The sequence below is a fragment of the Coregonus lavaretus genome, assembly GCF_964263955.1.
Source record: "Coregonus lavaretus genome assembly, chromosome: 2".
Taxonomy (NCBI): domain Eukaryota; kingdom Metazoa; phylum Chordata; class Actinopteri; order Salmoniformes; family Salmonidae; genus Coregonus; species Coregonus lavaretus.
This window is the reverse complement of record NC_139989.1, coordinates 69,653,077-69,909,790: the sequence shown is the minus strand read 5'-3', so window position 1 is coordinate 69,909,790 and position 256,714 is coordinate 69,653,077. Positions and strand designations below refer to the sequence as shown.

The following is a 256,714-nucleotide window of genomic DNA, read 5'->3' as shown; positions in this document are numbered from 1 at the left end:
GCTTTGTAAACAAAAAGAGTGTAATGATGTGATCTACGTGACTTCAAAGAGGTCTAGCCCACCTTTTGGTAAAGAATACAATGATGAGTAATAAAACTGGCTCTTGTGATAAAACGAAGGTCGCTATGAAAAACAGAATCCAGGGGTTTTAGAGTAGAGGCAGCTGCACTTTGATAAATAGTATCACCATAATCAACAACAGGTAGAAAGGTTGACTGCAAAATCTGCTTCCTGCTGACTAGAGCGAGACCAGATATGTTTCTGTAAAAAAAAAAAAAAAAAACCTTCAATCTTAGTTTCTTAACAAGCTCAGTCGTATGTTTTTTAAATGATAAATCATTGTCAATCCAAATACCAAAGTATTTGTATGCAGGGACCCGGTGAGTAAAGATGTAATCCATTTTAGACAATCTTACGAGAACTTGATTACAAAATGTATTTAGTTTTGCGCGTATTAAGTACAATTTTTAAATCAGTAAGGGCTTTCTGCACAACTGCAAAATCGGACTGTAGCCTTGTCACAGCCAGGTCAGCAGCTGGGGCAATTGCGTACATAATAGTATCATCCGCTTATAGATTACATTTTAGAAATAGTGAAAAGAACAGGTCGTAGTATCGACCCCTGCGGAACACCTTTATGTACTTACATTTTAAGCAGACGCTCTTATCCAGAGCGACTTACAGTTAGTGAGTGCATACATTTTTCATACTGGCCCCCCGTGGGAATCGAACCCACAACCCTGGCGTTGCAAGCGCCATGCTCTACCAACTGAGCTACAGGAGGCCCTACTTCAAGAAATTCAGACTTAACCCCATCAATCACGATGGCCTGAGTTCTGTCACTAAGATAGATAATCCGGAAACCATGAACAGGTGTCAGAGCTCAGGCCTATCGAGGACAATTTATTCAATAAAATAGCATGATCAACAGTATCAAAAGCTTTTGACAGGTCCACAAACAAAGCAGCACATTTCATTTTAGTGTCTAAAGCATTGACAAGATCATTAACAACTAACATGGTTGCTGTAATAGTGCTATGCCCAGGCCTAAACCCTGATTGGTTTACATTCAAAATACATTTCTCAGGTAAAAAAAAGAGCGAAGTTGTACATTTACCAAGGATTCAAGAATCTTAGCTAGACAAGGAAGCCTTGAAATGGGGCGATAATTATTAAGATCACTACCATCCCCGCCCTTATGGAGTGGCAGCACAAGAGCTGATTTCCATACTTTTGGAATATTTCCTGATAACAATGTTAAATAAAACATTTGGGTTATTGAGCCAACAATAATAGGTGCTGCACACTGAAGCAGACCAGGATTCAATTGGTCAGCCTCAGTGGATTTATTGTTGTCTATTGCTATCAAAGCATCCAGGACTTATTTTTCTGTAAATAGCCTAAAAGAAAAGGTTTGAGTACAATTACTCTGATCATTCAGCAAGTTTCCCCTATCAGCATCCAGCCCAATATCATTGTGAATATGCTTAGAAGTTATTTCAAATAAAATTGTGATTAAATGCATCAACGATGGCATTTGTTTTCTATAATTAGGCCCGTGTCTGAATGAATTTATTGTGGCAGAGAGGAGGAAGAACCCTTTAGGAATTTGACAGTTTTCCAGAATTTAGCAGGGTTCCCATTATAATCCGAAAGGGCGGTTACATAATAATCAGATTTAGCCTTTCTGATTTGTCTTACACAATGATTCCTCAGTTGCTTAAAAGCTTGCCAGTCCAGACCTAAGCCTGTGTTCCTGGCCTTGACCCAAGCATCATCTCTTTTATGAATGACTTCTGATAATTCCGGAGTGTACCAGGCATTCAATCTACCTTTATCCCTTAAATTTTGGAGGGAGCATGATCATCCACAATAGTATTGAAGACATCTACAAAAAGGCTGAAAGCTAAATCAGGTTCAGGGATAGCTGAAATACAATCAAGGTCACTAAAATAAACTGAACTGAAGTTCCTCTTTGTGATGACATGAGGCTTCGATTTTTGAATTCTCGCATCTCTAACACAAACAGCTGGGCAATGGTCACTAATATCTTGGGCGAAGACACCAGTAGAAATATATTTATCTTGTGTATTCGTTCAAATAAGATCAATCAGAGTTGACTTTGAAGGATCTTTAGGCTTAGTCACCAGCTGGGTTAGGTTTATATCATTACACATGTCTTTTAGATTGTCTGAAGGCTGCATTTCCCAATCATAATTTAGGTCACCCAGGATAATAACTTCTGATTCAGTAAAATAAGACAACAAGGTAGTTAACTCCTCGAGCGCACAAAGGTTAGCCGAGGGAGGACGGTAGACCCCTATAACAGTTATGGATACATTTTTCCCCAAACAAAGGCTTAAAGATAGTAGCTAAAAAAGATTAGCAAGGGAAATGGATTTCAGCAAAGAAAAACCTCTACCCTGTCTATCAGCTCTGAACACATTATAACCTTCAATATTAATATCAGAGTCAAGAATGTCCCCAGAGATCCAAGTTTCAGTCAATACCAGAATGTCCGGATTCGTCTGCATAGCCAAGATCTTGATGTAATCCAGTTTAGGAAGTAAGCTCCTAATGTTCAGATGCATCAACCCAAGTCCTTTAAGATTTTTAAAGTCACATGGAGTCTCCAACTCAAACAAGCTACGTTCAATAGGCGGTTGCAGGCCCCTGCCTGATGGTTGATATTGATATAGTTTGTATGGCTATAAGATTGCATAGAACTCAGTGGAGGCTGCTGAGGGGAGAACGGCTCACAATAATGTCTGGAACGGAACGAATGGAAACCATGTGTTTGTTGTATTTGATACCATTCCACTCCAGCCATTACCACGAGCCCATCTTCCCTAATTAACCTCATGTGATATAACTGCCCCATTTGGCCTGTCCCTATTAGTAATAGAGGAAATAGTAGAAATTGGAATTACTTTTCCAAGGTTGGCACCATAGGCCCTGAGGCCGGAGCCAATGGCAATATGAGGAACTTTCAGAGTAACCAGTGATGGAATGTTCTAAACAGACTTACATGGGCTTTGGTTGCTATCGTGCATCAGTCCAAGCCATTGAAAAGGGAAGCTGAGTAATAACTTAGACTCACTCATTAGTAACACATTTAATCTGTTAGCAAAAATAGATAAGATCTTGCTACCATGGAAAGGTAAATACCTGTCAATTTGTGGAAAAATCACCCTGATTAACTCTTTATTATTATCCCAGTTTACCTACAGTGGGGGAAAAAAGTATTTAGTCAGCCACCAATTGTGCAAGTTCTCCAACTTAAAAAGATGAGAGAGGCCTGTAATTTTCATCATAGGTACACGTCAACTATGACAGACAAAATTAGAAAGAAAAATCCAGAAAATCACATTGTAGGATTTTTAATGAATTTATTTGCAAATTATGGTGGAAAATAAGTATTTGGTCAATAACAAAAGTTTCTCAATACTTTGTTATATACCCTTTGTTGGCAATGACACAGGTCAAACGTTTTCTGTAAGTCTTCACAAGGTTTTCACACACTGTTGCTGGTATTTTGGCCCATTCCTCCATGCAGATCTCCTCTAGAGCAGTGATGTTTTGGGGCTGTCGCTGGGCAACACGGACTTTCAACTCCCTCCAAAGATTTTCTATGGGGTTGAGATCTGGAGACTGGCTAGGCCACTCCAGGACTTTGAAATGCTTCTTACGAAGCCACTCCTTCGTTGCCCGGGTGGTGTGTTTGGGATCATTGTCATGCTGAAAGACCCAGCCACGTTTCATCTTCAATGCCCTTGCTGATGGAAGGAGGTTTTCACTCAAAATCTCACGATACATGGCCCCATTCATTCTTTCCTTTACACGGATCAGTCGTCCTGGTCCCTTTGCAGAAAAACAGCCCCAAAGCATGATGTTTCCACCCCCATTCTTCACAGTAGGTATGGTGTTCTTTGGATGCAACTCAGCATTCTTTGTCCTCCAAACACGACGAGTTGAGTTTTTACCAAAAAGTTCTATTTTGGTTTCATCTGACCATATGACATTCTCCCAATCCTCTTCTGGATCATCCAAATGCACTCTAGCAAACTTCAGATGGGCCTGGACATGTACTGGCTTAAGCAGGGGGACACTGCAGGATTTGAGTCCCTGGCGGCGTACTGTGTTACTGATGGTAGGCTTTGTTACTTTGGTCCCAGCTCTCTGCAGGTCATTCACTAGGTCCCCCCGTGTGGTTCTGGGATTTTTGCTCACCGTTCTTGTGATCATTTTGACCCCACGGGGTGAGATCTTGCGTGGAGCCCCAGATCGAGGGAGATTATCAGTGGTCTTGTATGTCTTCCATTTCCTAATAATTGCTCTCACAGTTGATTTCTTCAAACCAAGCTGCTTACCTATTGCAGATTCAGTCTTCCCAGCCTGGTGCAGGTCTACAATTTTGTTTCTGGTGTCCTTTGACAGCTCTTTGGTCTTGACCATAGTGGAGTTTGGAGTGTGACTGTTTGAGGTTGTGGACAGGTGTCTTTTATACTGATAACAAGTTCAAACAGGTGCCATTAATACAGGTAACGAGTGGAGGACAGAGGAACCTCTTAAAGAAGAAGTTACAGGTCTGTGAGAGCCAGAAATGTTGCTTGTTTGTAGGTGACCAAATACTTATTTTCCACCATAATTTGCAAATAAATTCATGAAAAATCCTACAATGTGATTTTCTGGATTTTTTTTTCTCTCAATTTGTCTGCCATAGTTGACGTGTACCTATGATGAAAATTACAGGCCTCTATCATCTTTTTAAGTGGGAGAACTTGCACAATTGGTGGCTGACTAAATACTTTTTTCCCCACTGTATTTGCATATGGTCTTGCCTACGCCTAGCGAACAGTTTTTGAAATTATATGAGAAAAAAATATTCCATTTTATTTGGAACGGCAAGCCAGACAAAATTAAACGGGCCTATTTATATGATGAATATGAATTCAGAGGACATAAATTATTAAATATTAAAGCATTAGACCTATCACTAAAACCTTCAGTCATACAAAAATTATACTTAAATCCGAACTGGTTCTCTAGCAAACTAGTAAGATTGTCTCACCCAATGTTCAAGAACGGACTTTTTCCCTTTATTCAGATTACAACCCCTCACTTTCAGGTATTTGAAAAGGAAATCATCTCCCAAATATCATTATTTCTAAACCAAGCCATAGAAAGTTGGTTGCAATTTCAATTGAATCCTCCAGAAATGACAGAACAAATATTGCAACAAATATTGTGGTTAAACTCAAATATACTAATTGATAAAAAACCGTTATTTTTTGAGAAAGTGTTTAAAAAAGGTATAATCTTCGTAAATGATATTATCGGTAGGAATGGTGGAGTTATGCAGCTAACAAAAACATATGGAAATGTCTGCTCTACCCAAAATTACAACCAAATAATTGCAGCATTATCGCAAAAATGGAAGAGGAAAGTGGAAGTAGAAAAAAGTAAGGAACTTGTCTGTCGCCCTTGCATTAAAGAACATAATTGGTTAAAGAAAATTGTGATAAATAAAAAAGTTTACCAGTTTAATTTAAGGACCAAAAGATTGACAGCCGTCCCATATAGATTGCAAAATAGTTGGGAAGAGATTTTTGACGTACCGATTCCATGGCATAGTGTTTATGAACTGATACGCAAAACGACGCTGGATTCAAAACTTAGAATTTTTCAATTTAAATTATTATATAAAATTCTTGCTACCAATAGCATGTTATTTGTATGGGGGATACAATCTTCCCAGCTCTGCAGATTTGGCTGTGAAGAGACAGAATCATTTGTTTTGGTACTGTCCATTTGTAGCTTGTTTCTGAACACAGGTCCAGGAATGGCTGAAGGATTGCAATATTTGCATGGAGCTGACCCTGCAGATAGCACTACTGGGTGATCTGAAAAGTCATCGATCAATAATATAAAAATACTTTTAGCAAAAATGTTTATTTTCAATTCACAAACTGTAGAAACAATGAGAATAGAAAGGTTCAGAACTTTTGTAAAACATCACAGTACAGTTGAAATATATATGGCAAATATAAATCCAATATGGATGGTGTTAAGAGATAGATGGGAGGTGTTGAATGGAGCTGAAGGATGGGACTAATAACAACAACTAATAACAACAAGATAACTAGTGTAAGACATGCTGTGTCCATAATAAGTATATAGGTTATATATTGTGAGCTTTTGTGAAAGAGCACAGTGAGAAAGATATGGCATATAGAAGCATACCAGATGGACATCATGAAAATGATCGGAGGAAGTTCAGGAGTAAAAACAAACAAAATATAATTATTGACTGTGTCCATAATATGTATATAGTATGTATAAGCATGAAGTAGAGGCCTAAGCATTGTTGTTCACTAGTTTACTCCAATTAGGGAAGGGATGGTGGGGTTGGAAAGTAATAAAGGGAAATATATATATTTTTAAAGGATATGTATGTATATATATATATATATATGTGTATGTATATATATATATATATATATATATATATATATATATATATATATATATATATACATACACACACATATACAGTGGGGAGAACAAGTATTTGATACACTGCCGATTTTGCAGGTTTTCCTACTTACAAAGCATGTAGAGGTCTATTTTTTATCATAGGTACACTTCAACTGTGAGAGACGGAATCTAAAACAAAAATCCAGAAAATCACATTGTATGATTTTTAAGTAATTCATTTGCATTTTATTGCATGACATAAGTATTTGATACATCAGAAAAGCAGAACTTAATATTTGGTACAGAAACCTTTGTATGCAATTACAGAGATCATACGTTTCCTGTAGGTCTTGACCAGGTTTGCACACACTGCAGCAGGGATTTTGGCCCACTCCTCCATACAGACCTTCTCCAGATCCTTCAGGTTTCGGGGCTGTCGCTGGGCAATACGAACTTTCAGCTCCCTCCAAAGATGTTCTATTGGGTTCAGGTCTGGAGACTGGCTAGGCCACTCCAGGACCTTGAGATGCTTCTTACGGAGCCACTCCTTAGTTGCCCTGGCTGTGTGTTTCGGGTCGTTGTCATGCTGGAAGACCCAGCCACAACCCATCTTCAATGCTCTTACTGAGGGAAGGAGGTTGATGGCCAAGATCTCGCGATACATGGCCCCATCCATCCTCCCCTCAATACGGTGCAGTCGTCCTGTCCCCTTTGCAGAAAAGCATCCCCAAAGAATGATGTTTCCACCTCCATGCTTCACGGTTGGGATGGTGTTCTTGGGGTTGTACTCATCCTTCTTCTTCCTCCAAACATGGCGAGTGGAGTTTAGACCAAAAAGCTCTATTTTTACATTTACATTTACTTCATTTAGCAGACTCTCTTATCCAGAGTGACTTACAAATTGGAGCATTCACCTTATAGCCAGTAGGATAACCACTTTACAATATGTTATTTATTTTTTAAATAATTTTTTGGGGGGTGGGGTAAGGGGGGTAGAAGGATTACTTTATCCTATCCCAGGTATTCCTTAAAGAGGTGGGGTTTCAAGTGTCTATGGAAGGTGGGGAGTGACTCCGCTGTCCTGGCGTCGTGAGGGAGCTTGTTCCACCATTGGTGTGTCAGACCACATGACCTTCTTCCATTCCTCCTCTGGATCATCCAGATGGTCATTGGCAAACTTCAGATGGGCCTGGACTGGCTTGAGCAGGGGGACCTTGCGTGCGCTGCAGGATTTTAATCCATGACGGCATAGTGTGTTACTAATGGTTTTCTTTGAGACTGTGGTCCCAGCTCTCTTCAGGTCATTGACCAGGTCCTGCCGTGTAGTTCTGGGCTGATCCCTCACCTTCCTCATGATCATTGATGCCCCACGAGGTGAGATCTTGCATGGAGCCCCAGACCGAGGGTGATTGACCGTCATCTTGAACTTCTTCCATTTTCTAATAATTGCGCCAACAGTTGTTGCCTTCTCACCAAGCTGCTTGCCTATTGTCCTGTAGCCCATCCTAGCCTTGTGCAGGTCTACAATTTTATCCCTGATGTCCTTACACAGCTCTCTGGTCTTGGCCATTGTGGAGAGGTTGGAGTCTGTTTGATTGAGTGTGTGGACAGGTGTCTTTTATACAGGTAACGAGTTCAAACAGGTGCAGTTAATACAGGTAATGAGTGGAGAAGAGGAGGGCTTCTTAAAGAAAAACTAACAGGTCTGTGAGAGCCGGAATTCCTACTGGTTGGTAGGTGATCAAATACTTATGTCATGCAAAAAAATGCAAATTAATTACTTTAAAATCATACAATGTGATTTTCTGGATTTTTGTTTTAGATTCCGTCTCTCACAGTTGAAGTGTACCTATGATAAAAATTACAGACCTCTACATGCTTTGTAAGTAGGAAAACCTGCAAAATCGGCAGTGTATCAAATACTTGTTCTCCCCACTGTATATACACTGCTCAAAAAAATAAAGGTAACACTTAAACAACACAATGTAACTCCAAGTCAATCACACTTCTGTGAAATCAAACTGTCCACTTAGGAAGCAACACTGATTAACAATAAATGTCACATGCTGTTGTGCAAATGGAATAGACAACAGGTGGAAATTATAGGCAATTTGCAAGACACCCCCAATAAAGAAGTGGTTCTGCAGATGGTGACCACAGACCACTTCTCAGTTCCTATGCTTCCTGGCTGATGTTTTGGTCACTTTTGAATGCTGGCGGTGCTTTCACTCTAGTGGTAGCATGAGACGGAGACTACAACCCACACAAGTGGCTCAGGTAGTGCAGCTCATCCAGGAAGGCACATCAATGCGAGCTGTGGCAAGAAGGTTTGCTGTGTCTGTCAGCGTAGTGTCCAGAGCATGGAGGCGCTACCAGGAGACAGGCCAGTACATCAGGAGACGTGGAGGAGGCCGTAGGAGGGCAACAACCCAGCAGCAGGACCGCTACCTCCGCCTTTGTGCAAGGAGGAGCAGGAGGAGCACTGCCAGAGCCCTGCAAAATGACCTCCAGCAGGCCACAAATGTGCATGTGTCTGCTCAAACGGTCAGAAACAGACTCCATGAGGGTTGTATGAGGGCCCGACGTCCACAGGTGGGGGTTGTGCTTACAGCCCAACACCGTGCAGGACGTTTGGCATTTGCCAGAGAACACCAAAATTGGCAAATTCGCCACTGGCGCCCTGTGCTCTTCACAGATGAAAGCTGGTTCACACTGAGCACATGTGACAGACGTGACAGAGTCTGGAGACGCCGTGGAGAACGTTCTGCTGCCTGCAACATCCTCCAGCATGACCGGTTTGGCGGTGGGTCAGTCATGGTGTTTCTTTGTGGGGCCGCACAGCCCTCCATGTGCTCGCCAGAGGTAGCCTGACTGCCATTAGGTACCGAGATGAGATCCTCAGACCCCTTGTGAGACTATATGCTGGTGCGGTTGGCCCTGGGTTCCTCCTAATGCAAGACAATGCTAGACCTCATGTGGCTGGAGTTTGTCAGCAGTTCCTGCAAGAGGAAGGCATTGATGCTATGGACCGCCTGTTCCCCAGACCTGAATCCAATTGAGCACATCTGGGACATCATGTCTCGCTCCATCCACCAACGCCACGTTGCACCACAGACTGTCCAGGAGTTGGCGGATGCTTTAGTCCAGGTCTGGGAGGAGATCCCTCAGGAGACCATCCGCCACCTCATCAGGAGCATGCCCAGGCGTTGTAGGGATGTCATACAGGCACGTGGAGGCCACACACACTACTGAGCCTCATTTTGACTTGTTTTAAGGACATTACATCAAAGTTGGATCAGCCTGTAGTGTGGTTTTCCACTTTAATTTTGAGGGTGACTCCAAATCCAGGCCTCCATGGGTTGATACATTTGATTTCCATTGATCATTTTTGTGTGATTTTGTTGTCAGCACATTCAATTATGTAAAGAAAAAAGTATTTAATACGATTATTTCATTCATTCAGATCTAGGATATGTTGTTTAAGTGTTCCCTTTATTTTTTTGAGCAGTGTATATATGCGAGAGAAAAAAAAAAACATATGGGGGATTGGAAGTGATGCAGACAATTACATTGATGGAAGTTACAATCTATCTGCAATATTAAAGCTGATCTACCCCCTAAGAAAAAAAAACACATTGAATCTGTATTACAGTATCTCACAAAAGTGAGTACACCCCTCACATTTTTGTAAATATTTGAGTATATCTTTTCATGTGACAACACTAATGAAATGACACTTTGCTACAATGTAAAGTAGTGAGTGTACAGCTTGTATAACAGTGTACATTTGTAAATAACCCCTCAAAATAACTCAACACACAGCCATTAATGTCTAAACCGCTGGCAACAAAAGTGAGTACACCCCTAAGTGAAAATGTCCAAATTGGGCCCAATTAGCCATTTTCCCTCCCTGGTGTCATGTGACTCGTTAGTGGCAAGAATTTGGTACAATAATTTTAACTGAAATGCACGTAGTCTTGAATCTTGCGTTGTTTTATATATGAACTTATACACCCTGCAGTATGCTATGGCTGCAGCACTTCTCCCTGTGAAGAGTTCAGCGATGTTTCCTCCAGTATGCTATGGCCGCAGCACTTCTCCCTGTGAAGAGCTCAGCGATGCTTCCTCCAGTATGCGATGGCTGCAGTACAAGCCAGTGAAGCCAGGAGCGTCACGCTACACCACCATGCCACCTTTCGGACCGCTTTCCTTACTTCCTGACTGATCCAAGAGTTAAGGTTTTCCCTGATGAACTGTAGAACCCAGTTGATAATGTTAACCATGACTTGGGGTTGGTTCTGTGTGTGTGCTTTGTGAATAAACGTGTAGGCCAGGAGATTAAGGGATGCCACTCTGCCCCAGTTGATTCCATCTGTAAATATCTCCTTGGCCACTGAAATTAACACATCCTGGATACAATTGACCTGGACTTCACTTATTAAGTGTTGAAGCTCAGCATTTCTGTTTAGTTCCTCAGTAGTCTCCAGTAGCATGTCCACCATCTTTTTTAACCCATGATCCTGTAGTTCACTGGGTGTTCCACCCAGCTCTTCAGGAGACAGCTGGATCCCTTCTGCTCTGAACCTCTCTATAATGTAGCCTCTCAGAATTACGGCTGCTAGCTCCATTATTCTGTCATCTACGACACAATCTTCACCTCCGACTTCACCGCAAGCCTCCTCTCCGCCGCCTGTTTCCTCTCTCTCTCCAACGTCTGCCATCTCTGAGAAGTCGCTTACAGTCGCAATTTAAGTTCTACTGTTGCTGTTTAACCAAAAGTGTCGACGTGGCCACTTTGTTGTTTTTCATCACAGACTGCTTCTTAAGTCCTACTACTGTTGCTGGTCTTCCTCTGGAGAAGCCTGTCCTGAACAACAACCTCTAGGCAGAGATCTATACAGATAGAAGTCTGTTTCTTCAGACGTTTCGATAGATGCGTAGATAACGTAGTGGTGGTCTTATCAACCAGTGTTACGGCTGTTTACACCGTTCGCTCTAGTAGAATAGACTGTCCACCACAGACTGAACAGAACAGAACAGGGAAGTATTTTTCTGGGAAACTAAGACTGTGTGTGTGGTTGCTATCTATGACATCCAGCCATGCAGTCTAACAGGTAGAGCGAAGGCCACATCAGCCTGTATGTAGAGTGTACTGTCATTCAGGCATGGACAAATACGCTTGAGTTCAAACCAAAATAATATATATATTTTTAAAAGGACATTAATAGAATCTGTCCCAAATGGCACCCTATTCCTTATTTAGTGCACTACTTTTGACCAGGCCTGGCACCCTATTCCTTATTTAGCACCCTACTTTTGACCAGGCCTGGCACCCTATTCCTTATTTAGTGCACTACTTTTGACCAGGCCTGGCACCCTATTCCTAATTTAGTGCACTACTTTTGACCAGGCCTGGCACCCTATTCCTTATACCAGTGTTTCCCAACTCCAGTCCTCCAGTACCCCCAACAGCATACATTTCTGTTGTGGCCCCGGACAAACTCACCTGATTCAACTCATTGAGGGCTTGATGATGTCACGATCATCAGGGAGAGAAGTAGACCAATGCGCAGCGTGATGAACGAACATGTTACTTTATTTAATTAAAGCACGAAACAAAACAACAAATGACTCGTAACGTCCTTGGTAACAATGACCAACACGGAACAAAAACCCACAAACACAAAGTGAAAAACAGACAGTTTAAATATGGCTCCCAATCAGAGACAACCAGCCAACAGCTGAACTCGTTGCCTCTGATTGGGAGTCACTCAGGCAAACATAGAAAATGAAGAACTAGAACCCCCAACATAGAAAATAAACACATAGAATGAACACACCCTGGCTCAACAAATAGAGTCCCAGAGCCAGGGTGTGACAGATGATTAGTTGACAAGTTAAATCAGGTGTGCTTGTCCGGGGCCACAACAGAAATGTGTGGTGTTGGGGGTACTGGAGGACAGGAGTAGAGAAACACTGCCTTATACAGTACACTTCTTATGACTAGACGCCGATTTAATGAGAGTAACAGCGAAGAGTCTGCATAATTGTATTGAAACCTCTAACTGTTGACTTTTATTGAAACCTCTAACTGTTGTTTTGTATTGAAACCTCTAACTGTTGATTTGTATTGAAACCTCTAACTGTCGATTTGTATTGAAACCTCTAACTGTCGATTTGTATTGAAACCTCTAACTGTCGATTTGTATTGAAACCTCTAACTGTTGATTTGTATTGAAACCTCTAACTGTCGGTTTGTATTGAAACATCTAACTGTCAATTTGTATTGAAACCTCTAGCTGTCGATTTGTATTGAAACCTCTAGCTGTTAATTTGTATTGAAACCTCTAACTGTCGATTTGTATTGAAACCTCTAACTGTCGATTTGTATTGAAACCTCTAACTGTCGATTTGTATTGAAACCTCTAACTGTCGATTTGTATTGAAACCTCTAACTGTCGATTTGTATTGAAACCTCTAACTGTTGACTTGTAGCTCCGTTGAGTAGGCTATTGCATGCAAAAGGCATCCTGGGGGGCTGGGGGAACAGACAGAATGAAACACACACACACACACACACACACACACACACTTGTGCCCATCTTAATAGCTGTTTTTGTCTAGGAGTCTCTATGGGAGAGCAGAGTGGAGAGAGAGCTGTCTGTATCAGACAGGATGTCGCCTGTCTGGTCCTTCTGGCTGTCTGGCTTCTGTCTGTCTGTCTGGCTACTGGTGCCTGTCTGGCTGTCTACTACCTCTGTCAACACAACCTGCAGGTCAGTAGCACGCTCATATACACACACACACACACACACACATACACTCTAACACACACTCACACAGACACACAGTGTGATGTGTTGTACTGTCACCTGGAACTACCTCTGTAAATATGTATGTTTACTGTGCATGTGGTGTGTGTTTGTGTGTGTATGCGTCCATGCGATGTGTGTGTGTGTGCGTCCATGCGGTGTGTGTGTGTTCCTCCAGTGTGTGGTAGCGTCCCCCAGTCCAGAGGATGTCCTGACAGAGGCCTGGTCTCTGCTGCTGCCTGTAGGAGTGTGTGTCCTGAACACCTTCATATCACTACTCTACGCACACACACAGAGACTGGAGCGCTACGATAGTGAACACACGCGCCTCTACGTCACTGTACTCAGGTAACACGTAACACACACACACACACACACACACAGCTACACACCCCCGACCCTCAGTAGTAGGTAACATGTTATTTTCCTCTACTGTGACTGTAGGAATGCAATGCTGAAGGTGTCTATCCTAGCGGTGTTGTGTTACTACTGGTTAGCACTGGTCCCCAGCAACGTCTCGGTAAGAACTAGTACAAATGGCGCCCTATTCCCTTTATAGTGCACTACTTTTGACCAGGGCCTATAGGGTAGTAGTGGTCAAAAGTAGTGCACTATGTAGGGAATAGGGTGCGACCCAGTGACTTGAGGAAACCTCTTTCTATTCTGCACTAAGTGTATTTTTGTGATGTGTGTGCGTGCGTGTGCGTGCATGTGTGTGCGTGTGTGTGTGTGCGTGTGTGCGTGTGCGCGCGTGTGTGCGCGTGTGTCCTACAGTGCTGGGAGTCGTATGTTGGTCAGGATGTGTACCGGCTGGTCATAGTAGACTTCATCTTCTGTCTGCTGGGATCCTTCTGTGGAGAATACCTCTACAAGTACAGCTGTCCTTACTATACTATACTATACTATACTGTGGAGAATACCTCTACAAGTACAGCTGTCCTTACTATACTATATTATATTATACTATACTGTGGAGAATATCTCTACAAGTACAGTTGTCTGTACTATATTATACAATACTATATTACTATACTGTGGAGAATACCTCTACAAGTACAGCTGTCCTTACTATACTATATTATACTATACTACTATACCTTGGAGAATACCTCTACAAGTACAGCTGTCCTTACTTTACTATACTATACTAAACTATACTATACTAATATACCTCTACAAGTACAGCTGTCCATACTATATTATACTATACTATATTACTATACTGTGGAGAATACCTTTACAAGTACAGCTGTCCTTACTAAACTATATTATACCATACTTGGAGAATACCTCTACAAGTACAGCTGTCCTTACTATACTATATTAAACTATACTATACTGTGGAGAATACCTCTACAAGTACAGCTGTCCTTACTATACTATACTATACTATACTATACTATACTGTGGAGAATACCTCTACAAGTACAGTTGTCCATACTATATTATACTATACTATATTACTATACTGTGGAGAATACCTCTACAAGTACAGTTGTCCGTACTATATTATACTATACTATATTACTATACTGTGGAGAATACCTCTACAAGTACAGCTGTCCTTACTATACTATACTATACTATACTGTGGAGAATACCTCTACAAGTACAGCTGTCCTTACTATACTATACTATACTATACTATACTATACTATACTATACTATATTGTGGAGAATACCTCTACAAGTACAGTTGTCCGTACTATATTATACTATACTATATTACTATACTGTGGAGAATAACTCTACAAGTACAGCTGTCCTTACTATACTATACTATACTATACTGTGGAGAATACCTCTACAAGTACAGTTGTCCGAACTATATTATACTATACTGTATTACTATACTGTGGAGATACCTCTACAAGTACAGCTGTCCTTACTATACTATACTATACTATACTACTATACCTCTACAAGTACAGCTGTCCTTACTATACTATACTACACTATACTATACTGTGGAGAATACCTCTACAAGTACAGCTGTCCTTACTATACTATACTATACTGTGGATAATACCTCTACAAGTACAGCTGTCCTTACTATACTATATTATACTATACTGTGGAGAATACCTCTACAAGTACAGTTGTCCGTACTATATTATACAGTGAGGGAAAAAAGTATTTGATCCCCTGCTGATTTTGTACGTTTGCCCACTGACAAAGAAATGATCAGTCTATAATTTGAATGGTAGGTTTATTTGAACAGTGAGAGACAGAATAACAACAACAAAATTCAGAAAAACGCATGTCAAAAATGTTATAAATTGATTTGCATTTTAATGAGGGAAATAAGTATTTGACCCCCTCTCAATCAGAAAGATTTCTGGCTAACAGGTGTCTTTTATACAGGTAACGAGCTGAGATTAGGAGCACACTCTTAAAGGGAGTGCTCCTAATCTCAGCTTGTTACCTGTATAAAAGACACCTGTCCACAGAAGCAATCAATCAATCAGATTCCAAACTCTCCACCATGGCCAAGACCAAAGAGCTCTCCAGGGATGTCAGGGACAAGATTGTAGACCTACACAAGGCTGGAATGGGCTACAAGACCATCGCCAAGCAGCTTGCTGAGAAGGTGACAACAGTTGGTGCGATTATTCGCAAATGGAAGAAACACAAAATAACTGTAAATCTCGCTCGGCCTGGGGCTCCATGCAAGATTTCACCTCGTGGAGTTGCAATGATCATGAGAACAGTGAGGAATCAGCCCAGAACTACACGGGAGGATCTTGTCAATGATCTCAAGGCAGCTGGGACCATAGTCACCAAGAAAACTATTGGTAACACACTACGCCGTGAAGGACTGAAATCCTGCAGCGCCCGCAAGGTCCCCCTGCTCAAGAAAGCACATATACAGGGCAGTCTGAAGTTTGCCAATGAACATCTGAATGATTCAGAGGAGAACTGGGTGAAAGTGTTGTGGTCAGATGAGACCAAAATCGAGCTCTTTGGCATCAACTCAACTCGCCGTGTTTGGAGGAGGAGGAATGCTGCCTATGACCCCAAGAACACCATCCCCACCGTCAAACATGGAGGTGGAAACATTATGCTTTGGGGGTGTTTTTCTGCTAAGGGGACAGGACAACTTCACCGCATCAAAGGGACGATGGACGGGTCCATGTACCGTCAAATCTTGGGTGAGAACCTCCTTCCCTCAGTCAGGGCATTGAAAATGTGTCGTGGATGGGTATTCCAGCATGACAATGACCCAAAACACACGGCCAAGGCAACAAAGGAGTGGCTCAAGAAGAAGCACATTAAGGTCCTGGAGTGGCCTAGCCATTCTCCAGACCTTAATCCCATAGAACATCTGTGGAGGGAGCTGAAGGTTCGAGTTGCCAAACGTCAGCCTCGAAACCTTAATGACTTGGAGAAGATCTGCAAAGAGGAGTGGAACAAAATCCCTCCTGAGATGTGTGCAAACCTGGTGGCCAACTACAAGAAACGTCTGACCTCTGTGATTGCCAACAAGGGTTTTGCCACCAAGTACTAAGTCATGTTTTGCAGAGGGGTCAAATACAGTGGGGAAAAAAAGTATTTAGTCAGCCACCAATTGTGCAAGTTCTCCCACTTAAAAAGACGAGAGTGGCCTGTAATTTTCATCATAGGTACACGTCAACTATGACAGACAAATTGAGGAAAAAAAATCCAGAAAATCACATTGTAGGATTTTTTATGAATTTATTTGCAAATTATGGTGGAAAATAAGTGTTTGGTCACCTACAAACAAGCAAGATTTCTGGCTCTCACAGACCTGTAACTTCTTCTTTAAGAGGCTCCTCTGTCCTCCACTCGTTACCTGTATTAATGGCACCTGTTTGAACTTGTTATCAGTATAAAAGACACCTGTCACAACCTCAAACAGTCACACTCCAAACTCCACTATGGCCAGGTAGCTTAGTGGTTAAGAGCGTTGTGCCAGTAACCGAAAGGTCGCTGGTTCTAATCCCTGGGCCTACTAGGTGAAAAATCTGTCGATGTGCCCTTGAGCAAGGCACTTAACCCTAATTGCTCCTGTAAGTCGCTGTAAGACTGAATCTGCAATAGGTAAGCAGCTTGGTTTGAAGAAATCAACTGTGGGAGCAATTATTAGGAAATGGAAGACATACAAGACCACTGATAATCTCCCTCGATCTGGGGCTCCACGCAAGATCTCACCCCGTGGGGTCAAAATGATCACAAGAACGGTGAGCAAAAATCCCAGAACCACACGGGGGGACCTAGTGAATGACCTGCAGAGAGCTGGGACCAAAGTAACAAAGCCTACCATCAGTAACACACTACGCCGCCAGGGACTCAAATCCTGCAGTGCCAGACGTGTCCCCCTGCTTAAGCCAGTACATGTCCAGGCCCGTCTGAAGTTTGCTAGAGTGCATTTGGATGATCCAGAAGAGGATTGGGAGAATGTCATATGGTCAGATGAAACCAAAATATAACTTTTTGGTAAAAACTCAACTCGTCGTGTTTGGAGGACAAAGAATGCTGAGTTGCATCCAAAGAACACCATACCTACGGTGAAGCATGGGGGTGGAAACATCATGCTTTGGGGCTGTTTTTCTGCAAAGGGACCAGGACGACTGATCCGTGTAAAGGAAAGAATGAATGGGGGCATGTATCGTGAGATTTTGAGTGAAAACCTCCTTCCATCAGCAAGGGCATTGAAGATGAAACGTGGCTGGGTCTTTCAGCATGACAATGATCCCAAACACACCACCCTGGCAACGAAGGAGTGGCTTTGTAAGAAGCATTTCAAGGTCCTGGAGTGGCCTAGCCAGTCTCCAGATCTCAACCCCATAGAAAATCTTTGGAGGGAGTTGAAAGTCCATGTTGCTCAGCGACAGCCCCAAAACATCACTGCTCTAGAGGAGATCTGCATGGAGGAATAGGCCAAAATACCAGCAACAGTGTGTGAAAACCTTGTGAAGACTTACAGAAAACGTTTGACCTGTGTCATTGCCAACAAAGTGTATATAACAAAGTATTGAGAAACTTTTGTTATTGACCAAATACCTATTTTCCACCATAATTTGCAAATAAATTCATTAAAAATCCTACAATGTGATTTTCTGGAGAAAAAAATTCTCATTTTGTCTGTCATAGTTGGCCTCTCTCATCTTTTTAAGTGGGAGAACTTGCACAATTGGTGGCTGACTAAATACTTTGACATGCGTTTTTCTGGATTTTTTTGTTGTTATTCTGTCTCTCACTGTTCAAATAAACCTACCATTAAAATTATTAACTATAAAACTAAAAAAAAATATTAACCATTAAAACTATACTATACTATACTGTGGAGAATACCTCTACAAGTACAACTGTCCTTACTATGCTATATTAAACTATACTATACTGTGGAGAATACCTCTACAAGTACAGCTGTCCTTACTATATTATAATATACTATATTACTATACTGTGGAGAATACCTCTGCAAGTTCAGCTATCCTTACTATACTATAATATACTATACTATACTACTATACCTCTACAAGTACAGCTGTCCTTACTATACTATACTATACTACTATACCTCTACAAGTACAGCTGTCCTTACTATACTATACTATACTATACTGTGGAGAATACCTCTACAAGTACAGCTGTCCTTACTATACTGTGGAGAATACCTGTACAAGTACAGTTGTCCGTACTATATTATACTATATTACTATACTGTGGAGAATACCTCTACAAGTACAGCTGTCCTTACTATACTATATTATACTATACTACTATACTATACTGTGGAGAATACCTCTACAAGTACAGCTGTCCTTACTATACTATATTATACTATACTGTGGAGAATACCTCTACAAGTACAGTTGTCCGTACTAGATTATACTGTATTACTATACTGTGGAGAATACCTCTACAAGTACAGCTGTCCTTACTATACTATACTACTGTACTATACCTTGGAGAATACCTCTACAAGTACAGCTGTCCTTACCTTACTATACTAAACTATACAATACTAATATACCTCTACAAGTACAGCTGTCCTTACTATATTATACTATACTATATTACTATACTCTGGAGACTACCTCTACAAGTACAGCTGTCCTTACTATACTATATTAAACTATACTATACTGTGGAGAATACCTCTACAAGTACAGCTGTCCTTACTATACTATACTATACTACTATACCTCTACAAGTACAGCTGTCCTTACTAAACTATAATATACTATACTCATATTGGAGTTGGGATGATCAACACTGACCATACCGACCACTTATCACAGGCATTTGGCTCATTCATTACGAAAACTAACCTATACTAGAGAAATGTGAAGTTTGAATATATAAGTTTGCTAATATGGATGATTGTTAATGGGACAATTGATGGCTACAACAATCAAACTAGTAGTAGAAGTTTAAAGGGTAATTTAAAAAGATAATAATAATACTATATTATACTATACTATATTACTATACTGTGGAGAATACCTCTACAATTACAGCTGTCCTTACTATACTATATTATACTATACTATACTATACTACTATACCTCTACAAGTACAGCTGTCCTTACTATACTATACTATATTACTATACTGTGGAGAATACCTCTACAAGTACAGCTGTCCTTACTATACTATATTAAACTATACTATACTGTGGAGAATACCTCTACAAGTACAGCTGTCCTTACTATACTATATTAAACTATACTATGGAGAATACCTCTACAAGTACAGCTGTTCTTACTATACTATACTATACTACTATACCTCTACAAGTACAGCTGTCCTTACTATACTATAATAGACTATACTCATATTGGAGTTGGGATGATCAACACTGACCATACCGACCACTAATCACAGGCATTTGGCTGATATCGTTCATTACGATAACTAGCCTATACTAGAGAAATGTGAAGTTTGAAATAAGTTTGCTAATATGGATGATTGTTAATGGGACAATTGACTACTCTATTGAGGGATAATGTGAAATCAAATCATATTTTATTTGTCACATGCACCGAATACAACAGGTGTAGACGTTACCGTGAAATGCTTACTTACAAGCCCTTAACCAACAATGCAGTTCAAGAAATAGTTAAGAAAATATTTACTAAATAAACAAAAGTAAAAAATAAAATAAAAAGTAACACAATAAAATTAGATAACAATAACGAGGCTATATACCGGGGTACCGGTACCGACTCAATGTGCGGGGGTACAGGTTAGTCAATGTAAATAGTCCGGGTGGCCATTTGACTAATTGTTCAGCAGTCTTATAGCTTGGGGTAGAAGCTGTTAAGCAGCCTTTTGGACCTAGACTTGGCGCTCCGGTACCGCTTGCTGTGCTGTAGCAGAGAGAACAGTCTATGACTTGGGTGACTGGAGTCTTTGACAATTTTTTGGGCCTTCCTCTGACACCGCCTAGTATATAGGTCCTGGATGGCAGGAAGCTTGGCCCCAGTGATGTATTGGGCCGTACGCACTACCTCTGTAGCGCCTTACGGTCGGATGCCGAGCAGTTGCCATACCAGGCGGTGATGCAACCGGTCAGGATGTTCTCAATGGTGCAGCTGTATAACTTTTTGAGGATCTGAGGACCCATTCCAAATCTTTTCAGTCTCCTGTGGGGGAATAGGCGTTGTCGTGCCCTCTTCACAACTGTCTTGGTGTGTTTGGACCATGATAGTTTGTTGGTGATGTGGACACCAAGGAACTTGAAACTCTCGACCCGCTCCACTACAGCCCCGTCGATGTTAATAGGGGCCTGTTCGGCTCTCCTTTTCCTGTAGTCCACGATCATCTCCTTTGTCTTGCTCACATTGAGGGAGAGGTTGTTGTCCTGGCACCACACTGCCAGGTATCTGACCTCTTCCCTATAGGCTGTCTCATCATTGTCGGTGATCAGGCCTACCACTGTTGTGTCGTCAGCAAACTTAATGATGGTGTTGTAGTCGTGCTTGGCCACGCAGTCGTGGGTGAACAGGGAGTACAGGAGGGGACTAAGCACACACCCCTGAGGGGCCCCCGTGTTGAGGATCAGCGTGGCAGATGTGTTGTTGCCTACCCATACCACCTGGGGGCGGCCTGTCAGGAAGTACAGGATCCAGTTGCAGAGGGAGGTGTTTAGTCCCAGGGTTCTTAGCTTAGTGATGAGCTTTGTGGGCACTATGGTGTTGAACGCTGAGCTGTAGTCAATGAACAGCATTATCACATAGGTGTTCCTTTTGTCCAGGTGGGAAAGGGCAGTGTGGAGTGCGATTGAGATTGCGTCATCTGTGGATCTGTTGGGGCGGTATGCGAATTGGAGTGGGTCTAGGGTTTCCGGGATGATGGTGTTGATGTGAGCCATGACCAGCCTTTCAAAGCACTTCATAGCTACTGACGTGAGTGCTACGGGTCGGTAGTCATTTAGGCAGGTTACCTTAGTGTTCTTGGGCACAGGGACTATGGTGGTCTGCTTGAAACATGTTGGTATTACAGACTCGGTCAGGGAGAGGTTGAAAATGTCAGTGAAGACACTTGCCAGTCCGCGCATGCTCTGAGTACACACCCTGGTAATCCGTCTGGCCCCGCGGCCTTGTGAATGTTGACCTGTTTAAAGGTCTTGCTCACATCGGCTACGGAGAGCGTGATCCACAGTCGTCTGGGACAGCTGGTGCTCTCGTGCATGCTTCAGTGTTGCTTGCCTTGAAGCCAGCATAAAAGGAATTTAGTTCGTCTGGTAGGCTTGCGTCACTGGGCAGCTCGTGGCTGGGTTCCCTTTGTAGTCCGTAATAGTTTGCAAGCCCTGCCACATCCGACGAGCGTCAGAGCCGGTGTAGTAGGATTCAATCTTAGTCTTGTATTGACGCTTTGCCTGTTTGATGGTTTGTCTGTTGTCAAGGTGCTATAGCTACCCTAGCTCCTAGCTATGTGATGGATTCTCTGACTGTAGCTCTGAATAAGAGCATCTGCTAAATGACTAAAATGTAAAAATGTGTCTGTACTTCCTGTAGGGTGGTGATGTACTTCCTGTGGCAGGTGACTCAGGGTCGTAAACGTCTCATCATGTCTCTACGGGAACAGATTGTCAACGTGAGGCTCTCCTACACATACATGCACGCTGACACGTACACACACACACACTGAAGCACATACACAGACCTATACAAACACACACACCTATACACACACACCTCTCTTCCTGTCCCTCTCTTCCCTCCCTCTCCCTCTCTTCCCTCCCTCTCCTCCTGATCCTCTCTTCCCTCCCTCTCCCTCTCTCTTCCTCTCTTCTCTCCCCTCCCTCTCCTCCTGTCCCTCTCTTCCCTCCCTCTCTTCCTCTCTTCTCTTCCTCTCTTCCTGTCCCTCTCTTCCTGTCTCTCTTTCGCTCTTCCCTCCCTCTCTTCCTGTCCCTTTCTTCCTCTCTTCCTGTTCCTCTCTTCCTGTCTCTCTCTTCCCTCCCTCTCTTCCTCTCTTCTCTCCCCTCCCTCTCTCCCTCTCTTCCTGTCCCTCTCTTTCTCTCTCTCTCTTCCTCTCTTCTCTCCCCTCCCTATCTCTTCCTGTCCCTCTCTCTCTCCCTCTCTCTCCCCTCCCTCTCTCCCGCTCTTCCCTCCCTCTCTTCCTGTCCCTCTCTTCCTGTCCCTCTCTTTCTCTCTCTCTCTTCCTCTCTTCTCTCCCCTCCCTCTCTCTTCCTGTCCCTCTCTCTCTCCCTCTCTTCCCTTCCCCTCTCCCTCTCTTCCCTCCCTCTCTTCCTGTCCCTCTCTTCCTGTCCCTCTCTTTCTCTCTCTCTCTTCCTCTCTTCTCTCCCCTCCCTCTCTCTTCCTGTCCCTCTCTCTCTCCCTCTCTTCCCTTCCCCTCTCCCTCTCTTCCCTCCCTCTCTCCCCTCCCCTCTCTTTCTCTCCCTCTCTCCCTCTCTCCCCTCCCTCTCTTCCTGTCCCTCTCTTTCTCTCCCTTTCTCCCCTCCCTCTCTTCCTGTCTCTCTTTCGCTCTTCCCTCCCTCTCTTCCTGTTCCTCTCTTCCTGTCTCTCTCTTCCCTCCCTCTCTTCCTCTCTTCTCTCCCCTCCCTCTCTCCCTCTCTTCCTGTCTCTCTTTCGCTCTTCCCTCCCTCTCTTCCTGTCCCTTTCTTCCTCTCTTCCTGTTCCTCTCTTCCTGTCTCTCTCTTCCCTCCCTCTCTTCCTCTCTTCTCTCCCCTCCCTCTCTCCCTCTCTTCCTGTCCCTCTCTTTCTCTCTCTCTTCCTCTCTTCTCTCCCCTCCCTATCTCTTCCTGTCCCTCTCTCTCTCCCTCTCTTCCTGTCCCTCTCTTTCTCTCTTCCTCTCTTCTCTCCCCTCCCTCTCTCTTCCTGTCCCTCTCTCTCTCCCTCTCTTCCCTTCCCCTCTCCCTCTCTTCCCTCCCCCTCCCTCCTCCCTCTCTCCCCTCCCCTCTCTTTCTCTCCCTCTCTCCCTCTCTCCCCTCCCTCTCTTCCTGTCCCTCTCTTTCTCTCCCTTTCTCCCCTCCCTCTCCCCCTCTCTCCCTCTCTCCCCTCCCTCTCTCCCTCTCTTCCTGTCCCTCTCTTCATGTCCCTCTCTTTCTCTCTTCCCTCCCTCTCTTCCTGGCCCTTTCTTCCTCTCTTCCCTCTTGTTTACTCCTCTTCTCATCTGTCTAATCCATCCTTCATTTCTCTCCTCCTGTCTCTCTCCCTCTCTCTCTCTCTGTGGTGTTAGGAGGGGAAGAATAAAGCCTTTCTCCTCGGGAGGTTACAGTGTCTACAGAGACAGAAGGGAACAGGCAGACCTAGACCACAGGTTAGTACTATCACTCTGGTCTAAAGTAGTGCACTATAAAGGGAATAGGGTGTCATTGGTGATGCAGCCTTGTAGAAGTAGATGAGATGACAGATAGACAGACAGATAGGACAGACATACAGACAGACAGACAGATAGGACAGACAGACAGATCGACAGATAGATAGGACAGACAGACAGATAGGACAGACCGACACACAGCTAGAGGACAGAGGTAGATGTGAAGACCGTCTGTGTCTCCTATAGGTGCACTTTGAGGAGGAGAGAGAGGGGGAGGAGGAGACAGACAGGGCCCAGAGAGAGGAGAGACCCACCAGGCCAGAGTCAGGGCAGCTTAGAGAAGAAGCACACCCCCCTCCCTCCTTCCAACGCCAGCCCCCAAGGTGGAGCCAGCCCCAGAGGCAGCCCTGGTCGCGGCCGGACCCCAGCCAGCAGGCAGGAGTGCTGGGTAGAGGAGGAGCGACCAGCCCCTCCCCCACCAGATCCACTGTGGCTGGTCAAGGGTAGAGGATGGCTTCAGGGAAGGCCCCACCGGGGGCCCAGGTTGGAGCCGCTGCCTGCCCGCGAAGTGCCCGTCCTGCCTGGGTCAGTGCCTGAGAGCGCCCCACCTCCTCCGTGGAGACCTGGGTCCAGCAGAGCAGGGGTGAACCAGGGACAACATCAGTCCTACCTAGACTCAGAGAGAGGATAGGAGCCCACATCAACCGTAGGGCTCAGACATGGTTTGCTTCCAAAATGGCACCCTATTCCATAGATCTCTGGTCTAAAGTAGTGCACTATGTAGGGAATAGGGTGCCATTTGGGACGCAGCCCATACTAAACTATAGTGTGTTGTCCCAGACGAAGATTTGTGTTAGTTAGTCAGTTGAGATTAAGGGAGTTGATCATATAAAACAGTTGTTATTATTTTAAGAACAGCAGCCCTACCTAGACTAGGAGAGGAGGGGAAAGGAGCCCAGGTCCTGTAGGAGTGCTGATCTAGGATCAGGTCCCCCCCCCCCCCCCCCCTGTCTGTTCATTATAATCTAAAAGGGAAAACTGATCCTAGATCAGCATTCCTACTCTGAGACACTTTATGAATACAGTCCCAGATCAACTGCAGCGCTCAGATTGAAAGGTCATGTTATATTGTGTATCGTCTTTTTGATGAAAACAAAGGTTTAAGTGTTAGTTAGCTAGTTAGTTAATTGTGATAGTGTTAGCTAGTTAGTTAGTTGTTATAGTGTTAGCTAGTTAGTTAATTGTGATAGTGTTAGCTAGTTAGTTAGTTGTGATAGTGTTAGCTAGTGAATGAGTTGTGATAAAGTGTTAGCTAGTTAGTTAGTTGTGATAGTGTTAGCTAGTTAGTTAGTTGTGATAGTGTTAGCTAGTTAATTAGTTGTGATAAAGTGTTAGCTGATTAGTTAGTTGTGATAGTGTTAGCTAGTTAGTTAGTTGTGATAGTGTTAGCTAGTTAATTAGTTGTGATAAAGTGTTAGCTAGTTAGTTAGTTGTGATAGTGTTAGCTAGTTAATTAGTTGTGATAAAGTGTTAGCTAGTTAGTTTTGATAAAGGTAGTTGATAATATAAAACCGTTTTTATTGTGGCAGGATGTTGATGCTTTTAGATATTCTAACATTTTATAAGTCTTGTACTGTATAAGTTGATGTTGAATTAAATTATTTCTCATCTGTAAATAACATTTTGGAGTCAGTCATGTCTCGCAAAATCACATACTGATTAATTAGTAGCCTATTTGACATAACAGAACCGAATATAATAGCTTAGCATAGTAGGCTTGTAACGTTACTGTTACACCAAAAACACCTCGTTTATAATGACATTTTAGGATGGTGAAGCTGAAGTCACTTTTTTTTCTCATGCGCCAAAACTCAACAGAGCGCGTCACTCGGCAGGATATACAGTATGTTTTGATTGGAAATACAAGAAAGGCTAATAGTTTGTTAACACCATCTGCTCTAATTCGCTCACGAAACAGTAATTGAAGAAGATGGAAATGCACAGGCTATTCCCATGGGTGATGTCAGTTATCTTTTCGTCAAAACATACTTTGTCCCCGGGCTTTCTGGTGACAGTTCTGCTGGGGATAAATTGCTCCATGGCATCACAGGCTATTCCCATGAAACTGATTGAGATCAATCAAATGAAAAAGTGAAGAATGATAATTCGCTGTTGACAGTGTTGATGGCCTATTTTGAAATTAGGTATGCCCAGTGGTGTAAAGTACTTAAGTAAAACTACTTGAAAGTACTACTTAAGTAGTTTTTTTAGGGTATCTGTACTTTACTTTACTATTTATATTTTTGACTACTTTTACTCCACAACATTCCTAAAGAAAATAATGTACTTTTAACTCCATACATTTTCCCTGACACCCTAAAGTACTCGTTACATTTTGAATGTTTAACAGAACAGGACAATGGTCCAATTCACACACTTATCAAGAAAACATCCCTGGTCATCCCTACTGCCTCTGATCTGGCGGACTCACTAAGATCAGATGCTTCATTTGTAAATTACGTCTGAGTGTTGGAGAGTGCCCTTCGCTATCTGTCAATAAAAAAAAACACACATTGTGGCGTTTGGATTGCCTAATAGAAGTAATTTGAAATGATTTATACTTAAGTATATTTAAAACCGAATACTTTTAGACTTTTACTCAAGTAGTATTTTATAGGGTGACTTTCACTTTTACTTGTCATTTTCTATTAATGCATCTTTACTTTTACTCAAGTATGACAATTGGGTACTTTTTCCACCACTTGATATGCCTAACTTGGGGTTTGAGGGTATTAAAGATTATATACTTTTTTTTTTTTTTTTTCTGAGCTTCTTATATCTCTCAGATATAAGACAGACACTTATAAAACATTTCCTTTTGATTACATGTGTTACTATCTGTTGTTCCATGTATGAATATGTTATTTAATGCGTTTCTATGGGCTAATTAATAGCAATAAGGCCAAATTCAACGTTTCATCAAATAATGTATTTTATTTATTCCTACAGGGGTTCTAAAATTCTAAATCAAATAGCCAAATGATCCTTGGTACGACCATCTTAAAACAATTCTATATGTTAGTTTGGTAGAAACCCAGCCCCGGGACCTTAGATTAGGGGGATGGATACAATACGCATTTCTTTAGTAGATAGACAGGTGCTGCTGATAATACTGCCCATCGTCATGCAGACAGAGGACATGTATGTATAGCCCATGTATCTGATGCTGTCTGGCCAAAAATATTATGGCATGTCATATAGTAAGACAGAGGGGTGCTGTTTCGCTCGGACGCTTGCTCCCGGTGAGATAGTTTCTGCCACTTGTGAATTGAAGGAAAGTTAGCGGGTGCACAGTGCACTGTTCGGATGCTGGAATTATTTTGGATGAACGTGCGAAGGTAACCTACTTTTTAATAGTGATTTGTTTGACAATCAGATGAAAACGTCATAACTGGTTGTGTTCATGGCACATTAAAAGGTAATACATCTTTACTATAAATTCCTTTTTTTTATTTTTATGGAGGACGGGCCTCATACTAGCATCTGCCTGGGGTCTCCAAATCACTTAGTCCGCCCCTACCCACAATATCACACTTTATGTATTTATACACTGCTACTAGGCAGGAAGGCTGGACAAATAGTTTCTGGACATTTTTATGAATATAATGTATGTATCAAGTAAATAAATAGTTTAAGTAGTTAAAGTAGCTAGATACTTTTTCCTCAGTTTTGCAATGAGTGCCAATAGGTAACCAAGGGTTACAGCAGGTCCATGTCCCCCAAATAGTGGGTGGAGTCTCCAAGGGGAGTGAGAAGGCGTCACCGACTAGATTTTAACCACACCCCTTTCAAGTCACACTTGCAGGCTCTCTGCACCAGCCCTAGCCTGGGGACAAGGTTAGTGTGTGTGTATCTTGGCCAGTAGATGGCAGTGTTTCTTTGAGATGCTATGATACTCATGTCTATAGAGCTAGTCATTTAGCAGACGCTCTTATCCAGTTAGTGAGTGCATACATTATTTTTTTTATTTTTCATACCCCCCGTGGGAATCGAACCCACAACCCTGGCATTGCAAACGCCATGCTCTACCAACTGAGCTACATACCTGCCGGCCATTCCCTCCACTACCCTGGACCAATTGTGCGCCGCCCCATGGGTCTCCCGGTTGCGGCCGGCTACGACAGAGCCTGGATTCGAACCAGGATCTCTAGACCACTGCGCCACATGCACCTCTAACCTCTCTAGAAAGGATAACTAACTCCTGTAACACACAATATTACCTCTGGTTAGTGTGTCAAGGTTTTGGTTAGACCTTTTAGATTTTTTTAACCGGTTTGACAGTTCCAAAGCAGTTACACGTCCGGCCCCACCTAAACAAAAGCAATGATACGCTATATATATAAAATGTTATTTGTCACATGCGCCAAATACAACAGGTGTAGACCTTACAGTGAAATGCTTACTTACAAGCCCTTAACCAACAATGCAGTTTTAAGAAAAATAAGTGTTAAGTAAGTATTTACTAAAATAAACGGAAGTAACAAAAAATTATTATTAAATAATTAAAGAGCAACAATAAAATAACAGTAGCGAGGCTATATACAGGGAGTATCGGTACAGAGTCAATGTGCGGGGGCACAGGTTAGTCGAGGTACAGTGGGGGAAAAAAGTATTTAGTCAGCCACCAATTGTGCAAGTTCTCCCACTTTAAAAGATGATAGATGCCTGTAATTTTCATCATAGGTACACGTCAACTATGACAGACAAATTGAGGGAAAAAAATCCAGAAAGTCACATCATAGGATTTTTAATGAATTTATTTGCTAATTATGGTGGAAAATAAGTATTTGGTCACCTACAAACAAGCAAGAGTTCTGGCTCTCACAGACCTGTAACTTCTTCTTTAAGAGGCTCCTCTGTCCTCCACTCGTTACCTGTATTAATGGCACCTGTTTGAACTTGTTATCAGTATAAAAGACACCTGTCCACAACCTCAAACAGTCACACTCCAAACTCCACTATGGCCAAGACCAAAGAGCTGTCAAAGGACACCAGAAACAAAATTGTAGACCTGCACCAGGCTGGGAAGACTGAATCTGCAATAGGTAAGCAGCTTGGTTTGAAGAAATCAACTGTGGGAGCAATTATTAGGAAATGGAAGACATACAAGACCACTGATAATCTCCCTCGATCTGGGGCTCCACGCAAGATCTCACCCCGTGGGGTCAAAATGATCACAAGAACGGTGAGCAAAAATCCCAGAACCACACGGGGGGACCTAGTGAATGACCTGCAGAGAGCTGGGACCAAAGTAACAAAGCCTACCATCAGTAACACACTACGCCGCCAGGGACTCAAATCCTGCAGTGCAAGACGTGTCCCCCTGCTTAAGCCAGTACATGTCCAGGCCCGTCTGAAGTGCATTTGGATGATCCAGAAGAGGATTGGGAGAATGTCATATGGTCAGATGAAACCAAAATATAACTTTTTGGTAAAAACTCAACTCGTCATGTTTGGAGGACAAAGAATGCTGAGTTGCATCCAAAGAACACCATACCTACTGTGAAGCATGGGGGTGGAAACATCATGCTTTGGGGCTGTTTTTCTGCAAAGGGACCAGGACGACTGATCCGTGTAAAGGAAAGAATGAATGGGGCCATGTATCGTGAGATTTTGAGTGAAAACCTCCTTCCATCAGCAAGGGCATTGAAGATGAAATGTGGCTGAGTCTTTCAGCATGACAATGATCCCAAACACACCGCCCGGGCAACGAAGGAGTGGCTTCGTAAGAAGCATTTCAAGGTCCTGGAGTGGCCTAGCCAGTCTCCAGATCTCAACCCCATAGAAAATCTTTGGAGGGAGTTGAAAGTCCGTGTTGCCCAGCGACAGCCTCAAAACATCACTGCTCTAGAGGAGATCTGCATGGAGGAATGGGCCAAAATACCAGAAACAGTGTGTGAAAACCTTGTGAAGACTTACAGAAAACGTTTGACCTGTGTCATTGCCAACAAAGGGTATATAACAAAGTATTGAGAAACTTTTGTTATTGACCAAATACTTATTTTCCACCATCATTTGCAAATAAATTCATTAAAAATCCTACAATGTGATTTTCTGGATTATTTTTTCTCATTTTGCCTGTCATAGTTGACGTGTACCTATGATGAAAATTACAGGCCTCTCTCATCTTTTTAAGTGGGAGAACTTGCACAATTGGTGGCTGACTAAATACTTTTTTTCCCCACTGTATACCACGGGTTATTTGATAGAATCCTGGCCATAATCCAGGCTGTTTACACAGGCAGCCCAATTCAGACGTTTTTGTCACTAATTGGTATTTTGACCAATGAGATCAGATGTTTTGCCAATAATTGGTCTTTAGACCAATGAGATCAGATGTTTTGCCAATAATTGGCCAAAAGATTAGACGCAGCCTTTGTGTGTCAAGGTTTTGGACTTTAATTGTTGGCAGTGGCTAGTTTAACAAAACCAAAGTGTGAATTGCAGTCCTATAGACTGCTTTCAAGGTAAGGAAACTAATATCTTAATATGTCAAATGTGAACTATCCCTTTAAAATGGAACCGTCAGATCACAAAAGACACCATACAACGACTCGATAACGTTAAGAACAGTTTTATTGTGAAAAAAAGTCTGCTTTTCATCCCCTAGCCTAAAACTGTACAATCAATAATTTAAAAACATGTTTCGGCTTATTTCTTTTTCCAAGAACACACTCTTGCGCTCGCTCGATCACACACTCCTTGTTTAAATTACCCAGCAGCAGCTACAACCAAAGGAAAATAGGATGCATCCCAAATGGCACCCTATTCCCTATGTAGTGCACTACTTTTGACCAGGGCCCATTGGAAATGCACTAGATAGGGAATAGGGTGCCATTTGGGACGCAGCCATAGTGTTTACATTTTGTGTTGACCATCATTACTATTCCCTTATCCACACGGTGTGCGTCCAAAAATGGCACCCTGTTCAAAAGTAGTGTACTATATAAGGAATAGGGTGCCATTTGGGACGCACTATAACATCCTCAGGCAACATCAGGGACGCCCCCAACGGGGCCCTTCTCCTGACATGGTCGCTGAGGTCACGAAACTAAAATCTCCCATCATTCTTTGCAAACAATCTTTTTAAACTGTCCATCGTAATAATAACAACAACAATAATCCCATCTTGGAGAAATAATTTGACAGGAAGAAAAATAATGTATCTCAGATGACACCCTACTCCCTCATATAAGGCACTTCTTTTAAAAGTACTGCCCTATTTTGGAAAATAGGGTGTCATTTGAGCCCTTCCCAATGTCAGACTATTATAAAGGTCAACATCAACGAAGGTGTCGTAATAAAACACATTACAAATTACAATGACAAAAGTTTAAAAATGGAGGAAGGACCAAAAAAAAGGTTTTGTTGAAAGCTTGTCTTCCCTACATGCTGAAGGGAGTGGTCCATATTATGATGTTCTACACAAGAACCAATCACCTCCTCCCTCCTTTACAGTCTAAAACTAACAACAGATCACTATTAGGACAGCATGACAACCTTTCCTATTACCAGACCTAGAGGTTTTCCCTGACCTCACCATGTGGCCTAACCAGGAAAACCTCTGGGCCTTTCCTATTACCAGACCTAGAGGTTTTCCCTGACCTGACCATGTGGCCTAACCAGGAAAACCTCTGGGCCTTTCCTATTACCAGACCTAGAGGTTTTCCCTGACCTCACCATGTGGCCTAACCAGGAAAACCTCTGGGCCTTTCCTATTACCAGACTTAGAGGTTTTCCCTGACCTCACCATGTGGCCTAACCAGGAAAACCTCTGGGCCTTTCCTATTACCAGACCTAGAGGTTTTCCCTGACCTCACCATGTGGCCTAACCAGGAAAACCTCTGGGCCTTTCCTATTACCAGACCTAGAGGTTTTCCCTGACCTCATGACCTCACCATGTGGCCTAACCAGGAAAACCTCAGAGAGAGGGAGGCCTCGAAACAGTCCTATTTTCGTCATTCATACAATATTGGATTTTGAGGCGATGCATTGTTGCATACAAACCAAATAAAACAAAAGCCTTTTCTCAATTAGATTTGCTCAACTCCTGCGTCCTCTCTCGCCTCATTTTCAAAAAGGTCAAAGGTAATCGAGGAGAGGCGGCGAGGAGGGAACGTGGACGAAAATGCTACTTGTATGAAATGAGACTCCTCTCCACTCACACGCCACCAGGCAAATTGTTTACAGGGTGGAATCCCAAAATAAATGTGTAAAGTGATTTTTTAAAAACTTTTCAAAACTCTTCCACGAAGGACTCAGGTAGGACACACATGACTATCCTTGATGAAAGGTGACTATTGAGGAAGGGAGGACACTCTTCCATTTACCTACTAACAAATTGACACTCCTCGACCACTTATTGGTTTCTGGGTGACGGAGGAGAGTGGACAGACTTTTTCCCAAATGAGAAAAGGCCATACATACATACACCCATCCATCCATCCATCCATCCATCCAGAGGAGTCTGTCCTTATAGCGGTTTATACTGCAGCCTCTCTTAGGCCAGAGGGAAAAGTTAGTTCAGTAAAACACGGAACAATGAGGGAGAAAAATTGCTTTGAGGGTCAGGAGACTTCCCTGAATAGGAGAAACTCCGGGTCTCCATGCTCACATCGCTGACTGTCTGTGTAGGAAAACAATATGGCCGCCATCCAGTGAGAAGAGAACACCACTCAGCCTGACAACCAGGCTTCATTGGGTGAGTCTGGGCCTGCGTCCCAAATGGCACCCTATTCCCTACATAGTGCACTACTTTAGACCAGATCCTGTGTAGGGAATAGGGTGCCATTTCAGATGCAGCCTGGGAGTTGGAGGCTGTGGGGAAGATAGGGGAGTTCCTTCACTGGCTGCACTGGAAACTGGTGCAGAGTGGAGAGGAGGAGAGAGAGAGGAGAGAGGAAGGAGAGAGACAGACAGACAGAAAGGAGAGAGAGAGACAGATGAAAAGGAAGGAGAGAAGAGAGACGGAGAGGAGAGAGAACAGGCAGAGTGAGGGAGATGGAGGGAGAGAGAGAACAGGCAGAGTGAGGGAGATGGAGGGAGAGAGAGAACAGGCAGAGTGAGGGAGTTGTAAAAAGCTCCATAGATCCATGAAGAGAACATCTATTATTTAACAGATATTAATCATGGGACGGCAGGAGGCAATACTCAGATCAACAGAGAGAGAAAGGGAGGGGAGGGGAGAGGAGAGGAGGGGAAGGGAGGGGAGGGGAAACACACTAGAACTCAGTAGGGTATGAGATCAGATGTTTTGCCAATAATTGGGCAAAATATTAGAATTGGGCTGCCTGTGTAAACGCAGCCTTTGTGTGTCAAGGTTTTGGACTTTAATTGTTGCCCATGGCTAGTGTAACAAAACCAAAATGTGGATTGCAGTCACTTGAGGGGTAGGGGGCACGTCATTGGTCAGGGGTCAGAGGTAGGGGGTCAGCCAAGCCCCTCCTATGGACGAGGGTTGACCATAGATGTCTGGTCTCCTCCTCATACAGAGAGTAGGTTTCACCTCCTCTCCTTCTCCCCCCAGGGTGTAGGGTAGGGGGTAAGGGTCTGTTTCAGGGTGTCTCCCCTCCTCAGGGTGTAGGGTAGGGGGTAAGGGTCTGTTTCAGGGTGTCTCCCCTCCTCAGGGTGTAGGGTAGGTCTCAGTCTTGGTTCTCCCACAGGCCCTACACAACCTCTCCTCTTCTTCTCTGTCTCCTCAGTGGAAGGGAGGAGGTCTGTTTCAGTGTGTTTAGGGTCTCAGTCTCCCCCTCCCCCCCAGACAGGGTCTATTACTAGGAGATTTTACAGTTGTTGCGTGTGCAGTTCTGTGGGGGGCTCTGGGGGGGTTTGATGGATTTAGAGCGCTTCAGACTGTTCCCTTTAGACCCGCCCGCCGCGTTGGCCAGCGAATAGGAGCGTCCGTGCATCATCACTGCGTTCATCCCATTGGCCATAGAGAAGGACTTGAGGTGGGACTTTATCGCCACGGGCAACGGCAGCTTGTCAATCAGGTGGACGGGCGTGCAGGAGACAATCGCTCTGCAGCACAGGTCCTGAAGACTGAAGACTGGAGAGAGTGAGAGAAAGGGGAGAGAAGAGAGGGAGGGGAGGGAGGAGAGGAGAGAGAGGGGAGGGAGGAAGGAGAAGAGAGAGAGAGAGAGAGAGAAAGAGAGAGAGAGTTCATACACAGGAGATTGCTAACCTTAAACAACCTTGTTCAGTCATGTTAAAGCATTAGCTAGCTAGTAACCTGGTAACCACATATATCATAATCCGTGTGGTAACTTTACCAGTGGTATGCAAACATTTGGTGGCTCAGAAAGAAACAACGGGATAGCTTCTTTAGGAGATGTGCTTCTAAAGTAGTCCTCTGTAAATCAGTTGGTAGAGCACGGTCCTCTGTAGTTCAGTTAGTAGAGCACGGTCCTCTGTTGTTCAGTTAGTAGAGCACGGTCCTCTGTAGTTCAGTTGGTAGAGCACGGTCCACTGTAGTTCAGTTAGTAGAACATGGTCCACTGTAGTTCAGTTAGTAGAGCATGGTCCTCTGTAGTTCAGTTAGTAGAGCATGGTCCTCTGTAGTTCAGTTGGTAGAGCACGGTCCTCTGTAGTTCAGTTGGTAGAGCACGGTCCTCTGTAGTTCAGTTGGTAGAGCACGGTCCTCTGTAGTTCAGTTGGTAGAGCACGGTCCTCTGTAGTTCAGTTAGTAGAGCATGGTCCTCTGTAGTTCAGTTAGTAGAGCATGGTCCTCTGTAGTTCAGTTAGTAGAGCATGGCGCTTGCATGACCAGGATAGTGGGTTCAATTCTCGGGACCACCCATATGTAAAAATGTATGCACGCATGTCTAAGTCGCTTTGGATAAAAGCTTCTGCTAAATGGTATATATTATTATATTAAAAGTAGGATAGCTAGGATGCATATAGGCTTTATGTAGGCTGTATCTCAATCTTATTTTTTTCTTCTGGTGCTCCTAAACCCTGTATTTTCTAATTGCTGGCAATTTATATAATTAATACCTTGAATACTTTTGTGTGTGCTCCTAAATTTTTGTAATTAGGAGCACATGTACTCCTTGTAAAAAATCTCAGCGTAGAGCCCCCCTCTCCCCCTCCTACCTCTGTTGGGCTTCCAGAACTTCTCCATGCCGTGCCTCATCAGTACGATGCGAGACAGCTCTGTGAACGACTCGATGACGTTGAAGTTGCAGAGCGGGCTGACCTCGAAGAAGGTCATGCCATTCTTCTCAGCGTACGCCCGGGCCTGCTCCGTAGGAACCTGGCGCTTGAACGCCAAGTGGAGCCGGTTACCTACCAGGATACGAGGTACACCCGGGGCATGCTGATGGGAGGGAGAGGGAGGTGGGAGGTGGGGGGGGGGGCATTTAAGTGATTTACAGGAAGCAGAAAATAGTAGTAAGTAAAATAAAGCAAGGGAACTGTTACAACTGTCCCTTTCAGATAATATAGAGATCAGGGACCGGTTTCCCAAAAGCCTCTTAAGGCTAAGTTCATCGTTAGAACCTTTCATAGGAGCATCGTTAAATCTCTGAGCAGTTCCCCAAAACCATCATTTCTAAAGTTGGTCTTGAAAAAGATTGTTATTTAACGACTGCCTCAGAACACTCTTAGAGCAGCTAAGTACGTTGTTAGATGCGTTTTTTTCCCTACCGCATCACTTTATACACAGAAGATCGCCGCTAAACACAAAATCAAGATGTTTATCTGTCTTTCTGTGACCGCCGATAACTTCAGAACGAATGTGATAGTGACTACAAATACAAAGCTACCCATTTCTTTGCATAACAAGTGAAAGATATAATGACACTCCAAATTAAAACCCAGATGACTGTATTAAAAGATACAGTATAGACTACATACACCTATATATTGGAATGATATTGAAATATATTTAATGTTCATTCAATTGAGTTTTATTTAGCTATTAGTACGCTACTGTCTGTTATTTTTGCCTCAATATACAGTACGCTTAGTGGTCAAAACATTAAGAACACCTTCCTAATATTGAGTTGAACCCCCTTTTGCACTCAGAACAGCCTAAATTTGTCTGGGCATGGACTTTAAGGTGTCGAAAGCGTTCCACAGGGATGCTAGCCCATGTTGACTCCAATGCTTCCCACAGTTGTGTCAAGTTGGCTGGATGTCCTTTGGGTGGTGGACCATTCTTGATACATACGGGAAACTGTTGAGCGTGAAAAACCCAGCAGCATTGCAGTTCTTGACACAAACCAGTGCGCCTGACACCTACTACCATACCCCATTCAAAGGCACTTAAATCTTTTGTCTTGCACATTCACTCTCTGAATGGCACACATACACAATCCATGTCTCAATTGTCTCAAGGCTTAAAATTCCTTCTTTAACCTGTCTCCTCCCATTCATCTACACTGGTTGAAGTGGATTTAACAAGTGACATCAATAAGGGATCATAGCTTTCACCTGGTCAGTCTATGTCATGGAAATGTTTTGTACACTCAGTGTATTTCATGATGTGTAACATGTGACACAATGATGTGCCAAATCTGGATTTAGTGGATTATAATAGCATTAGAATGAGCCACCTCAATATTTGTAGCCAGTTTATAATATCTCTCTAGGAGCTGATCCGTCGTCAGTATTGTGGAATAATTCTAATGTTAAGGTAAGATTGGAAAGGGAGGAAGCTGATCCGAGAGCAGTGCTTATTTTCTTTCAATCCTATCAGTATCGACACATGCTCCGACGATGCACTTAGCGAACGTTCTCTCTGCGTGGTGTTTTGGGAAACGCATGTTACATCTTCAGCCGTTGTAGGAAAGACGCTTCGTTAAAAACACTCATAAGTTCCATCGCTATGGGAAACTCTTTCTAGCCGTTTCACCTCTCTCCTCTCATTCTACCAATCAGATTCTCTAGTCTATTTTCTCTCTCTCCCCCCCTTCTGTCTCTCTCCCCCATCTCCCTCACTCTCTCTCCCCCATCTCCCTCCCTCTCTCTCCCCCCCTTCTCTCTCTTTCTCCTCCCCCCTCTCTCTCCAGTCCAGGGTAGTGTAGACTAGAGGTAGAAAAGGAAAGCCATATCTTCACCAAACATGGAGGATGTCAGGAAGGACATGGTGTGTCTATAGCAGTACTCTGGGTCTATTCTGTTCTGTTCACTGAGGTGTGTTGAGGACTATGGGACAGGGTCTCTCCTCTCCCCTCGCTCCCTTCTATCCTCTCCTCTCCCCTCGCTCCCTTCTATCCTCTCATCTCCTCTACCCTCGCTCCCTTCTATCCTCTCATCTCCTCTCCTCTACCCTCCCTCCCTTCTATCCTCTCATCTCCTCTAACCTCGCTCCCTTCTATCCTCTCATCTCCTCTCCCTCCCTTCTATCCTATCTCCTCTCCCCTCCCTCCCTTCTATCCTCTCATCTCCTCTCCCTCCCTTCTATCCTCTCATCTCATCTCCTCTCCCCTCGCTCCCTTCTATCCTCTCATCTCCTCTCCTCTACCTCCCTTCTATCCTCTCATCTCCTCTCCTCTCCTATCCCTCCCTTCTATCCTCTCATCTCCTCTCCTCTAACCTCGCTCCCTTCTATCCTCTCATCTCATCTCCTCTCCTCTAACCTCGCTCCCTTCTATCCTCTCATATCCTCTACCTCCCTCCCTTCTATCCTCTCCCCTCCCTCCCTTCTATCCTCTCATCTCCTCTCCTCTACCCTCGCTCCCTTCTATCCTCTCATCTCCTCTCCTCTACCCTCGCTCCCTTCTATCCTCTCATCTCCTCTCCCTCCCTTCTATCCTCTCATCTCCTCTACCCTCGCTCCCTTCTATCCTCTCATCTCCTCTACCCTCGCTCCCTTCTATCCTCTCATCTCCTCTCCTATACCCTCGCTCCCTTCTATCCTCTCCTCTCCTCTCGCTCTCTTCTATCCTCTCGTCTCCTCTACCCTCGCTCCCTTCTATCCTCTAATCTCATCTCCTCTCCTCTCGCTCCCTTCTATCCTCTCATCTTCTCTCCTCTAAACTCGCTCCCTTCTATCCTCTCATCTCCTCTACCTCCCTCCCTTCTATCCTCTCATCTCTCCTCTCCCCTCCCTCCCTTCTATCCTCTCATCTCCTCTACCCTCGCTCCCTTCTATCCTCTCATCTCCTCTACCCTCGCTCCCTTTTATCCTCTCATCTCCTCTCCTATACCCTCGCTCCCTTCTATCCTCTCCTCTCCTCTCACCTCGCTCTCTTCTATCCTCTCATCTCCTCTACCTTTGCTCCCTTCTATCCTCTCATCTCCTCTACCCTCGCTCCCTTCTATCCTCTCATCTCCTCTACCCTCGCTCCCTTCTATCCTCTCATCTCATCTCCTCTACCCTCGCTCCCTTCTATCCTCTCATCTCATCTCCTCTCCTCTACCCTCCATCTCATCTATCCTCTCATCTCCTCTACCCTCGCTCCCTTCTATCCTCTCATCTCATCTCCTCTACCCTCGCTCCCTTCTATCCTCTCATCTCCTCTCCTCTACCCTCCCTCTCTTCTATCCTCATCTCCTCTCCCTCCCTTCTATCCTCTCATCTTCTCTCCTCTAAACTCGCTCCCTTCTATCCTCTCATCTCCTCTACCTCACTCCCTTCTATCCTCTCATCTCCTCTCCCCTCCCTCCTTTCTATCCTCTCCTCTCCTCTACCCTCGCTCCCTTCTATCCTCTCATCTCCTCTCCTCTACCCTCGCTCCCTTCTATCCTCTCATCTCATCTACCCTTGCTCCCTTCTATCCTCTCATCTCCTCTCCCCTCGCTCCCTTCTATCCTCTCATCTCATCTCCTCTACCCTCGCTCCCTTCTATCCTCTCATCTCCTCTCCTATACCCCCGCTCCCTTCTATCCTCTCCCCTCGCTCCCTTCTATCCTCTCATCTCCTCTACCCTCGCTCCCTTCTATCCTCTCATCTCCTCTCGCTCCCTCCTCTCCTCTCATCTCATCTACCCTCGCTCCCTTCTATCCTCTCATCTCCTCTACCCTCGCTCCCTTCTATCCTCTCATCTCCTCTCCTATACCCCCGCTCCCTTCTATCCTCTCCCCTCGCTCCCTTCTATCCTCTCATCTCCTCTACCCTCGCTCCCTTCTATCCTCTCATCTCCTCTCGCTCCCTCCTCTCCTCTCATCTCATCTACCCTCGCTCCCTTCTATCCTCTCATCTCCTCTCCTCTAACTTCGCTCCCTTCTATCCTCTCATCTCCTCTCCTCTCCCCTCCCTCCCTTCTATCCTCTCCTCTCCCCTCCCTCCCTTCTATCCTCTCATCTCCTCTCGCTCCCTTCTATCCACTCATCTCCTCTCCTCTACCCTCGCTCCCTTCTATCCTCTCATCTCCTCTCCACTACCCTCCCTCCCTTCTATCCTCTCCTCTCGCTCCCTTCTATCTTCTCATCTTCTCATCTTCTCTCCTCTAACCTTGCTCCCTTCTATCCTCTCATCTCCTCTACCTCCCTCCCTTCTATCCTCTCATCTCCTCTACCCTCACTCCCTTCTATCCTCTCATCTCCTCTCCTCTACCCTCGCTCCCATCTCCTCTACCCTCGCTCCCTTCTATCATCTCATCTAATCTCCTCTCCTCTACCACCCTTCTATCCTCTCATCTCCTCTCCTCTACCCTCGCTCCCTTCTATCCTCTCATCTCCTCTCCTCTACCCTCGCTCCCTTCTATCCTCTCATCTCCTCTACCCTCGCTCCCTTCTATCCTCTCATCTCCTCTACCCTCGCTCTCTTCTATCCTCTCATCTCCTCTACCCTCGCTCTCTTCTATCCTCTCATCTCCTCTACCCTCGCTCCCTTCTATCCTCTCATCTCCTCTCCTCTACCCTCGCTCCCTTCTATCCTCTCATCTCATCTCCTCTCGCTCCCTTCTATCCTCTCATCTCCTCTACCCTCGCATCTCCTCTACCCTCGCTCCCTTCTATCCTCTCATCTCTCCTCTCCCCTCCCTCCCTTCTATCCTCTCATCTACCCTCGCTCCCTTCTATCCTCTCATCTCCTCTCCTCTACCCTCGCTCCCTTCTATCCTCTCATCTCCTCTCCCCTCCCTCCCTTCTATCCTCTCATCTACCCTCGCTCCCTTCTATCCTCTCATCTCCTCTCCTATACCCTCGCTCCCTTCTATCCTCTCCTCTCCTCTCCCCTCGCTCTCTTCTATCCTCTCATCTCCTCTACCCTCGCTCCCTTCTATCCTCTAATCTCACCTCCTCTACCCTCGCTCCCTTCTATCCTCTAATCTCATCTCCTCTACCCTCGCTCCCTTCTATCCTCTCATCTCCTCTCCTCTACCCTCCCTCTCTTCTATCCTCTCATCTCCTCTCCTCTCCCTCCCTTCTATCCTCTCATCTCCTCTACCCTCGCTCCCTTCTATCCTCTAATCTCATCTCCTCTAACCTCGCTCCTTTCTATCCTCTCATCTCATCTCCTCTCCTCTAACCTCGCTCCCTTCTATCCTCTCATATCCTCTACCTCCCTCCCTTCTATCCTCTCATCTCCTCTCCCCTCCCTCCCTTCTATCCTCTCATCTCCTCTCCTCTACCCTCGCTCCCTTCTATCCTCTCATCTCCTCTCCTCTACCCTCGCTCCCTTCTATCCTCTCATCTCCTCTCCCTCCCTTCTATCCTCTCATCTCCCCTCGCTCCCTTCTATCCTCTCATCTCATCTCCTCTACCCTCGCTCCCTTCTATCCTCTCATCTCCTCTCCTCTACCCTCCCTCTCTTCTATCCTCTCATCTCCTCTCCTCTCCCTCCCTTCTATCCTCTCATCTCCTCTCCTCTAACCTCGCTCCTTTCTATCCTCTCATCTCATCTCCTCTCCTCTAACCTCGCTCCCTTCTATCCTCTCATATCCTCTACCTCCCTCCCTTCTATCCTCTCATCTCTCCTCTCCCCTCCCTCCCTTCTATCCTCTCATCTCCTCTCCTCTACCCTCGCTCCCTTCTATCCTCTCATCTCCTCTCCTCTACCCTCGCTCCCTTCTATCCTCTCATCTCCTCTCCCCTCCCTCCCTTCTATCCTCTCATCTCCTCTACCATCGCTCCCTTCTATCCTCTCATCTCCTCTACCCTCCTATCCTCTCATCTCATCTCCTCACCTCTACCCTCCATCTCTTCTATCCTCTCATCTCCTCTCCTCTCGCTCCCTTCTATCCTCTCATCTTCTCTCCTCTAAACTCGCTCCCTTCTTTCCTCTCATCTCCTCTACCCTCGCTCCCTTTTATCCTCTCATCTCCTCTCCTATACCCTCGCTCCCTTCTATCCTCTCCTCTCCTCTCCCCTCCCTCCCTTCTATCCTCTCATCTCCTCTCCTCTACCCTCGCTCCCTTCTATCCTCTCATCTCCTCTCCTCTACCCTCGCTCCCTTCTATCCTCTCATCTCCTCTCCCCTCCCTCCCTTCTATCCTCTCATCTCCTCTACCATCGCTCCCTTCTATCCTCTCATCTCCTCTACCCTCCTATCCTCTCATCTCATCTCCTCACCTCTACCCTCCATCTCTTCTATCCTCTCATCTCCTCTCCTCTCGCTCCCTTCTATCCTCTCATCTTCTCTCCTCTAAACTCGCTCCCTTCTATCCTCTCATCTCCTCTACCTCCCTCCCTTCTTTCTATCCTCTCATCTCTCCTATCCCCTCCCTCCTTTCTATCCTCTCATCTCCTCTCCCCTCGCTCCCTTCTATCCTCTCATCTCCTCTCCTCTACCCTCCCTCCCTTCTATTCTCTCATCTCCTATCCTCTCATCTCCTCTCCTCTAACCTCGCTCCCTTCTATCCTCTCCTCTACCCTCCCTCCCTTCTATCCTCTCCTCTACCCTCCCTCCCTTCTATCCTCTCATCTCCCCTCGCTCCCTTCTATCCTCTCATCTCATCTCCTCTACCCTCGCTCCCTTCTATCCTCTCATCTCCTCTCCTCTACCCTCCCTCTCTTCTATCCTCTCATCTCCTCTCCTCTCCCTCCCTTCTATCCTCTCATCTCCTCTCCTCTAACCTCGCTCCTTTCTATCCTCTCATCTCCTCTACCCTCGCTCCCTTTTATCCTCTCATCTCCTCTACCCTCGCTCCCTTTTATCCTCTCATCTCTCCTCTCCCCTCCCTCCCTTCTATCCTCTCATCTCCTCTCCTCTACCCTCGCTCCCTTCTATCCTCTCATCTCCTCTCCCCTCCCTCCCTTCTATCCTCTCATCTCCTCTACCATCGCTCCCTTCTATCCTCTCATCTCCTCTACCCTCCTATCCTCTCATCTCATCTCCTCACCTCTACCCTCCATCTCTTCTATCCTCTCATCTCCTCTCCTCTCGCTCCCTTCTATCCTCATCTTCTCTCCTCTAAACTCGCTCCCTTCTATCCTCTCATCTCCTCTACCCTCGCTCCCTTTTATCCTCTCATCTCCTCTCCTATACCCTCGCTCCCTTCTATCCTCTCCTCTCCTCTCCCCTCGCTCTCTTCTATCCTCATCTCCTCTACCCTCGCTCCCTTCTATCCTCTCATCTCCTCTCCTCTACCCTCCCTCTCTTCTATCCTCTCATCTCCTCTCCTCTCCCTCCCTTCTATCCTCTCATCTCCTCTCCTCTAACCTCGCTCCTTTCTATCCTCTCATCTCATCTCCTCTCCTCTAACCTCGCTCCCTTCTATCCTCTCATATCCTCTACCTCCCTCCCTTCTATCCTCTCATCTCTCCTCTCCCCTCCCTCCCTTCTATCCTCTCATCTCCTCTCCTCTACCCTCGCTCCCTTCTATCCTCTCATCTCCTCTCCTCTACCCTCGCTCCCTTCTATCCTCTCATCTCCTCTCCCCTCCCTCCCTTCTATCCTCTCATCTCCTCTACCATCGCTCCCTTCTATCCTCTCATCTCCTCTACCCTCCTATCCTCTCATCTCATCTCCTCACCTCTACCCTCCATCTCTTCTATCCTCTCATCTCCTCTCCTCTCGCTCCCTTCTATCCTCTCATCTTCTCTCCTCTAAACTCGCTCCCTTCTTTCCTCTCATCTCCTCTACCCTCGCTCCCTTTTATCCTCTCATCTCCTCTCCTATACCCTCGCTCCCTTCTATCCTCTCCTCTCCTCTCCCCTCCCTCCCTTCTATCCTCTCATCTCCTCTCCTCTACCCTCGCTCCCTTCTATCCTCTCATCTCCTCTCCTCTACCCTCGCTCCCTTCTATCCTCTCATCTCCTCTCCCCTCCCTCCCTTCTATCCTCTCATCTCCTCTACCATCGCTCCCTTCTATCCTCTCATCTCCTCTACCCTCCTATCCTCTCATCTCATCTCCTCACCTCTACCCTCCATCTCTTCTATCCTCTCATCTCCTCTCCTCTCGCTCCCTTCTATCCTCTCATCTTCTCTCCTCTAAACTCGCTCCCTTCTATCCTCTCATCTCCTCTACCTCCCTCCCTTCTTTCTATCCTCTCATCTCTCCTATCCCCTCCCTCCTTTCTATCCTCTCATCTCCTCTCCCCTCGCTCCCTTCTATCCTCTCATCTCCTCTCCTCTACCCTCCCTCCCTTCTATTCTCTCATCTCCTATCCTCTCATCTCCTCTCCTCTAACCTCGCTCCCTTCTATCCTCTCCTCTACCCTCCCTCCCTTCTATCCTCTCCTCTACCCTCCCTCCCTTCTATCCTCTCATCTCCCCTCGCTCCCTTCTATCCTCTCATCTCATCTCCTCTACCCTCGCTCCCTTCTATCCTCTCATCTCCTCTCCTCTACCCTCCCTCTCTTCTATCCTCTCATCTCCTCTCCTCTCCCTCCCTTCTATCCTCTCATCTCCTCTCCTCTAACCTCGCTCCTTTCTATCCTCTCATCTCATCTCCTCTCCTCTAACCTCGCTCCCTTCTATCCTCTCATATCCTCTACCTCCCTCCCTTCTATCCTCTCATCTCTCCTCTCCCCTCCCTCCCTTCTATCCTCTCATCTCCTCTCCTCTACCCTCGCTCCCTTCTATCCTCTCATCTCCTCTCCTCTACCCTCGCTCCCTTCTATCCTCTCATCTCCTCTCCCCTCCCTCCCTTCTATCCTCTCATCCCCTCTACCATCGCTCCCTTCTATCCTCTCATCTCCTCTACCCTCCTATCCTCTCATCTCATCTCCTCACCTCTACCCTCCATCTCTTCTATCCTCTCATCTCCTCTCCTCTCGCTCCCTTCTATCCTCATCTTCTCTCCTCTAAACTCGCTCCCTTCTATCCTCTCATCTCCTCTACCCTCGCTCCCTTTTATCCTCTCATCTCCTCTCCTATACCCTCGCTCCCTTCTATCCTCTCCTCTCCTCTCCCCTCGCTCTCTTCTATCCTCATCTCCTCTACCTTCGCTCCCTTCTATCCTCTCATCTCCTCTAACCTCGCTCCCTTCTATCCTCTCATCTCCTCTACCCTCGCTCCCTTCTATCCTCTCATCTCATCTCCTCTACCCTCGCTCCCTTCTACCCTCTCATCTCATCTCCTCTACCCTCCATCTCTTCTATCCTCTCATTTCCTCTACCCTCGCTCCCTTCTATCCTCTCATCTCCTCTACCCTCGCTCCCTTCTATCATCTCATCTCCTCTCCTCTACCCTCCCTCTCTTCTATCCTCATCTCCTCTCCTCCCTTCTATCCTCTCATCTTCTCTCCTCTAAACTCGCTCCCTTCTATCCTCTCATCTCCTCTACCTCACTCCCTTCTATCCTCTCATCTCCTCTCCCCTCCCTCCTTTCTATCCTCTCCTCTCCTCTACCCTCGCTCCCTTCTATCCTCTCATCTCCTCTCCTCTACCCTCGCTCCCTTCTATCCTCTCATCTCATCTACCCTTGCTCCCTTCTATCCTCTCATCTCATCTCCTCTACACTCGCTCCCTTCTATCCTCTCATCTCCTCTCCTATACCCTCGCTCCCTTCTATCCTCTCCCCTCGCTCCCTTCTATCCTCTCATCTCCTCTACCCTCGCTCCCTTCTATCCTCTCATCTCCTCTCGCTCCCTCCTCTCCTCTCATCTCATCTACCCTCGCTCCCTTCTATCCTCTCATCTCCTCTCCTCTAACCTCGCTCCCTTCTATCCTCTCATCTCCTCTCCCCTCCCTCCCTTCTATCCTCTCATCTCCTCTCGCTCCCTTCTATCCTCTCATCTCCTCTCATCTACCCTCGCTCCCTTCTATATTCTCATCTTCTCTCCTCTAACCTTGCTCCCTTCTATCCTCTCATCTCCTCTACCTCCATCCCTTCTATCGTCTCATCTCCTCTCCTCTACCCTCGCTCCCATCTCCTCTACCCTCACTCCCTTCTATCATCTCATCTAATCTCCTCTCCTCTACCTCCCTTCTATCCTCTCATCTCCTCTCCTCTAACCTCGCTCCCTTCTATCCTCTCCTCTCCCCTCGCTCCCTTCTATCCTCTCATATCCTCTACCTCCCTCCCTTCTATCCTCTCATCTCTCCTCTCCCCTCCCTCCCTTCTATCCTCTCATCTCCTCTCCTCTACCCTCGCTCCCTTCTATCCTCTCATCTCCTCTCCTCTACCCTCGCTCCCTTCTATCCTCTCATCTCCTCTACCCTCGCTCCCTTCTATCCTCTCATCTCCTCTACCCTCGCTCTCTTCTATCCTCTCATCTCCTCTACCCTCGCTCCCTTCTATCCTCTCATCTCCTCTACCCTCGCTCCCTTCTATCCTCTCATCTCCTCTCCCCTCGCTCCCTTCTATCCTCTCATCTCCTCTACCCTCGCATCTCCTCTACCCTCGCTCCCTTCTATCCTCTCATCTCATCTCCTCTACCCTCGCTCCCTTCTATCCTCTACCCTCGCTCCCTTCTATCCTCTCATCTCCTCTCCCCTCCCTCTCTTCTATCCTCATCTCCTCTCCTCTCCCTCTCTTCTCTCCTCTAAACTCGCTCCCTTCTATCCTCTCATCTCCTCTACCTCCCTCCCTTCTATCCTCTCATCTCCTCTACCCTCGCTCCCTTCTATCCTCTCATCTCCTCTCCTCTCGCTCCCTTCTATCCTCTCATCTCCTCTCCCCTCGCTCCCTTCTATCCTCTCATCTCATCTCCTCTACCCTCGCTCCCTTCTATCCTCTCATCTCCTCTCCTATACCCTCGCTCCCTTCTATCCTCTCCTCTCCTTTCCCCTCGCTCCCTTCTATCCTCTTATCTCCTCTACCCTCGCTCCCTTCTATCCTCTCATCTCCCCTCGCTCCCTCATCTCCTCTACCCTCGCTCCCTTCTATTCTCTCATCTCCTCTCCTCTAACCTCGCTCCCTTCAATCCTCTCATCTCCTCTCCTCTCCCTCCCTTCTATCCTCTCATCTCCTCTCCTCTACCCTCGCTCCCTTCTATCTTCTCAGCTCCTCTACCTCCCTCCCTTCTATCCTCTCCTCTCCCTCCCTTCTATCCTCTCATCTCCTCTCGCTCCCTTCTATCCTCTCATCTCCTCTCCTATACCCTCGCTCCCTTCTATCCTCTCATCTCATCTACCCTGGCTCCCTTCTATCCTCTCATCTCCTCTCCCCTCGCTCCCTTCTATCCTCTCATCTCCTCTCCTCTACCCTCGCTCCCTTCTATCCTCTCATCTCCCCTCGCTCCCTCCTCTCTTCTCATCTCATCTACCCTCGCTCCCTTCTATCCTCTCATCTCATCTACCCTGGCTCCCTTCTATCCTCTCATCTCCTCTCCCCTCGCTCCCTTCTATCCTCTCATCTCCTCTCCTCTCCCTCCCTTCTATCCTCTCATCTCCTCTCGCTCCCTTCTATCCTCTCATCTCCTCTCCTCTACCCTCGCTCCCTTCTATCCTCTCCTCTACCCTCCCTCCCTTCTATCCTCTCATCTCCTCTCCTCTAACCTCGCTTCCTTCTTTCCTCTCATCTCCTCTCCTCTAACCTCGCTCCCTTCTATCCTCTCGTCTCCTCTCCTCTACCTCGCTCCCTTCTATCCTCTCATCTCCTCTACCCTCGCTCCCTTCTATCCTCTCATCTCCTCTCCTATACCCTCGCTCCCTTCTATCCTCTCCTCTCCCCCCGCTCCCTTCTATCCTCTCATCTCCTCTCCTCTACCCTCGCTCCCTTCTATCCTCTCATCGGTAGTGTAGACTAGAGGTAGAAAAGGAAAGCCATATCTTCACCAAACATGGAGGATGTCAGGAAGGACATGGTGTGTCTATAGCAGTACTCTGGGTCTATTCTGTTCTGTTCACTGAGGTGTGTTGAGGACTATGAGACAGGGTCTCTCCTCTCCCCTCACTCCCTTCTATCCTCTCATCTCCCCTACCCTCGCTCCCTTCTATCCTCTCATCTCATCTCCTCTACCCTCGCTCCCTTCTATCCTCTCATCTCCTCTCCTCTACCTCCCTTCTATCCTCTCATCTCCTCTACCCTCGCTCCCATCTATCCTCTCATCTCCTATCCCTCCCTTCTATCCTCTCATCTCCTCTCCCCTCCCTCCCTTCTATCCTCTCATCTCCTCTCCCTCCCTTCTATCCTCTCATCTCCTCTCCTCTACCCTCGCTCCCTTCTATCCTCTCATCTCCCCTCGCTCCCTCCTCTCCTCTCATCTCATCTACCCTCGCTCCCTTCTATCCTCTCATCTCATCTACCCTGGCTCCCTTCTATCCTCTCATCTCCTCTCCCCTCGCTCCCTTCTATCCTCTCATCTCCTCTCCTCTCCTCTCCCCTCCCTCCCTTCTATCCTCTCATCTCCTCTCGCTCCCTTCTATCCTCTCATCTCCTCTCCTCTACCCTCGCTCCCTTCTATCCTCTCCTCTACCCTCCCTCCCTTCTATCCTCTCATCTCCTCTCCTCTAACCTCGCTTCCTTCTTTCCTCTCATCTCCTCTCCTCTAACCTCGCTCCCTTCTATCCTCTCGTCTCCTCTACCTCGCTCCCTTCTATCCTCTCATCTCCTCTACCCTCGCTCCCTTCTATCCTCTCATCTCCTCTCCTATACCCTCGCTCCCTTCTATCCTCTCCTCTCCCCCCGCTCCCTTCTATCCTCTCATCTCCTCTCCTCTACCCTCGCTCCCTTCTATCCTCTCATCGGTAGTGTAGACTAGAGGTAGAAAAGGAAAGCCATATCTTCACCAAACATGGAGGATGTCAGGAAGGACATGGTGTGTCTATAGCAGTACTCTGGGTCTATTCTGTTCTGTTCACTGAGGTGTGTTGAGGACTATGAGACAGGGTCTCTCCTCTCCCCTCACTCCCTTCTATCCTCTCATCTCCCCTACCCTCGCTCCCTTCTATCCTCTCATCTCATCTCCTCTACCCTCGCTCCCTTCTATCCTCTCATCTCCTCTCCTCTACCTCCCTTCTATCCTCTCATCTCCTCTACCCTCGCTCCCATCTATCCTCTCATCTCCTATCCCTCCCTTCTATCCTCTCTCATCTCCTCTCCCCTCCCTCCCTTCTATCCTCTCATCTCCTCTCCCTCCCTTCTATCCTCTCATCTCATCTCCTCTCCCTTCGCTCCCTTCTATCCTCTCATCTCCTCTCCTCTACCTCCCTTCTATCCTCTCATCTCCTCTCCTCTCCTATCCCTCCCATCTATCCTCTCATCTCCTCTCCTCTAACCTCGCTCCCTTCTATCCTCTCATATCCTCTACCTCCCTCCCTTCTATCCTCTCATCTCTCCTCTCCCCTCCCTCCCTTCTATCCTCTCATCTCCTCTCCTCTACCCTCGCTCCCTTCTATCCTCTCATCTCCTCTCCTCTACCCTCCCTCCATTCTATCCTCTCCTCTCCTCTACACTCACTCCCTTCTATCCTCTCATCTCCTCTACCCTCCCTCCCTTCTATCCTCTCATCTCCTCTCCTATACCCTCGCTCCCTTCTATCCTCTCCTCTCCCCTCGCTTCCTTCTATCCTCTCATCTCCTCTACCCTCGCTCCCTTCTACCCTCTCATCTCCTCTACCCTCGCTCCCTTCTATCCTCTCATCTCCTCTACCCTCGCTCCCTTCTATCCTCTCATCTCATCTCCTCTACCCTCGCTCCCTTCTATCCTCTCATCTCATCTCCTCTACCCTCGCTCCCTTCTATCCTCTCATCTCCTCTGCTCTACCCTTCCTCCCTTCTATCCTCTCATCTCCTCTGCTCTACCCTTCCTCCCTTCTATCCTCTCATCTCCTATCCTCTCCCTCCCTTCTATCCTCTCATCTCCTCTAACCTCGCTCCCTTCTATCCTCTCCTCTACCCTCCCTCCCTTCTATCCTCTCCTCTCCTCTACCCTCCCTCCCTCCCTTCTATCCTCTAATCTCTCATCTCCCCTCCCTCCCTTCTATCCTCTCATCTCCTCTCCTCTACCCTCACTCCCTTCTATCCTCTCATCTCCTCTCCTCTAACCTCGCTCCCTTCTATCCTCTCTTCTACCCTCCCTCCCTTCTATCCTCTCCTCTCCTCTACCCTCCCTCCCTTCTATCCTCTCATCTCCTCTACCCTCGCTCAATTCTATCCTCTCATCTCCTCTACCCTCGCTCCCTTCTATCCTCTCATCTCCTCTCCTCTCGCTCCCTTCTATCCTCTCATCTCCTCTCCTCTACCCTCGCTCCCTTCTATCCTCTCATCTCCTCTACCCTCGCTCCCTTCTATCCTCTCATCTCTTCTCCTCTACCCTCGCTCCCTTCTATCCTCTCATCTCCTCTCCTCTACCCTCCCTCTCTTCTATCCTCATCTCCTCTCCTCTCGCTCTCTTCTATCCTCTCATCTCCTCTACCCTCGCTCCCTTCTATCCTCTCATCTCCTCTCCTCTCCCCTCGCTCCCTTCTATCCTCTCATCTCCTCTCCTATACCCTCGCTCCCTTCTATCCTCTCCTCTCCCCTCGCTCCCTTCTATCCTCTCATCTTCTCTACCCTCGCTCCCTTCTATCCTCTCATCTCCCCTCGCTCCCTCCTCTCCTCTCATCTCATCTACCCTCGCTCCCTTCTATCCTCTCATCTCCTCTCCTCTACCCTCGCTCCCTTCTATCCTCTCATCTTCTCTACCCTCGCTCCCTTCTATCCTCTCATCTCCTCTACCCTCGCTCTCTTCTATCCTCTCATCTCCTCTCCTCTACCCTCGCTCCCTTCTATCCTCTCATCTCCTCTCCTCTACCCTCGCTCCCTTCTATCCTCTCATCTCATCTCCTCTCCCCTCGCTCCCTTCTATCCTCTCATCTCATCTCCTCTCCCCTCGCTCCCTTCTATCCTCTCATCTCCTCTACCGTCGCATTTCCTCTACCCTCGCTCCCTTCTATCCTCTCATCTCCTCTCCTCTACCCTCCCTCTCTTCTATCCTCATCTCCTCTCCTCTCCCTCCCTTCTATCCTCTCATCTTCCCTCCTCTAAACGCGCTCCCTTCTATCCTCTCATCTCCTCTCCCCTCCCTCCTTTCTATCCTCTCCTCTCCTCTACCCTCGCTCCCTTCTATCCTCTCCTCTCCTCTACCTCCCTTCTATCCTCTCATCTCCTCTCCTCTAACCTCGCTCCCTTCTATCCTCTCATATCCTCTGCCCTCCCTCCCTTCTATCCTCTCATCTCATCTCCTCTCCTCTACCCTCGCTCCCTTCTATCCTCTCATCTCCTCTCCTCTACCCTCGCTCCCTTCTATCCTCTCATCTCCTCTACCCTCGCTCCCTTCTATCCTCTCATCTCCTCTACCCTCGCTCTCTTCTATCCTCTCATCTCCTCTACCCTCGCTCCCTTCTATCCTCTCATCTTCTCTCCTCTACCCTCGCTCCCTTCTATCCTCTCATCTCCTCTCCCCTCGCTCCCTTCTATCCTCTCATCTCCTCTACCCTCGCTCCCTTCTATCCTCTCATCTCCTCTACCCTCGCATCTCCTCTCCTCTACCCTCCCTCTCTTCTATCCTCATCTCCTCTCCTCTCCCTCCCTTCTATCCTCTCATCTTCTCTCCTATACCCTCGCTCCCTTCTATCCTCTCATCTCATCTCCCCTCGCTCCCTCCTCTCCTCTCATCTCATCTACCCTCGCTCGCTCCCTTCTATCCTCTCATCTCCTCTACCCTCGCTCCCTTCTATACTCATCTCCTCTCCTCTACCCTCGCTCCCTTCTATCCTCTCATCTCCTCTCCTCTACCCTCCCTCCCTTCTATCCTCTCATCTCCTCTCCTCTACCCTCCCTCCCTTCTATCCTCTCATCTCCTCTCCTCTCCCTACCTTCTATCCTCTCATCTCATCTCCTCTACCCTCGCTCCCTTCTATCCTCTCATCTCCTCTCCTCTACCCTCCCTCCCTTCTATCCTCTCATTTCATCTCTTCTACCCTCACTCCCTCCTCTCCCATCTTCCCTCTCTCATCTCCTCTCCCCCATTTCCCTTCCTCTCCTCCCCCCTCCTCTCCGTACCTCGTCAATCTCTCGTATCCAGCGGTCGATGCCTTCGAACGACCAGCGGTTTGCGATGTCATACACCAGCAGGATCCCCTGGAGAACACACACATCAGGCATTGTTATTTTCTGTCCTGTTTATAGGAGTAGGACAAGCAGAGAGGGCCAGCCAAACACACTCAGTAGGGGGCTTGTGTCAGTACAATGTGGGTGTCTGTGTACTAAGTCATTAGATTGTGTGTGTACTAGATTCGATTAGATGAGTTTATTAGTCACATGCACAGGGTCTCAGATGTAACTGCAGGGTACAGTGAAATTCTTAAGCTCCAACAGTGCAGGTCAAAAAGAGAAGTGAATGAAACAAAAATATATATATACTATGTCAGTAGAATGTGTGTACTGTGTCAGCAGAATGTGTGTACTGTGTCAGCAGAATGTGTATTAAATCACCAGAATGTGTGTACTATGTCACCAGAATGTGTGTACGTCACCAGAATGTGTGTCCTGTGTCAGCAGAATGTGTGTTCTATGTCAGCAGAATGTGTGTTCCTACCTGAGCTCCTCTGGAGTAGGACCTGAAGATGGTGCAGAACCTCCCCTGTCCTGACGTGTCCCTGATAGAGAGGGAGAGAGAGGGGTGGTGAGAGAGAGAGAGAGAGATGTAAACCACAATTAAAAGGCAATTCCGCCACTTTTCAACCTCATATTCATTATCTCCAGCACCATACATATTGTCTACATGTGAAAACACCACATTTCTATGATCTGTAGTTAAAAAGATAAGGTCCTAAAAAATGCTTCTCTGTGACATCACAGGGTAGGATTAAAAGTAAGAAAAACAGTGATTTTCAAAACCTGCAAGGAGTTTCTAGCCACAAGGAGGGTATATTATTGCTCCCCACGTCACCACGAATCTCATAGTGTTTGAAAATCCTCTGCCAGTCTGTAGTTTTGTTGTCCCCAATGTCTGCTGCTTGACCTTGTTCTTATGAACCGCTGTCTTTGAAATGTTAAGGATGGAAGCAACCCGACGCTCACTGTATCCCTCTGCCAGTAAGGCCAGAATTGAACCCTTCTTTTCCTCACTCAAAACATTCCTTTTCAACTCTTTTGGTCAATAGTCAATAGTTATTTTTTAATTAATATTACTTTTGAGGTACTATTAGCACTGTTTTTGCCATCCAGCTGGTCCTATTGCAAGAGGATAGTGATGACCACAGCAGTGGTTTTTATACTTTTCCTCGTGAAATAGGATTTGTTTCAGGTGATCACCTAATCAGTACCTAATTCAGTAGAATGAGGTGTGCCTATGTTGGAATTCAACAGACACTGGAATGGAATGACTGTCATACATGTAGAGATGCTGATTTAAGAAAAATTTGCAGTGGTCTCTTAATTTTTTCCACAGCTGTGTATATACAGTGGGGAGAACAACTATTTGATACACTGCCGATTTTGCAGGTTTTCCTACTTACAAAGCATGTAGAGGTCTGTAATTTTTATCATAGGTACACTTCAACTGTGAGAGACGGAATCTAAAATCTAAATCTAAATCTAAAAAATCCAGAAAATCACATTGTATGATTTTTAAGTAGTTAATTTGCATTTTATTGCATGACATAAGTATTTGATCACCTACCAACCAGTAAGAATTCCGGCTCTCACAGACCTGTTAGTTTTTCTTTAAGAAGCCCTCCTGTTCTCCACTCATTACCTGTATTAACTGCACCTGTTTGAACTCGTTACCTGTATAAAAGACACCTGTCCACACACTCAATCAAACAGACTCCAACCTCTCCACAATGGCCAAGACCAGAGAGCTGTGTAAGGACATCAGGGATACAATTGTAGACCTGCACAAGGCTGGGATGGGCTACAGGACAATAGGCAAGCAGCTTGGTGAGAAGGCAACAACTGTTGGCGCAATTATTAGAAAATGGAAGAAGTTCAAGATGACGGTCAATCACCCTCGGTCTGGGGCTCCATGCAAGATATCACCTCGTGGGGCATCAATGACCATGAAGAAGGTGAGGGATCAGCCCAGAACAACACGGCAGGACCTGGTCAATGACCTGAAGAGAGCTGGGACCACAGTCTCAAAGAAAACCATTAGTAACACACTACGCCGTCATGGATTAAAATCCTGCAGCGCACGCAAGGTCCCCCTGCTCAAGCCAGCGCATGTCCAGGCCCGTCTGAAGTTTGCCAATGACCATCTGGATGATCCAGAGGAGGAATGGGAGAAGGTCTGTGGTCTGATGAGACAAAAATATAGCTTTTTGGTCTAAACTCCACTCGCCGTGTTTGGAGGAAGAAGAAGGATGAGTACAACCCCAAGAACACCATCCCAACCGTGAAGCATGGAGGTGGAAACATCATTCTTTGGGGATGCTTTTCTGCAAAGGGGACAGGACGACTGCACCGTATTGAGGGGAGGATGGATGGGGCCATGTATCGCGAGATCTTGGCCAACAACCTCCTTCCCTCAGTAAGAGCATTGAAGATGGATCATGGCTGGGTCTTCCAGCATGACAACGACCCGAAACACACAGCCAGGGCAACTAAGGAGTGGCTCCGTAAGAAGCATCTCAAGGTCCTGGAGTTGCCTAGCCAGTCTCCAGACCTGAACCCAATAGAAAATCTTTGGAGGGAGCTAAAAGTCCGTATTGCCCAGCGACAGCCCCGAAACCTGAAGGATCTGGAGAAGGTCTGTATGGAGGAGTGGGCCAAAATCCCTGCTGCAGTGTGTGCAAACCTGGTCAAGACCTACAGGAAACGTATGATCTCTGTAATTGCAAACAAAGGTTTCTGTACCAAATATTAAGTTCTGCTTTTCTGATGTATCAAATACTTATGTCATGCAATAAAATGCAAATTAACTACTTAAAAATCATACAATGTGATTTTCTGGATTTTTGTTTTAGATTCCGTCTCTCACAGTTGAAGTGTACCTATGATACAAATTACAGACCTCTACATGCTTTGTAAGTAGGAAAACCTGCAAAATCGGCAGTGTATCAAATACTTGTTCTCCCCACTGTATATAGACATTTTATTTTGCTACAGCAAATATAGCGATTTATAAGCCCATCGGATCATCCTGAAGATTCATGACATTATAATAATAAAATCAATCAATCATGCAGTGCCTTCAGAAAGTATTCATACCCCTTGACTTATTCCACATTTTGTTGTTACAGCCTGAATTCAACATGGATTTTTATCACCCATCTACACACAATACCCCCTAACGACAAAGTGAAAACATATTTATTATTATTATATTTAGACATTTCAGCAAATGTATTGAAAATGAAACACAGAAATACCCCTTTGTATTCACACCCCTTTGCTATGACACTACAGATTGAGCTCAGGTGTATCCAATTTACTTTGATCATCCTTGAAGATGTCACTACAACTTCAATGCATGATTGCGGCCAATTCAATTGTTTGGACATGATTTAGAAAGAAACACTCTTGTCTATATAAGGTCCCACAGTTGACAGTGCACGTCAGAGGAGAAACTATACCATGAAGTCCAATAAACTGTCAGTAGATCTCCAAGATAGACTTGTGATGAGGAATATATCTTGGGAAAGGTATAAAACAATTTCTAGAGTGTTGAACGTTTCCTAGAGCACAGTTGTCTCCATCATTGGGAAATGGAACAAATAAGACTGCTAATTTTTACGCTCCAAAAATGGCCACCTAGCTTCCCACAGCCAAAAGGCCTTTAGCTGTACAGAGTGGGGCTGAGTTGAAATGAACTATTGATCTCTCTGTCACTCAGAGGGCAGCTCAATGTATCTGTCACCACAGACAGGGTAGGGTAGGTCCTGTCCAGCACTACTTTACTGTTTCACACAACTCTACTGACTGTTTCTGTTTCACACAACTCTACTGACTGACTGTTTCACACAACTCTGACTGACTGTTTCACACAACTACTGACAATGCTTCACACAACTCTACTGACTGACTGTTTCTGTTTCACACAACTCTACTGACTGTTTCATAAAGCTCTAATGACAGATTAACTGTTTCACACAACTCTACTGACTGACTGTTTCACACAACTTTATTGACTGTTTCTGTTGCACACAACTCTACTGACAATGCTTCACACAACTCTACTGACTGACTGTTTCACACGACTACTGACAATGCTTCACACAACTCTACTTACTGACTGTTTCACACAACTCTACTGACTGACTGTTTCACACAACTCTGACTGACTGTTTCACACAACTCTACTGACTGACTGCTTCACACAACTCTATTGACTGACTGCTTCACACAACTCTGACTGACTAACTGTTTCTGTTTCACACAACTCTACTGACTGACTCTTTCACACAGCTCTAATGACAGACTAACTGTTTCACACAACTCAACTGGCTGACTGTTTCACACAACTCTACTGACTGACAGGTAGCGGCGACAGGTAACCTAGCAGTTAGAGCGTTGGGCCAGTAACCGAAAGGTCGCTGGTTCGAATACCTGAGCCGACTAGGTGAAAAAAAACTCTCGATGTGCCTTTGAGAAAGACACTTAACCCTAATTTACTCCAGGGGCGACATACTACTATGGCTGACCCTGTAAAACAACACATTACACTGCACCTATCATACTACTATGGCTGACCCTGTAAAACAACAAATTACACTGCACCTATCATACTACTATGGCTGACCCTGTAAAACAACACATTTCACTGCACCTATCCGGTGTACCATGAATTAATAATAAACCTTTATTTGCCACCCACGCTTCAGTTATCTTTCCAGAAAGAGAACATCTCATATCACTGTATCCTGTAGTCTGACTGGTGAGAGAGAAAGCTGTATGTTGATTGGCTGAGGATAAGCTGACAGGAAGATGAATCTGGAAGCTGATTGGCTGGTGAGATGAAAGGGAGATGTGGTGATTGGGTAACGGTAAGGGAGTTAACAGAGAGATGGTATCTGAGTGGTGATTGGGTAACGTTAAAGTGGAACTGACAGCGTTTTAACTACTTTGCGGATATGAAACAAACAGACCATCATAATATCAGTCAAAAATATTAAATTCCCAGTTTATGCTACAAAACCAACTTTACAAGAGGTTTTAAAAACAGGTTCTATTTGACTCAAAACTCCATGATGTACGGTAAGACATTGTTGGCAGAATAGATGGATGCAGTTCAATGCATGATTAATATAATTCACAAATACATTTCTTGGTAGTCCAAAAAATATTGCTATCAGGTTGTTAATCACAGCTGGCCTGGTACATTGTTTGCTGCCTCCACCCATTCGGGATGCACTGTTTCAGTTTCAATGACACAATATTTTTAATAAGAAACGGACGAATGTAACTAAGACTGGGATTGGCAATACAATCCAACTAGCAACGGCAATGATAAGAAGTCAATCATAATGTGGCTAATATGCTAGCGTATCTATTTATGTAATTATTTATTTAGCAAGATAAAAACACAGAGCCTAACGTTAGCTAGCTAGCTGCTGGGAGGATGTCATGTCATTGGAGGAGTGGGTGAGTGACTGATCAACTTTTCCCCCCTCATATCGTTTTTCGGTGGCTACAGCTAGAGATGCAGGTGTCACTTGGTTAGCTAGCAAGAAATGTGAATCGCTTTGCTAGCTAGCTATGCTGAACTTGAACGACTGTTTTATTTTATTTTTTATTTAACCTTTATTTAACCAGGTAAGCCAGTTGAGAACAAGTTCTCATTTACAACTGCGACCTGGCCAAGATAAAGCAAAGCAGTGCGATAAAAACAACAACACAGAGTTACATATGGGGTAAAACAAAACATAAAGTCAAAAATACAACTGTTATCCAGTTAGCATATCTCTTGCGTTCGTAAATTCACTGGCTATCTACTCAGATTTCAAAGCACTCATCTGAGTATGCCAGAGCGCAGAATAACTGATGAATTTACGAACGCGCAACACCCGCTGAATATGACCGTGTCAGTAAACGTCGGCAAAAAAAAGTTCTTAAATTGTTTCCAGCAGCACAGTTTTAGATAACATGAAAACAGCCAAACCAGCTCTGCTAGGGTGAGTAAAGTTAGCCAGTTAGCTTGGTTGCCGTCGTAAGGAACGGCACCCAAGCGGCATCCTGTTGTGAGGAACGCTCGGATCAACCCTCCTCCTCGGCCAGAGCGTCCAGTGTCTATAGTGCAGCGTGCGCTCTGAAAACGATCCAGAGCGCACTCTGACACACTGGAGGAAATGTACCAACACACCCTTAGTTGTCAATCAAATGTATTTGGCATCGATCAAACGGGCAGGCAGGCAAGTTCCCATTCAGTTGTCAAAACATGGGTTGGGACAAGCATGCATTGGCAGGCAAGCTGCAGAAGGACAAGCAGGCTACTATTCCCCATCGTTTATCAGTGCAATTTTGACTGCCAACTAGCTGAAAAGGTTTGAGAGGGTTTATCTAATGTTCCCTCGTTAGATTTTAGCTCATCTCGCTCTGGCTAGCATTAGTTGTTGATATTGTTGTTGTTGATGTGCATAACTGAGGGAGAGATAGCCATGGTTGTTTGATCAATAGGACTGTAAAGTCTGTAAAGACTGTAAAGTTCCCAGATGTAAGAGGACTCCCGTATTTTGTGGCTTTTGGCGAATGCGTTCTAATGATCTAAAGTCGCTCTGTTGCTACCGCCTGTAAACACACAGTCCAGTTCAAAGTGAATGATAGCAGGCCCGTGTGGAACATGGTTATTTGCATAAAGGTCTACTGAAGCTCTGATTGGCTATGGCGCATCGGTCTACGTAGACTCCGGTCCTGGAAGTTTTTATTAGGTTTATTTACTGCAGTGTCTATTAATTGTCCAAATGTACGGCAGCTTTCCCGCTCTATATTGCAATAGAATTTTCTCAAATGCCTTAGTATACGTCATTCCCAAACATTCTAAGAATTTATGACAACGTGGATATTACCATATCTAAGTGCTCGCTTGTCAGAAAATATATATACACAATAAAAAAGGTGTCATATTCTTCCTGGGGGTGTATATGAACAGATTTTAAGATTTTATGTTGCTAAAACGCTGTGAGTTCCACTTTAAGAGTGTTAACAGAGAGATGGATGCCATGTATTAGGGCTCATGTCTTTTTAAATCAGCTCATTTCCCTCCCCTGACTATCAGCTCACACACACACACACACACACACACACACACAGGTAATGATGACACCTGCTGGGTCGGCGTAATTATGACACCAGCTGGGTCGGCGTAATGATGACACCTGCTGGGTCGGCGTAATGATGACACCTGCTGGGTCGGCGTAATGATGACACCAGCTGGGTCGGCGTAACGATGACACCTGCTGGGTCGGCGTAACGATGACACCTGCTGGGTCGGCGTAACGATGACACCTGCTGGGTCGGCGTAACGATGACACCTGCTGGGTCGGCGTAACGATGACACCTGCTGGGTCGGCGTAACGATGACACCTGCTGGGTCGGCGTAACGATGACACCTGCTGGGTCGGCGTAACGATGACACCAGCTGGGTCGGCGTAATGATGACACCAGCTGGGTCGGCGTAATGATGACACCAGCTGGGTCGGCGTAATGATGACACCTGCTGGGTCGGCGTAATGATGACACCAGCTGGGTCGGCGTAATGATGACACCAGCTGGGTCGGCGTAATGATGACACCAGCTGGGTCGGCGTAATGATGACACCTGCCGGGTCGGCGTAATGATGACACCTGCTGGGTGCCGGCCAACAACGTGCTGATTCAACATGTAGGATGTACTAACCACAGCTCCTACAATGTGCTGATTCAACATGTAGGATGCACTAACCACAGCTCCTACAATGTGCTGATTCAACATGTAGGATGCACTAACCACAGCTCCTACAATGTGCTGATTCAACATGTAGGATGCACTAACCACAGCTCCTACAATGTGCTGATTCAACATGTAGGATGTACTAACCACAGCTCCTACAATGTGCTGATTCAACATGTAGGATGTACTAACCACAGCTCCTACAATGTGCTGATTCAACATGTAGGATGCACTAACCACAGCTCCTACAATGTGCTGATTCAACATGTAGGATGTACTAACCACAGCTCCAGTTTCACTCTCCTCCCATCCAGTAGAATAGTGGTGGTCTTATAGTCTATGCCTGGATGGAGAAGAGAGGGAGGAGAGAGAGAGAGAGAGGGGGAGAGAGAGGGGGAGGGTGGAGAGAGAGAGGGAGGGTGGAGAGAGAGAGGGAGGGTGGAGAGAGAGAGGGAGGGAGGGGGAGAGAGAGGAGAGAGGGAGGGAGGAGAAAGAGAGGGAGGGGAGGTTGAAAGAGAGAAGAGATGGTGGTAGGGAGGAGGGTGAGAGAAAGGAGGAAGAGGTATTAGACATTAAAAAGCATTAGACATTTAAAAGCATTATCAGTTCACCTGCCCTTATAGCAGTGTGTGTGTGTGTGTGTATATATATGTGTGTGTGTGTGTGTGTGTGTGGCTTAAGAATGTAAAAGGACACATTTTGTGCTTCAGTTGCACTTTGCTCTCATCTTGACCAATCAAATGACTGCATTCACAAACTGGCATTTGATCAGCAGACGGCACTTTGGCTGAGGTTTACTTTTCTCTAGTAGTTTTGGCAAGTAAAAATGCAAGATTAACATCAAGAAAAACATTTGGAAATGTAGCTGGCAACATTCTTTATATGGTAAACATAAGAAATCTGATGGCCATGCATCGTCTTTGCAAAAAATACCTCTCTCTTTTATTGTAAGCCAATTTACTTGTGTGGCTGCTAGCCAACTATCGTTGCACTTCTGTTGTCATCTGATGAAAATGAAGTGTGGGGGGGGGGGGCTCGCGGGCCCCCCCCCCAAAAAAAATAAAAAATGTATTTTAATTTTAAAGGAACTCAGTCAAGCTTTAAAACTTACTCCTGAAAGTTGTAATTGTAGAGCACAAGGTGCAATATAAATTGGGTAGTGCATCATCAGTTTTCCTCTTGTCATGTCAGTCATTGCATTTCTTAGAGAGCTTTTTATAACTTGTAAGGAATGTCCAGATCAACTAGCCCATGTCGGCTAACGCTTTTTTTTTTTTTTTTAGGTTCTTTAGCCCATAGATATTGTTGTAATTTTTGAGTCACTCAAATATCACATGAATACACATTAGACATGGCAAAATGTATAGAATTGCAGAAAATAAGCTATAAAAATGTTAAATTCTCTCCACCAATAAGATGAGGGGTGTGAACAGTTTGTGTCATGAACAGTGCTTGTGCCCATAGAAATATAGAAGTGGCGCGGGATGTTCCCCAATGCTGGAAGGGGGGCCCAGAGTGAAAAACTTGGGGAACCCCTGCACTAATGTATTTTACGTGAAGAAAATCTCCTCCTCCTCTTCTCTCATCTCCTCCTCCTCTTCTCTCATCTCCTCCAATCTCCTCCTCCCATCTCCTCATCTCTCATCTCTCATCTCCTCCCATCTCCTCCTCTTCTCTCATCTCCTCCTCCTCTTCTCTCATCTCCTCCCATCTCCTCCTCCTCTTCTCCTCCCATCTCCTCCTCCTCTTCTCTCTTCTCCTCCCATCTCCTCCTCCTCTTCCATCTCCTCCTCTTCTCTCTCCTCCTCTTCCCTCTCCTCCTCCCATCTCCTCCTCTTCTCTCACCTCCCATCTCCTCCCATCTCCTCCTCTTCTCTCTCTCCTCCCATCTCCTCCCATCTCCTCCTCTTCTCTCTCTCCTCCCATCTCCTCCTCCTCCTCCTCCTCTTCTCCCATCTCCTCTTCTCTCATCTCCTCCCATCTCCTCCTCCTCTTCTCTCATCTCCTCCCATCTCCTCCTCCTCTTCTCTCATCTCCTCCCATCTCCCCCTCCTCTTCTCTTTTCTCCTCCCATCTCCTCCTCCTCTTCTCTCTCCTCCTCCCATCTCCTCCTCCTCTTCTCTCATCTCCTCCAATCTCCTCCTCCTCTCCTCCCATCTCCTCTTCTCTCATCTCCTCCCATCTCCTCCTCCTCTTCTCCTCCCATCTCCTCCTCCCATCTCCTCCTCCTCTTCTCCTCCCATCTCCTCCTCCTCTTCTCTCATCTCCTCCTCCTCTTCTATCTTCTCCTCCCATCTCCTCCTCCTCTTCTCTCATCTCCCATCTCCTCCTCCTCTTCTCTCATCTCCTCCAATCTCCTCCTCCTCTCCTCCCATCTCCTCATCTCTCATCTCCTCCCATCTCCTCATCTCTCATATCTCCTCCTCTTCTCTCATCTCCTCCTCCTCTTCTCTCATCTCCTCCCATCTCCTCCTCCTCTTCTCCTCCCATCTCCTCCTCCTCTTCTCTCTCCTCCTCTTCCCTCTCCTCCTCCCATCTCCTCCTCTTCTCCTCCCATCTCCTCCTCTTCTCTCACCTCCTCCCATCTCCTCCTCTTCTCATCTCCTCCTCTTCCCATCTCCTCCCATCTCCTCTTCTCCTCCTCTTCACTCTCTCCTCCTCACTCTCTCCTACTATCCCCTCTTCCTCCTCTCTCTCTCACTCAGTGACTGAGCGTTGTTAATACATTAGTTATTCTCTCTATCTTCCTCTACCTCTCCTCCCCCTCTATCTCTCTGGGGGATTTCTCTGATGGAGCTGGGAGTGTGTGAAGCAGCTCTTTTGAAGCCACCGACCAGCAGTCCTGCTCTATCCCTCTGTCTTTCTCCCCCCCCCCCCCTCCACCCCCCAATCTATCAGCAGCAGTAAGCGGTCACATCCAGCAGCACCATAACACCCAGACAGGCAGCCGTCCCATCTCCTCATGCCCAAGGAGAGCTCACCCCATCGGGCACGAATCTGTCACAACCTCCCCTCTTACTTGAGAACCTCCAGGACTCAGACAGAGTCACACAACAGCTAGCCTGTAGACACCCCTAGCTCTGAACGACAATGACTGGGGATTCCCAGCCACACTGTTATTGTATTGAATTGAAGAAAAACAAACAAAAGAAACACACAACCTTTCCAATGACTTAACATACGCAGCTAAAAAACACTCACGTGAACTGGCATGGACGCTATGATTCCATGGACGCTATGATTCCATGGACGCTATGATTCTGTGGACGCTATGATTCCGTGGACGCTATGATTCCATGAACGCTATGATTCCAAGGACGCTATGATTCCATGGACGCTATGATTCCATGGACGCTATGATTCCAAGCATGATGGTAGCTAATGGGCATCTCTGACTCAACACACACACCCTGACAAACCGGAATATAAGGCCTCTGTCGTTGTTCCTCCGGCTGAAGTCATGGTGGCTGTGTAGCCACACTCCCAGGGGACCTTCTGGGTGTGTGGACTCCATAATACAGGGCTTGTTGTAGGACTGTGAAGTCATTAAAACCATGGTTTGAAAAGCTTTTCTTATGTTTTTTTGCTACATACACTGGATAGGTGCACTGAAATGTGTTGTTTTACAGGGTCAGCAATAGTAGTACTTCGCCCCTGGAGCAAATTAGGGTTAAGTGTCTTTCTCAAGGGCACAGACAAGATTTTTCACCTTGTCGGCTGGGGTATTCGTACCAGCGACCTTTGGGTTACTGGCCCACACTGCTGCTGTAGCTCATGCATTAGTTAGTGAGCCAGTGACTGTACGTTTGTTTGGGAGAAGTCTAGCTAGATTATAAAGTGAACCGAGTACGAGTGAGACTATAGGAATGTGTCTGTATCGTACAGATGTTTTTACAGGAACGTAAAATAATTTTAACTTACCACACATAGTGGACTTGTATGTGTGTCTGTGTTTAGATGGTGTGTCTGTGTTTAGATGGTGTGTCTGTGTTCAGATGGCATGTCTGTGTTCAGATGGTGTGTCTGTGTTCAGATGGTGTACGTGTGTAGATGGTGTATGTGTGTAAATGGTGTGTGTGTGTAAATGGTGTGTGTGTGTGTAAATGGTGTGTGTGTGTGTAGATGGTGTGTGTGTAAATGGTGTGTGTGTAAATGGTGAGTGTGTAAATGGTGTATGTGTGTAGATGGTGTGTGTGTAGATTGTGTGTGTGTGTAGATGGTGTGTGTGTGTAGATGGTGTGCGAGACAATATACATACACTACAGTAAGTCAGTAAACATGGACGAGTTGTTTCAATGTGTGTATATGTGTGTGTCCCTGTGTGTGTAGCTGTGTGTCCTCCTGTGTGTGTGTATATTTGTGTTATGTGTCCGTGCATGTGTTTCCGTGTGTGTGTGTGTGTGTGTGTGTGTGTTTGTAGCACATTTACATGTTAGTCATTTAGCAGACGCTCTTATCCAGAGTGACTTACAATAGTGCATTCATCTTAAGATAGCTAGTTGGGACAACCACATATCACAGTAAGTACATTGTTCCTCAATAAAGTAGCTATCAGCAAAGTCAGAGCTAGTGACTCACCGCTGCTGTAAGCGTATGGGGACTCTGCAGATCCATCCTGTAGGCTGTCTAGTATCTCCCCTTTCCCCACATCACTGTCCCCGACCAGGAGGAACTTCAACAGGTAGTCGTAACTCTTCACCGGGCTGCCCTGGGTACCCATCCTACCTTCCTCACATCTGTACCCTCACACACTGGGGGAGGAGGGGGAGAGGACGGAGGCAGAGGGGGAGGAGGAGAGGGGCTAAGGGAGGAGGCAGGTGAGGAGGGGGGATAGGGGCTGGAGAGAGGTATAGTCTATTCCAGCGGAGAAGTTAGAAGAGTCAAGAGTCTATGTGGTCCTCCAGTTCAGAATCCTTGATTAGCCCTACGGCCAGTGTTGTGTGTCGAGGTGGGGTTGAGATACTGGTACAGGGTACTGGTTAACACACCTGACAACCTTTGTAGCTTGGCAAGTCTGAATGATGCAGCAATAGTTAAGGACATAAAAAATGATAGGACAATGAATAAAAAGTCCCTCCAAGTTAGAGAGCTGGCAGGAGTTGGAGTAGGGTGTGCAGCTCAAAACCAAAACATCCCTTGGACAGGAATTAGGCAGGGTACCGGTGGTGGTGCAAATAACGTCCCTGCTGAAAGCAAGCTGCGAGCAGAAGTCCTCTTTCCAACTGCCAACCTCAATACCATGTATAACTGGATTTGACCACCGACTACTCTGACTGTGCTAGCGCTTCAATCAAAACACCTGTCACAGTTTAAAACATCAGTTACATTTAAAATACAATGCTGTTGCTTCATCAGACGGTTAGTAAACGAATCTTGCGAGCTATCTGGCAATAAACTCTCCTTAGAAGAAAACAACATATTTGTTTTGTGGACGTAACGTTAGCTAAACTGTATATTTTAAGGATGTAGCTAGCTTCCTAGCTAGTTAACAGGCTAGCTGTGTCCGGGTCCTTATTGTTCCCATAACGTTCTCTAGCGAGCAATGCCACTAGGGGCTAGCTATCGCAACAAAGAAAGTGGGTGTTTTCAAGAACATCTACAACGTTACAGCCAATGTTGAGCCCCCAAAACAAAATGTTTATAACCAGTTTTTTGAAGCTAGTTAGTTAGCAACCCTGTTATAGTAATTAAATGGTAAATAGGCAGCTAGCCGGAATGGTAGCTAGCTACTGTTAGCTCGTGAACAACAACAGCTTTGCGTTGCTGGCAAGACAGAAGGCGCTAGCTAGCTGGTAATGCTAGTTAGCTAGCTATTCGTGACTAGTTGACAAGTGTCAAGTCAAAACGACAGAGGTCAACATTCGAATTAAATAACATACCATATGTATCAGTTTCCCAGAGCTCTCATTCATAAAGGTAATAATTGTACGAGTAATCTCGTAACCTGTAGAGAACTGAACTATCCTCTTCCTAACTGGTTTACGATGCTGGCTGGCTAGCTAGCTAGCTGGCTTGCTTGCTTGGTAGCGATAGCTAGCTAACTTCAACCGAGACTGGCTGCTCTGAAATCGGGCCCCTCTCTCTTGTCCGGACAACAAAGATCCGTAACTTCCCGATCGTTTCCTTGCCTTCGTTCTATCCAGAACTTGCAGCTTGCCGTATTCTCTCGTGGGTCGAAAGCACAATTTGAGATATCAGGTCCAAGTCCGCAGTAAAGACATTGATAATCTCAGTTCGTGTAATCATAAATGTTTTCCTCCACGCTCAATCATATTCGCGATAACACACTGTAGTTGACAGATAGGCACCGCACTGTCTGGCGCTCGAGGTTCCCGCTCCGCCCTTACCAGCCTCTGATTGGATACACATACGTACAGAATTATGCGATTGGCTACCAGAAAAATCAATCATAAAATCTGTCAAAAACACATCCAGGAGAGTGTTGAAGTGACAGGTAACTTCCACAAAGCTGTGAACGATCTGAGAGACAAGGCAAGAAGGGCCTTCTATGCCATCAAAAGGAACAGAAAATTTGACATACCAATTAGGATCTGGCTAAAAATATTTGAATCAATTATAGAACCCATTGCCCTTTATGGTTGTGAGGTCTGGGGTCCGCTCACCAATCAAGAATTCACAAAATGGGACAAACACCAAATTGAGACTGCATGCAGAATTCTGCAAAAATATCCTCCGTGTACAACGTAAAACACCAAATAATGCATGCAGAGCAGAATTAGGCCAATACCCGCTAAATATCAAAATCCAGAAAAGAGCAGTTAAATTCTATAACCACTTAAAAGGAAGTGATTCCCAAACCTTCCATAACAAAGCCATCACCTACAGAGAGATGAACTTGGAGAAGAGTCCTCTAAGTAAGCTGGTCCTGGGGCTCTGTTCACAAACACAAACAGACCCCACAGAGCCCCAGGACAACAACAACAACACAATTAGACCCAACCAAATCATGAGAAAACAAAAAGAGAATTACTTGACACATTGGAAAGAACAAACAAAAAAACAGAGCAAACTAGAATGCTATTTGGCTCTAAACAGAGAGTACACAGTGGCAGAATACCTGACCACTGTGACTGACCCAAACTTAAGGAAAGCTTTGACTATGTAAAGACTCAGTGAGCGTAGCCTTGCTATTGAGAAAGGCCGCCGTAGGCAGACCTGGCTCTCAAGAGAAGACAGGCTATGTGCACACTGCCCACAAAATGAGGTGGAAACTGAGCTGCACTTCCAAACCTCCTGCCAAATGTATGACCATATTAGAGACACATATTTCCCTCAGATTACAGCGATCCACAAAGAATTAGAAAACAAACCCAATTTTGATAAACTCCCTTATCTACTGGGTGAAAAACCACAGTGTGCCATCACAGCTGCAAGATTTGTGACCTGTTGCCACAAGAAAAGGGCAACCAGTGAAGAACAAACACCATTGTAAATACAACCCATATTTATGTTTATTTATTTTCCCATTTGTACTTTAACTATTTGCACATTGTTACAACACTGTATATATACATAATATGACATTTGAAATGTCTTTATTCTTTTGGAACTTCTGAGTGTAATGTTTATTGTTAATATTTATTGTTTATTTCACTTTTGTTTACTATCTACTTCACTTGCTTTGGCAATGTTAACATACGTTTCCCATGCCAATAAAGCCCTTAAATTGAAATTGAATTGAAATTGAAATTAATGGGCGGATTCGACTAGCTGATCCGCGGGGCACCGGACTATGACCCGTGACGTGAACGGGTAAAAACGGTGAAGGAGGAGAGTCCTTCTCAAATCGAACAGTAATCTGCGCTGATCCGTCGTGTTGTCAACAAGGCAGCATGGTGCATCGTCCAGAAACATCTATTTTCCATAAAATACATGCTTGAATTTTCAAACTAGTTTTCATTGGGAAGGCAGATACAGCGTTTTTATCAAAAGCAATCACGTTTGAATGTTAAAACACAGAATTCTACACATTACTCCACGAGCTTAATTATGTCCCTCTTGTTTTGTGCCGGCTTCGCCGTGGGCTTTGAACGGGGTACATGGCTCACGCCTGGGAGGCAGCCAACCCGGTGTAAAACACGCCTACCCGGGCGCCCCGGACAGATTAATCGAATCCCCTCAATGATTCAGATAATAGAATGGATTAAAGCACTGGCTCAGACACAAATGTAATAAAAACAATGGGAAAATATAGTAATACTAGTAACGTCCAATGCTGAAACAAATTCCATGAAAGTAACCTTAAATACAATACGTTTGTGTGGGATACTGTCAGTTGGCAGAGGGTGTGAATGTGTGTCAAAGCAGCTTGAAAATTACGACTCCTTATCTCTCTCCTCTCCCAAGGATAAACACCCTACATTTAAATGAATCACACACACATAGCCGAGGGAAGTAGGGTGCTGAGGGTGCTGCAGCATCCTCTGAAAAATCTGAATCAAAAATAATAATAATATATATATTGGTTAACTTTTTTTTTTTTGTACACATTTCTTCACAAAAGTACTGCCCTGGGCCTTTACTAGTCATGTATTAGCGGACCGATATAGGCTTCTGTAGCGCCGCCGGCATTTTTTTTTTAGATATATATTTCAGGATACTATGTATCCTTGGAAATAAACATAAATCATGTAAACATTACAGGTTAAAAAACATAGCTTGTCCAAAAAAAGTAGTCTCTTGGCAGGGTAAATTAAGCTGCCTACAAATTTCTGTACTGAACGAAATATTACCACTACCTTTTTAAAACCATCTATATACACTGCTCAAAAAAATAAAGGGAACACTTAAACAACACATCCTAGATCTGAATGAATGAAATAATCTTATTAAATACTTTTTTCATTACATAGTTGAATGTGCTGACAACAAAATCACAAAAAAATTATCAATGGAAATCAAATGTATCAACCCATGGAGGTCTGGATTTGGAGTCACCCTCAAAATTAAAGTGGAAAACCACACTACAGGCTGATCCAACTTTGATGTAATGTCCTTAAAACAAGTCAAAATGAGGCTCAGTAGTGTGTGTGGCCTCCACGTGCCTGTATGACCTCCCTACAACGCCTGGGCATGCTCCTGATGAGGTGGCGGATGGTCTCCTGAGGGATCTCCTCCCAGACCTGGACTAAAGCATCCGCCAACTCCTGGACAGTCTGTGGTGCAACGTGGCGTTGGTGGATGGAGCGAGACATGATGTCCCAGATGTGCTCAATTGGATTCAGGTCTGGGGAACGGGCGGGCCAGTCCATAGCATCAATGCCTTCCTCTTGTAGGAACTGCTGTCACACTCCAGCCACATGAGGTCTAGCATTGTCTTGCATTAGGAGGAACCCAGGGCCAACCGCACCAGCATATGGTCTCACAAGGGGTCTGAGGATCTAATCTCGGTACCTAATGGCAGTCAGGCTACCTCTGGCGAGCACATGGAGGGCTGTGCGGCCCCCCAAAGAAATGCCACCCCACACCATGACTGACCCACCGCCAAACCGGTCATGCTGGAGGATGTTGCAGGCAGCAGAACGTTCTCCACGGCGTCTCCAGACTCTGTCACGTCTGTCACGTGCTCAGTGTGAACCTGCTTTCATCTGTGAAGAGCACAGGGCGCCAGTGGCGAATTTGCCAATCTTGGTGTTCTCTGGCGAATGCGGACGTCGGTGTGTGGACGTCGGGCCCTCATACCACCCTCATGGAGTCTGTTTCTGACCGTTTGAGCAGACACATGCACATTTGTGGCCTGCTGGAGGTCATTTTGCAGGGCTCTGGCAGTGCTCCTCCTGCTCCTCCTTGCACAAAGGCGGAGGTAGCGGTCCTGCTGCTGGGTTGTTGCCCTCCTACGGCCTCCTCCACGTCTCCTGATGTACTGGCCTGTCTCCTGGTAGCGCCTCCATGCTCTGGACACTATGCTGACAGACACAGCAAACCTTCTTGCCACAGCTCGCATTGATTGATGTGCCATCCTGGATGAGCTGCACTACCTGAGCCACTTGTGTGGGTTGTAGACTCTGTCTCATGCTACCACTAGAGTGAAAGCACCACCAGCATTCAAAAGTGACCAAAACATCAACCAGGAAGCATGGGAACTGAGAAGTGGTCTGTGGTCACAACCTGCAGAACCACTTCTTTATTGGGGGTGTCTTGCTAATTGCCTATAATTTCCACCTGTTGTCTATTCCATTTGCACAACAGCATGTGAAATGTATTGTCAATCAGTGTTGCTTCCTAAGTGGACAGTTTGATTTCACAGAAGTGTGATTGACTTGGAGTTACATTGTGTTGTTTAAGTGTTCCCTTTATTTTTTTGAGCAGTGTATATTTCTTTCACAAACACAATTCAACACTATCACAATCACTTTTTAGATTTTCAATAATTTGAAGCATCTTTTAACATAGATTTAACACCTAACAAACACGTTGTACTTTTTAAAAAACACTTGAACATAGGCCAGGCCCTGTTGTTACCTCATATCCCAGTGATAGTGCCTTGCATTACCCTGGGCAGAAAACACTTCCATTTGCTCAACTTGCCATTGGCTCAACTTACCCCAAGGCAAACATTTTGACTATATTAGCCCACATATCTACAAGGATGCACTTCCATGCTAGGTTTAGGACCTCATATTGAAGCTTGTAGGCTGCATTTACACAGGCAGCCCAATTCGGGGGTTTTCCCCCACTAATTGGTCTTTTGATCAATCACATCAGATCTTTTCACATCAGATCTTTTTCAGAGCTGATCTGATTGGTCAAAAGACCAATTAGAGAAAATAATATCAGAATTGGGCTGCCTGTGTAAACGCAGTCATATAGACCACCAACTGATGTATAGAGAAATCTTAAAATTATCTTCTTTGGTTTAGATACAAGCATCATGAAACCTCTAACACAAATTCATTTGACTTGGTGAAAATCCGTTTTTTGGACCTAACTTGCTTACAATTTTTTTCCTATGGTTTCTTCATTTACAGACTGAAATGATGACCTCAATGGTAAAATTATTAATTGTGTTTATGGTTTCCTAGAAACAAGGGTGGCACCACTTACCCCTTTGGCTCAACTTACCCCGCTCTCCCCTACATGATATCATGAAAAGTGTGTTTTTTGTCAAATTGAAAATTAAACTACAAGTAATTTATTATTTGAATGCATTTGCACTAAGATCTTTTAGGTGAATCTAAAACATTTCATTTTTAGATCAACTGGTGCTAGGGTTCGTCTTCATGGTAAGGATGTTTTACTTTTGTTTGATGGTAAAGATTTAGATCAGAACAAAGTGTTTATAATGTATCTCTTCATTATGTATGGTAAATATTATATACAGAAACGCAAGTGGGCAAAAGAAAAGCCAAGATTCTTCATTTTGTTAATGTTTTTTATTTGAAAATGCTGCATAGTCTGAAAACCGGTAAAGCAAAGTGAACGCTAAAGGCCTGTGAAGCATTACTGTATGTATCTCTGTTTAAATGTGGATCAAGTTGTCTGTTTTATTTGGTATACTGTTTTATAAGATATGTTTTTTTTAAATATTGTGTTAGATTTGTTGTAAAATAAAAATGATATATATATATATATATATATATTTATATAGATACACACACACACATATATACAGTGGGGGAAAAAAGTATTTAGTCAGCCACCAATTGTACAATATCTCCCACTTAAAAAGATGAGAGAGGCCTGTAATTTTCATCACGTCAACTATGACAGACAAATTGATAATTTTTTTTCCAGAAAATCACATTGTAGGATTTTTAATGAATTTATTTGCAAATTATGGTGGAAAATAAGTATTTGGTCACCTACAAACAAGCAAGACTTCTGGCTCTCACAGACCTGTAACTTCTTCTTTAAGAGGCTCCTCTGTCCTCCACTCGTTACCTGTATTGATGGCACCTGTTTGAACTTGTTATCAGTATAAAAGACACCTGTCCACAACCTCAAACAGTCACACTCCAAACTCCACTATGGCCAAGACCAAAGAGCTGTCAAAGGACACCAGAAACAAAATTGTAGACCTGCACCAGGCTGGGAAGACTGAATCTGCAATAGGTAAGCAGCTTGGTTTGAAGAAATCAACTGTGGGAGCAATTATTAGGAAATGGAAGACATACAAGACCACTGATAATCTCCCTCGATCTGGGGCTCCACGCAAGATCTCACCCCGTGGGGTCAAAATGATCACAAGAACGGTGAGCAAAAATCCCAGAACCACACGGGGGGACCTAGTGAATGACCTGCAGAGAGCTGGGACCAAAGTAACAAAGCCTACCATCAGTAACACACTACGCCGCCAGGGACTCAAATCCTGCAGTGCCAGACATGTCCCCCTGCTTAAGCCAGTACATGTCCAGGCCCGTCTGAAGTTTGCTAGAGTGCATTTGGATGATCCAGAAGAGGATTGGGAGAATGTCATATGTTCAGATGAAACCAAAATATAACTTTTTGGTAAAAACTCAACTCGCGTGTTTGGAGGACAAAGAATGCTGAGTTGCATCCAAAGAACACCATACCTACTGTGAAGCATGGGGGTGGAAACATCATGCTTTGGGGCTGTTTTTCTGCAAAGGGACCAGGACGACTGATCCGTGTAAAGGAAAGAATGAATGGGGCCATGTATCGTGAGATTTTGAGTGAAAACCTCCTTCCATCAGCAAGGGCATTGAAGATGAAACGTGGCTGGGTCTTTCAGCATGACAATGATCCCAAACACACCACCCGGGCAACGAAGGAGTGGCTTCGTAAGAAGCATTTCAAGGTCCTGGAGTGGCCTAGCCAGTCTCCAGATCTCAACCCCATAGAAAATCTTTGGAGGGAGTTGAAAGTCCGTGTTGCCCAGCGACAGCCCCAAAACATCACTGCTCTAGAGGAGATCTGCATGGAGGAATGGGCCAAAATACCAGCAACAGTGTGTGAAAACCTTATGAAGACTTAAAGAAAACGTTTGACCTGTGTCATTGCCAACAAAGGGTATATAACAAAGTATTGAGAAACTTTTGTTATTGACCAAATACTTATTTTCCACCATCATTTGCAAAGAAATTCATTAAAAATCCTACAATGTGATTTTCTGGATTTTGTTTCCCTCATTTTGTCTTTCATAGTTGACGTGTACCTATGATGAAAATTACAGGCCTCTCTCATCTTTTTAAGTGGGAGAACTTGCACAATTGGTGGCTGACTAAATACTTTTTTCCCCCACTGTAATAATATATAATATGCCATTTAGCAGACGCTTTTATCCAAAGCGACTTACAGTCATGTGTGCATAAATTGTTACGTATGGGTGGTCCCGGGGATCGAACCCACTACCCTGGCGTTACAAGCACCATGCTCTACCAATTGAGCTACAGAGGACTGTATATATACATACAGTACCAGTCAAAAGTTTGGACACACCTACTCATTCCAGGGTTTGACTTTATTTTTACATTTTTTTTTACATTGTAGAATAATAGTGAAGACATCAAAACTATGAAATAACACATATGGAATCATGTAGTAACCAAAAATGTGTTAAACAAATCAAAATATATTTTATAATTTTAGATTCTTCAAAGTAGCCACCTTTTGCCTTGACGACAGCTTTGCATTCTCTCTGGTGTGTAACAGACACTGACTGGCACCCTCCAGGAACTGCGGAGGGAAATCATACTTGACTATTAGGGATCCCAAAGGCATAGAAGGAGGTGTGTGTTGTGTGTGTAGTGTTGTGCGTGTAGTGTTGTTTGTGTGTGCGTGTTGTGTGTGTGTCCAATCCATAGCGTTTACTGCTGCTACCTTCAGAGCAGACACCATCTCTCCTCACTGTCTCTGTCCAATAAACTTTTCCTTTTCAAACCACATTCAAATCAACTGGGACTTTATTATTATGAAAGGGACATTGGGGATGCGTCCCATATGGCCCTAGTGAAAAGTAGTGCACTATTTAGCGTGCCATTTGAGACGCATCCCAGGACATTTAGGTACATTGTACATTCAACGACGTGAGTAGTAGTCAACACAACACAATCAAACATCCCAATATTACAAACTATGGTCCTGATTGAGAATCAATTGTTTTCTTATTTATTCCATTATGACACAAATATCTGTCTAGGAAATTCAAGGAAAAAATCAACGTTATAAGAAGATAAACCAGGATAATAGCAGGTTAATATTGTAAAAAAAATAAGGATCTCAATAAGGTTGCAAAATTCCTAGGTATTTCAGAAATCCCGGTTGGAGGATTCCCTGATTTGTTGCTTATTCCGTCCAGATTCCAGGAATGTATAAACAATCAATTTATCCTAACATGTGTGACTGTTTCATTTTAATCTTATAATATAAAATACATCTAGAGTTAAATAAGACTAGGAGTAATTAGTGCAGTCAATGCTTTAGTTACCGTCCTAAATGGCACCCTATTCCCTACATAGTGCACTACTTTTGACCAGGACCCATAGACCTCTGGTCAAAAGTAGTGCACTATGTAGGGAATAGGGTGCCAGCAGCCCTAAATACCTGATTTAAAAGGAGACACACACCTCCTTCACAAGCTCTCATCAGGAGCTCCAACAGTCTCACATTAACACCCCCCCCTCGTCAACCTTTGTGATCTTGTCTCTCCCCCACCCCCACCCCCTCTCGTCAACCTTGGTGATCTTGTCTCTCCCCCTCCCTCCCCCCTCTCGTCAACCACGGTGATCTTGTCTCTCCCCCTCCCCCTCCTCTCGTCAACCTTGGTGATCTTGTCTCTCCCCCTCCCTCCCCCCTCTTGTCAACCTTGGTGATCTTGTCTCTCCCCCATCTCTCTCCCCCCATCTCTCTCCCCTGGTCCTAGTCTATCTTGGTAGTCTTATGTCTCCAGGGGTAGATGAGTTCTCCCAGGAACAGCTTCTTGCAGAGGGCCAGCCAGGAGTCCTTAGGGTAACAGCTGTAGGTGGTGGTCCTGTAGGTCTGGATCACACTGCTCACCTTCAGAGGGTTAATCTGAGAGAGGGAGCGGGGGGGGGGGGGGGGGGGGGGGGGGAGACATAAACATGTATATAGTGAGAGTGTGTGATAAGGACCATCTAGGTCTATCTAGGAGAAAAACTGTGAATGACATGTGTGTGTATGGTATGTCTATCATTGTCATGCTGAAAGACCCAGCCACGTTTCATCTTCAAAGCCCTTGCTGATGGAAGGAGGTTTTCACTCAAAATCTCACGATACATGGCCCCATTCATTCTTTCCTTTACACGGATCAGTCGTCCTAGTCCCTTTGCAGAAAAACAGCCCCAAAGCATGATGTTTCCACTCCCATGCTTCACAGTAGGTATGGTGTTCTTTGGATGCAACTCAGCATTCTTTGTCCTCCAAACACGACGAGTTGAGTTTTTACCAAAAAGTTATATTTTGGTTTCATCTGACCATATGACATTCTCCCAATCCTCTTCTGGATCATCCAAATGCACTCTAGCAAACTTCAGACGGGCCTGGACATGTACTGGCTTAAGCAGGGGGACATGTCTGGCACTGCAGGATTTGAGTCCCTGGCGGCGTAGTGTGTTACTGATGGTAGGCTTTGTTACTTTGGTCCCAGCTCTCTGCAGGTCATTCACTAGGTCCCCCCGTGTGGTTCTGGGATTTTTGCTCACCGTTCTTGTGATCATTTTGACCCCACGGGGTGAGATCTTGCGTGGAGCCCCAGATCGAGGGAGATTATCAGTGGTCTTGTATGTCTTCCATTTCCTAATAATTGCTCCCACAGTTGATTTCTTCAAACCAAGCTGCTTACCTATTGCAGATTCAGTCTTCCCAGCCTGGTGCAGGTCTACAATTTTGTTTCTGGTGTCCTTTGACAGCTCTTTGGTCTTGGCCATAGTGGAGTTTGGAGTGTGACTGTTTGAGGTTGTGGACAGGTGTCTTTTATACTGATAACAAGTTCAAACAGGTGCCATTAATACAGGTAACGAGTGGAGGACAGAGGAGCCTCTTAAAAAGAAGAAGTTACAGGTCTGTGAGAGCCAGAAGTCTTGCTTGTTTGTAGGTGACCAAATACTTATTTTCCACCATAATTTGCAAATAAATTCATTAAAAATCCTACAATGTGATTTTCTGGATTTTTTTTCTCAATTTGTCTGTCATAGTTGACGTGTACCTATGATGAAAATTACAGGCGTCTCTCATCTTTTTAAGTGGGAGAACTTGCACAATTGGTGGCTGACTAAATACTTTCTTTCCCCACTGTATGTCAAACGCCATCATGAAAGAGGACCACAATGGAAATAAGTCGTAGGCTTTTTGTGTTTATCCTCAATGATTCTAAATAAAGTGCATCATTTTGTGTGTACCTAGTTTTAAATGATTAAATAAACTAAACTAAACTAAAAGTGGAGGAACGACAGAGAGAAAAGGAGGAGAGGAGAAACATTTAGGAAAGAGAGAAAGAGACAGAGAGGAGAGAGAAAGAGACAGAGAGAAGAGAGAGAGAGACAGAGAGAAGAGAGAAAGAGACAGAGAGAAAGAGAGAGAGAGAGAGAGAGAGAATAGCAAGAGAGAGAGAAGAGAGAAAGAGACAAAGAGAGAGAGAGAAGAGAGAGAGAGAGGTGACAGCATTCCCTCCCCCATATGCCCCCCTAGGCACAACTACGACAACATAACCAACAAAAACGGGTCACGACTCCTGCAGCTCTGTCACACACTGGGTATGTACATAGTCAATGGTAGGCTTCGAGGGGACTCCTATGGTAGGTACACCTATAGCTCATCTCTTGGCAGTAGTACTGTAGACTACTTTATCACTGACCTCAACCCAGAGTCTCTCAGAGCGTTCACAGTCAGCCCACTGACACCCCTATCAGACCACAGCAAAATCACAGTCTACTTGAACAGAGCAATACTCAATCATGAGGCATCAAAGCCAAAGGAACTGAATAATATTAAGAAATGCTATAGATGGAAGGAAAGTCGTGTTGAAACCTACCAAATAACAATTAGGCAACAACAAATTCTATCCATTCTAGACAACTTCCTGGACAAAACGTTCCACTGTAATAGTGAAGGTGTAAACTTGGCAGTAGAAAACCTAATCAGTATATTTGACCTCTCAGCTTCCCTATCAAATCTAAATATCTCTAACAGAAAACCAAAGAAAAGTAACAACAGTGATAAATGGTTTGATGAAGAATGCAAAAACCTAAGAAAGAAATTGAGAAACCTATCCAACCAAAAACATAGAGACCCAGAAAACCTGAGCCTACGCCTTCACTATGGTGAATCACTAAAACAATACAGAACTACACTACGGAAAAAGAAGGAACAGCATGTCAGAAATCAGCTCAATGTAATTGAAGAATCCATAGACTCTAACCACTTCTGGGAAAATTGGAAAACACTAAACAAACAACAACACGAAGAGCTATCTATCCAAAACGGAGATGTATGGGTAAACCACTTCTCCAATCTTTTTGGCCCTATAACAGAGAACAAACAGCAAAAAAATATACATGATCAAATGCAAATCTTAGAATAAACTATTAAAGACTACCAGAACCCACTGGATTCTCCAATTACATTGAATGAACTACAGGACAAAATACAAACCCTCCAACCCAAAAAGGCCTGTGGTGTTGATGGTATCCTCAATGAAATGATAAAATATACAGACCACAAATTTCAATTAGCTATACTTAAACTTAGACTTTAACATCATCCTTAGCTCTGGCATCTTCCCCAATATTTGGAACCAAGGACTGATCACCCCAATCCACAAAGGTGGAGACAAATTTGACCCCAATAACTACCTTGGGATATGCGTCAACAGCAACCTTGGGAAAATCCTCTGCATTATCATTAACAGCAGACTAGTTCATTTCCTCAGTGAAAACAATGTACTGAGCAAATGTCAAATTGGCTTTTTACCAAATTACCGTACGACAGACCACGTATTCACCCTGCACACCCTAATTGACAAACAAACAAACCAAAACAAAGGCAAAGTCTTCTCATGCTTTGTTGATTTCAAAAAAGCTTTTGACTCAATTTGGCATGAGGGTCTGCTATACAAATTGATGGAAAGTGGGGTTGGGAGAAAAACATACAACATTATAAAATCCATGTACACAAACAACAAGTGTGCGGTTAAAATTGGCAAAAAACACACACATTTCTTTCCACAGGGCCGTGGGGTGAGACAGGGATGCAGTTTAAGCCCCACCCTCTTCAACATATATATAAACGAATTGGTCTGCAACAGTCTGCAGCACCCGGCCTCAACCTACTAGAATCTGAAGTCAAATGTCTACTGTTTGCTGATGATCTGGTGCTTCTGTCACCAACCAAGGAGGGCCTACAGTAGCACCTAGATCTTCTGCACAGATTCTGTCAGACCTGGGCCCTGACAGTAAATCTCAGTAAGTTGCCAGGAATACAAATTCCATCTAGACACCATTGCCCTAGAGCACACAAAAAAATACATACCTCGGCCTAAACATCAGCGCCACAGGTAACTTCCACAAAGCTGTGAACGATCTGAGAGACAAGGCAAGAAGGGCCTTCTATGCCATCAAAAGGAACAGAAAATTTGACATACCAATTAGGATCTGGCTAAAAATACTTGAATCAGATATAGAACCCATTGCACTTTATGGTTGTGAGGTCTGGGGTCCGCTCACCAACCAAGAATTCACAAAATGGGACAAACACCAAATTGAGACTGCATGCAGAATTCTGCAAAAACATCCTCCGTGTACAACGTAAAACACCAAATAATGCATGCAGAACAGAATTAGGACAATACCCGCTAATTATCAAAATCCAGAAAAGAGCCGTTAAATTCTATAACCACTTAAAAGGAAGCGATTCCCAAACCTTCCATAACAAAGCCATCACCTACAGAGAGATGAACTTGGAGAAGAGTCCCCTAAGTAAGCTGGTCCTGGGGCTCTGTTCACAAACACAAACAGACCCCACAGAGCCCCAGGACAACAACAACAACACAATTAGACCCAACCAAATCATGAGAAAACAAAAAGAGAATTACTTGACACATTGGAAAGAACAAACAAAAAAACTGAGCAAACTAGAATGCTATTTGGCCCTAAACAGAGAGTACACAGTGGCAGAATACCTGACCACTGTGACTGACCCAAAATTAAGGAAAGCTTTGACTATGTACAGACTCATTGAGCATAGCCTTGCTATTGAGAAAGCCTGTCTTCTCTTGAGAGCCAGGTCTGCCTACGGCGGCCTATGTGCACACTGCCCACAAAATGAGGTGGAAACTGAGCTGCACTTCCTAACCTCCTGCCAAATGTATGACCATATTAGAGACACATATTTCCCTCAGATTACAGCGATCCACAAAGAATTTGAAAACAAACCCAATTTTGATAAACTCCCTTATCTACTGGGTGAAAAACCACAGTGTGCCATCACAGCTGCAAGATTTGTGACCTGTTTCCACAAGAAAAGGGCAACCAGTGAAGAACAAACACCATTGTAAATACAACCCATATTTATGTTTATTTATTTTTCCATTTGTACTTTAACTATTTGCACATTGTTACAACACTGTATATAGAGATAATGACATTTGAAATGTCTTTATTCTTTTGGAACTTCTGAGTGTAATGTTTACTGTTAATATTTATTGTTTATTTCACTTTTGTTTACCATCTACTTCACTTATTTTGGCAATGTTAACATACGTTTCCCATGCCAATAAAGCCCTTAAATTGAATTGAATTGAATTGAGAGAGACAGAGAAGAGAGAGAGAGACAGCGAGAAGAGAGAAAGAGAGAGAGAGAGAGAGAGACAGAGACAGAGACAGAGACAGAGACAGAGAGAGTGTCTTACATCCATCATGAGGTGTAGAGGTGTTCCTGGTTCCTCACAGAGCACTCTGAACTTCACCCCCTCTGTAGAGAACACACACATTTCAGTCAGACACAGAACAACACAGCTCAGCACCTCCTCCTCATTACACCAGGTCTCTCTTAAAAATACAGAGTTCTCTCTCAACGAGACTAACCTGGTTAAATAAAGGAATAAAGAAACCACAGTACAGTACAGACAACCACAGAACAGAACAGACAACCACAGTAGAGAACAGACAACCACAGTACAGAACAGACAACCACAGAACAGACAACCACATTACAGAACAGACAACCACAGAACAGACAACCACAGTACAGAACAGACAACCACAGTACAGACAACCACAGAACAGACAACCACAGTACAGACAACCACAGTACAGACAACCACAGAACAGACAACCACAGTACAGAACAGACAACCACAGAACAGACAACCACAGTACAGACAACCACAGAACAGACAACCACAGTACAGACAACCACAGAACAGACAACCACAGTACAGACAACCACAGGACAGACAACCACAGTACAGACAACCACAGCACAGACAACCACAGTACAGAACAGACAACCACAGACCAGACAACCACAGTACAGACCAGACAACCACAGTACAGAACAGACAACCACAGAACAGAACAGACAACCACAGAACAGACAACCACAGAACAGAACAGACAACCACAGAACAGAACAGACAACCACAGAACAGACAACCACAGAACAGAACAGACAACCACAGTACAGACAATAACAGTAGACAACCACAGTACAGAACAGACAACTACAGTACAGACAACAACAGTACAGACAACAGTACAGACAAAAACAGTACAGAATAGACAACCACAGAACAGAACATAACAGACAACCACATAACATAACAGACAACCACATAACAGACATCCACAGAACAGACAATAACAGTAGACAACCACAGTACAGAACAGACAACCACAGTACAGAACAGACAACCACAGTACAGACAATAACAGTAGACAACCACAGTACAGAACAGACAACCACAGTACAGACAACCACAGAACAGAATACCACAGTACAGAACAGACAACCACAGTACAGTACAGACAACCACAGTACAGTAAAGACAACCACAGTACAGACAACCACAGAACAGACAACCACAGTACAGTACATTTGTAAAACCTTTTATAAAGTTGGTTTTGGAGCATAAACTGGGAATTTGATATTTTTGACTGATATTATGATTGTCTGTTTGTTTAATATCTGCAAAGTAGTTAAAACTCTGTCAGTTCCACTAAGTTTTAAAGTACATTTCCTACAATTGTACACATTTTGCAATGGGGCGGAGATAACATATCCCTCCCTCCCTCCCACCTGCCAGTCTGTAGGATCTGAAGACTCGGAGGCCCATGGCAAACAGAGGGAAGGAGTTGATGAAGTCAACACTGAGGTGGAGAACTCCCTGGAACATTACTACCACAAGGCGGAGCTAGAGAGAGAGAGAGAGAGAGACAGACAGTAGGGGTCAAAGAATAGATACTTGATTGTCCATTGGTTAGAAGGAGAATGTTTATTGTGCCTTTCCCAACACTCCCAGACACACACACACGTTGACAGGCCCAGGGTCAGCCTCAGGGCAGCGTCCATGGATGGACATGCACACGTTGACAGGCCCAGGGTCAGCCTCAGGGCAGCGTCCATGGATGGACATGCACACGTTGACAGGCCCAGGGTCAGCCTCAGGGCAGCGTCCATGGATGGAGAGCAATTGTAGGGGATTAAAGTGTCTGGCTCAGGGAGTCTTACCACGGTAAAGACCAGGTAGTATAGAGCTATGGTTGGCAGGAGGAATGTGTGGGTGTGTCTGTGTGTCTGTATGTGTGTGTGTCTGTGTGTATACAGTGGGGGAAAAAAGTATTTAGTCAGCCACCAATTGTGCAAGTTCTCCCACTTAAAAAGATGAGAGAGGCCTGTAATTTTCATCATAGGTACACGTCAACTATGACAGACAAATTGAGGAAAAAAAATCCAGAAGATCACATTGTAGGATTTTTAATGAATTTATTTGCAAATTATGGTGGAAAATAAGTATTTGGTCACCTACAAACAAGCAAGATTTCTGGCTCTCACAGACCTGTAACTTCTTCTTTAAGAGGCTCCTCTGTCCTCCACTCGTTACCTGTATTAATGGCACCTGTTTGAACTTGTTATCAGTATAAAAGACACCTGTCCACAACCTCAAACAGTCACACTCCAAACTCCACTATGGCCAAGACCAAAGAGCTGTCAAAGGACACCAGAAACAAAATTGTAGACCTGCACCAGGCTGGGAAGACTGAATCTGCAATAGGTAAGCAGCTTGGTTTGAAGAAATCAACTGTGGGAGCAATTATTAGGAAATGGAAGACATACAAGACCACTGATAATCTCCCTCGATCTGGGGCTCCACGCAAGATCTCACCCCGTGGGGTCAAAATGATCACAAGAACGGTGAGCAAAAATCCCAGAACCACAAGGGGGGACCTAGTGAATGACCTGCAGAGAGCTGGGACCAAAGTAACAAAGCCTACCATCAGTAACACACTACTAAGCCAGGGACTCAAATCCTGCAGTGCCAGACGTGTCCCTCTGCTTAAGCCAGTACATGTCCAGGCCCGTCTGAAGTTTGCTAGAGTGCATTTGGATGATCCAGAAGAGGATTGGGAAAATGTCATATGGTCAGATGAAACCAAAATAGAACTTTTTGGTAAAAACTCAACTCGTTGTGTTTGGAGGACAAAGAATGCTGAGTTGCATCCAAAGAACACCATACCTACTGTTAAGCATGGGGGTGGAAACATCATGCTTTGGGGCTGTTTTTCTGCAAAGGGACCAGGACGACTGATCCGTGTAAAGGAAAGAATGAATGGGGCCATGTATCGTGAGATTTTGAGTGAAAACCTCCTTCCATCAGCAAGGGCATTGAAGATGAAACGTGGCTGGGTCTTTCAGCATGACAATGATCGCAAACACACCGCCCGGGCAACGAAGGAGTGGCTTCGTAAGAAGCATTTCAAGGTCCTGGAGTGGGCTAGCCAGTCTCCAGATCTCAACCCCATAGAAAATCTTTGGAGGGAGTTGAAAGTCCGTGTTGCCCAGCGACAGCCCCAAAACATCACTGCTCTAGAGGAGATCTGCATGGCGGAATGGGCCAAAATACCAGCAACAGTGTGTGAAAACCTTGTGAAGACTTACAGAAAACGATTGACCTGTGTCATTGCCAACAAAGGGTATATAACAAAGTATTGAGAAACTTTTGTTATTGACCAAATACTTATTTTCCACCATAATTTGCAAATAAATTCATAAAAAATCCTACAATGTGATTTTCTGGATTTTTTCTTCTCATTTTGTCTGTCATAGTTGACGTGTACCTATGATGAAAATTACAGGCCTCTCTCATCTTTTTAAGTGGGAGAACTTGCACAATTGGTGGCTGACTAAATACTTTTTCCCCCCACTATATGTGTGTGTGTGTGTGTGTCTGTGTGTATATGTGTGTGTATATGTGTGTCTGTGTGTATATGTGTGTGTATATGTGTATGTGTGTGTGTGTGTGTTCTCACCATAGTAAACACTAGGTAGTATAGAGCTGTGGTTGGCAGGAGGAACAGCAGGATGGTGAACAGTAACGTCCCGATAAACAACTAGAAAACAACACACACATGTTAGTTCACTGTAACAAATATACACACGTTAGTTCACTTTAACAAATATACACACGTTAGTTCACTGTAACAAATATACACATGGGTTAAACTGTTCATCCTACATTGAAGTATGTAAGTGTACGACTGAGTCAAGTGTGAGTATTCCTGGCACATGTGAGAGGTGTGTGTGTGTATGAGAGGTATGTGAGGTGTGTGTGTGTACCTGTGACATTCTTGTGTGTGTCCTTCCATCTGTGTCCATACCTGTGATACGTGTGTGTGTGTGATAGGTGTGTGTGTGATAGGTGTGTGTATGATAGGTGTGTGTGTGTGATAAGTGTGTGTATGTGATAAGTGTGTGTGTGATAAGTGTGTATGTGTGTGATAGGTGTGTGTGTGTGTGATAGGTGTGTGTGTGATAGGTGTGTGTGTGTGTGATAGGTGTGTGTGTGATAAGAGTGTGTGTGTGTGATAGGAGTGTGTGTGATGAGTGTGTGTGTGTGTGATAGGAGTGTGTGATAAGTGTGTGTGTGTGACTACCTGGTCCAGGTCATAAGAGCAGGAGTCTACTCTCTGTCTGAGGACGTTCCATTTCTTCCCTCTGAACAGCCTCCACAGAGAGGACAGACCATACACCTTCATACAGTACAGTCTGGAGAGGGAGAGGAGGAGGAGGGAGGGAGGGGGAGAGAGAGGGAGAGGAGGAGGCAGGGGGAGGAGCAGGGAGGAGAGGGGGAGGAGAAGAGAGAGAAGGATGGAGAGAGAGAGGGGGAGAGAGGGGGAGAGAGAGGGAGAGGAGGAGGAGGGGGAGGAGCAGGGAGGAGAGGGGGAGGGGATAGAGGAGGTGAGAGAACGGATGAGAGAGAGAGGGGAAAGATATAGAGAGGAGAGATGGAGAGAGTGAGAGAGAGGGGATGGAGGGTGAGAAGATATTTTTAGCCTCCATACATATTTAATAAGTCCCTCTGTAAATTACATGCTGAGAGCTCCTCACATCAATTACTAAAAGGGGAAACAGTTCATCATAATGTTCACAGGGCTGAGAGAGGTACATATATCATTGATATACAGTACCCTCCATAATTATTGGGACAGTCAAGCTTTTTTTCTTCTGTTGGCTCTATATTCCAAAACAATATGTTCCTAAACACTTGATGTAATCACTGCGTGCTATGAATATGGGACCAAATACTTTTTACTACTTTAATACACATAAGTGAATTTGTCCCAATACTTTTGGTCCCCTAAAATGGGGAGACTACATACAAAAAGTGCTATAATTTCTAAACGGTTCACCCGATATGGATGAAGACCCCCTCAAATTAAAGATGACAGTCTGCACTTTTAACCTCATAGTCATAGTTTGATTTGATTTCAAATTCAAACTTTCAGAGCCAAAGTAATAAAAAAATGCTTCACTGTCCCAAATGGCTCCCTACTCACTGTAACACTGAGTGAGTCCCAAATGGCTCCCTACTCACTGTAACGCTGGGTGAGTCCCAAATGGCTCCCTACTCACTGTAACACTGTGTGAGTCCCAAATGGCCCCCTACTCACTGTAACACTGAGTGTGTCCCAAATGGCTCCCTACTGTACTCCCTGTATAGTCCCTTATTATAGGGAGCCATTTGGGACGGAGACACTCCCTCAGACAGGCCAGACTTTGACACTGGGTTCAGTAGCATTTGGAAATGAATCAGTCAGATCAAGAGGCGTTTCATAATGATGCTTTGTCAGTGCTACAGCACACACACACACACACACACACTAGAGAACGACCCGTATGGATCTTTTAGGACCGATGCCGATTTCTTTTGGGGGGGTCAAGGTGGTCGACGTTTTATGCCGATATTCAATCAAATCTGAAAATTCTGATGACAAAATTCCCCAGAGACAGCCATGTACGCATTTATTTATTACATTTTTAAAAAAGACGAAAAAATTATCGTAAAATAAAATAAAATCTAACATAATGGTAATCATTTTCTTTGAATGTAGATCTCTTAATAAAATGGGTAAATCCAGATGGCATAGGCCTACTCACAATACAAGTGAATGCATATTCAATAGGAGTGTGTACATGCATTGAGACAAGGGCGAAATTCTGGTGTAGATATAGTGGGAACGAACAGTCTGGTGGTCCTCCCCCGGAGTTTCTTTTGACATTTTTAAACGCATTTCCTGTTTGACATGACTCATTATGCCTCTAAAGAGGGGTATTTTGAGGGATATAGGTAGGGGTATTTTGAGGGGTATTTTGAAAACACAGGATAAGTGGAAGGATAAGTCGTCACTAATGAAGGTATTTCAACGCAAATATTAAGAATACACAAAATATATAGTTGTATTATAGTTGGAGTTAACCTACTTTATTATACCCAGTCCACATATCTTTTTAAATATAATAATTGAGTGTGAACATACCATGAACAAAGACTGACACTTGTGTCGTTGAATATGGATCCCGACTCCCGAGTCTGTCAGCATCCACTCGGTCATTCTGAAAGTTTTTCTTCTATTGACAGAAATGCAGAGGACAATGTAGTACTGTTTTGGTGCGTTCGTTTTAGCCTGCCAGGGGTGCCGGGTCAGAGCCAGCTGCGTTTTCATCTCGTTAAACTCGATGTAGCCCAACATTTTTTTCAGCCAACAGGAAAACCAGAACGAATGCACCGTCAGCTGGCTGGTGTGTTTACGGACATATTCAATCTCTCCCTATCCCAGTATGCTGTCCCCACATGCTTCAAGATGGCCACCATTGTTCCTGTACCCAAGAAAGCAAAGGTAACTGAACTAAGTGACTATCGCCCCGTAGCACTCACCTCTGTCATCATGAAGTGCTTTGAGAGACTAGTCAAGGATCATATCACCTCTACCTTAACTGTCACCCTAGACCCACTTCAATTTGCTTACCGCCCCAATAGATCCACAGACGATGCAATCTCCATCACACTACCCTATCCCATCTGGACAAGAGGAATACCTATGTAAGAATGCTGATAATTGACTATAGCTCAGCATTCAACACCATAGTACCCTCCAAGCTCATCATTAAGCTCGAAGCCCTGGGTCTGAACCCCGCCCTGTGCAACTGGGTCCTGGACTTCCTGACGGGCCGCCCCCAGGGCTGATCCTCAACACTGAGGCCCCACAAGGGTGCGTGCTCAGCCCCCTCCTGTACTCCCTGTTCACCCATGACTGCGTGGCCAAGCACGCCTCCAACTCAATCATCAAGTTTGCAGACGACACAACAGTAGTAGGCTTGATTACCAACAATGGCGAGACCGCCTACAGGGAGGAGGTGAGGGCTCTGGGAGTGTGGTGCCAGGAAAATAACCTCTCACTCAACATCAACAAAACAAAGGAGATGATCGTGGACTTCTGGAAACAGCAGAGGGTGCACCCCCCTATCTACATCGATGGGACCGCAGTGGAGAAGGTGAAAAGCTTCAAGTTCCTCGGCGTACACATCACTGACAAACTGAAATGGTCCATCCACGCAGACAGTGTGGTGAAGAAGGCGCAACAGAGCCTCTTCAACCTCAGGAGGCTGAAGAAATGTGGCTTGGCACCTAAAACCCTCACAAACCTTTACAGACACACAATTGAGAGCATCATGTCGGGCTGTATCACCACCTGGTATGGCAACTACACCGCCCGCAACCGCAGGGCTCTCCAGAGGGTGGTCATCAAGGACATCAACCACCCGAGCCACTGCCTGTTCACCCCGCTATCATCCAGAAGGCGAGGTCAGTACAGGTGCATCAAAGCTGGGACAGAGAGAATGAAAAACAGCTATCTCAAGGCCATCAGACTGTTTCCATCACTAACTAGCACATTAGAGGCTGCTGCTGCCTATAGAAATCACTGGCCAGTTTAAGAAATGGAACACTAGTCACTTTAATAATGTTTACATATCTTGCATTACTCATCTCATATGTATATACTGTATTCTATAATATTCTACTGTATCTTAGTCCATGCCGCTCTGTCATTGCTCGTCCAAATATGTATATATTCTTAATTCCATTCCTTACTAAGATTTGTGTGTATTGGGTATATGTTGTGAAATTGTTAGATATTAATTGTTAGATATTACTGCACTGTCGGAGCTAGAAGCGCAAGCATTTCGCTACACCCGCAATAACATCTGCTAAACACGTGTATGTGACAAATACGATTTGATTTGATGTATAGACAGCAGCTGAGCGGAGGAGACGCAATGCCTCCGAACACAGACTAAGGGCTCGAACACACCAATAGATTTTACACGTAGATTGCGCGAAAATATTGGCAGTCAGACGTCAACAGTGTGCTGAATGATCGGTAGACGAACAAGAGATCTATATTCGGTGTGATGTGTGCGACCCTTAACGAGGCGTTTCCCTCAGGGGGAAAAATTGCAGAACCAGCTCTATTTTGGTGGCATCTGGTACATTCTAATGCCTTGACTCCATCCGAAAAACACACAGCAAAATTATTGAACAGTTTAAAGACTTTACCTCAAATTAGTTGTGGTATTGAGTAGAAAGACATGACTTTACAATTCAAATTATAGAAAATGTATTAATTCAGTGTGTTAGTTGTTTTGGATAGTGTCTAGGCCTATATGATCCAGACTATTTTCTAAGTAAGAACTTTTTTTAACATTAAACCGGTCTTCTCTTGAGATTAGTCATATTTACTGCAAGATATGAATTGCCACAATTTATGTTTGTTCTTCAAATTATGTATTTTATTGGCTCTGCTGCTGTGAACACTTAGGGTTCACTTTGGGTGAACTATCCCTTTAAGAGTTTGGCCTGTCAATCAATCACTGTGGGTGGGATTGTCAGGGGAGGGGACAGGATGTTTGTGAGTCACAGAGTTGGTAGGGTTTAAGATAGAGCTGGACGATATGGACAAAAGTCCATATCGCGATAAATTGCCTGAATTGATGTGATAATGATAAATAGAAGGATAAGTTTATAACATTAATGTGCACCACAGTTCTTTTTTAATTACCCTTTAAACCACTACTACTAGTTTGATGGTTATAGCCATCAATTGTCCCATTAACAATCATTCATATTAGCAAACTTATTTCATTTCAAACTTCACATTTCTCTAGTATAGGTTAGTTATCGTAATGAACGATATCAGTCAAATGCATGCGATAAGTGATCGTTATGGTCGGTGTTGATAATTTTTGGTTTATCGTCCCACCTCTAGTTTCAGACCTGTCAATCAATCACTGTGGGTGGGACTTTGAGGGAAGGCGGTAGATTAGTAATCTAGTCAGAAAAACTAGTCTAGTCTACTTTTTCAATGTAATTTATTGTGGCAAAAACCTAAGAAAAAAGGTTGTGTTCTGTCAAGTAAACATGGATTCCCTGTTGAGAAACAATATAGAATTGCAGGAACATGGTTTTAAAAATGCTAAAATGTTCAGGGGGAGGACCCCCAGACCCCCCTGCCAGATTGTGTACCACCACTTTTATACAAAGTCAGGCACCCATGAATAAACCTACAGGTATGATTAAAGAATGAAGCAGGTGTTAAACATGGGCTTTGCTTGACAGAAAGCAGCATTTGACTACTCCCTTGTCAACACTAAATCAAATCAGTAGACCTATATCAATATCTTTAATAGTACCATATAAGTATCATGACATTAGCTTTTATAACCTTCAATCTGTTTTCTTTTATCATATTTTGGACAATAAGGCTTTCTCTCTACTACCTATTGTTCCTGCAGTGAGGACTCAACATTTACATCGAATGTTTTCATAATTTATCTGCAGAGAATGGCCAAAAAGCAGTAGTAGCCTCTGCTACTGAACGGAGAAGTGTAGCGTTTGTAACACAAGATGGAGGAGAGCTTGTCTCTCGTCAGGGATCGTATTTATTTTGGGAGATCGCAAAATATGACCTTTTCATTCAAGACAGGATAAATATATTGTTTCAGGTGATAATAAAATATGTTTTGTTTAGCTACTTCTTCCTCAACTTGTTTCTCTAACTTGATAGCAAGTCAAACTAGCTTGCACTGCAGAGCAGCTAGCTAGCGAGCTAAAAGCTAGGGTGGGTTGAAGATACCATTGTATCTAGCGACCTCCACCTAATAATTATCATAAAAAACTAATGTCATTACCATCACAATAAACTTAAACTGGAGGCAACAGTCATATAATATAATTGGCTTAACAGCCAATGTGTATCATTTAACATTACTATTAAAATAGTACTCATTTATTGGAATGGGTCATTGTTTACTAGTTGCTAGCTATCCCATAAAGCAATCACCGAAAACCACATATTTTCATCTTCTTCTGTGGTTTGGTAAACGTCCTGTTCTTCGACGGACTCTGGCTGGACTGAAGAGGACAAAGTATGCGCGGGGTCCGTCTTGCAACGGAGCCTTCAACCGCAACGCGTTGCGTTTCAACTTTGTTGTGGACGTCCCCCCCCCCCGTTGAAATGCATGACATCCGGCGCAACGTAACGGGAGTGCTCATGGGTAATGTGAACGAGGCTTTAAGAAGAAGAAGATGAAAATATGTGGTCATTCTTACTCTCATGACGTATTAACCTACCATTACACTGAAGAACAGTTGTAAGAAGAATTGTGGGAAGCTTGTGTAAGGCTACCCGAAATGTTTGACCCAAGTTAAACAATTTAAAGGCAATGCTACCAAATACTAATTGAGTGTATGTAAACTTCTGACCCACTGGGAATGTGATGAAATAAATAAAAGCTGAAATAAATCATTCTCTCTACTATTATTCTGACATTTCACATTCTTAAAATAAAGTGGTGATCCTAACTGACCTAAAACAGGGAATTTCTACTAGGATTAAATGTCAGGAATTGTGAAAAACTGAGTTTAAATGTATTTGGCTAAGGTGTATGTAAACTTCAGACTTCAACTGTACACTGAAGACCCAATGTCTGTGTCCCAAATGAAAAAACGTTATAGTGCATTATGGGATACGGTCAAAAGTGGTGCACTTTTGAGAGGCATCGTAACTGTACTGGTCTCTTCTCTTCTCACCTGGCTCCGTAGACGTAGAAACAGTAGATGTGGAAGGTGAGCAGGGCGGTGATGTCAGAGAGCAGGGAGAGGGCAAAGGTCAAGCCCAGGCAGGCAGACAGACCCACGTACCACAGAATCATCTCAATGAACGGAGACATCAGGTGAATGTAGCCTGCAGAGAGAGGAGGGCCATGGGTGTTTGTGTGTGTGGAGGTGGGGAATGGGTGTGTGTGTGTGTTGAGGGGGGGCATGGGTGTGTGTGTGTGTGTGTGTGTGTGTGAGTGTGTGTGTGTGTGTGTGAGTGAGTGACTCACTGATCCACAGGTGTATATGGTAGAGGAAGAATCGTCCTAACACCTGGTCTAGAGCCCGGTTCATCTTCAGACCAGCTGGAGCTCCCATCAGCCACTGCAACAGCTCCTCCAGCTCTTTAGCTACACGCTAACAACAAAACACACAACAATACATAGCTTAGCTACATGCTAACAACAAAACACACAACAATACATAGCTTAGCTACATGCTAACAACAAAACACACAACAATACATAGCTTAGCTACATGCTAACAACAAAACACACAACAATACATAGCTTAGCTACATGCTAACAACAAAACACACAACAATACATAACTTAGCTACATGCTAACAACAAAACACACAACAATACATAGCTTAGCTACATGCTAACAACAAAACACACAACAATACATAGCTTAGCTACACGCTAACAAAATCATAGAACAAGATTCAGTCTCACCTTATAATATATACACTATGGGCTGTATGTATCAAGTGGCTCAGAGTGCTGATCTAGGCTCAGTTTAGCCTTTTGGATCACAATGAATATGATTACATGGATAGGAGGGACCTGGGGTAGTATGTATCACAGCTCCCCTCTGTCCATCTTATTCTTTGTTATCTAAAAAGGCAGAACTGATCCTAGATCAGAACACATACTCTGAGATAAGATATTTAGGGGGACATTTTCCTAGTGCAAAAGCAATGTGCAAAGATTACCCTGAACCTCTTTATAATCTGGCAACGTGATTTCATTTTAAACTTATCTTCAATAATGTGCGTTATATGGAGGTGATTATTTAACTAGAGTTTAGTCAACTGAGCAATACATAAATAGTCGCCTCTCTATATCGAACATTGTTGAAGAAAAGTTTAAAATGAAATCACTCTTGACAGATTATAAAGAGGTTTACGGTCATTTTTGCACTAGGGAAATGTTGCCCACAATGTGTGATTGACTTACATCAGCAGCAGGTACCAGTGTGTTGGCCAGTTTGCCTATACGGTTCTCTCTATACAGCCATGATATCAACAGCAGGCCCAGAGACACATCCACAAAGAACGACACAAAGATATTGGCTTTCCTATGGAGAGAAAGAGAGAGAGGGACAGAGAGGGAGAGAGAAAGAGAGAGAGAGAGGGTCATGACTTTTGACCAGGGTCAATAGGGCTTTGGTCAAAAGTAGTGCACTATATAGGGAATCAGGTGCAATTTGAGATGAAGGGGGTGAGTTAGATACCTATGTGTGTGTGTGTGTGTGTGTGTGTGTGTGGTCCCTACCTCATTAAGTGTGTGTGTGTGCTGGCTCTGGTAGGAGAGCTGACTGTCTGAAGGTGTTCTGTTCTGTAGCTCAGCTGAACACACGTAGACAACTTACTGGCGATGAAACTCATCGGACGCATATTCAATATCCTGGGGAGACAGACAGACAGACCAATATACAGACAGACAGACAGACAGACCAATATACAGACAGACAGACAGATGAAATTGAGAATTGGGTTAGTGTCTCTTGGCACATAAAGAGTTGCAACTGATGCACGTACACGGGTGCATACTGAACGCACGCAAATACACACACCTGCAGCTGTGCCGCGCACGCACACACACACACACACACACATACACACACACACACACACACACACACACACACACACTTGAACAACGTGGTCCACAGTGTTAGTATCCAGGTGGTTAGCAGACAGACAGGTACTGACACACACACACCTTACCTGCTACTACAGAGGCTGGTCCATAGTGTTAGTATCCAGGTGGTTAGCAGACAGACAGGTGTAGAGGCCTGTTTCATCAGTTCTACTATAATGGAGCCCTCCCGTCCCTCTGATTGCCAGTGGGTCAGCTTCACTGGACTGTCATCATACTTATCCAGGAAGAACAGAGGCTCACTCTGACACACTGTCCCAAACACCTGCAGCAACAACAACAACATAAGAATTACAGACAACACATATGTATTACAACAACAACAACATAAGAATTACAGACAACACATATGTATTACAACAACAAGAACATAAGAATTACAGACAACACATATGTATTACAACAACAACAACAGCATAAGAATTACAGATAACACATATGTATTACAACAACAACATAAGAAATAGACAACACATATATATTACAACAACAACACAACACAACACAGGAGAGGATAGAAAACCCTGTGCTAAATGACATCTAAATGTAAAAAAGGTTGTCAGTCCCCATCCTCACCTGTGGTAGTTGTGACTCAGTTTGAGGGTCTGGAACCCCGTTCTCTATGGGGTGCAGCTGAGACAGCATTACCTTCCTCTGTTCATAGTGGATAAAGATCACCTTGTCCTTCTCTCCCCCTCCTTTCTCTCCTCCTCCTTTCTCTCCTCCTCCTTTCACTCCCCCTCCTTTCTCTCCCCCTCCTTTCTCTCCCCCTCCTTTCTCTCCTCTCTCTCCTCCTCCTTCTTTCTCTTCCTCTCCATCACCCTCATTCAGCTCCTTTTCCTGTTGTACCAGCTTCCCATCTACGGCAGGGGCAGAGGGACATTTTTATTACAGATTCACTGCATGATGATAACAACAGAAATATCCATCTTCTGATGAAAATATACAGTGAACAGACATATGTGTCTCTATAAATTAAAAAGAGCAGATTGAACTAAGCTATCTAATTTGCAAACTCTTCTTAATTTACTTATTAACATTTGCTACAGGATGAGAAAACAGTGATGCACATCTATAGACAGAACATTCATTTCATAAGAAAGCCATTCCATCTATAATTTGATATCAACAGTTGATCTCCAAAGAGTGATCTCTGAATTAATACTAACACCTTTAATGCTGTTACAAAGTCTGCATCCCAGCCCTAGTCAAAAGTAGTGCCTTATATTGGGAACAGCTACTTTTGATCAGAGCCTTATGGGTCCTGGTCAAAAGTAGTGTAGAAAAAAAAAGTAGAAACAATAGGTGCCATTTGGGATGCAGCTGGAGACTTACTCTGGTCCCTTGTGAGGACGTGACACCTGAAGCCTATCTTGCCCATCTCTCTACTGAGCTGGAGCCACTGTCCCTGGGGGAAGATGGTGCTGAGGTCCCTGAGGAAACTCTCCATGCCCTCCTGGCCCTCCTTGGGCATGCTCCACGAGCCCAGCACCGTCAGATCCACCCCACTCTGGCCACGCATCTGGACCAGGGAGAGTGGACAGGAAGGTTAAAACACACACACACTGACTGTTTCACACACACAAACACACACACTGACCATCTCTCACACACACACACACACACACACACACACACACACACACACACACACACTGACTGACACATACACACACTCTACCTGGTGGATGTACTGTTTGACCTGTCCAGGGATGAAGGGGTAGTGGATAACAGCTAGCACCACTGCTAAGTTCTGTCCTGGGATCCATCGCCCCACAAGCAGCCCACTGTCTGCCTTGTTACAGCACTGAGGGAAGAATATCTTCAGCACCATGATGGGACTGGAGGGCAGAGGTCATGCCCGCTTCTTCAGTCTAACCTCTTGGGGTAGGTGATCACAGGTTAGCTTAGTGTCTTCAGATATCTGAAGGAAGGAGAAACATTTTGTGAAGGATGAAATCATTAGTATATGCATTACCCACCTACACTAGTTACAAATAATTAGTATACCCATTACCCACGCTGCACTAGCTGATCTTGTTTAATAAACATGATCAAGAATCAGGAGGGTTGTCAGCGTCACCCACTCCAACTGTTAGCAGACATTTCAGTTCAGCAATCAGGACAGTTGTTGTTAGTCAACTCAAACGAATTATTGTCAGACAGTTTCAGTTGAGTTCAGTTGGCTTTGCCCACTGCTGCCCTCTTTATGTCCTTCAGAATATTGAGCCTTGCACTCGTTTCCATGCCAACCATGCCTGTGGGCTGAACTATTGATTTGGCTGTCTTGCTGTCAGCACTATTGCTGCCTAAACTATGTTATATGTTAATATAACATTCGAAACTATTTTGGGCATTAATCTACTATTTGCAGTATACGTTTGAGACGCTTAGTTTTATTAAATGAGCAAAAATAGCCTAATCGAAGTTAGTGCACACTCCAGCCAGCTTCGGAGGCTAGGCTGTGCGACACCCGTAACGTTATCCGTTTTCAAAATAAAACCATTGGCAAGCAACAATAGTTTCTGTATTCATCTCTGCTACGATGGATATCTTCAATGTCATTGTTTATATATTCTGCAGGCAGATATCCACACTGGGCGCAGTGCAAAGAGACAGCTATTACCTTACATAGCTTGCTAACGGCTAAATCAGTCTTCTGCTAGCTAACAACATTTCGGCAAATAAAACAAAACATTACATACCTGTAAGGTTGTTTATTTCTATGCGAAGAAAATCTGCTTTTGTCAATATGATACCAATACAGTTTCAAACAGATAGTGCATTGGGATAGTACCACTAGTGAGTTACCCTTCAATTATCAAATTGAAGTTAGCGTCTGTGGGTAGCCATCTTTGTTGTTGATAGTCTGTCAACAATTACACTCCGGTTGGAATACCATTGCAGTAACAAGAGTACCGGGGGATTACAGGATGAGATAATGTAGCTGTTCTGTGAATAATCTGAACTAAACCCTCTGTCTGATAGTAATTTCCATCCACAACAAAAAAGCTTGATATTTAGCCTAATAATATCAAATATAATCATAAAATACTATACTTTATTATGGCCACTGAATTCCACTACCACTGAATATTCTTTAAAAAAGATCCCATACATTTCTGCCAGTTTGAAAAGGACACACTTTCCCTTTATTACCAAAACGATTGTAATCAAAAGTGTAATCTCATTTCGACTATACTTTTAAAGCAGCCATAATATCCATATTGAATAAAGTATTACAAAAAGTGAAAACATCACCCTTGAAAAATTACATTTCTTACCTTCAATGTTCAGACGTGTTGCTTGCTGTTGGAGGTCATTCTGTTGAATGAAGAACAACTGTAGAGGTGTTATCTATGGAGGACTAAAAGTGCCACAATTAAATAAATAAATACACCATTAAATAATTACTTAAATGTGTCATTAATTAATTAAAATTAGAATTAAATACATAAATGTGTTATTAAATGTGTCATTAATTAATTCAAATACCGATTCATTTTATGTAAAATACATATATAATAATTTCACTATTTACATTTACATTTCATGGTCCTGCGTTGGAGTGCTTCCTGAATTACTTAAAACTGTCAAACTGACCCATCAAAAGTTGGTAGGCGGAACCTAACGCCTGATTGCTTACCCTCTGCATCAAGCCAAGACAAATCAATTCCGGATAATGTCAGCAGGTCCTGCTTCTACATCCTCTGCTAAGTTTAAAATGTCTCTAACCAACTCCCTGGAAAGTTCACGGAGATCCTCCATTGTCTCTATCCAGGTTGGCCTACTCTACTTCAGACCAAAGCAATAGATCAGACTAGATTCGCGTTAGCCCCGCCCACTGACTTTGATGGGTCAGTTTGACAGTTTTAAGTAATTCATGAATCACTGCAATGCAGGATCATGAAATGTAAATGTAAATAGTGAAATAATTATATATGTATTTTACATAAAATGAATCGGTATTTGAATTAATTAATGATACATTTAATTACACATTTATGTATTTAATTCTAATTTGAATTAATTAATGACACATTTAAGTAATTATTTAATGGTGTATTTATTTATTTAATTGTGGCACTTTTAGTCCTCCATAGTTATCTTCTGAATGACACTGCAAGAAAAGAGCGGGCTGAAAAGGCTTTATACGTGTAGATAGTAACCCACATCCACGGTCCATAATATCCTACACCCCATGTGCATAGCTTGTTCGTTTAGAAGATATCTTAATTTCACATGAAATGTCAAAGAAAGTTACATTTCAGAAGAATAGCTATGTCCTTATGCAGCTTTAGTATGCTACATTTCGTAATGTGGCACATTTTGGGTGCTTCATTTATTTGGGATGACAGTTGTGGTGGTAGAGATAACACAGACAGGGGAGTGGTCTAAAACAGTAGACCTTTATCAGTTTCAAGAGTTGCACTGAGAACAGAAGGCATACAGATACAGGCTTTATTGTGAAATAAAATGCAGCTCTCATCTCATTGTAAAGGTTTTATAATTTGTACTTTCTTTAAAAAATTAAATGTATCCCTTATCACGTTACTGTCTGTCATGATTAAACTACATTGACCATCAGGCATTGCGACAGGAGGAGTGCTTCTTGGGTAATGAGGAAGACAACAAAGTCAGGGAACACGTGGCCATCCAGTGGTTTAGTGTATTTAAATTATCGTGAATTAAATCCCTTTGTAATATTGGTTGAAAATTAAATAAATGTTTCTGTCTAAGGATCAGACCGACAAAACCAATGTTACTTGCATAAGGAATAGAACAGATGTTATATATAACTTCAAAGTCTCCTTTTTCGCTATGGGCCGACTGCCCAATTTCCCATGGAATGTAAGTAGCGGGGCTGCTTGCATGTTGTACAATGTACTGTCTGTAGGGTCTGCATCTTAAATTGAATATCATTTCAAAAAAAAATTGTTAAGCAATAGTAAGACATATGAACACAGTAATAACATAACGTTTTTGTTGTTGTTGCTTTCTATAGTTCCTTGATAGGGAGCTCGAGAACGACAGCTCATCAGAAATTATTCTAGACATTCTAAAGCAGGTATTGCCTAACTGTCAAAGCAATATTTTTTAAAATCACGTCACACCTATTTAGTTCAAGATATAGAAACAATACATTTGGATTTCCCAGTTGGAAACCACACTAACAATGACTATTCTCACCGGTTTACAGACATGCCTTCATCCAATGTGCTGTAAACATCCTCCCTCAGTTAGATACAGGAGACTGTTTCTGTCTCAGCTCATCAAAATGGTAGGTTATTTTATCTGATATATTTTTGTCTGGGATCATTCTGTCAGAAAATAGTACACTATCATACAGTAACTGGTGCATTTATCAACTTGAATGTTTATTTATTTATATATTTTTAATCACAATTGAAAAAAACATTCAAGTTGATAAACAGGCAATTCTTACAAATTGCACACTTTCACATGAATACAATAAAATACAACTTTATTGTTAATTTGTTCAAGCGAACAACAGTAATGTGATGCTTCTCTTCCCTGTGTGTGTGTGTGTGTGTGTGCAGCATGAAGCCAGTGAGAGTGAGCCCCTGGATGAGCTCTATGATGCACTGGGTGAAGTCCTGGGGGTAGAGGAGGGGACAGAGTGTTACAAGAGCTATTTACTGGTACGACACACACACACATACATTTCAAAACACCACACTGTATTCAACAAATACTGTATTCTTCATTTTTACATTTTTGTCATTTAGCAGACGCTCTTATCCAGAGCGACTTCCAGTAGTGAGTGCATACATTTTTTCCTACTGGTCCCCCCGTGGTAATCGAACCCACAACCCTGCTGTTGGAAGCGCCTTGCTCTACCAACTGAGCTACACAGGACCCTTATTCTATTCTTATAAATAATTAAATGATTATTAAATTCAAGATTACTTTAATGAAATATTAATTTTATATTTACCGTGTGTGTGTGTGTAGCCGTGTGGAGAAGCAGTGAGTCTATCAGAGAGTACAGCTGTGATCTCTGAAGGAACTACAGGCCTGGTCACATGGGAGGCTGCCCTCTATCTAGCTGAATGGGCTCTGGAGAACACACACATCTTCACTGGCAGGTTGGTACACTAGTGTGTGTGTGTGTCATTGTGTTGTGTCTACAACAACTCATGCTGTTGTTACTACTCATCACCTCAATCTGGTGTGTGTCCTCTCCCTGTGTGTGTGTGTGTCCTCTCCCTGTGTGTGTGTGTCCTCTCCCTGTGTTAGTGTCCTCTCTCTGTCTCCCTGTGTGTGTGTCCTCTCCCTGTGTGTGTGTGTCCTCTCCCTGTGTGTGTCCTCTCCCTGTGTGTGTGTCCTCTCCCTGTGTGTGTGTGTCCTCTCCCTGTGTGTGTCCTCTCCCTGTGTGTGTGTCCTCTCCCTGTGTGTGTCCTCTCCCTGTCTCCCTGTGTGTGTGTCCTCTCCCTGTGTGCGTGTCCTCTCCCTGTGTGCGTGTCCTCTCCCTGTGTGTGTGTGAGTCCTGTCCCTCCTCTCCCGTCCTACAGGACAGTCCTAGAGCTGGGCAGTGGTGTAGGGTTCACCGGTATAGCAGTGTGTAGGTCCTGCAGTCCCACCAGGTACGTGTTCAGTGACTGTCACCTCAGCGTTCTACATAGACTGAGGGACAACGTCCAGCTCAATGGGCTGGACAACCAGAACTCTCCCAGAGTGTCGGTGAGTGTGGAGGATCTGGACTGGGATGCGGTGACAGAGAAGCAGCTCAGAGAGATCGGAGCCACCACGGTCATCGCTGCAGGTAGGAACATGGCCTGGGGGGTGTTCATTGTTGTAATATCTTCTACATAAAACAAAAGTGTAGGGCTCTATTCAATCTGTAAAGCTGAAGATCTGCTTTATAGCGCAATTGACTATTAAAGGCAATGTTCCCCCCCTGTCGCGGAGACTGCCATCACAATAAACACTGCATATGTCGACTCAATCAGAAATTACCTTTACATTTTTATGCGGATCTTCTGCGATGCTTCGGTGATACGGATTGAATCCAGCCTTTAATTACAAAAAAAAGTATAGATTTCTCAAAAAATATTACGTTATTTCAAGCATTTGTGGACTGTTACCTGGCAAACTAATTGATCCAGCTTTCTGGAACAGCCCCCATGTGCTGGTGAGGTATCACATGTGTTTCCTAATTCTATTGTTGTTAGCTGCCATATGTCCTGTTGTTTCCTAATTCTGTTGTTGTTAGCTGCCATATGTCCTGTTTCCTAATTCTATGACCCAGACGGCCTGGGGCTCCATGCAAGATCTCACCTCGTGGAGTTGCAATGAACATGAGAACGGTGAGGAATCAGCCCAGAACTACACGGGAGGATCTTGTCAATGATCTCAAGGCAGCTGGGACCATAGTCACCAAGAAAACAATTGGTAACACACTACGCCGTGAAGGACTGAAATCCGGCAGCGCCCGCAAGGTCCCCCTGCTCAAGAAAGCACATATACAGGCCTGTCTGAAGTTTGCCAAAGAACATCTGAATGATTCAGAGGAGAACTGGGTGAAAGTGTTGTGGTCAGATGAGACCATAATCGAGCTCTTTGGCATCAACTCAACTCGCCGTGTTTGGAGGAGGAGGAATGCTGCCTATGACCCCAAGAACACCATCCCCACCGTCAAACATGGAGGTGGAAACATTATGCTTTGGGGGTGTTTTTCTGCTAAGGGGACAGGACAACTTCACTGCATCAAAGGGACAATGGACGGGGCCATGTACCGTCAAACCTTGGGTGAGAACCTCCTTCCCTCAGCCAGGTCATTGAAAATGAGTCGTGGATGGGTATTCCAGCATGACAATGACCCAAAACACACGGCCAAGGCAACAACGGAGTGGCTCAAGAAGAAGCACATTAAGGTCCTGGAGGGGCCTAGCCAGTCTCCAGACCTTAATCCCATAGAAAATCTTTGGAGGGAGCTGAAGGTTCGAGTTGCCAAACGTCAGCCTCGAAACCTTAATGACTTGGAGAAGATCTGCAAAGAGGAATGGGACAAAATCCCTCCTGAGATGTGTGCAAACATGGTGGCCAACTACAAGAAACGTCTGACCTCTGTGATTGCCAACAAGGGTTTTGCCACCAAGTACTAAGTCATGTTTTGCAGAGGGGTCAAATACTTATTTCCCTCATTAAAATGCAAATCAATTTATAACATTTTTGACATGCGTTTTTCTGGATTTTTCTGTTGTTATTCTCGCTCACTGTTCAAATAAACCTACCATTAAAATTATAGACTGATCATTTCTTTGTGAGTGGGCAAACGTACAAAATCAGCAGAGGATCAAATACTTTTTTCCCTCACTGTAGCCTTGGATGAATTCCTTTCTAAATGGATCTATAATTTTAAGTGTCACACCTCACATCTGAAACTAATGAATCTTTCAAAATTATATATATTTTTTATTCTTCTTGTTTTTTCTCTCCCACAGAAAGTTCTGGAATACAACATGACTTCATGACAGGACCAGTGACCCGTGTGTTCCTTTACAACAGACAAGCCACCATAGAGATTATCAAACTCTACATATAATATCTGCATCCCAAATGGCACTTTTGACCAGGGTCCATAGGGCTGTGGTCAAAAGTAGTGCACTAGGTAGGGAATTGGGTGCCATTTGGGACACAGACGATACGACACCAAGCCAGACATTTATTACAGTGTAATAAAGTCTTTATTTACATCAACATATTTACATTGTGGAAAATATCCCATTTATACATTCAAGTGTTGTTTAAGAGGGGAATAAAGAGATCCACAGAAGGAGAGAGATGAGAAGGGGGAGACAGAGGAGAGAGATGAGAAGGGAGAGACAGAGAAGAGAGAGAGAGAAATGGGGAGGGAGAGAGAACAGAGACTAGCCTGATGTAACAATCTCTCTTTCCGACAGGTCCTCAAAGAAGTGGAGCATGTGGCAGTTGGTAGCCTAGCGGTTACTGGGCCAGTAACCGAAAGGCTGCTGGTTCGAATCCCGAGCCGACTAGGTGAAACATCTGTCGATGTGCCCTTGAGCAAGGCAATTAATCCTAAACCCTAACTGCTCCTGTAAGTCGCTCTGGATAAGAGCGTCTGCTAAATGACTAAAATGTTCAAGATTGGAGGCTCAAGAAGGGGGTTAGAGACAGAGAGAGATGATGTAGCGAGGTCTGTCTAACAGGGGTCAGGGTCCAGTGAGGAGAGGCAGGACGTTCTGGTCCCAGTTCTGGTCCCACCGCTGCCCTCCACTGGCCCGGAGGTTCCTCCTGAACTGACCCAGTCTGCCCTCCTCCTCACAGCCAGGGAAGCCCCACAGCAGAGACTGGCGAGACACAACATAGGGACATGAACAGGTTTTATAAAACGGGTATATTGGATCCTAGCTAAAACAGCATTCCAACCATGTGTATATCAGACGATATACTACTATCACAGGAACAGGTTCCAGTCTGATAAAATAGAATATATTTTTGAAAAGATTCCACTTTACAGGATCATACCACTGGGAACCATTGTCAATTCTTTCGACTCAAGTGATCTCATGGTATAAATCAAGGGTAGAGTGGCAGGTATCTAGCTCCTCAGCCTCTCGCTGTCTGCTAAATAGTATTATATTACTCTACTGTACCTTGAGCTGTTCAGCTAGTTCCTGAGAGTCTTTGAAGATCAGGCCGTTCTCCTCATGCTTCACCAGCTCATGTAGACTACAGCAGAGAATAGAACAGGTTTAACAGACTGACAACACAGGAGAATATAACAGGGTTAACAACAGAGAGACTGACAACACAGGAGAATATAACAGGGTTAACAACAGAGAGACTGACAACACAGGAGAATATAACAGGGTTAACAACAGAGAGACTGACAACACAGGATAATATAACAGGGTTAACAACAGAGACTGACAACACAGGAAAATATAACAGGGTTAACAGAGAGACTGACAACACAGGAGAATATAACATAGTTAACAGACACTGAACACAGGAGAATATAACAGGGTTAACAACAGAGACTGACAACACAGGAGAATATAACAGCGTTAACAACAGAGAGACTGACAACACAGGAGAATATAACAGCGTTAACAGAGACTGACAACACAGGAGTATATAACAGAGTTAACAGAGACTGAACACAGGAGAATATAACAGGGTTAACAACAGAGAGACTGACAACACAGGAGAATATAACAGGGTTAACAACAGAGAGACTGACAACACAGGAGAATATAACAGTGTTAACAACAGAGAGACTGACAACACAGGAGAATATAACAGCGTTAACAGAGACTGACAACACAGGAGAATATAACAGGGTTAACAACAGAGACTGACAACACAGGAAAATATAACAGGGTTAACAGAGAGACTGACAACACAGGAGAATATAACATAGTTAACAGACACTGAACACAGGAGAATATAACAGGGTTAACAACAGAGAGACTGACAACACAGGAGAATATAACAGCGTTAACAACAGAGAGACTGACAACACAGGAGAATATAACAGCGTTAACAGAGACTGACAACACAGGAGTATATAACAGAGTTAACAGAGACTGAACACAGGATAATATAACAGGGTTAACAACAGAGAGACTGACAACACAGGATAATATAACAGGGTTAACAACAGAGAGACTGACAACACAGGAGAATATAACAGTGTTAACAACAGATAGACTGACAACACAGGAGAATATAACAGCGTTAACAGAGACTGACAACACAGGAGAATATAACAGGGTTAACAACAGAGACTGACAACACAGGAAAATATAACAGGGTTAACAGAGAGACTGACAACACAGGAGAATATAACATAGTTAACTGACACTGAACACAGGAGAATATAACAGGGTTAACAACAGAGAGACTGACAACACAGGAGAATATAACAGCGTTAACAACAGAGAGACTGACAACACAGGAGAATATAACAGAGTTAACAGAGACTGAACACAGGATAATATAACAGGGTTAACAACAGAGAGACTGACAACACAGGATAATATAACAGGGTTAACAACAGAGAGACTGACAACACAGGAGAATATAACAGTGTTAACAACAGATAGACTGACAACACAGGAGAATATAACAGCGTTAACAGAGACTGACAACACAGGAGAATATAACAGGGTTAACAACAGAGACTGACAACACAGGAAAATATAACAGGGTTAACAGAGAGACTGACAACACAGGAGAATATAACATAGTTAACTGACACTGAACACAGGAGAATATAACAGGGTTAACAACAGAGAGACTGACAACACAGGAGAATATAACAGCGTTAACAACAGAGAGACTGACAACACAGGAGAATATAACAGCGTTAACAGAGACTGACAACACAGGAGTATATAACAGAGTTAACAGAGACTGAACACAGGATAATATAACAGGGTTAACAACAGAGAGACTGACAACACAGGAGAATATAACAGGGTTAACAACAGAGAGACTGACAACACAGGAGAATATAACAGTGTTAACAACAGAGAGACTGACAACACAGGAGAATATAACAGTGTTAACAACAGAGAGACTGACAACACAGGAGAATATAACAGGGTTAACAACAGAGAGACTGACAACACAGGAGAATATAACAGTGTTAACAACAGAGAGACTGACAACACAGGAGAATATAACAGGGTTAACAACAGACTGACAACACAGGAGAATATAACAGTGTTAACAACAGAGAGACTGACAACACAGGAGAATATAACAGCGTTAACAGAGACTGACAACACAGGAGAATATAACAGGGTTAACAACAGAGAGACTGACAACACAAAATAATATAACAGAGTTAACAGAGACTGACAACACAGGAGAATATAACAGTGTTAACAACAGAGAGACTGACAACACAGGAGAATATAACAGCGTTAACAGAGACTGACAACACAGGAGAATATAACAGGGTTAACAACAGAGAGACTGACAACACAGGAGAATAAAACAGAGTTAACAGAGACTGACAACACAGGAGAATATAACAGGGTTAACAACAGAGAGACTGACAACACAGGAGAATATAACAGAGTTAACAGAGACTGACAACACAGGAGAATATAACAAAAGTTAACAACAGAGAGACTGACAACACAGGAGAATATAACGAGTTAACAACAGAGAGACTGACAACACAGGAGAATATAACAGAGTTCGATACACAGTCAAAACAGCACAGGAAAGTCAAACAGATCAGATCAGCACAAAGCCTCTGCACGGTGGTAACAGGTGACTGTTGAGCCAGGGTTTAGAGTATTCCCTCACCAGAGGAAGTGGATGGCACAGACAGGCAGACAGCAGCCAAACATGTCCACCACCTTCATAGGCAGGTCCAGACCACTGGACGACTTATGGAGACACACCCCCAGATCTGCTGAGCCTGGGGCAGGGAGAACATCAGTACACACACACACACACACACACAGATCTGCTGAATGTGGGACAGGAAGACCATACTAACCTAGCAGAACAGGGTAGTCCTCCGCCTCCAGCCATGGAGTACAGATCTTCACATGCTCAAAGCTGAGAGTGTCTATCAGCTTCCTGTAGTGGTCCTTCTGAGGACCCTTACCTGATCACACACACACACCCCCAGGGAATTGAAACAATACATTCTCTAGGGTTAACAGTATAGGACTGACAAGGCTTGTAAAGGTTTTTCTCAGTTGGTTTAATCTAGCAACAATAGGTTAGTTGACAATGTAATGTTTTGTGAGGCTTCTCAATCAAATCACATTTATTCATAAAGCCCTTTTTACATCAGCCTTTGACGCAAAGGCTGTGTTTACACAGGCAGCCCAATTCTGATATTTTGTCCAATTATTGGCAAAAGATCTGATCTGATTGGTCAAAAGACCAAATCAGACGCAGCATGTAAAAGCGCTTTACAGTAATCCTGCCTAGACCACACAGACCTGCAGCAGTGCACTGTCAACACTATAGTTACCTGTGATGACACAGACCTGCAGCAGTACACTGTCAACACTATAGTTACCTGTGATGACACAGACCTGCAGCAGTACACTGTCAACACTTTAGTTACCTGTGTTGACACAGACCAGCAGCAGGACACTGTCAACACTATAGTTACCTGTGATGACACAGACCTGCAGCAATACACTGTCAACACTATAGTTACCTATGATGACACAGTCCTGCAGCATTACACTGTCAACACTATAGTTACCTGTGATGACACAGTCCTGCAGCATTACACTGTCAACACTATAGTTACCTGTGATGACACACACCAGCAGAAGTACATTGTCAACACTATAGTTACCTGTGATGACACAGACCAGCAGCAGTACACTGTCAACACTATAGTTACCTGTGATGACACAGACCTGCAGCAGTACATTGTCAACACTATAGTTACCTGTGATGACATAGACCTGCAGTAGTACACTGTCAACACTATAGTTACCTGTGATGACACAGACCTGCAGCAGTACATTGTCAACACAATAGTTACCTGTGATGACGCAGATCAGCGAGGGAAGAGAAGCTCCTGCTTTCACAAACCCCTTGTAGTCTGGTAGAGAAAACACACAAGGTTAATACAAGGGCTTGTATCCCAAACACACCCTAATATAGCCAGTGGTAGAAAAAGTACCCAATTGTCATACTTGAGTAAAAGTATAGATACCTTAATAGAAAGTTACTCAAGTAACTTTTGATAAGTGCGTGAATTTCACAATTTTCCTGTTCTGCTAAGCATTCAAAATGTAAGGAGTACTTTGGGGTGTATGGAGTAAAAAGTACAATATTTTCTTTAGGAATGTAAAAGTAGTCAAAAATATAAATAGTAAAGTACAGATACCCCAAAAAACTACTAGGGTGTGTACTTTCAAGCATTTTTACTTAAGTACTTTACACCACTACCCTATTCCCTTTGTAGTGCACTACTTTTGACCAGAGCCCAATGGGCCCTAAGAGGACACCACAGAGGTCTTTTAAAGTGTATCCTTCCTTCCTCACTTCCTTATAATCACTGATTAGATGTGATTGATTCTAATTAGGAATGACTAGACAGGGGAATTATAATCACTGATTAGACATGATTGATTCTAATTAGGAATGACTAGACAGGGGAATTATAATCACTGATTAGACATGATTGATTCTAATTAGGAATGACTAGACAGGGGAATTATAATCACTGATTAGACATGATTGATTCTAATTAGGAATGACTAGACAGGGGAATTATAATCACTGATTAGACATGATTGATTCTAATTAGGAATGACTAGACAGGGGAATTATAATCACTGATTAGACATGATTGATCCTAATTAGGAATGACTAGAGAGGTGAATTATAATCACTGATTAGACATGATTGATTCTAATTAGGAATGCCTAGACAGGGGAATTATAATCACTGATTAGACATGATTGATTCTAATTAGGAATGACTAGACAGGGGAATTATAATCACTGATTAGACATGATTGATTCTAATTAGGAATGACTAGAAAGGGGAATTATAATCACTGATTAGACATGATTGATTCTAATTAGGAATGACTAGACAGGTGAATTATAATCACTGATTAGACATGATTGATTCTAATTAGGAATGACTAGACAGGTGAATTATAATCACTGATTAGACATGATTGATTAGGAATGACTAGACAGGTGAATTATAATCACTGATTAGACATGATTGATTCTAATTAGGAATGACTAGACAGGGGAATTATAATCACTGATTAGACATGATTGAGTCTAATTAGGAATGACTAGACAGGGGAATTATAATCACTGATTAGACATGATTGATTCTAATTAGGAATGACTAGACAGAGGAATTATAATCACTGATTAGACATGATTGATTCTAATTAGGAATGACTAGACAGGGGAATTATAATCACTGATTAGACATGATTGATTCTAATTAGGAATGACTAGACAGGTGAATTATAATCACTGATTAGACATGATTGATTAGGAATGACTAGACAGGTGAATTATAATCACTGATTAGACATGATTGATTAGGAATGACTAGACAGGTGAATTACAATCGCTGATTAGACATTATTGATCCTAATTAGGAATGACTAGACAGGTGAATTATAATCACTGATTAGACGTGATTGATTCTAATTAGGAATGACTAGACAGGTGAATTATAATCACTGATTAGACATGATTGATTCTAATTAGGAATGACTAGACAGGGGAATTATAATCACTGATTAGACATGATTGATTCTAATTAGGAATGACTAGACAGGGGAATTATAATCACTGATTAGACATGATTGATCCTAATTAGGAATGACTAGAGAGGTGAATTATAATCACTGATTAGACATGATTGATTCTAATTAGGAATGCCTAGACAGGGGAATTATAATCACTGATTAGACATGATTGATTCTAATTAGGAATGACTAGACAGGGGAATTATAATCACTGATTAGACATGATTGATTCTAATTAGGAATGACTAGACAGGGGAATTATAATCACTGATTAGACATGATTGATTCTAATTAGGAATGACTAGACAGGGGAATTATAATCACTGATTAGACATGATTGATTCTAATTAGGAATGACTAGACAGGGGAATTATAATCACTGATTAGACATGATTGATTCTAATTAGGAATTACTAGAAAGGGGAATTATAATCACTGATTAGACATGATTGATTCTAATTAGGAATGACTAGACAGGTGAATTATAATCACTGATTAGACATGATTGATTCTAATTAGGAATGACTAGACAGGTGAATTATAATCACTGATTAGACATGATTGATTAGGAATGACTAGACAGGTGAATTATAATCACTGATTAGACATGATTGATTCTAATTAGGAATGACTAGACAGGTGAATTATAATCACTGATTAGACATGATTGAGTCTAATTAGGAATGACTAGACAGGGGAATTATAATCACTGATTAGACATGATTGATTCTAATTAGGAATGACTAGACAGAGGAATTATAATCACTGATTAGACATGATTGATTCTAATTAGGAATGACTAGACAGGGGAATTATAATCACTGATTAGACATGATTGATTCTAATTAGGAATGACTAGACAGGTGAATTATAATCACTGATTAGACATGATTGATTCTAATTAGGAATGACTAGACAGGTGAATTATAATCACTGATTAGACATGATTGACTAGGAATGACTAGACAGGTGAATTATAATCACTGATTAGACATGATTGATTCTAATTAGGAATGACTAGACAGGGGAATTATAATCACTGATTAGACATGATTGATTCTAATTAGGAATGACTAGACAGGGGAATTATAATCACTGATTAGACATGATTGATTCTAATTAGGAATGACTAGACAGGGGAATTATAATCACTGATTAGACATGATTGATTCTAATTAGGATTGACTAGACAGGGGAATTATAATCACTGATTAGACATGATTGATTCTAATTAGGAATGACTAGACAGGGGAATTATAATCACTGATTAGACATGATTGATTCTAATTAGGAATGACTAGACAGGGGAATTATAATCACTGATTAGACATGATTGATTCTAATTAGGAATGACTAGACAGGGGAATTATAATCACTGATTAGACATGATTGATTCTAATTAGGAATGACTAGACAGGGGAATTATAATCACTGATTAGACATGATTGATTCTAATTAGGAATGACTAGACAGGGGAATTATAATCACTGATTAGACATGATTGATTCTAATTAGGAATGACTAGACAGGGGAATTATAATCACTGATTAGACATGATTGATTCTAATTAGGAATGACTAGACAGGGGAATTATAATCACTGATTAGACATGATTGATTCTAATTAGGAATGACTAGACAGGGGAATTATAATCACTGATTAGACATGATTGATTCTAATTAGGAATGACTAGACAGGGGAATTATAATCACTGATTAGACATGATTGATCCTAATTAGGAATGACTAGAGAGGTGAATTATAATCACTGATTAGACATGATTGATTCTAATTAGGAATGACTAGACAGGGGAATTATAATCACTGATTAGACATGATTGCTTCTAATTAGGAATGACTAGACAGGGGAATTATAATCACTGATTAGACATGATTGATTCTAATTAGGAATGACTAGACAGGGGAATTATAATCACTGATTAGACATGATTGATTCTAATTAGGAATGACTAGACAGGTGAATTATAATCACTGATTAGACATGATTGATTCTAATTAGGAATGACTAGACAGGTGAATTATAATCACTGATTAGACATGATTGATTAGGAATGACTAGACAGGTGAATTATAATCACTGATTAGACATGATTGATTCTAATTAGGAATGACTAGACAGGTAAATTATAATCACTGATTAGACATGATTGATTAAGAATGACTAGACAGGTGAATTATAATCACTGATTAGACATGATTGATTCTAATTAGGAATGACTAGACAGGTGAATTATAATCACTGATTAGACATGATTGATTCTAATTAGGAATGACTAGACAGGTGAATTATAATCACTGATTAGACATGATTGATTAGGAATGACTAGACAGGTGAATTATAATCACTGATTAGACATGATTGATTCTAATTAGGAATGACTAGACAGGTGAATTATAATCACTGATTAGACATGATTGATTAGGAATGACTAGACAGGTGAATTATAATCACTGATTAGACATGATTGATTAGGAATGACTAGACAGGTGAATTACAATCGCTGATTAGACATTATTGATCCTAATTAGGAATGACTAGACAGGTGAATTATAATCACTGATTAGACGTGATTGATTCTAATTAGGAATGACTAGACAGGTGAATTATAATCACTGATTAGACATGATTGATTCTAATTAGGAATGACTAGACAGGGGAATTATAATCACTGATTAGACATGATTGATTCTAATTAGGAATGACTAGACAGGGGAATTATAATCACTGATTAGACATGATTGATCCTAATTAGGAATGACTAGAGAGGTGAATTATAATCACTGATTAGACATGATTGATTCTAATTAGGAATGACTAGACAGGGGAATTATAATCACTGATTAGACATGATTGATTCTAATTAGGAATGACTAGACAGGGGAATTATAATCACTGATTAGACATGATTGATTCTAATTAGGAATGACTAGACAGGGGAATTATAATCACTGATTAGACATGATTGATTCTAATTAGGAATGACTAGACAGGTGAATTATAATCACTGATTAGACATGATTGATTCTAATTAGGAATGACTAGACAGGTGAATTATAATCACTGATTAGACATGATTGATTAGGAATGACTAGACAGGTGAATTATAATCACTGATTAGACATGATTGATTCTAATTAGGAATGACTAGACAGGTGAATTATAATCACTGATTAGACATGATTGATTCTAATTAGGAATGACTAGACAGGTGAATTATAATCACTGATTAGACATGATTGATTAGGAATGACTAGACAGGTGAATTATAATCACTGATTAGACATGATTGATTCTAATTAGGAATGACTAGACAGGGGAATTATAATCACTGATTAGACATGATTGATCCTAATTAGGAATGACTAGAGAGGTGAATTATAATCACTGATTAGACATGATTGATTCTAATTAGGAATGACTAGACAGGTGAATTATAATCACTGATTAGACATGATTGATTCTAATTAGGAATGACTAGACAGGTGAATTATAATCACTGATTAGACATGATTGATTAGGAATGACTAGACAGGGGAATTATAATCACTGATTAGACATGATTGATTCTAATTAGGAATGACTAGACAGGGGAATTATAATCACTGATTAGACATGATTGATTCTAATTAGGAATGACTAGACAGGGGAATTATAATCACTGATTAGACATGATTGATTCTAATTAGGAATGACTAGACAGGGGAATTATAATCACTGATTAGACATGATTGATCCTAATTAGGAATGACTAGAGAGGTGAATTATAATCACTGATTAGACATGATTGATTCTAATTAGGAATGCCTAGACAGGGGAATTATAATCACTGATTAGACATGATTGATTCTAATTAGGAATGACTAGACAGGGGAATTATAATCACTGATTAGACATGATTGATTCTAATTAGGAATGACTAGACAGGGGAATTATAATCACTGATTAGACATGATTGATTCTAATTAGGAATGACTAGACAGGGGAATTATAATCACTGATTAGACATGATTGATTCTAATTAGGAATGACTAGACAGGGGAATTATAATCACTGATTAGACATGATTGATTCTAATTAGGAATGACTAGAAAGGGGAATTATAATCACTGATTAGACATGATTGATTCTAATTAGGAATGACTAGACAGGTGAATTATAATCACTGATTAGACATGATTGATTCTAATTAGGAATGACTAGACAGGTGAATTATAATCACTGATTAGACATGATTGATTAGGAATGACTAGACAGGTGAATTATAATCACTGATTAGACATGATTGATTCTAATTAGGAATGACTAGACAGGGGAATTATAATCACTGATTAGACATGATTGAGTCTAATTAGGAATGACTAGACAGGGGAATTATAATCACTGATTAGACATGATTGATTCTAATTAGGAATGACTAGACAGGTGAATTATAATCACTGATTAGACATGATTGATTCTAATTAGGAATGACTAGACAGGTGAATTATAATCACTGATTAGACATGATTGATTAGGAATGACTAGACAGGTGAATTATAATCACTGATTAGACATGATTGATTCTAATTAGGAATGACTAGACAGGTAAATTATAATCACTGATTAGACATGATTGATTAGGAATGACTAATCAGGTGAATTATAATCACTGATTAGACATGATTGATTCTAATTAGGAATGACTAGACAGGTGAATTATAATCACTGATTAGACATGATTGATTCTAATTAGGAATGACTAGACAGGTGAATTATAATCACTGATTAGACATGATTGATTAGGAATGACTAGACAGGTGAATTATAATCACTGATTAGACATGATTGATTCTAATTAGGAATGACTAGACAGGTGAATTATAATCACTGATTATACATGATTGATTAGGAATGACTAGACAGGTGAATTATAATCACTGATTAGACATGATTGATTAGGAATGACTAGACAGGTGAATTACAATCGCTGATTAGACATTATTGATCCTAATTAGGAATGACTAGACAGGTGAATTATAATCACTGATTAGACGTGATTGATTCTAATTAGGAATGACTAGACAGGTGAATTATAATAACTGATTAGACATGATTGATTCTAATTAGGAATGACTAGACAGGGGAATTATAATCACTGATTAGACATGATTGATTCTAATTAGGAATGACTAGACAGGGGAATTATAATCACTGATTAGACATGATTGATCCTAATTAGGAATGACTAGAGAGGTGAATTATAATCACTGATTAGACATGATTGATTCTAATTAGGAATGACTAGACAGGGGAATTATAATCACTGATTAGACATGATTGATTCTAATTAGGAATGACTAGACAGGGGAATTATAATCACTGATTAGACATGATTGATTCTAATTAGGAATGACTAGACAGGGGAATTATAATCACTGATTAGACATGATTGATTCTAATTAGGAATGACTAGACAGGTGAATTATAATCACTGATTAGACATGATTGATTCTAATTAGGAATGACTAGACAGGTGAATTATAATCACTGATTAGACATGATTGATTAGGAATGACTAGACAGGTGAATTATAATCACTGATTAGACATGATTGATTCTAATTAGGAATGACTAGACAGGTGAATTATAATCACTGATTAGACATGATTGATTCTAATTAGGAATGACTAGACAGGTGAATTATAATCACTGATTAGACATGATTGATTAGGAATGACTAGACAGGTGAATTATAATCACTGATTAGACATGATTGATTCTAATTAGGAATGACTAGACAGGGGAATTATAATCACTGATTAGACATGATTGATCCTAATTAGGAATGACTAGAGAGGTGAATTATAATCACTGATTAGACATGATTGATTCTAATTAGGAATGACTAGACAGGTGAATTATAATCACTGATTAGACATGATTGATTCTAATTAGGAATGACTAGACAGGTGAATTATAATCACTGATTAGACATGATTGATTAGGAATGACTAGACAGGGGAATTATAATCACTGATTAGACATGATTGATTCTAATTAGGAATGACTAGACAGGGGAATTATAATCACTGATTAGACATGATTGATTCTAATTAGGAATGACTAGACAGGGGAATTATAATCACTGATTAGACATGATTGATTCTAATTAGGAATGACTAGACAGGGGAATTATAATCACTGATTAGACATGATTGATCCTAATTAGGAATGACTAGAGAGGTGAATTATAATCACTGATTAGACATGATTGATTCTAATTAGGAATGCCTAGACAGGGGAATTATAATCACTGATTAGACATGATTGATTCTAATTAGGAATGACTAGACAGGGGAATTATAATCACTGATTAGACATGATTGATTCTAATTAGGAATGACTAGACAGGGGAATTATAATCACTGATTAGACATGATTGATTCTAATTAGGAATGACTAGACAGGGGAATTATAATCACTGATTAGACATGATTGATTCTAATTAGGAATGACTAGACAGGGGAATTATAATCACTGATTAGACATGATTGATTCTAATTAGGAATGACTAGAAAGGGGAATTATAATCACTGATTAGACATGATTGATTCTAATTAGGAATGACTAGACAGGTGAATTATAATCACTGATTAGACATGATTGATTCTAATTAGGAATGACTAGACAGGTGAATTATAATCACTGATTAGACATGATTGATTAGGAATGACTAGACAGGTGAATTATAATCACTGATTAGACATGATTGATTCTAATTAGGAATGACTAGACAGGGGAATTATAATCACTGATTAGACATGATTGAGTCTAATTAGGAATGACTAGACAGGGGAATTATAATCACTGATTAGACATGATTGATTCTAATTAGGAATGACTAGACAGGTGAATTATAATCACTGATTAGACATGATTGATTCTAATTAGGAATGACTAGACAGGTGAATTATAATCACTGATTAGACATGATTGATTAGGAATGACTAGACAGGGGAATTATAATCACTGATTAGACATGATTGATTCTAATTAGGAATGACTAGACAGAGGAATTATAATCACTGATTAGACATGATTGATTCTAATTAGGAATGACTAGACAGGTGAATTATAATCACTGATTAGACATGATTGATTAGGAATGACTAGACAGGGGAATTATAATCACTGATTAGACATGATTGATTCTAATTAGGAATGACTAGACAGGGGAATTATAATCACTGATTAGACATGATTGATTCTAATTAGGAATGACTAGACAGGGGAATTATAATCACTGATTAGACATGATTGATTCTAATTAGGAATGACTAGACAGGGGAATTATAATCACTGATTAGACATGATTGATTCTAATTAGGAATGACTAGACAGGGGAATTATAATCACTGATTAGACATGATTGATCCTAATTAGGAATGACTAGAGAGGTGAATTATAATCACTGATTAGACATGATTGATTCTAATTAGGAATGACTAGACAGGGGAATTATAATCACTGATTAGACATGATTGATTCTAATTAGGAATGACTAGACAGGGGAATTATAATCACTGATTAGACATGATTGATTCTAATTAGGAATGACTAGACAGGGGAATTATAATCACTGATTAGACATGATTGATTCTAATTAGGAATGACTAGACAGGTGAATTATAATCACTGATTAGACATGATTGATTCTAATTAGGAATGACTAGACAGGTGAATTATAATCACTGATTAGACATGATTGATTAGGAATGACTAGACAGGGGAATTATATAATCACTGATTAGACATGATTGATTCTAATTAGGAATGACTAGACAGGGGAATTATAATCACTGATTAGACATGATTGATTCTAATTAGGAATGACTAGACAGGGGAATTATAATCACTGATTAGACATGATTGATTCTAATTAGGAATGACTAGACAGGGGAATTATAATCACTGATTAGACATGATTGATTCTAATTAGGAATGACTAGACAGGGGAATTATAATCACTGATTAGACATGATTGATTCTAATTAGGAATGACTAGACAGGGGAATTATAATCACTGATTAGACATGATTGATTCTAATTAGGAATGACTAGACAGGGGAATTATAATCACTGATTAGACATGATTGATTCTAATTAGGAATGACTAGACAGGGGAATTATAATCACTGATTAGACATGATTGATCCTAATTAGGAATGACTAGAGAGGTGAATTATAATCACTGATTAGACATGATTGATTCTAATTAGGAATGACTAGACAGGGGAATTATAATCACTGATTAGACATGATTGATTCTAATTAGGAATGACTAGACAGGGGAATTATAATCACTGATTAGACATGATTGATTCTAATTAGGAATGACTAGACAGGGGAATTATAATCACTGATTAGACATGATTGATTCTAATTAGGAATGACTAGACAGGTGAATTATAATCACTGATTAGACATGATTGATTCTAATTAGGAATGACTAGACAGGGGAATTATAATCACTGATTAGACATGATTGATTCTAATTAGGAATGACTAGACAGAGGAATTATAATCACTGATTAGACATGATTGATTCTAATTAGGAATGACTAGACAGGGGAATTATAATCACTGATTAGACATGATTGATTCTAATTAGGAATGACTAGACAGGTGAATTATAATCACTGATTAGACATGATTGATTCTAATTAGGAATGACTAGACAGGTGAATTATAATCACTGATTAGACATGATTGATCTAGGAATGACTAGACAGGTGAATTATAATCACTGATTAGACATGATTGATTCTAATTAGGAATGACTAGACAGGGGAATTATAATCACTGATTAGACATGATTGATTCTAATTAGGAATGACTAGACAGGGGAATTATAATCACTGATTAGACATGATTGATTCTAATTAGGAATGACTAGACAGGGGAATTATAATCACTGATTAGACATGATTGATTCTAATTAGGAATGACTAGACAGGGGAATTATAATCACTGATTAGACATGATTGATTCTAATTAGGAATGACTAGACAGGGGAATTATAATCACTGATTAGACATGATTGATTCTAATTAGGAATGACTAGACAGGGGAATTATAATCACTGATTAGACATGATTGATTCTAATTAGGAATGACTAGACAGGGAATTATAATCACTGATTAGACATGATTGATTCTAATTAGGAATGACTAGACAGGGGAATTATAATCACTGATTAGACATGATTGATTCTAATTAGGAATGACTAGACAGGGGAATTATAATCACTGATTAGACATGATTGATTCTAATTAGGAATGACTAGACAGGGGAATTATAATCACTGATTAGACATGATTGATTCTAATTAGGAATGACTAGACAGGGGAATTATAATCACTGATTAGACATGATTGATTCTAATTAGGAATGACTAGACAGGGGAATTATAATCACTGATTAGACATGATTGATTCTAATTAGGAATGACTAGACAGGGGAATTATAATCACTGATTAGACAATGATTGATCCTAATTAGGAATGACTAGAGAGGTGAATTATAATCACTGATTAGACATGATTGATTCTAATTAGGAATGACTAGACAGGGGAATTATAATCACTGATTAGACATGATTGATTCTAATTAGGAATGACTAGACAGGGGAATTATAATCACTGATTAGACATGATTGATTCTAATTAGGAATGACTAGACAGGGGAATTATAATCACTGATTAGACATGATTGATTCTAATTAGGAATGACTAGACAGGTGAATTATAATCACTGATTAGACATGATTGATTCTAATTAGGAATGACTAGACAGGTGAATTATAATCACTGATTAGACATGATTGATTAGGAATGACTAGACAGGTGAATTATAATCACTGATTAGACATGATTGATTCTAATTAGGAATGACTAGACAGGTAAATTATAATCACTGATTAGACATGATTGATTAGGAATGACTAGACAGGTGAATTATAATCACTGATTAGACATGATTGATTCTAATTAGGAATGACTAGACAGGGGAATTATAATCACTGATTAGACATGATTGATTCTAATTAGGAATGACTAGACAGGGGAATTATAATCACTGATTAGACATGATTGATTCTAATTAGGAATGACTAGACAGGGGAATTATAATCACTGATTAGACATGATTGATTCTAATTAGGAATGACTAGACAGGGGAATTATAATCACTGATTAGACATGATTGATTCTAATTAGGAATGACTAGACAGGGGAATTATAATCACTGATTAGACATGATTGATTCTAATTAGGAATGACTAGACAGGGGAATTATAATCACTGATTAGACATGATTGATTCTAATTAGGAATGACTAGACAGGGGAATTATAATCACTGATTAGACATGATTGATCCTAATTAGGAATGACTAGAGAGGTGAATTATAATCACTGATTAGACATGATTGATTCTAATTAGGAATGACTAGACAGGGGATTTATAATCACTGATTAGACATGATTGATTCTAATTAGGAATGACTAGACAGGGGAATTATAATCACTGATTAGACATGATTGATTCTAATTAGGAATGACTAGACAGGGGAATTATAATCACTGATTAGACATGATTGATTCTAATTAGGAATGACTAGACAGGTGAATTATAATCACTGATTAGACATGATTGATTCTAATTAGGAATGACTAGACAGGTGAATTATAATCACTGATTAGACATGATTGATTAGGAATGACTAGACAGGTGAATTATAATCACTGATTAGACATGATTGATTCTAATTAGGAATGACTAGACAGGTAAATTATAATCACTGATTAGACATGATTGATTAGGAATGACTAGACAGGTGAATTATAATCACTGATTAGACATGATTGATTCTAATTAGGAATGACTAGACAGGTGAATTATAATCACTGATTAGACATGATTGATTCTAATTAGGAATGACTAGACAGGTGAATTATAATCACTGATTAGACATGATTGATTAGGAATGACTAGACAGGTGAATTATAATCACTGATTAGACATGATTGATTCTAATTAGGAATGACTAGACAGGTGAATTATAATCACTGATTAGACATGATTGATTAGGAATGACTAGACAGGTGAATTATAATCACTGATTAGACATGATTGATTAGGAATGACTAGACAGGTGAATTACAATCGCTGATTAGACATTATTGATCCTAATTAGGAATGACTAGACAGGTGAATTATAATCACTGATTAGACGTGATTGATTCTAATTAGGAATGACTAGACAGGTGAATTATAATCACTGATTAGACATGATTGATTCTAATTAGGAATGACTAGACAGGGGAATTATAATCACTGATTAGACATGATTGATTCTAATTAGGAATGACTAGACAGGGGAATTATAATCACTGATTAGACATGATTGATCCTAATTAGGAATGACTAGAGAGGTGAATTATAATCACTGATTAGACATGATTGATTCTAATTAGGAATGACTAGACAGGGGAATTATAATCACTGATTAGACATGATTGATTCTAATTAGGAATGACTAGACAGGGGAATTATAATCACTGATTAGACATGATTGATTCTAATTAGGAATGACTAGACAGGGGAATTATAATCACTGATTAGACATGATTGATTCTAATTAGGAATGACTAGACAGGTGAATTATAATCACTGATTAGACATGATTGATTCTAATTAGGAATGACTAGACAGGTGAATTATAATCACTGATTAGACATGATTGATTAGGAATGACTAGACAGGTGAATTATAATCACTGATTAGACATGATTGATTCTAATTAGGAATGACTAGACAGGTGAATTATAATCACTGATTATACATGATTGATTCTAATTAGGAATGACTAGACAGGTGAATTATAATCACTGATTAGACATGATTGATTAGGAATGACTAGACAGGTGAATTATAATCACTGATTAGACATGATTGATTCTAATTAGGAATGACTAGACAGGTGAATTATAATCACTGATTAGACATGATTGATTAGGAATGACTAGACAGGTGAATTATAATCACTGATTAGACATGATTGATTAGGAATGACTAGACAGGTGAATTACAATCGCTGATTAGACATTATTGATCCTAATTAGGAATGACTAGACAGGTGAATTATAATCACTGATTAGACGTGATTGATTCTAATTAGGAATGACTAGACAGGTGAATTATAATCACTGATTAGACATGATTGATTCTAATTAGGAATGACTAGACAGGGGAATTTTAAATAGCTGATTAGACATGATTGATTCTAATTAAGAATGACTAGACAGGGGAATTCAAGTGCTCCACCTCATGGCTTTCATCTGTCCAGTCTTTTCTAATCAGAGATGACTTCAAAAGAAGGACAGATGGGGCCCAACTGCAGATGATAATGATTACCTTCCAGAGCCTTCAGCAGAATGGAGAAGTCCTCATCCTCTGTTGAACACAGATAGGTGAAACAGTGAGAGACCCTAACAAGTATTTACACCTTACAACTGTATGTACTTACGTTGTACACATGGCAATTAAACAGATAGAGCCAGGATTGTATTTTATGTCCAACACAGAAAACCTATAGTCTGATCCTCATCCTGACCTGACTCCAAACAGAATGTAAACTGGCTCCAGTCTGATCCCCATCCTGACCTGACACCAAACAGAATGTAAACTGGCTCCAGTCTGATCCCCATCCTGACCTGACACCAAACAGAATGTAAACTGGCTCCAGTCTGATCCCCATCCTAACCTGACACCAAACAGAATGTAAACTGGTAAAAATCCAGAAAAACGTTTCAATTTAAACTGACAAAATGCAGAGTCTCCTGGTGCTTCTGAAATTGCACCCTATTCCCTATATAAAGTGCACTACTTTTGACCAGAGCCTATAGGGCTATAGGGTGCCATTTGGGACGCACCCTCTGTCTGTAGGGTACTGACCGGTCCAGCTGGTGCTGCTGATCAGTAGGGCAGGTCGACCAGAGGTCAAGGTCACAGAAAGGTCACTTGGGTCACGACCTGTAAACACTGTCCTCTCTGTCTCACCACCAGGGGGCTCACCACTGTAACAGACACACAGGGGTTATATAACCTGTGTTATAACGTGTTATGACATGTCTATGATAGTGTAATATATATTTTTATGATAGTTCTTTCTCTCTCCAATGTAACAGATACACAGCGGTTATGAAATGTGTTATTACATGTCTGTTAAATGTATTTGATAGTGTAATAACATGATAATAACTGTTCCTTATACTGTCAAAAGGCAAAGAAAGCAGCCCAAGACCGGCAACGTTGGATAACTTTAGTACAGGCCCTATGTTCCTCCAGGAACCAAGAGGATAACATTAGTACAGGCCCTATGTTCCTCCAGGAACCAAAATGATAACTTTAGTACAGGCCCTATGTTCCTCCAGGAACCAGGAGGACAGCTTTAGTACAGGCCCTATGTTCCTCCGGGAACCAAGAGGATAACTTTAGTTGTCTATGTCTTGGCCAGCCTCATCAACAGACTACACTAGACTCACCAGACCTGGAACTGAGGGTCAGTCTTGGCCAGCCTCATCAACAGACTACACTAGACTCACCAGACCTGGAACTGAGGGTTAGTCTTGGCCAGCCTCATGAACAGCTGGTGCTGTAGATCCACTGGAGTCTCCTTGAAGATAGCAGGTGGCTTGTCATACAATGTGGTCGCCCTATAGGGGGAGAATAAGACAATAAGTCATGACAATAGTAGTCAACTATCTTCTCTTTCTGTTGCCTGTAAAACCAATAATCTGGGAAAGACCAATACTACTTACAGACAAGATAGCTATAGACAGACAATAGTTTGATAGGAAACCATTGTCATGTAGATATGTCTCCACATCCTGTCATGTCTTTAGATATGTCTCCACATCCTGTCATGTCTGTAGATATGTCTCCATATCCCGTCATGTCTGTAGGTATGTCTCCACATCCCGTCATGTCTGTAGTTATGTCTCCACATCCTGTCATGTCTGTAGGTATGTCTCCACATCCTGTCATGTCTGTAGGTATGTCTCCACATCCTGTCATGTCTGTAGGTATGTATCCACATCCTGTCATGTCTGTAGATATGTCTCCACATCCTGTCATGTCATGTAGATATGTCTCCACATCCTGTCATGTCTGTAGGTATGTCTCCACATCCTGTCATGTCATGTAGATATGTCTCCACATCCTGTCATGTCATGTAGATATGTCTCCACATCCTGTCATGTCTGTAGGTATGTCTCCACATCCTGTCATGTCTGTAGGTATGTCTCCACATCCTGTCATGTCTGTAGGTATGTCTCCACATTCTGTAATGTCTGTAGATATGTCTCCACATCCTGTCATGTCTGTAGATATGTCTCCACATCCTGTCATGTCTGTAGGTATGTCTCCACATCCTGTCATGTCTGTAGGTATGTCTCCACATCCTGTCATGTCTGTAGGTATGTCTCCACATCCTGTCATGTCTGTAGATATGTCTCCACATCCTGTCATGTCATGTAGATATGTCTCCACATCCTGTCATGTCTGTAGGTATGTCTCCACATCCTGTCATGTCATGTAGATATGTCTCCACATCCTGTCATGTCATGTAGATATGTCTCCACATCCTGTCATGTCTGTAGGTATGTCTCCACATCCTGTCATGTCTGTAGGTATGTCTCCACATCCTGTCATGTCATGTGGGTATGTCTCCACACCCTGTCATGTCTGTAGGTATGTCTCCACATCCTGTCATGTCTGTAGATGTCTCCACATCCTGTCATGTCTGTAGATGTCTCCACATCCTGTCATGTCTGTAGATATGTCTCCACATCATGTCATGTCTGTAGATATGTCTCCACATCCTGTCATGTCTGTAGGTATGTCTCCACATCCTGTCATGTCATGTAGATATGTCTCCACATCCTGTCATGTCTGTAGGTATGTCTCCACATCCTGTCATGTCTGTAGGTATGTCTCCACAGCCTGTCATGTCTGTAGGTATGTCTCCACATCCTGTCATGTATGTAGGTATGTCTCCACATCCTGTCATGTCTGTAGGTATGTCTCCACATCCTGTCATGTCTGTAGGTATGTCTCCACATCCTGTCATGTCTGTAGGTATGTCTCCACATCCCGTCATGTCTGTAGATATGTCTCCACATCCTGTCATGTCTGTAGATATGTCTCCATATCCCGTCATGTCTGTAGCTATGTCTCCACATCCCGTCATGTCTGTAGTTATGTCTCCACATCCCGTCATGTCTGTAGGTATGTCTCCACATCCCGTCATGTCTTTAGTTATGTCTCCACATCCCGTCATGTCTGTAGGTATGTCTCCACATCATGTCATGTCTGTAGGTATGTCTCCACATCCTGTCATGTCTGTAGATATGTCTCTACATCCTGTCATGTCTGTAGGTATGTCTCCACATCCTGTCATGTCTGTAGGTATGTCTCCACATCCTGTCATGTCTGTAGATATGTCTCCACATCCTGTCATGTCATGTAGATATGTCTCCACATCCTGTCATGTCTGTAGGTATGTCTCCACATCCTGTCATGTCATGTATATATGTCTCCACATCCTGTCATGTCTGTAGGTATGTCTCCACATCCTGTCATGTCATGTAGGTATGTCTCCACATCCTGTCATGTCTGTAGATGTCTCCACATCCTGTCATGTCTGTAGGTATTTCTCCACATCCTGTCATGTCTGTAGATGTCTCCACATCCTGTCATGTCTGTAGATGTCTCCACATCCTGTCATGTCTGTAGATGTCTCCACATCCTGTCATGTCTGTAGATATGTCTCCACATCCTGTCATGTCTGTAGGTATGTCTCCACATCCTGTCATGTCATGTAGATATGTCTCCACATCCTGTCATGTCATGTAGATATGTCTCCACATCCTGTCATGTCATGTAGGTATGTCTCCACATCCTGTCATGTCTGTAGGTATGTCTCCACATCCTGTCATGTCTGTAGGTATGTCTCCACATCCTGTCATGTCTGTAGGTATGTCTCCACATCCTGTCATGTCTGTAGGTATGTCTCCATATCCTGTCATGTCTGTAGGTATGTCTCCACATCCTGTCATGTCTGTAGGTATGTCTCCACATCCCGTCATGTCTGTAGATATGTCTCCACATCCCGTCATGTCTGTAGATATGTCTCCACATCCCGTCATGTCTGTAGGTATGTCTCCACATCCCGTCATGTCTGTAGGTATGTCTCCACATCCCGTCATGTCTGTAGTTATGTCTCCACATCCCGTCATGTCTGTAGGTATGTCTCCACATCCTGTCATGTCTGTAGGTATGTCTCCACATCCTGTCATGTCTGTAGGTATGTCTCCACATCCTGTCATGTCTGTAGATGTCTCCACATCCTGTCATGTCTGTAGATGTCTCCACATCCTGTCATGTCTGTAGATGTCTCCACATCCTGTCATGTCTGTACATATGTCTCCACATCCTGTCATGTCTGTAGGTATGTCTCCACATCCTTTCATGTCATGTAGATATGTCTCCACATCCTGTCATGTCATGTAGATATGTCTCCACATCCTGTCATGTCATGTAGGTATGTCTCCACATCCTGTCATGTCTGTAGGTATGTCTCCACATCCTGTCATGTCTGTAGGTATGTCTCCACATCCTGTCATGTCTGTAGGTATGTCTCCACATCCTGTCATGTCTGTAGGTATGTCTCCACATCCTGTCATGTCTGTAGGTATGTCTCCACATCCTGTCATGTCTGTAGGTATGTCTCCACATCCTGTCATGTCTGTAGGTATGTCTCCACATCCCGTCATGTCTGTAGATATGTCTCCACATCCCGTCATGTCTGTAGATATGTCTCCACATCCCGTCATGTCTGTAGGTATGTCTCCACATCCCGTCATGTCTGTAGTTATGTCTCCACATCCCGTCATGTCTGTAGGTATGTCTCCACATCCCGTCATGTCTGTAGTTATGTCTCCACATCCCGTCATGTCTGTAGGTATGTCTCCACATCCTGTCATGTCTGTAGGTATGTCTCCACATCCTGTCATGTCTGTAGGTATGTCTCCACATCCTGTCATGTCTGTAGGTATGTCTCCACACCCTGTCATGTCATGTAGGTATGTCTCCACACCCTGTCATGTCTGTAGATGTCTCCACATCCTGTCATTTCTGTAGATGTCTCCACATCCTGTCATGTCTGTAGATATGTCTCCACATCCTGTCATGTCTGTAGATATGTCTCCACATCCTGTCATGTCTGTAGATATGTCTCCACATCCTGTCATGTCTGTAGGTATGTCTCCACATCCTGTCATGTCTGTAGGTATGTCTCCACATCCTGTCATGTCTGTAGGTATGTCTCCAAATCCTGTCATGTCTGTAGGTATGTCTCCACATCCTGTCATGTCTGTAGGTATGTCTCCACATCCTGTCATGTCTGTAGGTATGTCTCCACATCCTGTCATGTCTGTAGGTATGTCTCCACATCCTGTCATGTCTGTAGGTATGTCTCCACATCCTGTCATGTCTGTAGGTATGTCTCCACATCCTGTCATGTCTGTAGATATGTCTCCACATCCTGTCATGTCTGTAGATATGTCTCTACATCCTGTCATGTCTGTAGATATGTCTCCACATCCTGTCATGTCTGTAGGTATGTCTCCACATCATGTCATGTCTGTAGGTATGTCTCCACATCCTGTCATGTCTGTAGATATGTCTCCACATCCTGTCATGTCATGTAGATATGTCTCCACATCCTGTCATGTCTGTAGGTATGTCTCCACATCCTGTCATGTCATGTATATATGTCTCCACATCCTGTCATGTCTGTAGGTATGTCTCCACATCCTGTCATGTCATGTAGGTATGTCTCCACATCCTGTCATGTCTGTAGATGTCTCCACATCCTGTCATGTCTGTAGATGTCTCCACATCCTGTCATGTCTGTAGATGTCTCCACATCCTGTCATGTCTGTAGATATGTCTCCACATCCTGTCATGTCTGTAGGTATGTCTCCACATCCTGTCATGTCATGTAGATATGTCTCCACATTCTGTCATGTCATGTAGATATGTCTCCACATCCTGTCATGTCTGTAGGTATGTCTCCACATCCTGTCATGTCTGTAGGTATGTCTCCACATCCTGTCATGTCTGTAGGTATGTCTCCACATCCTGTCATGTCTGTAGGTATGTCTCCACATCCTGTCATGTCTGTAGGTATGTCTCCACATCCTGTCATGTCTGTAGGTATGTCTCCACATCCTGTCATGTCTGTAGGTATGTCTCCACATCCCGTCATGTCTGTAGGTATGTCTCCACATCCCGTCATGTCTGTAGATATGTCTCCACATCCCGTCATGTCTGTAGATATGTCTCCACATCCCGTCATGTCTGTAGATATGTCTCCACATCCCGTCATGTCTGTAGTTATGTCTCCACATCCCGTCATGTCTGTAGGTATGTCTCCACATCCTGTCATGTCTGTAGGTATGTCTCCACATCCCGTCATGTCTGTAGGTATGTCTCCACATCCTGTCATGTCTGTAGGTATGTCTCCACATCCTGTCATGTCTGTAGGTATGTCTCCACATCCTGTCATGTCTGTAGGTATGTCTCCACATCCTGTCATGTCTGTAGGTATGTCTCCACACCCTGTCATGTCATGTAGGTATGTCTCCACACCCTGTCATGTCTGTAGATGTCTCCACATCCTGTCATGTCTGTAGATGTCTCCACATCCTGTCATGTCTGTAGATATGTCTCCACATCCTGTCATGTCTGTAGGTATGTCTCCACATCCTGTCATGTCTGTAGATATGTCTCCACATCCTGTCATGTCTGTAGGTATGTCTCCACATCCTGTCATGTCTGTAGGTATGTCTCCACATCCTGTCATGTCTGTAGGTATGTCTGCACATCCTGTCATGTCTGTAGGTATGTCTCCACATCCTGTCATGTCTGTAGGTATGTCTCCACATCCTGTCATGTCTGTAGGTATGTATCCACATCCTGTCATGTCTGTAGGTATGTCTCCACATCCTGTCATGTCTGTAGGTATGTCTCCACATCCTGTCATGTCTGTAGATATATCTCCACATCCTGTCATGTCTGTAGGTATGTCTCCACATCCTGTCATGTCTGTAGGTATGTCTCCACATACTGTCATGTCTGTAGATATGTCTTCACATCCCGTCATGTCTGTAGATATGTCTCCACATCCTGTCATGCCTGTAGGTATGTCTCCACATACTGTCATGTCATGTAGGTATGTCTCCGCATCCTGTCATGTCATGTAGATATGTCTCCACATCCTGTCATGTCATGTAGATATGTCTCCACATCCTGTCATGTATGTAGATATGTCTCCACATCCTGTCATGTCATGTAGGTATGTCTCCACATCCTGTCATGTCTGTAGGTATGTCTCCACATCCTGTCATGTCTGTAGATGTCTCCACATCCTGTCATGTCTGTAGATGTCTCCACATTCTGTCATGTCTGTAGATATGTCTCCACATCCTGTCATGTCTGTAGGTATGTCTCCACATCCCGTCATGTCATGTAGATATGTCTCCACATCCCGTCATGTCTGTAGGTATGTCTCCACATCCTGTCATGTCTGTAGGTATGTCTCCACATCCTGTCATGTCTGTAGGTATGTCTCCACATCCTGTCATGTCTGTAGGTATGTCTCCACATCCTGTCATGTCTGTAGATATGTCTCTACATCCTGTCATGTCTGTAGATATGTCTCCACATCCTGTCATGTCTGTAGGTATGTCTCCACATCCTGTCATGTCTGTAGGTATGTCTCCACATCCTGTCATGTCTGTAGATATGTCTCCACATCCTGTCATGTCATGTAGATATGTCTCCACATCCTGTCATGTCTGTAGATATTTCTCCACATCCTGTCATGCCTGTAGGTATGTCTCCACATCCTGTCATGTCATGTAGATATGTCTCCGCATCCTGTCATGTCATGTAGATATGTCTCCACATCCTGTCATGTCATGTAGATATGTCTCCACATCCTGTCATGTCATGTAGGTATGTCTCCACATCCTGTCATGTCTGTAAGTATGTCTCCACATCCTGTCATGTCTGTAGATGTCTCCACATCCTGTCATGTCTGTAGGTATGTCTCCACATCCTGTCATGTCTGTAGGTATGTCTCCACATCCTGTCATGTCTGTAGGTATGTCTCCACATCCTGTCATGTCTGTAGGTATGTCTCCACATCCCGTCATGTCTGTAGATATGTCTCCACATCCCGTCATGTCTGTAGATATGTCTCCACATCCCGTCATGTCTGTAGGTATGTCTCCACATCCCGTCATGTCTGTAGTTATGTCTCCACATCCCGTCATGTCTGTAGGTATGTCTCCACATCCCGTCATGTCTGTAGGTATGTCTCCACATCCTGTCATGTCTGTAGGTATGTCTCCACATCCTGTCATGTCTGTAGGTATGTCTCCACATCCTGTCATGTCTGTAGATGTCTCCACATCCTGTCATGTCTGTAGATGTCTCCACATCCTGTCATGTCTGTAGATGTCTCCACATCCTGTCATGTCTGTACATATGTCTCCACATCCTGTCATGTCTGTAGGTATGTCTCCACATCCTTTCATGTCATGTAGATATGTCTCCACATCCTGTCATGTCATGTAGATATGTCTCCACATCCTGTCATGTCATGTAGGTATGTCTCCACATCCTGTCATGTCTGTAGGTATGTCTCCACATCCTGTCATGTCTGTAGGTATGTCTCCACATCCTGTCATGTCTGTAGGTATGTCTCCACATCCTGTCATGTCTGTAGGTATGTCTCCACATCCTGTCATGTCTGTAGGTATGTCTCCACATCCTGTCATGTCTGTAGGTATGTCTCCACATCCTGTCATGTCTGTAGGTATGTCTCCACATCCCGTCATGTCTGTAGATATGTCTCCACATCCCGTCATGTCTGTAGATATGTCTCCACATCCCGTCATGTCTGTAGGTATGTCTCCACATCCCGTCATGTCTGTAGTTATGTCTCCACATCCCGTCATGTCTGTAGGTATGTCTCCACATCCCGTCATGTCTGTAGTTATGTCTCCACATCCCGTCATGTCTGTAGGTATGTCTCCACATCCTGTCATGTCTGTAGGTATGTCTCCACATCCTGTCATGTCTGTAGGTATGTCTCCACATCCTGTCATGTCTGTAGGTATGTCTCCACACCCTGTCATGTCATGTAGGTATGTCTCCACACCCTGTCATGTCTGTAGATGTCTCCACATCCTGTCATTTCTGTAGATGTCTCCACATCCTGTCATGTCTGTAGATATGTCTCCACATCCTGTCATGTCTGTAGATATGTCTCCACATCCTGTCATGTCTGTAGATATGTCTCCACATCCTGTCATGTCTGTAGGTATGTCTCCACATCCTGTCATGTCTGTAGGTATGTCTCCACATCCTGTCATGTCTGTAGGTATGTCTCCAAATCCTGTCATGTCTGTAGGTATGTCTCCACATCCTGTCATGTCTGTAGGTATGTCTCCACATCCTGTCATGTCTGTAGGTATGTCTCCACATCCTGTCATGTCTGTAGGTATGTCTCCACATCCTGTCATGTCTGTAGGTATGTCTCCACATCCTGTCATGTCTGTAGGTATGTCTCCACATCCTGTCATGTCTGTAGATATGTCTCCACATCCTGTCATGTCTGTAGATATGTCTCTACATCCTGTCATGTCTGTAGATATGTCTCCACATCCTGTCATGTCTGTAGGTATGTCTCCACATCATGTCATGTCTGTAGGTATGTCTCCACATCCTGTCATGTCTGTAGATATGTCTCCACATCCTGTCATGTCATGTAGATATGTCTCCACATCCTGTCATGTCTGTAGGTATGTCTCCACATCCTGTCATGTCATGTATATATGTCTCCACATCCTGTCATGTCTGTAGGTATGTCTCCACATCCTGTCATGTCATGTAGGTATGTCTCCACATCCTGTCATGTCTGTAGATGTCTCCACATCCTGTCATGTCTGTAGATGTCTCCACATCCTGTCATGTCTGTAGATGTCTCCACATCCTGTCATGTCTGTAGATATGTCTCCACATCCTGTCATGTCTGTAGGTATGTCTCCACATCCTGTCATGTCATGTAGATATGTCTCCACATTCTGTCATGTCATGTAGATATGTCTCCACATCCTGTCATGTCTGTAGGTATGTCTCCACATCCTGTCATGTCTGTAGGTATGTCTCCACATCCTGTCATGTCTGTAGGTATGTCTCCACATCCTGTCATGTCTGTAGGTATGTCTCCACATCCTGTCATGTCTGTAGGTATGTCTCCACATCCTGTCATGTCTGTAGGTATGTCTCCACATCCTGTCATGTCTGTAGGTATGTCTCCACATCCCGTCATGTCTGTAGGTATGTCTCCACATCCCGTCATGTCTGTAGATATGTCTCCACATCCCGTCATGTCTGTAGATATGTCTCCACATCCCGTCATGTCTGTAGATATGTCTCCACATCCCGTCATGTCTGTAGTTATGTCTCCACATCCCGTCATGTCTGTAGGTATGTCTCCACATCCTGTCATGTCTGTAGGTATGTCTCCACATCCCGTCATGTCTGTAGGTATGTCTCCACATCCTGTCATGTCTGTAGGTATGTCTCCACATCCTGTCATGTCTGTAGGTATGTCTCCACATCCTGTCATGTCTGTAGGTATGTCTCCACATCCTGTCATGTCTGTAGGTATGTCTCCACACCCTGTCATGTCATGTAGGTATGTCTCCACACCCTGTCATGTCTGTAGATGTCTCCACATCCTGTCATGTCTGTAGATGTCTCCACATCCTGTCATGTCTGTAGATATGTCTCCACATCCTGTCATGTCTGTAGGTATGTCTCCACATCCTGTCATGTCTGTAGATATGTCTCCACATCCTGTCATGTCTGTAGGTATGTCTCCACATCCTGTCATGTCTGTAGGTATGTCTCCACATCCTGTCATGTCTGTAGGTATGTCTGCACATCCTGTCATGTCTGTAGGTATGTCTCCACATCCTGTCATGTCTGTAGGTATGTCTCCACATCCTGTCATGTCTGTAGGTATGTATCCACATCCTGTCATGTCTGTAGGTATGTCTCCACATCCTGTCATGTCTGTAGGTATGTCTCCACATCCTGTCATGTCTGTAGATATATCTCCACATCCTGTCATGTCTGTAGGTATGTCTCCACATCCTGTCATGTCTGTAGGTATGTCTCCACATACTGTCATGTCTGTAGATATGTCTTCACATCCCGTCATGTCTGTAGATATGTCTCCACATCCTGTCATGCCTGTAGGTATGTCTCCACATACTGTCATGTCATGTAGGTATGTCTCCGCATCCTGTCATGTCATGTAGATATGTCTCCACATCCTGTCATGTCATGTAGATATGTCTCCACATCCTGTCATGTATGTAGATATGTCTCCACATCCTGTCATGTCATGTAGGTATGTCTCCACATCCTGTCATGTCTGTAGGTATGTCTCCACATCCTGTCATGTCTGTAGATGTCTCCACATCCTGTCATGTCTGTAGATGTCTCCACATTCTGTCATGTCTGTAGATATGTCTCCACATCCTGTCATGTCTGTAGGTATGTCTCCACATCCCGTCATGTCATGTAGATATGTCTCCACATCCCGTCATGTCTGTAGGTATGTCTCCACATCCTGTCATGTCTGTAGGTATGTCTCCACATCCTGTCATGTCTGTAGGTATGTCTCCACATCCTGTCATGTCTGTAGGTATGTCTCCACATCCTGTCATGTCTGTAGATATGTCTCTACATCCTGTCATGTCTGTAGATATGTCTCCACATCCTGTCATGTCTGTAGGTATGTCTCCACATCCTGTCATGTCTGTAGGTATGTCTCCACATCCTGTCATGTCTGTAGATATGTCTCCACATCCTGTCATGTCATGTAGATATGTCTCCACATCCTGTCATGTCTGTAGATATTTCTCCACATCCTGTCATGCCTGTAGGTATGTCTCCACATCCTGTCATGTCATGTAGATATGTCTCCGCATCCTGTCATGTCATGTAGATATGTCTCCACATCCTGTCATGTCATGTAGATATGTCTCCACATCCTGTCATGTCATGTAGGTATGTCTCCACATCCTGTCATGTCTGTAAGTATGTCTCCACATCCTGTCATGTCTGTAGATGTCTCCACATCCTGTCATGTCTGTAGGTATGTCTCCACATCCTGTCATGTCTGTAGGTATGTCTCCACATCCTGTCATGTCTGTAGGTATGTCTCCACATCCTGTCATGTCTGTAGGTATGTCTCCACATCCCGTCATGTCTGTAGATATGTCTCCACATCCCGTCATGTCTGTAGATATGTCTCCACATCCCGTCATGTCTGTAGGTATGTCTCCACATCCCGTCATGTCTGTAGTTATGTCTCCACATCCCGTCATGTCTGTAGGTATGTCTCCACATCCCGTCATGTCTGTAGTTATGTCTCCACATCCCGTCATGTCTGTAGGTATGTCTCCACATCCTGTCATGTCTGTAGGTATGTCTCCACATCCTGTCATGTCTGTAGGTATGTCTCCACATCCTGTCATGTCTGTAGGTATGTCTCCACACCCTGTCATGTCATGTAGGTATGTCTCCACACCCTGTCATGTCTGTAGATGTCTCCACATCCTGTCATGTCTGTAGATGTCTCCACATCCTGTCATGTCTGTAGATATGTCTCCACATCCTGTCATGTCTGTAGGTATGTCTCCACATCCTGTCATGTCTGTAGATATGTCTCCACATCCTGTCATGTCTGTAGGTATGTCTCCACATCCTGTCATGTCTGTAGGTATGTCTCCACATCCTGTCATGTCTGTAGGTATGTCTGCACATCCTGTCATGTCTGTAGGTATGTCTCCACATCCTGTCATGTCTGTAGGTATGTCTCCACATCCTGTCATGTCTGTAGGTATGTATCCACATCCTGTCATGTCTGTAGGTATGTCTCCACATCCTGTCATGTCTGTAGGTATGTCTCCACATCCTGTCATGTCTGTAGATATGTCTCCACATCCTGTCATGTCTGTAGGTATGTCTCCACATCCTGTCATGTCTGTAGGTATGTCTCCACATACTGTCATGTCTGTAGATATGTCTTCACATCCCGTCATGTCTGTAGATATGTCTCCACATCCTGTCATGCCTGTAGGTATGTCTCCACATACTGTCATGTCATGTAGGTATGTCTCCGCATCCTGTCATGTCATGTAGATATGTCTCCACATCCTGTCATGTCATTTAGATATGTCTCCACATCCTGTCATGTATGTAGATATGTCTCCACGTCCTGTCATGTCATGTAGGTATGTCTCCACATCCTGTCATGTCTGTAGGTATGTCTCCACATCCTGTCATGTCTGTAGATGTCTCCACATCCTGTCATGTCTGTAGATGTCTCCACATTCTGTCATGTCTGTAGATATGTCTCCACATCCTGTCATGTCTGTAGGTATGTCTCCACATCCCGTCATGTCATGTAGATATGTCTCCACATCCCGTCATGTCTGTAGGTATGTCTCCACATCCTGTCATGTCTGTAGGTATGTCTCCACATCCTGGCATGTCTGTAGGTATGTCTCCACATCCTGTCATGTCTGTAGGTATGTCTCCACATCCTGTCATGTCTGTAGATATGTCTCTACATCCTGTCATGTCTGTAGATATGTCTCCACATCCTGTCATGTCTGTAGGTATGTCTCCACATCCTGTCATGTCTGTAGGTATGTCTCCACACCCTGTCATGTCATGTAGGTATGTCTCCACACCCTGTCATGTCTGTAGATGTCTCCACATCCTGTCATGTCTGTAGATGTCTCCACATCCTGTCATGTCTGTAGATATGTCTCCACATCCTGTCATGTCATGTAGATATGTCTCCACATCCTGTCATGTCTGTAGATATTTCTCCACATCCTGTCATGCCTGTAGGTATGTCTCCACATCCTGTCATGTCATGTAGATATGTCTCCGCATCCTGTCATGTCATGTAGATATGTCTCCACATCCTGTCATGTCATGTAGATATGTCTCCACATCCTGTCATGTCATGTAGGTATGTCTCCACATCCTGTCATGTCTGTAAGTATGTCTCCACATCCTGTCATGTCTGTAGATGTCTCCACATCCTGTCATGTCTGTAGGTATGTCTCCACATCCTGTCATGTCTGTAGGTATGTCTCCACATCCTGTCATGTCTGTAGGTATGTCTCCACATCCTGTCATGTCTGTAGGTATGTCTCCACATCCCGTCATGTCTGTAGATATGTCTCCACATCCCGTCATGTCTGTAGATATGTCTCCACATCCCGTCATGTCTGTAGGTATGTCTCCACATCCCGTCATGTCTGTAGTTATGTCTCCACATCCCGTCATGTCTGTAGGTATGTCTCCACATCCCGTCATGTCTGTAGTTATGTCTCCACATCCCGTCATGTCTGTAGGTATGTCTCCACATCCTGTCATGTCTGTAGGTATGTCTCCACATCCTGTCATGTCTGTAGGTATGTCTCCACATCCTGTCATGTCTGTAGGTATGTCTCCACATCCTGTCATGTCTGTAGGTATGTCTCCACACCCTGTCATGTCATGTAGGTATGTCTCCACACCCTGTCATGTCTGTAGATGTCTCCACATCCTGTCATTTCTGTAGATGTCTCCACATCCTGTCATGTCTGTAGATATGTCTCCACATCCTGTCATGTCTGTAGATATGTCTCCACATCCTGTCATGTCTGTAGATATGTCTCCACATCCTGTCATGTCTGTAGGTATGTCTCCACATCCTGTCATGTCTGTAGGTATGTCTCCACATCCTGTCATGTCTGTAGGTATGTCTCCACATCCTGTCATGTCTGTAGGTATGTCTCCACATCCTGTCATGTCTGTAGGTATGTCTCCACATCCTGTCATGTCTGTAGGTATGTCTCCACATCCTGTCATGTCTGTAGGTATGTCTCCACATCCTGTCATGTCTGTAGGTATGTCTCCACATCCTGTCATGTCTGTAGATATGTCTCCACATCCTGTCATGTCTGTAGATATGTCTCTACATCCTGTCATGTCTGTAGATATGTCTCCACATCCTGTCATGTCTGTAGGTATGTCTCCACATCATGTCATGTCTGTAGGTATGTCTCCACATCCTGTCATGTCTGTAGATATGTCTCTACATCCTGTCATGTCTGTAGATATGTCTCCACATCCTGTCATGTCTGTAGGTATGTCTCCACATCATGTCATGTCTGTAGGTATGTCTCCACATCCTGTCATGTCTGTAGATATGTCTCTACATCCTGTCATGTCTGTAGATATGTCTCCACATCCTGTCATGTCTGTAGGTATGTCTCCACATCCTGTCATGTCTGTAGGTATGTCTCCACATCCTGTCATGTCTGTAGATATGTCTCCACATCCTGTCATGTCATGTAGATATGTCTCCACATCCTGTCATGTCTGTAGGTATTTCTCCACATCCTGTCATGTCTGTAGATATGTCTCTACATCCTGTCATGTCTGTAGATATGTCTCCACATCCTGTCATGTCTGTAGGTATGTCTCCACATCCTGTCATGTCTGTAGGTATGTCTCCACATCCCGTCATGTCTGTAGATATGTCTCCACATCCTGTCATGTCATGTAGATATGTCTCCACATCCTGTCATGTCTGTAGATATTTCTCCACATCCTGTCATGCCTGTAGGTATGTCTCCACATCCTGTCATGTCATGTAGATATGTCTCCGCATCCTGTCATGTCATGTAGATATGTCTTCACATCCTGTCATGTCATGTAGATATGTCTCCACATCCTGTCATGTCATGTAGGTATGTCTCCACATCCTGTCATGTCTGTAAGTATGTCTCCACATCCTGTCATGTCTGTAGATGTCTCCACATCCTGTCATGTCTGTAGATGTCTCCACATCCTGTCATGTCTGTAGATGTCTCCACATTCTGTCATGTCTGTAGATATGTCTCCACATCCTGTCATGTCTGTAGGTATGTCTCCACATCCCGTCATGTCATGTAGATATGTCTCCACATCCCGTCATGTCTGTAGGTATGTCTCCACATCCTGTCATGTCTGTAGGTATGTCTCCACATCCTGTCATGTCTGTAGGTATGTCTCCACATCCTGTCATGTCTGTAGGTATGTCTCCACATCCTGTCATGTCTGTAGATATGTCTCTACATCCTGTCATGTCTGTAGATATGTCTCCACATCCTGTCATGTCTGTAGGTATGTCTCCACATCCCGTCATGTCTGTAGATATGTCTCCACATCCTGTCATGTCTGTAGATATGTCTCCATATCCCGTCATGTCTGTAGGTATGTCTCCACATCCCGTCATGTCTGTAGTTATGTCTCCACATCCCGTCATGTCTGTAGTTATGTCTCCACATCCCGTCATGTCTGTAGGTATGTCTCCACATCCTGTCATGTCTGTAGGTATGTCTCCACATCCTGTCATGTCTGTAGGTATGTCTCCACATCCTGTCATGTCTGTAGATATGTCTCCACATCCTGTCATGTCTGTAGATATGTCTCTACATCCTGTCATGTCTGTAGATATGTCTCCACATCCTGTCATGTCTGTAGGTATGTCTCCACATCATGTCATGTCTGTAGATATGTCTCCACATCCTGTCATGTCATGTAGATATGTCTCCACATCCTGTCATGTCTGTAGGTATGTCTCCACATCCTGTCATGTCATGTATATATGTCTCCACATCCTGTCATGTCTGTAGGTATGTCTCCACATCCTGTCATGTCATGTAGGTATGTCTCCACATCCTGTCATGTCTGTAGATGTCTCCACATCCTGTCATGTCTGTAGGTATGTCTCCACATCCTGTCATGTCTGTAGGTATGTCTCCACATCCTGTCATGTCTGTAGATGTCTCCACATCCTGTCATGTCTGTAGATATGTCTCCACATCCTGTCATGTCTGTAGGTATGTCTCAACATCCTGTCATGTCATGTAGATATGTCTCCACATTCTGTCATGTCATGTAGATATGTCTCCACATCCTGTCATGTCTGTAGGTATGTCTCCACATCCTGTCATGTCTGTAGGTATGTCTCCACATCCTGTCATGTCTGTAGGTATGTCTCCACATCCTGTCATGTCTGTAGGTATGTCTCCACATCCTGTCATGTCTGTAGGTATGTCTCCACATCCTGTCATGTCTGTAGGTATGTCTCCACATCCTGTCATGTCTGTAGGTATGTCTCCACATCCCGTCATGTCTGTAGGTATGTCTCCACATCCCGTCATGTCTGTAGATATGTCTCCACATCCCGTCATGTCTGTAGATATGTCTCCACATCCCGTCATGTCTGTAGGTATGTCTCCACATCCCGTCATGTCTGTAGTTATGTCTCCACATCCCGTCATGTCTGTAGGTATGTCTCCATATCCCGTCATGTCTGTAGGTATGTCTCCACATCCCGTCATGTCTGTAGTTATGTCTCCACATCCCGTCATGTCTGTAGTTATGTCTCCACATCCCGTCATGTCTGTAGGTATGTCTCCACATCCTGTCATGTCTGTAGGTATGTCTCCACATCCTGTCATGTCTGTAGGTATGTCTCCACATCCTGTAATGTCTGTAGATATGTCTCCACATCCTGTCATGTCTGTAGATATGTCTCTACATCCTGTCATGTCTGTAGATATGTCTCCACATCCTGTCATGTCTGTAGGTATGTCTCCACATCATGTCATGTCTGTAGGTATGTCTCCACATCCTGTCATGTCTGTAGATATGTCTCCACATCCTGTCATGTCATGTAGATATGTCTCCACATCCTGTCATGTCTGTAGGTATGTCTCCACATCCTGTCATGTCATGTATATATGTCTCCACATCCTGTCATGTCTGTAGGTATGTCTCCACATCCTGTCATGTCATGTAGGTATGTCTCCACATCCTGTCATGTCTGTAGATGTCTCCACATCCTGTCATGTCTGTAGGTATGTCTCCACATCCTGTCATGTCTGTAGGTATGTCTCCACATCCTGTCATGTCTGTAGATGTCTCCACATCCTGTCATGTCTGTAGATATGTCTCCACATCCTGTCATGTCTGTAGGTATGTCTCAACATCCTGTCATATCATGTAGATATGTCTCCACATTCTGTCATGTCATGTAGATATGTCTCCACATCCTGTCATGTCTGTAGGTATGTCTCAACATCCTGTCATGTCTGTAGGTATGTCTCCACATCCTGTCATGTCTGTAGGTATGTCTCCACATCCTGTCATGTCTGTAGGTATGTCTCCACATCCTGTCATGTCTGTAGGTATGTCTCCACATCCTGTCATGTCTGTAGGTATGTCTCCACATCCTGTCATGTCTGTAGGTATGTCTCCACATCCCGTCATGTCTGTAGGTATGTCTCCACATCCCGTCATGTCTGTAGATATGTCTCCACATCCCGTCATGTCTGTAGATATGTCTCCACATCCCGTCATGTCTGTAGGTATGTCTCCACATCCCGTCATGTCTGTAGTTATGTCTCCACATCCCGTCATGTCTGTAGGTATGTCTCCACATCCTGTCATGTCTGTAGGTATGTCTCCACATCCCGTCATGTCTGTAGGTATGTATCCACATCCTGTCATGTCTGTAGGTATGTCTCCACATCCTGTCATGTCTGTAGGTATGTCTCCACATCCTGTCATGTCTGTAGGTATGTCTCCACACCCTGTCATGTCATGTAGGTATGTCTCCACACCCTGTCATGTCTGTAGATGTCTCCACATCCTGTCATGTCTGTAGATGTCTCCACATCCTGTCATGTCTGTAGATATGTCTCCACATCCTGTCATGTCTGTAGGTATGTCTCCACATCCTGTCATGTCTGTAGATATGTCTCCACATCCTGTCATGTCTGTAGGTATGTCTCCACATCCTGTCATGTCTGTAGGTATGTCTCCACATCCTGTCATGTCTGTAGGTATGTCTGCACATCCTGTCATGTCTGTAGGTATGTCTCCACATCCTGTCATGTCTGTAGGTATGTCTCCACATCCTGTCATGTCTGTAGGTATGTATCCACATCCTGTCATGTCTGTAGGTATGTCTCCACATCCTGTCATGTCTGTAGGTATGTCTCCACATCCTGTCATGTCTGTAGATATGTCTCCACATCCTGTCATGTCTGTAGGTATGTCTCCACATCCTGTCATGTCTGTAGGTATGTCTCCACATACTGTCATGTCTGTAGATATGTCTTCACATCCCGTCATGTCTGTAGATATGTCTCCACATCCTGTCATGCCTGTAGGTATGTCTCCACATCCTGTCATGTCATGTAGGTATGTCTCCGCATCCTGTCATGTCATGTAGATATGTCTCCACATCCTGTCATGTCATGTAGATATGTCTCCACATCCTGTCATGTATGTAGATATGTCTCCACATCCCGTCATGTCATGTAGGTATGTCTCCACATCCCGTCATGTCTGTAGATATGTCTCCACATCCCGTCATGTCTGTAGATATGTCTCCACATCCCGTCATGTCTGTAGGTATGTCTCCACATCCCGTCATGTCTGTAGTTATGTCTCCACATCCTGTCATGTCTGTAGATATGTCTCCACATCCTGTCATGTCTGTAGGTATGTCTCCACATCCCGTCATGTCTGTAGATATGTCCCCACATCCTGTCATGTCTGTAGATATGTCTCCATATCCCGTCATGTCTGTAGGTATGTCTCCACATCCCGTCATGTCTGTAGTTATGTCTCCACATCCCGTCATGTCTGTAGGTATGTCTCCACATCCCGTCATGTCTGTAGTTATGTCTCCACATCCCGTCATGTCTGTAGGTATGTCTCCACATCCTGTCATGTCTGTAGGTATGTCTCCACATCCTGTCATGTCTGTAGGTATGTCTCCACATCATGTCATGTCTGTAGGTATGTCTCCACATCCTGTCATGTCTGTAGATATGTCTCCACATCCTGTCATGTCATGTAGATATGTCTCCACATCCTGTCATGTCTGTAGGTATGTCTCCACATCCTGTCATGTCTGTAGGTATGTCTCCACATCCTGTCATGTCATGTAGGTATGTCTCCACATCCTGTCATGTCTGTAGATGTCTCCACATCCTGTCATGTCTGTAGGTATGTCTCCACATCCTGTCATGTCTGTAGGTATGTCTCCACATCCTGTCATGTCTGTAGATGTCTCCACATCCTGTCATGTCTGTAGATATGTCTCCACATCCTGTCATGTCTGTAGGTATGTCTCAACATCCTGTCATGTCATGTAGATATGCCTCCACATTCTGTCATGTCATGTAGACATGTCTCCACATCCTGTCATGTCTGTAGGTATGTCTCCACATCCTGTCATGTCTGTAGGTATGTCTCCACATCCTGTCATGTCTGTAGGTATGTCTCCACATCCTGTCATGTCTGTAGGTATGTCTCCACATCCTGTCATGTCTGTAGGTATGTCTCCACATCCTGTCATGTCTGTAGGTATGTCTCCACATCCTGTCATGTCTGTAGGTATGTCTCCACATCCCGTCATGTCTGTAGGTATGTCTCCACATCCCGTCATGTCTGTAGATATGTCTCCACATCCCGTCATGTCTGTAGATATGTCTCCACATCCCGTCATGTCTGTAGGTATGTCTCCACATCCCGTCATGTCTGTAGTTATGTCTCCACATCCCGTCATGTCTGTAGGTATGTCTCCACATCCTGTCATGTCTGTAGGTATGTCTCCACATCCCGTCATGTCTGTAGGTATGTATCCACATCCTGTCATGTCTGTAGGTATGTCTCCACATCCTGTCATGTCTGTAGGTATGTCTCCACATCCTGTCATGTCTGTAGGTATGTCTCCACACCCTGTCATGTCATGTAGGTATGTCTCCACACCCTGTCATGTCTGTAGATGTCTCCACATCCTGTCATGTCTGTAGATGTCTCCACATCCTGTCATGTCTGTAGATATGTCTCCACATCCTGTCATGTCTGTAGGTATGTCTCCACATCCTGTCATGTCTGTAGATATGTCTCCACATCCTGTCATGTCTGTAGGTATGTCTCCACATCCTGTCATGTCTGTAGGTATGTCTCCACATCCTGTCATGTCTGTAGGTATGTCTGCACATCCTGTCATGTCTGTAGGTATGTCTCCACATCCTGTCATGTCTGTAGGTATGTCTCCACATCCTGTCATGTCTGTAGGTATGTATCCACATCCTGTCATGTCTGTAGGTATGTCTCCACATCCTGTCATGTCTGTAGGTATGTCTCCACATCCTGTCATGTCTGTAGATATGTCTCCACATCCTGTCATGTCTGTAGGTATGTCTCCACATCCTGTCATGTCTGTAGGTATGTCTCCACATACTGTCATGTCTGTAGATATGTCTTCACATCCCGTCATGTCTGTAGATATGTCTCCACATCCTGTCATGCCTGTAGGTATGTCTCCACATCCTGTCATGTCATGTAGGTATGTCTCCGCATCCTGTCATGTCATGTAGATATGTCTCCACATCCTGTCATGTCATGTAGATATGTCTCCACATCCTGTCATGTATGTAGATATGTCTCCACATCCCGTCATGTCATGTAGGTATGTCTCCACATCCCGTCATGTCTGTAGATATGTCTCCACATCCCGTCATGTCTGTAGATATGTCTCCACATCCCGTCATGTCTGTAGGTATGTCTCCACATCCCGTCATGTCTGTAGTTATGTCTCCACATCCCGTCATGTCTGTAGGTATGTCTCCACATCCCGTCATGTCTGTAGGTATGTCTCCACATCCCGTCATGTCTGTAGGTATGTATCCACATCCTGTCATGTCTGTAGGTATGTCTCCACATCCTGTCATGTCTGTAGGTATGTCTCCACATCCTGTCATGTCTGTAGGTATGTCTCCACATCCTGTCATGTCTGTAGGTATGTCTCCACACCCTGTCATGTCATGTAGGTATGTCTCCATACCCTGTCATGTCTGTAGATGTCTCCACATCCTGTCATGTCTGTAGATGTCTCCACATCCTGTCATGTCTGTAGATATGTCTCCACATCCTGTCATGTCTGTAGGTATGTCTCCACATCCTGTCATGTCTGTAGATATGTCTCCACATCCTGTCATGTCTGTAGGTATGTCTCCACATCCTGTCATGTCTGTAGGTATGTCTCCACATCCTGTCATGTCTGTAGGTATGTCTGCACATCCTGTCATGTCTGTAGGTATGTCTCCACATCCTGTCATGTCTGTAGGTATGTCTCCACATCCTGTCATGTCTGTAGGTATGTATCCACATCCTGTCATGTCTGTAGGTATGTCTCCACATCCTGTCATGTCTGTAGGTATGTCTCCACATCCTGTCATGTCTGTAGATATGTCTCCACATCCTGTCATGTCTGTAGGTATGTCTCCACATCCTGTCATGTCTGTAGGTATGTCTCCACATACTGTCATGTCTGTAGATATGTCTTCACATCCCGTCATGTCTGTAGATATGTCTCCACATCCTGTCATGCCTGTAGGTATGTCTCCACATCCTGTCATGTCATGTAGGTATGTCTCCGCATCCTGTCATGTCATGTAGATATGTCTCCACATCCTGTCATGTCATGTAGATATGTCTCCACATCCTGTCATGTATGTAGATATGTCTCCACATCCTGTCATGTCATGTAGGTATGTCTCCACATCCTGTCATGTCTGTAGGTATGTCTCCACATCCTGTCATGTCTGTAGATGTCTCCACATCCTGTCATGTCTGTAGATGTCTCCACATTCTGTCATGTCTGTAGATATGTCTCCACATCCTGTCATGTCTGTAGGTATGTCTCCACATCCCGTCATGTCATATAGATATGTCTCCACATCCCGTCATGTCTGTAGGTATGTCTCCACATCCTGTCATGTCTGTAGGTATGTCTCCACCTCCTGTCATGTCTGTAGGTATGTCTCCACATCCTGTCATGTCTGTAGGTATGTCTCCACATCCTGTCATGTCTGTAGATATGTCTCTACATCCTGTCATGTCTGTAGATATGTCTCCACATCCTGTCATGTCTGTAGGTATGTCTCCACATCCTGTCATGTCTGTAGGTATGTCTCCACATCCTGTCATGTCTGTAGATATGTCTCCACATCCTGTCATGTCATGTAGATATGTCTCCACATCCTGTCATGTCTGTAGGTATGTCTCCACATCCTGTCATGTCATGTATATGTCTCCACATCCTGTCATGTCTGTAGGTATGTCTCCACATCCTGTCATGTCTGTAGGTATGTCTCCACATCCTGTCATGTCTGTAGATATGTCTCTACATCCTGTCATGTCTGTAGATATGTCTCCACATCCTGTCATGTCTGTAGGTATGTCTCCACATCCTGTCATGTCTGTAGGTATGTCTCCACATCCTGTCATGTCTGTAGATATGTCTCCACATCCTGTCATGTCATGTAGATATGTCTCTTATCCTGTCATGTCATGTAGATATGTCTCTTATCCTGTCATGTCTGTAGGTATGTCTCCACATCCTGTCATGTCATGTAGATATGTCTCCACATCCTGTCATGCCTGTAGGTATGTCTCCACATCCTGTCATGTCATGTAGATATGTCTCCGCATCCTGTCATGTCATGTAGATATGTCTCCACATCCTGTCATGTCATGTAGATATGTCTCCACATCCTGTCATGTCATGTAGGTATGTCTCTACATCCTGTCATGTCTGTAAGTATGTCTCCACATCCTGTCATGTCTGTAGATGTCTCCACATCCTGTCATGTCTGTAGATGTCTCCACATCCTGTCATGTCTGTAGATGTCTCCACATTCTGTCATGTCTGTAGATATGTCTCCACATCCTGTCATGTCTGTAGGTATGTCTCCACATCCCGTCATGTCATGTAGATATTTCTCCACATCCCGTCATGTCTGTAGGTATGTCTCCACATCCTGTCATGTCTGTAGGTATGTCTCCACATCCTGTCATGTCTGTAGGTATGTCTCCACATCCTGTCATATCTGTAGGTATGTCTCCACATCCTGTCATGTCTGTAGATATGTCTCTACATCCTGTCATGTCTGTAGATATGTCTCCACATCCTGTCATGTCTGTAGGTATGTCTCCACATCCTGTCATGTCTGTAGGTATGTCTCCACATCCTGTCATGTCTGTAGATATGTCTCCACATCCTGTCATGTCATGTAGATATGTCTCCACATCCTGTCATGTCTGTAGGTATGTCTCCACATCCTGTCATGTCATGTATATATGTCTCCACATCCTGTCATGTCTGTAGGTATGTCTCCACATCCTGTCATGTCTGTAGGTATGTCTCCACATCCTGTCATGTCTGTAGGTATGTCTCCACATCCTGTCATGTCTGTAGGTATGTCTCCACATCCTGTCATGTCTGTAGATATGTCTTCACATCCTGTCATGTCATGTAGATATGTCTCCACATCCTGTCATGCCTGTAGGTATGTCTCCACATCCTGTCATGTCATGTAGATATGTCTCCGCATCCTGTCATGTCATGTAGATATGTCTCCACATCCTGTCATGTCTGTAGGTATGTCTCCACATCCTGTCATGTCATGTAGATATGTCTCCACATTCTGTCATGTCATGTAGATATGTCTCCACATCCTGTCATGTCTGTAGGTATGTCTCCACATCCTGTCATGTCTGTAGGTATGTCTCCACATCCTATCATGTCTGTAGGTATGTCTCCAAATCCTGTCATGTCTGTAGGTATGTCTCCACATCCTGTCATGTCTGTAGGTATGTCTCCACATCCTGTCATGTCTGTAGGTATGTCTCCACATCCTGTCATGTCTGTAGGTATGTCTCCACATCCCGTCATGTCTGTAGGTATGTCTCCACATCCCGTCATGTCTGTAGATATGTCTCCACATCCCGTCATGTCTGTAGATATGTCTCCACATCCCGTCATGTCTGTAGGTATGTCTCCACATCCCGTCATGTCTGTAGTTATGTCTCCACATCCCATCATGTCTGTAGGTATGTCTCCACATCCCGTCATGTCTGTAGTTATGTCTCCACATCCCGTCATGTCTGTAGGTATGTCTCCACATCGTGTCATGTCTGTAGGTATGTCTCCACATCCTGTCATGTCTGTAGGTATGTCTCCACATCCTGTCATGTCTGTAGGTATGCCTCCACATCCTGTCATGTCATGTAGGTATGTCTCCGCATCCTGTCATGTCATGTAGATATGTCTCCACATCCTGTCATGTCATGTAGATATGTCTCCACATCCTGTCATGTATGTAGATATGTCTCCACATCCTGTCATGTCATGTAGGTATGTCTCCACATCCTGTCATGTCTGTAGGTATGTCTCCACATCCTGTCATGTCTGTAGATGTCTCCACATCCTGTCATGTCTGTAGATGTCTCCACATTCTGTCATGTCTGTAGATATGTCTCCACATCCTGTCATGTCTGTAGGTATGTCTCCACATCCCGTCATGTCATATAGATATGTCTCCACATCCCGTCATGTCTGTAGGTATGTCTCCACATCCTGTCATGTCTGTAGGTATGTCTCCACATCCTGTCATGTCTGTAGGTATGTCTCCACATCCTGTCATGTCTGTAGGTATGTCTCCACATCCTGTCATGTCTGTAGATATGTCTCTACATCCTGTCATGTCTGTAGATATGTCTCCACATCCTGTCATGTCTGTAGGTATGTCTCCACATCCTGTCATGTCTGTAGGTATGTCTCCACATCCTGTCATGTCTGTAGATATGTCTCCACATCCTGTCATGTCATGTATATGTCTCCACATCCTGTCATGTCTGTAGGTATGTCTCCACATCCTGTCATGTCTGTAGGTATGTCTCCACATCCTGTCATGTCTGTAGATATGTCTCTACATCCTGTCATGTCTGTAGATATGTCTCCACATCCTGTCATGTCTGTAGGTATGTCTCCACATCATGTCATGTCTGTAGGTATGTCTCCACATCCTGTCATGTCTGTAGATATGTCTCCACATCCTGTCATGTCATGTAGATATGTCTCCACATCCTGTCATGTCTGTAGGTATGTCTCCACATCCTGTCATGTCATGTATATATGTCTCCACATCCTGTCATGTCTGTAGGTATGTCTCCACATCCTGTCATGTCATGTAGGTATGTCTCCACATCCTGTCATGTCTGTAGATGTCTCCACATCCTGTCATGTCTGTAGGTATGTCTCCACATCCTGTCATGTCTGTAGGTATGTCTCCACATCCTGTCATGTCTGTAGATGTCTCCACATCCTGTCATGTCTGTAGATATGTCTCCACATCCTGTCATGTCTGTAGGTATGTCTCAACATCCTGTCATGTCATGTAGATATGTCTCCACATTCTGTCATGTCATGTAGATATGTCTCCACATCCTGTCATGTCTGTAGGTATGTCTCCACATCCTGTCATGTCTGTAGGTAGGTCTCCACATCCTGTCATGTCTGTAGGTATGTCTCCACATCCTGTCATGTCTGTAGGTATGTCTCCACATCCTGTCATGTCTGTAGGTATGTCTCCACATCCTGTCATGTCTGTAGGTATGTCTCCACATCCTGTCATGTCTGTAGGTATGTCTCCACATCCCGTCATGTCTGTAGGTATGTCTCCACATCCCGTCATGTCTGTAGATATGTCTCCACATCCCGTCATGTCTGTAGATATGTCTCCACATCCCGTCATGTCTGTAGGTATGTCTCCACATCCCGTCATGTCTGTAGTTATGTCTCCACATCCCGTCATGTCTGTAGGTATGTCTCCACATCCTGTCATGTCTGTAGGTATGTCTCCACATCCCGTCATGTCTGTAGGTATGTATCCACATCCTGTCATGTCTGTAGGTATGTCTCCACATCCTGTCATGTCTGTAGGTATGTCTCCACATCCTGTCATGTCTGTAGGTATGTCTCCACACCCTGTCATGTCATGTAGGTATGTCTCCACACCCTGTCATGTCTGTAGATGTCTCCACATCCTGTCATGTCTGTAGATGTCTCCACATCCTGTCATGTCTGTAGATATGTCTCCACATCCTGTCATGTCTGTAGGTATGTCTCCACATCCTGTCATGTCTGTAGATATGTCTCCACATCCTGTCATGTCTGTAGGTATGTCTCCACATCCTGTCATGTCTGTAGGTATGTCTCCACATCCTGTCATGTCTGTAGGTATGTCTGCACATCCTGTCATGTCTGTAGGTATGTCTCCACATCCTGTCATGTCTGTAGGTATGTCTCCACATCCTGTCATGTCTGTAGGTATGTATCCACATCCTGTCATGTCTGTAGGTATGTCTCCACATCCTGTCATGTCTGTAGGTATGTCTCCACATCCTGTCATGTCTGTAGATATGTCTCCACATCCTGTCATGTCTGTAGGTATGTCTCCACATCCTGTCATGTCTGTAGGTATGTCTCCACATACTGTCATGTCTGTAGATATGTCTTCACATCCCGTCATGTCTGTAGATATGTCTCCACATCCTGTCATGCCTGTAGGTATGTCTCCACATCCTGTCATGTCATGTAGGTATGTCTCCGCATCCTGTCATGTCATGTAGATATGTCTCCACATCCTGTCATGTCATGTAGATATGTCTCCACATCCTGTCATGTATGTAGATATGTCTCCACATCCCGTCATGTCATGTAGGTATGTCTCCACATCCCGTCATGTCTGTAGATATGTCTCCACATCCCGTCATGTCTGTAGATATGTCTCCACATCCCGTCATGTCTGTAGGTATGTCTCCACATCCCGTCATGTCTGTAGTTATGTCTCCACATCCCGTCATGTCTGTAGGTATGTCTCCACATCCCGTCATGTCTGTAGGTATGTCTCCACATCCCGTCATGTCTGTAGGTATGTATCCACATCCTGTCATGTCTGTAGGTATGTCTCCACATCCTGTCATGTCTGTAGGTATGTCTCCACATCCTGTCATGTCTGTAGGTATGTCTCCACATCCTGTCATGTCTGTAGGTATGTCTCCACACCCTGTCATGTCATGTAGGTATGTCTCCACACCCTGTCATGTCTGTAGATGTCTCCACATCCTGTCATGTCTGTAGATGTCTCCACATCCTGTCATGTCTGTAGATATGTCTCCACATCCTGTCATGTCTGTAGGTATGTCTCCACATCCTGTCATGTCTGTAGATATGTCTCCACATCCTGTCATGTCTGTAGGTATGTCTCCACATCCTGTCATGTCTGTAGGTATGTCTCCACATCCTGTCATGTCTGTAGGTATGTCTGCACATCCTGTCATGTCTGTAGGTATGTCTCCACATCCTGTCATGTCTGTAGGTATGTCTCCACATCCTGTCATGTCTGTAGGTATGTGTCCACATCCTGTCATGTCTGTAGGTATGTCTCCACATCCTGTCATGTCTGTAGGTATGTCTCCACATCCTGTCATGTCTGTAGATATGTCTCCACATCCTGTCATGTATGTAGGTATGTCTCCACATCCTGTCATGTCTGTAGGTATGTCTCCACATACTGTCATGTCTGTAGATATGTCTTCACATCCCGTCATGTCTGTAGATATGTCTCCACATCCTGTCATGCCTGTAGGTATGTCTCCACATCCTGTCATGTCATGTAGGTATGTCTCCGCATCCTGTCATGTCATGTAGATATGTCTCCACATCCTGTCATGTCATGTAGATATGTCTCCACATCCTGTCATGTATGTAGATATGTCTCCACATCCTGTCATGTCATGTAGGTATGTCTCCACATCCTGTCATGTCTGTAGGTATGTCTCCACATCCTGTCATGTCTGTAGATGTCTCCACATCCTGTCATGTCTGTAGATGTCTCCACATTCTGTCATGTCTGTAGATATGTCTCCACATCCTGTCATGTCTGTAGGTATGTCTCCACATCCCGTCATGTCATATAGATATGTCTCCACATCCCGTCATGTCTGTAGGTATGTCTCCACATCCTGTCATGTCTGTAGGTATGTCTCCACATCCTGTCATGTCTGTAGATATGTCTCTACATCCTGTCATGTCTGTAGATATGTCTCCACATCCTGTCATGTCTGTAGGTATGTCTCCACATCCTGTCATGTCTTTAGGTATGTCTCCACATCCTGTCATGTCTGTAGATATGTCTCCACATCCTGTCATGTCATGTAGATATGTCTCCACATCCTGTCATGTCTGTAGGTATGTCTCCACATCCTGTCATGTCATGTATATGTCTCCACATCCTGTCATGTCTGTAGGTATGTCTCCACATCCTGTCATGTCTGTAGGTATGTCTCCACATCCTGTCATGTCTGTAGATATGTCTCTACATCCTGTCATGTCTGTAGATATGTCTCCACATCCTGTCATGTCTGTAGGTATGTCTCCACATCCTGTCATGTCTGTAGGTATGTCTCCACATCCTGTCATGTCTGTAGATATGTCTCCACATCCTGTCATGTCATGTAGATATGTCTCTTATCCTGTCATGTCATGTAGATATGTCTCTTATCCTGTCATGTCTGTAGGTATGTCTCCACATCCTGTCATGTCATGTAGATATGTCTCCACATCCTGTCATGCCTGTAGGTATGTCTCCACATCCTGTCATGTCATGTAGATATGTCTCCGCATCCTGTCATGTCATGTAGATATGTCTCCACATCCTGTCATGTCATGTAGATATGTCTCCACATCCTGTCATGTCATGTAGGTATGTCTCTACATCCTGTCATGTCTGTAAGTATGTCTCCACATCCTGTCATGTCTGTAGATGTCTCCACATCCTGTCATGTCTGTAGATGTCTCCACATCCTGTCATGTCTGTAGATGTCTCCACATTCTGTCATGTCTGTAGATATGTCTCCACATCCTGTCATGTCTGTAGGTATGTCTCCACATCCCGTCATGTCATGTAGATATTTCTCCACATCCCGTCATGTCTGTAGGTATGTCTCCACATCCTGTCATGTCTGTAGGTATGTCTCCACATCCTGTCATGTCTGTAGGTATGTCTCCACATCCTGTCATATCTGTAGGTATGTCTCCACATCCTGTCATGTCTGTAGATATGTCTCTACATCCTGTCATGTCTGTAGATATGTCTCCACATCCTGTCATGTCTGTAGGTATGTCTCCACATCCTGTCATGTCTGTAGGTATGTCTCCACATCCTGTCATGTCTGTAGATATGTCTCCACATCCTGTCATGTCATGTAGATATGTCTCCACATCCTGTCATGTCTGTAGGTATGTCTCCACATCCTGTCATGTCATGTATATATGTCTCCACATCCTGTCATGTCTGTAGGTATGTCTCCACATCCTGTCATGTCTGTAGGTATGTCTCCACATCCTGTCATGTCTGTAGGTATGTCTCCACATCCTGTCATGTCTGTAGGTATGTCTCCACATCCTGTCATGTCTGTAGATATGTCTTCACATCCTGTCATGTCATGTAGATATGTCTCCACATCCTGTCATGCCTGTAGGTATGTCTCCACATCCTGTCATGTCATGTAGATATGTCTCCGCATCCTGTCATGTCATGTAGATATGTCTCCACATCCTGTCATGTCTGTAGGTATGTCTCCACATCCTGTCATGTCATGTAGATATGTCTCCACATTCTGTCATGTCATGTAGATATGTCTCCACATCCTGTCATGTCTGTAGGTATGTCTCCACATCCTGTCATGTCTGTAGGTATGTCTCCACATCCTGTCATGTCTGTAGGTATGTCTCCAAATCCTGTCATGTCTGTAGGTATGTCTCCACATCCTGTCATGTCTGTAGGTATGTCTCCACATCCTGTCATGTCTGTAGGTATGTCTCCACATCCTGTCATGTCTGTAGGTATGTCTCCACATCCCGTCATGTCTGTAGGTATGTCTCCACATCCCGTCATGTCTGTAGATATGTCTCCACATCCCGTCATGTCTGTAGATATGTCTCCACATCCCGTCATGTCTGTAGGTATGTCTCCACATCCCGTCATGTCTGTAGTTATGTCTCCACATCCCATCATGTCTGTAGGTATGTCTCCACATCCCGTCATGTCTGTAGTTATGTCTCCACATCCCGTCATGTCTGTAGGTATGTCTCCACATCGTGTCATGTCTGTAGGTATGTCTCCACATCCTGTCATGTCTGTAGGTATGTCTCCACATCCTGTCATGTCTGTAGGTATGTCTCCACATCCTGTCATGTCATGTAGGTATGTCTCCGCATCCTGTCATGTCATGTAGATATGTCTCCACATCCTGTCATGTCATGTAGATATGTCTCCACATCCTGTCATGTATGTAGATATGTCTCCACATCCTGTCATGTCATGTAGGTATTTCTCCACATCCTGTCATGTCTGTAGGTATGTCTCCACATCCTGTCATGTCTGTAGATGTCTCCACATCCTGTCATGTCTGTAGATGTCTCCACATTCTGTCATGTCTGTAGATATGTCTCCACATCCTGTCATGTCTGTAGGTATGTCTCCACATCCCGTCATGTCATATAGATATGTCTCCACATCCCGTCATGTCTGTAGGTATGTCTCCACATCCTGTCATGTCTGTAGGTATGTCTCCACATCCTGTCATGTCTGTAGGTATGTCTCCACATCCTGTCATGTCTGTAGGTATGTCTCCACATCCTGTCATGTCTGTAGATATGTCTCCACATCCTGTCATGTCTGTAGGTATGTCTCCACATCCTGTCATGTCTGTAGGTATGTCTCCACATCCTGTCATGTCTGTAGATATGTCTCCACATCCTGTCATGTCATGTAGATATGTCTCCACATCCTGTCATGTCTGTAGGTATGTCTCCACATCCTGTCATGTCATGTATATGTCTCCACATCCTGTCATGTCTGTAGGTATGTCTCCACATCCTGTCATGTCTGTAGGTATGTCTCCACATCCTGTCATGTCTGTAGATATGTCTCTACATCCTGTCATGTCTGTAGATATGTCTCCACATCCTGTCATGTCTGTAGGTATGTCTCCACATCCTGTCATGTCTGTAGGTATGTCTCCACATCCTGTCATGTCTGTAGATATGTCTCCACATCCTGTCATGTCATGTAGATATGTCTCTTATCCTGTCATGTCATGTAGATATGTCTCTTATCCTGTCATGTCTGTAGGTATGTCTCCACATCCTGTCATGTCATGTAGATATGTCTCCACATCCTGTCATGCCTGTAGGTATGTCTCCACATCCTGTCATGTCATGTAGATATGTCTCCGCATCCTGTCATGTCATGTAGATATGTCTCCACATCCTGTCATGTCATGTAGATATGTCTCCACATCCTGTCATGTCATGTAGGTATGTCTCTACATCCTGTCATGTCTGTAAGTATGTCTCCACATCCTGTCATGTCTGTAGATGTCTCCACATCCTGTCATGTCTGTAGATATGTCTCCACATCCTGTCATGTCTGTAGGTATGTCTCCACATCCTGTCATGTCTGTAGATATGTCTCCACATCCTGTCATGTCTGTAGGTATGTCTCCACATCCTGTCATGTCTGTAGGTATGTCTCCACATCCTGTCATGTCTGTAGGTATGTCTGCACATCCTGTCATGTCTGTAGGTATGTCTCCACATCCTGTCATGTCTGTAGGTATGTCTCCACATCCTGTCATGTCTGTAGGTATGTATCCACATCCTGTCATGTCTGTAGGTATGTCTCCACATCCTGTCATGTCTGTAGGTATGTCTCCACATCCTGTCATGTCTGTAGATATGTCTCCACATCCTGTCATGTCTGTAGGTATGTCTCCACATCCTGTCATGTCTGTAGGTATGTCTCCACATACTGTCATGTCTGTAGATATGTCTTCACATCCCGTCATGTCTGTAGATATGTCTCCACATCCTGTCATGCCTGTAGGTATGTCTCCACATCCTGTCATGTCATGTAGGTATGTCTCCGCATCCTGTCATGTCATGTAGATATGTCTCCACATCCTGTCATGTCATGTAGATATGTCTCCACATCCTGTCATGTATGTAGATATGTCTCCACATCCCGTCATGTCATGTAGGTATGTCTCCACATCCCGTCATGTCTGTAGATATGTCTCCACATCCCGTCATGTCTGTAGATATGTCTCCACATCCCGTCATGTCTGTAGGTATGTCTCCACATCCCGTCATGTCTGTAGTTATGTCTCCACATCCCGTCATGTCTGTAGGTATGTCTCCACATCCCGTCATGTCTGTAGGTATGTATCCACATCCCGTCATGTCTGTAGGTATGTATCCACATCCTGTCATGTCTGTAGGTATGTCTCCACATCCTGTCATGTCTGTAGGTATGTCTCCACATCCTGTCATGTCTGTAGGTATGTCTCCACATCCTGTCATGTCTGTAGGTATGTCTCCACACCCTGTCATGTCATGTAGGTATGTCTCCACATCCTGTCATGTCATGTAGGTATGTCTCTACATCCTGTCATGTCTGTAAGTATGTCTCCACATCCTGTCATGTCTGTAGATGTCTCCACATCCTGTCATGTCTGTAGATGTCTCCACATCCTGTCATGTCTGTAGATGTCTCCACATTCTGTCATGTCTGTAGATATGTCTCCACATCCTGTCATGTCTGTAGGTATGTCTCCACATCCTGTCATGTCTGTAGATATGTCTCCACATCCTGTCATGTCTGTAGGTATGTCTCCACATCCTGTCATGTCTGTAGGTATGTCTCCACATCCTGTCATATCTGTAGGTATGTCTCCACATCCTGTCATGTCTGTAGATATGTCTCTACATCCTGTCATGTCTGTAGATATGTCTCCACATCCTGTCATGTCTGTAGGTATGTCTCCACATCCTGTCATGTCTGTAGGTATGTCTCCACATCCTGTCATGTCTGTAGATATGTCTCCACATCCTGTCATGTCATGTAGATATGTCTCCACATCCTGTCATGTCTGTAGGTATGTCTCCACATCCTGTCATGTCATGTATATATGTCTCCACATCCTGTCATGTCTGTAGGTATGTCTCCACATCCTGTCATGTCTGTAGGTATGTCTCCACATCCTGTCATGTCTGTAGGTATGTCTCCACATCCTGTCATGTCTGTAGGTATGTCTCCACATCCTGTCATGTCTGTAGATATGTCTTCACATCCTGTCATGTCATGTAGATATGTCTCCACATCCTGTCATGCCTGTAGGTATGTCTCCACATCCTGTCATGTCATGTAGATATGTCTCCGCATCCTGTCATGTCATGTAGATATGTCTCCACATCCTGTCATGTCTGTAGGTATGTCTCCACATCCTGTCATGTCATGTAGATATGTCTCCACATTCTGTCATGTCATGTAGATATGTCTCCACATCCTGTCATGTCTGTAGGTATGTCTCCACATCCTGTCATGTCTGTAGGTATGTCTCCACATCCTGTCATGTCTGTAGGTATGTCTCCAAATCCTGTCATGTCTGTAGGTATGTCTCCACATCCTGTCATGTCTGTAGGTATGTCTCCACATCCTCTCATGTCTGTAGGTATGTCTCCACATCCTGTCATGTCTGTAGGTATGTCTCCACATCCCGTCATGTCTGTAGGTATGTCTCCACATCCCGTCATGTCTGTAGATATGTCTCCACATCCCGTCATGTCTGTAGATATGTCTCCACATCCCGTCATGTCTGTAGGTATGTCTCCACATCCCGTCATGTCTGTAGTTATGTCTCCACATCCCATCATGTCTGTAGGTATGTCTCCACATCCCGTCATGTCTGTAGTTATGTCTCCACATCCCGTCATGTCTGTAGGTATGTCTCCACATCGTGTCATGTCTGTAGGTATGTCTCCACATCCTGTCATGTCTGTAGGTATGTCTCCACATCCTGTCATGTCTGTAGGTATGTCTCCACATCCTGTCATGTCATGTAGGTATGTCTCCGCATCCTGTCATGTCATGTAGATATGTCTCCACATCCTGTCATGTCATGTAGATATGTCTCCACATCCTGTCATGTATGTAGATATGTCTCCACATCCTGTCATGTCATGTAGGTATTTCTCCACATCCTGTCATGTCTGTAGGTATGTCTCCACATCCTGTCATGTCTGTAGATGTCTCCACATCCTGTCATGTCTGTAGATGTCTCCACATTCTGTCATGTCTGTAGATATGTCTCCACATCCTGTCATGTCTGTAGGTATGTCTCCACATCCCGTCATGTCATATAGATATGTCTCCACATCCCGTCATGTCTGTAGGTATGTCTCCACATCCTGTCATGTCTGTAGGTATGTCTCCACATCCTGTCATGTCTGTAGGTATGTCTCCACATCCTGTCATGTCTGTAGGTATGTCTCCACATCCTGTCATGTCTGTAGATATGTCTCCACATCCTGTCATGTCTGTAGGTATGTCTCCACATCCTGTCATGTCTGTAGGTATGTCTCCACATCCTGTCATGTCTGTAGATATGTCTCCACATCCTGTCATGTCATGTAGATATGTCTCCACATCCTGTCATGTCTGTAGGTATGTCTCCACATCCTGTCATGTCATGTAGATGTCTCCACATCCTGTCATGTCTGTAGGTATGTCTCCACATCCTGTCATGTCTGTAGGTATGTCTCCACATCCTGTCATGTCTGTAGATATGTCTCTACATCCTGTCATGTCTGTAGATATGTCTCCACATCCTGTCATGTCTGTAGGTATGTCTCCACATCCTGTCATGTCTGTAGGTATGTCTCCACATCCTGTCATGTCTGTAGATATGTCTCCACATCCTGTCATGTCATGTAGATATGTCTCTTATCCTGTCATGTCATGTAGATATGTCTCTTATCCTGTCATGTCTGTAGGTATGTCTCCACATCCTGTCATGTCATGTAGATATGTCTCCACATCCTGTCATGCCTGTAGGTATGTCTCCACATCCTGTCATGTCATGTAGATATGTCTCCGCATCCTGTCATGTCATGTAGATATGTCTCCACATCCTGTCATGTCATGTAGATATGTCTCCACATCCTGTCATGTCATGTAGGTATGTCTCTACATCCTGTCATGTCTGTAAGTATGTCTCCACATCCTGTCATGTCTGTAGATGTCTCCACATCCTGTCATGTCTGTAGATATGTCTCCACATCCTGTCATGTCTGTAGGTATGTCTCCACATCCTGTCATGTCTGTAGATATGTCTCCACATCCTGTCATGTCTGTAGGTATGTCTCCACATCCTGTCATGTCTGTAGGTATGTCTCCACATCCTGTCATGTCTGTAGGTATGTCTGCACATCCTGTCATGTCTGTAGGTATGTCTCCACATCCTGTCATGTCTGTAGGTATGTCTCCACATCCTGTCATGTCTGTAGGTATGTATCCACATCCTGTCATGTCTGTAGGTATGTCTCCACATCCTGTCATGTCTGTAGGTATGTCTCCACATCCTGTCATGTCTGTAGATATGTCTCCACATCCTGTCATGTCTGTAGGTATGTCTCCACATCCTGTCATGTCTGTAGGTATGTCTCCACATACTGTCATGTCTGTAGATATGTCTTCACATCCCGTCATGTCTGTAGATATGTCTCCACATCCTGTCATGCCTGTAGGTATGTCTCCACATCCTGTCATGTCATGTAGGTATGTCTCCGCATCCTGTCATGTCATGTAGATATGTCTCCACATCCTGTCATGTCATGTAGATATGTCTCCACATCCTGTCATGTATGTAGATATGTCTCCACATCCCGTCATGTCATGTAGGTATGTCTCCACATCCCGTCATGTCTGTAGATATGTCTCCACATCCCGTCATGTCTGTAGATATGTCTCCACATCCCGTCATGTCTGTAGGTATGTCTCCACATCCCGTCATGTCTGTAGTTATGTCTCCACATCCCGTCATGTCTGTAGGTATGTCTCCACATCCCGTCATGTCTGTAGGTATGTATCCACATCCCGTCATGTCTGTAGGTATGTATCCACATCCTGTCATGTCTGTAGGTATGTCTCCACATCCTGTCATGTCTGTAGGTATGTCTCCACATCCTGTCATGTCTGTAGGTATGTCTCCACATCCTGTCATGTCTGTAGGTATGTCTCCACACCCTGTCATGTCATGTAGGTATGTCTCCACATCCTGTCATGTCATGTAGGTATGTCTCCACATCCTGTCATGTCTGTAGATGTCTCCACATCCTGTCATGTCTGTAGATATGTCTCCACATCCTGTCATGTCTGTAGGTATGTCTCCACATCCTGTCATGTCTGTAGATATGTCTCCACATCCTGTCATGTCTGTAGGTATGTCTCCACATCCTGTCATGTCTGTAGGTATGTCTCCACATCCTGTCATGTCATGTAGATATTTCTCCACATCCCGTCATGTCTGTAGGTATGTCTCCACATCCTGTCATGTCTGTAGGTATGTCTCCACATCCTGTCATGTCTGTAGGTATGTCTCCACATCCTGTCATATCTGTAGGTATGTCTCCACATCCTGTCATGTCTGTAGATATGTCTCTACATCCTGTCATGTCTGTAGATATGTCTCCACATCCTGTCATGTCTGTAGGTATGTCTCCACATCCTGTCATGTCTGTAGGTATGTCTCCACATCCTGTCATGTCTGTAGATATGTCTCCACATCCTGTCATGTCATGTAGATATGTCTCCACATCCTGTCATGTCTGTAGGTATGTCTCCACATCCTGTCATGTCATGTATATATGTCTCCACATCCTGTCATGTCTGTAGGTATGTCTCCACATCCTGTCATGTCTGTAGGTATGTCTCCACATCCTGTCATGTCTGTAGGTATGTCTCCACATCCTGTCATGTCTGTAGGTATGTCTCCACATCCTGTCATGTCTGTAGATATGTCTTCACATCCTGTCATGTCATGTAGATATGTCTCCACATCCTGTCATGCCTGTAGGTATGTCTCCACATCCTGTCATGTCATGTAGATATGTCTCCGCATCCTGTCATGTCATGTAGATATGTCTCCACATCCTGTCATGTCTGTAGGTATGTCTCCACATCCTGTCATGTCATGTAGATATGTCTCCACATTCTGTCATGTCATGTAGATATGTCTCCACATCCTGTCATGTCTGTAGGTATGTCTCCACATCCTGTCATGTCTGTAGGTATGTCTCCACATCCTGTCATGTCTGTAGGTATGTCTCCAAATCCTGTCATGTCTGTAGGTATGTCTCCACATCCTGTCATGTCTGTAGGTATGTCTCCACATCCTGTCATGTCTGTAGGTATGTCTCCACATCCTGTCATGTCTGTAGGTATGTCTCCACATCCCGTCATGTCTGTAGGTATGTCTCCACATCCCGTCATGTCTGTAGATATGTCTCCACATCCCGTCATGTCTGTAGATATGTCTCCACATCCCGTCATGTCTGTAGGTATGTCTCCACATCCCGTCATGTCTGTAGTTATGTCTCCACATCCCATCATGTCTGTAGGTATGTCTCCACATCCCGTCATGTCTGTAGTTATGTCTCCACATCCTGTCATGTCTGTAGGTATGTCTCCACATCGTGTCATGTCTGTAGGTATGTCTCCACATCCTGTCATGTCTGTAGGTATGTCTCCACATCCTGTCATGTCTGTAGGTATGTCTCCACATCCTGTCATGTCATGTAGGTATGTCTCCGCATCCTGTCATGTCATGTAGATATGTCTCCACATCCTGTCATGTCATGTAGATATGTCTCCACATCCTGTCATGTATGTAGATATGTCTCCACATCCTGTCATGTCATGTAGGTATGTCTCCACATCCTGTCATGTCTGTAGGTATGTCTCCACATCCTGTCATGTCTGTAGATGTCTCCACATCCTGTCATGTCTGTAGATGTCTCCACATTCTGTCATGTCTGTAGATATGTCTCCACATCCTGTCATGTCTGTAGGTATGTCTCCACATCCCGTCATGTCATATAGATATGTCTCCACATCCCGTCATGTCTGTAGGTATGTCTCCACATCCTGTCATGTCTGTAGGTATGTCTCCACATCCTGTCATGTCTGTAGGTATGTCTCCACATCCTGTCATGTCTGTAGGTATGTCTCCACATCCTGTCATGTCTGTAGATATGTCTCCACATCCTGTCATGTCTGTAGGTATGTCTCCACATCCTGTCATGTCTGTAGGTATGTCTCCACATCCTGTCATGTCTGTAGATATGTCTCCACATCCTGTCATGTCATGTAGATATGTCTCCACATCCTGTCATGTCTGTAGGTATGTCTCCACATCCTGTCATGTCATGTATATGTCTCCACATCCTGTCATGTCTGTAGGTATGTCTCCACATCCTGTCATGTCTGTAGGTATGTCTCCACATCCTGTCATGTCTGTAGATATGTCTCTACATCCTGTCATGTCTGTAGATATGTCTCCACATCCTGTCATGTCTGTAGGTATGTCTCCACATCCTGTCATGTCTGTAGGTATGTCTCCACATCCTGTCATGTCTGTAGATATGTCTCCACATCCTGTCATGTCATGTAGATATGTCTCTTATCCTGTCATGTCATGTAGATATGTCTCTTATCCTGTCATGTCTGTAGGTATGTCTCCACATCCTGTCATGTCTGTAGGTATGTCTCCACATCCTGTCATGTCTGTAGGTATGTCTCCACATCCTGTCATGTCTGTAGATATGTCTCCACATCCTGTCATGTCTGTAGGTATGTCTCCACATCCTGTCATGTCTGTAGGTATGTCTCCACATCCTGTCATGTCTGTAGATATGTCTCCACATCCTGTCATGTCATGTAGATATGTCTCCACATCCTGTCATGTCTGTAGGTATGTCTCCACATCCTGTCATGTCATGTATATGTCTCCACATCCTGTCATGTCTGTAGGTATGTCTCCACATCCTGTCATGTCTGTAGGTATGTCTCCACATCCTGTCATGTCTGTAGATATGTCTCTACATCCTGTCATGTCTGTAGATATGTCTCCACATCCTGTCATGTCTGTAGGTATGTCTCCACATCCTGTCATGTCTGTAGGTATGTCTCCACATCCTGTCATGTCTGTAGATATGTCTCCACATCCTGTCATGTCATGTAGATATGTCTCTTATCCTGTCATGTCATGTAGATATGTCTCTTATCCTGTCATGTCTGTAGGTATGTCTCCACATCCTGTCATGTCATGTAGATATGTCTCCACATTCTGTCATGTCATGTAGATATGTCTCCACATCCTGTCATGTCTGTAGGTATGTCTCCACATCCTGTCATGTCTGTAGGTATGTCTCCACATACTGTCATGTCTGTAGGTATGTCTCCAAATCCTGTCATGTCTGTAGGTATGTCTCCACATCCTGTCATGTCTGTAGGTATGTCTCCACATCCTGTCATGTCTGTAGGTATGTCTCCACATCCTGTCATGTCTGTAGGTATGTCTCCACATCCCGTCATGTCTGTAGGTATGTCTCCACATCCCGTCATGTCTGTAGATATGTCTCCACATCCCGTCATGTCTGTAGATATGTCTCCACATCCCGTCATGTCTGTAGGTATGTCTCCACATCCCGTCATGTCTGTAGTTATGTCTCCACATCCCATCATGTCTGTAGGTATGTCTCCACATCCCGTCATGTCTGTAGTTATGTCTCCACATCCCGTCATGTCTGTAGGTATGTCTCCACATCGTGTCATGTCTGTAGGTATGTCTCCACATCCTGTCATGTCTGTAGGTATGTCTCCACATCCTGTCATGTCTGTAGGTATGTCTCCACATCCTGTCATGTCTGTAGGTATGTCTCCACACCCTGTCATGTCATGTAGGTATGTCTCCACACCCTGTCATGTCTGTAGATGTCTCCACATCCTGTCATGTCTGTAGATGTCTCCACATCCTGTCATGTCTGTAGATATGTCTCCACATCCTGTCATGTCTGTAGGTATGTCTCCACATCCTGTCATGTCTGTAGATATGTCTCCACATCCTGTCATGTCTGTAGGTATGTCTCCACATCCTGTCATGTCTGTAGGTATGTCTCCACATCCTGTCATGTCTGTAGATATGTCTGCACATCCTGTCATGTCTGTAGGTATGTCTCCACATCCTGTCATGTCTGTAGGTATGTCTCCACATCCTGTCATGTCTGTAGGTATGTATCCACATCCTGTCATGTCTGTAGGTATGTCTCCACATCCTGTCATGTCTGTAGGTATGTCTCCACATCCTGTCATGTCTGTAGATATGTCTCCACATCCTGTCATGTCTGTAGGTATGTCTCCACATCCTGTCATGTCTGTAGGTATGTCTCCACATTCTGTCATGTCTGTAGATATGTCTTCACATCCCGTCATGTCTGTAGATATGTCTCCACATCCTGTCATGCCTGTAGGTATGTCTCCACATCCTGTCATGTCATGTAGGTATGTCTCCGCATCCTGTCATGTCATGTAGATATGTCTCCACATCCTGTCATGTCATATAGATATGTCTCCACATCCTGTCATGTATGTAGATATGTCTCCACATCCTGTCATGTCATGTAGGTATGTCTCCACATCCTGTCATGTCTGTAGGTATGTCTCCACATCCTGTCATGTCTGTAGATGTCTCCACATCCTGTCATGTCTGTAGATGTCTCCACATTCTGTCATGTCTGTAGATATGTCTCCACATCCTGTCATGTCTGTAGGTATGTCTCCACATCCCGTCATGTCATGTAGATATGTCTCCACATCCTGTCATGTCTGTAGGTATGTCTCCACATCCTGTCATGTCTGTAGGTATGTCTCCACATCCTGTCATGTCTGTAGGTATGTCTCCACATCCTGTCATGTCTGTAGATATGTCTCCACATCCTGTCATGTCATGTAGATATGTCTCCACATCCTGTCATGTCTGTAGGTATGTCTCCACATCCTGTCATGTCATGTATATATGTCTCCACATCCTGTCATGTCTGTAGGTATGTCTCCACATCCTGTCATGTCTGTAGGTATGTCTCCACATCCTGTCATGTCTGTAGGTATGTCTCCACATCCTGTCATGTCTGTAGGTATGTCTCCACATCCTGTCATGTCTGTAGATATGTCTTCACATCCTGTCATGTCATGTAGATATGTCTCCACATCCTGTCATGCCTGTAGGTATGTCTCCACATCCTGTCATGTCATGTAGATATGTCTCCGCATCCTGTCATGTCATGTAGATATGTCTCCACATCCTGTCATGTCATGTAGATATGTCTCCACATCCTGTCATGTATGTAGATATGTCTCCACATCCTGTCATGTCATGTAGGTATGTCTCCACATCCTGTCATGTCTGTAGGTATGTCTCCACATCCTGTCATGTCTGTAGATGTCTCCACATCCTGTCATGTCTGTAGATGTCTCCACATCCTGTCATGTCTGTAGATGTCTCCACATTCTGTCATGTCTGTAGATATGTCTCCACATCCTGTCATGTCTGTAGGTATGTCTCCACATCCCGTCATGTCATGTAGATATGTCTCCACATCCCGTCATGTCTGTAGGTATGTCTCCACATCCTGTCATGTCTGTAGGTATGTCTCCACATCCTGTCATGTCTGTAGGTATGTCTCCACATCCTGTCATGTCTGTAGGTATGTCTCCACATCCTGTCATGTCTGTAGATATGTCTCTACATCCTGTCATGTCTGTAGATATGTCTCCACATCCTGTCATGTCATGTAGATATGTCTCCACATCCTGTCATGTCTGTAGGTATGTCTCCACATCCTGTCATGTCATGTATATATGTCTCCACATCCTGTCATGTCTGTAGGTATGTCTCCACATCCTGTCATATCTGTAGATATGTCTCCACATCCTGTCATGTCTGTAGGTATGTCTCCACATCCTGTCATGTCTGTAGGTATGTCTCCACATCCTGTCATGTCTGTAGGTATGTCTGCACATCCTGTCATGTCTGTAGGTATGTCTCCACATCCTGTCATGTCTGTAGGTATGTCTCCACATCCTGTCATGTCTGTAGGTATGTATCCACATCCTGTCATGTCTGTAGGTATGTCTCCACATCCTGTCATGTCTGTAGGTATGTCTCCACATCCTGTCATGTCTGTAGATATGTCTCCACATCCTGTCATGTCTGTAGGTATGTCTCCACATCCTGTCATGTCTGTAGGTATGTCTCCACATCCTGTCATGTCTGTAGATATGTCTTCACATCCCGTCATGTCTGTAGATATGTCTCCACATCCTGTCATGCCTGTAGGTATGTCTCCACATCCTGTCATGTCATGTAGATATGTCTCCGCATCCTGTCATGTCATGTAGATATGTCTCCACATCCTGTCATGTCATGTAGATATGTCTCCACATCCTGTCATGTCATGTAGATATGTCTCCACATCCTGTCATGTCTGTAGGTATGTCTCCACATCCCGTCATGTCATGTAGATTTGTCTCCACATCCCGTCATGTCTGTAGGTATGTCTCCACATCCTGTCATGTCTGTATGTATGTCTCCACATCCTGTCATGTCTGTAGGTATGTCTCCACATCCTGTCATGTCTGTAGGTATGTCTCCACATCCTGTCATGTCTGTAGATATGTCTCTACATCCTGTCATGTCTGTAGATATGTCTCCACATCCTGTCATGTCATGTAGATATGTCTCCACATCCTGTCATGTCTGTAGGTATGTCTCCACATCCTGTCATGTCTTGTATATATGTCTCCACATCCTGTCATGTCTGTAGGTATGTCTCCACATCCTGTCATGTCTGTAGGTATGTCTCCACATCCTGTCATGTCTGTAGATATGTCTCTACATCCTGTCATGTCTGTAGATATGTCTCCACATCCTGTCATGTCTGTAGGTATGTCTCCACATCCTGTCATGTCTGTAGGTATGTCTCCACATCCTGTCATGTCTGTAGATATGTCTCCACATCCTGTCATGTCATGTAGATATGTCTCCACATCCTGTCATGTCTGTAGGTATGTCTCCACATCCTGTCATGTCTGTAGATATGTCTCCACATCCTGTCATGTCTGTAGGTATGTCTCCACATGCTGTCATGTCTGTAGGTATGTCTCCACATCCTGTCATGTCTGTAGGTATGTCTGCACATCCTGTCATGTCTGTAGGTATGTCTCCACATCCTGTCATGTCTGTAGGTATGTCTCCACATCCTGTCATGTCTGTAGGTATGTATCCACATCCTGTCATGTCTGTAGGTATGTCTCCACATCCTGTCATGTCTGTAGATATGTCTCCACATCCTGTCATGTCTGTAGGTATGTCTCCACATCCCGTCATGTCATGTAGATATGTCTCCACATCCTGTCATGTCATGTAGATATGTCTCCACATCCTGTCATGTCTGTAGGTATGTCTCCACATCCTGTCATGTCTGTAGATGTCTCCACATCCTGTCATGTCTGTAGATGTCTCCACATCCTGTCATGTCTGTAGATATGTCTCCACATCCTGTCATGTCTGTAGGTATGTCTCCACATCCTGTCATGTCTGTAGATATGTCTCCACATCCTGTCATGTCTGTAGGTATGTCTCCACATCCCGTCATGTCATGTAGATATGTCTCCACATCCTGTCATGTCATGTAGATATGTCTCCACATCCTGTCATGTCTGTAGGTATGTCTCCACATCCTGTCATGTCTGTAGATGTCTCCACATCCTGTCATGTCTGTAGATGTCTCCACATCCTGTCATGTCTGTAGATATGTCTTCACATCCTGTCATGTCTGTAGGTATGTGTCCACATCCTGTCATGTCTGTAGATATGTCTCCACATCCTGTCATGTCTGTAGGTATGTCTCCACATCCTGTCATGTCTGTAGGTATGTCTCCACATCCTGTCATGTCTGTAGGTATGTCTGCACATCCTGTCATGTCTGTAGGTATGTCTCCACATCCTGTCATGTCTGTAGGTATGTCTCCACATCCTGTCATGTCTGTAGGTATGTATCCACATCCTGTCATGTCTGTAGGTATGTCTCCACATCCTGTCATGTCTGTAGGTATGTATCCACATCCTGTCATGTCTGTAGGTATGTCTCCACATCCTGTCATGTCTGTAGGTATGTCTCCACATCCTGTCATGTCTGTAGATATGTCTCCACATCCTGTCATGTCTGTAGGTATGTCTCTTATCCTGTCATGTCTGTAGGTATGTCTCCACATCCTGTCATGTCTGTAGGTATGTCTCCACATCCTGTCATGTCTGTAGGTATGTCTCCACATCCTGTCATGTCTGTAGATATGTCTCCACATCCTGTCATGTCTGTAGGTATGTCTCCACATCCTGTCATGTCTGTAGGTATGTCTCCACATCCTGTCATGTCTGTAGATATGTCTCCACATCCTGTCATGTCATGTAGATATGTCTCCACATCCTGTCATGTCTGTAGGTATGTCTCCACATCCTGTCATGTCATGTATATGTCTCCACATCCTGTCATGTCTGTAGGTATGTCTCCACATCCTGTCATGTCTGTAGGTATGTCTCCACATCCTGTCATGTCTGTAGATATGTCTCTACATCCTGTCATGTCTGTAGATATGTCTCCACATCCTGTCATGTCTGTAGGTATGTCTCCACATCCTGTCATGTCTGTAGGTATGTCTCCACATCCTGTCATGTCTGTAGATATGTCTCCACATCCTGTCATGTCATGTAGATATGTCTCTTATCCTGTCATGTCATGTAGATATGTCTCTTATCCTGTCATGTCTGTAGGTATGTCTCCACATCCTGTCATGTCATGTAGATATGTCTCCACATTCTGTCATGTCATGTAGATATGTCTCCACATCCTGTCATGTCTGTAGGTATGTCTCCACATCCTGTCATGTCTGTAGGTATGTCTCCACATACTGTCATGTCTGTAGGTATGTCTCCAAATCCTGTCATGTCTGTAGGTATGTCTCCACATCCTGTCATGTCTGTAGGTATGTCTCCACATCCTGTCATGTCTGTAGGTATGTCTCCACATCCTGTCATGTCTGTAGGTATGTCTCCACATCCCGTCATGTCTGTAGGTATGTCTCCACATCCCGTCATGTCTGTAGATATGTCTCCACATCCCGTCATGTCTGTAGATATGTCTCCACATCCCGTCATGTCTGTAGGTATGTCTCCACATCCCGTCATGTCTGTAGTTATGTCTCCACATCCCATCATGTCTGTAGGTATGTCTCCACATCCCGTCATGTCTGTAGTTATGTCTCCACATCCCGTCATGTCTGTAGGTATGTCTCCACATCGTGTCATGTCTGTAGGTATGTCTCCACATCCTGTCATGTCTGTAGGTATGTCTCCACATCCTGTCATGTCTGTAGGTATGTCTCCACATCCTGTCATGTCTGTAGGTATGTCTCCACACCCTGTCATGTCATGTAGGTATGTCTCCACACCCTGTCATGTCTGTAGATGTCTCCACATCCTGTCATGTCTGTAGATGTCTCCACATCCTGTCATGTCTGTAGATATGTCTCCACATCCTGTCATGTCTGTAGGTATGTCTCCACATCCTGTCATGTCTGTAGATATGTCTCCACATCCTGTCATGTCTGTAGGTATGTCTCCACATCCTGTCATGTCTGTAGGTATGTCTCCACATCCTGTCATGTCTGTAGATATGTCTGCACATCCTGTCATGTCTGTAGGTATGTCTCCACATCCTGTCATGTCTGTAGGTATGTCTCCACATCCTGTCATGTCTGTAGGTATGTATCCACATCCTGTCATGTCTGTAGGTATGTCTCCACATCCTGTCATGTCTGTAGGTATGTCTCCACATCCTGTCATGTCTGTAGATATGTCTCCACATCCTGTCATGTCTGTAGGTATGTCTCCACATCCTGTCATGTCTGTAGGTATGTCTCCACATTCTGTCATGTCTGTAGATATGTCTTCACATCCCGTCATGTCTGTAGATATGTCTCCACATCCTGTCATGCCTGTAGGTATGTCTCCACATCCTGTCATGTCATGTAGGTATGTCTCCGCATCCTGTCATGTCATGTAGATATGTCTCCACATCCTGTCATGTCATATAGATATGTCTCCACATCCTGTCATGTATGTAGATATGTCTCCACATCCTGTCATGTCATGTAGGTATGTCTCCACATCCTGTCATGTCTGTAGGTATGTCTCCACATCCTGTCATGTCTGTAGATGTCTCCACATCCTGTCATGTCTGTAGATGTCTCCACATTCTGTCATGTCTGTAGATATGTCTCCACATCCTGTCATGTCTGTAGGTATGTCTCCACATCCCGTCATGTCATGTAGATATGTCTCCACATCCTGTCATGTCTGTAGGTATGTCTCCACATCCTGTCATGTCTGTAGGTATGTCTCCACATCCTGTCATGTCTGTAGGTATGTCTCCACATCCTGTCATGTCTGTAGATATGTCTCCACATCCTGTCATGTCATGTAGATATGTCTCCACATCCTGTCATGTCTGTAGGTATGTCTCCACATCCTGTCATGTCATGTATATATGTCTCCACATCCTGTCATGTCTGTAGGTATGTCTCCACATCCTGTCATGTCTGTAGGTATGTCTCCACATCCTGTCATGTCTGTAGGTATGTCTCCACATCCTGTCATGTCTGTAGGTATGTCTCCACATCCTGTCATGTCTGTAGATATGTCTTCACATCCTGTCATGTCATGTAGATATGTCTCCACATCCTGTCATGCCTGTAGGTATGTCTCCACATCCTGTCATGTCATGTAGATATGTCTCCGCATCCTGTCATGTCATGTAGATATGTCTCCACATCCTGTCATGTCATGTAGATATGTCTCCACATCCTGTCATGTATGTAGATATGTCTCCACATCCTGTCATGTCATGTAGGTATGTCTCCACATCCTGTCATGTCTGTAGGTATGTCTCCACATCCTGTCATGTCTGTAGATGTCTCCACATCCTGTCATGTCTGTAGATGTCTCCACATCCTGTCATGTCTGTAGATGTCTCCACATTCTGTCATGTCTGTAGATATGTCTCCACATCCTGTCATGTCTGTAGGTATGTCTCCACATCCCGTCATGTCATGTAGATATGTCTCCACATCCCGTCATGTCTGTAGGTATGTCTCCACATCCTGTCATGTCTGTAGGTATGTCTCCACATCCTGTCATGTCTGTAGGTATGTCTCCACATCCTGTCATGTCTGTAGGTATGTCTCCACATCCTGTCATGTCTGTAGATATGTCTCTACATCCTGTCATGTCTGTAGATATGTCTCCACATCCTGTCATGTCATGTAGATATGTCTCCACATCCTGTCATGTCTGTAGGTATGTCTCCACATCCTGTCATGTCATGTATATATGTCTCCACATCCTGTCATGTCTGTAGGTATGTCTCCACATCCTGTCATATCTGTAGATATGTCTCCACATCCTGTCATGTCTGTAGGTATGTCTCCACATCCTGTCATGTCTGTAGGTATGTCTCCACATCCTGTCATGTCTGTAGGTATGTCTGCACATCCTGTCATGTCTGTAGGTATGTCTCCACATCCTGTCATGTCTGTAGGTATGTCTCCACATCCTGTCATGTCTGTAGGTATGTATCCACATCCTGTCATGTCTGTAGGTATGTCTCCACATCCTGTCATGTCTGTAGGTATGTCTCCACATCCTGTCATGTCTGTAGATATGTCTCCACATCCTGTCATGTCTGTAGGTATGTCTCCACATCCTGTCATGTCTGTAGGTATGTCTCCACATCCTGTCATGTCTGTAGATATGTCTTCACATCCCGTCATGTCTGTAGATATGTCTCCACATCCTGTCATGCCTGTAGGTATGTCTCCACATCCTGTCATGTCATGTAGATATGTCTCCGCATCCTGTCATGTCATGTATATATGTCTCCACATCCTGTCATGTCATGTAGATATGTCTCCACATCCTGTCATGTCATGTAGATATGTCTCCACATCCTGTCATGTCTGTAGGTATGTCTCCACATCCCGTCATGTCATGTAGATTTGTCTCCACATCCCGTCATGTCTGTAGGTATGTCTCCACATCCTGTCATGTCTGTATGTATGTCTCCACATCCTGTCATGTCTGTAGGTATGTCTCCACATCCTGTCATGTCTGTAGGTATGTCTCCACATCCTGTCATGTCTGTAGATATGTCTCTACATCCTGTCATGTCTGTAGATATGTCTCCACATCCTGTCATGTCATGTAGATATGTCTCCACATCCTGTCATGTCTGTAGGTATGTCTCCACATCCTGTCATGTCTTGTATATATGTCTCCACATCCTGTCATGTCTGTAGGTATGTCTCCACATCCTGTCATGTCTGTAGGTATGTCTCCACATCCTGTCATGTCTGTAGATATGTCTCTACATCCTGTCATGTCTGTAGATATGTCTCCACATCCTGTCATGTCTGTAGGTATGTCTCCACATCCTGTCATGTCTGTAGGTATGTCTCCACATCCTGTCATGTCTGTAGATATGTCTCCACATCCTGTCATGTCATGTAGATATGTCTCCACATCCTGTCATGTCTGTAGGTATGTCTCCACATCCTGTCATGTCTGTAGATATGTCTCCACATCCTGTCATGTCTGTAGGTATGTCTCCACATCCTGTCATGTCTGTAGGTATGTCTCCACATCCTGTCATGTCTGTAGGTATGTCTGCACATCCTGTCATGTCTGTAGGTATGTCTCCACATCCTGTCATGTCTGTAGGTATGTCTCCACATCCTGTCATGTCTGTAGGTATGTATCCACATCCTGTCATGTCTGTAGGTATGTCTCCACATCCTGTCATGTCTGTAGATATGTCTCCACATCCTGTCATGTCTGTAGGTATGTCTCCACATCCCGTCATGTCATGTAGATATGTCTCCACATCCTGTCATGTCATGTAGATATGTCTCCACATCCTGTCATGTCTGTAGGTATGTCTCCACATCCTGTCATGTCTGTAGATGTCTCCACATCCTGTCATGTCTGTAGATGTCTCCACATCCTGTCATGTCTGTAGATATGTCTCCACATCCTGTCATGTCTGTAGGTATGTCTCCACATCCTGTCATGTCTGTAGATATGTCTCCACATCCTGTCATGTCTGTAGGTATGTCTCCACATCCCGTCATGTCATGTAGATATGTCTCCACATCCTGTCATGTCATGTAGATATGTCTCCACATCCTGTCATGTCTGTAGGTATGTCTCCACATCCTGTCATGTCTGTAGATGTCTCCACATCCTGTCATGTCTGTAGATGTCTCCACATCCTGTCATGTCTGTAGATATGTCTTCACATCCTGTCATGTCTGTAGGTATGTGTCCACATCCTGTCATGTCTGTAGATATGTCTCCACATCCTGTCATGTCTGTAGGTATGTCTCCACATCCTGTCATGTCTGTAGGTATGTCTCCACATCCTGTCATGTCTGTAGGTATGTCTGCACATCCTGTCATGTCTGTAGGTATGTCTCCACATCCTGTCATGTCTGTAGGTATGTCTCCACATCCTGTCATGTCTGTAGGTATGTATCCACATCCTGTCATGTCTGTAGGTATGTCTCCACATCCTGTCATGTCTGTAGGTATGTATCCACATCCTGTCATGTCTGTAGGTATGTCTCCACATCCTGTCATGTCTGTAGGTATGTCTCCACATCCTGTCATGTCTGTAGATATGTCTCCACATCCTGTCATGTCTGTAGGTATGTCTCCACATCCTGTCATGTCTGTAGGTATGTCTCCACATCCTGTCATGTCTGTAGATATGTCTTCACATCCCGTCATGTCTGTAGATATGTCTCCACATCCTGTCATGCCTGTAGGTATGTCTCCACATCCTGTCATGTCATGTAGGTATGTCTCCGCATCCTGTCATGTCATGTAGATATGTCTCCACATCCTGTCATGTCATGTAGATATGTCTCCACATCCTGTCATGTATGTAGATATGTCTCCACATCCTGTCATGTCATGTAGGTATGTCTCCACATCCTGTCATGTCTGTAGGTATGTCTCCACATCCTGTCATGTCTGTAGATGTCTCCACATCCTGTCATGTCTGTAGATGTCTCCACATTCTGTCATGTCTGTAGATATGTCTCCACATCCTGTCATGTCTGTAGGTATGTCTCCACATCCTGTCATGTCTGTAGGTATGTCTCCACATCCTGTCATGTCTGTAGGTATGTCTCCACATCCTGTCATGTCTGTAGGTATGCCTCCACATCCTGTCATGTCTGTAGATATGTCTCTACATCCTGTCATGTCTGTAGATATGTCTCCACATCCTGTCATGTCTGTAGGTATGTCTCCACATCCTGTCATGTCTGTAGGTATGTCTCCACATCCTGTCATGTCTGTAGATATGTCTCCACATCCTGTCATGTCATGTAGATATGTCTCCACATCCTGTCATGTCTGTAGGTATGTCTCCACATCCTGTCATGTCATGTATATGTCTCCACATCCTGTCATGTCTGTAGGTATGTCTCCACATCCTGTCATGTCTGTAGGTATGTCTCCACATCCTGTCATGTCTGTAGATATGTCTCTACATCCTGTCATGTCTGTAGATATGTCTCCACATCCTGTCATGTCTGTAGGTATGTCTCCACATCCTGTCATGTCTGTAGGTATGTCTCCACATCCTGTCATGTCTGTAGATATGTCTCCACATCCTGTCATGTCATGTAGATATGTCTCTTATCCTGTCATGTCATGTAGATATGTCTCTTATCCTGTCATGTCTGTACGTATGTCTCCACATCCTGTCATGTCATGTAGATATGTCTCCACATCCTGTCATGCCTGTAGGTATGTCTCCACATCCTGTCATGTCATGTAGATATGTCTCCGCATCCTGTCATGTCATGTAGATATGTCTCCACATCCTGTCATGTCATGTAGATATGTCTCCACATCCTGTCATGTCATGTAGGTATGTCTCCACATCCTGTCATGTCTGTAGGTATGTCTCCACATCCTGTCATGTCTGTAGATGTCTCCACATACTGTCATGTCTGTAGATGTCTCCACATCCTGTCATGTCTGTAGATGTCTCCACATTCTGTCATGTCTGTAGATATGTCTCCACATCCTGTCATGTCTGTAGGTATGTCTCCACATCCCGTCATGTCATGTAGATATGTCTCCACATCCCGTCATGTCTGTAGGTATGTCTCCACATCCTGTCATGTCTGTAGGTATGTCTCCACATCCTGTCATGTCTGTAGGTATGTCTCCACATCCTGTCATGTCTGTAGGTATGTCTCCACATCCTGTCATGTCTGTAGATATGTCTCTACATCCTGTCATGTCTGTAGATATGTCTCCACATCCTGTCATGTCTGTAGGTATGTCTCCACATCCTGTCATGTCTGTAGGTATGTCTCCACATCCTGTCATGTCTGTAGATATGTCTCCACATCCTGTCATGTCATGTAGATATGTCTCCACATCCTGTCATGTCTGTAGGTATGTCTCCACATCCTGTCATGTCATGTATATATGTCTCCACATCCTGTCATGTCTGTAGGTATGTCTCCACATCCTGTCATGTCTGTAGGTATGTCTCCACATCCTGTCATGTCTGTAGGTATGTCTCCACATCCTGTCATGTCTGTAGGTATGTCTCCACATCCTGTCATGTCTGTAGATATGTCTTCACATCCTGTCATGTCATGTAGATATGTCTCCACATCCTGTCATGCCTGTAGGTATGTCTCCACATCCTGTCATGTCATGTAGATATGTCTCCGCATCCTGTCATGTCATGTAGATATGTCTCCACATCCTGTCATGTCATGTAGATATGTCTCCACATCCTGTCATGTATGTAGATATGTCTCCACATCCTGTCATGTCATGTAGGTATGTCTCCACATCCTGTCATGTCTGTAGGTATGTCTCCACATCCTGTCATGTCTGTAGATGTCTCCACATCCTGTCATGTCTGTAGATGTCTCCACATCCTGTCATGTCTGTAGATGTCTCCACATTCTGTCATGTCTGTAGATATGTCTCCACATCCTGTCATGTCTGTAGGTATGTCTCCACATCCCGTCATGTCATGTAGATATGTCTCCACATCCCGTCATGTCTGTAGGTATGTCTCCACATCCTGTCATGTCTGTAGGTATGTCTCCACATCCTGTCATGTCTGTAGGTATGTCTCCACATCCTGTCATGTCTGTAGGTATGTCTCCACATCCTGTCATGTCTGTAGATATGTCTCTACATCCTGTCATGTCTGTAGATATGTCTCCACATCCTGTCATGTCATGTAGATATGTCTCCACATCCTGTCATGTCTGTAGGTATGTCTCCACATCCTGTCATGTCATGTATATATGTCTCCACATCCTGTCATGTCTGTAGGTATGTCTCCACATCCTGTCATGTCTGTAGGTATGTCTCCACATCCTGTCATGTCTGTAGATATGTCTCTACATCCTGTCATGTCTGTAGATATGTCTCCACATCCTGTCATGTCTGTAGGTATGTCTCCACATCCTGTCATGTCTGTAGGTATGTCTCCACATCCTGTCATGTCTGTAGATATGTCTCCACATCCTGTCATGTCATGTAGATATGTCTCCACATCCTGTCATGTCTGTAGGTATGTCTCCACATCCTGTCATGTCTGTAAATATGTCTCCACATCCTGTCATGTCTGTAGGTATGTCTCCACATCCTGTCATGTCTGTAGGTATGTCTCCACATCCTGTCATGTCTGTAGGTATGTCTGCACATCCTGTCATGTCTGTAGGTATGTCTCCACATCCTGTCATGTCTGTAGGTATGTCTCCACATCCTGTCATGTCTGTAGGTATGTATCCACATCCTGTCATGTCTGTAGGTATGTCTCCACATCCTGTCATGTCTGTAGGTATGTCTCCACATCCTGTCATGTCTGTAGATATGTCTCCACATCCTGTCATGTCTGTAGGTATGTCTCCACATCCTGTCATGTCTGTAGGTATGTCTCCACATCCTGTCATGTCTGTAGATATGTCTTCACATCCCGTCATGTCTGTAGATATGTCTCCACATCCTGTCATGCCTGTAGGTATGTCTCCACATCCTGTCATGTCATGTAGATATGTCTCCGCATCCTGTCATGTCATGTAGATATGTCTCCACATCCTGTCATGTCATGTAGATATGTCTCCACATCCTGTCATGTCTGTAGGTATGTCTCCACATCCTGTCATGTCTGTAAATATGTCTCCACATCCTGTCATGTCTGTAGGTATGTCTCCACATCCTGTCATGTCTGTAGGTATGTCTCCACATCCTGTCATGTCTGTAGGTATGTCTGCACATCCTGTCATGTCTGTAGGTATGTCTCCACATCCTGTCATGTCTGTAGGTATGTCTCCACATCCTGTCATGTCTGTAGGTATGTATCCACATCCTGTCATGTCTGTAGGTATGTCTCCACATCCTGTCATGTCTGTAGGTATGTCTCCACATCCTGTCATGTCTGTAGATATGTCTCCACATCCTGTCATGTCTGTAGGTATGTCTCCACATCCTGTCATGTCTGTAGGTATGTCTCCACATCCTGTCATGTCTGTAGATATGTCTTCACATCCCGTCATGTCTGTAGATATGTCTCCACATCCTGTCATGCCTGTAGGTATGTCTCCACATCCTGTCATGTCATGTAGATATGTCTCCGCATCCTGTCATGTCATGTAGATATGTCTCCACATCCTGTCATGTCATGTAGATATGTCTCCACATCCTGTCATGTCTGTAGATATGTCTCCACATCCTGTCATGTCTGTAGGTATGTCTCCACATCCCGTCATGTCATGTAGATATGTCTCCACATCCCGTCATGTCTGTAGGTATGTCTCCACATCCTGTCATGTCTGTAGGTATGTCTCCACATCCTGTCATGTCTGTAGGTATGTCTCCACATCCTGTCATGTCTGTAGGTATGTCTCCACATCCTGTCATGTCTGTAGGTATGTCTCCACATCCTGTCATGTCTGTAGGTATGTCTCCACATCATGTCATGTCATGTAGATATGTCTCCACATCCTGTCATGTCTGTAGGTATGTCTCCACATCCTGTCATGTCATGTATATATGTCTCCACATCCTGTCATGTCTGTAGGTATGTCTCCACATCCTGTCATGTCTGTAGGTATGTCTCCACATCCTGTCATGTCTGTAGATATGTCTCTACATCCTGTCATGTCTGTAGATATGTCTCCACATCCTGTCATGTCTGTAGGTATGTCTCCACATCCTGTCATGTCTGTAGGTATGTCTCCACATCCTGTCATGTCTGTAGATATGTCTCCACATCCTGTCATGTCATGTAGATATGTCTCCACATCCTGTCATGTCTGTAGGTATGTCTCCACATCCTGTCATGTCTGTAGATATGTCTCCACATTCTGTCATGTCTGTAGGTATGTCTCCACATTCTGTCATGTCTGTAGGTATGTCTCCACATCCTGTCATGTCTGTAGGTATGTCTGCACATCCTGTCATGTCTGTAGGTATGTCTCCACATCCTGTCATGTCTGTAGGTATGTCTCCACATCCTGTCATGTCTGTAGGTATGTATCCACATCCTGTCATGTCTGTAGTTATGTCTCCACATCCTGTCATGTCTGTAGGTATGTCTCCACATCCTGTCATGTCTGTAGATATGTCTCCACATCCTGTCATGTCTGTAGGTATGTCTCCACATCCTGTCATGTCTGTAGGTATGTCTCCACATCCTGTCATGTCTGTAGATATGTCTTCACATCCCGTCATGTCTGTAGATATGTCTCCACATCCTGTCATGCCTGTAGGTATGTCTCCACATCCTGTCATGTCATGTAGATATGTCTCCGCATCCTGTCATGTCATGTAGATATGTCTCCACATCCTGTCATGTCATGTAGATATGTCTCCACATCCTGTCATGTCTGTAGATATGTCTCCACATCCTGTCATGTCTGTAGGTATGTCTCCACATCCCGTCATGTCATGTAGATATGTCTCCACATCCCGTCATGTCTGTAGGTATATCTCCACATCCTGTCATGTCTGTAGATATGTATCTACATCCTGTCATGTCTGTAGATATGTCTCCACATCCTGTCATGTCTGTAGGTATGTCTCCACATCCTGTCATGTCTGTAGGTATGTCTCCACATCCTGTCATGTCTGTAGATATGTCTCCACATCCTGTCATGTCATGTAGATATGTCTCCACATCCTGTCATGTCTGTAGGTATGTCTCCACATCCTGTCATGTCATGTATATATGTCTCCACATCCTGTCATGTCTGTAGGTATGTCTCCACATCCTGTCATGTCTGTAGGTATGTCTCCACATCCTGTCATGTCTGTAGGTATGTCTCCACATCCTGTCATGTCTGTAGGTATGTCTCCACATCCTGTCATGTCTGTAGATATGTCTCTACATCCTGTCATGTCTGTAGATATGTCTCCACATCCTGTCATGTCATGTAGATATGTCTCCACATCCTGTCATGTCTGTAGGTATGTCTCCACATCCTGTCATGTCATGTATATATGTCTCCACATCCTGTCATGTCTGTAGGTATGTCTCCACATCCTGTCATGTCTGTAGGTATGTCTCCACATCCTGTCATGTCTGTAGATATGTCTCTACATCCTGTCATGTCTGTAGATATGTCTCCACATCCTGTCATGTCTGTAGGTATGTCTCCACATCCTGTCATGTCTGTAGGTATGTCTCCACATCCTGTCATGTCTGTAGATATGTCTCCACATCCTGTCATGTCATGTAGATATGTCTCCACATCCTGTCATGTCTGTAGGTATGTCTCCACATCCTGTCATGTCTGTAGATATGTCTCCACATCCTGTCATGTCTGTAGGTATGTCTCCACATCCTGTCATGTCTGTAGGTATGTCTCCACATCCTGTCATGTCTGTAGGTATGTCTGCACATCCTGTCATGTCTGTAGGTATGTCTCCACATCCTGTCATGTCTGTAGGTATGTCTCCACATCCTGTCATGTCTGTAGGTATGTATCCACATCCTGTCATGTCTGTAGTTATGTCTCCACATCCTGTCATGTCTGTAGGTATGTCTCCACATCCTGTCATGTCTGTAGATATGTCTCCACATCCTGTCATGTCTGTAGGTATGTCTCCACATCCTGTCATGTCTGTAGGTATGTCTCCACATCCTGTCATGTCTGTAGATATGTCTTCACATCCCGTCATGTCTGTAGATATGTCTCCACATCCTGTCATGCCTGTAGGTATGTCTCCACATCCTGTCATGTCATGTAGATATGTCTCCGCATCCTGTCATGTCATGTAGATATGTCTCCACATCCTGTCATGTCATGTAGATATGTCTCCACATCCTGTCATGTCTGTAGATATGTCTCCACATCCTGTCATGTCTGTAGGTATGTCTCCACATCCCGTCATGTCATGTAGATATGTCTCCACATCCCGTCATGTCTGTAGGTATGTCTCCACATCCTGTCATGTCTGTAGGTATGTCTCCACATCCTGTCATGTCTGTAGGTATGTCTCCACATCCTGTCATGTCTGTAGGTATATCTCCACATCCTGTCATGTCTGTAGATATGTATCTACATCCTGTCATGTCTGTAGATATGTCTCCACATCCTGTCATGTCTGTAGGTATGTCTCCACATCCTGTCATGTCTGTAGGTATGTCTCCACATCCTGTCATGTCTGTAGATATGTCTCCACATCCTGTCATGTCATGTAGATATGTCTCCACATCCTGTCATGTCTGTAGGTATGTCTCCACATCCTGTCATGTCATGTATATATGTCTCCACATCCTGTCATGTCTGTAGGTATGTCTCCACATCCTGTCATGTCTGTAGATATGTCTTCACATCCTGTCATGTCATGTAGATATGTCTCCACATCCTGTCATGCCTGTAGGTATGTCTCCACATCCTGTCATGTCATGTAGATATGTCTCCGCATCCTGTCATGTCATGTAGATATGTCTCCACATCCTGTCATGTCATGTAGATATGTCTCCACATCCTGTCATGTATGTAGATATGTCTCCACATCCTGTCATGTCATGTAGGTATGTCTCCACATCCTGTCATGTCTGTAGGTATGTCTCCACATCCTGTCATGTCTGTAGATGTCTCCACATCCTGTCATGTCTGTAGAGGTCTCCACATCCTGTCATGTCTGTAGATGTCTCCACATTCTGTCATGTCTGTAGATATGTCTCCACATCCTGTCATGTCTGTAGGTATGTCTCCACATCCCGTCATGTCATGTAGATATGTCTCCACATCCCGTCATGTCTGTAGGTATGTCTCCACATCCTGTCATGTCTGTAGGTATGTCTCCACATCCTGTCATGTCTGTAGGTATGTCTCCACATCCTGTCATGTCTGTAGGTATGTCTCCACATCCTGTCATGTCTGTAGATATGTCTCTACATCCTGTCATGTCTGTAGATATGTCTCCACATCCTGTCATGTCATGTAGATATGTCTCCACATCCTGTCATGTCTGTAGGTATGTCTCCACATCCTGTCATGTCATGTATATATGTCTCCACATCCTGTCATGTCTGTAGATATGTCTCCACATCCTGTCATGTCATGTAGATATGTCTCTACATCCTGTCATGTCTGTAGATATGTCTCCACATCCTGTCATGTCTGTAGGTATGTCTCCACATCCTGTCATGTCTGTAGGTATGTCTCCACATCCTGTCATGTCTGTAGATATGTCTCCACATCCTGTCATGTCATGTAGATATGTCTCCACATCCTGTCATGTCTGTAGGTATGTCTCCACATCCTGTCATGTCTGTAGATATGTCTCCACATCCTGTCATGTCTGTAGGTATGTCTCCACATCCTGTCATGTCTGTAGGTATGTCTCCACATCCTGTCATGTCTGTAGGTATGTCTGCACATCCTGTCATGTCTGTAGGTATGTCTCCACATCCTGTCATGTCTGTAGGTATGTCTCCACATCCTGTCATGTCTGTAGGTATGTCTCCACATCCTGTCATGTCTGTAGGTATGTCTCCACATCCTGTCATGTCTGTAGATATGTCTCTACATCCTGTCATGTCTGTAGATATGTCTCCACATCCTGTCATGTCTGTAGGTATGTCTCCACATCCTGTCATGTCTGTAGGTATGTCTCCACATCCTGTCATGTCTGTAGATATGTCTCCACATCCTGTCATGTCATGTAGATATGTCTCCACATCCTGTCATGTCTGTAGGTATGTCTCCACATCCTGTCATGTCTGTAGATATGTCTCCACATTCTGTCATGTCTGTAGGTATGTCTCCACATCCTGTCATGTCTGTAGGTATGTCTCCACATCCTGTCATGTCTGTAGGTATGTCTGCACATCCTGTCATGTCTGTAGGTATGTCTCCACATCCTGTCATGTCTGTAGGTATGTCTCCACATCCTGTCATGTCTGTAGGTATGTATCCACATCCTGTCATGTCTGTAGTTATGTCTCCACATCCTGTCATGTCTGTAGGTATGTCTCCACATCCTGTCATGTCTGTAGATATGTCTCCACATCCTGTCATGTCTGTAGGTATGTCTCCACATCCTGTCATGTCTGTAGGTATGTCTCCACATCCTGTCATGTCTGTAGATATGTCTTCACATCCCGTCATGTCTGTAGATATGTCTCCACATCCTGTCATGCCTGTAGGTATGTCTCCACATCCTGTCATGTCATGTAGATATGTCTCCGCATCCTGTCATGTCATGTAGATATGTCTCCACATCCTGTCATGTCATGTAGATATGTCTCCACATCCTGTCATGTCTGTAGATATGTCTCCACATCCTGTCATGTCTGTAGGTATGTCTCCACATCCCGTCATGTCATGTAGATATGTCTCCACATCCCGTCATGTCTGTAGGTATGTCTCCACATCCTGTCATGTCTGTAGGTATGTCTCCACATCCTGTCATGTCTGTAGGTATGTCTCCACATCCTGTCATGTCTGTAGGTATATCTCCACATCCTGTCATGTCTGTAGATATGTATCTACATCCTGTCATGTCTGTAGATATGTCTCCACATCCTGTCATGTCTGTAGGTATGTCTCCACATCCTGTCATGTCTGTAGGTATGTCTCCACATCCTGTCATGTCTGTAGATATGTCTCCACATCCTGTCATGTCATGTAGATATGTCTCCACATCCTGTCATGTCTGTAGGTATGTCTCCACATCCTGTCATGTCATGTATATATGTCTCCACATCCTGTCATGTCTGTAGGTATGTCTCCACATCCTGTCATGTCTGTAGGTATGTCTCCACATCCTGTCATGTCTGTAGGTATGTCTCCACATCCTGTCATGTCTGTAGGTATGTCTCCACATCCTGTCATGTCTGTAGATATGTCTCTACATCCTGTCATGTCTGTAGATATGTCTCCACATCCTGTCATGTCATGTAGATATGTCTCCACATCCTGTCATGTCTGTAGGTATGTCTCCACATCCTGTCATGTCATGTATATATGTCTCCACATCCTGTCATGTCTGTAGGTATGTCTCCACATCCTGTCATGTCTGTAGATATGTCTCCACATCCTGTCATGTCTGTAGATATGTCTCTACATCCTGTCATGTCTGTAGATATGTCTCCACATCCTGTCATGTCTGTAGGTATGTCTCCACATCCTGTCATGTCTGTAGGTATGTCTCCACATCCTGTCATGTCTGTAGATATGTCTCCACATCCTGTCATGTCATGTAGATATGTCTCCACATCCTGTCATGTCTGTAGGTATGTCTCCACATCCTGTCATGTCTGTAGATATGTCTCCACATCCTGTCATGTCTGTAGGTATGTCTCCACATCATGTCATGTCTGTAGGTATGTCTCCACATCCTGTCATGTCTGTAGGTATGTCTGCACATCCTGTCATGTCTGTAGGTATGTCTCCACATCCTGTCATGTCTGTAGGTATGTCTCCACATCCTGTCATGTCTGTAGGTATGTATCCACATCCTGTCATGTCTGTAGTTATGTCTCCACATCCTGTCATGTCTGTAGGTATGTCTCCACATCCTGTCATGTCTGTAGATATGTCTCACATCCTGTCATGTCTGTAGGTATGTCTCCACATCCTGTCATGTCTGTAGGTATGTCTCCACATCCTGTCATGTCTGTAGATATGTCTTCACATCCCGTCATGTCTGTAGATATGTCTCCACATCCTGTCATGCATGTAGGTATGTCTCCACATCCTGTCATGTCATGTAGATATGTCTCCGCATCCTGTCATGTCATGTAGATATGTCTCCACATCCTGTCATGTCATGTAGATATGTCTCCACATCCTGTCATGTCTGTAGATATGTCTCCACATCCTGTCATGTCTGTAGGTATGTCTCCACATCCCGTCATGTCATGTAGATATGTCTCCACATCCCGTCATGTCTGTAGGTATGTCTCCACATCCTGTCATGTCTGTAGGTATGTCTCCACATCCTGTCATGTCTGTAGGTATGTCTCCACATCCTGTCATGTCTGTAGGTATATCTCCACATCCTGTCATGTCTGTAGATATGTATCTACATCCTGTCATGTCTGTAGATATGTCTCCACATCCTGTCATGTCTGTAGGTATGTCTCCACATCCTGTCATGTCTGTAGGTATGTCTCCACATCCTGTCATGTCTGTAGATATGTCTCCACATCCTGTCATGTCATGTAGATATGTCTCCACATCCTGTCATGTCTGTAGGTATGTCTCCACATCCTGTCATGTCATGTATATATGTCTCCACATCCTGTCATGTCTGTAGGTATGTCTCCACATCCTGTCATGTCTGTAGATATGTCTTCACATCCTGTCATGTCATGTAGATATGTCTCCACATCCTGTCATGCATGTAGGTATGTCTCCACATCCTGTCATGTCATGTAGATATGTCTCCGCATCCTGTCATGTCATGTAGATATGTCTCCACATCCTGTCATGTCATGTAGATATGTCTCCACATCCTGTCATGTATGTAGATATGTCTCCACATCCTGTCATGTCATGTAGGTATGTCTCCACATCCTGTCATGTCTGTAGGTATGTCTCCACATCCTGTCATGTCTGTAGATGTCTCCACATCCTGTCATGTCTGTAGAGGTCTCCACATCCTGTCATGTCTGTAGATGTCTCCACATTTTGTCATGTCTGTAGATATGTCTCCACATCCTGTCATGTCTGTAGGTATGTCTCCACATCCCGTCATGTCATGTAGATATGTCTCCACATCCCGTCATGTCTGTAGGTATGTCTCCACATCCTGTCATGTCTGTAGGTATGTCTCCACATCCTGTCATGTCTGTAGGTATGTCTCCACATCCTGTCATGTCTGTAGGTATGTCTCCACATCCTGTCATGTCTGTAGATATGTCTCTACATCCTGTCATGTCTGTAGATATGTCTCCACATCCTGTCATGTCATGTAGATATGTCTCCACATCCTGTCATGTCTGTAGGTATGTCTCCACATCCTGTCATGTCATGTATATATGTCTCCACATCCTGTCATGTCTGTAGATATGTCTCCACATCCTGTCATGTCATGTAGATATGTCTCTACATCCTGTCATGTCTGTAGATATGTCTCCACATCCTGTCATGTCTGTAGGTATGTCTCCACATCCTGTCATGTCTGTAGGTATGTCTCCACATCCTGTCATGTCTGTAGATATGTCTCCACATCCTGTCATGTCATGTAGATATGTCTCCACATCCTGTCATGTCTGTAGGTATGTCTCCACATCCTGTCATGTCTGTAGATATGTCTCCACATCCTGTCATGTCTGTAGGTATGTCTCCACATCCTGTCATGTCTGTAGGTATGTCTCCACATCCTGTCATGTCTGTAGGTATGTCTGCACATCCTGTCATGTCTGTAGGTATGTCTCCACATCCTGTCATGTCTGTAGGTATGTCTCCACATCCTGTCATGTCTGTAGGTATGTATCCACATCCTGTCATGTCTGTAGTTATGTCTCCACATCCTGTCATGTCTGTAGGTATGTCTCCACATCCTGTCATGTCTGTAGATATGTCTCCACATCCTGTCATGTCTGTAGGTATGTCTCCACATCCTGTCATGTCTGTAGGTATGTCTCCACATCCTGTCATGTCTGTAGATATGTCTTCACATCCCGTCATGTCTGTAGATATGTCTCCACATCCTGTCATGCCTGTAGGTATGTCTCCACATCCTGTCATGTCATGTAGATATGTCTCCGCATCCTGTCATGTCATGTAGATATGTCTCCACATCCTGTCATGTCATGTAGATATGTCTCCACATCCTGTCATGTCTGTAGATATGTCTCCACATCCTGTCATGTCTGTAGGTATGTCTCCACATCCCGTCATGTCATGTAGATATGTCTCCACATCCCGTCATGTCTGTAGGTATGTCTCCACATCCTGTCATGTCTGTAGGTATGTCTCCACATCCTGTCATGTCTGTAGGTATGTCTCCACATCCTGTCATGTCTGTAGGTATGTCTCCACATCCTGTCATGTCTGTAGATATGTATCTACATCCTGTCATGTCTGTAGATATGTCTCCACATCCTGTCATGTCTGTAGGTATGTCTCCACATCCTGTCATGTCTGTAGGTATGTCTCCACATCCTGTCATGTCTGTAGATATGTCTCCACATCCTGTCATGTCATGTAGATATGTCTCCACATCCTGTCATGTCTGTAGGTATGTCTCCACATCCTGTCATGTCATGTATATATGTCTCCACATCCTGTCATGTCTGTAGGTATGTCTCCACATCCTGTCATGTCTGTAGGTATGTCTCCACATCCTGTCATGTCTGTAGGTATGTCTCCACATCCTGTCATGTCTGTAGGTATGTCTCCACATCCTGTCATGTCTGTAGATATGTCTCTACATCCTGTCATGTCTGTAGATATGTCTCCACATCCTGTCATGTCATGTAGATATGTCTCCACATCCTGTCATGTCTGTAGGTATGTCTCCACATCCTGTCATGTCATGTATATATGTCTCCACATCCTGTCATGTCTGTAGGTATGTCTCCACATCCTGTCATGTCTGTAGGTATGTCTCCACATCCTGTCATGTCTGTAGATATGTCTCTACATCCTGTCATGTCTGTAGATATGTCTCCACATCCTGTCATGTCTGTAGGTATGTCTCCACATCCTGTCATGTCTGTAGGTATGTCTCCACATCCTGTCATGTCTGTAGGTATGTCTCCACATCCTGTCATGTCTGTAGATATGTCTCCACATCCTGTCATGTCATGTAGATATGTCTCCACATCCTGTCATGTCTGTAGGTATGTCTCCACATCCTGTCATGTCATGTATATATGTCTCCACATCCTGTCATGTCTGTAGGTATGTCTCCACATCCTGTCATGTCTGTAGGTATGTCTCCACATCCTGTCATGTCTGTAGGTATGTCTCCACATCCTGTCATGTCTGTAGGTATGTCTCCACATCCTGTCATGTCTGTAGATATGTCTCTACATCCTGTCATGTCTGTAGATATGTCTCCACATCCTGTCATGTCATGTAGATATGTCTCCACATCCTGTCATGTCTGTAGGTATGTCTCCACATCCTGTCATGTCATGTATATATGTCTCCACATCCTGTCATGTCTGTAGGTATGTCTCCACATCCTGTCATGTCTGTAGGTATGTCTCCACATCCTGTCATGTCTGTAGATATGTCTCTACATCCTGTCATGTCTGTAGATATGTCTCCACATCCTGTCATGTCTGTAGGTATGTCTCCACATCCTGTCATGTCTGTAGGTATGTCTCCACATCCTGTCATGTCTGTAGATATGTCTCCACATCCTGTCATGTCATGTAGATATGTCTCCACATCCTGTCATGTCTGTAGGTATGTCTCCACATCCTGTCATGTCTGTAGATATGTCTCCACATCCTGTCATGTCTGTAGGTATGTCTCCACATCCTGTCATGTCTGTAGGTATGTCTCCACATCCTGTCATGTCTGTAGGTATGTCTGCACATCCTGTCATGTCTGTAGGTATGTCTCCACATCCTGTCATGTCTGTAGGTATGTCTCCACATCCTGTCATGTCTGTAGGTATGTATCCACATCCTGTCATGTCTGTAGTTATGTCTCCACATCCTGTCATGTCTGTAGGTATGTCTCCACATCCTGTCATGTCTGTAGATATGTCTCCACATCCTGTCATGTCTGTAGGTATGTCTCCACATCCTGTCATGTCTGTAGGTATGTCTCCACATCCTGTCATGTCTGTAGATATGTCTTCACATCCCGTCATGTCTGTAGATATGTCTCCACATCCTGTCATGCCTGTAGGTATGTCTCCACATCCTGTCATGTCATGTAGATATGTTCCGCATCCTGTCATGTCATGTAGATATGTCTCCACATCCTGTCATGTCATGTAGATATGTCTCCACATCCTGTCATGTCTGTAGATATGTCTCCACATCCTGTCATGTCTGTAGGTATGTCTCCACATCCCGTCATGTCATGTAGATATGTCTCCACATCCCGTCATGTCTGTAGGTATGTCTCCACATCCTGTCATGTCTGTAGGTATGTCTCCACATCCTGTCATGTCTGTAGGTATGTCTCCACATCCTGTCATGTCTGTAGGTATATCTCCACATCCTGTCATGTCTGTAGATATGTATCTACATCCTGTCATGTCTGTAGATATGTCTCCACATCCTGTCATGTCTGTAGGTATGTCTCCACATCCTGTCATGTCTGTAGGTATGTCTCCACATCCTGTCATGTCTGTAGATATGTCTCCACATCCTGTCATGTCATGTAGATATGGCTCCACATCCTGTCATGTCTGTAGGTATGTCTCCACATCCTGTCATGTCATGTATATATGTCTCCACATCCTGTCATGTCTGTAGGTATGTCTCCACATCCTGTCATGTCTGTAGGTATGTCTCCACATCCTGTCATGTCTGTAGGTATGTCTCCACATCCTGTCATGTCTGTAGGTATGTCTCCACATCCTGTCATGTCTGTAGATATGTCTTCACATCCTGTCATGTCATGTAGATATGTCTCCACATCCTGTCATGCCTGTAGGTATGTCTCCACATCCTGTCATGTCATGTAGATATGTCTCCGCATCCTGTCATGTCATGTAGATATGTCTCCACATCCTGTCATGTCATGTAGATATGTCTCCACATCCTGTCATGTATGTAGATATGTCTCCACATCCTGTCATGTCATGTAGGTATGTCTCCACATCCTGTCATGTCTGTAGGTATGTCTCCACATCCTGTCATGTCTGTAGATGTCTCCACATCCTGTCATGTCTGTAGAGGTCTCCACATCCTGTCATGTCTGTAGATGTCTCCACATTCTGTCATGTCTGTAGATATGTCTCCACATCCCGTCATGTCATGTAGATATGTCTCCACATCCCATCATGTCTGTAGGTATGTCTCCACATCCTGTCATGTCTGTAGGTATGTCTCCACATCCTGTCATGTCTGTAGGTATGTCTCCACATCCTGTCATGTCTGTAGGTATGTCTCCACATCCTGTCATGTCTGTAGATATGTCTCTACATCCTGTCATGTCTGTAGATATGTCTCCACATCCTGTCATGTCTGTAGGTATGTCTCCACATCCTGTCATGTCATGTATATATGTCTCCACATCCTGTCATGTCTGTAGGTATGTCTCCACATCCTGTCATGTCTGTAGGTATGTCTCCACATCCTGTCATGTCTGTAGATATGTCTCTACATCCTGTCATGTCTGTAGGTATGTCTCCACATCCTGTCATGTCTGTAGGTATGTCTCCACATCCTGTCATGTCTGTAGATATGTCTCCACATCCTGTCATGTCATGTAGATATGTCTCCACATCCTGTCATGTCTGTAGGTATGTCTCCACATCCTGTCATGTCTGTAGATATGTCTCCACATCCTGTCATGTCTGTAGGTATGTCTCCACATCCTGTCATGTCTGTAGGTATGTCTCCACATCCTGTCATGTCTGTAGGTATGTCTGCACATCCTGTCATGTCTGTAGGTATGTCTCCACATCCTGTCATGTCTGTAGGTATGTCTCCACATCCTGTCATGTCTGTAGGTATGTATCCACATCCTGTCATGTCTGTAGGTATGTCTCCACATCCTGTCATGTCTGTAGGTATGTCTCCACATCCTGTCAGGTCTGTAGATATGTCTCCACATCCTGTCATGTCTGTAGGTATGTCTCCACATCCTGTCATGTCTGTAGGTATGTCTCCACATCCTGTCATGTCTGTAGATATGTCTTCACATCCCGTCATGTCTGTAGATATGTCTCCACATCCTGTCATGCCTGTAGGTATGTCTCCACATCCTGTCATGTCATGTAGATATGTCTCCGCATCCTGTCATGTCATGTAGATATGTCTCCACATCCTGTCATGTCATGTAGATATGTCTCCACATCCTGTCATGTCTGTAGATGTCTCCACATCCTGTCATGTCTGTAGAGGTCTCCACATCCTGTCATGTCTGTAGATGTCTCCACATTCTGTCATGTCTGTAGATATGTCTCCACATCCTGTCATGTCTGTAGGTATGTCTCCACATCCCGTCATGTCATGTAGATATGTCTCCACATCCCGTCATGTCTGTAGGTATGTCTCCACATCCTGTCATGTCTGTAGGTATGTCTCCACATCCTGTCATGTCTGTAGGTATGTCTCCACATCCTGTCATGTCTGTAGGTATGTCTCCACATCCTGTCATGTCATGTAGATATGTCTCCACATCCTGTCATGTCTGTAGGTATGTCTCCACATCCTGTCATGTCATGTATATATGTCTCCACATCCTGTCATGTCTTTAGGTATGTCTCCACATCCTGTCATGTCTGTAGGTATGTCTCCACATCCTGTCATGTCTGTAGATATGTCTCTACATCCTGTCATGTCTGTAGATATGTCTCCACATCCTGTCATGTCTGTAGGTATGTCTCCACATCCTGTCATGTCTGTAGGTATGTCTCCACATCCTGTCATGTCTGTAGATATGTCTCCACATCCTGTCATGTCATGTAGATATGTCTCCACATCCTGTCATGTCTGTAGGTATGTCTCCACATCCTGTCATGTCTGTAGATATGTCTCCACATCCTGTCATGTCTGTAGGTATGTCTCCACATCCTGTCATGTCTGTAGGTATGTCTCCACATCCTGTCATGTCTGTAGATGTCTCCACATCCTGTCATGTCTGTAGAGGTCTCCACATCCTGTCATGTCTGTAGATGTCTCCACATTCTGTCATGTCTGTAGATATGTCTCCACATCCCGTCATGTCATGTAGATATGTCTCCACATCCCATCATGTCTGTAGGTATGTCTCCACATCCTGTCATGTCTGTAGGTATGTCTCCACATCCTGTCATGTCTGTAGGTATGTCTCCACATCCTGTCATGTCTGTAGGTATGTCTCCACATCCTGTCATGTCTGTAGATATGTCTCTACATCCTGTCATGTCTGTAGATATGTCTCCACATCCTGTCATGTCTGTAGGTATGTCTCCACATCCTGTCATGTCATGTATATATGTCTCCACATCCTGTCATGTCTGTAGGTATGTCTCCACATCCTGTCATGTCTGTAGGTATGTCTCCACATCCTGTCATGTCTGTAGATATGTCTCTACATCCTGTCATGTCTGTAGGTATGTCTCCACATCCTGTCATGTCTGTAGGTATGTCTCCACATCCTGTCATGTCTGTAGATATGTCTCCACATCCTGTCATGTCATGTAGATATGTCTCCACATCCTGTCATGTCTGTAGGTATGTCTCCACATCCTGTCATGTCTGTAGATATGTCTCCACATCCTGTCATGTCTGTAGGTATGTCTCCACATCCTGTCATGTCTGTAGGTATGTCTCCACATCCTGTCATGTCTGTAGGTATGTCTGCACATCCTGTCATGTCTGTAGGTATGTCTCCACATCCTGTCATGTCTGTAGGTATGTCTCCACATCCTGTCATGTCTGTAGGTATGTATCCACATCCTGTCATGTCTGTAGGTATGTCTCCACATCCTGTCATGTCTGTAGGTATGTCTCCACATCCTGTCAGGTCTGTAGATATGTCTCCACATCCTGTCATGTCTGTAGGTATGTCTCCACATCCTGTCATGTCTGTAGGTATGTCTCCACATCCTGTCATGTCTGTAGATATGTCTTCACATCCCGTCATGTCTGTAGATATGTCTCCACATCCTGTCATGCCTGTAGGTATGTCTCCACATCCTGTCATGTCATGTAGATATGTCTCCGCATCCTGTCATGTCATGTAGATATGTCTCCACATCCTGTCATGTCATGTAGATATGTCTCCACATCCTGTCATGTCTGTAGATGTCTCCACATCCTGTCATGTCTGTAGAGGTCTCCACATCCTGTCATGTCTGTAGATGTCTCCACATTCTGTCATGTCTGTAGATATGTCTCCACATCCTGTCATGTCTGTAGGTATGTCTCCACATCCCGTCATGTCATGTAGATATGTCTCCACATCCCGTCATGTCTGTAGGTATGTCTCCACATCCTGTCATGTCTGTAGGTATGTCTCCACATCCTGTCATGTCTGTAGGTATGTCTCCACATCCTGTCATGTCTGTAGGTATGTCTCCACATCCTGTCATGTCATGTAGATATGTCTCCACATCCTGTCATGTCTGTAGGTATGTCTCCACATCCTGTCATGTCATGTATATATGTCTCCACATCCTGTCATGTCTGTAGGTATGTCTCCACATCCTGTCATGTCTGTAGGTATGTCTCCACATCCTGTCATGTCTGTAGATATGTCTCTACATCCTGTCATGTCTGTAAATATGTCTCCACATCCTGTCATGTCTGTAGGTATGTCTCCACATCCTGTCATGTCTGTAGGTATGTCTCCACATCCTGTCATGTCTGTAGATATGTCTCCACATCCTGTCATGTCATGTAGATATGTCTCCACATCCTGTCATGTCTGTAGGTATGTCTCCACATCCTGTCATGTCTGTAGATATGTCTCCACATCCTGTCATGTCTGTAGGTATGTCTCCACATCCTGTCATGTCTGTAGGTATGTCTCCACATCCTGTCATGTCTGTAGGTATGTCTGCACATCCTGTCATGTCTGTAGGTATGTCTCCACATCCTGTCATGTCTGTAGGTATGTCTCCACATCCTGTCATGTCTGTAGGTATGTATCCACATCCTGTCATGTCTGTAGTTATGTCTCCACATCCTGTCATGTCTGTAGGTATGTCTCCACATCCTGTCATGTCTGTAGATATGTCTCCACATCCTGTCATGTCTGTAGGTATGTCTCCACATCCTGTCATGTCTGTAGGTATGTCTCCACATCCTGTCATGTCTGTAGATATGTCTTCACATCCCGTCATGTCTGTAGATATGTCTCCACATCCTGTCATGCCTGTAGGTATGTCTCCACATCCTGTCATGTCATGTAGATATGTCTCCGCATCCTGTCATGTCATGTAGATATGTCTCCACATCCTGTCATGTCATGTAGATATGTCTCCACATCCTGTCATGTCTGTAGATATGTCTCCACATCCTGTCATGTCTGTAGGTATGTCTCCACATCCCGCCATGTCATGTAGATATGTCTCCACATCCCGTCATGTCTGTAGGTATGTCTCCACATCCTGTCATGTCTGTAGGTATGTCTCCACATCCTGTCATGTCTGTAGGTATGTCTCCACATCCTGTCATGTCTGTAGGTATATCTCCACATCCTGTCATGTCTGTAGATATGTATCTACATCCTGTCATGTCTGTAGATATGTCTCCACATCCTGTCATGTCTGTAGGTATGTCTCCACATCCTGTCATGTCTGTAGGTATGTCTCCACATCCTGTCATGTCTGTAGATATGTCTCCACATCCTGTCATGTCATGTAGATATGTCTCCACATCCTGTCATGTCTGTAGGTATGTCTCCACATCCTGTCATGTCATGTATATATGTCTCCACATCCTGTCATGTCTGTAGGTATGTCTCCACATCCTGTCATGTCTGTAGGTATGTCTCCACATCCTGTCATGTCTGTAGGTATGTCTCCACATCCTGTCATGTCTGTAGGTATGTCTCCACATCCTGTCATGTCTGTAGATATGTCTTCACATCCTGTCATGTCATGTAGATATGTCTCCACATCCTGTCATGCCTGTAGGTATGTCTCCACATCCTGTCATGTCATGTAGATATGTCTCCGCATCCTGTCATGTCATGTAGATATGTCTCCACATCCTGTCATGTCATGTAGGTATGTCTCCACATCCTGTCATGTCTGTAGATATGTCTCCACATCCTGTCATGTCATGTAGATATGTCTCCACATCCTGTCATGTCTGTAGGTATGTCTCCACATCCTGTCATGTCATGTATATATGTCTCCACATCCTGTCATGTCTGTAGATGTCTCCACATTCTGTCATGTCTGTAGATATGTCTCCACATCCTGTCATGTCTGTAGGTATGTCTCCACATCCCGTCATGTCATGTAGATATGTCTCCACATCCCGTCATGTCTGTAGGTATGTCTCCACATCCTGTCATGTCTGTAGGTATGTCTCCACATCCTGTCATGTCTGTAGGTATGTCTCCACATCCTGTCATGTCTGTAGGTATGTCTCCACATCCTGTCATGTCATGTAGATATGTCTCCACATCCTGTCATGTCTGTAGGTATGTCTCCACATCCTGTCATGTCATGTATATATGTCTCCACATCCTGTCATGTCTGTAGGTATGTCTCCACATCCTGTCATGTCTGTAGGTATGTCTCCACATCCTGTCATGTCTGTAGATATGTCTCTACATCCTGTCATGTCTGTAAATATGTCTCCACATCCTGTCATGTCTGTAGGTATGTCTCCACATCCTGTCATGTCTGTAGGTATGTCTCCACATCCTGTCATGTCTGTAGATATGTCTCCACATCCTGTCATGTCATGTAGATATGTCTCCACATCCTGTCATGTCTGTAGGTATGTCTCCACATCCTGTCATGTCTGTAGATATGTCTCCACATCCTGTCATGTCTGTAGGTATGTCTCCACATCCTGTCATGTCTGTAGGTATGTCTCCACATCCTGTCATGTCTGTAGGTATGTCTGCACATCCTGTCATGTCTGTAGGTATGTCTCCACATCCTGTCATGTCTGTAGGTATGTCTCCACATCCTGTCATGTCTGTAGGTATGTATCCACATCCTGTCATGTCTGTAGTTATGTCTCCACATCCTGTCATGTCTGTAGGTATGTCTCCACATCCTGTCATGTCTGTAGATATGTCTCCACATCCTGTCATGTCTGTAGGTATGTCTCCACATCCTGTCATGTCTGTAGGTATGTCTCCACATCCTGTCATGTCTGTAGATATGTCTTCACATCCCGTCATGTCTGTAGATATGTCTCCACATCCTGTCATGCCTGTAGGTATGTCTCCACATCCTGTCATGTCATGTAGATATGTCTCCGCATCCTGTCATGTCATGTAGATATGTCTCCACATCCTGTCATGTCATGTAGATATGTCTCCACATCCTGTCATGTCTGTAGATATGTCTCCACATCCTGTCATGTCTGTAGGTATGTCTCCACATCCCGCCATGTCATGTAGATATGTCTCCACATCCCGTCATGTCTGTAGGTATGTCTCCACATCCTGTCATGTCTGTAGGTATGTCTCCACATCCTGTCATGTCTGTAGGTATGTCTCCACATCCTGTCATGTCTGTAGGTATATCTCCACATCCTGTCATGTCTGTAGATATGTATCTACATCCTGTCATGTCTGTAGATATGTCTCCACATCCTGTCATGTCTGTAGGTATGTCTCCACATCCTGTCATGTCTGTAGGTATGTCTCCACATCCTGTCATGTCTGTAGATATGTCTCCACATCCTGTCATGTCATGTAGATATGTCTCCACATCCTGTCATGTCTGTAGGTATGTCTCCACATCCTGTCATGTCATGTATATATGTCTCCACATCCTGTCATGTCTGTAGGTATGTCTCCACATCCTGTCATGTCTGTAGGTATGTCTCCACATCCTGTCATGTCTGTAGGTATGTCTCCACATCCTGTCATGTCTGTAGGTATGTCTCCACATCCTGTCATGTCTGTAGATATGTCTTCACATCCTGTCATGTCATGTAGATATGTCTCCACATCCTGTCATGCCTGTAGGTATGTCTCCACATCCTGTCATGTCATGTAGATATGTCTCCGCATCCTGTCATGTCATGTAGATATGTCTCCACATCCTGTCATGTCATGTAGATATGTCTCCACATCCTGTCATATATGTAGATATGTCTCCACATCCTGTCATGTCATGTAGGTATGTCTCCACATCCTGTCATGTCTGTAGGTATGTCTCCACATCCTGTCATGTCTGTAGATGTCTCCACATCCTGTCATGTCTGTAGAGGTCTCCACATCCTGTCATGTCTGTAGATGTCTCCACATTCTGTCATGTCTGTAGATATGTCTCCACATCCTGTCATGTCTGTAGGTATGTCTCCACATCCCGTCATGTCATGTAGATATGTCTCCACATCCCGTCATGTCTGTAGGTATGTCTCCACATCCTGTCATGTCTGTAGGTATGTCTCCACATCCTGTCATGTCTGTAGGTATGTCTCCACATCCTGTCATGTCTGTAGGTATGTCTCCACATCCTGTCATGTCTGTAGATATGTCTCTACATCCTGTCATGTCTGTAGATATGTCTCCACATCCTGTCATGTCATGTAGATATGTCTCCACATCCTGTCATGTCTGTAGGTATGTCTCCACATCCTGTCATGTCATGTATATATGTCTCCACATCCTGTCATGTCTGTAGGTATGTCTCCACATCCTGTCATGTCTGTAGGTATGTCTCCACATCCTGTCATGTCTGTAGATATGTCTCTACATCCTGTCATGTCTGTAGGTATGTCTCCACATCCTGTCATGTCTGTAGGTATGTCTCCACATCCTGTCATGTCTGTAGATATGTCTCCACATCCTGTCATGTCTGTAGATATGTCTTCACATCCCGTCATGTCTGTAGATATGTCTCCACATCCTGTCATGCCTGTAGGTATGTCTCCACATCCTGTCATGTCATGTAGATATGTCTCCGCATCCTGTCATGTCATGTAGATATGTCTCCACATCCTGTCATGTCATGTAGATATGTCTCCACATCCTGTCATGTCTGTAGATATGTCTCCACATCCTGTCATGTCTGTAGGTATGTCTCCACATCCCGTCATGTCATGTAGATATGTCTCCACATCCCGTCAAGTCTGTAGGTATGTCTCCACATCCTGTCATGTCTGTAGGTATGTCTCCACATCCTGTCATGTCTGTAGGTATGTCTCCACATCCTGTCATGTCTGTAGGTATATCTCCACATCCTGTCATGTCTGTAGATATGTATCTACATCCTGTCATGTCTGTAGATATGTCTCCACATCCTGTCATGTCTGTAGGTATGTCTCCACATCCTGTCATGTCTGTAGGTATGTCTCCACATCCTGTCATGTCTGTAGATATGTCTCCACATCCTGTCATGTCATGTAGATATGTCTCCACATCCTGTCATGTCTGTAGGTATGTCTCCACATCCTGTCATGTCATGTATATATGTCTCCACATCCTGTCATGTCTGTAGGTATGTCTCCACATCCTGTCATGTCTGTAGATATGTCTTCACATCCTGTCATGTCATGTAGATATGTCTCCACATCCTGTCATGCCTGTAGGTATGTCTCCACATCCTGTCATGTCATGTAGATATGTCTCCGCATCCTGTCATGTCATGTAGATATGTCTCCACATCCTGTCATGTCATGTAGATATGTCTCCACATCCTGTCATATATGTAGATATGTCTCCACATCCTGTCATGTCATGTAGGTATGTCTCCACATCCTGTCATGTCTGTAGGTATGTCTCCACATCCTGTCATGTCTGTAGATGTCTCCACATCCTGTCATGTCTGTAGAGGTCTCCACATCCTGTCATGTCTGTAGATGTCTCCACATTCTGTCATGTCTGTAGATATGTCTCCACATCCTGTCATGTCTGTAGGTATGTCTCCACATCCCGTCATGTCATGTAGATATGTCTCCACATCCCGTCATGTCTGTAGGTATGTCTCCACATCCTGTCATGTCTGTAGGTATGTCTCCACATCCTGTCATGTCTGTAGGTATGTCTCCACATCCTGTCATGTCTGTAGGTATGTCTCCACATCCTGTCATGTCTGTAGATATGTCTCTACATCCTGTCATGTCTGTAGATATGTCTCCACATCCTGTCATGTCATGTAGATATGTCTCCACATCCTGTCATGTCTGTAGGTATGTCTCCACATCCTGTCATGTCATGTATATATGTCTCCACATCCTGTCATGTCTGTAGGTATGTCTCCACATCCTGTCATGTCTGTAGGTATGTCTCCACATCCTGTCATGTCTGTAGATATGTCTCTACATCCTGTCATGTCTGTAGGTATGTCTCCACATCCTGTCATGTCTGTAGGTATGTCTCCACATCCTGTCATGTCTGTAGATATGTCTCCACATCCTGTCATGTCTGTAGATATGTCTTCACATCCCGTCATGTCTGTAGATATGTCTCCACATCCTGTCATGCCTGTAGGTATGTCTCCACATCCTGTCATGTCATGTAGATATGTCTCCGCATCCTGTCATGTCATGTAGATATGTCTCCACATCCTGTCATGTCATGTAGATATGTCTCCACATCCTGTCATGTCTGTAGATATGTCTCCACATCCTGTCATGTCTGTAGGTATGTCTCCACATCCCGTCATGTCATGTAGATATGTCTCCACATCCCGTCATGTCTGTAGGTATGTCTCCACATCCTGTCATGTCTGTAGGTATGTCTCCACATCCTGTCATGTCTGTAGGTATGTCTCCACATCCTGTCATGTCTGTAGGTATATCTCCACATCCTGTCATGTCTGTAGATATGTATCTACATCCTGTCATGTCTGTAGATATGTCTCCACATCCTGTCATGTCTGTAGGTATGTCTCCACATCCTGTCATGTCTGTAGGTATGTCTCCACATCCTGTCATGTCTGTAGATATGTCTCCACATCCTGTCATGTCATGTAGATATGTCTCCACATCCTGTCATGTCTGTAGGTATGTCTCCACATCCTGTCATGTCATGTATATATGTCTCCACATCCTGTCATGTCTGTAGGTATGTCTCCACATCCTGTCATGTCTGTAGGTATGTCTCCACATCCTGTCATGTCTGTAGGTATGTCTCCACATCCTGTCATGTCTGTAGGTATGTCTCCACATCCTGTCATGTCTGTAGATATGTCTTCACATCCTGTCATGTCATGTAGATATGTCTCCACATCCTGTCATGCCTGTAGGTATGTCTCCACATCCTGTCATGTCATGTAGATATGTCTCCGCATCCTGTCATGTCATGTAGATATGTCTCCACATCCTGTCATGTCATGTAGATATGTCTCCACATCCTGTCATATATGTAGATATGTCTCCACATCCTGTCATGTCATGTAGGTATGTCTCCACATCCTGTCATGTCTGTAGGTATGTCTCCACATCCTGTCATGTCTGTAGATGTCTCCACATCCTGTCATGTCTGTAGAGGTCTCCACATCCTGTCATGTCTGTAGATGTCTCCACATTCTGTCATGTCTGTAGATATGTCTCCACATCCTGTCATGTCTGTAGGTATGTCTCCACATCCCGTCATGTCATGTAGATATGTCTCCACATCCCGTCATGTCTGTAGGTATGTCTCCACATCCTGTCATGTCTGTAGGTATGTCTCCACATCCTGTCATGTCTGTAGGTATGTCTCCACAACCTGTCATGTCTGTAGGTATGTCTCCACATCCTGTCATGTCTGTAGATATGTCTCTACATCCTGTCATGTCTGTAGATATGTCTCCACATCCTGTCATGTCATGTAGATATGTTTCCACATCCTGTCATGTCTGTAGGTATGTCTCCACATCCTGTCATGTCATGTATATATGTCTCCACATCCTGTCATGTCTGTAGGTATGTCTCCACATCCTGTCATGTCTGTAGGTATGTCTCCACATCCTGTCATGTCTGTAGATATGTCTCTACATCCTGTCATGTCTGTAGGTATGTCTCCACATCCTGTCATGTCTGTAGGTATGTCTCCACATCCTGTCATGTCTGTAGATATGTCTCCACATCCTGTCATGTCATGTAGATATGTCTCCACATCCTGTCATGTCTGTAGGTATGTCTCCACATCCTGTCATGTCTGTAGATATGTCTCCACATCCTGTCATGTCTGTAGGTATGTCTCCACATCCTGTCATGTCTGTAGGTATGTCTCCACATCCTGTCATGTCTGTAGGTATGTCTGCACATCCTGTCATGTCTGTAGGTATGTCTCCACATCCTGTCATGTCTGTAGGTATGTCTCCACATCCTGTCATGTCTGTAGGTATGTATCCACATCCTGTCATGTCTGTAGGTATGTCTCCACATCCTGTCATGTCTGTAGGTATGTCTCCACATCCTGTCATGTCTGTAGATATGTCTCCACATCCTGTCATGTCTGTAGGTATGTCTCCACATCCTGTCATGTCTGTAGGTATGTCTCCACATCCTGTCATGTCTGTAGATATGTCTTCACATCCCGTCATGTCTGTAGATATGTCTCCACATCCTGTCATGCCTGTAGGTATGTCTCCACATCCTGTCATGTCATGTAGATATGTCTCCGCATCCTGTCATGTCATGTAGATATGTCTCCACATCCTGTCATGTCATGTAGATATGTCTCCACATCCTGTCATGTCTGTAGATGTCTCCACATCCTGTCATGTCTGTAGAGGTCTCCACATCCTGTCATGTCTGTAGATGTCTCCACATTCTGTCATGTCTGTAGATATGTCTCCACATCCTGTCATGTCTGTAGGTATGTCTCCACATCCCGTCATGTCATGTAGATATGTCTCCACATCCCGTCATGTCTGTAGGTATGTCTCCACATCCTGTCATGTCTGTAGGTATGTCTCCACATCCTGTCATGTCTGTAGGTATGTCTCCACATCCTGTCATGTCTGTAGGTATGTCTCCACATCCTGTCATGTCTGTAGATATGTCTCTACATCCTGTCATGTCTGTAGATATGTCTCCACATCCTGTCATGTCATGTAGATATGTCTCCACATCCTGTCATGTCTGTAGGTATGTCTCCACATCCTGTCATGTCATGTGTATATGTCTCCACATCCTGTCATGTCTGTAGGTATGTCTCCACATCCTGTCATGTCTGTAGGTATGTCTCCACATCCTGTCATGTCTGTAGATATGTCTCTACATCCTGTCATGTCTGTAGATATGTCTCCACATCCTGTCATGTCTGTAGGTATGTCTCCACATCCTGTCATGTCTGTAGGTATGTCTCCACATCCTGTCATGTCTGTAGATATGTCTCCACATCCTGTCATGTCATGTAGATATGTCTCCACATCCTGTCATGTCTGTAGGTATGTCTCCACATCCTGTCATGTCTGTAGATATGTCTCCACATCCTGTCATGTCTGTAGGTATGTCTCCACATCCTGTCATGTCTGTAGGTATGTCTCCACATCCTGTCATGTCTGTAGGTATGTCTGCACATCCTGTCATGTCTGTAGGTATGTCTCCACATCCTGTCATGTCTGTAGGTATGTCTCCACATCCTGTCATGTCTGTAGGTATGTATCCACATCCTGTCATGTCTGTAGGTATGTCTCCACATCCTGTCATGTCTGTAGGTATGTCTCCACATCCTGTCATGTCTGTAGATATGTCTCCACATCCTGTCATGTCTGTAGGTATGTCTCCACATCCTGTCATGTCTGTAGGTATGTCTCCACATCCTGTCATGTCTGTAGATATGTCTTCACATCCCGTCATGTCTGTAGATATGTCTCCACATCCTGTCATGCCTGTAGGTATGTCTCCACATCCTGTCATGTCATGTAGATATGTCTCCGCATCCTGTCATGTCATGTAGATATGTATCCACATCCTGTCATGTCATGTAGATATGTCTCCACATCCTGTCATGTATGTAGATATGTCTCCACATCCTGTCATGTCATGTAGGTATGTCTCCACATCCTGTCATGTCTGTAGGTATGTCTCCACATCCTGTCATGTCTGTAGATGTCTCCACATCCTGTCATGTCTGTAGATGTCTCCACAATCTGTCATGTCTGTAGATATGTCTCCACATCCGGTCATGTCTGTAGGTATGTCTCCACATCCCGTCATGTCATGTAGATATGTCTCCACATCCCGTCATGTCTGTAGGTATGTCTCCACATCCTGTCATGTCTGTAGATGTCTCCACATCCTGTCATGTCTGTAGGTATGTCTCCACATCCTGTCTGTAGGTATGTCTCCACATCCTGTCATGTCTGTAGATATGTCTCTACATCCTGTCATGTCTGTAGATATGTCTCCACATCCTGTCATGTCTGTAGGTATGTCTCCACATCCTGTCATGTCTGTAGGTATGTCTCCACATCCTGTCATGTCTGTAGATATGTCTCCACATCCTGTCATGTCTGTAGGTATGTCTCCACATCCTGTCATGTCTGTAGATATGTCTCTACATCCTGTCATGTCTGTAGATATGTCTCCACATCCTGTCATGTCTGTAGGTATGTCTCCACATCCTGTCATGTCTGTAGGTATGTCTCCACATCCTGTCATGTCTGTAGATATGTCTCCACATCCTGTAATGTCATGTAGATATGTCTCTTATCCTGTCATGTCATGTAGATATGTCTCTTATCCTGTCATGTCTGTAGGTATGTCTCCACATCCTGTCATGTCATGTAGATATGTCTCCACATCCTGTCATGCCTGTAGGTATGTCTCCACATCCTGTCATGTCATGTAGATATGTCTCCGCATCCTGTCATGTCAAGTAGATATGTCTCCACATCCTGTCATGTCATGTAGATATGTCTCCACATCCTGTCATGTCATGTAGGTATGTCTCCACATCCTGTCATGTCTGTAGGTATGTCTCCACATCCTGTCATGTCTGTAGATGTCTCCACATCCTGTCATGTCTGTAGATGTCTCCACATCCTGTCATGTCTGTAGATGTCTCCACATTCTGTCATGTCTGTAGATATGTCTCCACATCCTGTCATGTCTGTAGGTATGTCTCCACATCCCGTCATGTCATGTAGATATGTCTCCACATCCCGTCATGTCTGTAGGTATGTCTCCACATCCTGTCATGTCTGTAGGTATGTCTCCACATCCTGTCATGTCTGTAGGTATGTCTCCACATCCTGTCATGTCTGTAGGTATGTCTCCACATCCTGTCATGTCTGTAGGTATGTCTCCACATCCTGTCATGTCTGTAGATATGTCTCCACATCCTGTCATGTCATGTAGATATGTCTCCACATCCTGTCATGTCTGTAGGTATGTCTCCACATCCTGTCATGTCATGTATATATGTCTCCACATTCTGTCATGTCTGTAGATATGTCTCCACATCCTGTCATGTCTGTAGGTATGTCTCCACATCCCGTCATGTCATGTAGATATGTCTCCACATCCCGTCATGTCTGTAGGTATGTCTCCACATCCTGTCATGTCTGTAGATATGTCTCTACATCCTGTCATGTCTGTAGATATGTCTCCACATCCTGTAATGTCTGTAGGTATGTCTCCACATCCTGTCATGTCTGTAGGTATGTCTCCACATCCTGTCATGTCTGTAGATATGTCTCCACATCCTGTCATGTCATGTAGATATGTCTCCACATCCTGTCATGTCTGTAGGTATGTCTCCACATCCTGTCATGTCATGTATATATGTCTCCACATCCTGTCATGTCTGTAGGTATGTCTCCACATCCTGTCATGTCTGTAGGTATGTCTCCACATCCTGTCATGTCTGTAGGTATGTCTCCACATCCTGTCATGTCTGTAGATATGTCTTCACATACTGTCATGTCATGTAGATATGTCTCCACATCCTGTCATATCTGTAGGTATGTCTCCACATCCTGTCATGTAGATATGTCTCCGCATCCTGTCATGTCATGTAGATATGTCTCCACATCCTGTCATGTCATGTAGATATGTCTCCACATCCTGTCATGTATGTAGATATGTCTCCACATCCTGTCATGTCATGTAGGTATGTCTCCACATCCTGTCATGTCTGTAGGTATGTCTCCACATCCTGTCATGTCTGTAGATGTCTCCACATCCTGTCATGTCTGTAGATGTCTCCACATCCTGTCATGTCTGTAGATGTATCCACATTCTGTCATGTCTGTAGATATGTCTCCACATCCTGTCATGTCTGTAGGTATGTCTCCACATCCCGTCATGTCATGTAGATATGTCTCCACATCCCGTCATGTCTGTAGGTATGTCTCCACATCCTGTCATGTCTGTAGGTATGTCTCCACATCCTGTCATGTCTGTAGGTATGTCTCCACATCCTGTCATGTCTGTAGATGTCTCCACATCCTGTCATGTCGGTAGATGTCTCCACATTCTGTCATGTCTGTAGATATGTCTCCACATCCTGTCATGTCTGTAGGTATGTCTCCACATCCCGTCATGTCATGTAGATATGTCTCCACATCCCGTCATGTCTGTAGGTATGTCTCCACATCCTGTCATGTCTGTAGATGTCTCCACATCCTGTCATGTCTGTAGGTATGTCTCCACATCCTGTCTGTAGGTATGTCTCCACATCCTGTCATGTCTGTAGATATGTCTCTACATCCTGTCATGTCTGTAGATATGTCTCCACATCCTGTCATGTCATGTATATATGTCTCCACATCCTGTCATGTCTGTAGGTATGTCTCCACATCCTGTCATGTCTGTAGGTATGTCTCCACATCCTGTCATGTCTGTAGATATGTCTCTACATCCTGTCATGTCTGTAGATATGTCTCCACATCCTGTCATGTCTGTAGGTATGTCTCCACATCCTGTCATGTCTGTAGGTATGTCTCCACATCCTGTCATGTCTGTAGATATGTCTCCACATCCTGTCATGTCATGTAGATATGTCTCCACATCCTGTCATGTCTGTAGGTATGTCTCCACATCCTGTCATGTCTGTAGATATGTCTCCACATCCTGTCATGTCTGTAGGTATGTCTCCACATCCTGTCATGTCTGTAGGTATGTCTCCACATCCTGTCATGTCTGTAGGTATGTCTGCACATCCTGTCATGTCTGTAGGTATGTCTCCACATCCTGTCATGTCTGTAGGTATGTCTCCACATCCTGTCATGTCTGTAGGTATGTATCCACATCCTGTCATGTCTGTAGGTATGTCTCCACATCCTGTCATGTCTGTAGGTATGTCTCCACATCCTGTCATGTCTGTAGATATGTCTCCACATCCTGTCATGTCTGTAGGTATGTCTCCACATCCTGTCATGTCTGTAGGTATGTCTCCACATCCTGTCATGTCTGTAGATATGTCTTCACATCCCGTCATGTCTGTAGATATGTCTCCACATCCTGTCATGCCTGTAGGTATGTCTCCACATCCTGTCATGTCATGTAGATATGTCTCCGCATCCTGTCATGTCATGTAGATATGTCTCCACATCCTGTCATGTCATGTAGATATGTCTCCACATCCTGTCATGTATGTAGATATGTCTCCACATCCTGTCATGTCATGTAGGTATGTCTCCACATCCTGTCATGTCTGTAGGTATGTCTCCACATCCTGTCATGTCTGTAGATGTCTCCACATCCTGTCATGTCTGTAGATGTCTCCACATTCTGTCATGTCTGTAGATATGTCTCCACATCCGGTCATGTCTGTAGGTATGTCTCCACATCCCGTCATGTCATGTAGATATGTCTCCACATCCCGTCATGTCTGTAGGTATGTCTCCACATCCTGTCATGTCTGTAGATGTCTCCACATCCTGTCATGTCTGTAGGTATGTCTCCACATCCTGTCTGTAGGTATGTCTCCACATCCTGTCATGTCTGTAGATATGTCTCTACATCCTGTCATGTCTGTAGATATGTCTCCACATCCTGTCATGTCTGTAGGTATGTCTCCACATCCTGTCATGTCTGTAGGTATGTCTCCACATCCTGTCATGTCTGTAGATATGTCTCCACATCCTGTCATGTCTGTAGGTATGTCTCCACATCCTGTCATGTCTGTAGATATGTCTCTACATCCTGTCATGTCTGTAGATATGTCTCCACATCCTGTCATGTCTGTAGGTATGTCTCCACATCCTGTCATGTCTGTAGGTATGTCTCCACATCCTGTCATGTCTGTAGATATGTCTCCACATCCTGTAATGTCATGTAGATATGTCTCTTATCCTGTCATGTCATGTAGATATGTCTCTTATCCTGTCATGTCTGTAGGTATGTCTCCACATCCTGTCATGTCATGTAGATATGTCTCCACATCCTGTCATGCCTGTAGGTATGTCTCCACATCCTGTCATGTCATGTAGATATGTCTCCGCATCCTGTCATGTCAAGTAGATATGTCTCCACATCCTGTCATGTCATGTAGATATGTCTCCACATCCTGTCATGTCATGTAGGTATGTCTCCACATCCTGTCATGTCTGTAGGTATGTCTCCACATCCTGTCATGTCTGTAGATGTCTCCACATCCTGTCATGTCTGTAGATGTCTCCACATCCTGTCATGTCTGTAGATGTCTCCACATTCTGTCATGTCTGTAGATATGTCTCCACATCCTGTCATGTCTGTAGGTATGTCTCCACATCCCGTCATGTCATGTAGATATGTCTCCACATCCCGTCATGTCTGTAGGTATGTCTCCACATCCTGTCATGTCTGTAGGTATGTCTCCACATCCTGTCATGTCTGTAGGTATGTCTCCACATCCCGTCATGTCTGTAGGTATGTCTCCACATCCTGTCATGTCTGTAGGTATGTCTCCACATCCTGTCATGTCTGTAGGTATGTCTCCACATCCTGTCATGTCTGTAGGTATGTCTCCACATCCTGTCATGTCTGTAGATATGTCTCCACATCCTGTCATGTCATGTAGATATGTCTCCACATCCTGTCATGTCTGTAGGTATGTCTCCACATCCTGTCATGTCATGTATATATGTCTCCACATTCTGTCATGTCTGTAGATATGTCTCCACATCCTGTCATGTCTGTAGGTATGTCTCCACATCCCGTCATGTCATGTAGATATGTCTCCACATCCCGTCATGTCTGTAGGTATGTCTCCACATCCTGTCATGTCTGTAGATATGTCTCTACATCCTGTCATGTCTGTAGATATGTCTCCACATCCTGTAATGTCTGTAGGTATGTCTCCACATCCTGTCATGTCTGTAGGTATGTCTCCACATCCTGTCATGTCTGTAGATATGTCTCCACATCCTGTCATGTCATGTAGATATGTCTCCACATCCTGTCATGTCTGTAGGTATGTCTCCACATCCTGTCATGTCATGTATATATGTCTCCACATCCTGTCATGTCTGTAGGTATGTCTCCACATCCTGTCATGTCTGTAGGTATGTCTCCACATCCTGTCATGTCTGTAGGTATGTCTCCACATCCTGTCATGTCTGTAGATATGTCTTCACATACTGTCATGTCATGTAGATATGTCTCCACATCCTGTCATATCTGTAGGTATGTCTCCACATCCTGTCATGTAGATATGTCTCCGCATCCTGTCATGTCATGTAGATATGTCTCCACATCCTGTCATGTCATGTAGATATGTCTCCACATCCTGTCATGTATGTAGATATGTCTCCACATCCTGTCATGTCATGTAGGTATGTCTCCACATCCTGTCATGTCTGTAGGTATGTCTCCACATCCTGTCATGTCTGTAGATGTCTCCACATCCTGTCATGTCTGTAGATGTCTCCACATCCTGTCATGTCTGTAGATGTATCCACATTCTGTCATGTCTGTAGATATGTCTCCACATCCTGTCATGTCTGTAGGTATGTCTCCACATCCCGTCATGTCATGTAGATATGTCTCCACATCCCGTCATGTCTGTAGGTATGTCTCCACATCCTGTCATGTCTGTAGGTATGTCTCCACATCCTGTCATGTCTGTAGGTATGTCTCCACATCCTGTCATGTCTGTAGATGTCTCCACATCCTGTCATGTCGGTAGATGTCTCCACATTCTGTCATGTCTGTAGATATGTCTCCACATCCTGTCATGTCTGTAGGTATGTCTCCACATCCCGTCATGTCATGTAGATATGTCTCCACATCCCGTCATGTCTGTAGGTATGTCTCCACATCCTGTCATGTCTGTAGATGTCTCCACATCCTGTCATGTCTGTAGGTATGTCTCCACATCCTGTCTGTAGGTATGTCTCCACATCCTGTCATGTCTGTAGATATGTCTCTACATCCTGTCATGTCTGTAGATATGTCTCCACATCCTGTCATGTCATGTATATATGTCTCCACATCCTGTCATGTCTGTAGGTATGTCTCCACATCCTGTCATGTCTGTAGGTATGTCTCCACATCCTGTCATGTCTGTAGATATGTCTCTACATCCTGTCATGTCTGTAGATATGTCTCCACATCCTGTCATGTCTGTAGGTATGTCTCCACATCCTGTCATGTCTGTAGGTATGTCTCCACATCCTGTCATGTCTGTAGATATGTCTCCACATCCTGTCATGTCATGTAGATATGTCTCCACATCCTGTCATGTCTGTAGGTATGTCTCCACATCCTGTCATGTCTGTAGATATGTCTCCACATCCTGTCATGTCTGTAGGTATGTCTCCACATCCTGTCATGTCTGTAGGTATGTCTCCACATCCTGTCATGTCTGTAGGTATGTCTGCACATCCTGTCATGTCTGTAGGTATGTCTCCACATCCTGTCATGTCTGTAGGTATGTCTCCACATCCTGTCATGTCTGTAGGTATGTATCCACATCCTGTCATGTCTGTAGGTATGTCTCCACATCCTGTCATGTCTGTAGGTATGTCTCCACATCCTGTCATGTCTGTAGATATGTCTCCACATCCTGTCATGTCTGTAGGTATGTCTCCACATCCTGTCATGTCTGTAGGTATGTCTCCACATCCTGTCATGTCTGTAGATATGTCTTCACATCCCGTCATGTCTGTAGATATGTCTCCACATCCTGTCATGCCTGTAGGTATGTCTCCACATCCTGTCATGTCATGTAGATATGTCTCCGCATCCTGTCATGTCATGTAGATATGTCTCCACATCCTGTCATGTCATGTAGATATGTCTCCACATCCTGTCATGTATGTAGATATGTCTCCACATCCTGTCATGTCATGTAGGTATGTCTCCACATCCTGTCATGTCTGTAGGTATGTCTCCACATCCTGTCATGTCTGTAGATGTCTCCACATCCTGTCATGTCTGTAGATGTCTCCACATTCTGTCATGTCTGTAGATATGTCTCCACATCCGGTCATGTCTGTAGGTATGTCTCCACATCCCGTCATGTCATGTAGATATGTCTCCACATCCCGTCATGTCTGTAGGTATGTCTCCACATCCTGTCATGTCTGTAGATGTCTCCACATCCTGTCATGTCTGTAGGTATGTCTCCACATCCTGTCTGTAGGTATGTCTCCACATCCTGTCATGTCTGTAGATATGTCTCTACATCCTGTCATGTCTGTAGATATGTCTCCACATCCTGTCATGTCTGTAGGTATGTCTCCACATCCTGTCATGTCTGTAGGTATGTCTCCACATCCTGTCATGTCTGTAGATATGTCTCCACATCCTGTCATGTCTGTAGGTATGTCTCCACATCCTGTCATGTCTGTAGATATGTCTCTACATCCTGTCATGTCTGTAGATATGTCTCCACATCCTGTCATGTCTGTAGGTATGTCTCCACATCCTGTCATGTCTGTAGGTATGTCTCCACATCCTGTCATGTCTGTAGATATGTCTCCACATCCTGTAATGTCATGTAGATATGTCTCTTATCCTGTCATGTCATGTAGATATGTCTCTTATCCTGTCATGTCTGTAGGTATGTCTCCACATCCTGTCATGTCATGTAGATATGTCTCCACATCCTGTCATGCCTGTAGGTATGTCTCCACATCCTGTCATGTCATGTAGATATGTCTCCGCATCCTGTCATGTCAAGTAGATATGTCTCCACATCCTGTCATGTCATGTAGATATGTCTCCACATCCTGTCATGTCATGTAGGTATGTCTCCACATCCTGTCATGTCTGTAGGTATGTCTCCACATCCTGTCATGTCTGTAGATGTCTCCACATCCTGTCATGTCTGTAGATGTCTCCACATCCTGTCATGTCTGTAGATGTCTCCACATTCTGTCATGTCTGTAGATATGTCTCCACATCCTGTCATGTCTGTAGGTATGTCTCCACATCCCGTCATGTCATGTAGATATGTCTCCACATCCCGTCATGTCTGTAGGTATGTCTCCACATCCTGTCATGTCTGTAGGTATGTCTCCACATCCTGTCATGTCTGTAGGTATGTCTCCACATCCTGTCATGTCTGTAGGTATGTCTCCACATCCTGTCATGTCTGTAGATATGTCTCTACATCCTGTCATGTCTGTAGATATGTCTCCACATCCTGTCATGTCTGTAGGTATGTCTCCACATCCTGTCATGTCTGTAGGTATGTCTCCACATCCTGTCATGTCTGTAGATATGTCTCCACATCCTGTCATGTCATGTAGATATGTCTCCACATCCTGTCATGTCTGTAGGTATGTCTCCACATCCTGTCATGTCATGTATATATGTCTCCACATCCTGTCATGTCTGTAGGTATGTCTCCACATCCTGTCATGTCTGTAGGTATGTCTCCACATCCTGTCATGTCTGTAGGTATGTCTCCACATCCTGTCATGTCTGTAGATATGTCTTCACATACTGTCATGTCATGTAGATATGTCTCCACATCCTGTCATATCTGTAGATATGTCTCCACATCCTGTCATGTCTGTAGATATGTCTCCACATCCTGTCATGTCATGTAGATATGTCTCCACATCCTGTCATGTCTGTAGGTATGTCTCCACATCCTGTCATGTCATGTATATATGTCTCCACATCCTGTCATGTCTGTAGGTATGTCTCCACATCCTGTCATGTCTGTAGGTATGTCTCCACATCCTGTCATGTCTGTAGGTATGTCTCCACATCCTGTCATGTCTGTAGATATGTCTTCACATACTGTCATGTCATGTAGATATGTCTCCACATCCTGTCATATCTGTAGGTATGTCTCCACATCCTGTCATGTAGATATGTCTCCGCATCCTGTCATGTCATGTAGATATGTCTCCACATCCTGTCATGTCATGTAGATATGTCTCCACATCCTGTCATGTATGTAGATATGTCTCCACATCCTGTCATGTCATGTAGGTATGTCTCCACATCCTGTCATGTCTGTAGGTATGTCTCCACATCCTGTCATGTCTGTAGATGTCTCCACATCCTGTCATGTCTGTAGATGTCTCCACATCCTGTCATGTCTGTAGATGTATCCACATTCTGTCATGTCTGTAGATATGTCTCCACATCCTGTCATGTCTGTAGGTATGTCTCCACATCCCGTCATGTCATGTAGATATGTCTCCACATCCCGTCATGTCTGTAGGTATGTCTCCACATCCTGTCATGTCTGTAGGTATGTCTCCACATCCTGTCATGTCTGTAGGTATGTCTCCACATCCTGTCATGTCTGTAGATGTCTCCACATCCTGTCATGTCGGTAGATGTCTCCACATTCTGTCATGTCTGTAGATATGTCTCCACATCCTGTCATGTCTGTAGGTATGTCTCCACATCCCGTCATGTCATGTAGATATGTCTCCACATCCCGTCATGTCTGTAGGTATGTCTCCACATCCTGTCATGTCTGTAGATGTCTCCACATCCTGTCATGTCTGTAGGTATGTCTCCACATCCTGTCTGTAGGTATGTCTCCACATCCTGTCATGTCTGTAGATATGTCTCTACATCCTGTCATGTCTGTAGATATGTCTCCACATCCTGTCATGTCATGTATATATGTCTCCACATCCTGTCATGTCTGTAGGTATGTCTCCACATCCTGTCATGTCTGTAGGTATGTCTCCACATCCTGTCATGTCTGTAGATATGTCTCTACATCCTGTCATGTCTGTAGATATGTCTCCACATCCTGTCATGTCTGTAGGTATGTCTCCACATCCTGTCATGTCTGTAGGTATGTCTCCACATCCTGTCATGTCTGTAGATATGTCTCCACATCCTGTCATGTCATGTAGATATGTCTCCACATCCTGTCATGTCTGTAGGTATGTCTCCACATCCTGTCATGTCTGTAGATATGTCTCCACATCCTGTCATGTCTGTAGGTATGTCTCCACATCCTGTCATGTCTGTAGGTATGTCTCCACATCCTGTCATGTCTGTAGGTATGTCTGCACATCCTGTCATGTCTGTAGGTATGTCTCCACATCCTGTCATGTCTGTAGGTATGTCTCCACATCCTGTCATGTCTGTAGGTATGTATCCACATCCTGTCATGTCTGTAGGTATGTCTCCACATCCTGTCATGTCTGTAGGTATGTCTCCACATCCTGTCATGTCTGTAGATATGTCTCCACATCCTGTCATGTCTGTAGGTATGTCTCCACATCCTGTCATGTCTGTAGGTATGTCTCCACATCCTGTCATGTCTGTAGATATGTCTTCACATCCCGTCATGTCTGTAGATATGTCTCCACATCCTGTCATGCCTGTAGGTATGTCTCCACATCCTGTCATGTCATGTAGATATGTCTCCGCATCCTGTCATGTCATGTAGATATGTCTCCACATCCTGTCATGTCATGTAGATATGTCTCCACATCCTGTCATGTATGTAGATATGTCTCCACATCCTGTCATGTCATGTAGGTATGTCTCCACATCCTGTCATGTCTGTAGGTATGTCTCCACATCCTGTCATGTCTGTAGATGTCTCCACATCCTGTCATGTCTGTAGATGTCTCCACATTCTGTCATGTCTGTAGATATGTCTCCACATCCGGTCATGTCTGTAGGTATGTCTCCACATCCCGTCATGTCATGTAGATATGTCTCCACATCCCGTCATGTCTGTAGGTATGTCTCCACATCCTGTCATGTCTGTAGATGTCTCCACATCCTGTCATGTCTGTAGGTATGTCTCCACATCCTGTCTGTAGGTATGTCTCCACATCCTGTCATGTCTGTAGATATGTCTCTACATCCTGTCATGTCTGTAGATATGTCTCCACATCCTGTCATGTCTGTAGGTATGTCTCCACATCCTGTCATGTCTGTAGGTATGTCTCCACATCCTGTCATGTCTGTAGATATGTCTCCACATCCTGTCATGTCTGTAGGTATGTCTCCACATCCTGTCATGTCTGTAGATATGTCTCTACATCCTGTCATGTCTGTAGATATGTCTCCACATCCTGTCATGTCTGTAGGTATGTCTCCACATCCTGTCATGTCTGTAGGTATGTCTCCACATCCTGTCATGTCTGTAGATATGTCTCCACATCCTGTAATGTCATGTAGATATGTCTCTTATCCTGTCATGTCATGTAGATATGTCTCTTATCCTGTCATGTCTGTAGGTATGTCTCCACATCCTGTCATGTCATGTAGATATGTCTCCACATCCTGTCATGCCTGTAGGTATGTCTCCACATCCTGTCATGTCATGTAGATATGTCTCCGCATCCTGTCATGTCAAGTAGATATGTCTCCACATCCTGTCATGTCATGTAGATATGTCTCCACATCCTGTCATGTCATGTAGGTATGTCTCCACATCCTGTCATGTCTGTAGGTATGTCTCCACATCCTGTCATGTCTGTAGATGTCTCCACATCCTGTCATGTCTGTAGATGTCTCCACATCCTGTCATGTCTGTAGATGTCTCCACATTCTGTCATGTCTGTAGATATGTCTCCACATCCTGTCATGTCTGTAGGTATGTCTCCACATCCCGTCATGTCATGTAGATATGTCTCCACATCCCGTCATGTCTGTAGGTATGTCTCCACATCCTGTCATGTCTGTAGGTATGTCTCCACATCCTGTCATGTCTGTAGGTATGTCTCCACATCCCGTCATGTCTGTAGGTATGTCTCCACATCCTGTCATGTCTGTAGGTATGTCTCCACATCCTGTCATGTCTGTAGGTATGTCTCCACATCCTGTCATGTCTGTAGGTATGTCTCCACATCCTGTCATGTCTGTAGGTATGTCTCCACATCCTGTCATGTCTGTAGATATGTCTCCACATCCTGTCATGTCATGTAGATATGTCTCCACATCCTGTCATGTCTGTAGGTATGTCTCCACATCCTGTCATGTCTGTAGATATGTCTCCACATCCTGTCATGTCTGTAGGTATGTCTCCACATCCTGTCATGTCTGTAGGTATGTCTCCACATCCTGTCATGTCTGTAGGTATGTCTGCACATCCTGTCATGTCTGTAGGTATGTCTCCACATCCTGTCATGTCTGTAGGTATGTCTCCACATCCTGTCATGTCTGTAGGTATGTATCCACATCCTGTCATGTCTGTAGGTATGTCTCCACATCCTGTCATGTCTGTAGGTATGTCTCCACATCCTGTCATGTCTGTAGATATGTCTCCACATCCTGTCATGTCTGTAGGTATGTCTCCACATCCTGTCATGTCTGTAGGTATGTCTCCACATCCTGTCATGTCTGTAGATATGTCTTCACATCCCGTCATGTCTGTAGATATGTCTCCACATCCTGTCATGCCTGTAGGTATGTCTCCACATCCTGTCATGTCATGTAGATATGTCTCCGCATCCTGTCATGTCATGTAGATATGTCTCCACATCCTGTCATGTCATGTAGATATGTCTCCACATCCTGTCATGTATGTAGATATGTCTCCACATCCTGTCATGTCATGTAGGTATGTCTCCACATCCTGTCATGTCTGTAGGTATGTCTCCACATCCTGTCATGTCTGTAGATGTCTCCACATCCTGTCATGTCTGTAGATGTCTCCACATTCTGTCATGTCTGTAGATATGTCTCCACATCCGGTCATGTCTGTAGGTATGTCTCCACATCCCGTCATGTCATGTAGATATGTCTCCACATCCCGTCATGTCTGTAGGTATGTCTCCACATCCTGTCATGTCTGTAGATGTCTCCACATCCTGTCATGTCTGTAGGTATGTCTCCACATCCTGTCTGTAGGTATGTCTCCACATCCTGTCATGTCTGTAGATATGTCTCTACATCCTGTCATGTCTGTAGATATGTCTCCACATCCTGTCATGTCTGTAGGTATGTCTCCACATCCTGTCATGTCTGTAGGTATGTCTCCACATCCTGTCATGTCTGTAGATATGTCTCCACATCCTGTCATGTCTGTAGGTATGTCTCCACATCCTGTCATGTCTGTAGATATGTCTCTACATCCTGTCATGTCTGTAGATATGTCTCCACATCCTGTCATGTCTGTAGGTATGTCTCCACATCCTGTCATGTCTGTAGGTATGTCTCCACATCCTGTCATGTCTGTAGATATGTCTCCACATCCTGTAATGTCATGTAGATATGTCTCTTATCCTGTCATGTCATGTAGATATGTCTCTTATCCTGTCATGTCTGTAGGTATGTCTCCACATCCTGTCATGTCATGTAGATATGTCTCCACATCCTGTCATGCCTGTAGGTATGTCTCCACATCCTGTCATGTCATGTAGATATGTCTCCGCATCCTGTCATGTCAAGTAGATATGTCTCCACATCCTGTCATGTCATGTAGATATGTCTCCACATCCTGTCATGTCATGTAGGTATGTCTCCACATCCTGTCATGTCTGTAGGTATGTCTCCACATCCTGTCATGTCTGTAGATGTCTCCACATCCTGTCATGTCTGTAGATGTCTCCACATCCTGTCATGTCTGTAGATGTCTCCACATTCTGTCATGTCTGTAGATATGTCTCCACATCCTGTCATGTCTGTAGGTATGTCTCCACATCCCGTCATGTCATGTAGATATGTCTCCACATCCCGTCATGTCTGTAGGTATGTCTCCACATCCTGTCATGTCTGTAGGTATGTCTCCACATCCTGTCATGTCTGTAGGTATGTCTCCACATCCCGTCATGTCTGTAGGTATGTCTCCACATCCTGTCATGTCTGTAGGTATGTCTCCACATCCTGTCATGTCTGTAGGTATGTCTCCACATCCTGTCATGTCTGTAGGTATGTCTCCACATCCTGTCATGTCTGTAGATATGTCTCCACATCCTGTCATGTCATGTAGATATGTCTCCACATCCTGTCATGTCTGTAGGTATGTCTCCACATCCTGTCATGTCATGTATATATGTCTCCACATTCTGTCATGTCTGTAGATATGTCTCCACATCCTGTCATGTCTGTAGGTATGTCTCCACATCCCGTCATGTCATGTAGATATGTCTCCACATCCCGTCATGTCTGTAGGTATGTCTCCACATCCTGTCATGTCTGTAGATATGTCTCTACATCCTGTCATGTCTGTAGATATGTCTCCACATCCTGTAATGTCTGTAGGTATGTCTCCACATCCTGTCATGTCTGTAGGTATGTCTCCACATCCTGTCATGTCTGTAGATATGTCTCCACATCCTGTCATGTCATGTAGATATGTCTCCACATCCTGTCATGTCTGTAGGTATGTCTCCACATCCTGTCATGTCATGTATATATGTCTCCACATCCTGTCATGTCTGTAGGTATGTCTCCACATCCTGTCATGTCTGTAGGTATGTCTCCACATCCTGTCATGTCTGTAGGTATGTCTCCACATCCTGTCATGTCTGTAGATATGTCTTCACATACTGTCATGTCATGTAGATATGTCTCCACATCCTGTCATATCTGTAGGTATGTCTCCACATCCTGTCATGTAGATATGTCTCCGCATCCTGTCATGTCATGTAGATATGTCTCCACATCCTGTCATGTCATGTAGATATGTCTCCACATCCTGTCATGTATGTAGATATGTCTCCACATCCTGTCATGTCATGTAGGTATGTCTCCACATCCTGTCATGTCTGTAGGTATGTCTCCACATCCTGTCATGTCTGTAGATGTCTCCACATCCTGTCATGTCTGTAGATGTCTCCACATCCTGTCATGTCTGTAGATGTATCCACATTCTGTCATGTCTGTAGATATGTCTCCACATCCTGTCATGTCTGTAGGTATGTCTCCACATCCCGTCATGTCATGTAGATATGTCTCCACATCCCGTCATGTCTGTAGGTATGTCTCCACATCCTGTCATGTCTGTAGGTATGTCTCCACATCCTGTCATGTCTGTAGGTATGTCTCCACATCCTGTCATGTCTGTAGATGTCTCCACATCCTGTCATGTCGGTAGATGTCTCCACATTCTGTCATGTCTGTAGATATGTCTCCACATCCTGTCATGTCTGTAGGTATGTCTCCACATCCCGTCATGTCATGTAGATATGTCTCCACATCCCGTCATGTCTGTAGGTATGTCTCCACATCCTGTCATGTCTGTAGATGTCTCCACATCCTGTCATGTCTGTAGGTATGTCTCCACATCCTGTCTGTAGGTATGTCTCCACATCCTGTCATGTCTGTAGATATGTCTCTACATCCTGTCATGTCTGTAGATATGTCTCCACATCCTGTCATGTCATGTATATATGTCTCCACATCCTGTCATGTCTGTAGGTATGTCTCCACATCCTGTCATGTCTGTAGGTATGTCTCCACATCCTGTCATGTCTGTAGATATGTCTCTACATCCTGTCATGTCTGTAGATATGTCTCCACATCCTGTCATGTCTGTAGGTATGTCTCCACATCCTGTCATGTCTGTAGGTATGTCTCCACATCCTGTCATGTCTGTAGATATGTCTCCACATCCTGTCATGTCATGTAGATATGTCTCCACATCCTGTCATGTCTGTAGGTATGTCTCCACATCCTGTCATGTCTGTAGATATGTCTCCACATCCTGTCATGTCTGTAGGTATGTCTCCACATCCTGTCATGTCTGTAGGTATGTCTCCACATCCTGTCATGTCTGTAGGTATGTCTGCACATCCTGTCATGTCTGTAGGTATGTCTCCACATCCTGTCATGTCTGTAGGTATGTCTCCACATCCTGTCATGTCTGTAGGTATGTATCCACATCCTGTCATGTCTGTAGGTATGTCTCCACATCCTGTCATGTCTGTAGGTATGTCTCCACATCCTGTCATGTCTGTAGATATGTCTCCACATCCTGTCATGTCTGTAGGTATGTCTCCACATCCTGTCATGTCTGTAGGTATGTCTCCACATCCTGTCATGTCTGTAGATATGTCTTCACATCCCGTCATGTCTGTAGATATGTCTCCACATCCTGTCATGCCTGTAGGTATGTCTCCACATCCTGTCATGTCATGTAGATATGTCTCCGCATCCTGTCATGTCATGTAGATATGTCTCCACATCCTGTCATGTCATGTAGATATGTCTCCACATCCTGTCATGTATGTAGATATGTCTCCACATCCTGTCATGTCATGTAGGTATGTCTCCACATCCTGTCATGTCTGTAGGTATGTCTCCACATCCTGTCATGTCTGTAGATGTCTCCACATCCTGTCATGTCTGTAGATGTCTCCACATTCTGTCATGTCTGTAGATATGTCTCCACATCCGGTCATGTCTGTAGGTATGTCTCCACATCCCGTCATGTCATGTAGATATGTCTCCACATCCCGTCATGTCTGTAGGTATGTCTCCACATCCTGTCATGTCTGTAGATGTCTCCACATCCTGTCATGTCTGTAGGTATGTCTCCACATCCTGTCTGTAGGTATGTCTCCACATCCTGTCATGTCTGTAGATATGTCTCTACATCCTGTCATGTCTGTAGATATGTCTCCACATCCTGTCATGTCTGTAGGTATGTCTCCACATCCTGTCATGTCTGTAGGTATGTCTCCACATCCTGTCATGTCTGTAGATATGTCTCCACATCCTGTCATGTCTGTAGGTATGTCTCCACATCCTGTCATGTCTGTAGATATGTCTCTACATCCTGTCATGTCTGTAGATATGTCTCCACATCCTGTCATGTCTGTAGGTATGTCTCCACATCCTGTCATGTCTGTAGGTATGTCTCCACATCCTGTCATGTCTGTAGATATGTCTCCACATCCTGTAATGTCATGTAGATATGTCTCTTATCCTGTCATGTCATGTAGATATGTCTCTTATCCTGTCATGTCTGTAGGTATGTCTCCACATCCTGTCATGTCATGTAGATATGTCTCCACATCCTGTCATGCCTGTAGGTATGTCTCCACATCCTGTCATGTCATGTAGATATGTCTCCGCATCCTGTCATGTCAAGTAGATATGTCTCCACATCCTGTCATGTCATGTAGATATGTCTCCACATCCTGTCATGTCATGTAGGTATGTCTCCACATCCTGTCATGTCTGTAGGTATGTCTCCACATCCTGTCATGTCTGTAGATGTCTCCACATCCTGTCATGTCTGTAGATGTCTCCACATCCTGTCATGTCTGTAGATGTCTCCACATTCTGTCATGTCTGTAGATATGTCTCCACATCCTGTCATGTCTGTAGGTATGTCTCCACATCCCGTCATGTCATGTAGATATGTCTCCACATCCCGTCATGTCTGTAGGTATGTCTCCACATCCTGTCATGTCTGTAGGTATGTCTCCACATCCTGTCATGTCTGTAGGTATGTCTCCACATCCTGTCATGTCTGTAGGTATGTCTCCACATCCTGTCATGTCTGTAGATATGTCTCTACATCCTGTCATGTCTGTAGATATGTCTCCACATCCTGTCATGTCTGTAGGTATGTCTCCACATCCTGTCATGTCTGTAGGTATGTCTCCACATCCTGTCATGTCTGTAGATATGTCTCCACATCCTGTCATGTCATGTAGATATGTCTCCACATCCTGTCATGTCTGTAGGTATGTCTCCACATCCTGTCATGTCATGTATATATGTCTCCACATCCTGTCATGTCTGTAGGTATGTCTCCACATCCTGTCATGTCTGTAGGTATGTCTCCACATCCTGTCATGTCTGTAGGTATGTCTCCACATCCTGTCATGTCTGTAGATATGTCTTCACATACTGTCATGTCATGTAGATATGTCTCCACATCCTGTCATATCTGTAGGTATGTCTCCACATCCTGTCATGTCATGTAGATATGTCTCCGCATCCTGTCATGTCATGTAGATATGTCTCCACATCCTGTCATGTCATGTAGATATGTCTCCACATCCTGTCATGTATGTAGATATGTCTCCACATCCTGTCATGTCATGTAGGTATGTCTCCACATCCTGTCATGTCTGTAGGTATGTCTCCACATCCTGTCATGTCTGTAGATGTCTCCACATCCTGTCATGTCTGTAGATGTCTCCACATCCTGTCATGTCTGTAGATGTATCCACATTCTGTCATGTCTGTAGATATGTCTCCACATCCTGTCATGTCTGTAGGTATGTCTCCACATCCCGTCATGTCATGTAGATATGTCTCCACATCCCGTCATGTCTGTAGGTATGTCTCCACATCCTGTCATGTCTGTAGGTATGTCTCCACATCCTGTCATGTCTGTAGGTATGTCTCCACATCCTGTCATGTCTGTAGATGTCTCCACATCCTGTCATGTCTGTAGATGTCTCCACATTCTGTCATGTCTGTAGATATGTCTCCACATCCTGTCATGTCTGTAGGTATGTCTCCACATCCCGTCATGTCATGTAGATATGTCTCCACATCCCGTCATGTCTGTAGGTATGTCTCCACATCCTGTCATGTCTGTAGATGTCTCCACATCCTGTCATGTCTGTAGGTATGTCTCCACATCCTGTCTCTAGGTATGTCTCCACATCCTGTCATGTCTGTAGATATGTCTCTACATCCTGTCATGTCTGTAGATATGTCTCCACATCCTGTCATGTCTGTAGGTATGTCTCCACATCCTGTCATGTCTGTAGGTATGTCTCCACATCCTGTCATGTCTGTAGATATGTCTCCACATCCTGTCATGTCTGTAGGTATGTCTCCACATCCTGTCATGTCTGTAGATATGTCTCTACATCCTGTCATGTCTGTAGATATGTCTCCACATCCTGTCATGTCTGTAGGTATGTCTCCACATCCTGTCATGTCTGTAGGTATGTCTCCACATCCTGTCATGTCTGTAGATATGTCTCCACATCCTGTAATGTCATGTAGATATGTCTCTTATCCTGTCATGTCATGTAGATATGTCTCTTATCCTGTCATGTCTGTAGGTATGTCTCCACATCCTGTCATGTCATGTAGATATGTCTCCACATCCTGTCATGCCTGTAGGTATGTCTCCACATCCTGTCATGTCATGTAGATATGTCTCCGCATCCTGTCATGTCATGTAGATATGTCTCCACATCCTGTCATGTCATGTAGATATGTCTCCACATCCTGTCATGTTATGTAGGTATGTCTCCACATCCTGTCATGTCTGTAGGTATGTCTCCACATCCTGTCATGTCTGTAGGTATGTCTCCACATCCTGTCATGTCTGTAGGTATGTCTCCACATCCTGTCATGTCTGTAGATATGTCTCTACATCCTGTCATGTCTGTAGATATGTCTCCACATCCTGTCATGTCTGTAGGTATGTCTCCACATCCTGTCATGTCTGTAGGTATGTCTCCACATCCTGTCATGTCTGTAGATATGTCTCCACATCCTGTCATGTCATGTAGATATGTCTCCACATCCTGTCATGTCTGTAGGTATGTCTCCACATCCTGTCATGTCATGTATATATGTCTCCACATCCTGTCATGTCTGTAGGTATGTCTCCACATCCTGTCATGTCTGTAGGTATGTCTCCACATCCTGTCATGTCTGTAGGTATGTCTCCACATCCTGTCATGTCTGTAGATATGTCTTCACATACTGTCATGTCATGTAGATATGTCTCCACATCCTGTCATATCTGTAGGTATGTCTCCACATCCTGTCATGTCATGTAGATATGTCTCCGCATCCTGTCATGTCATGTAGATATGTCTCCACATCCTGTCATGTCATGTAGATATGTCTCCACATCCTGTCATGTATGTAGATATGTCTCCACATCCTGTCATGTCATGTAGGTATGTCTCCACATCCTGTCATGTCTGTAGGTATGTCTCCACATCCTGTCATGTCTGTAGATGTCTCCACATCCTGTCATGTCTGTAGATGTCTCCACATCCTGTCATGTCTGTAGATGTATCCACATTCTGTCATGTCTGTAGATATGTCTCCACATCCTGTCATGTCTGTAGGTATGTCTCCACATCCCGTCATGTCATGTAGATATGTCTCCACATCCCGTCATGTCTGTAGGTATGTCTCCACATCCTGTCATGTCTGTAGGTATGTCTCCACATCCTGTCATGTCTGTAGGTATGTCTCCACATCCTGTCATGTCTGTAGATGTCTCCACATCCTGTCATGTCTGTAGATGTCTCCACATTATGTCATGTCTGTAGATATGTCTCCACATCCTGTCATGTCTGTAGGTATGTCTCCACATCCCGTCATGTCATGTAGATATGTCTCCACATCCCGTCATGTCTGTAGGTATGTCTCCACATCCTGTCATGTCTGTAGATGTCTCCACATCCTGTCATGTCTGTAGGTATGTCTCCACATCCTGTCTGTAGGTATGTCTCCACATCCTGTCATGTCTGTAGATATGTCTCTACATCCTGTCATGTCTGTAGATATGTCTCCACATCCTGTCATGTCTGTAGGTATGTCTCCACATCCTGTCATGTCTGTAGGTATGTCTCCACATCCTGTCATGTCTGTAGATATGTCTCCACATCCTGTCATGTCTGTAGGTATGTCTCCACATCCTGTCATGTCTGTAGATATGTCTCTACATCCTGTCATGTCTGTAGATATGTCTCCACATCCTGTCATGTCTGTAGGTATGTCTCCACATCCTGTCATGTCTGTAGGTATGTCTCCACATCCTGTCATGTCTGTAGATATGTCTCCACATCCTGTAATGTCATGTAGATATGTCTCTTATCCTGTCATGTCATGTAGATATGTCTCTTATCCTGTCATGTCTGTAGGTATGTCTCCACATCCTGTCATGTCATGTAAATATGTCTCCACATCCTGTCATGCCTGTAGGTATGTCTCCACATCCTGTCATGTCATGTAGATATGTCTCCGCATCCTGTCATGTCATGTAGATATGTCTCCACATCCTGTCATGTCATGTAGATATGTCTCCACATCCTGTCATGTTATGTAGGTATGTCTCCACATCCTGTCATGTCTGTAGGTATGTCTCCACATCCTGTCATGTCTGTAGATGTCTCCACATCCTGTCATGTCTGTAGATGTCTCCACATCCTGTCATGTCTGTAGATGTCTCCACATTCTGTCATGTCTGTAGATATGTCTCCACATCCTGTCATGTCTGTAGGTATGTCTCCACATCCCGTCATGTCATGTAGATATGTCTCCACATCCCGTCATGTCTGTAGGTATGTCTCCACATCCTGTCATGTCTGTAGGTATGTCTCCACATCCTGTCATGTCTGTAGGTATGTCTCCACATCCTGTCATGTCTGTAGGTATGTCTCCACATCCTGTCATGTCTGTAGATATGTCTCTACATCCTGTCATGTCTGTAGATATGTCTCCACATCCTGTCATGTCTGTAGGTATGTCTCCACATCCTGTCATGTCTGTAGGTATGTCTCCACATCCTGTCATGTCTGTAGATATGTCTCCACATCCTGTCATGTCATGTAGATATGTCTCCACATCCTGTCATGTCTGTAGGTATGTCTCCACATCCTGTCATGTCATGTATATATGTCTCCACATCCTGTCATGTCTGTAGGTATGTCTCCACATCCTGTCATGTCTGTAGGTATGTCTCCACATCCTGTCATGTCTGTAGGTATGTCTCCACATCCTGTCATGTCTGTAGATATGTCTTCACATACTGTCATGTCATGTAGATATGTCTCCACATCCTGTCATGTCTGTAGGTATGTCTCCACATCCTGTCATGTCATGTAGGTATGTCTCCACATCCTGTCATGTCTGTAGATGTCTCCACATCCTGTCATGTCTGTAGGTATGTCTCCACATCCTGTCATGTCTGTAGATGTCTCCACATCCTGTCATGTCTGTAGATGTCTCCACATCCTGTCATGTCTGTGGATATGTCTCCACATCCTGTCATGTCTGTAGGTATGTCTCCACATCCTGTCATGTCATGTAGATATGTCTCCACATCCTGTCATGTCATGTAGATATGTCTCCACATCCTGTCATGTCTGTAGGTATGTCTCCACATCCTGTCATGTCTGTAGATATGTCTCCACATCCCGTCATGTCTGTAGATATATCTCCACATCCCGTCATGTCTGTAGGTATGTCTCCACATCCTGTCATGTCTGTAGGTATGTCTCCACATCCTTTCATGTCTGTAGGTATGTCTCCACATCCTGTCATGTCTGTAGGTATGTCTCCACATCCTGTCATGTCTGTAGATATGTCTCTACATCCTGTCATGTCTGTAGATATGTCTCCACATCCTGTCATGTCTGTAGGTATGTCTCCACATCCTGTCATGTCTGTAGGTATGTCTCCACATCCTGTCATGTCTGTAGATATGTCTCCACATCCTGTCATGTCATGTAGATATGTCTCCACATCCTGTCATGTCTGTAGGTATGTCTCCACATCCTGTCATGTCTGTAGGTATGTCTCCACATCCTGTCATGTCTGTAGATATGTCTCTACATCCTGTCATGTCTGTAGATATGTCTCCACATCCTGTCATGTCTGTAGGTATGTCTCCACATCCTGTCATGTCTGTAGGTATGTCTCCACATCCTGTCATGTCTGTAGATATGTCTCCACATCCTGTCATGTCATGTAGATATGTCTCCACATCCTGTCATGTCTGTAGGTATGTCTCCACATCCTGTCATGTCATGTATATATGTCTCCACATCCTGTCATGTCTGTAGGTATGTCTCCACATCCTGTCATGTCTGTAGGTATGTCTCCACATCCTGTCATGTCTGTAGGTATGTCTCCACATCCTGTCATGTCTGTAGGTATGTCTCCACATCCTGTCATGTCATGTAGGTATGTCTCCACATCCTGTCATGTCTGTAGATGTCTCCACATCCTGTCATGTCTGTAGGTATGTCTCCACATCCTGTCATGTCTGTAGGTATGTCTCCACATCCTGTCATGTCTGTAGGTATGTCTCCACATCCTGTCATGTCTGTAGATATGTCTCTACATCCTGTCATGTCTGTAGATATGTCTCCACATCCCGTCATGTCTGTAGATATATCTCCACATCCCGTCATGTCTGTAGGTATGTCTCCACATCCTGTCATGTCTGTAGGTATGTCTCCACATCCTTTCATGTCTGTAGGTATGTCTCCACATCCTGTCATGTCTGTAGGTATGTCTCCACATCCTGTCATGTCTGTAGATATGTCTCTACATCCTGTCATGTCTGTAGATATGTCTCCACATCCTGTCATGTCTGTAGGTATGTCTCCACATCCTGTCATGTCTGTAGGTATGTCTCCACATCCTGTCATGTCTGTAGATATGTCTCCACATCCTGTCATGTCATGTAGATATGTCTCCACATCCTGTCATGTCTGTAGGTATGTCTCCACATCCTGTCATGTCATGTATATATGTCTCCACATCCTGTCATGTCTGTAGGTATGTCTCCACATCCTGTCATGTCTGTAGGTATGTCTCCACATCCTGTCATGTCTGTAGGTATGTCTCCACATCCTGTCATGTCTGTAGATATGTCTTCACATACTGTCATGTCATGTAGATATGTCTCCACATCCTGTCATGTCTGTAGGTATGTCTCCACATCCTGTCATGTCATGTAGGTATGTCTCCACATCCTGTCATGTCTGTAGATGTCTCCACATCCTGTCATGTCTGTAGGTATGTCTCCACATCCTGTCATGTCTGTAGATGTCTCCACATCCTGTCATGTCTGTAGATGTCTCCACATCCTGTCATGTCTGTGGATATGTCTCCACATCCTGTCATGTCTGTAGGTATGTCTCCACATCCTGTCATGTCATGTAGATATGTCTCCACATCCTGTCATGTCATGTAGATATGTCTCCACATCCTGTCATGTCTGTAGGTATGTCTCCACATCCTGTCATGTCTGTAGATATGTCTCCACATCCCGTCATGTCTGTAGATATATCTCCACATCCCGTCATGTCTGTAGGTATGTCTCCACATCCTGTCATGTCTGTAGGTATGTCTCCACATCCTTTCATGTCTGTAGGTATGTCTCCACATCCTGTCATGTCTGTAGGTATGTCTCCACATCCTGTCATGTCTGTAGGTATGTCTCCACATCCTGTCATGTCTGTAGGTATGTATCCACATCCTGTCATGTCTGTAGGTATGTCTCCACATCCTGTCATGTCTGTAGGTATGTCTCCACATCCTGTCATGTCTGTAGATATGTCTCCACATCCTGTCATGTCTGTAGGTATGTCTCCACATCCTGTCATGTCTGTAGATATGTCTTCACATCCTGTCATGTCATGTAGATATGTCTCCACATCCTGTCATGCCTGTAGGTATGTCTCCACATCCTGTCATGTCATGTAGATATGTCTCCGCATCCTGTCATGTCATGTAGATATGTCTCGACATCCTGTCATGTCATGTAGATATGTCTCCACATCCTGTCATGTCTGTAGATATGTTTCCACATCCTGTCATGTCATGTAGGTATGTCTCCACATCCTGTCATGTCTGTAGGTATGTCTCCACATCCTGTCATGTCTGTAGGTATGTCTCCACATCCTGTCATGTCTGTAGATGTCTCCACATCCTGTCATGTCTGTAGATGTCTCCACATCCTGTCATGTCTGTAGATGTCTCCACATTCTGTCATGTCTGTAGATATGTCTCCACATCCTGTCATGTCTGTAGGTATGTCTCCACATCCTGTCATGTCATGTAGATATGTCTCCACATCCCGTCATGTCTGTAGGTATGTCTCCACATCCTGTCATGTCTGTAGGTATGTCTCCACATCCTGTCATGTCTGTAGGTATGTCTCCTCATCCTGTCATGTCTGTAGATATGTCTCTACATCCTGTCATGTCTGTAGATATGTCTTCACATCCTGTCATGTCTGTAGGTATGTCTCCACATCCTGTCATGTCTGTAGGTATGTCTCCACATCCTGTCATGTCTGTAGATATGTCTCCACATCCTGTCATGTCATGTAGATATGTCTCCACATCCTGTCATGTCTGTAGGTATGTTTCCACATCCTGTCATGTCATGTATATATGTCTCCACATCCTGTCATGTCTGTAGGTATGTCTCCACATCCTGTCATGTCATGTAGGTATGTCTCCACATCCTGTCATGTCTATAGATGTCTCCACATCCTGTCATGTCTGTAGATATGTCTCTACATCCTGTCATGTCTGTAGATATGTCTCCACATCCTGTCATGTCTGTAGGTATGTCTCCACATCCTGTCATGTCTGTAGGTATGTCTCCACATCCTGTCATGTCTGTAGATATGTCTCCACATCCTGTCATGTCATGTAGATATGTCTCCGCATCCTGTCATGTCATGTAGATATGTCTCCACATCCTGTCATGTCATGTAGATATGTCTCCACATCCTGTCATGTCTGTAGATATGTTTCCACATCCTGTCATGTCATGTAGGTATGTCTCCACATCCTGTCATGTCTGTAGGTATGTCTCCACATCCTGTCATGTCTGTAGGTATGTCTCCACATCCTGTCATGTCTGTAGATGTCTCCACATCCTGTCATGTCTGTAGATGTCTCCACATCCTGTCATGTCTGTAGATGTCTCCACATTCTGTCATGTCTGTAGATATGTCTCCACATCCTGTCATGTCTGTAGGTATGTCTCCACATCCTGTCATGTCATGTAGATATGTCTCCACATCCCGTCATGTCTGTAGGTATGTCTCCACATCCTGTCATGTCTGTAGGTATGTCTCCACATCCTGTCATGTCTGTAGGTATGTCTCCACATCCTGTCATGTCTGTAGATATGTCTCTACATCCTGTCATGTCTGTAGATATGTCTCCACATCCTGTCATGTCATGTAGATATGTCTCCACATCCTGTCATATCTGTAGGTATGTCTCCACATCCTGTCATGTCATGTAGATATGTCTCCGCATCCTGTCATGTCATGTAGATATGTCTCCACATCCTGTCATGTCATGTAGATATGTCTCCACATCCTGTCATGTATGTAGATATGTCTCCACATCCTGTCATGTCATGTAGGTATGTCTCCACATCCTGTCATGTCTGTAGGTATGTCTCCACATCCTGTAAAGTCTGTAGATGTCTCCACATCCTGTCATGTCTGTAGATGTCTCCACATCCTGTCATGTCTGTAGATGTATCCACATTCTGTCATGTCTGTAGATATGTCTCCACATCCTGTCATGTCTGTAGGTATGTCTCCACATCCCGTCATGTCATGTAGATATGTCTCCACATCCCGTCATGTCTGTAGGTATGTCTCCACATCCTGTCATGTCTGTAGGTATGTCTCCACATCCTGTCATGTCTGTAGGTATGTCTCCACATCCTGTCATGTCTGTAGATATGTCTCTACATCCTGTCATGTCTGTAGATATGTCTCCACATCCTGTCATGTCATGTAGATATGTCTCCACATCCTGTCATGTCTGTAGGTATGTCTCCACATCCTGTCATGTCATGTATATATGTCTCCACATCCTGTCATGTCTGTAGGTATGTCTCCACATCCTGTCATGTCTGTAGGTATGTCTCCACATCCTGTCATGTCTGTAGATATGTCTCTACATCCTGTCATGTCTGTAGATATGTCTCCACATCCTGTCATGTCTGTAGGTATGTCTCCACATCCTGTCATGTCTGTAGGTATGTCTCCACATCCTGTCATGTCTGTAGATATGTCTCCACATCCTGTCATGGCATGTAGATATGTCTCCACATCCTGTCATGTCTGTAGGTATGTCTCCACATCCTGTCATGTCATGTAGATATGTCTCCACATCCCGTCATGTCTGTAGGTATGTCTCCACATCCTGTCATGTCTGTAGGTATGTCTCCACATCCTGTCATGTCTGTAGGTATGTCTCCTCATCCTGTCATGTCTGTAGATATGTCTCTACATCCTGTCATGTCTGTAGATATGTCTTCACATCCTGTCATGTCTGTAGGTATGTCTCCACATCCTGTCATGTCTGTAGGTATGTCTCCACATCCTGTCATGTCTGTAGATATGTCTCCACATCCTGTCATGTCATGTAGATATGTCTCCACATCCTGTCATGTCTGTAGGTATGTTTCCACATCCTGTCATGTCATGTATATATGTCTCCACATCCTGTCATGTCTGTAGGTATGTCTCCACATCCTGTCATGTCATGTAGGTATGTCTCCACATCCTGTCATGTCTATAGATGTCTCCACATCCTGTCATGTCTGTAGATATGTCTCTACATCCTGTCATGTCTGTAGATATGTCTCCACATCCTGTCATGTCTGTAGGTATGTCTCCACATCCTGTCATGTCTGTAGGTATGTCTCCACATCCTGTCATGTCTGTAGATATGTCTCCACATCCTGTCATGTCATGTAGATATGTCTCCGCATCCTGTCATGTCATGTAGATATGTCTCCACATCCTGTCATGTCATGTAGATATGTCTCCACATCCTGTCATGTCTGTAGATATGTTTCCACATCCTGTCATGTCATGTAGGTATGTCTCCACATCCTGTCATGTCTGTAGGTATGTCTCCACATCCTGTCATGTCTGTAGGTATGTCTCCACATCCTGTCATGTCTGTAGATGTCTCCACATCCTGTCATGTCTGTAGGTATGTCTCCACATCCTGTCATGTCTGTAGGTATGTCTCCACATCCTGTCATGTCTGTAGGTATATCTCCACATCCTGTCATGTCTGTAGGTATGTCTCCACATCCTGTCATGTCTGTAGGTATGTCTCCACATCCCGTCATGTCTGTAGGTATGTCTCCACATCCCGTCATGTCTGTAGATATGTCTCCACATCCCGTCATCTCTGTAGATATGTCTCCACATCCCGTCATGTCTGTAGGTATGTCTCCACATCCTGTCATGTCTGTAGGTATGTCTCCACATCCTTTCATGTCTGTAGGTATGTCTCCACATCCTGTCATGTCTGTAGGTATGTCTCCACATCCTGTCATGTCTGTAGGTATGTCTCCACATCCTGTCATGTCTGTAGGTATGTCTCCACATCCTGTCATGTCTGTAGGTATGTCTCCACATCCTGTCATGTCTGTAGGTATGTATCCACATCCTGTCATGTCTGTAGGTATGTCTCCACATCCTGTCATGTCTGTAGGTATGTCTCCACATCCTGTCATGTCTGTAGATATGTCTCCACATCCTGTCATGTCTGTAGGTATGTCTCCACATCCTGTCATGTCTGTAGATATGTCTTCACATCCTGTCATGTCATGTAGATATGTCTCCACATCCTGTCATGCCTGTAGGTATGTCTCCACATCCTGTCATGTCATGTAGATATGTCTCCGCATCCTGTCATGTCATGTAGATATGTCTCCACATCCTGTCATGTCATGTAGATATGTCTCCACATCCTGTCATGTCTGTAGATATGTTTCCACATCCTGTCATGTCATGTAGGTATGTCTCCACATCCTGTCATGTCTGTAGGTATGTCTCCACATCCTGTCATGTCTGTAGGTATGTCTCCACATCCTGTCATGTCTGTAGATGTCTCCACATCCTGTCATGTCTGTAGATGTCTCCACATCCTGTCATGTCTGTAGATGTCTCCACATTCTGTCATGTCATGTAGGTATGTCTCCACATCCTGTCATGTCTGTAGGTATGTCTCCACATCCTGTCATGTCTGTAGGTATGTCTCCACATCCTGTCATGTCTGTAGATGTCTCCACATCCTGTCATGTCTGTAGATGTCTCCACATCCTGTCATGTCTGTAGATGTCTCCACATTCTGTCATGTCTGTAGATATGTCTCCACATCCTGTCATGTCTGTAGGTATGTCTCCACATCCTGTCATGTCATGTAGATATGTCTCCACATCCCGTCATGTCTGTAGGTATGTCTCCACATCCTGTCATGTCTGTAGGTATGTCTCCACATCCTGTCATGTCTGTAGGTATGTCTCCACATCCTGTCATGTCTGTAGATATGTCTCTACATCCTGTCATGTCTGTAGATATGTCTCCACATCCTGTCATGTCTGTAGGTATGTCTCCACATCCTGTCATGTCTGTAGGTATGTCTCCACATCCTGTCATGTCTGTAGATATGTCTCCACATCCTGTCATGTCATGTAGATATGTCTCCACATCCTGTCATGTCTGTAGGTATGTTTCCACATCCTGTCATGTCATGTATATATGTCTCCACATCCTGTCATGTCTGTAGGTATGTCTCCACATCCTGTCATGTCATGTAGGTATGTCTCCACATGCTGTCATGTCTATAGATGTCTCCACATCCTGTCATGTCTGTAGATGTCTCCACATCATGTCATGTCTGTAGATGTCTCCACATCCTGTCATGTCTGTAGATATGTCTCCACATCCTGTCATGTCTGTAGATATGTCTCCACATCCTGTCATGTCATGTAGATATGTCTCCACATCCTGTCATGTCTGTAGGTATGTCTCCACATCCTGTCATGTCATGTAGATATGTCTCCACATCCTGTCATGCCATGTAGATATGTCTCCACATCCTGTCATGTCATGTAGGTATGTCTCCACATCCTGTCATGTCATGTAGGTATGTCTCCACATCCTGTCATGTCATGTAGGTATGTCTCCACATCCTGTCATGTCTGTAGATGTCTCCACATCATGTCATGTCTGTAGATGTCTCCACATCCTGTCATGTCTGTAGATGTCTCCACATCCTGTCATGTCTGTAGATGTCTCCACATCATGTCATGTCTGTAGATGTCTCCACATCCTGTCATGTCTGTAGATGTCTCCACATCCTGTCATGTCTGTAGATATGTCTCCACATCCTGTCATGTCTGTAGGTATGTCTCCACATCCTGTCATGTCTGTAGGTATGTCTCCACATCCTGTCATGTCTGTAGGTATGTCTCCACATCCTGTCATGTCTGTAGGTATGTCTCCACATCCTGTCATGTCTGTAGGTATGTCTCCACATCCTGTCATGTCTGTAGGTATGTCTCCACATCCTGTCATGTCTGTAGGTATGTCTCCACATCCTGTCATGTCTGTAGGTATGTCTCCACATCCTGTCATGTCTGTAGGTATGTCTCCACATCCTGTCATGTCTGTAGGTATGTCTCCACATCCTGTCATGTCTGTAGATATGTCTCCACATCCTGTCATGTCTGTAGTTATGTCTCCACATCCTGTCATGTCTGTAGATATGGCTACTTCCAGTCCCAAGTCCATCGCCCACCCTCCCCTTGGTCCTAACCCAGATATGTAAAGTGGAAGCAATACGGCGGAAGGTTTGCCACTACACTGCTGATACCTGTCCAGACCCTTAAGACATGTTAACATCAAGGGTTTAGTTATGGCTAACTAGGTATATAGCCAAGGGGAACCGATGAGGATGACAGGGATAGATTCAGACTCCCCACTTTGCATCTATCTGTCCGCCCGTCCGTCTGTCCGTCTGTACCTGTTTGTCCGTCCGTCCGTCTGTCTGTACGTCTATCTATCTATCTATCTATCCATCTATCTACGGATGGATGGATGGATGGATTGACAGACTGATGTTGAATGTAAAACAGTCCTTACTTGATGTTCCAGTTGTTCTGAAGGTCTTCCTTCATAGCGTTGGTGACACAAAGGTTATGGCTGGAGAATCGCCCAAACAACTGCTCATACCTGCCAGAGACAAGGCAAGGGACAAGAACATGGGTCGTAGACAGGGCAGGGGACAAGAACATGGGTCGTAAACAGGGCAGGGGACAAGAACATGGGTCGTAGACAGGGCAGGGGACAAGAACATGGGTCGTAGACAGGGCAGGGGACAAGAACATGGGTCGTAGACAGGGCAGGGCACAAGAACATGGTTCGTAGACGGGACAGGGGACAAGAACATGGGTCGTAGACGGGGCAGGGGACAATAACATGGGTCGTAGACGGGGCAGGGGACAAGAACATGGGTCGTAGACGGGCAGGGACAGGAACAAGCGTTTCTTGATGGACAGTATTGTAGACATTTTTGCAAATGTATAAAATATAATAAAACTGAAATATGACATTTACATTAGTATATAGACCCTTTACTCAGTACTTTGTTGAAGCACCTTTGGCAGCGATTACAGCCTCTGATCTTTTTGGGTATGACGCTACAAGCTTGGCACACCTGTATTTGGGGAGTTTCTCACATTCTTCTCTGCAGATCCTCTCAAACTCTGTCAGGTTGGATGGGGAGCGTTGCTGCACAGCTATTTTCAGGTCTCTCCAGAGATCTTCGATCGGGTTCAAGTCCGGGCTCTGGCTGGGCCACTCAAGGACATTCAGAGACTTGTCCCAAAGCCACTCCTGCATTGTCTTGGCTGTGTACTTAGGATCGTTGTCCTGTTGGAAGGTGACCCTTCGCCCCAGTCTGAGGTCCTAAGCGCTCTGGAGCAGGTTTTCATCAAGGATCTCTTTGTACTTTGCTCCATTCATCTTTCCCTCGATCCTGACTAGTCTCCCAGTCCCTGCCGCTGAAAAACATCCCCACAGCATGATGCTGCCACCACCATTCTTCACCGTAGGGCTGGTGCCAGGTTTCCTCCAGACGTGACGCTTGGCATTCAGGCCAAAGAGTTTAATCTTGGTTTCATCAGACAGGAAATGTTGTTTCTCATGGTCTGAGAGTCTTTAGGTTCCTTTTGGCAAACTCCAAGCAGGCTGTCATGTGCCTTTTACTGAGGAGTGGCTTCCGTCTGGCCTGATTGGTGGAGTGCTGCAGAGATGTTCGTCCTTCTGGAAGGTTCTCGCATCTCCACAGAGGAACTCTGGAGCTCAGAGTGACCATCGGGTTCTTGGTCACCTCCCTGACCAAGGCCCTTCTCCCCCGATTGCTCAGTTTGGCCTGGTGGCCAGCTCTAGGAAGGGTCTTGGTGGTTCCAAACTTCTTCCGTTTAAGAATGATGGAGGCCACTGTGTTCTTGGGGATCTTCAATGCTGCAGACATTTTTTGGTACCCTTCCCCAGATCTGTGCTTTGACACAATCCTGTCTCGGAGCTCTACGGACAATTCCTTCAACCTCATGGCTTGGTTTTTGCTCTGACATGCACTGTCAACTGTGGGACCTTATATAGACAGGTGTGTGCCTTTCCAAATCATGTCCAATCAATTTCATTTAGCACAGGTGGACTCCAATCAAGTTGTAGAAACATCTCAAGGATGAATAATGGAAACAGGATGCACCTGAGCTCAATTTCTCATAGCAAAATTGTCTGAATACTTATGTAAATAAGGTATCTGTTTTTATGTTTTATACATTTGAAAAAATTTCAAAAAAACTGTTTTCGCTTTGTCATTATGGGGTATTGTGTGTAGATTGATGAAGAAAATGTTTTATTTCATCCATTTTAGAATAAGGCTGTAATGTAACAACATTTGGAAAAAGGGATGGGGACTGAATACATTCCGAATGCACTGTATATAGGGGATAGGGATCCATTTGGGACTCAGCCATGGTGACGTTACTGACCACTGTGCCAGCCTGACGATGGGGTGGTCCGGGCCGTGTGAGAGGGCCATGATGGTGTAGCCGTAGTTGTGCCATTCAATGATGAACCTTGTTCCTCTCAGACCACACACCAGCCATGTCACCACTATACCGGGCAGTCCTGGAGGGTTCTGGGGGAGGAGGTCAATAACACACCAGCCATGTCAACACTATACTGGGCAGTCCTGGAGGGTTCTGGGGGAGGAGGTCAATAACACACCAGCCATGTCAACAATATACTGGGCAGTCCTGGAGGGTTCTGGGGGAGGAGGTCAATAACACCAGCCATGTCACCACTATACTGGGCAGTCCTGGAGGTTTCTGGGGGAGGAGGTCAATAACACCAGCAATGTCACCACTATACTGGGCAGTCCTGGAGGGTTCTGGGGGAGGAGGTCAATAACACACCAGCCATGTCAACAATATACTGGGCAGTCCTGGAGGGTTCTGGGGGAGGAGGTCAATAACACCAGCAATGTCACCACTATACTGGGCAGTCCTGGAGGGTTCTGGGGGAGGAGGCAAGTACAACTGAACAGAATAGAATAAGAATAGCAGTATAATACACTGCTCAAAAAAATAAAGGGAACACTTAAACAACACAATGTAACTCCAAGTCAATCACACTTCTGTGAAATCAAACTGTCCACTTAGGAAGCAACACTGATTGACAATACATTTCACATGCTGTTGTGCAAATGGAATAGACAACAGGTGGAAATTATAGGCAATTAGCAAGACACCCCCAATAAAGAAGTGGTTCTGCAGGTGGTGACCACAGACCACTTCTCAGTTCCTATGCTTCCTGGCTGATGTTTTGGTCACTTTTGAATGCTGGCGGTGCTTTCACTCTAGTGGTAGCATGAGACGGAGTCTACAACCCACACAAGTGGCTCAGGTAGTGCAGCTCATCCAGAATGGCACAATAATGCGAGCTGTGGCAAGAAGGTTTGCTGTGTCTGTCAGCGTAGTGTCCAGAGCATGGAGGCGCTACCAGGAGACAGGCCAGTATATCAGGAGACGTGGAGGAGGCCGTAGGAGGGCAACAACCCAGCAGCAGGACCGCTACCTCCGCCTTTGTGCAAGGAGGTGCACTGCCAGAGCCCTGCAAAATGACCTCCAGCAGGCCACAAATGTGCATGTGTCTGCTCAAACGGTCAGAAACAGACTCCATGAGGGTGGTATGAGGGCCCGACGCCCACAGGTGGGGGTTGTGCTTACAGCCCAACACCGTGCAGGACGATTGGCATTTGCCAGAGAACACCAAGATTGGAAAATTCGCCACTGGCGCCCTGTGCTCTTCACAGATGAAAGCAGGTTCACACTGAGCACATGTGACAGACGTGACCGAGTCTGGAGACGCCGTGGAGTACGTTCTGCTGCCTGCAACATCCTCCAGCATGACCGGTTTGGCGGTGGGTCAGTCATGGTGTGGGGTAGCATTTCTTTGGGGGGCCGCACAGCCCTCCATGTGCTCGCCAGAGGTAGCCTGACTGCCATTAGGTACCAAGATGAGATCCTCAGACCCCTTGTGAGACCATATGCTGGTGCGGTTGGCCCTGGGTTCCTCCTAATGCAAGACAATGCTAGACCTCATGTGGCTGGAGTGTGTCAGCAGTTCCTGCAAGAGGAAGGCATTGATGCTATGGACTGGCCCGCCCGTTCTCCAGACCTGAATCCAATTGAGCACATCTGGGACATCATGTCTCGCTCCATCCACCAACGCCACGTTGCACCACAGACTGTCCAGGAGTTGGCGGATGCTTTAGTCCAGGTCTGGGAGGAGATCCCTCAGGAGACCATCCGCCACCTCATCAGGAGCATGCCCAGGCGTTGTAGGGAGGTCATACAGGCACGTGGATGCCACACACACTACTGAGCCTCATTTTGACTTGTTTTAAGGACATTACATCAAAGTTGGATCAGCCTGTGGTGTGGTTTTCCACTTTAATTTTGAGGGTGACTCCAAATCCAGACCTCCATGGGTTGATAAATTTGATTTCCATTGATAATTTTTGTGTGGGATAGAACAGAATAGAACAGAATTTATAGAATAGAATGTCAGGTCAGGTCCTTAATAAACACAATTAAAACCAACATTAAATTCAACCTTTACTAAAGCAAGACACATAAACAGCATCCTACCAGTTGTTTTTTTGGGGGAAATCACAGCAGTATCTGTAGATGTCTCATGTCACATAAACAGCATCCTACCAGTTGTTTTTTGGGGGGAAATCACAGCAGTATCTGTAGATGTCTCATGACACATAAACAGCATCCTACCAGTTGTTTTCGGTGGGGGAATAACAGCAGTATCTGTAGATGTCTCATGACACATAAACAGCATCCTACCAGTTGTTTTGGGGGGGGAAATCACAGCAGTATCTGTAGATGTCTCATGACACATGACATAACAGGTTATAGAACCGAATAGAACCGAATAAAACAGAATAGAATAAATGAAAGTTCACAGGTTGTTCTGCAAGTTATTCCAGTCAATAAGTAGGAACGTTTACAGCATGTTTATTGTATTGTAGTAGAAATACCTGCATGAGAATATGGGAGTGGACGTCAGTCTTCAACAACACCAGGAGAAGCTGCAGGGACTGGAGAATCACCTTGGTAACATAGCTCACCATCCTAGGACCCACTGGAAACAGACAGACAGATGGATTTTTAGTATGTCTCAGTGCTCTGGTAGTGGCCCTCAGAACCAGACCTGGGCTATATTATGGGATAGACTCAAGACCTAACTACTGTTATACAACGGGTGATTAGTAATTCTCATTGTTAGAGTCTATCCTGCCCATAATATACAGTACCAGTCAAAAGTTTTAGAACACCTACTCATTCCAGCGTTTCTCTTTATTTTTACTATTTTCTACATTGTAGAATAATAGTGAAGACATCAAAACTATGAAATAACACATATGGAATCATGTAGTAACCAAAAAAGTGATAAACAAATCTAAATATATTTTATATTTGAGATTCTTCAAATAGCCACCCTTTGCCTTGATGACAGCTTTGCACACTCTTGGCATTCTCTCAACCAATTTCATGAGGTAGTCACCTGGAATGCATTTCAATTAACATGTGTGCCTTCTTAAAAAGTTAATTTGTGGAATTTCTTTCTTTCTTAATGCGTTTGAGCCAATCAGTTGTGTTGTGACAAGGTAGGGTGGTATACAGAAGATAACCCTATTTGGTAAAAGACCAAGTCCATATTATGGCAAGAACAGCTCAAATAAGCAAAGAGAAACGACAGTCCATCATTACTTTAAGACATGAAGGTCAGTCAATACGGAACATTTCAATAACTTTTAAAGTTTCTTCAAGTGCAGTCGCAAAAACCATCAAGTGCTATGAGGAAACTGGCTCTCATGAGGACCGACACAGGAATGGAATACCAAGAGTTACCTCTGCTGCAAAGGATAAGGTCATTAGAGTTACCAGCCTCAGAAATTGCAACCCAAATAAATGCTTCACAGAGTTCAAGTAACAGACACATCTCAACATCAACTGTTCAGAGGAGACTGCGTGAATCAGGCCTTCATGGTCAAATTGCTGCAAAGAAACCACTACTAAAGGACATCAATAAGAAGAAGAGACTTGCTTGTGCCAAGAAACACGAGCAATGGACATTAGACTGGTGGAAATGTGTCCTTTGGTCTGGAGTCAAAATTTGAGATTTTTGGTTCCAATCGCCGTGTCTTTGTGAGACGTGTGGGTGAACGGATGATCTCTGCATGTGTGGTTCCCACCGTAAAGCATGGAGGAGGAGGTGTGATGGTGTGGGGGTGCTTTGCTGGTGACACTGTCTGTGATTTATTTAGAATTCAAGGCACACTTAACCAGCATGGCTACCACAGCATTCTGCAGCGATACGCCATCCCATCTGGTTTGGGCTTAGTGGGACTATCATTTGTTTTTCAACAGGACAATGACCCAACACACCTCCAGGCTGTGTAAGGGCTATTTTACCAAGAAGGAGAGTGATGGAGTGCTGCATCAGATGACCTGGCATCCACAATCCCCCGACCTCAACCAAATTGAGATGGTTTGGGATGAGTCGGACCGCAGGGTGAAGGAAAAGCAGCCAACAAGTGCTCGGCATATGTGGGAACTCCTTCAAGACTGTTGGAAAAGCATTCCAGGTGAAGCTGGTTGAGAGAATGCCAAGAGTGTGCAAAGCTGTCATCAAGGCAAATGGTGGCTATTTTAAGAATCTCAAATATAAAATATATTTTAATTTATTTAACACTTTTTTGGTTACTACATGATTCCAAATGTGTTATTTCAAAGTTTTTATGTCTTCACTATTATTCTACAATGTAGAAAATAGTAAAAATAAAGAAAAACCCTTGAATGAGTAGGTGTTCTAAAACTTTTGAACGGTAATGTATATGATAATATTGCATAAATAAACATTTGGTAATATGGCATAAATATATGGTAATATGGCATAAATTAATATACGGTAATGGTAAATGCTGTAAACATAGTCCCAGATCAGTTCCAGTACCTTGGAGTCCTTTAACTTCCGCGATTGGGATGATTGTGATCCTCTCATCTCCAATCACATCCTGATGAGGCTTGGTACCTGACAATAATCACAACATGTTGTCACAGTTGAGAAGAATAGTCAGAAGAGCTAGAGTTGGCAAGAGCACAAACAGATCTGGGACCAGGCCAGCAGGGAATTCAAGGGAATTCGGGACATGGGTGACTAGCTAACGTTAGCTTGGCTCTCTGTGTGTTCGTGCCGTGGGAGGAGGGGTTAGTCGTTGGCAGAGAGCAATGGCTAGCTAGTATGCTAACTATTCTAGCTAACTAACTGGCTGAATAAGTTGACGACGTACTCACTCAAACTGTCAAAACCACCCCAAAACGTTACACAACGTTAGACATGGACACGAATGATCTGCTTGGCGTGTTAACACACTGGTGGTTTGTTGTAACCGAGTATTGGTGCTAAACCGTGTTATTGGAGGCTGGCATGCTAGTTGGCTTTGGCGTCATATGATTCGGTGTACCAAGTTAGCTAGCTGAATAAACTAAGTTAGAGTCTATTCCTAGAAACATTGAACCGCTGTAGTTTACAACAATTATAATTTCTAAAGTGGAAGTTGGGAGAGTTTTATTTGAGTGTTTCAGTGAAACGTAAGTGAGGGAGGCCCCACTCTCTCGCTTTCCCAGATGTTTAGTTCATTTCATTCCGATCTCCTTTGCATTATTGTAGCCTTTCTCTGTAGCCTGTCAACTATGTGTCTGTCTATCCCTGTTCTCTCCTCTCTGCACAGGCCATACAAACACTTCACACCACGTGGCTGTTGCCACTCTAATCTGGTGTTCCCTGCGCGCACGACCCACGTGGAGTTCCAGGTCTCTGGCAGCCTCTGGAACTGCCGTTCTGCAGCCAACAAGGCAGAGTTCATCTCAGCCTATGCTACCCTCCAGTCCCTCGACTTCTTGGCGCTGACGGAAACATGGATTACCACAGAAAACACTACTACTCCTACTGCTCTTTCCTCGTCTAACCATGTGTTCTCGCATACCCGAGAGCATCTGGTCAGCGCAGCGGTGGCACAGGAATCCTCATCTCTCCAAAGTGGACATTCTCTCTTTTTCCCCTGACCCATCTGTCTATCTCCTCATTTGAATTCCATGCTGTCACAGTCATTAGCCCATTCAAGCTTAACATCCTTGTCATTTATTGCCCTCCAGGTTCCCTTGGAGAGTTCATCAATGAGCTTGACGCCTTGATTAGTTCCTTTCCTGAGGATGGCTCACCCCTCACAGTTCTGGGTGACTTTAACCTCCCTATGTCTGCCTTTGACTCATTTCTCTCTGCCTCCTTCTTTCCACTCCTTTCCTCTTTTGACCTCACCCTCTCACCCCCCCCCCCCCCCACTCACTCACAAGGCAGGCAATACGCTTGACCTCATCTTTACTAGATGCTGTTCTTCTACTAATCTCACTGCAACTCCCCTCCAAGTCTCCGACCACTACTTTGTGTCCTTTTCTCTCTCGCTCTCCTCCAACACTACTCACTCTGCCCCTACTCAGATGGTAATGTGCCGTCGCAACCTTCGCTCTCTCTCTCCCGCTACTCTCTCCTCTTCCATCCTATCATCTCTTCCCTCTGCTAAATCCTTCTCCCTCCGATCTCCTAATTCTGCCTCCTCAACCCTCCTCTCCTCCCTTTCTGCATCTTTTGACTCTATGTCCCCTATCCTCCCGGCCGGCTCGGTCCTCCCCTCCTGCTCCGTTGCTTGACGACTCATTGCGAGCTCACAGAAGAGGGCTCCGGGCAGCCGAGCGGAAATGGAGGAAAACTAGACTCCCTGCAGACCTGTCAAATTTTCACTCCCTCCTCTCTACATTCTATTCCTCTGTTTCCGCTGCTAAAGCCACTTTCTACCACTAAATTTCAAGCCTCTGCCTCTAACCCTAGGAAGCTCTTTGCCACCTTCTCCTCCCTGCTGAATCCTCCTCCTCCTCCCTCCTCCCTCTCTGTGGATGACTTCGTCAACCATTTTGAAAAGAAGGTTGACGACATCCGATCCTCATTTATTAAGTCAAATGACACCGCTGGTCCTGCTCACACTGCCCTACCCTATGCTTTGACTTCTTTCTCCCCTCTCTCGCCAGATGAAATCTTGCGACTTGTGACGGCCGGCCGCCCAACAACCTGCCCGCTTGACCCTATCCCCTCCTCTCTTCTCCAGACCATTTCCGGAGACCTTCTCCCTTACCTCACCTCGCTCATCAACTCATCCTTGACTGCTGGCCATGTCCCTTCCGTCTTCAAGAGAGCGAGAGTTGCACCCCTCCTCAAAAAACCTACACTCGATCCCTCCGATGTCAACAACTACAGACCAGTATCCCTTCTTTCTTTTCTCTCCAAAACTCTTGAGCGTGCCGTCTCTAGCCAATTCTCCTGCTATCTCTCTCAGAATGACCTTCTTGATCCAAACCAGTCAGGTTTCAAGACTGGTCATTCAACTGAGACTGCTCTTCTCTGTGTCACGGAGGCTCTCCGCACTGCTAAAGCTAACTCTCTCTCCTCTGCTCTTATCCTTCTAGACCTATCCGCTGCCTTTGATACTGTGAACCATCAGATCCTCCTCTCCACCCTCTTCGAGTTGGGCATCTCCGGCGCTGCTCACTCTTGGATTGCGTCCTACCTAACAGGTCGCTCCTACCAGGTGGCGTGGCGAGAATCTGTCTCCGCACCATGTGCTCTCACCACTGGTGTCCCCCAGGGCTCAGTTCTAGGCCCTCTCCTATTCTCTCTATACACCAAGTCACTTGGCTCTGTCATATCTTCACATGGTCTCTCCTATCATTGCTACGCAGACGACACACAATTAATTTTCTCCTTTCCCCCTTCTGATAACCAGGTGGTGAATCGCATCTCTGCATGTCTGGCAGACATATCAGTGTGGATGTCGGATCACCACCTCAAGCTGAACCTCGGCAAGACGGAGCTGCTCTTCCTCCCTGGGAAGGACTGCCCGCTCCATGATCACGCCATCACGGTTGACAACTCCATTGTGTCCTCCTCCCAGAGTGCAAAGAGCCTTGGCGTGACCCTGGCCAACACCCTGTCGTTCTCTGCTAACATCAAAGCGGTGACCCGATCCTGCAGGTTCATGCTCTACAACATTCGCAGAGTACGACCCTACCTTACACAGAAAGCAGCACAGGTCCTAATCCAGGCACTTGTCATCTCCTGTCTGGATTACTGCAACTCGCTGTTGGCTGGGCTCCCTGCCTGTGCCATTAAACCCCTACAACTTATCCAGAACGCCGCAGCCCGTCTGGTGTTCGACCTTCCCAAGTTCTCTCATGTCACCCCGCTCCTCCGCACACTCCACTGGCTTCCAGTTGAGGCTCGCATCTACTACAAGACCATGGTGCTTGCCTACGGAGCTGTGAGGGGAACGGCACCTCCTTACCTTCAGGCTCTGATCAGACCCTACACCCAAACGAGGGCACTACGTTCATCCACCTCTGGCCTGCTAGCTTCCCTACCTCTACAGAAGCACAGTTCCCGCTCAGCCCAGTCAAAGCTATTTGCTGCTCTGGCACCCCAATGGTGGAACAAGCTCCCCCACGACACCAGGACAGCGGAGTCACCTGACCACCTTCCGGAGACACTTGAAACCCTACCTCTTTAAGGAATACCTGGAATAGTATAAAGTAACCCTTCTACCCCCCCTCCCCCACCCCCCCATAAAAAAGAAGAAGAAAAAAGTGGTTGTCCCACTTGCTATCATAAGTTGAATGCACCAATTTGTAAGTCGCTCTGGATAAGAGCGTCTGCTAAATGATGTAAATGTAAATGTAATGAAAGTATAGAGCCATGTTTATTTGTACTTATAAACTGGGTGGTTCTAGCCCTGAATGCTGATTGGCTGACAGCCGTGGGACATCACACCGTATACCACGGGTATGACAAAACGTTTATGTTTACTGCTCTAGGGGTTTGTGGTATATGGCCAATATACAACAGCTAAGAGCTGTGTCCAGGCACTCTGCGATGCCTCGTGCATGAGAACAGCCCTTAGCCGTGGTATAATGGCCATATACCACACCTCCTCGTGTCTTATTGCTTAAATATAACACAATCGACTGGGATTTAAAGGGCACGTGCACCTTGGGTGTACTCATTAGTCCCAAAGAAAATTCACCTAAAACGAGTCTCTATTGGATCAATTCAGCTACGTCGCTCCCCGTTTTGTTCCGTTTGCTTCCATTTAATAAATGTTTTTCCATAGAATTTTATTTTACATTCTGCGACTAGTGCTGCCTTCAAAACAACTGGGAACTCGAAACTGGGAATCTCCGATTTCCGACTTCAGTGTGTTCAAGACAACTTGGAACTTGTAAAAAAACGACCTCTGACTGGTACAATTCTATTGTTAAATGCAAAGAGGAACAATGTGTACATATTGAAGAAGCTATTACTTAAATACTGGAAATCAAATGATATTCCAACTTTAAGTGAATGGAAGAATCAAATGCTTTATTATTTAAATATTGAAAAAATCTGGCTACAGATAGAAACAACATAACACAATCTGAAGCCATATTGGACAGAGGCTTGCAAGCATTGGAAACAACCAATGGATGAAACCAATGGCTATTGATTATGAGAATAAATAAGAAACAATATAATAAATAAATAAAATATTGAACAAATATGGATAAGTAGTGATAGGATGGCAACATGTGGGTCTAAGCAAGTGTGGTGTCATTAATGTTTGTCCAGTTTTATGTTTTTTTTTCCTTTACTAATCTTTTTCTGTTTTGACTGTTGTGCAATAAGTCCTTGCCTAGTCATGTCGAGTCTTCTGGATCTATGTATGTCTAAATGTTTAATTTAATTGTAGGAAAATGAAATAAAATAATTAACAAAAAAACAAAACCGTTTTGCAATAGAATCGGCTTAACGAATACGCTCCTGTTTGTTAGAGTGGCTGGACCTGACCACTGGACACAGATTGATACAACAATGTTACAATGTACACGCTTAGCATTAAATGTGCTGTATAGAACCAAAAAGTCTGCTTCAGCTGTCCCCACAGGAGAACCCTTTGAAGAACTGTTTTTTTCCCCAGGTAGAACCCTATTGGGTTCCATGTAGAACCCAAAAGAGTTCTACCTGGAACCAAAAAGAGTTCTACCTGGAACCAAAAAGGGTTCTACCTGGAACCAAATAGGGTTCTCCTATTGGGGACAGTCGAAGAACCTGTTTGAATACCTTTGTTCTAAGAGTGTAGCCTACCTGTGATGATTAATTGTTGTAACTACAGAGATTCTATTAAACTACCGGTACTATGTCATTATATGACTGTACCTACAGAGATTCTATTAAACTACCGGTACTATATGATTATATGACTGTAACCACAGAGATTCTATTAAACTACCGGTACTATGTCATTATATGACTGTAACCACAGATATTCTATTAAACTACGGGTACTATGTAATTATATGACTGTAACTACAGAGATTCTATTAAACTACCGGTACTATGTCATTATATGACTGTAACCACAGAGATTCTATTAAACTACCGGTACTATATAATTATATGACTGTAACCATAGAGATTCTATTAAACTACCGGTACTATGTCATTATATGACTGTAACCACAGAGATTCTATTAAACTACGGGTACTATGTAATTATATGACTGTAACTACCGGTACTATGTCATTATATGACCTTAACTACAGAGATTCTATTAAACTACTGGTACTATATAATTATATGACTGTAACTATATGTAGATCTAACCCATAGACATTATCTATCCATTCCCCCTATCTGGTTTCTTGGTGCAGGCAAGGCTATAAATTGGCCAAAATAACTGTCTTGGCTTATATTATGAATGCATGCACCCCTCTACTCTGTCATCAAAATTATGAGATTTATAAAAACATTAATTTGATCCAACACGTCTGATGAGTGTCTACCAAAAGACTCTTGTCCTTGACTCTCTCTCTCTCTCTCTCTCTCTCTCTTTTCTCTTCTTCAAATTCCTTGAAGAAACCATTTCCATATCGACGAAATGCAACTACCACACATTTTATTAGCCTAATTAAATAAAATGTAATTCTCAGCTTCTCAAGCGATCGATCCACGTGATAGCCAGTTTTCGCCAAACAACCGCTCACTCACGCACTTTCCGATTCCCATACCAGTTTGAGGGAAAAGTGCGTCCACTTCCTTCAGATATATGCGCTGCGTCAACCGTTTGGGGTTTAGACTTGTAGTAGCCTATATCAGAACATGGCTAGGTTTGTAGTGGTCCTGTTCTTTGTCCTGGTTTTCTCCGCCACAACTGCGGCGCATGAGGAGGTCATTGATGTGATTCTAGCCAGCCTCGCCAAAAGCGCATCGTTCCTGGAGCAGGAGCACCGCAACATCAACCTAGACGGAGTGGTCGGGTACATCATCCTGCAGGGTGAGTAGTATATTAGCGTCATTAATATCACTGCCAGTAGGATCATTCTATATGGAAAGAAAATAACAGAAAGGCCTGCACACTGTAGCATGCACTGTGTAGCATATATCCTCCCAATTACCGTGACAACGTTTCGATCCACAAGGATCTTCTTCAGGTCCAACGGAATAGACAACCCAAATATCTGAGTAAATACATGTCGAGGAAAAATGTATTATTTTGATGCATGTCTGGACATTAAATTGTAGTCTATCTATGTGGCTGTTGTGTTAGGCTAGTGCTGGCTCAGGAAGTCAGAATGCACCAATTGCCTCCCGTTCCGCTATTGCGGTGTCCCGCATAACAAGGCACAGTTTTTCCAGGCTGTCTGATTGAAATAAAACAGTAGAATATGTGATTTGTCGATATGGAATACAAACCTTTATGGTTTATCAAGGTTTGTTATTGTTATTGTGTGTGTGTCAACATTGCAGATAGGAGAGGCAAATATGACTTAATAATTTTTAAGAAGCCATTTAGGATTACAAATGTATTTTGAAAACATCTCTTTCCATGTCCTTGTTGTCCGGGCCCCAGCGGAGTTGAAGGAAGCAGTAAGAACTTGGCCCCACACTGACCCTCTGAGCTGGTCTCAGCGCACCGCTACCGTTACCCTGGTCAAGAGGTTGGACCAGAGCCTGGCCAAGGCTGTCACTGAGCTGGAGAAGACTGACCCCAAATACTACAGAGGTAAATAGTACTACACCTCTCTTTCTCTAAATTCAATTCAATTCAATTCATTTCAATTCAAGGGGCTTTATTGGCCTGGGAAACAAATGTTAACATTGCCAAAGCAAGTGAAATGGATAATACACAAAAGTGAACTAAACAATAAAACATTTACAGGAAACATTACACTCACAAAAGTTCCAAAAGAATAAAGACATTTCAAGTGGCATATTATGTCTAAATACAGTGTTGTAACGATGTGCAAATAGTTAAAGTACAAAAGGGAAAATACATAAACATAAATATGGGTTGAATTTACAATGGTGTTTGTTCTTCACTGGTTGCCCTTTTCTTGTGGCAACAGGTCACAAATGTTGCTGCTGTGATGGCACACTGTGGTATTTCACCCAATAGATATGGGAGTTTATCAAAGTTGGATTTGTTTTCAAATTCTTTGTGGATCTCTGTAATCTGAGGGAAGTATGTGTCTCTAATATGGTCATACATTTGGCAGGAGGTTAGGAAGTGCAGCTCAGTTTCCACCTCATTTTGTGGGCAGTGTGCACATAGCCTGTCTTCTCTTGAGAGCCAGGTCTGCCTACGGCGGCCTTTCTCAATAGCAAGGCTATGCTCAATGAGTCTGTACATAGTCAAAGCTTTCCTTCATTTTGCATCAGTCACAGTGGTCAGGTATTCTGCCACTGTGTACTCTCTGTTAAGGGCCAAATAGCATTCTAGTTTGCGCTGTTTTTTTGTTAATTATTTCCAATGTGTCAAGTAATTATATTTTTGTTTTCTCATGATTTGGTTGGGTCTATTATTTGTGTTGCTGTCCTGGGGCTCTGTGAGGTCTGTTTGTGTTTGTGAACAGAGCCCCAGGACCAGCTTGCTTAGGGGAGGGACTCTTCTCCAGGTTCATCTCTCTGTAGGTGATGGCTTTGTTATGGAAGGTTTGGGAATCGCTTCCTTTTAAGTGGTTATAGAATTTAACGGCTCTTTTCTGGATTTAGATCATTAGCGGGTATCGGTCTAATTCTGCTCTGCATGCATTATTTGATGTTTTACGTTGCACACTGAGGATATTTTTGCAGAATTCTGCATGCAGTCTCAATTTGGTGTTTGTCCCATTTTGTGAATTCTTGGTTGGTGAGCGGACCCCAGACCTCACAACCATAAAGGGCAATGGATTCTATAACTGATTCAAGTATTTTTTGCCAGATCCTAAATTGGTACAGTGCCTTGGGAAAGTATTCAGACCCTTTGACCTTTTCCACATTTTGTTACGATACAGCCTTATTCTGAAATTGATTAAATATATATTTTTCCTCATCAGTCTACACACAATACCCCATGATGACAAAGCAAAAACAGGTTTTTAGAAATGTTTGCTAATTTATTAAAAATAAAAAACAGAAATATCACATTTACATAAGTATTCAGACCCTTTACTCAGTACTTTGTTGAAGCACCTTTGACAGTGATTACAGCCTCAAGTCTTCTTGGGTATGACGCTACAAGCTTGGCACACCTGTATTTGGGGAGTTTCTCCCATTCTTCTCTGCAGATCCTCTCAAGGTCTGTCAGGTTGGATGGGGAGTGTTGCTGCGCAGCTATTTTCAGGTCTCTCCAGAGATGTTCGATTGGGTTCAAGTCCGGGCTCTGGCTGGGCCACTCAAGGACATTCCGAAGCCACTCCTGCGTTGTCTTGGCTGTGTGCTTAGGGTCATTGTCCTGTTGGAAAGTGAACCTTCGCCCCAGTCTGAGGTAGTGAGCACTCTGGAGCAGGTTTTCATCAAGGACCTCGCTGTACTTTGCTCAGTTCATCTTTGCCTCGATCCTGACTAGTCTCCCAGTCCCTGCCGCTGAAAAACATCCCCACAGCATGATGCTGCCACCACCATGCTTCACCGTAGGGATGGTGCCAGGTTTCCTCCAGACGTGATGCTTGGAATTCATGCCAAAAAGTTTCATCAGACCAGAGAATGTTGTTTCTCATGGTCAGAGTCTTTAGGTGCCTTTTGGCAAACTCCAAGGGGGCTGTCATGTGCCTTTTACTGAGGAGTAGCTTCCGTCTGGCCACTCTACCATAAAGGCCTGATTGGTGGAGTGCTGCAGAGATGGTTGTCCTTCTGGAAGGTTCTCCCATCTCCACAGAGGAAGTCTAGAGCTCTGTCAGAGTCACCATCGGGTTCATGGTCACCTCCCTGACCAAGGCCCTTCTCCCCCGATTGCTCAGTTTGGCTGGGCAGCCACCTCTAGGAAGAGTCTTGGTGATTCCAAACTTCATGATGGAGGCCACTGTGTTCTTGGGGATCTTCAATGCTGCAGACATTTTTTGGTACCCTTCCCCAGATCTGTGCTTCGACACAATCCTGTCTCTGAGCTCTACGGACAATTCCTTCAAGGCTTGGTTTGTGCTGTGACATGCACTGTAAACTGTGGGACCTTATATAGACAGGTGTGTGCCTTTCCAAATCATGTCCAATCAATTGAATTTACCACAGGTGGACTCCAATCAAGTTGTAGAAACATCTCAAGGATAATCAATGGAAACAGGATGCACCTGAGATACATTTTTAGTCTTTTAGTCTCAAGGCACTGTATGTCGAATTTTATATTCCTTTTGATGGCATAGAAGGCCCTTCTTGCCTTGTCTCTCAGATCATTCACAGCTTTGTGGAAGTTACCTGTGGCGCTGATATTTAGGCCGAGGTACGTATAGTGTTTTGTGTGCTCTAGGGCAACGGTGTCTAGGTGGAATTTGTATTCATGGTCCTGGCAACTGGACCTTTTTTGGAACACCATTATTTTTGTTTTACTGAGATTTACTGTCAGGGCCCAGGTCTGACAGAATCTGTGCAGAAGATCTAGGTGCTGCTGTAGGCCCTCCTTGGTTGGTGACAGAAGCACCAGATCATCAGCAAACAGTAGACATTTGACTTCAGATTCTAGTAGGGTCTCTCTCTCTCCCGTAGAGTTTGAGCCTCTGTTGACCTGGACCTTCTGGTCGGTACCTCATGAGTGGAGCTCCACAGATCCCTCTCTGGTCTATTCCTCTGTCCGCACCATGGAGTGTTACGATGAGACACAGAGCGACAAGTGTATGACCTTGCTACTGGGAACATGGTAAGCACACACACCACGCTTTTGAGCGGTAATGCCTCACTAAATCTCATGTATTTCAATGTGGTAGTAGGAGTGTCATATAACCCAGAAGGCCTACAGCTTCCGTTGGCCAGTTTGCTAATACATTATTTATATATGTGTGTACGTGCCTGTGTATGTGTGTACGTGCCTGTGTGTGTGTGTGTGTACGTGCCTGTGTGTGTGTGTACGTGCCTGTGTGTGTGTGTACGTGCCTGTGTGTGTGGACGTGCCTGTGTGTGTGTACGTGCCTGATCGTGTGTGCGCGTGCATGCATGTTATATGTGTGTGTGTGATGGTTAGTCAGGAAGAACAACGGGACTCCTTGCATCGTGACCAACTCGTGTCGTGACACCATGACGAGGTTTGGATGTCCTCACTACTCCCTCTCTCACCAGCTGCTTTACTTCATGGTGGGAGCCAATGTGAGACCACACCCACAACCACACAACTTTCTATGCTCCACTCCTGTCTTCTCCAATTTCCCTCCCTCCCTAATCCCCTCCTCCCTCCCTCCCTCTCTCTCTCTTCCTCCTTCCCTGCCACCCTCTCTCCCTGCCACCCTCCTCCAGAGAGGTTGTTCTGCCATGTTGAAGGGGGACATGCGTACGTCGCGTGCTAACCTAACAGAGAGGCAGTACCAGAGGATATTCTGCTCCAACATGCTGAAGGGAAACATGGACATCATACAGAAGGACTTCACCGGGGAGACCCAGGACCTCTTCAACGAAAACAGTCAGTCTCAAATGACACCCGATTCTGCTTTTAGAAAACAATTCAATCTATAGATGCGCTTTTAAAAAAACCATAACATGTAAAGCCTTTATAAGCTGTAGTGTTTCAAATGAGACCATGGTTTAACTTTCTGTAACTTCCTCCCTGTCCAAAGTAATGCTGTGTGGATTGGCTGGTTTCTCTGACTTCCTCAAAGTTGATTGGCTGCAGCACATTCTGAGGCTGCAGGACCAGGAAGTGGGATGTTTTACACAGCCCCACAGAAGAGTGAAGAGGAGAGAGAGAATGTTGAAGGGTGTGTGTCAAGAATATCCCTGGCATTATGCATGCCCATACGCACGCATACACACAGAGAGAAACATCACATACAGAGAGAGAAACAGCACACACACACACACACACAGACACAGACACAGACAAACAGAAACCAGCTTCAATAAGCTTTTACTGTTCTATCTTCTCCTCCTCCCTCCTCCCTCCAGATGGTTGTGCCAGTCACATAACAGGCGTGTCGGTGAGCGCTCTGGGAGGATACCTCAACTACTACCTGACAGAGCAGGACATCACCAAGAGACCACTCACCTGGATGTGAACCCCTCAAACCCGTAGGGCTCTGGTCAAAAGTAGTGCAGTATGTAGGGCAGTGTTTCTCCAACCTCTCCTGGGGACCACCAGCCGTTCCATGGATTTGATCTATTCCACAGCAGCACCAGTGGTGTAAACTACTTAAGTATTACTTTAAAGTAATACTTTTGGGGGGAATCTATACTTTACTATTTATATTTTTGACAACTTTTACTTTACTACATTCCTAAAGAAAATAATGTACTTTATACTCCATACATTTTCCCTAACACCCAAATGTACTCATTACATTTTGAATGTTTAGCAGGACAGGAAAATGGCCCAATTCACACACTTATCAAGAGAACATCCCTGGTCATCCCTACTGCCTCTGATCTGGCGGACTCACTAAACACAAATGCTTCATTTGTAAATTATGTCTGAGTGTTGGAGTGTGCCCTTGGCTATCCGTAAAAAAAAAAAAACAACACATTGTGCCGTCTGGTTTTCTTAATATTACTTTTGATACCTAAGTATATTTAAAACCAAATAATGTAAGACTTTTACTCAAGTAGTATTTTACTCAAGTAGTATTTTACTGGGTGATTTTCACTTTTACTTGAGTGATTTTCTATTAAAGGTATCTTTACTTTTACTGAAGTATAATAATTGGGTACTTTTTCTACCACTGGCTAGCACACCTGATTCAACTTGTCAACTAATCATCAAGCCCTTGACTACTTGAATCAGGTGAGTTAGTTCAGGGCTACAGCAACATTATGTCAGGTCTGGGGGTCCCTGAGAAGTGGTTTAAGAAGCCCTGACGTAGGGAATAGGACCCTTTGGGACGAATCCCAGGGCCACACAGAGCATCAGGGTCTCATTTAGAAAACGTTTGTAGTTCACACTGATTTCTTCATATATTGTGTGTATGATGAAATCCACAGATTCACAATGCAATTTATAAATCTTAAACTTGAAATGAAAATATGCAATTTACATAGATTTTGTATGCCATTTGTTTTGTGATTTATAAATGAAATGTGCTTATTTATTTGTGACCAACACAGCTTTATTAATTTGTGGAGACATTGTATTTAAACAGAATTTCCTCCTATTTTAAGAAATGATAGTATGCAGAAATGAAGTATAACAACTAAGAACATTTGAAAAGTGAGGCCCCTAGGCCTATGTTCATCTGACTGTTGTTGTGACGTGACTTACTTTAATGTATGACTGTTATTTATCGATTCACCTATCTATGTTTAATTGTCACTTGATTAAATTAATCATGTAACAATTAACTCATTAGGAATTTGGGGCAGCACGGAATAAGTTGTTTAACGAGTTACCATCTCCCGAATTAAACTCTTAGAAGATATATGTTATATATCGATAAGTCACTTATTAAATAATTACCTCTTATCAGTCTCATTCTGAACGTCGCATAATCCTTGAACCTGCAAGAACCCTAACCTTATTGATGAATCAGCAATACACAAATTGGCTTAATTATTTATTTACTAACTAACTAAATAATAACACAATACAAACAAACACACACACACAGGTTATTGATTACTAACGTAATACAATGAAAACAGGTCCCTAGTGGACTGGACTAACAATAGCATGAATGCTTGGGTAGTGGAGGAGTCAGAATGGAAGGGAGAGACAGAGATTCAAACTATTGTGGTTACTTTGGAAACTACATTCACAGAAATACAAATGCTTAAAACCCCACCCAACATGTATTTACATGTAGCTGTCCTCGATAGTTGAGTTGATGATGTAGAACTCTGGGTTGCCCACCAGAGATCCCAATGTCCTTGGCAGAGTTTCTGGTCGTAATGCTGGTTAGAATGGATACTTCAGGATGTACCAGCTTTTGTCGGAGAGGGATTGTCCTTCCCACTTCGTGTCTTTAGTGAAAGTTCTCTAGACGACTATACATGCCAGCTGCAGACTGAGATGATAAGGTCTAGTGCATTGTCTTCTTCTTCACCTCATGTAGAGGTTGAGAGTTTCAGAGTTTCTCCATTTCAAACGTGTGGACTAATGTCTCACGTTTTCTGGTCTTTCTAGTCTAACCATTTTGTAACGTGTAGCTTCAGCTTCACGCTTCTTGGTCTTGTAGAGTGTCAACCATTGTGGGGCTTACTGGTCTGGTAGAAATTCAACCATTTGCAATGTTTGGCTCATGCTTCACGTCTGCTGGTCTGTAGCGTTTCAACCATTTTAAGCCATGGGGCTTGCTGGTCTGATAGAAATTCAACAATTTTCAACGTTTGGCTCACGCTTCACGTCTGCTGGTCTGAGGTGAATTTCGTCACAAGGCACTCGGGGTAAAAGGGGCGTTCCATCATGTTTGTGCTCATCTGGGCGTGGCCACTGACTGAGAACAAATGAATATGGAAAACAATCATCTCATCTAGAATGCTAAAATCATATTGTTATCTTCACAAAAGTATTATTATACTTAATCATTCGTTTTATACAACAATTAGATACAAACCTCATAACTGGGAAGTGTACCCCCCCCCCCCAGAGATACAGTTATGTTGTTCCACTGTCTTTAATGACATCACAACATAGTAACGAATTTGACATGATTGTTCTTTAAGTCCCCACCAACCATTTCCTACATTATTTTAAGTAGGAATATTGTTTCATTATCCACGTTTGGATGTTGGAGTCTTGGCGGGAAGATTTCCTTTGTTATCAAGGAAATTCCCTCTCCCAATACTGCATGGCACGGAAAATAACGTTTCTGCAAGGAATTTACGACCGGTCATAAAACTGGCCCCTAGGAAAGGGGGTGTTCAATCCTTTGCCTAGCAGGAATCTTTGATCCTCAGCCCATGAGGGCAAGTCATGACACTGTTGACTAGCTAGGGGATAGATAGGACCCTTTCTATTGTAGCAGACTGTTGACTAGCTAGGGGATATATAGGTCCCTTTCTTTTGCAGCAGACTGTTGACTAGCTAGGGGATAGATAGGTCCCTTTCTATTGTAGCAAACTGTTGACTAGCTAGGGGATAGATAGGTCCCTTTCTATTGCATCAGACTGTTGACTAGCTAGGGGATAGATAGGTCCCTTTCTATTGCAGGATAAATGTAAAACAGGAGTAAACGGTTGCAAAACGTTTTTCTACAGTCGGTGACTAATGAGTTCACCTCTGGAGACTCTCAACCAGGGAGAGGGATGCAGAACATGTGACGATCAAGGCAGTGTCGTTGTGTTAAATAGGTTCAGGAAAAATCAGACATCCCTGACTGAACACACACCTGATGAGTCAAATACTTTAATAGTATTTCAGGTGCCCTTGATTTAGCTTGGAATAGTAGCTCATTCCATTGGTTGCATTGTACCGGGCAAACTAATCAAGCTGTATGTGAAAATATTTGATGAATGTATTTGTCTGTTACCCAGAGATACTTCACATTCTGGTTGCGTCCCAAATGTCACCCTGTTCCCTACTTTTTTTTTTACAAGAGCCCTATGGGCACTTTATAGGTAAAAGGGGATGCAGCCTCTGAGCTAACAATACCTGCATGACCAGTATGCTAATGTTGAATTGTTTCAACATTTGGATTTGGAATTACTTTTTGAAATTTACTGGAATTGAAATGGAATCAACCCAACCCTGTTGTCCACTTCATTCACTACCACAGAGACAGAATCACAAATCACAAATCACAAATCATGTACAATTATTTTTATTCTGTAGAAAAATAAATACAATTGAATATAGACTAAAGAACGGTGACTGTCTTTTTAAAATGGAAGGTAAAAGAGAAATGACAAACACACTAAAACTTAGCGTCCCAAATGGCACCCTACAGTGAGGGAAAAAAGTATTTGATCCCCTGCTGATTTTGTACGTTTGCCCACTGACAAAGAAATTATCAGTCTATAACTTTAATGGTAGGTTTATTTGAACAGTGAGAGACAGAATAACAACAAACAAATCCAGAAAAACGCATGTCAAAAATGTTATAAATTGATTTGCATTTTAATGAGGGAAATAAGTATTTGACCCTTCTGCAAAACATGACTTAGTACTTGGTGGCAAAACCATTGTTGGCAATCACAGAGGTCAGACATTTCTTGTAGTTGGCCACCAGGTTTGCACACATCTCAGGAGGGATTTTGTCCCACTCCTATTTGCAGATCTTCTCCAAGTCATTAAGGTTTCGAGCCTGACGTTTGGCAACTCGAACCTTCAGCTCCATCCACAGATTTTCTATGGGATTAAGGTCTGGAGACTGGCTAGGCCACTCCAGGACCTTAATGTGCTTCTTCTTGAGCCACTCCTTTGTTGCCTTGGCTGTGTGTTATGGGTCATTGTCATGCTGGAATACCCATCCACGACCCATTTTCAATGCCCTGGCTGAGGGAAGGAGGTCCTCCCCCAATATTTGACGGTACATGGCCCCGTCCATCGTCCCTTTGATGCGGTGAAGTTGTCCTGTCCCCTTAGCAGAAAAACACCCCCAAAGCATAATGTTTCCACCTCCATGTTTGACGGTGAGGATGGTGTTCTTGGGGTCATAGGCAGCATTCCTCCTCCTCCAAAAGCGGCGAGTTGAGTTGATGCCAAAGAGCTCCATTTTGGTCTCATCTGACCACATCACTTTCACCCAGTTCTCCTCTGAATCATTCAGATGTTCATTGGAAAACTTCAGACGGGCATGTATATGTGCTTTTCTGAGCAGGGGGACCTTGCGGGCACTGCAGGATTTCAGTCCTTCACGGCATAGTGTGTTACCAATTGTTTTCTTGGTGACTATGGTCCCAGCTGCCTTGAGATCATTGACAAGATCCTCCCGTGTAGTTCTGGGCTGATTCCTCACCGTTCTCATGATCATTGCAACTCCACGAGGTGAGATCTTGCATGGAGCCCCAGGCCGAGGGAGATTGACAGTTATTTTGCGTTTCTTCCATTTGCGAATAATCGCACCAACTGTTCTCACCTTCTCACCAAGCTGCTTGGCGATGATCTTGTAGCCCATTCTAGCCTTGTGTAGGTCTACAATCTTGTCCCTGACATCCTTGGAGAGCTCTTTGGTCTTGGCCATGGTGGAGAGTTTGGAATCTTGATTGATTGATTGCTTCTGTGGACAGGTGTCTTTTATACAGGTAACAAGCTGAGATTAGGAGCACTCCCTTTAAGAGTGTGCTCCTAATCTCAGCTCGTTACCTGTATAAAAGACACCTGGGAGCCAGAAATCTTTCTGATTGAGAGGGGGTCAAATACTTATTTCCCTCATTAAAATGCAAATCAATTTATAACATTTTTGACATGCGTTTTTCTGGATTTTGTTGTTGTTATTCTGTCTCTCACTGTTCAAATAAACCTACCATTACAATTATAGACTGATCATTTCTTTGTCAGTGGGCAAACGTACAAAATCAGCAGGGGATCAAATACTTTTTTCCCTCACTGTATGTGCTTTCTTGAGCAGGGGGACCTTAAGTGCGCTGCAGGATTTCAGTCCTTCACGGCGTAGTGTGTTACCAATAGTTTTCTTGGTGACTATGGTCCCAGCTGCCTTGAGATCATTGACAAGATCCTCCCGTGTAGTTCTGGGCTGATTCCTCACCGTTCTCATGATCATTGCAACTCCACGAGGTGAGATCTTGCATGGAGTCCCATGCCGAGGGAGATTGACAGGTCTTTTGTGTTTCTTCCATTTGCGAATAATCGCACCAACTGTTGTCGCCTTCTCACCAAGCTGCTTGCCGATGGTCTTGTAGCCCATTCCAGCCTCGTGTAGGTCTACAATCTTGTCCCTGACATCCTTGGAGAGCTCTTTGGTCTTGGCCATGGTGGAGAGTTTGGAATCTGATTGATTGCTTCTGTAGACAGGTGTCTTTAAGAGTGTGCTCCTAATCTCAGCTCGTTACCTGTATAAAAGACACCTGGGAGCCAGAAATCTTTCTGATTTGGAGGGGGTAAAATACTTATTGCCCTCATTAAAATGCAAATCAATTTATAACATTTTTGACATGCGTTTTTCTGGATTTTTTTGTTGTTATTCTGTCTCTCACTGTTCAAATAAACCTACCATTCAAATTATAGACTGATCATTTCTTTGTTAGTGGGCAAACATACAAAATCAGCAAGGGATCAAATACTTTTTTCCCCTCACTGTATATCCTTTACTGTGCACTACTTTTGACCGGAGCCCAGGACAAGGCCTTTCTCCTCGGGACATGGCCTTTCTCCTCGGGACATGGCCTTTCTCCTCGGGACATGGCCTTTCTCCTCGGGACATGGCCTTTCTCCTCGGGACATGGCCTTTCTCCTCGGGACATGGCCTTTCTTCTCGGGACAAGGCCTTTCTCCTCGGGACAAGGCCTTTCTCCTCAGGAGGTTACAGCGTGTACAGAGACAGGGAGCAGGCAGACCTAGACCAGGTTAGGACTATCACCCCGTAGGACTCTGGTCTAAAGTAGTGCACTATAAAGGGAATAGGGTGTCATGTTGATTTTAGTCATTTAGCAGAAGCTCTTATCCAGAGCGACTTACAGTTAGTGAGTGCATACATTTTTCATACTGGCCCCCCGTGGGAATCGAACACACAACCCTGGCGTTGCAAGCGCCATGCTCTACCAACTGAGCTACAGGAGGCGTCATGTGAGATGCAGAAAAGTGTTTGGGGTTGTAGTATAAGCATATGGCCATACTCACCCCTGAAGAGACAACAAGCACAAATATATATACAGTGGGGGAAAAAAGTATTTAGTCAGCCACCAATTGTGCAAGTTCTCCCACTTAAAAAGATGATAGAGGCCTGTAATTTTCATCATAGGTACACGTCAACTATGACAGACAAATTGAGGAAAAAAAATCAAGAAAATCACATTGTAGGATTTTTAATGAATTTATTTGCAAATTATGGTGGAAAATAAGTATTTGGTCACCTACAAACAAGCAAGATTTGGCTCTCACAGACCTGTAACTTCTTCTTTAAGATGCTCCTCTGTCCTCCACTCATTAACTGTATTAATGGCACCTGTTTGAACTTGTTATCAGTATAAAAAACACATGTCCACAACCTCAAACAGTCACACTCCAAACTCCACTATGGCCAAGACCAAAGAGCTGTCAAAGGACACCAGAAACAAAATTGTAGACCTGCACCAGGCTGGGAAGACTGAATCTGCAATCGGTAAGCAGCTTGGTTTGAAGAAATCAACTGTGGGAGCAATTATTAGGAAATGGAAGACATACAAGACCACTGATAATCTCCCTCGATCTGGGGCTCCACGCAAGATCTCACCCCGTGGGGTCAAAATGATCACAAGAACGGTGAGCAAAAATCCCAGTACCACACGGGGGGACCTAGTGAATGACCTGCAGAGAGCTGGGACCAAAGTAACAAAGCCTACCATCAGTAACACACTACGCCGCCAGGGACTCAAATCCTGCAGTGCCAGACGTGTCCCCCTGCTTAAGCCAGTACATGTCCAGGCCCATCTGAAGTTTGCTAGAGTGCATTTGGATGATCCAGAAGAGGATTGGGAGAATGTCATATGGTCAACTCGTCGTGTTTGGAGGACAAAGAATGCTGAGTTGCATCCAAAGAACACCATACCTACTGTGAAGCATGGGGGTGGAAACATCATGCTTTGGGGCTGTTTTTCTGCAAAGGGACCAAGACGACTGATCCGTGTAAAGGAAAGAATGAATGGGGCCATGTATCGTGAGATTTTGAGTGAAAACCTCCTTCCATCAGCAAGGGCATTGAAGAGGAAACGTGGCTGGGTCTTTCAGCATGACAATGATCCCAAACACAGCGCCCGGGCAACGAAGGAGTGGCTTCGTAAGAAGCATTTCAAGGTCCTGGAGTGGCCTAGCCAGTCTCCAGATCTCAACCCCATAGAAAATCTTTGGAGGGAGTTGAAAGTCCGTGTTGCCCAGCGACAGCCCCAAAACATCACTGCTCTAGAGGAGATCTGCATGGAGGAATGGGCCAAAATACCAGCAACAGTGTGTGAAAACCTTGTGAAGACTTACAGAAAACGTTTGACATGTGTCATTGCCAACAAAGGGTATATAACAAAGTATTGAGAAACTTTTGTTATTGACCAAATACTTATTTTCCACCATAATTTGCAAATAAATTCATAAAAAATCCTACAATGTGATTTTCTGGATTTTTTTTCTCATTTTGTCTGTCATAGCTGACGTGTACCTATGATGAAAATTACAGGCCTCTCTCATCTTTTTAAGTGGGAGAACTTGCACAATTGGTGGCTGACTAAATACTTTTTTCCCCCACTGTGTGTGTGTATATATATATATATATATACACTGAACAAAAATATAAACGCAACATTTAAAATGTTGGTACCATGTTTCATGAGCTGAAATAAAATATCCCCGGAATTTTCCATATGCACAAAAAGCTTCTTTCTCTCAAATTTTGTGCACAATTTTTTTTTACATCCCTGTTAGTGAGCATTTCTCCTTTGCCAAGATAATCCATCCACCTGACAGGTGTGGCATATCAAGAAGCTGATTAAACAGCATGATCATTACACAGGTGCACCTTGTGCTGGGGACAATAAAAGGTCACTCTAAAATGTGCAGTTTTGTCACACAACACAATGCCACAAATGTCTCATGTTTTGAGGGAGCGTGCAATTGGCATGCTGACTGCAGGAATGTACACCAGAGCTGTTGCCAGAGATTTGAATGTTGCTTTCTCTACCATAAGCCGCCTCCAATGTTGTTTTAGAGAATTTGGCAGCACGTCCAACCGGCCTCAAAACCACAGACCACGTGTAACCACGCCAGCCCAGGACCTCCACATCTGACTTCTTCACCTGCGGAATCGTCTGAGACCAGCCACCTGATGAAACTGTAGGTTTGCACAACCAAATCATTTCTGCACAAACAGTCAGAAACCGTCTCAGGGAAGTTCATCTGCGTGCTCGTCGTCCTCACCAGGGTCTTGACCTGACTGCAGTTTGGCGTCGTAACTGACTTCAGTGGGCAAATGCTCACCTTCGATGGCCACTGGCACGCTGGAGAAGTGTGCTCTTCACGGATTAATCCAGATTTCAACTATACCGGGCAGATGGCAGACGGTGTAGTGTGGGCGAGCGGTTTGCTGATGTCAATGTTGTGAACAGAGTGCCCCATGGTGGCGGTGGGGTTATGGTATGGGCAGGCATAAGCTACGGACAAAGAACATACCGTAATTTTC

At 44.0% G+C, this 256,714-nt stretch overlaps 5 protein-coding genes across 5 annotated transcripts; 2 read left to right on the top strand and 3 right to left on the bottom strand.

Annotated features, from left to right (window-relative positions):
* Nucleotides 1–30,662: 30,662 nt before the first annotated feature.
* LOC311106215 (ras-related protein Rab-40C) lies at nucleotides 30,663–65,445 on the bottom strand. Its single transcript, XM_084148519.1, has 6 exons — nucleotides 63,750–65,445; nucleotides 59,454–59,514; nucleotides 51,901–51,961; nucleotides 51,366–51,443; nucleotides 35,199–35,421; nucleotides 30,663–34,152 (listed from the first exon to the last, which is right to left on the bottom strand). Exons 1-6 carry the CDS (start codon nucleotides 63,889–63,891, stop codon nucleotides 33,878–33,880), a joined length of 840 nt encoding a protein of 279 aa, XP_084004645.1. The 5' UTR covers nucleotides 63,892–65,445; the 3' UTR covers nucleotides 30,663–33,877.
* An 8,525-nt stretch (nucleotides 65,446–73,970) lies between these two features.
* LOC311137570 (phosphatidylinositol N-acetylglucosaminyltransferase subunit Q-like) lies at nucleotides 73,971–94,547 on the bottom strand. Its single transcript, XM_084172084.1, has 14 exons — nucleotides 94,409–94,547; nucleotides 93,385–93,627; nucleotides 93,039–93,225; nucleotides 92,280–92,563; nucleotides 91,772–91,968; nucleotides 91,317–91,448; nucleotides 90,999–91,119; nucleotides 90,048–90,174; nucleotides 89,752–89,905; nucleotides 83,258–83,369; nucleotides 82,634–82,714; nucleotides 80,403–80,517; nucleotides 79,015–79,076; nucleotides 73,971–74,162 (listed from the first exon to the last, which is right to left on the bottom strand). The coding sequence occupies exons 2-14, from the start codon at nucleotides 93,535–93,537 to the stop codon at nucleotides 74,010–74,012; spliced, it is 1,878 nt and encodes a 625-aa protein (XP_084028210.1). The 5' UTR covers nucleotides 93,538–93,627; nucleotides 94,409–94,547; the 3' UTR covers nucleotides 73,971–74,009.
* A 1,807-nt stretch (nucleotides 94,548–96,354) lies between these two features.
* On the top strand, nucleotides 96,355–100,483 carry LOC311147187 (protein-lysine N-methyltransferase EEF2KMT-like). Its single transcript, XM_084183824.1, has 7 exons — nucleotides 96,355–96,554; nucleotides 96,709–96,771; nucleotides 96,904–96,984; nucleotides 97,265–97,366; nucleotides 97,680–97,813; nucleotides 98,240–98,490; nucleotides 100,172–100,483. The coding sequence occupies exons 1-7, from the start codon at nucleotides 96,429–96,431 to the stop codon at nucleotides 100,270–100,272; spliced, it is 858 nt and encodes a 285-aa protein (XP_084039950.1). The 5' UTR covers nucleotides 96,355–96,428; the 3' UTR covers nucleotides 100,273–100,483.
* A 417-nt stretch (nucleotides 100,484–100,900) lies between these two features.
* On the bottom strand, nucleotides 100,901–235,959 carry LOC311101867 (chitobiosyldiphosphodolichol beta-mannosyltransferase-like; the record flags this gene model as incomplete). Its single annotated transcript, XM_084143091.1, has 12 exons — nucleotides 235,880–235,959; nucleotides 233,901–234,004; nucleotides 231,337–231,485; nucleotides 229,421–229,510; nucleotides 120,638–120,748; nucleotides 119,988–120,109; nucleotides 119,448–119,486; nucleotides 105,226–105,285; nucleotides 104,212–104,322; nucleotides 104,016–104,130; nucleotides 101,345–101,420; nucleotides 100,901–101,038 (listed from the first exon to the last, which is right to left on the bottom strand). Exons 2-12 carry the CDS (start codon nucleotides 233,991–233,993, stop codon nucleotides 100,901–100,903), a joined length of 1,104 nt encoding a protein of 367 aa, XP_083999217.1. The 5' UTR covers nucleotides 233,994–234,004; nucleotides 235,880–235,959.
* Nucleotides 235,960–242,165: 6,206 nt separating this feature from the next.
* Nucleotides 242,166–247,519, top strand: LOC311140213 (UPF0764 protein C16orf89 homolog; the record flags this gene model as incomplete). The annotated part of the gene is made up of 7 exons (XM_084175166.1): nucleotides 242,166–242,340; nucleotides 242,917–243,069; nucleotides 246,024–246,174; nucleotides 246,500–246,617; nucleotides 246,765–246,927; nucleotides 247,082–247,222; nucleotides 247,410–247,519. 7 exons carry the CDS (start codon nucleotides 242,166–242,168, stop codon nucleotides 247,517–247,519), a joined length of 1,011 nt encoding a protein of 336 aa, XP_084031292.1.
* Between the last annotated feature and the right edge of the window lie 9,195 nt (nucleotides 247,520–256,714).

Coding starts and splice junctions, on each gene's coding strand:
- LOC311137570 (XM_084172084.1), bottom strand. CDS start 93,537: ATGGTGCTGAAGATATTCTTCCCTCAGTGCTGTAACAAGGCAGACAGT. Junction 90,175..90,998: donor CACTGGTACCTGCTGCTGAT/GTAAGTCAATCA, acceptor TTTTGTTGTTAG/CGTGTAGCTAAAGAGCTGGA. Junction 79,077..80,402: donor CAGATCCTACAGACTGGCAG/GTGGGAGGGAGG, acceptor TGTTCTCTACAG/AGGGGGTGAAGTTCAGAGTG.
- LOC311106215 (XM_084148519.1), bottom strand. CDS start 63,891: ATGGGTACCCAGGGCAGCCCGGTGAAGAGTTACGACTACCTGTTGAAG. Junction 51,962..59,453: donor AGAGTGAAACTGGAGCTGTG/GTTAGTACATCC, acceptor CCTCTCTATCAG/GGACACGTCAGGACAGGGGA. Junction 34,153..35,198: donor GTTCTGGAAGCCCAACAGAG/GTAGGAGGGGGA, acceptor CACTCTCTCCAG/TCTTCAGTCTTCAGGACCTG.
- LOC311147187 (XM_084183824.1), top strand. CDS start 96,429: ATGTTTCTGTCTAAGGATCAGACCGACAAAACCAATGTTACTTGCATA. Junction 96,555..96,708: donor TGCCCAATTTCCCATGGAAT/GTAAGTAGCGGG, acceptor TGCTTTCTATAG/TTCCTTGATAGGGAGCTCGA. Junction 97,367..97,679: donor GTTACAAGAGCTATTTACTG/GTACGACACACA, acceptor GTGTGTGTGTAG/CCGTGTGGAGAAGCAGTGAG.